Source organism: Prionailurus bengalensis, chromosome A1, assembly GCF_016509475.1.
Source record: "Prionailurus bengalensis isolate Pbe53 chromosome A1, Fcat_Pben_1.1_paternal_pri, whole genome shotgun sequence".
Lineage (NCBI taxonomy): Eukaryota > Metazoa > Chordata > Mammalia > Carnivora > Felidae > Prionailurus > Prionailurus bengalensis.
The window spans coordinates 144,651,806-144,877,004 of NC_057343.1; the positions used below are offsets into that span (position 1 = coordinate 144,651,806).

The window sequence follows — 225,199 nt, forward strand, 5'->3', positions numbered from 1 at the left end:
AATGACAATTATTTTCCTCATATCACCTGCCTCCTCAGCCATGTAGTAGACATGAATCAGCCCTTGAACTCAGGTTTGTGAGAAAACCCACTTTAATTCCCAAATTCCAAATTGTTTTCATTTTGAAAACTCATTCTCCCAGACTCCAGACAAGTACTACTTGAGTCTTGCTTGGGGTTTCCACTCTTCTCTCAGAATCACCCTAGGATGCCTTCTCAGTACCAAAGTGTTAGGGACTGGGGAGTGGCTGTCCACACAGATTCCTCCTAACACGACCATGGTCAGCACTCACCACCACCCCCATTCTCAGAGGCCATAAAACCACAAAAGGGCCCCCAAATCTGAATGAACCCCTGGAGCCATTTCTTTACTGGCCCTCACCTGGAGGGCTGCAGGAAGCCCCTCTTCTCCCTCTCTCTCTAGCATGGGACAATCTGTCCCTAATCTGAGAAGGAAAGCCTTATGTCCGCCCGCCCTCCTTGCTTTTGGCAAAGAAATTCTGTCTGTTCCCAGTCTTCCTTTACTTATGGCCCCTAAGTTCCCCTAAAGGCTTAGCTTGCAGGCCGGCTCTGACTCACACATGCCACATCCCCTCTGAGGTAATAAGCTCAGAGTCCACCCTCTGAATGGAGAATTGGGGAAGAGGGAAACATCAAAGGGAGATGGGCTCAGTGTCTTCTGGTGCTACCCCACCACATTCTGAATGAGCCCAAATGATGATGACCTAAGGTGTAATATAGGATCCTCTTTGGGTTTATGGAGCCTATCAAAAAAAAAAAAAAAGCCACCAGGAATACTGTTTGGAAAAGGCATACTTACGGAATGAAATTGCAGGTGCTCAAGAGGCAGAAGGGTGTGGTGGCAGAGGAAGAAGAGAAAGGGATTCCCCAAGGCTGGGGGAGCAGAGGCATGGTGGAGTCTGGAGTGGACTTGTCTGTTCCACTCCTAAATGGTTTGAGAAATGGAGAGAAGCCTCTGATGGGCGTACCTGGTCATGACTGTGGATGGACACTTAGCCTGCACCCTGGAGCAGAGTTGACGGCTCTAGATGGCCAAGCTTACAGCAGCAGGCAGGGTGATCTCGAGGAGCACCAATGCAGCCCTCCTAGAGGAAGCACCACCTCCTCCCCCCAATACGCCCAGAGAACCTGTAGAATGGGGCTGAGGAAGGAGCCCCAGTAAGGACTGACATTGCAGGCTGGCTAGGTGAGAGGGCAGGGGGACAGAGTGAGAGCAGGGAGCAGGGCTCTGCTCAGCTCTAACAGAGGGGAGCCGACCAAAGAAAAGTTGAAGAGCAGAGGCCACAAGGACCTATGCTCAGGGAAGAGAAGGGGGCCATACGGAGAGCCAGACAACCTCCAGACCCCACACTCCCAACTCCAGAAGGTGTTTCTGGCGACACTCTCCATCCAACCTCCAGTCACCAGAGGCAGAAACAGGCAGCCTTGGACCCACATGCAAAAATGGGGAGCCCGCCAAGCATATTCACTATTCTAAAACTCCTGCACATGTGTTCTTTCTATAAGAAGAAATGGAATAAACATTAAGAAAGTACCAAAGAAACCAATGAGCCATTAAAACTGATTCAGCAGCATGGGGCGCCTGGGTGGCTCAGCTGGCTAAGCGTCTGACTTCATTCAGCTTAGGTTATGATCTCACGGCTTGTGGGTTTGAGCCCTGCATCCATCTCTGTGCTGACAGTGTGGAGGAGTGTGCTTCAGATTCTGTGTCTCCCTCTCTCTGCCCCTCCCCTGCTTGTGCTCTCTCTCTCTCTCAAAAAAATAAACATTGTTTTAAATAAATAGATAAATAGATTCAGCAGAATATTACCTAAGAGAAGTATGGGTGATTAAATGACATAAAGGGAAAAAGATAAAATGAAAATCAGACAAACAACTTGACCTTACCTCCCAACTCACATCACCAAGGCTGGACCCCAATGCAGTTTCTTCAGCCACTATTTGCTGGACCTGGATTATTCAGTTCCTACTGTTTGGATTTGTTCCTAAAACGAAAAGATGCCTATGTTTAGACCAGGCCACGTCCTCCACCTAGAAATTCTACAAACAGCCCCTGAGAAGTGCTCCAGGTGGGTGGAGCACCCTCAAGGGGCAGCTCCTGAAGTCACAGCTTTGGTTCAAAGTACCCTGAAGAAAGGATTCACTTCAAACCCTTATCCAAGCTATGATCTAGCACACATGTCTCCCCTTCAATAAGGTTACCTTACTAAGTAATATCAGGTTTATACATTATAAAACACAATAAGTAATCACTGTGAGGCCCATACATCTCTGCAAAAAAGAGTTGTCCAACTATATGAGCATCTCTTGCCATATTTGGGGGGAGGGTTCTTCTAAACAGCTGTTCATTAATTGCTTATTTTATAGCACCCACTAGAAAAAAACAGTAGCAGATATCTCAAGTCTAAGAAAAACTTATGGAAGTAAGTTTTTCATTGAAAGTGTTCTCCATTAGGGGCACCTGGGTGGCTCAGTGGGCTAAGCGTGGGACTCTTGATTTCAGTGCAGGTCAGGATCTCATGGTTCCTGAGATGGAGCCCCCTCCGCCCTGGGCTCTGCGCTGACAGTAGGGAGCCTGCTTGGGATTCTCTCTCTCCCTCTCTCTTCCCCTTCACTGCTTGTGTACTCTCTCTCTCTCTCAAAACAAACATAAAAGAAAAAAGAAAACAAAAGAAAACAAAAGAAAAAGGTATTCTGTTATCTTCACAAGAAGCCCTTTTTTTGTTGTTTGATTTTTGTTTTGTTTTGTTTTCCCGTTGAATTCATTTGGGCAGAACTGGAGCCAGGGAGGCTCTGCATCTAAAAGAGGGTGTTCGGCCTCTTGGTCATGAAATGTGGGTTGTGCTGGTGACGCAGGACCCGGTGGGGCAGTGGGAACTTGATTTTTGGAGTCGTGGAACTGTCTGACTGCTGCTCGGCGGCACGTGCTGGCTGCAATCTCGTCCACCTTCATGATCTGGATCCAGCCGCCCGGGGAGCGGTGCGAGGTGCCCATGTCTCGGTCGCACTGGGTGACGGCGCCCTCGTCGTCAGGTCCCTATACGCCCCGTACATGTTGTGAGTGCCACTGCGGGAGTCATAGCGCAGCCAGATGCTGAAGTTCTTCACCCACAAGGGGAATTTCTCAAACACCTGTCCACAGTAGACAATTTCCCCTGAAGCCTTCTTCATCTTCAGACACAAAGTACCAGCAGCAGGACTTGACGACATGATTAGGTGCAAATACTAGCAGGAGATACAACAGCGGAGTGTGGCATTTCGGGGTGGGCAGGCAGCGCTCCACTACCTTGTACCCCGAAGTGTGCCATCATGGCGCACTGTCCGCTCTCAACCGCCACCCAAGAGAGGACCGCTCCCACCAGACTTCTGAGGACCAGGGGTTGAAAACGAACGTCTCAAAAGTCCCTTCGAGCTCTGTGGTTTCTGTGAGCTGCTGGAGGATGAGTAGTATGCAATATTCTTATCTGTACCCTACCCTCAGCCCCTGAATAAAGTATTTGTTGAACTGGAAAAGCCAGTTGCCTCCATTAAGCCAAGAGCAGGAAGCTTCAAACTCTTGTCTTTCTCCACTGAATCCACGAGGGGGCGGCAATCCTCCAAAAACATGCCTATTCTGAGCAGGCTGCCCTTTTCTAGTTAAAAAACAACACCTGAAGTTCATTAAAAATCAAACAACTACCATTTATTACTTATTTTACTCCTAGTAACAACATTGCTAATAGTTCAGTGCTTAAGAACTCATTACCAAAACATTAAATTAAACAAAAACCAACAACCACACATGAAACAAATGATATTTCAATTATTACAGATGAGGCTGTGAATGAACACAGAAGCCTCATTTTTTTTCCTCTCTTTTTCTGGAATTGCCTAGAGAAGACCTTCCTTGTGCCTCATCCTAAATTCACATGCCGGTCTTCTCTGTGAGCCAAGCAAAGAGCCATTCATCCATCCATTCATCATTCATTCACTCACACATCAAACCAACACCTACTGAGCAACTGCTGTGTGCTAGGCACTGTGCTAGGCACTGGGAGGAACGCAAAAAAGTACGTGAATCCAGTTGACATTAGTCCAGGTCTCTATTTGAGTGAGAGCCATTTTCACTCCAACACTGTTAATTGCAAAAGAATAATCTGTTTTAGGACTAGATGAAACTTTATTAAAGCAACTTGCTGGATTCCCTTGCTCTCTGACTCTATTTGTAAAGCATTTGTCTACTGAAAGAATCCCCATTTACTTAATCCTGAGAGTTTTTAGCAAAGTCAAAAAAAAAGACTTGTCCTAAATGTCTCACCAGAAAGAATGACTTTCCAGGGAACACAACATAGCTTACCAGGCAGGGACAGGTGGCTTGACAGAAGTTAATTCAGTCAAAAACTGATCTGCACAGTGTTTCACTGTTCTTCGGGCTTTTTGTTTGTTTTGTTAACTAATGCAAACTTTAAAAACTGAGGCAAATTTGGAGCTCTAGTCTAAGATGACAATGTACAAAGACCCTGAACTCACCTCCTCCACAGATATACCAAATCTACCCCCATTTGTAGATCAGTTCCTCCTGGAGAAGGACCGAGGGCTGTCTGAACAGCTTCTGCACAACAAATGATATAAACAACCCAGAGAGAATGGCAAGAGACGGAGACTGAGCGACAAGGGGAATCCCCATCCCCAACACTGCCAACTGCACTGGGGAGGGATGGTACCCACAGGCTGGGAGATACCTCTTCCCTGGAGCACCAAAAAAAAAAAAAAAAAAAAAAAAGCTCAAGTTTAAAAGGGCAACTAGAATATAAACAAACCAACCCTAAAATCTTGCCAGATGGTAGGAGAGTTGCGGGAACACTCTCGAGGTTAGAGGGACTAGTGAGCAGCACAGTTTACATTCCCCCTCCACCTTGACAGTGTGGACAGGAGCAGGGCCCAGTGCCATAGCTGGTCTGCTGCCTCAGTGAGCCCCAGGCCCCTAGCCCACACCAGTCACAGCCATACCACCAAGGCCACCCCACCATGGTGCACCAGGACATCCCTGGTCGATGCTCACTACAACTAATGGCAATTTCACCAAGGCGACACAGGGACAAAGCACCCTGCAACTCTCCAGACCCACATCACTTTGGCTCCAGACAACTTGCCAGGGAACCCCTCCAGTGCAGAGCAACTGGGGGTACACTGACCTTGGCTCTAAGCACTCTGGCACAAACCATCTATACAAAGGATCCCAGAATCCCCTGGCCTGTGCACACCTCAGCTCCAGCCATGCACAGGGTACCCTGGAATACCCTGGCTTGTAATTTCAGCTTCAGCTGTCCTGCCAAGGTACCTTCTGCAGAGAGGGTCCCAGGACCACTCTGGCCCACACCTACTTCAGTCCCAACCATCCCAACAGGGCAGCCTAGTATAGAGTGTCCTGGGACCCCCAGCCCATGACAGCCACATCTCCAGCCAACCAACCAAAGTCACCAGGAACACACAGTATTCACAGGGGATGGCCTGTGATAAATAAAACCATTCCATCAAGGTTAGGATAAGTAGATGTTTCACCTAATTCACAGAAACACAGTAAGTCAAGCAAAATGAGGAGACAGAGCAATATGTTCCAAACAGAAGAATAAAACAAAAATCTCAGAAGAACTTGAAGAATGTAATAACTGAAATGAAAAATACCCAAGAGGGAATTAACAGTAGATTAGAGGATGAAAAAAGAAAAATCCGTGATCTGGAAGGCAGGATAAGGGAAAGCACCCAAGCTGAAAATAAAAAAGATTTTTTTATTTTATTTTTATTTTATATTTTTTAAGCACAAGCAGGGAGCAGGGGAGAGGGCAAAGGGGAAGAGGATGAGAGAATCTCAAGCAGGCTCCATGTACAGTGCATTTGGTTGATCATGACCTGAGCCAATCCAAGATTTGGATGCTCAACCAAATGCCACCTCAGCACCCCCCAAAAAGATTTTTTTTTGAGAGAGAGATAGAGATAAAGAGAGTACAAGCAGGGGAGGGGCAAAAGGAGAGAGAGAATCCCAAACAGGTTCCATGGGGTCCCAACATGGGGCTTGATCCCATGGCTGTGAGATCATGACCTGAGCCGAAATCAAGAGTGAGACACAACTGACAGAGCTACCAGGCACCCCCCAAAAAAACAATGTCTAAAAATGAGGATAGGAGAGACTGAGAAAATGGCAGAGTAAAAGGACCCGTAAGCTCATTCTATCCCATGGATACAACTAAGTAACACTCACGTCAGCATATATAACTAGGAAATAACCCTAAGACAGGCAGAACAAAGTCCACAACTAAAGGCTGGGAAGAAGCCACACTGAGGAAGGTAGGAAGGGTGAAGACACAGTTTGGAAACAAAACAGACCATGGCCACCCATGGTGGGGAGGGAACTGGTAGCACAGAGAAGGGTGAAAAACAAAATTTCACATAAGGGAGCCCACACAGGCAAGACAAATCCCCATAACATTTGGCTTTGAAAGTGACAGGGGCCAAATTTAGTGAGTTTGTACAACCAGCACAACTTGAAACCTGGGATTTTTAAAAAAGTCAGAGGTCTCAGCTCTGAAAGAGCCCAGAGAGTGTTAGGAAGCCAAGTCACCACCCTTAAAGAGATAGCACAACAGCCCATGCAAAAACAGCCCAGAATCAGCAGTTGAAATACACTGGGGCAGGTGGGAGGGAGAATGATTTACTCATCTCAGAGTGTGACTCAGAGAGACAGAGATCACAGAAGCCCCCTCCAGGAACAAACCAACTGGCACATTCCATTTACCTCCTGCTCCCACCAGCATAAATAGCGGCCACCTACAGTAACAAGTGTACCTCTGACACTCATTACCTAACTTGCTTACACAAGCCATGCCCACCCACCCCCACATCAGTAGATCTGCCCTTTCCAGTCACACTAGCCTTAGTTCTGGTGCTGCAGGCCCCCTCCCCCAGAAGACTGGCACAAACCCTGCCAACACCACATCTCCTGACCAACAAGGTTTGCAGGATTTCAGTTTCAGTGCCAGCGGTAGCAGCAGGTCTCATTTCACAAGCAGATGAGCACACACCTTGTAAAAACACACCCCACCCCTTCTGAGGAACAAATATTGCCCACAACAGGCAAAGAGACATGGACTGAAGGGAAAAGAGGTCAGGATGCAACAGATGCAACACAGGATGCAACACAGAGAGTTAGACAAAATGTGGAGACAGAGAACTATGTCCCAAATGAAAGAACAGGACCAAACCAGACCAAGATACCTAAGGAAAACAGATGTAAATAATATGACTTAAAGAGAATTTAAAATAATGATCATAAAGATATTCACTAGACTTGAGAAAAGAGTGGAGGACATCAATGAGATCCTTAACAGATATTTTTTTTAAAAAGAACCCATCAGATGGTGTTGCTCATGCCTGAATTTTTTCTATATATAAATGATGTCTTTGTACTTTTTTTACTGCCTGACACATCTCTAGAATACACTTTTCAGATTCAAATCTTTGCCTCTTATGACAAAAATGTGTAAGTTCATTTTCTATAGAGATTAGAAAGATAGTTTATGTCAATATCTAGAATACCTGACGAGCATGTTTCTATCACTGATAATTTTTAAAAAGCTTCTTTTACTTTCACAACTCATTATTGATAGTCAGGTACATTTCTCCGAATGTTGTCTCTTTTGGGAAAACATCTATCAAGTTCCTTTCATACAAAGTTGTTTTATCACTGTGCTGTAGCCCTGAAACTAACATAACATTGTGTGTCAACTACACTTCAATAACAACATAATGAAATGAAATACAGAATATTTAAGATTCTGGGGAAAAAAAGAACCAATCAGAGATGAAGAATACCATAAATGAAATTAAAAATACACTTGATGGAATAAACAGCAGTCTAGATGAAGTAGAGGAATGAATTAATGAAGTGGAAGACACAGTAACAGAAAGTAATGAAGCTGACCAAATGAGAAGAAAAACTATACAAATTAAGAAAAGTCGTAGGGAACTCAGTCTCTACATCAAACATAATAATATTTGCATTATAGGGATCATAGAAGAAGAGGAGAGCAAAGGCTGCAGAAAATTTATTTGAAGAAATAATAGCTGAAAACTTCCCCAATCTGGAAACAGATATCCACATCCAGGAGGCAGAGGAATCCCCCTAGAGAATCAACTCAAGGAGGTCCACACCAAGACACATAGTACTGAAAATGGCAAAAAGAAGTGATAAAGAAAAAAACTTTAAAGCAGCAACAGAAAAGAAGATAGCATCATTAGATTCTCCCTGTATGTAACTATCAGCAGATTTTTCAGCAGAAGCTTTACAGGCCAGAAGAGGGTGGCATGATATATTCAAAGCCTGAAAGGGAAAAACCTGCAGCTAAGAATACTCTATCCAGCAAAGCTATCATTCAGAATACAAGGAGAGATAAATAGTTTCTGAAACAAAAAATAAAGGAGCTTGTGACCACTCAGCCTACCCTACAAAAAATATTAAAGGGTACTCTTTGAATGGAAAGGAAAGAACATAAGTGAGAGTATGAAAAGTAAAAAAAACATAAAAGCAGTAAAAGTAAGTATTTCTGTAAAAATAAGTCAAAGGATTCACTAAATAAATAAGAGGATGTAAAACACAATACCATATATCTAAAATGTGGGGGACAGGGGGAAGGGGTAGAGAATGGGTTCAAACTTAAGTGAATATCAACTTAATATAGATTGCTATTTACAGAAGATGTTATACACAAACCTAATGGTAACCACAAATCAAAAATCAGTAAAGAATAAACAGAAAGGAATTCAAGGAAAACCAATGAACCATGAAAGAGAGCAAAAGAAGAATCACATAACAACTACTAAAACAGCCACAAAATAGGTAACAAAATGGCAATAAATAGGGGTGCCTGGGTGGCTCAGTCGGTTGAGCATCCGACTTCAACTTGGGTCATGATCTCACAGTCTGTGAGTTCGAGCCCCGTGTCAGGCTCTGTGCTGACAGCTCAGAGCCTGGGGCCTGTTTCAGATTCTGTGTCTCCCTCTCTCTCTGACCCTCCCCCGTTCATGCTCTGTCTCTCTGTCTCAAAAATAAACGTTAAAAAATTAAACAAAAACAAAAACAAAACAAAACAAAAAAAACCAAAATGGCAATAAATATATATCTATCAATAATAACTTCAAATTGGACTCAAATAAATAAATGGGTCAATGCTCCAATCAAAAGACATAGGGTGTTTTAAAATAAAAATGGTGGGGTTGCCTGGGTGGCTCAGTGGGTAAAGTGGCTGACTTCAGCTCAGGTCATGATCTTGGGGTTCATGATTTCAAGCCCTATATCAGGTTCCGTGCTGACAACTCAGCACCTGGGCCTGCTTCAGATTCTGTCTCCCTCTCTCTCTGCCCCTCCCCCCTCATGCTGGTCTCTCTCCCTGTCTGTCTGTCTCTCTCTCAAAAAACAAACATTGGAAAAAAGAGACCCATCTATACGCTGCCTACAAGAGACTTACTTCATACCTAAACACACCTGCAGACTCAGAGTGAGGGAATAGAGAAACAGGTATCATGCAAATGAAAATGTAAAGAAAGCCACGGTAGCCATACTTAAAATGGACAAAATAGACTTTAAAACAAAGACAACAACAAGACACAAAGATGGACATTATTTAATAATAAAGGGGACAGTCCAACAAGAGGATATAACAATTGTAAAAACTTATACACCCAACATGAAAGCACCCAAATACATAACAAGTTAATAACAAACATAAAGAAAGTAATCAATAGTAATACAATAGCAGGGGACTTTAAGACCCCACTTATATCCAAGCACACATCATCCAAACAGAATATCAACAAGGAAATTGGCTTTGAATGACACACTGGACCAGATGGATTTAACAGATATATTCAGAACATCCCATCCTAAAACAGCACAATACAAATTTTTTCAAGTGCACATAGAACATTTTCCAGAACAGATCACATATTAGGCCACAAGTCTCAAGAAATTCAAAAAGATCAATATCATTCCATGCATCTTTTGTGACCACAACACTGAAACTAGAAATCAACGACAAGAAAAAGTCTGGAAAGAGCAAAAAAAAAAAAAAAAAAAAAAAAAAAAAAGATTATATAACATGCTACTAAACAATGAATGGGTCAACCAAGAAATCAAAGAAGAAATCGAAACATACATGGAAAGATGGGGCATCTGGGTGGCTCAGTTAAGCGTCTGACTCTTGGTTTTGACTCAGGTCTTGATCTCATGGTTTGTGGGTTTGAGGCCCACATCAAACTCTGTGCTGGCAGCATGGAGCCTGCTTCGAGTTTTCTCTCTCCCCCACTCTCTCTCTTCCCCTTCCCTGCTTTCTCTCTCAAAATAAATAAATAAACATTTAAAACATACATAGAAACAAATGAAAATGAAAACACAACAGTCCAAAATTTGGGGGGTACAGCAAAACTGGTTCTAGGAAGGAAGTTTAAAACAATACAGGCCTTCCTCAAGAGGCAAAAAAAATCAAAGCAACAACCTAACCTTACACCTAAAGGTGCTAGAAACAGAAGAACAAACAAAACCCAAACCTAACAGAAGAAAGGAAATATTAAGGATTAGAGCATGGATGGAGCTAGAGAGTCAAATGCTAAGTGAAATAAGTCAGAGACAAATACCATATGATTTCATACATATGTGGAACTTAAGAAACAAAACTAATGAGCAAAGGGAAAAAGAGAGAGAAAGAGAGAGAGGGGGAGAGAGAGGGAAGCCAAGAAACAGATCCTTTACTATAGACAACGAATTGATGGTTACCAGATGGGAGGTGGGTGGGGGGAGGGGGAAACTGGGACTAAGGGGTGTACCTGTCATGATGAGCACTGGGTGATGTATGGAATTAATGAATCACTATACTGTATACCTGAAACTAATGTAACATTGTATGTTAACTCTACTGGAATTAAAATTAACACTTAATCAACAAAACACAACAAAAATAAAATAAAATGAGGACAGAGTACAGGATCTCTTAGGTAAACTGACAAGCAAACTGACATTTGCATTATAGGGGTCCCAGAAGGAGAAGAGAGAGAGAAGAGGGCAGAAAACTTACTTGAGTAAATAATAGCTAAAAAATTCCCTAACCTGGGGAAGGAAACAGATATCCAGGTTCAGAAACACAGAGAGTTCCACATCATGAATCCCAGGAGGTTCACACCATGACACATAATAATTAAAATGTCAAAGATGAAAGAGAAAGAATTTTAAAAACAGCAAGAGAGAAGCAACTAGTCATATACAAAGGAAATTCCACAAGGCTATCAGCTTTTTTTTCAGCAGAAATTTTATAGGCTAGAATGGAGAGGCATGATATATTCAAAGTGTTGAAAGAAAAAAAAACCTATAACCAAGAATACCCAGCAAGAACATCACTCAGATTTGAAGGAAAGATAGTTTCCCAAACAAAATCAAAGAATTCATTACCACGAAGCCAGTCTTAAAATAAATGTTAAGGGGACTTCTGTAAGAAGAGAAGAAATGTCCATAATTAGAAACAAAATTATAAAAGGAAAAATTTTCAGGGCACCTGGCTGACTCAGTTGGTACAGCAGGTAACTATTGATATTGGAGTTTTAAGTTTGAGCCCCACGTTGGGTGTAAAGATTACCAAAAAATAAAATCTTAAGAAAACAAAAGGAAAAATTTCTTGAGTAAAATCAAACATAAAGGTTGCACAGCAATCACTTATAAAGTTAGTATGAAGGTTCAAAGACAGAAGTAGTAAAATCAATTACATCTAAAAAATTAATTAAGAGGACTTACAAAATAAAAGGATGTAAAATATGACAACACAGGGGCGCCTGGGTGGCGCAGTCGGTTAAGCGTCCGACTTCAGCCAGGTCACGATCTCGCGGTCCGGGAGTTCGAGCCCCGCGTCGGGCTCTGGGCTGATGGCTCAGAGCCTGGAGCCTGTTTCCGATTCTGTGTCTCCCTCTCTCTCTGCCCCTCCCCCGTTCATGCTCTGTCTCTCTCTGTCCCAAAAATAAATAAACGTTGAAAAAAAAATTTTTTTTTAAATAAAAATAAAATAAAATAAAATAAAATATGACAACACATACATAAAATGTGTTCGAACTTAAGTGACTCTCAAGTTAATATAGACTGCTATATATTTAGAATGTTATATATAAACCTCATGGTAACCACAAGCCAAAAACCTGTAAGAGATACACAAAAAATTAAGAGAAAGAAAGCCAAGCATAACAATAAAAAAAGTCATCAATCAGGGGCGCCTGGGTGGCTCAGTCGGTTGAGCATCCAACATCGGCTCAGGTCATGATCTTACAGTTTGTGGGTTCATGCCCCGCATCAGGCTCTGTGCTAACAGCTTGCTCAGAGCCTGCAACCTGCTTCAAATTCTGTGTCTCCTTCTCTCTCTCTCTCTGCCCCTCCCCAGCTCATGGTCTGTCTCTCAAAAATAAATAAATGTTAAAAAAAAGTCATCAATCATAAAGAGAGGAAGAGAAGAAGCAACAGAGAATACAGAAACAACCAGAAAACAATGAATAAAATGGCAATATGTACATATCTATTAATAATGACTTTAATTGCAAATGGTCTAAATGCTTCAATCAAAAAATATAGAGAGATGGAATAGACTAAAAAAAACCAAGTCCCATTTAGATATTGCCTACAAGAGACTGACTTCAGAACTAAAGACACATACAAATTGAAAGTGAAGTATGGAAAAGATACTCCATATAAAGGTGGGGGGAAAAAAGCCAGGGTAGCAATACCTCTATGGGACAAAATATACCTTAAAACAAAGACTGTAACAAGCAACAAAGAAGGGCATTGCACGATAATAAAAGGATAAATCCAACAAGAGGATGTAACAATTTTAATAACTATATGCTCGACATTGGACACCTAAATACATAAAGCAAATATCAACTGACATAAAGGGGAAAATTGACAGGAGTACAATACTAATAGCAGACTTAACCCCTACTTACATCAATAGATAGAACATTCAAGCAGAAAATCAATAAGGAATTTTTTTTCTCCCTCCCTCCCTCGGAAATGTTTTTGAATGACACATTAGACCAGATGGGTTTAAGAGATATATACAGAACATTCCATCTAAAAACAACAGAATACATAGGGTTTTGTTGTTGTTGTTGTTGTTGTTTAAAACTTTTTTAACATTTATTTATTTTTGGGACAGAGAGAGACAGAGCATGAACGGGGGAGGGGCAGAGAGAGAGGGAGACACAGAATCGGAAACAGGCTCCAGGCTCTGAGCCATCAGCCCAGAGCCCGACGCGGGGCTCGAACTCATGGACCGCGAGATCGTGACCTGGCTGAAGTCGGACGCTTAACCGACTGCGCCACCCAGGCGCCCCGTGTTGTTGTTTTTCAAGTGCACATGGAACAGTCCCTAAGATGGATCACATATTAGGTCCCAAAACAATCTCAACAAATTTAAGAAGGAAATCACATCAAACATCTTTTCCAACCACAACAGTATTAAAGTAGAAATCAATTACAAGAAAAAAAAAACTAGAAAAAAAAATGAACACATAAAGACTAAACACCATGCTACTAAACAACAAATGGGTCAATGAGGAAATCAAAAGGGAAATTAAAAACTACATGGAAACAAGTGAAAATAACACACAACAATTCAAAATTTTTGGGTCTCAGCAGAAGCAGTTCTAAGAGGGAGATTTATAGTGATACAAACCTACCTCAACAAACAAGGAAAATCTCAATCTAACTTTATACCTAAAGAAACTAGAAAAAGAAGAACAATGCCCAAAATTAGTAGAATGAAGGAAATAATAAAGATCAGAACAGAAACAAATAAAATAGAGACCAAAAAAAGAGAGAGAGAAAAGATTAATGAAATCAAGAGTTGGTTCTTTGAAAAGATAAATAAAATCAATATCCTTTAGCCAGACTCATTAAGAAAAAAAGAGAAAGGACCCAAATAAACAAAATCAGAAATTCAAGAGGAGGGGTGCCTAGCTGGCTCAGTCAGAAGATCATGGGGTTGTAAGTTAGAGCCCCATGTTGGGTGTAGAAATTACTTAAAAATAAAAATCTTAAAAAAAGAAAAGAAATGAAATGAAAGAGAAGTAACAAATGACACCACAAAAACACAAAGGATTAAGGGCACATGGGTGGATCAGTCAGTTAAGCATCCATCTTTGGCTCAGGTCATAATCCCACAGCTAGTGGGTTCGAGTCCCATGTTGGGTTCTGTGCTGACAGCTCAGAGCCTGGAGTCTGCTTCAGGTTCTTGTCTCTCTCTCTCTGCCTCTCCCCAACTCACACTCTGTCTCTCTCAAAAATAAATACTTTTTAAAAAGTACAAAGGATTATAAGGGACTACTATCAAAAATGATAACCAAAAATTGGACAACCTAGAAAAACTGGATAAATTCCTAGAAACATATAATCTGCCAAAACTGAATCAGGAAAAAATAAAAAAAAAAAATCTGAATAGAATGAATACTAGTAATAAAACTGAATCAGTTATCAAAAAACTCCTGATGAACTAAAGTCCAGGACCAGAGGGATTGACTGGTGAATTCTACCAAACATTTATTTATTTATTTTTAACGTTTATTTATTTTTGAGACAGAGAGAGACAGAGCATGAACGGGGGAGGGTCAGAGAGAGAGGTAGACACAGAATCTGAAACAGGCTCCAGGCTCTGAGCCGTCAGCACAGAGCCTGATGCGGGGCTTGAACTCACGGACTGCGAGATCATGACCTGAGCCGAAGTCGGACGCTTAACCGACTGAGCCACCCAGCTGCCCCTCTACCAAACATTTAAAGAAGAGTTATTACCTATTCTCCTCAAATTATTCCAAAAAATAGGACAAGAAAGCTTCCAAATACATTCTATGAGGCCAGCATTGCCCTGATGCCAAAACTAGACAAAGACACTACAGAAAAAGAAAACCACAGACCAATATTCCTGATGAACATGGATACAAAAATCCTCAGCAAAGTGTTAACAAACCACATTCAATAACACATTAAAAGGATCATTCACCATACTCAAAGGGGATTTATTCCAGAGATGCAAGAATGGTTCAATACCTGCAAATCAATTAACATGATACACAACATTAACAAAATTAAGGATAAAAAACATACATTCATCTCCATAGATGCAGAAAAAGCATTTGAGGAAATTTAATATCCATTCGTGATAAAAACTGGTAACAAAGTGGCTTTAGAGGAAACATACCCATCACTTCTCAGCCTTACAGTTAAGATCAAGTGTAGAGGAAACATACCTTAACATAACAAAGGCCCTATATGACAAACCCACAGCTAACATTTCAATGGTAAAAAATTGAGACCTTTTCATCTAAGATCAGGAACAAGATAAGGATTTCCACTTTTATTCAACATAGTACTAGAAGTCCTAGCCGCAGCAATCAGACAAGGGGAAAAAAAGGACATCCATATTAGTAAAAAAGAAATAAAACTGTCACTAATTGCAGATGATATGATACTATACATAGAAAACCCTTAGGATTTTGCAAAAAAAAAAAAAAACCTATCAGAAGTAATAATTCAGTAAAGATACAGGATACAAAATTGATATACAGAAATCTGTTGTGTTTCTCTACACTAATAACAAAGCAGTAGAAAGAAAAATTAAGAAAATTCCATTTACAACTGCACCCAAAGAATAAAATACCTAGGAATAAACTGAACGAAAGTATTAAAATACATAGTCTGAAGACTATGAAATGTTGATGAAAAGAATTAAAGATGACACAAATGAAAAAATATTCCACACTCATGGATTGGAAGAATTAATATTATTAAAATATTCATACCATCCAAGGCAATCTACAGATTCAGTGCAATTCTTATTAAAATATGAATAGCATGTGTCACAGAACTAGAGAAAATAATACTAAAATTGGTATGGAACCACAAAAGACCCCAAATAGCCAAAGTAATCTTGAGAAAGAAGAACAAAACTGGAGGTATCACCATCCAGATTTCAAGATATACTAAAATGCTGTGGTAATCAAAACAGTATTGTACTGGCACAAAAAGAGACACAAAGATCAACAGAATAGAGAGCCCAGAAATAAACCTACACTTATGTGGTCAATCAGTCTATGACAAAGGAGACAACAATATACAATGGGGAAAAGACAGTCTCTTCAATAAATGGTGCTGGGAAAACTGGACAGCTACATGCAAAAGAATGAAACTGGGCCACTGTCTTACACCATACACAAAAAGAAACTCAGAATGGATTAAGGACCTAAATATGAGACCTAAAACCATAAAACACCTATAAGAAAACATAGGCAGTAACTTCTTAGACATCAGTCTTAGCGATATTTTTCTAGATACGTCTCCTCTGGCAAGGGAAACAAAAAGCAAAATTAAACTGTTGAGTCTACACCAAAATAAAAAGCTTTGAACAGCAAAGGAAACCATCAACAAAACAAGAAGGGAACCTACTAAATGGGGGGAAATATTTTCAAATCTATCCAATAAGCAGTTAACATCCAAAATATATAAATTATTACAACACTAAAAAAATTCCAATTAAAAAGTGGACAGAGAAACTGAATGGACATCTTTCCAAAAAAGACATTCAGATGGCCAACAGATAACATGAAAAGATGTTCAACATCACTAATCATCAGGGAAATGCAAATCAAAAACACCATGAGATATCACCTTATACCTGTCAGGTATTAAAAAGGCAAGAAATGGGGCACCTGGGTGGTTCAGTCAGTTGAGCGTCCAGCTTCTGTTCAAGTCATGATTTCGCTGCTCATGGGTTCAAGCCACATCAGGCTCTGTGCTGACAGCCCGGAGCCTGGAGACAGCTTCAGATTCTGTATCTGCCTTCCTCTCTCTCTCTGCGCCCCACCCACCCCCCGCCCACACTCTCTTTCTCTCTCTCTCAAAAATAAATAAACATTAAAAAAATTTGGCGGGCGTGGGGGGACACCTGGGTGGCTCAGTTGGTTAATCGTCTGATTTCAGCTCAGGTCATGATCTCACAGTCCCTGAGTTCGAGCCCCACATCAGGCTCTGTGCTGACAGCTCAGAGCCTGGAGTCTGCTTCAGATTCTGTGTCTCCCTCTCTCTCTGTCCCCTTCCGGGCTCATGCTCTGTCTCTCTCTGTCTCAAAAATAAATAAAAACATTTAAAAAAATTTTTTTAAATAAAAAAATTTTTTTAATAAAAATTTTTTTTTTACAATACAAAAAATAACAAGTATTGGCAAGGATATGGAGAAAAATGAATGCTCCTTAAGTGTTGGTGACAATGTCAATTGGTATAGCCACTGTGGAAAACAGTACTGTGGTATCTCAAAAATTAGAAATATGGGGCACCTGGTTGGCTCTGTCAGTGGAATGTGACACTCGATCTCAAGGGTGGTAAGTTCAGGCCCTAGACTGGGTGTAGAGATTACTTAAAAACAAAACAAAAAGTGTTTAAAAAATTAGAAATATCATACAATTCAGTAATTCCACTACTGTGTATTTACCCAATAGGAAAAAAACCACTAATTTGAAAAGATATATGCACCCCTATGTTTACTGTAGCATTATTTACAATAGCCAAGGTATGAAAGCAACCCAAGTGTCCAGTGATAGGTGAATGGATGAAGAAGAGTGGCACACACACACACACACACACACTGGAATATTATTAAGCCATAAAAAAAAAAAAAGAGGGGCATCTGGGTGGCTCAGTTGGTTGAGCATCTGACTTCTGTTCAGGTCATGATTTCACGGTTTATGAATTTGAGTCCCACATCAGGCTCTCTGCTATCAGCCAGTCAGCACAGAGGCTGCTTGGGATCCTCTGTCACCCTCTGTGCCCCTCCCCCACTTACACTCTTGCAAAAATAAATGAATTTTTTTTAATGCCTAAAAAAGAGAGATCTTGCCGTTTCCAACAACATGGATGGACCTATAGGGTAGGGTATTAGGTGAAGTGAAACAAGTCAGACAAAGAAAGACAAATACCATATGATTTCACTTATATGTGAAATCTAAAAAAAAACAAAACTAAAGAAAGAAACAAAAGCAGAAACAGACCCATAAATACAGAGAACAAACTGGTGGTTGCCATAGGGGAGAAAGGTAGAGGGATGGGCAAAAGGGGCAAAGGGGAATGGGAGGTATGGCTTCCACTTATGGAACAAATGACTCAGGGTAATGAAAGGTACAATATAGGGAATATGGCCAGTGGTGCTATAATAGTGATGTGTGGGGACAGATGGCAACTACACTTGTTGTGACAGAGTCATTGAATCACTCTGCTGCACACCTGAAACTAATTACCATTGTGTATCAACTATACTTTAATTAAAAAAAATACTTGGGGGATGCCTGGGTGGCTCAGTCAGTTAAGCATCTGACTCTTGATCTTGTCTCAGATCATGATCTCGAAGTTCAAGAGTTCAAGCCCCTCATTGGGCTCTGTGTTGATAGTAAAGAGTCTGCTTGGGATTCTCTCTCTCTCTCTCTCTCTCTCTCTCTCTCTGCCCTTCCCCTGCTTGTACTCTCTCTCAAAATAATCAAAAATTTTTTAAGTTCAAAATAAAGAAGGAAAAAAATTATAAGAGTTCACATTAAAATCTGGATTTTCAGCTTCTCTTAAGAAATCAAAAGTTCTGACTGGTGTCCATAGTGTAGTGGGCAGAAACACACTTGTGTTTGCCCTTACTGTAGAATTTTAAAATGTATTGCAGAGTAACAGTAATAAAAATGAAAAGCTCTGGCCACACTATCTGCATTCCTGCACAAGAATCTTAGAGAGAGCTGCGTTCTCCACATTCCCTCTTCATTCAACCCTCTTCACTCATGGAGCTCTTGTCTAGCCCCTAGAAGTGACAGTCTGAAAGCCTCAACTTGTGATGCTGAAGGCACAGACAGAGGAGGGCTAGACTCCACCCCTCTGGTCGACACCTGTTAGGTGACCTGTTCCTACTTCCACAGCTACCGAATGGCAAGGCCTGGGCTCCAAGCCAGGAGTCCTAACTCCTCCTACCAGCAGGGCTCTACTAGAAACAGATGACACACTCAATTAGGTAATTTGGATTTTTAATAAAAGGGCCATTTATGAGGTTGGGGCAGGTTTCAGGAAACCAAAGTGGAGAGTACAGTATCCCTCCCCACGTTCCCCTCCACTGGCCAAACAAGAGGGGGGAGCTGCTCCCACCCCTTCTCACCAGCCTTGACAGAGCAAGTGGAAAGAATAATCATCATTCCTGGAGAGGACAGGAGTGCAGTGAGTGTCGGTGGACAACAGCTGTGGCCTTGGGTAGATGGGCACAGCAATCCCGCAAAACCGTAGGGAGAAGGAACCAAGGAAATAAGTGGCCCAACCCCATCTTCTCCCCCCTCTCCAGTTATTCAAACTCAGCACTCAGGTGTACAAGGGGGTCCATTAATGCGAAATGTTCATCCAGCCCCGTGAGACGGAAAGCAGGGTAGAAGCAGGCAGGGAGTGGGCCTCACTTTTGCCCCAGGACAGAGAAGACCCCAACAAACTCCTCCTCCACCTGAATTGATCTCGAAGTTCTGTGAAGTTCCACCACACTGCCCTGTGCCCCAGGCATCGGACCAAAACATCACATTGCCAACAGACAGGGAGGAGAAAAGATGGACACCAACAGGAATAGCTCAGTTTACCTTCCAGACACTTTGCACACAATCCCTCTAATCCTGCAGGGGAAGGAATTTCTTTCTGTAGGTGAAGAAATTGAGGCACGGGATGGTAAGGACTTGGCAAAAGACATCTACTTTATAAATGTTGGAGGCAAGGTTCAAACTCAGTGTCACTAGCTCCAAACCTGAAGTTATTATATAGTTACAGAAAATATTCATCAGTTGTGCCAGAAACAGGTAACATAGCAGGCCTGAGATTGTTATCCTTTTAAAAGCCTGTTTGCAAAGTTGGCCCTCAACTGGCGTCTGAGAACTTGAATTTTGGTCATGTCTGGTTTGCCAAAATCACATGGCTGTTAGCAACAGGGCAGGGACTAGATCCCAGGTTTGGGGACTTGTAGGCTCATGCTCCTCCACTAACTATGAAAGGCTTCAGGGTACTCAAACAGAAAGTGTTGACAGAGCATATGTGACAAAGTTCCAGGGATCTCGTGGGAGGCCATCCCCACTGCTGGTCTTGGTGAAGACGTAGCAGAAGGTAGGCACATCCTGAGACTTCCGGAGCCCCCACTTTCCTTCTCTACACCTTCCTCTCACCCTTCTGAGACTTCATGCTTTCATCTTCCCTCAGAATTCAAACCCGGGTTTACTGGGAGTATCTCTTACTCAGGGGCCATATACTGAGCAGAAGCTGGCTCTTTCAGCCCCACCTGTGCCTCCATGGCCAGCTGCCTTTACAAAGCACAAAGACCCAACAACTTTATACAGGGCCCCTGGTCAACCTCAGGCTTGAGAAGGAACTCACTGGGACCCATCTTGCTTCTCAATGCACACTGGGCCTTGCTTACATCAGTGTTGTACTCAAAAACACCATAACAGATGCTTTTGGTGGCCTGTCCATCTCTCTTACCACTTGTCACCCATTGATGTCCAACTGCCAATACCTGCAGTTCTTTATTTCAGAGCATTCTCTGGCACTCAGGCCTTCTCTGCACCCCGACTCCCTTGGCAGGCTACAAGTGCAGGGGAATTAAGTGATACTCACCTCCCCATCCCTGCCTTATTCTCGTCTCCCCTTCCTAGGGTTTCTTCACCTCCCAAATAAACAGGGTGTACCACAATCCTTCTCTCAGAGTCTGTTTCTGGATAAACCAACCAGAAGAAAATTTCGCTCAGCACAAGCCCACTCAAATTTTACTTAATCCAGAGTTTGGGAATCTGAGATGTGCATGGATACCCTATGCTCATTGGCACAAATACATCCACACAGAGAACTTCTCTCTGAACCAACCATTCCAAAGACATCCATATTACTCAGCCACTTGGCTGGACTTTATTACCCCTCCATGAATAGCCCATAAGTCCAATAAGTGGAATGAAAACTAGCACAGTGAAGGAACAGTGGTATTGGATCTCATTCATCTTTTAACCCCACCCACCACCCACCATGACACCCAGCCCTCAGGCCTGGTAAGTGCTCATTAAATATGTTAATCAGAGGAGCAGTTGGAACAGGCAGCCTCCGCTCCACAAGGCTCCACTCCTAATCCCCTACTATGTGATCTCCCAGGGCACCCAGGACGATTCCCCCACTCGTACTCTCTCTGCTCATAATGGTGCAGAATCTCACTTGGTCTTGAAGAGTGTGCCAGAAATATGCTCTTGAAACAGCCTGCTTGTTCACAAATACATTTCCATTTTAGCAAGAGCAGCTGTCACTCCTGCTGGAGGCCTGCTGGTCTCACCCTTGCCACCTGCCCGAAGGGAAAATTTAATTCATAGAAACTTAAGAGGGCCTAATTCAACCCCTCTTCTAATTCAGAGATCCTCTCAAAAGCCTCCCTGATGTTTGTCATCTATTTCATGAACACTTCAAACAACAGGGAACTCATTGCTACATGCCATAGCCAATCCTATGGTTAGAAGGTTCTAATTATTAAGTTTTTAGACAATTTCTATTTTCAAAAATTTTTTAATGTTTATTTTATTTTTGAGAGATTGAGAGAGAGAGAGAGAGAGAGAGCATGAGCAGGGGAGGGGCAGAGAGAGTGAGAAAGACACAGAATCTGAGCTGTCAGCACAGAGCCTGACACGGGGCTTGAACCCACAGACCATGAGATCATGACCTGAGCCGAAGTCAGATGCTTAATTGACTGATTCACCCAGGTGCCCCTAAATATTTATTATTTTTTTATTTATAATACATATTATATATGTATTATATGTATTACATATATTATGTATTATTATGTATTAAAATATATATGTATTATATATTAAACATTTATGTGCCAGGTACTATTTTTTTAAAGTTTACTTACTTATTTCAAGACAGAGAGAGAGAGAGAGAAAGCAGAGGAGGGGCAGAGAGAGAAGAAGGATCCCAAGCAGGTTCCAGGCTGTCAGTGCAGAGACCAACGTGGGCTTGAACCCACGAATGGTGAGATCGTGACCTGAGACAAAACCAAGAATCAGACACTTAACGGACTGAGCCACCTAGGAGCCCCTTTCTTTTTCTTTTTTTCTTTTTTCTGTGCCTGGTACTATTAAAAGTACTTTATGTGCAAACTCTTTATCACCATCATCCCATCTCACAGCACAGAGACAGTAGTAGCTTGCCCAAGATGGTAAAGCTGACAAGTGGCAGAATGAGATTCCAAACCAAGGAAGTCTCACTCCAGAGTCTTCCTGTATTACCTTTTTGTTACTTGGGGCAGAAAACTTTCATCATATAACTTAGCCTTTTAGGTCCAGATCCCTGTGAGGTTGTGATGAAAGTCAAGGACCCTCCCCTCTTGCTAATGTGCATATATACACAAAATTTTGCATATCATTTCAGGAAGTCAACCCACTGCATGCAGCCCATGACACCCAGGTTAAAAACTTCTGCAAAATCCCTATCAAAATTCCAATGACACTTTTTACATAAGTAAAAAAAGGAAAAAAAAACCACTCCTAAAATTAATGTAACACCACAAAAGACCCCGAATAGCCAAAGAAATCCTGAAAAAGAACAATATAGGAGGCATCACATTTCCTGATTTCAAGCTATAGTCATCAAAAGTGTGGTATTGGCAATAATAATAGAAAAATAGACCAATGGAACAAAACCTAGAGCTGAAAAATAAACCCAAGTATATACAGTCAACTAATATTTGACAAGGGAGCCAAGAATACTCAGTGGAGTAAAGGTGGTCTCTACAATAAATGGTGCCAGGATAACTGGAGAGTCACATGTAAAAGAACGAAACTGGATCCATACCTTAACGTCATTCACAAAAATTAACTCAAAATGGGTTAAAGCCTTGGGCACTTGGGTGGCTCAGTCTGTTAAGCATCCAACTCTTGATTTTGGTTCAGGTCATGATCTCACAGTGGGATCAAGCCCGGAGCCTGGCTCTGCGCTGACAGCATGAAGCCTCTTTGGGATATTCTCTCTCCTCTCTCTCTGCCCCTCCCCGTTCTCTCTCTCTCTCTCAAAATAAATACATAGACATAAAAAGCCTTAAATGTAAGATCTGTAGCCATGAAACTCCTAGAATAAAATATAGCAATAAATCTCTTTGACATGGGTCTTCATAATGATTTTTTGGATGGGACAACTAAAACACAAACAACAAAATAAAGAATAAAGAAGTGGGAATAGATTAAACTATAACTCCTGCAGAGCAAAAGAAACCATCAACCAAGTGAAAAGAATACCTTACAGGATGGTACAAAACACTTGCAAATAATAAAACTGATAAGGGGTTAATATTAAAAATATATATAAAGAACCCATACAATGCAACAGCAAAAGAAAAAAAAATTACAAATGGACAGAGCACCTGAATAGCTATTTCTCCAATGAAATGTCCAGATATGAAAGGACAACACATACATGAAAAGATGCTTTTAGCATCATTAGTCATGAAAGAAATGCAAATTAAAAACAGTAAGATCTTGCCTGATGCCTGTTAAAATGGCCATCACCAAAAAAGACAAGAGATAACAAGGGTTGGTGTGGAAGTGGAGAAAAAGGAACCTTTATGGGATTGTGAATTGCTACAGCCACTGTGGAAAACAGTATGGAAGCTCCTCAAAAATTATATTATTATATCCAGCAATTCTACTTCTAGGAATATATCCAAAAGAAATGAAAACACTAATTCAGAAAGCTGCACCCCCAAATTCATTGCAGCATTATTTACAATAGCCAAGACATGGAACCTAGTGTCCATCAGTGGATAAATGGATAAAGCAATTGTGGGGGCATCTGGGTGGCTTCTCTGGTTAAACATCCAACTCTTGATTTCAGCTCAGGTCGCGATCTCATGGTTCTGAGATCATGTTCCACGTCGGGCTTTGTGGTGATATTGCAGAGCCTGCTTAAGATTTTCTCTCTCCTTCTCTCTCTGTCCCTCCCCCACTTGCACACACTCTCTCTCTCTCTCTCAAAATAAATATTAAAACAGAACAAGTTGTGGTGTATGTGTGTGGTATATACACACACACACACACACATACACAGAATATTACTCAGCCATTAAAAAAAATAAGGAAATCCTAATATTTGCAACATGGATAGACCTTGAAAGCATTATGCAGAGTGAAATAAGTCAGAGAAAGACAATACTCTATGATTTCATTAACATGTGGAATCTAAAAAAAAAAAAAATCAAACTTATAGGAAAATCAAGCTCAGACTTGGGGTTACAAGAGGCAAAGGATCAGAGGAAGGGGGATTAGAGAAAGGTGGACAAGAAGTACACAATTCGGGGCACCTGGCTGGCTCAGTCAGTGGAGCGTGTACCTCTTGGTCTCAGGATTATGAGTTCAAGCCCCACATTGCGTGTAGACATAACTTAAAAATAGAATCTTAAACAAAAAGGTACAAACTTCCAGTTAAAAGACAAATAACTAAGATAACAAGTACTAGGGATATAACATAAACATGATGACTATAGCTAACAGCGGTGTGTGAAATCTAAGAAAGTTGTTAACAGAGCAAATCCCAAGCATTCTCATCACAAGAAGAAAATTTTCTTTTTATTGTATCTATATGAGATGATGGATGTGAGCTGAACCAACTGTGTAATCATTTCACAATATATGTGAAATGTGCTATACTGCTTAAATGTATTTGGTGATGTATGCCAATTACACACACACAACCACTGCCAATACATCAACACAAAATATTTTGCTTTCGCAACTGTTTGAAAGTTCTTTGAGGAGCTTTTCTATGTCCAGTGGGGTTCCTTGTGTTTTTCCAGGCTGTTTTTGCAGATTCATGTGAAAGACTATTCAACCTCATTAGCAACCAAAGAAAAGAAAAATCTAAATAATGAGATTTAAACAGTGCTAATTTGTACTTTTGAAATTAACAAGAAAGACTCAGAAATCCTATGCTTGAAAGGTTGTACTCATTTGTTGCTGTTGACATTGGACCTGTATCTACTACCTTTAGGAAGAAATTTGGCAACACACAGGAAAAAGCAATGGAAATGCCTACAAGATTCTGACCTGGTAACCCCACTCCCAGAATTTATTCCAAGACAGTGATTTAGATGAAAAAAAAAAAAAAACCATATGTGGAAAACTATGTCTGGCAAGGTACCTGTAAAAGGAAAAAAAAAAAACCTTAATACCCTACAAAACAATTGGGAATTATAGTAAATAAAGTCATTAATGTAGCAGAATACATCAAACAATGGAAAGTGTTAACATTCAGAGAAAAGAAGTGGAACAGAGAAGCAACATCATGACTGCTGTTAATTATGGGGAGATAGGGTGGGAATGCCCAGAGAACTTTTGATTTGCTTTTTAGTGTCTTCCTCTAAAAGGCAAGACACCAAGCAATCAGAATAAAAGCAGCTCAGGGGCACCTGGGTGGTTCAGTCCTCAGTCAGGTAAGCGTCTGACTCTTATTTTCAGCTCAGGTCATGATCTTGCCATTTCTTGGGTTCAAGCCCCATGTTGGGCTCTGCACTGACAGTGCAGAGCCTCTTGGGAATCTTTCTCCCTCTCCTTGTCTCTACCCCTCCCCTGCTCACATAGTCTCTGTGTCTCTCAAAAATAAATAAATAAAACTTTAAAAAAATTATATATATATATATAATATATTATATATATATTAAAATAAAATATTAAAATATATATATATTAAAAAAAGAATAAAAGCAACTCAGAGGGGAGAGAAAAAGAAAAAACACTATAGGGGTTTCTGGGTGGCTCAGTCTGTTAAGCTTCCGACTCTTGGTTTCAGCTCAGGTCACAATCTCACGGTTTGTGAGTTCAAGCCCCCCACTGGGCTCCAAGCTGACAGTGCAGCGCCTTCTTGGGATTTTCTCTCTGTTGCTCTCTCTGCCCCTCCCCACTCATTTTCTCTCTCTCAAAAAATAAATAAACTTAAAAAAAAAGAAAAAAAAACTAAATAATGGTCTCCATGAACTGAATGTTTGTGTCTCCCCCAAATTTACAAATGTTAAAATCTTTATCTCCAAAGGTGATGGTATCATGTGGTATGCCTTTGGAAGGTGTTTAGGTCGAGAGAATAGAGCCCTCATGAATGTGATTAGTGCCTTATTTAAAAAAAAAAAAAAAAAAGTCTCTAGAGAGAGCCCACCCTCTTGCACCGAACTGATAGAGGACACAGTGACAAGGTGCTGGCTATGAATCAGGTGGTTGCCTCACCTGAAGGCAACCATGCCAATCTATTTCTGTTCTTTATAAGTTTCCCAGTCAGTGGTATTTTACTATAACAGCCTGAAATAACTAAGGCAATATACATCCATGAAACAAGAACAGAATACTATATGTGGGAAAGAAAAGGAATAATCACGAAACAGAAAAGAGCTCTTGTGAGTTATAATTATGATAGCTAAAATAGTAAATTCAACAGAAACTCTGAAAGATAAAAGGAGGGGACTATCCAGTCACGAGAACAAAGTAAATAGGTAGAAACTGAAAGAGAAAAGATGACCAACGGAGAAGGTTCAGTATCTACATAATAGAGTCCGGAAAAAAAATCAGAGACAACTTCCAGGAAATTTTAAAAGTTTAATTTTAAAAGTTTAATTGGCTAAGCCAAAGACATTTGCACAACCCACAGCTGGATCGGGGCGGGGGGGGTGGGGGGGGAGGATCTGGCCCCATTGGGTTCTACAAGACAAGGCATTTTCTCAAAGTTGACCACAAACAAGAACACGGTCCGCAAAAGTAAAGTAATAGGTGTTGTTGGCAAGAGAGGGTAAGCGCTGGATGATGTGGGAAACAAAGGCAGAAGGAAATGGCAGATAAAATAAAATTTCCTTACAACCTGCAGCCCATTGACCAACACTTGAGGGTGGTTTCTCCAGAAACTCCCTACTGCCTTAATGCTGATGTTTTGCTAGAGGGAAAAACAACTTTAGCTTGACAATAGCTGGGCTCCCAGTATCCTGTGAGTCTTCTTTAGCACATGAAAATCTCATTGGAAACTTCCCCTGGACTTTGCCTCCCTCAGCTCCATAGTATATCACTTGTGTCTCTTCATGGTCCCGGGGCAGCTCTTCCTGCCCACGGGTCCCATCCCTGTGCTTTAATAAAATCACCTTCTTGCACCAAAGATGTCTTCAAGAATTATTTCTTGGCTGTTGGCTCTGGACCCCGCGAACCCCACTCTCCCCCCAAAAACCTCACCAATGGACACCCAGAAACTACAAATGCCACTAATCAGGAATGCATGCTGCCTCCTAGTAGGCAAACATTCTTCTCTAACTTCTGATGGAATACCTTTAACAGAATCTGAGAATCCTATTAAATGTGTAATCTCCCCCTCCAGACGTTTTGTGCATCATCACAGATAGGTAAGGTTGCTCCTCCATGTCCTACATGCCAGTTGCTTCACATGGGTTCTCTCGCGAAAGCCTTACAACAGAGCAACAGACCCATTTTGCAAATGAGGGAACTACTGCCCAGAAAGGTCAAGAAGCAAGCTCACCCTTGGGGTGTAGGACTGGCTCAGTCGGTGCAGCATGCAACTCTTGATCTCAGGGTCCTGGCCCCACACTGGGCAAGCAGCCTACTTAAAAAAAAAAAAAAAAATTAATTAAAAAGGAAAAAAAAGAGAAGCAAGTTCACCAGCTAATGATGAAAGCCAAGATTTGGACCAAGTTCATCTGACCATGAAGCTTGCCCTCTTATCCATCCCCAAGACTTTATATTCCTCTTACCAGTGCTCTCTCTCCGAGACCCAGTTGCCTCACTGCCCTTAAGATCCCCAAAAAGGATCGCAGGTGGGTCATTAAATGGTTATGATAACCTGAGCAGAGCAATGCACCAGGAGCACGGAGCTCAACACCTCAGCTTAGGGAGCCCCTGGCACCCAGGCCACCCAGAGAAGGTCCAACAGACTTCACCTTTCAGTTTTTTTAAACTGACATGTAACATTAATTTCAGGTGTACAACACAGTGATTTGATTTTTGTGTATGTTGCAAAATGATCACCATAGTAACTCTAGTTACCATCTGTCACCAATTACAAATTCTTTCTTATGATGAAAATTTTTAACACTCTCTTAGTAACTTTGAAATAAACAATACAGTATTGTTAACTACAGTCACCATGTTGTACATTATGTCCCCCCCAGGACTTATGTTATAACTGTAAGTGTGTACCTTTAGACCCTCTTACACATTTTGTCCGCCTTCCCACACCCAGGAACCACCAGCCTCACCTCTCCTCTCTCGTCTCACTCAGGGGCTGCCAAAGCAGAAGCTCGGGTGGTTTTGAGCGCGCCCCACGCAGGTGACACCTTCTCCCAGGCAGCAACAGACAAGGCCTCCAGTCCTTCACCAGCACAAGAGCAACTATGCCAAGAGCATCTGGCACTGGAAGGTTCAGTGGGCACAGGCTATGGGTTCGGTGGAGACGCACTTTGGAGCCCCTACCTCTATCTTTTTCTGCCTCTCTCTCCCTTGCTCGTTTCTTTAAAAAATGCTGACCTGGACAGAGAAGCTCTCAGCCTTTAGGAAACATTAATTCTTTTTTCTTATTCTATTTTTTATTTTATTTTTTTACTTCAGGAATACAACTTAGTGATTCATCACTGACATATAACACCCAGTGTTCCAATGGAATATTACGTGGCAATGAGAAAAAATGAAATATGGCCTTTTGTAGCAACGTGGATGGAACTGGAGAGTGTGATGCTAAGTGAAATAAGCCATACAGAGAAAGACAGATACCATATGGTTTCACTCTTATGTGGATCCTGAGAAACTTAACAGGAACCCATGGGGGAGGGGAAGAAAAAAAAAAAAAAGAGGTTAGAATGGGAGAGAGCCAAAGCATAAGAGACTGTTAAAAACTGAGAACAAACTGAGGGTTGATGGGGGGTGGGAGGGAGGAGAGGGTGGGTGATGGGTATTGAGGAGGGCACCTTTTAGGATGAGCACTGGGTGTTGTATGGAAACCAATTTGTCAATAAATTTCATAAAAAAAATAAATAAAAATAAATAAATAAATGAATATGTAACCTGAAAAAAAATAAAATAAAATAACACCCAGTGTTCATCCCAACAAGTGCCCTCCTTAATGCCCATCCCCCATTTAGCCCATCCCCCACCCAACACCCCTCCAGCAACCCTCAGTTTGTTCTCTGCATTTAAGAGTCTCTTAAGGTCTGTCTCCTTCTCTGTTTTTATTTTTCCTTCCCTTCCTCTGTGTTAATCTCTTGTGTTTCTTAAATGCCACATTTGAGTGAAATCATAGGGCATTTGTCTTTCTCTGACAATTTCACTTAGCATAATACACTCTAGTTCCATAGGAAAGATTCTAAGTCCATCGAATGTGAGATCTCTATAAAAGTTCTTGAAGGGGGTCCCAATCTCAGGCCACAAATTCAGGTGTGTGAAAAACAAACTTTTCCTATCCTTCAGTTTGTTTTGATCCCTGTCTCACAGACATGGCAGGGATGTAATCTCAAATTGGAATTTACCCCCTGAACCCCAGATCTTGTCACAGTTCTGGGGTTTGAGGGATGGGGTCTTCGGTGTCTGGAGGGTGTCACATACGGTCACTTACCTTGTGCCCTGCCAACTGCAGACGCACCATCCCAAACTCTTCTATTGCTGCTGTAACAAATCACCACAAATGTAGCGGCTTAAAACGACATAAATATATGATCTTAAGGCTTCCGTAGGTCCGAAGTCCAACACAGGTTTTACTCAGGTGTTGGCTGAGCAGGGCTTCTATTGGAGGCCATAGGGAAAAGTCATCTTCCAAGCCTGTTCAGGTTTTTGGCCCATGTCAGTTCTGTGATGTTTGTTTGTTTGTTTTTAAGTGTGTTTGTTTAAGTAAGTAATCTCTAGGCCCGATGTGGGGCTTGAACGCATGACCCCGAGATCAAGAGTCACATGCTCTTCTTCTGGGTGAGCCAGCCAAGCACCCCACAATTCAGTTCTTTGTATTTGAGGGACTGAAGTCTTCATTTTCCAGCTGGCTGTAGGCCAGGGTCACCCCCAGCTCCTAGAGGTCTCCTCCCTGGCCTTACTCATGGGTAGCTCATGGTACTCGTGGGCACCAACAAAGAAGAAGAAAATCCCTCTCATGCTTAAGCCTCTGACTTAGCCTCCTGCTGCAGCTCTCTGAGGGACTCTTCCGCTTTCCTCCTCTGCTTGATTCCATCAGGCCCACCTGGTTAATCCCTATCATCCCTATTTTAGGTCAGCTGATTAGTAACCTTAATTCCACCTGCAAAGTCCCTTCCCAGCTGTACTAAATTGGTGTTTGATCTGAATAACAAGGGTGGGAGAATGGGTCAGGGATCAGGGAGGGATCTCTGAAATTCCAACTACCATGGAGACCCCCTGTGTGAAGGCTTTCCAGAGGTGTGCCTGCAGCTGCCATGGGAGCTGCTGAGACATCGCTTGCCCCTTCAGCCCACGGTCACGGGAACATGAGCCAATCTTTCAAGGTCATGGCCCTTTTTTTTTTTTTTTAAATGTTTTTATTTATTTTTGAGAGAGAGAGAGAGAATGCAAGCAGGGGAGGGGCAGAGAGAGAGAGAGAGAGACACAGAATCAGAAGTGGGCTTCAGGCCCTGAGCTGTCATACAAAGCCCAACATGGGGTTCTGTGCTTGTGAACTGCAAGATCATGATCAGAGCCCAAGTCAGACACTTAACTGACTGCGCCACCCAGGCACCCCAAGGTGATGGTCCTCTTAATGCTGAGGCCTCACTGTTATTACTCTGGCTGTCATGGGAAGGCACTTACTCTGCTCTGAACCACACCAGGATGGGACCTCTAGAGGCCAAGATATCACCTCTGCCTGAACACACAACATAAGCTATTTCCTATCTGGGATCTCCCAAGGCTCTTTCTAGTTTGCAGGGTGGAGGACACCCCCTATTCTCCATCTAGGAACCACCATTTCTGTCCTGTCATTGTTTTTTCCTCTTCCTCCCTTCCACCACCCCAGAGGGATCTTTTCTCATATACAGAGGAAATCACCCTCTCTTCAAATACAACAAATACTACATCCCAAATACTTTGCTTAGATCCAGAGTCCTTTCTGTCCTGGAGTGGCTTTAGGTCTCAGAATCTGAGGCCTGGTCCTGTTCTCCTCTCTGTCACGTTCCTTACCTGAAGCAAAGGGCCTGGAAAATCAGCAGCTTTCAGGTCCAAGTTTGTGTGTGTTGGGGTGGGGGTTGGGAGAAGCAAAGCAAAGCAAACATGTTTTCCTGCCACTCTCCTGATGTGGTCTCTTCTTTAAAATGCCCTTGGCACTTGGTCCCTCCCAGGCTCCCGTCCTTGGTTACTAAGTTGGAGATGACATCTCCCTCTTTAAGCACTGGGCAAGGTGGGGCTGTGTGCAGCTTTGAGGCCTGCACCCTACTTGTGAGTCTATTTTGTTCCCTTTACAGTGCCCACTTCGGAGCTCACCTCTCTATGTGGCCTCTCCTTCCCTTCTTGGGGATTCTCACACTTGCTCTCCAATGTCCTTTCAAGGAGTTAAAGACACTCTCCACTACTAAGAGGGCTTGTTCTCAAGATCAAACTGAAAGGTCAAAGTGAGAGCAAGTCGCAAGAACCTGTCCTGTGGATGAATTTACTCTTGTGCCCCGGGCCCACCTGGAAGGATCACATTACGCTCAGCCCCCCACCCTAACCATGCAAGCAGGTCTAAGAGCATAAGAGGAACAGAGCGAGGGAGGAAAATCCTTCAGATCAACATAGTTTCACTGATCTTCTAGCCAGTACTGGGTAAAGGGCCAGCGGAATTTCTAAAAGGAACATAACCTTGATCCTTGTCCTCAGGCAGCTTATGATCATTGAAGAGAACCAAGAATCTCACATAAGTGAATGAGACCAGCCACCATCGGGAAGGAGCAAGTTCTCTCCAAGACAAGTCTGTGTAATGAAGAGTGAGCTATGCAAACTGCTGTAAAGGGCGGTGGGGGAGGCGGTGAGGCAGAAGTTACCACAGGCATTCTGTTAATTTGCTGGGGCTGCTGTAACAAAGTTGTGTAAACTGAGTGGCTTAAACCACAGATATTTATTATCTCACGGTTCCAGAGATTCGTCTTGGAAATCAAAGTTTGTTCTGAGAGCCCAGAGGGAAGGATCTGTCCAGGCCTCTCTCCTCAACTTCTTGATGGCCATCTTCTCCCTGTTTCTCTTCACATCGCTGTCCGTCTCTGCATATCTGTGTCCAAATGTCCTATTTTTACCAGGACACCAGTTATATTGGATCAGGGCCCAGTCTCATGACCTTGTTTTAACTTGATGACCTCTGTAAAAACCCTTTTTTCCAATAGGGTCACATTCTGATGTACTGGGGTTAGGACTCCAATATATCTTTTCTAGGGGACACAATTTAACTCCTAATGGGTGGCTTCTGGGAGGGGGACTTGAAAGACTTGAAATTTAGCCATTTGAAGGGGGAGGTCCCCAAGCACAGGTAGGTATTGGGTAGTCTTGCACTTTGTGATTACTGAATTAATTGTAGGATTTGGAACTCTAGGAACATCTTCAAGGCCAAAAGATACCATGTTGCAGAGGCCTTCTTTATGCCTGTGCATATGCCCCACATATGGGTAAAACAGAATCCGGTCTCTGAGGAGACTGTGCCCAGCCATAGGCATTGGCTAAAACCAAGTCCCCCAGTTTTCCCACCAAAGGGGAAATCTGCTGGGATCCCCATGAGGACCATAGTGGAGACTGATTCAGAGGACAGCAAGCAGCCAGAGTTGCCTAAGGGGGAGGGAGGACCACCACCACACACACAAACACCGGAAAAATCAAGCCGCTCCCCCTGCCCTCTTGAATGGTTTATGGGTCCAGGACCCGGACAGGGTAGAGGAAGGAGAGCCACTGGGCCTCTGCCTTACATTCGTGATCTACATTTTACTTCTGATGTTATTTCCAAATGTGTTTGTTATGAGCTGAGTTGTGTGCTCCTGAAAGGGCGGGCCTACGCCAGCCAACTCCATCTTGTTCTGTGTCCTCCACTTGAGTGAAACCTCAGACCAGCCTCCACCCCTTGAGTAACCTCCCGCTCACCCATTCAAACTTCCCAATCAAAACACGCCAGGCGACCTGGGTAACAGGACTCCGACCCTTCCCCAGCCAATCGGCCGAGGCCACGACCCTTCCCCAGCCAATCGGCTGAGGCCACAGCCATTACCTCACCAACTGCCCCTAGACCCCAATAACACCTTTGTGCTTTTGAAACTCGCTCTCTCTCCCTGCATCTCACTGCTGCATGGGTGCAGATAGGGGATTGAGTTCGAGCTAGCTAGAATAAAGGCTCTTTGCTTTTGTATCAGACTTGGCTCCCTGGTGGTCTTTGGGGATCATGAATTCTGGGCATAACACTCCCAAAATTCTAATGTTTAAGTTCCTAACCCCCATGACTTCAGAATGTAACTTGATTTAGAGATAGGGTTTATAGAAGTAATTAAGTTAAAATGAGGTCATTAGCGTGAGCCCTGATCCAACATGACTGGTGTCCTTATAAGAAGACAACTGGACACAGAACACAGAAAAAAACATGAGAACAGATGGAAATCTACAAGCCAAGACGAGAGATCTCATAAGAAGCCAACCCTGCAGACAGCTTGATTGTAGACTTCCAGCTTTAGAACTGTGAGACAATTTCTGCTGTTGAAGCCACCAAATCTGTGATACTTACAGTCCTAGCAAATCAATATTCCTATCAATATTCCTATTGTGTGTGTTATTACACATTTTTTAAAGTGTATTTATGTATTTTGAGAGAGATAGAGACAGCACAAGCAGGGGATGGGTAGAGAGAAAGGGAGAGAGAGAATCCCAAACAGGCTCCGTGCTGCCAACCACGGAGCCCAACATAGGGCTCGAACTCACAAACACATGAGATCACGGCCTGAGCCAAAACCAAAAGTCAGTTGTTCAACCAACTGAGCCATCCAGGTGCCCCTTTCCACATTAATTTTTAAATGAAAATATTAAAAGACTATAACATTTTAATCTGGGCATTTCTGCCTTTTCAATATATTGGAAACCACTACCACCCCTCAAAAATGAAAGCGGCTCAGGTCTCTCTGTACCTCCGAGCAGCCCGGATGCCGTGTCTCCTCTGTGAGAAGAGAATCCAGCAGCCTGCTGTCAACTCTCTGGAGATCCGAAATGATAGTGTGCCTAAACGCAGCCTTCATATCTGGCCCGACAGCCAGCTGGCACCCTTGAACTGAAGAGAGGGCTCTGAGCTTTCTCAGCAGGTTGGCAACATCCCAGCCCCCCTCCTCCCAACCCCCACACAACCATCTGGAAAATGAAAATAATACCTTCTGCTTCCTACCAAGCCCCAAGGACCCCGTGAGGGACAGGGAGAGATTATCCACTAAGCCCCCACATTCCTAGAGGAGGTTGCCCTGGAATAGGCTATTGTCCAGCCTCCTTTACCCTAAATAGCAGAAGATGTGCATCATTGCTCTCTCCAGCTGCCCTGGCCTCAGGAGCCCCTGCTGCCTCTAGCCCACAGGATTGAAGGCGAGGCTTCCCAGAGGCTCCAGCTCCTCAGCCGGGCCCCTCTCCTCCTGCTCCCTGCAGTCTTAGGCAAACTTAGTGCACCTGGGGATTTGTTAGACTGCAGACTCTAGCTTCTGCATTTCCCCCTGGTGATACAGATGTTACTGGTCAGGGTGGGAAAGTGCTAGACAATACAGCAGGAGGGAATTGGAGTCTCACACGCACTGTGGCAGAAACCTGGACTGCCAGTCAAGCGGCTTGATGGTTGTTTGGAGGAAAGTGTGCCGCTCTCCCCGGTGGCTCAGAGGGGGATGCAGATCCGCCTGAGCTTTTGCCCAGACACATTTGCACACACTTCAAGGTGGGCACACGGCCCCAGAGTTAGGGCGGCGTTTAGCTGGCTTTCGGTCCGGCGCCAGCAATTAATCTGTAAATTAGGGCCCTGGAATCCATAGGTGGGCACTGTTCAGTTTTGAACTGTTTCTCAGGGACAACGCAGCCCCTCTCCAGATGGACTTCTCTGCACCTTCCCTCCTTCCAGTGAGGGCTGGCCCAGGCCCCAGGGAGGATTCGTTCTGGTTAATTGCACTTTTCCTGGCAGGGTTTCCAGGCTTATGAATTTTGTCTCTTGCCAAAGGCAGAGTATCAGCTGGCAACCGAGAGTGCGGGCTGCAGCTAATCAGGTGCAATCCTTTTTTAATGGCATCTTTCTTCCCCCTGATTATCAAAATCATGCAACTCACTTTGGCAAATTTAGAAAACATTGAAAAGTATAAAGAAGGAAATAATCCTGCAATTCTAGAAGTCAAAAAATAATCCATGTTAACATTTTGAAAAATGTCCTTCCCATCTTGTATGTACTTAAGTGCCATCAGTATACAGTTCCACGCTGGGCTCCCCAGACTCCCTGAAAGCATGATTTTCAATAGCTACATAATACTTTCCCCAAATGAACTCTGAGCAACTTGAGGGCAGGACTTGTTCCCTTTAATATTCCTAGAATTTGACAAATAGTAGGTGTTCAACAAACTTCTGTTGAATAAATGAAAATTTCCTGGCTGTATTGCTTACTGCATGAAAGATTATACGGTTTTGCTCATTTCGATACCAGGTGAATCTCGGAAGGCTAGGTAAGGGTATTACAAACAAATAGAGAGGGGCGCCTGGGTGGCGCAGTCGGTTAAGCATCCGACTTCAGCCAGGTCACGATCTCGCGGTCCGTGAGTTCGAGCTCCGCGTCAGGCTCTGGGCTGATGGCTCGGAGCCTGGAGCCTGTTTCCGATTCTGTGTCTCCCTCTCTCTCTGCCCCTCCCCCGTTCATGCTCTGTCTCTCTCTGTCCCAAAAATAAATAAACGTTGAAAAAAAAATTAAAAAAAAAATACAAATAGAGGTCAAGTGCCGTTACCCTCTGCAAGCAAGGCCATCTAGAACTCTCCTATGGATCTACGATAAATGTTCAGTGGGGATTCTCACCTCTGCTAACAAATGAAAATTGTAGAAAGGAAGGATATCCTTGATTGGGGTGCTTAATAGATTGGTCACAAAGTCAATTCAACATTGAAATGGATAGAAGACATTAATTCCAACAAATGTGAAAGAAATCAACAATCTGGCCTCATCTGGGAAAGCCATGCTGAGGAAGGCTGGGGGTGGTAGATGAGTATGGGGCAGGGCTGAAAGCCTCATCTTGGCTGCTGCAATGCAAAATCAGGCCCCTTACCTCTGGCGCGGCTGGCATTCTGTCTTGTCTTTCCTCTCCTTGGAGAGGCAGGCTATATTCAATCTCCTTTACAAACCCTAAAACCAGGCTTTCCTGTCAAGAGTCAGGGCCAGACACTTTCCATTGCCTCTTGAACTGAGGATATTTTACCTGGGCCTCAAGTCCTGTAACATCGATAGTTTCTGGGAAAAAAAACAAATGAAAATCCAGCCTTGCTATGCCTCCTCTAACTGAAAAAAGGGTGGGACAGACCGAGTCGGTCCAGGTCACCACAAACCTTATAGGAAACTTCAGTCCATAGTCCCCATTTCCTTCTATGGGACTTGCGTGCGCTCTCTCCATGCCCTGTGGCTGAGGTGGGGAGAGACAGGGAGCGCTCACAGACCCTCTCCCCCACTGTGGGCAGAAGCTCAGTGGCAGAACTCAGAAACTGGTGGCTTACCTCCAAGAGGATGTCATACACCCCTCCAGTGGTCCGGAAGCAGCCAGAGCTCAGCTGGCATCCAGCCCCATGCATCTGACTCATTAGCACACCTCTGCGGAGCCAGACCTGCCTGGAGGGCTCAGACTCCTGGAGACCATTGTTCATTCCACATCCCTGCTCTGGCCATCTAAAGTTGTGGAGCCCTGAACTGCAATGACTAACCTAAGCACGCGCTAGAGAAATAACTCAGAAGGAAAGTGGTGCAGGGAATGGCTTAATCCAACACTTGGAGGTAAGACAGACCTGAGTTCCAGTTCTCGCTCTGCCACTTAACGCCATCCAACCACAGAGGGAATATGACCTCTCTGAGCCTCCTTTTCCTCATTTGTAAAACAGCCTCATACCGGTACCTACCTGGGAACTGGTGGGAGGTTTAACTGAGGTGTGCTGGTCTGGCACTGTGCCTGGTGCCTAGCACATATTAGGTGCTCAATATTGGAAATGACGAAGGTGATGATGATGATGACATAAGTTTGCCACAACCAAGAGGAAGGCGGCAGATGCTGACCAATAATTACATGGGCACACTGACTCCCCAGTTCCAGCAATCTCTTTCTCTGATTTTTTTTTTTTCCCAATCTGTCAGCACATGCCATTCCATCAGCCCTGAATGCAACCTGATGTTTTTGCTTAAAATAAATGGTTAGGGACACCTGGGTGGCCCAGTGGTTGAGCGTCTAACTTCGGCTCTGGTCATGACTTCATGGTCTGTGAGTTCGAGCACTGTATTGGGCTCTGTGCTGACAGCTCAGAGTCTAGAGCCTGATTTGTATTCTGTGCCTCCCTCTCTCTGCCCCTAGTCCACTCACACTTTCTCTCTCCGTCTCTCAAAAATAAATTACCCCCTCCCCCCACCAAAAAAACCCAAACAAACAGATTGTATTAGTTTCCTGTGGTTGCTGGAAAAAATTACCCCAAATTGGTGTCTTAAAACACAGAAATTATTCTCTTACAGTTCTGGAAACCAGAAGTCTGAAATCAAGATGTCGTACTCCCTCTGTGTCCCTCTGTGTCCATCCCTTGCCTCTACTAGCTTCTGATGACTATTGGCATTCCTTGGCTTGTAGCTGCTTCCCTCCAATCTCTGCCTAGTGGGCACAACACCTTCTTTTCTGTGTCTGTTTTCTGCTACGGTGTCTCCTATAAAGAAACTTGTCGCCCACCTTATTAATCCAGGATGCTCTTATCTCCAGTTCCCTAACTTCATCACATCTGCAAAGGTGACACTCATGGGTTCTGGGGATTAGGATGTGGACACATCTGAGGGAGGCCACCTTTTAGTCCACCACTCAGGGTAACTAAGAACACAGACTCTAGAATCATATTGACTTGGACTCCTACCAATTCCACCACCACTAACTAGTTACATCACTTTGATTAAATTACTTCACATCTTTGAGCCTCCATTTTTGGGAAAGGGCCAACAATGCCAATTCTTCAGGATTGCTTGTGAGAATTCAAGAAGCCAACAGGTAAAAAAAAGTCCTGAGCAAACGCTAGCTCACATTAATGGTAGGTTTACCCTACTAGGCTGCCAGCCCTCTGCTTCCTTCACGGGTCTGCACAGTGCATGTGGCCCACGCTCAGCGAAGACGGGCGGAAAACTTGCCTCAACAGTGACCTAGACAGCAAGCATCACTAAGTTCATGAGATCCCACAGGTGAACAGCAAACTTGGGTTCCAGTTCTCCAGAGATCTGAAAGAGGCTGCTAGAGGGCCCAGCTGCACGGGCTGTGAGCAGAGAATAGGGCAACCAGGGCAGGCACAGAACTGTGTTCATTTGGCCCCGTTGTTACCATTCTCTGGACTCCCTTCCTGGTGACCTCGTTCCTTGGAGTGGGGCAGGGGAAGCTACTCTGGAGAAGCCCCAGAATTTCACAAACCCCAATTCCCAGAGTGGGGCACTTTTCCAGACCTCCACTGGGAATTCACTTAATCATTTCTCCTATTCTGAAAGAGCCAGCTGCACTGGCATTTTACAAACATTACAACATATCTGAATAACCCAGGGAGCTTGCTGATGCATATTCCTGCCCATGCCCCCCAGACTGGCAGAATGAAGCTTTAGTGAAGTGGGGCTAGGAACTGACCATTTTATTATTTTTTTCAAATGTTTATTTATTTATTTTGAGGGAGAGATAGAGCACCCAGGTGAGAGAGGGAGGGAGGGACAAAGAGAAAGAATCCCAAGCAGTCTCTGTGCTCACAGAGCCTGACATGGGGCTTGAACTAAAAAACCCTGAGATGATGACCTGAGTAGAAATCAAGAGTCAGATGATTAACCAACGGAGCCACCCAAGTGCCCCAGGAACTAACCATTTTAAACAAGTACCCTGGGTAATTCTGATTCACTTGGAGAAAACCAGCCATGATAAGGAAATTATAACCCAACCAACCCATCCAGAGCCATGGGTTCAGTCTCCAAACCCTCTACCTGAGAGCCAATATGTCAAACTGGAAAGAGTAAGAATTTGGGAGTCAAATAGGATTGAGATCCAAACTGAGGTCTTCGGGGCACCTGGGTGGCTCAGTCGGGTAAGCATCCGACTTCAGCTCAGGTCATGATCTTATGGTTTGTGAGTTCAAGCCCCATGTCAGGCTCTGTGCTGACAGCTCAGAGCCTGGAGCCTACCTCAGACTCTATCTCCCTCTCTCTCTGCCCCTCCCCTGCTCATGCTCTGTCTCTGTCTTGCTCTCTCTCTCAAAAATAAATAAAGATTACAAACAGAGGTCCTCCACATGAAAGTTGTGGGACCCTGGGCAAATTACTTGACTTCTCTGGATCTCAGCTTCCAGTTCTGTAAAGTGGGAGTAATATATCACTCAGGGTTGCAGGGTTGATTAAATGACAATTATGTAGAATGCCAGCAGTAGGTTGAAGCAGAGACTGCCACCGTTCACCAATTCATTTCCTCCTCTTCACTGCTACACACCTGGGCCATATTTCCAAACTCCTGATAGTTAGGTATGACTCTGTGACTAGTGCTCACCAAGGAAATGAGTGTAAGTGTTGTGTGCTTGTGCTAGACCAAGGTTTCAGGAACAGATGTGCCTCCTCCATGTTCTCTTCCATTTTGAACCAATTGGATATAGGTGATTAGTCCTAGTGAAAAGGCAAGCTACAATTATGAAAGAACCCTGGGTCTCTGAATCACTAGATAGAGGAGAGCCACCACCAGCAAGAATACTTGCCTTGGAATTTTTTTTTTGCAAATGAGAACTAAGCCTGTATATTTTTGGAATCTATTTTTTACCACTAATATATAAGTGGTCAGGAAATGTTCATCTTCTTTCTGCACCTCCAAATAATCATTACACATTACCCAGAACTGGTGCAAATTTTATTCTACTCAAAATGTCTTTTTCTTTTAGATATTTAATTATTTACTTTGAGAGAGAGAGAGAGAGAGAGAGAGAGAGAATCCTAAACAGGTTCCAGACAGCAAAGAGCCCAACGCAGGCCTCGATCTCATGAACCATGAGATTATGACCTGAGCTGAAATCAAGAGTCGGATGCTTTAACAACTGAGCCACTGAGGCACCCCTCTACTCAAAATATCTTTATAGGATAAAACATGATCCCTCTGTGATAGACCGAACACTAAAAACGGCCTCTCTGAGATTCCTGTCCACTGGTTATTCAATCAACTGAACACAAATCTAGGTACTTTTGTAAAAGAATTCTTCACATGTAATTAAAGGTCCAAGACAACTGACCTCAAAGTAAGGAGATTATCCCAATGGGACTGATTCAATCACATAAGCCCTTTAATTTTTTTTTTTTAATGGTTATTATTTGAGAAAGAGATGGAAAGCAAGCAGGGGAGGGGCAGAGAGAGAGGGAGACAGAATCGGAAGCAGGCTCCAGGCTCTGAGGTGCCAGCACAGAGCCCTATGTGGGGCTGGGTCCCACAGACCGCGAGGTCATGACCTGAGCTGAAGTCGGCCACCTAGCTGGCTGAACCACCCAGGCGCCCCTGAACCCTTTAAAAGACAGAAGGGGAAGTCAGAGAGATTCAAGTGTGCTAAGAATCCACATGCCCTTGGTGCTTTGAAGATGGAGGGCTTTGTGAGAAGGAATGGGGGGTCAGCCCCTGGCTAGCAGCCAGCAAGGAAACAAGGACCTCAGACATACAGCCACAAGTAATTGGATTCTGCCAATAATTTGAAAGAAGATTCTTCCTAGAGCCTGCAGATAAGAGCTCTGTCTAGCCAACATCCTAATTTACAGCTTTGTGATACCCTGAGCGTAGAACTTAGCCAAGCCCACCCAGACTTCTGACCTTCAGAACTGTGAACTAATTAATTTGTGTTTTAACCCACCAAATTTGTGGTAATTTGTTATAACAACAATGGAAGAGTAATACGTTCCCTAAACCTTTTTTTCACTTATTTTGTAAAAAATATGGTGTGGGATGGGTGCCTGGGTGGCTCAGTCAGTTAAGCCTCCGACTTTGGCTCAGGTCATGATCTTGCAGTTAGTAGACACCCATGTCGGGTTTCCACTGTCAGTGCAAAGCCTGCTTTGGATCCCCTGTCTCCCTCTCTGCCCCTTCCCCATTCATGTGGCTCTCACTCTCTCTCTCTCTCTCTCAAAAATAAACATTTAAAAAAAACTAAAAAAAAAAAATATTGGTATGGGAGTGCCTGGGTGGCTCAGTCAGTTCAGTGTCTGACTCTTGGTTTCGGCTCAGGTCACAAGCTCATGGTGCATGAGTTCGAGCCCTGTGTCAGGCTCTGTGCTGACAGTGTAGAGCCTGCTTGGGATATTCTCTCTCTCTCTCTCTCTCTCTCTCTCTGCCATTCTCTCTTCTCACTCACTCTCTCTCAAGATCGCCAGGGTTGATTCGGCTGATCTGGCTGGCTAGGTGGGCGTCCCCTTCCTCCCTCACCTCTCCATGTGTGTCCCTCCAGAAGCTGTGTGCTTGGTCGAAGAGGATGACTTTCCCAGATAGAGGAGGACCGCTCTTCAGTCAAGGGTATATGAGTAGCTGCACTCCCCTGCTAGAACCTCCAAACAAGCTCTCAAAATAAATAAATAAACAAATATTTTTTTTAAATAAATAAATAAATGTGTGGAGAATACCATTTGCTCAGTTCCTAGTGCCCAGTTGTATATTCAGGAGCTCCTTGCTCCTTGCGGTGGGAGCACAGCAGGGGCTGAATGTTAGCTTCAGCTTTATAGCAGTGACAATCTACCCCCCACTTCACCAGCCCCCAGTCCAAAACTTAGAAGTGGCACTGCTGTCAAGAAAAAACATTGAGCAAAGTGATTTCAAAGGCCAATGTACTTCCCTTCAAGTAATGGGGCTGAGTCTCCTGCTCTGTAGCAAGCTCTGGATAGGCGTTGCTTGTTCCCACGTAGGAGGTCTTTATCTATTTATACCAGACTTCTTTTTCAAGTAGATTGAGGGCTCTGAGATAAAGTAACATATTAGTTGTTTTTAGTAATGTGAATTATTCACACTAATTCCAATAATAAAAAGGGAATTTTTATATAAGGAGGCTACAAGAGTGTTTTGTGGAACCTCGAGGTCAGGAAAGCATCTGAGCCACAGGAAGACACTAGAACCAGAGTCTGGAAAACCCACCACAGATCTCTCATTGTCTTGCATCTTGTCTTAAAAATCTTTCTTTTCCTTGTCTAATTGAAAACAGGCTTCATTCTCTGTACTCTGGTCCACATGCCAAAAAATGTGACTATGGGAATGGCCTGTGTTTAATGGAGATTGGCCACCTGTAGAGAGACAACTCTCCTTCCCCACTCCACACCCCATCTTGATTACAAATTCTAGGGGAAGGGACACAAACCAGACCACCTTGGGTCAAGAACCATTCTAGAATAATTCACTAAGTCCCCAACCCCCTAACGCAGGCAGTGAGTGGCTGTGGGCAGTCTTGTTTATGAATGTGGCAATCATCCCACCCCTATAACGCTTTGGAGGAAAGGCTGGGGCGAGGACAGTTCCCAGAGAAAATGTAGAGGGGCAGACAAGCCAAAGGGGTTTACCCCATTCCTGATAGCACAGTGAGATAGTAGTTATATGGTGCTAGACTCTGTGCTTCCCAGTATCTCGGTATCACTAACCAACGTGGTATAGTCAGATTTCCTTAGGCAGCCAATCACCCATTCATTCATTTAACAAATAGAAATTGCAAACCCAACATTATGCTAGGTACTTGGTAAAACTACAATCTCTGCCCTCTTGGAGAGGGCCATACCACCACATAAGTGGAAAATTACAATACTGTACAAAATATTATAGTCTAAAACCCAAATCAGATCAGGGGTGGGGCTGAGGAGAAGGCTGTCAAGAAATGCTTCCTAAAGAACAGGATACCTTAAGGGAATCTTGAAAATTAGCATGGTTGTTAGAAATAGGGGAAGGAAAATGTTCCAGGCAGCAGTAAGGTTCATTGCCAAGGAAGAGCATTTGGGGAAACCAAAAGTAGTACAGAAAGGTTGACATGAGGTATGTCAGGGTGAGAGTACTGGGAGGTAGACTAGAAAAGGGGACAGAGACTAGATCTGAAGGGACATGAAAAACATAAGCATATGATGAAGGCAATGGGCTTCCTATACAGGCATGATGTAGGTAACTTGAGTTACCTTCTTGAAAGGTCAGCGTGGCTTGTAATGGATTGGGAGTATCCGAAGATGGAAACATGCAGGTGGGCAGTTGTTGCAGTGACCTTGGGATGGCCAAGGTGAACTAAGATAGGGGCTTTGAAGACGGAGAAGAGCAAAGTGATTCAAGAGATGTCATTGCATGGGTCAAGAAAAGGCCATGCAGTGGGTGGGGTGGTGAGAGAAAGATACATAAATAAAGTTATTACTTGAAATAGTGGAAAAAAGATTAAAAGATGGATTCTATCAGCATTTATTGAGCAGACACACAAGGCTGAATCATGAACCTTCTGTAAATTTAGTCTAAAATTTGTGCAGTTCAGAGACTGAGTGAGGAGGAGTTTAAGGGTCATCTATCAATGTGGTCTTGGTTCTGTCTCCACGGGACAAAGAGGAAGAGAACACTTCAGCGTCATTGTTATGAAAATTCAGTTAAATACAATGCGAAGTCAAAATAGTGGGGGTGGGAGGAGAACTGAAAATTTGATTGAGTCTCAATCAAGTAGAACTGGGACAAAAATGACCAACTAAGCAGAGATCCAATTTGGATTATAAAAAGTTAGTTCATCAGTAAGATCAGTACTGACTATAAAATCAGAAGCAAATGAAGAGTCACTTAAGCACAAAACTTTTGCTGTGATGTTATGCAGTAAGATCCAAACTGTACTAAATATGAAACTTCCTGCCAAGGAGAAATATAATCTTCCCTGGTGGCAAAAGTCAGAATTTCATAACATTAGCCAGATAACCACAAAAGAATGTATCTTGTAATACAAGATGTCTGTAAGCCATCATGAGACTATGCTCTCCCCACTAATTAACTAACATTCATCATTTACTGACTGATATATTTAAAAAACACATTCCATTTCGTAGCCATGTTCTTATTATGCTGACAGGTTGAATAGAGATATACCTAAAATGTAAGCTTGCCAACAATCATTTTTTCCTTCAATGTTGTGACATTTATCTTTTTAGAAGAGTTGCACACATACCACCCGCTGTTATTAAAAACAATGTTATCCACTGCCTTTTTGCCCAAATAAAATTTATAAATTTTAATCTGGCTACCAAATAAATTTTTAATTAAAAACTTTAATTTAAGGGGCACCTGGGTGGCTCAGTTGGTTAAGTGTCCGACTTCAGCTCAAGTCATGATCTTGCAGTTCATGAGTTTGAGCCCCACGTCAGGCTCTGTGCTGACAGCTCAGAGTCTGGAGCCTGCTTCGGATTCTGTGTCTCCCTCTCTGTCTGCTACTCCCCTGTTCATTCTCTCCCTCTTTCTCTCTCTCTCTCTCTCTCTCTCTCTCAAAAATAACAAATAAACGTTAAGAATTTCTTTAAAAAACTTTAAAGTGTTTAATCTGGCCACAGTATCTGGCCATATTCATTGTAGAAATTCCAAATAAGAAAATTAAAATCATATAATTCTAACAGTCGGCAGCAATCAATTCTGTAAATTAGGACATATTGACAACATGTGTGACAGAAAAAAAGGAAAATGTAAGAAATTTTTTGAAATTTCCTGGTTCTTGGGGCACCTGGGTGGCTCAGTTGGTTGAGCATCCAACTCTTGATTTTGGCTCAGGTCATGGTCTCATGGTCATGGAATCAAGCTCTCCATTGGGCTCTGTGCTGAGTGTGGAGCCTGCTTGGGATTCTCTGTCTCTGTCTCTGTCTCTCTCCCCTTCCTCCCCACCCCAAACTCCCCATACTCTCTTTCTCTCTCTCTCAAAATAAATATTTAAAGAAATGTAAAATCTCCTTATTCTCCTATTAGAGATTATATGATTATTCTAAATATTTGCTCCCCCACCCTTGGGGGGATATATTACTTCCCTGTCTCATTACATCGGCCCTGGGTATGTGACTTGTGTGGCCCTCCACGTGGGAGGATTATATATCCCCTCCCTGCTGACCTCAAGAGTGGCCATAGTACTTGTTTTGAGCAATGTTAATGGTAACAGAAAATGCGTACCACCTCTGAACAGAAGATTTAGGAATCACCATGTGTTTCTGCCATCTTCTCTCTTTCTTCCAAAAGACCAGTGTAGGGGCAAAAAAACAATTTCCCTCTACCCTTCTAAGTTCTAGACTGGGGACCCTATAACAAGAGTTTAAAAACAGAACAAACAGAAGTTTATTGACATCTCATAGGAAAGAGAAAATAATTTTCACTTTACCCTTGAGTTCTTGGCTGAGATTCTTATATTAATGCTAGATTAGCAAGACAAAAACAAACATAAGTTTATTAATGTGTATATTTCATGTACACATGGGAGATATCCAGGAGAAAATGAGTAACTCCCTGACATGGCTTAGAATTCAGGCTTAACTACAATCTCAACAGGAAAAGGGGTGAGGCAGTGGGATGGGATGTAGGCCTCATAGGGAGAGTAAAGGATTTTTAGGAAAGATGAATGGGCCCTTAGGAGAAAGGATGGGAGGTATGATAGTTTGGGATGGTTCATCTGAGTGTGGTGTCAACTTCTAGTCTCTCCTGTGATGAAAGTCAATCCTCCCTGGTTGATGAAAATCCCAGGGAGGGATTTATAATAACTGAGTTCCTTTTGGAGGATCTATCTTTACACAGACAAGGAGATTTGAGAAAAAATTTCTCCCTGCATTTGCTGTTTTTAAAGTTCATACAGCTCAAAATAATCAATATGCCCAAGTGGCATGTTTGCTACCCATCATTCTATACCCCATGTAAACATGAGAGATACCCAGGATAAAATAAGTAACTCTCAGAAATGGCTTACAACTCAGGCTTAAATAACATCTTCAGCTAAGACAAAAGAGAGAAAAGTGGAGGGGAGGTCATTTACGGACAGGTAACCAGAAAGAGCACGGCAAACCAGAGTAAGGTTTAAAATTTAAGTCAGTGTAGGGGCGCCTGGGTGGCGCAGTCAGTTAAGCGTCCGACCTCAGCCAAGTCACGATCTCGCGGTCCGGGAGTTCGAGCCCCATGTCGGGCTCTGGGCTGATGATGGCTCAGAGCCTGGAGCCTGTTTCCGATTCTGTGTCTCCCTCTCTCTCTGCCCCTCCCCCGTTGATGCTCTGTCTCTCTCTGTCCCAAAAAATAAATCAACGTTGAAAACAAAAATTTTTTTTAAATAAAAAAAAAAAATTTAAGTCAGTGTCTCCTCCATTGTTGACTTCTGGGATTAACATTTCTCCTTCCTGGTACAGAGAGGTTGGGGGATAACTTTGTAATTTTATGCCCTGCTTTTAGGTAAATAGGGAGAGAGCAGAGCTTTTCTTCTATCTGTTTCTTCTCACTTACCTTCAGCTCACAATAATCCTTATGCCAAAGTGGCCTATTTTGGTGTGACACATTCTGTCACCCTTCATCAGAGAATGAAGCTATTCCCAAATAGAAGCTGTTATATCAACCTGGCTCCCAGAGTGAAGAGAACTAAGCAGATGGCCTGCAGTTGACAAGTAACATGAGTAAGAACAGAATTTTGGTCACTGTGAATCACTGAGACTTCTGGAGTTGCTCCTTACCACAGCATAACTAAGCCTATGCTGACTGATACACCCACTGTCAACAGGAGTTTTTTATGTCTGAAGAGAGCTTTCATACACTGCAATAAATAAGTTGAGTTTCAACTTACATTTTATATATTTAAGTAATGTATTTTAAAACTTAATTTCTAAGCCTTTAAACTCAGGTAATTTTATTTTCAAATTGATGAATTTTGTGTTAATACTTAATTGTCCAATTTCATTTGTTTTTTACTAATAAATTTATAAGCCTAATTAGATAATTAGGCTTATAAATTTGATAAAGTACACCCCAATATTTATCAGCTTTTTAAAATTTTTACAAAGTTCAAATTACAATCTAATAAATTTGATCTTGTCAAATTTCTTCAAATTCAAAAAAAAAGTAGATTCACATTCCTATAGACTAAATCTTTCTAAATATTTAAAACACACTAAATTGGGGCACCTGGGAGGCTCAGTTAGTTAAGCACTCAACTTCGGCTCAGGTCATGATCTTGCAGTTTGTGAGTTCGAGCCCCTCATTGGGATTTCTGCTGTCAACACAGAGCCTGTTTCGAATCCTCTGTCCACCCCACCCCCCACTCCCACCCCCCGCCTGCCTCTCCCCTGCTTGTTCTCCCTCTCTCTTTCAAAAATAAATAACCCTAAAAAAAACCACACACTAAATGTAAAAAGTTTAACCATATAAATTTAATACATTAAAACTTAAACGTTTAAACACTGACTTCAAACTTAATTTCCTATATCTTCTTATGAATTATTGATATAATTCTAAAATCAGTCTCTTTACTCACCTTCTCACCCTAAAAAGCAGAAAAACACACTACATATTATAATGATTACAAAACTTATTTCTAGGTAAAATTCATTACTAGACATAACTTAGCTTGTCATCAGAGTCTTTGAAAGTATTCTTATTTACTGACAATAATGGAATATTCCAGACCCTTAGATTTCCTGCCCTCAAATGTGCAATGTTCTCCTCACCAGGGAGCCCTGAGCCCTACCTTGGTCTTTTGCCTGGAACGTACAGAAGATGGATTTGCAAAGTAGCCCCTGAGGGCCACAAAGGAAAAGTCAGAAATTCACAGTAACCTTTTGCCTGACATCCCTGAGATGCTAAACCAAAATCTCCGGTGTTTAAGACCCTGAGGTCCAGTAGGTCACACAAATGCAATTTCTCACCAATATAACTGTTATACAAATAGAGAAACCAAGAGAAAGCTATACACGTAAAATGGACAAACTGATCTAAAGGGGTGATGGGGGTGGGAGGCAGAGAGAGTAAAGAGGGGAAAAGGGGTGGGGAGAGGGGAGATTTGGCCACCTCTGTGAAAACAAATGCATTTCGTAAGAATCTTAAGAAAATTTGCCCTTTTTCCTCATGTGTAAATGAGGGTTAGAACACTAAGGCCCATAGGATCTTTGTGAGAATTATGTCAGGCACAACATCAAGGACTCCGTAAACCTGCATTTACCATTATGGTTTTAAAGTGGAATTCCAGGGGCGCCTGGGTGGCTCAGTCGGTTGAGTGTCCGACTTCAGCTCAGGCCATGATCTCATGGTTTGTGAGTTCAACCACGTCAGGCTCTGTGCTGACAGCTCGGAGCCTGGAGCCTGCTTCAGATTCTGAGTCTTCCTCTCTCTCTGCCCCTAACCCACTCACATCCTATCCCTGTCTCTCTCAAAAATAAACATTTTTTAAAAATGAAAAAAATAAATAAAATGGAATTCCAGAACGGATTAGAGCTGGGGGGACCGGATGCCATAGGACATGCAGAAGCCCGTCTTCACTCCCTCCGCCTCCCCTTTCTCTTTCACAACTATTTCTCTGCATGTCTGCTTCAATCCTGTAGCTTTCCTGTAATTTGGCTTCTTCCCTAAGTCACTAACAACATCGTTTAGTTTCCCACCTCTTTGGTTCAAGACGGCAGCCACTCTAAAGCTCTAATTTCAGTCCTAAACCCAAATTTCCAGAGGGGTGCTGCCATGAAGACAAGAGATGAACATGTGGGTACATTTTCTGGATGTGCATGCTTGTGCGTGTGTTCTGATGAAGACCCTCTCTTCTCGACCAAACTGTAGTCAGGCTCCTCTGGGCCCTCTTCTTGACTAGGTCTGGGCCTTCCGTGTCCATCCTCTCGTTGCTGGGCCTGCACAGCCCCATCTTACAAGAATCCCCCACCCTTGATATCCGCTCATGTTCTTCATTCCGCACCTTCGATGTACAAATCCTTGGCCGGGCTTTAGTAAGAGTCTTGGTTTTGTCAGTTGAACAAGAATCCCCCTACACTTGATGTCTCCTCTCATAATCTCCATACACTTATCCTCTCCCTCTGCTCTTGGCTACACATCCCCACTTATCCTTGTTGTGTTCAGAGTTGAGCATATTAAAAGGTAAACTGAGACATATTTAAAAATTTAAGAGTTTGAGTAAAATTGGATTAAAATTGGGCAGCACCCAATCTAGCAGATAGAAATGAGCTCTATGGAGCAGCATGAAATGGAAGACAAAGACAGAAGGGAGTAGGAATGAGGTTATACCAGCAAAAAAATGGACTGGTTATTACAACCAGTAAACACAAACCAGTATTTGTGTTGTCAGCACAAAGCTGGATGTGGGGCTTGAACCCACAACTGTCAGATCATGACCAGTGCCAAAGTCTAATGCTCAACCTCAACCAACTGAACTACCCAGGTGTCCCTGTCGTCTTGTTTTTAACTGCCTGATCTCTGCTCTATTGCAAAACTCCAACTGCAATAGTCCCAAATAAAATTTTCCTTACAGTTGTAACAAGCATCAGAGTAATTTCCTTAACAGTTCACACACACACACACACACACACACACACACACACACAGGATGTGGATTGCCCTGCAATAGTTTTCTAAATTATTTTTCATTTACTAACACACCCGAACACATTCAATGAAATACTTTTTTTTTTTTAATTTTTTTTAACGTTTTATTTATTTTTGAGACAGGGAGAGACAGAGCATGAACAGGGGAGGGTCTGAGAGAGGGAGACACAGAATCTGAAACAGGCTCCAGGCTCTGAGCTGTCAGCACAGAGCCCGACGCGGGGCTTGAACTCACGGACCGCGAGATCGTGACCTGAGCCTAAGTCGGCCGCTTAACCGACTGAGCCACCCAGGCGCCCCTCAATGAAATACTTTCAACAGCATTGATTGATTAGTTACTTATCATTTCTAAGATGCCACAAGAAAAATGTGGCCTCAGGGTGAAGACAAAAGCCCTCTCTGCTAAGACCTCAGAAAGACTTAAGGGAGTGATTTCCAGATCCTCAAGGCTAGACAAAAGGGCGCCTGCAAGATTAAGGGTATTGTCACACAGCACTCTGACCTGCAGTCCGAAGTAGCGGACGTGTATCTGGAAAAGATTGGCAGAGATGGTTTCTATCTGACCTAGTGAATCCCTTTAAGATTCACAGAGAACACAATGTTTTTAAGAGAACTGAACAAAAGCACCACCAGCTTAAGTTACAAGACAAGAACCATTCAACCTAAAGCCACCAACTCCCAAATCATTATGGGCAGGACTCAGGATGAGCAAACTAGTTGGCTAGAAATCAGGCCTTATGGAAAAGAGAGGATGATCCAGAAGATGGTTCCTTGGCTGTGATTCTGTGAGTTGGAGACTGGGAGCTAAGAAAAGTTGTCTGTCTCTTCTGATCTTACGTACGATGTCAACAGGAACAAGATAACTATAATAGACAATCCCTTTCAAACCGTGGAGATGAGTATTTGGATATGTGAAATCTCAATAAGTTAATTTAGTTAATACCGTCAAGTGCATCTGATAAGCCACGTAAGATAAGGACATTGGAGTCAGCCACACAGAGGTTATCAATGACCCGAAAAAGCAGTTTCAGGGAAAAGGTGTGTGTAAAGCCTTGTTGCAAAGGGTTCAATTCGAGTGAAAGGAAGAAACAATGGCAACAGTAGAAGCAGAGATTTTGGATATTCCTGAATTCCCACATAAAAAGAGGAATTAGCGCAACCAAAAACACACGGACAACATTTGCAACACGAAGCAGTGAACCCCAAAGTGCAAATGGGCCAGAAGACCTGAACGGTATCAGCTTCTATGTGGGAAGAAGCAGATGTGGGGAGGAAATGAAGCAAATGACAAATTCACAGAGACAGTAGAATAGTGCTGTCCAGTGGCTGGTGGGAAATTGCTGTTTCATGGGTGTAGAGCTTCACTTTGCAGGATGAGAAGAGTTCTGGAGATTTGCTGCACAACAGTATAGATGTCCTCAACACTACTGACTGTATACTTTGGAATGGTTAAGATGGTCAATTTTATATTATGTGATATGCACAATTTTAAAACTCAGGAAACTAACCTCACATTTAAAAAAGGAGTAGAGGGGCATCTGGGTGGCTCAGTCGGTTGAGAGTCTGACTTCGGCTCAGGTCATGATCTCAAGGTTCATGAGTTTGAGCCCCATGTCAGGCTTTGTACTGACAGCTCAGGGCCTGGAGCCTGCTTTGGGTTCTGTGTCTCCCTCTCTCTCTGCTCCTCCCCTGCTCACACTCTCTCAAAAATAAATGAAGATTAAAAAAAATTTTTTTTTAAAAGACTAGAAGAACCAACTTTGGCTCAGGTCACAATCCCACACTTGGTGGGTTCGAACCCCACATTGGGCTCTCTGCTGTCAGCGCAGAGCCTGCTTCAGATCCTCTGTCTCTTTCTCTCCCTGCCCACCCCCACCCATACTCTCTCTCAAAAATAAACACTTAAAAAAAAAGGAAAAAATTTAAAAACTTACATAAGTGAAACACTATCCTAGATCAGAAGACTTACTCTAATTCTCATATTTAAGAAAGTATAGCACCAGCCCAAGAATGGGAAAAAGAAAGCAAGACCACAGAAGTTTTCAGGGGTGAAGGAAACAAAAAACTTGGGTTTTTGTGTTTATTTTCGTTCTCAAGAATTGGAACAGACTCTATGAAGCATGAGAGAAAGCTGATTAACACTTCAACACTTTGGAAAACACCACCTAGAAGACTTCAGTTACAAAACACACACACACACACACACACACACACATATACAAAACAACAACATAGTTCTCCATTTTAAGTTTTATTAAAGTACAGAGTTAACAAGTTTTGAGTTTTCTACCTAGGAAAAGACTGGTCAACTTCAGATGCTTCATAGAAAAATTAGCATTCAAAAAACAAATACAAACCCACAGTTGCCTTTGTGTCTAGAGGGTAGAAAATAACTTCTTAAAAAAAGTTACCAAAACTATAACCATATCCAAGACTATTATAAATTTCAAACAGTAAATTTAGCACACATTATACATTTCAAATTCTAATATAGCAAAACATAACCAATAATTTGGCTACAGCTAATTATTTCACAAAAGTTTAAAAAATTAACAAAGTTATGATTATAAAACTTTCGTAGAATTTTTTTTGCAAAGTAAAAAAAGAACTTAAATCTTTAATATAGGAAAGCAAAATAATCCTCTTAAATTTCTCATAAATAACTCTCAAGACATATATTACACATCTGTTGCAAGCTTTCTTTACCTGAGAGAACTTCCCAGGATCCTTCACCCAGAGGATTACCTTAAAGAATGCTTCATCATTTTACTCACATAAATATGATCAAACCCCTACAGAAGTAGATTTGGACATAGGCATTTTTAATGTATCCTTACCCAATTAACTTTTTCTGAAGGAATTTTGCCTAAAAACAAACAAACAAAAAACCCTCTTTGGTAAAAGCCAAATATTTCCTCCTTTCAAAACGAACGCCTCTGCGAATGATCTACTGGTGAAAAAAATTTTAAAAAGAGAAAGATCTTTAGAATGACCAGCATTAGTCTGAAAGATCTGTGTGAACAGCTCTCTAGTCCTGTAAGGTAGGTCCAACAGGTCCAACATACCTCTGTCTGAAATGCAACACTAGATTAAAGTGTCTGAGGCTTTACAAGCATCCTAAAGATGGTGGGACACATGGTGGCTGCCTTAAGAACAAAGCAGAGGGAGCTTGTTCTATCAGGAGAAGATCCTGATAGAACTGGATATAAGCAGAATTCTATGAGCAGACTGGCTACTGCATTGTCCTTAAGGAGGACCCAGCGTTCTCTCTGAACATGTAGGGCCTTAGCCCAAATCACCTTCATTTCCAAGAGGAGTAGAATACAAATGTATGCCAAAACGAAATGCTATTTAGAAAGGCAGTCAGAGGAGGAAAAAGCCAAGGCAGCTTAAACACAGGCTCTCGAATTCCCTTTGCAGGGTAACATGAAGCACCAGCACCAATGGTGGTAAACTTCTGGCTAAAATTAAATAAGTACATAATCTTAAATAGAGAGAGGGGGACAATATGGGGGTGGAAGTGGGATTAGCACTGCATGAAGGTCATCCAGAACAAAGGCTCCTCTGAGGAACTGGAAATAAACAATGAGGTGTGGGGGTGCAATGGGAGGCGGTTCCCCAAATCTCCAGTAACCCCACCCTCCAACAGCTCACATGCACACAGTCCATCTATTCACAAAAGAGCCCCAAGTATCTCTGATGAACAATTCTTTCAAGCCATTTCCAAGAAACCAAGAGGACAAAAGCAAAACCAACTAACCAGTATTAAAAAACTCAACCCAGTCTGGATGAAGTCGGGTTGCCAAAAGCCCGGGACAGAAACATCTCTGGCCTTCAGTGAGGTGACACATCTAGGTACACAGCAACATTCCCAGAAGACTCCCTTCCCCCACTTAGTGTTTTTACTCATGAAAACGAGAAGGGAAAAAATCTCCACATGGAAGGAATAGCACAGGGGAAACATACACATAGTTTTTTTAAAAAACTTCTTCCACTTTCATCGCTAAAGGAGTCTGACCAGCAGCTACAGGGAATGTACTTTTTTAAATCACGTACAAAAAGTTGTAGGAAGCAAAATTATATTAATAAAAGATCAGTGAATTTCTCAAATGAACACCATGACAGCAACTCAAAGCAATTGGCACAATTTTTCCAGTTTCTTAAATCACGGTAGCATAAAAATGTAGGTTCTTTAAACCCACAAACGTTGACTCATCACCTGAGTATTGTTTATTACAATTAATAATCATTAAAGTCAACTTATTTGTATGCCCTCAATCCTTAGAGTATATCCACATCGTGTGCACCATTCAGATAAACTTGCGTAAAAACCCAGCTGAGCATAAAAATCAGTGGCTGCAACCGTTCCTCTCGCGTCAGACTAAACTTCAAGAACTTTGGGCCACAAACCAAGTTTTAAGCAGCTGGCAACCATGGGATTGGCTGGGCCAGCTAAAGAAGGAAGCTCTGAGGGCTCGGCCATTGGCAGTGGATGTCCTTTTCCTTTGTGTTTCCCTGAGCTTCTTTCTGCAGGGGAAGTCGGCCAATGAAGGACAGCCAAGTAACAGCAGCCTTGTCAGAGGGACTGTGAGCTGCCGAGGACCAGTTCTAAAGTCACACAGCTGGCTGCTCAAGCCAGCTAGACCCTACCAGGAAGAAACCCACATTGAAACTGGCATCCCAGCTCTTGAGTTCCCAAAGCCAACCTCAGCTTACCCAGAGCCCTGTGGCACTACCGCACTGTGGCGGCTTCTCCCGGGGGGCTGTCACACATACCCACAGCCCGCTCCCTCAATCTGTCCCTGACCCACAGAGCTCCCAGTCCCACCGGCTTAATAGGGGCTGCACACAGTGGCTATCCATTTTGTGACTCCAGAGGACCTGTCAACTGCCAAGCTCCAAGAGATTCTGGCCTAAAAAAATCAAATGGATAAAGTTTATAAAACAAGGCCCTCACACACAAACGAGTGCCTTTATAAATGGAACCTTAAACATTATAAACAAGGCAAGAGTCTACAGGAATTCATCCACTGAATTTGTTTCCCCTCTGATTTTCCTGGGAGGAGGGCAAAGGAGTAGAAATGAAGAATTTGACTAATTCCCCACACCAGCACTTTGGCACACTGGGACCCAATTCTGCCCAACTCGTACAGTAGGGCACACAAAATACAGGCCGAGTCTCTCCATTTTCAGACCCTCTATGGCCAGGGAGCTCAAGAGGACTCTTTCCACCCTGTGTGAGACACTAACAGAAGCACCCCCACCGTGTCTCCACTGGGGTCTCTAATGGCCTTTCCATTGAGAAAACGCTTCTGTGACTGAGGACAGCAACACTGAACATGGAAATCTTCTTGGGCAGCTGCGTAAAGTCACATCTCCTAGGAGTGTTCCAAGTATGTATTTTTGGAACTCTCCATGGACATTGTTTATGGCTTAATTAAATACCCCTCCCCACGCCCCACCCCTCACCACTTCTTCTAGGTATATTTGGCCATTTCTACAACTTGTATAATAGGCTTTTATCTGGTCAGCCCAGTTTGAGGGGCTGCCTGGGATCCTTACCTCAGCAAATCTACTCTAAAAAACCACAGTGGATATTAATGCCATGGTCACATCACAGATCCTGGAAACAAAAGCCCTTTTGCTGTTAGGATTTCAAAGGCCTCAAGGTGGAAGAGAAACTGGTTGACTTTCATAAATGAAAGAGGGGTACAGCAGGCTTCAGTCAAGAAGCAACTTTTCAGGTAAGGTCCTAGAATATTATTACTATTAATAAGTACAAACATGTGAGAACTATAAGAACTATAGCCCTCCATTGTTCAAGCGAAGAAAACAACCCGAATACTGTTCTATAATCATGTGAAAAACACCACAAATGGGAGTCACAATTATTGCAGTAACTCAGATCAGGTAGTAAGAATACAGTGGGGACCACACGGTAGTGATGGCAAAATTGTGCTTTTTCACATTATTAAGCAAAGATACTCAGCCCAGAAAGAAGAGGGGACCTCTGGGAAGGGCAAGGGCAGAGAGTGAAGCTGTGATTCCCAGCATCACAGTTTCAAAGGGAAACGCTGGGGGGCCAGGAGGAAACAGCACAAGGGTGGAGTTGCAAGCAGGTGCTTCCTCTTGGACCCTATAAATACCAAGTAGCTGTGAGCAAGGGGCCTGCAGGCTGAGTTCTGTCTGCAGAGCCCGCTGGGGACGAGACTCTGAGCTGAGGTGTGTGAGAGGGGTCTGCATTCTATCAGGGGCTGAGGGCTCAAGATTTTGGCATGTTTTTCTATTCCAAGGATAAGAATGGCAGGCCACACAAAGGAAGTTGTATCCCTGTGATAAGATGTCGTGCCCCAAACCCTATTTTCGTAAAAACATACAGAGGCAAAATACTAGCCTATTCCAGTTTTTAGGGTTATGACACACACAAAATACATGATCACTCGGGATCAGCCTGGCTGAAAATCTCAGTTCTTTTGGGATAAACTGGTAATTTCTTTTTGATTTTCAGAATTAAAAAGCTAATCAGGTGATTTTTTTTTCTGAAGGCCTTTTCAGACCCACTTCAACCAGCCTGAAGATGCTAGCTTTTCACAAAGCACCAGTCACTACTCAGACCCTTGTTCAAAGGATGTCACTTCCAGCCTGCGGGCCTGGTCAGATGCCCCTCACACGGAGAACTGCCGAGAGGGGCAACAGAGGGGAGCAACCAGGGTCCCCAGGTATAACAGGACACACATCCAGCAGGAGGCCATCTTGACCCAGAAGATGGACCAGCTTCCGCTGAAGAAGGTTTCGATGTTGGCACTTTCATAGCTGTGGAAACAAGAGACCCAGCTGTGGTCAGAGCAGGAACAGAACGAGGTGGGGGGGGGGGGGGGGCGGTATCTTCCAGCAGGTGTCTCCCCGATTCCATCCCCTCCAGTCTTTCTGTTTTTTTGTTTTGTTTTCCTAACAGCTCAATTCAGATACAACTTACACCATTTCTCCACCTACTTTCTATCTCTATGTATCTGCCTACTCAGGACATTTCACAGAGTCATGTGGCCTCTTGGTTTTCACCAAGCACACTGTTTTCAAGGTTTAACCATGTATTCCTTTTTATGGCTGAGTAATATTCCATTGCACGCATATGGCACATTTTGTTCATCCATTCATCGGCCAATAGGCATTTGGGTGGTTTCTCCTTTTCCCTAGTATAAATGAGGCTGCTATAAACACGTAGGTCAAAGTTTTTGTGTGGACGTACTTTTTTTTTCCCTATTGGGTAGATATTTAGGATTAGAACTGTCAGATTGTGTCATAACTCTATGTTTAACATCTCGAAGAACTGCCAAACTGTTTTCCAAAGTGGCAGCACCATTTTACAATCCTACCAGGAGTATAAGAGCTTCCAATTTTTCCCACATTCTCAACATCTGTTCCTTTCTGCCTTATTGATTAAAGCTCTCTCCTTTAAGCTTTCTACACCAAACCTTTCTAGGGATTATCAAAGCATTAGAAGCATTAGGGACATATTAGAAGCTCCCTCCTCTCATCTCCCTCAAGATGTTCTGGAAAAATCTCCCCAGTGAAGCATTCTGCTATCTCCACCATCCCCAAACATCACCTGTTACTCCTCATTTCTCTTCCTCAGTTTTCTCCCTAATAGTTATTAGCACTACCTAGCACACTGTATTTGATTTGGATCATGGTCTGTGTCATCCATTCAATTATAAGCCCTGCCATTTGTAACAGCATATGGCACATGGGAGCCACTCACACAGTTGCTGAAAGAATGGATAAAAGAAAGCACAATGAGCCTAAATGTCTATCCCATGTTTATTCTGAGTTATAACAAATTATTATCCAACAAAAACTTTGGATCAGTGAAAAGTGATTAAAAAAGAATTAAAAAGAACTTCCATGCAGTGATAGGGAAAGTCAGACCCATCACATACTGTTAGCTTTAAAAACAAAATGAAACAAAAAAAATCTCAAGGGGAAACATGTATAATCATACTTATATTTAAAAAAATGACACAGGCTTGAGGCACCTGGGTGGCTCAGCCAGTTAAGCACTTGTCTCTCGATCTCAGCTTAGGTCATGATGTCACATTTATGAGATCGAGCCCCACGTCGGGCTCTGCGTGGACAGTGTGGAGCCTGCTGGAGATTCTCTCTTTCCCTCTCTCTCTGCCCCTTCCCCAGCTCGTGGGCTCTCTCCCTCTCAACACTTAAAAATTGTCAAACATTTAAAGACATAATAAATAAATAAATAAATAAATAAATAAATAAATAAATAAATAAAATTTCAAGGTGACACAGGCTTGTAAATGCATGGAAAAGGAGTGAAAGAGTATGCACCATGTTAGCAGTAGTCGTGGGGCATGGCGGGGGGTCAGGGAGAGGACACTGTCACTTCCCATGCTTCTATGTCAGTCTTTTTAAAAAAGATGTTTAAAACTTTCATAATAAAAGTGGAAAATTTAAAAAGACAAAATACAAAGTAGAAAAAACAGGTATTTTCTCTTCCTTAAAAGCAGATGACTGAGGCACCTGGGTGCCTTAGGCGGCCGACTTTGGCTCAGGTCATGATCTCATGGTTCATGACTTTGAGTCCCGCATCGGGTTCTGTGCTGACAGCTTGGAGCATGGAGCCTGTTTCGGACTCCCCCTGTGACTCCCCTCTCTCTCTGTCCCTTCCCTAGCTCATGTTCTGTCTCTGTCTCTCAAAAAATAAATAAATAAATGTTAAAAAAAAAAAAAATCAGATGACTGCTGAGGTGCCTGTCTGGCTCAGTCAGAAGAGCCGCGACTCTTGATCTTGGGGTTTTAAGTGCAAGCCTCACGTTGGGCGTAGAGATGACTTAAATAAATTAAAACTTAAAAAAAAAAAAAAAAGCAGATGACTGCTTAAGAATTCCAAGTTCTGGGGCACCTAGGTGGCTCAGTCAGTTAAGCATTGACTTCGGCTCAGGTCATGATCCCATGGTTCATGGGTTCAAGCCCTGCATCAGGCTCTGTGCTGACAGCTCGGAGCCTGGAGCCTGCTTCAGATTCTGTGTCTCCCTCTCCCTCTGCCCTTCCTCTGCTCATGCTTTGTCTCTCTCTTTCTCTCAAAAATAAATAAACACTTAAAAATTTTTAAAAACACAGAAATAGAATTCCAAGTTCTTCCTCCATTACTATTACTGTGTTCCTCAAGACTGCCCATATGCGGTTAACATTTCCTTCTCTTTCTTTTTTTTTTTAAGGTTTTATTTTTAAGTAATCCCCACACCCAACATGGGGCTTGCATTTACAACCCTGAGATCAAGAGTTACATGCTCCACTGACTGAGCCAGCCAAGTGCCCCAACCTTTTATTTTCTTAAAGCTGCAAGGAGCATCGTCAATTCCAAGGGTTAATTAAGAGCATAACCACAGACTGTTGAGACCCCAGCACTGTTTCTGTGTAGGTGAGCACAGCAGGACTTGGAGAAGAGTTAAGCCAACTGTAGGAGATCAGGTCTGTGACTCAGTGGGCCTCAGCACTTAAAGAATAAGACTTCACTTGGTTTTCTAAAGATCATCCCTTCTAAACGGTCTAAGACAAGGGGTCACACTCACTTGAACCAGCTGGTGACCGTCATCATCACATAGAGGGAAGCCAAAAAGAACACGAAGTGGAAATAGGAATAGCTATAGACGGTGCCTCTCTTCTCATCATAAATGACCCGTGGTCCCTCCTTCACGTTCTGCTGCTCTTCAGTGTCTGTGAACGACAGAGCGAGTGCAAGCTCATAGAGTGAACACATGCACGCCTGCCACTTCAGCAAAGCCACACTCACTAACTTCAATCCCAGGGGCTCTTGAGTAGGGAAGATGTCGAAAGCCATCTTTACCCACATCTATACCCTAAGCACAACCCCCACCCCAACTCTAGAACCGTCCTCCACAGGATGAGTTACCTAACATCACATTCACTTGAACAGAGCAGAAGAGAGCCCTTCCAAACGTGAACTTATGATAAGCTCAGATGACAATGAGGGAGCACACCAGGGGTTCTCAAGCCCCTGGGATGCTCCGATCCAAATGTTCATTCCTTTGAAAAATGTACTTCCTCCTTCTCTAAGTCTCTCTGTATAATTTAACTTATATGTGAACCAAAACATAAACTGATTCCTGCCTGCTAGAATACGAACACAAATAAAACCCAGTAACCAGGAAGAATATGGAAAGTATATCAACAGTAAACCAGCTTTGGAGTAAGAATCTCCTCTTACCATTCAAGTAATTTTGCTTGAATCCCAAATATCTACACCTACAGCCTAGTGCCACAGGTCCGCAGCACCACAAGGCTGAAAGGAAGGGGAAGTTCTCTACTCACCCTCTCCATCGGGGCCGAAGCAAAAACAACAGCGAGCCACCTGGAAGAACAAACCCAACAGAGTCAGGTGGCTTGCATCCCACTTTTCTACCTCCACATCAGTAAAGTACTAATGGCCATCTGTGTGACATGCCAAGCCTTCCCGTGGGAACTGTATCCCAGGCTCTGAACTGCGCACATTGTTTCCCTTCCAAAGGATTTGATTAAGCATCTGTTCTTCCCAAGTGCTCTTGTGCTGGTGATAGGAAACACAACACACATGGGTTGAGCCACGCACACCCCCTCAAAGGTGTTCACTTAGTGATTGCTCAGCTACTTAGAATGCTGTGAGCATCCTCTGGATGGCAGCTCCCAGGCTTTGGCTCAGCCACAGAGCATTACTCTGCCCTACAGCAAGCTTTTTTGCTACATTAAATGACTGCACATGGCAGGGGTGTAAAGGCGCAGCCATTGACCCTTGGGTACAGCTCTGATGGGTCCTATCTGCTCTGGAGCACCAAAACAGTCAACAGTGGCTTTGTTCAGCCTCCGGTGCCCTTCGACTTCACCCTCTGCCCAATTCTGCTTCCTTCCTCTTCCTTCCTTCCACATGTGTTGATCACTAACAGACACACTGCACATCAACTCTGCCTTGGCAGCTGCTTCTGGAAAACTCAACCTGAATCACAAGGGGAATGAGACAGATTCTCACTCTCCTGGAGCTCACTCCTGGTGATGATTTGCTCTCCTTGCTAGGATTATTATCCCGTTTGCAGGTAAGGAAACTGAGGTCAGGCAGGGTGAATAACTGGCCTGAAGTTACAAAACTAGTTTAGTCACAGAGCTGGGATATAAATGCAGGATGGGAAATCCAAGGCCCGCAATTCACAAAAGGCAACAGGTAGCATGTGAAATGTAGGAGACGGTGGAGCTGGCAGAATCAGAAATGGTTAAGGCTATGAGGTCTGGAAGCAGGAGGCCCACCTCCATTTCCTATGAAATCAGGCTGCTCAACTGTCTGCCTCTATGGAGACAGGGGAGCTGAGAACCGGGATGGATGGGATGCTTTCCTTTGAAGACTCTTTGGCACCTTTTAAACGTGGTACCATGTTCATGACCTACTCAAAACAAGAAACTAGTAAAAAAAAATTGGATTATGAAAAATTACTACATGATTGCAGAAGGACTCTGGTAAACGGGGTAAAAAAACATTACATGTACCAATACAAGGTGGGAAATGCTGGGTCCTTGGCACTTCCTGGCTGACCATGTTTTTACTAGAAAGAACAGAGAGCCAGGGATAAGGACATAGGTGCTTGAGCCTTTGTCTCTTTTATATACTTCAAGGCCAAGCCCCTGTTTCCCTACTACATCAGGGAAACTTCTAATAAAGGGATTGGCCTTGACAGAATCTTGGATCAAGTTACACAGTCTAATCATTCAGTGGGCTCAAGACATGGTGCCCTGGGGTCCTAGTTCTTCTGAAGCTTCATTTAGCATAAGAAACTACCAACTCTCTCCTTCAAAGGTGTATCCTGTGAAACGGGATAGAAGGAGAGCAAACCAACTTCCGTTTTGCATGTTCTTCGGTTCAGAAGGAAACACTGGGACACTTTCCTTAGAATGAGAAGGAAAACATCCTCTTAAAGCTAACTTAGAGACTTGCTGTTCTTTGAGCTTACGCTCTACACAATCGGGACATTGAAGCCACAGCGGCACAACCGCAGCAGGTGGTCACCCAGCCAGTGGTGAGAACAAACGCCTGCCTTCTAGAGACCATTCTTTTCTGTGTAATAAGCAGTAACCTATTCAGACTCAACACAGATTCCTCCTTTTTCAAGTGACAGAGAGAGCTGCTGAATGCTGCTGGCAGACTGACAACCCTTCATAATGCTCACTATCTCCAGGTCAGGTGCAGGAAAGACCCTCCCCAGAGACCCAGCTGCACAGAAGAGTGCCCGTATCTGGAGAGACACCAGGGCTCTTCCATCCGGGGAAAGCTATCAGGATACTGTCTGGGGCCCGTGTCAGGCAGGGCTGGCAGCAGGGCCAGGAGCCAGGAGCCAAGCTCTCGGGCAGCGGCATTCAGGAACACAGACTTTGGAGCCAGAGCGCACGGTTTACATGCCAGCCAATCAAAAGTTTAAATAACTTCTGCTTTTTCCCCTCTGTAAAACAGAGATCAAACCCTTACTGGGTTTTTATGAAGATTAAATGAAATCACAAATGTAGTGCTTAGAATAGTGCCTGGCATATAGCAAGTGCTGTAAGTCTCAGCCATCATTGGAACCTCCTGTTCCATTCCTGGGCTCAGGGTTGAGTCTTTTCCTGGCTGCCTCCATGCGATTAGAACTTTCCTGACCTTAGTGGATGTTCCAGAGGGCCCCAGCAAAAGACTTTTGCACAAATAAGGAAATAACAGGCATTCTGCTGACTGATAGGCATCTGTTCACCACCCTGATTCTCTGGACACCTACTGTTCACAATTCTTTACGCAGTGAAGGAATGGACACAGTTAAATAAGCTCATGCACCGACACTGCTCAGCAGTGTGGCATGGAGCAGATGCTGTTTCCTTCCCTTCTCCGTCTTTTTCTCCTTCTTCAAACAGCTATTACATATAACCTCATGGTCATGCTATATACGGAGGACAAAGACAGGTATGTAACAGAGGAATGCACTAGAAGTTAAAACAAAACAAAACAAAACAAAACTCACACACATTCCATTATGACAGAGGAAAAGAGCAGAGAGCAGACGGACCAAGCTACCCAGGCCTCTGGTGGAGATGGGCAGCAAGGCCCAGCAGAGGCTAATTTCGTTGGAGGAAAATCAAAGGTACATTTGAATCCCCATAGTATCTACAAGGCATTGTTTTTTCCGTACAAAAATATGGTATTCTTCTTCGAGGAGAAAAATGGGATCGTGGAATGCCAATCAATAAAGATGCAAAAACACGTAAAGAGCCTTCCTGGAAAATAGGTCTTCTGAGATAAAGCAGAACAAGGGGAGGAAATGAACTTACTTCCAGTTCAGGGGCTGCATATCGGCCTTGAAGAGCGTCAGAACTTGACCTTGTCGTGGACGTCAAGCTAAGAAACAAACACATGTTATATCACATCAAAGGAAGGGCAGAGCCGCCTCCCTGCACCCTCTTGTTGGGGCTGCTTAAGTCTATTTCATCTTTCAGTACCCCACTTTATTCCAAAATGGATGCATCATTTTTATAGTTCATGTCTTTTTACACGGATTGCATTAGATCATTTTAAGCAAAGAGAGGTCTGCAGATGAAGAAATAAATCTTTTGGTCCTATTATCTTGGTTTTCACTTCTCTCTCTCAAGCTGCCCAAAATAATTTTCTGATTTCCCTTTTATCTTTCCCCTCTCTTTGACTACTCTCACTTAGAAGGGATCGAAATCAACAAAAGAACCCAGAGACAGCAGTAAAAAAAGCAAGGGCGTGAAAAGCAAAGGTCACAGTTACTTACTGTGATAATCAACCTTTGGCAGAACAAGGTTTTCTGTTTGCAATTCAATAGAGTAGCTGTGAGTGTGATTTAAAAAAAAAAAAAAAAAAAAATTCTTCCTACCACTCTCCCTACACCCAGATAGGTAAAATGTTATAAAATCTGGCTTACAAGGGTAATATAGGTATATCTTCTGGGGCGAAGAAAAGGAAATACTTTAAGCAAACAGAAATGTATAAATACTTAAGTTTCCAGCTAACTCTATAAATTCCTTTAGCAAATATCTACTGAAGGCCTGCCATGTGTCAGGTCCTGTTCTAAGCCCTGGGGAATTTAGTGAAAAAGACAACAATCCCTAGCCCCTTGCACGAAACCACACACGCACGGACATATCCTATGTGCCAGCCTGGAGGCGGGTAGGGAGTGTGGCCACTGGAGAAGCAGGAATTAGCAGGTTCATTTCAACCAAATAAACCCCAAGAGGCAACACTGCTTTTCTCTGTTCATTCTCATCCTCTTTCTCAAGGAGAGAAGAGATCAATGAGATGCAAATAAACAATAAAAAGACTTCCTCATAAAAAAGTCTTCTGGGATCCAAGCGCACTCCTTTTGTGAGCCACTCAAGCCCAATAGCATCACTTTGGTTTCTGCTCTGAACAGATGGATGCTAACGGAGGACCACTCCATTCCCACTTTCTAACCTCAAGCTTAATCAGAGGAATTGTAGAGATACTTCCTGATGGTTGTGCACCCAAGAAACACACACACCTTGCTCCTGCATGTAAGAGCATGCTGTATTTTCTGCATGTAAATTATGATTTAATATATCATTTCTGTGGAGGAAAAGTTAGGTTTTGATTCTGGCACCTCTGTTACTTTACTTCCATCGTCAGAGAGCAATAAACTAAGCTTTTGTTCTTCTAAAAATACCTGCATTCAGTTCATCATTAATGACACAGAACTTCTCTAAGTAGATGCTACTATAAAATATTATTATAATTCAGTCATGGCCTTTACCCACAAAATACTCTTCTTGGAATTACCTTAGAAACGTTGTTTTTACAAACTCCTTAAAAGCTTAGGAAATTCTTATTGTCTGCATTCTATTACTCAGAGCCATCTGTTTGGTGAGCACAAGACGAGTTGCTAAACAGCAGCCCCTGGATTATGCATTAACCTCCTCCTTTCCAGGGCTAAGGTATGAGCAACTTTCACCCAGTGCTTCCTGTCGGGGGGTGGAAGGAGACTGACAACATTTGGTTGGGACAGTGTATCACCATACAGATAAGTCATAGCCTATACACTGTCTCTAGTCTTCACTCACAAAAAGCCAGCACTGTCTGGCAGTTATTGTGACAACCAAAAAAAAACACCTCCCCTCCAGCCACCCACCCCCTCCCACCGCCATGCCCAGGGCCTCTTCCATATCGGCAGAATGATTCAAAATTCAGGTGGCCCTCCGCACCTGCTTCAGCTGCTTTTGGAACTGGCCAAACTCCCCCAGATCAAAGAAAATCTCTACAGAACATGTCCAGACTTTCCTGTTGGAGACCATAGATTCTGCTCCCTGACAAACTTACAGGGCCCTTGAGGGATCCCATGACTATTCCCACCCTTAAAGGGAGGAAGTTCAATTATGTTCCCGGTACACAGTATAAGTGGTGATTCACAGCTCCCAAAGGAGACCACCATCCCATGTGAACTGGGCGGGGGTGGGGGTGGGGGGAGGGGGACGCCTTAACATGCCCCCGATGCAGAACCAGGAAAAAATTTTTTTAAGTTTCTTTATTTTTTACTAATCTCTACACCCAACCTTGGGCTGGAACTCTTAACCCTTAGATCAAGAGTCGCATACTCTTCTGACTGAGCCAGCCAGGTGCCCTGAGCCAGGAAGATTTCTGATAGGTGAGGAAGTGGCAGGATTCCCAAAATAAAGGCTGTACACCGCTCCTTTTTTTTTTTTTTTTAATAGATCCGCCTTTCTTAAATAAAAGTGGCAGACACAAAACACACCAAAAGAATAGACACCTTGATTTGCCAATTCTTCTCAGTTTAAGCCAATCTTCTCTTCAATTCTCTTACCAACCTTATTCTTATTCTACATAGTCTACTCCATTGCCACGAAAGTTTCATTTTGAACTACCAAGTTGTTTGACATTTAATAAAGATCCGTAGTTTTTCTAATTTTCTATTCAAATTTCTTAACATTTAAATAATAATTTTTTTTCTCATAGGCATAGTTGACACTGAAATAGCCAGGACCATTTTACAGCACAAATACCTCCCGATAACAAAATGAGACAAATCATACACCTTATCCTTGTACCTCAGAGAAGCATCTGACTCCAAGCAATTCCAGGGGCAAAAGTGATTATGAACATGCCTCTCCGAGTACTCTAGCAAAGGAGACTCAAGGAAAAGTTTCCTGAGATCGGGGGTAGAGAATCACAGAAATAGGCTCTATGCCCCTCAGTTTCCTTTTTATGTACAAGGGAATTGAAGCTGATTGCCCCCAGGATCCTGCCAGACTGCACAGTCTCAACTTGAAGCCAACAAAATAGTAATTTCAATCACCTAACGATGCCTAGGTAGCTCAGCTGGTTAAGTGTCCAACTCTTGATTGCTGCTCAAGTCATGATCTCACAGTTGGTGAGTTCAAGCCCCACACTGGGCTCTGTGCCGACAGTGTGGAACCTGTTTGGGACTGTTTGCCTTCCTCTCTCTGCCCCTCCCCTGCTCACACTCCCTCTCTCTCCAAAATAAATAAATAAAACATTTTTTAAAAATCTAGAGACCAAGAAGGGGATTAAGGAATAGTTAGTGGAGGGTGGGGCCCATTACAGCAAAGATCCAGGCCTAAGTGGGGGTAGGAGGGTGGATCTATAGAAAGAGCCATTGGGGAAACTCCTACATGGGGTCCAAGCTGTGACACTTCTTCACAGCAATGATGCCTGGGTACAGTAGAAGGGGCATCTGGAGGAAAATTGACTTCAGTTGGAAAGCTAGGGAGTAGGTTTAGGTTGAGCCCTCTTTCAAGCTAAAACAGCAAAGATAAAACATACTCATAGTGAGTCATGAGAGCTCCCTAAAGAAGCATGTATGTCTGTGTGTTGGTGGAGGGACAGTGGAGCTGGCTGGCTCCAGATAGGGAAAGAGATAGTGCAGTGAGCCTTCCAGGACCTTACAAAAAAGTTAACCCCAATCCCAAGCAATCATGTGACTTTCAGTGAAAATGTGTGATTTCTTCTTGCCATTTGCAACTACATGGGTGAAACTAGAGGGTATTATGCTAAGCACAATTAGTGAGGCAGAGAAAGACAAATATCATGTAACTTCACTCATATGAGGACTTTAAGAGACAAAACGGATGAACACAAGGGAAGGAAAGCAAAAATATTATAAAAACAGGGAGGTGGACAAAACATAAGAGACTCTTAATTATGGAGAACAAACAGAGGGTTACTGGAGGGGTTGTGGGAGGGGGGATGGGCTAAATGGGTAAGGGTCATCAAGGAATCTACTCCTGAAATCATTGTTGCACTATATTGTGCAACAATATTATATTATATTTTTTTTCTCATAGGCAATATTATATTATTGGATATAATTTTTTTTTAATTAAATAAAAGAAAAAACACTTATCACGATGAGCACTGAGTATAGAATTGTTCAACCACTCTATTGTACACCTGAAACTAATATAACATTGTATGTTAACTATACTGGAATTAAAATTTAAAAAGACATTTCAAAGCATAATAAAAAAAGAAAAGAAAATGTGTGACTTCTTCTCCTTGTAACATTCAAACTACACAGTCTTCAGTTTTCCTACAATGTCTATCAAGAATTCTAAATATTCCTTAAAGGGGGGGGGGGCGGATTCTAGATATTCCTGCAATCATCTTTTTTCCTTTTTTTTTTTTTTTTTGAGGGAGAGAGCACACGCGCAGCAAGAGACAAGAGAGAGGAAGAGAGAATCTACACCTTCAGCACAGAGCCCGTTGTGGGGCTCAATCCCATGAACCGTGAGATCATGACCTGAGCTGAAATCAAGAGTTGTATGCTTAATGGACTGAGCCACCCAGGTGCCCTTTCTGCAATCATGTTTAATTTTTTTTTTTTCAACGTTTATTTATTTTTGGGATAGAGAGAGACAGAGCATGGACGGGGGAGGGGCAGAGAGAGAGGGAGACACAGAATCGGAAAGAGGCTCCAGGCTCTGAGCCATCAGCCCAGAGCCTTACGCGGGGCTCGAACTCACGGACCGCGAGATCGTGACCTGGCTGAAGTCGGACGCTTAACCGACTGCGCCACCCAGGCGCCCCTCTGCAATCATGTTTAAATGACAGTTTCCACGCAAGCAATGGAGCCTCGTTTTGTAACATTTTCCAATCTCTCATTCCTCTGAGTCTGGGAAGAGACATAATATCTAGAAAGTCAAGATCCGAAAACGTAAACTGGGCTGCCTCCCCTTCCCAGCAGCATTCTCTGACTTGAGGCTCTACTGGGCCTGATCTCACTTCCCTGGGAGCCCAAGACACTTGGCTAGAGAGTTCTCAAAGCTGACTCCTCCTGGAGCTGCACGAATCCTCGCAGTGAACACTAATCACCAGCCTCCGGAGGGGTGCTTCACTGAGTCCTGGGAGAAGTAGCTGCCCATCACAGGGAGTGTGTTCGTGCCCTGCGTCCCACAAACACTCCTGGTCACTCTGCACTCTGCTCATGGAGATGCTGTTAACGCCCCCCCACCCCCACCCCAAATCAGGTCTCGTTACTAGCATTCAGAGTATTTGTTACCAGCATTCAGACAGATTTTAAGTAGCAGTGGTCAGCTTTGAAAATTGTTATCTTTTGGGAATATCAACCAAAAGGGGTGAGGTTTTATTTATCACCTCTCACGCAAGGGTGGCAGTGAAAATCTGACACGGTGAAAAGTCCATGCTGCAAAACAACACCATGTGGCAGTTCTATCAGCACACTAAGTAGAATTGTTGCCACCTTTCCACTGACAGATTTATAGCAAATCTAGGCCCTATTTCATCTAAGCAGCAGACACCTTTTTTCATGTGTGATGAGGCATTCAGCAACCCACACAAACACAGAGTTTTATTCTGTCAAATATCTTTCTAGGTTTTTTTAAATAATACAAAAACAAAAGAAATGCTACCTCCCTATAAAACAAAACCAACAACAAAAATAAGTTATCTCTAATACCACCGCTATTATAGGTTTGGTGATTTTTTTCTATAGAAGTAAACATAACCATATTTCATTTGTATTCATTGTAAATAAATGTTTATTTATTTTTGAAAGAAAGAAAGAGAGACAGACTGGAAGGGGGGGGGGCAAGGCGGGGGGGCAGGCTGGGGTGGGAGAGGGAAACACAGAATCCGAAGCAAGCTCCAGGCTCCGAACTATCAGCACAGAGCCCAACATGGGGCTCAAACCCGTGGACCGCGAGATCAGTACTTGTGCCTAAGCCAGATGCTTAACCTACTGAGCCACCCAGACACCCCAACTATATTTTATTTTTGAAATGGAACCGTCTATCATTACATTTTAGTAATCTACTTCCTCCCACATAATTTGCCAATATTTTTTTACATACTAATACAGAAAAAACTGAGTGATAAATGATGAAATTAGTCACGCTACTGCCATTTCCCCCAAAGCTCAATAATGACAGACTCAGGGAGGAAAAGCTTACTCAGAAAAAGGAGAGCTGAGAATTGGCAGTCAGCATTTGGCTGGCTTTATGGTTTTCCTGAAAACATTCACGAACTTGAGCCTGAATCCCATCCACTACTTTGGACGTAGTAGGTACTCAGTGAACAACTATGGAATTAATAAGAATGAAAGGTCGAAATGGTGACCGTGGTTCTTTCTGCTGCAAGAAGGAGAATCTGTCACTATGTCAGGGGCAGGATAAGAACCAGTATCACACAACTGTCCCTGGAACAACCACCTGCAACACAAGCAAGCATTTCATGGCTTGATGCGTGACTGAACAAGTACTCAAGACCCAGTTCCCACATCTTCAAAACGTCTGTCGGTCCCTTTCTAAAAGTAGGGAGTGTTAGAAGCTGTAAGAGAATGTGCCAACGTTCTCAGAAAGACATTTTATTTCTATTAGCCAAGGGAAGATCATAATGTACCTATGCCAAGTTGAAATTTTTATACACTGAAACGTAATAAACAAAGCGGAAAACCTAAACATGAAAAAGTCACTGTCAAAAGGAAGCTTAGTGATCAGGGAAATACCTAACAGAATCAGTAACTAAGCATTTCTACCCGTTACTTTTCTCCCTTGGGCAAACTCTTAAACATTCTAAATAAAGGTGGAACACACCCCACGACTAGCATGTGAACGACAGTCTGCTTTAACAGCACTGTGGGTTTTAGCATAAAAGAAAAGGGACGTTTCCTGTCTTTCTCGGGCCAAACACAAAATGACTGTGTAAGTACTGCTCTGTATTCTTTCCATCAGCAGCAGAACAAATGATACTTCCCTTGGATTAGAAAGCTGCCAAAACATTCTGGCACATACTATCTCTTCCCTGCTTTGTATTCCCTTGCCCTCCAATAATGCTTTAGCAACTAATATCCAACCGTCTCCTGAATGGCTACAATGTACTATGTCTCTAATTTATTTATGCATATAAATGCAAGTAAGGAAAGTGAAGTCCAAACACTGTGCTTCCATGCTGTAATACAAACTTTTAACTTCAAGCTATTTTTCCTCTTCCTCAGATGGGATTTGTTTTGCTATCTCATAGCTGCTACAACTTACTTAAATTTTTCTCTGCACTTTTAAGTCTGCAAGGATGGTCTCAAGTTATCTCCTAAGACTTACCATGAATATAAGATGCACACGAACAAGAGAGTGGTACCTAGTCCAGTAACCAAGTTTTCGTCTCTGTACAGGTCTTGGCCGAACTCTGGCACACAGATCGTAACGTTCTTCCCATGCTCATCTAGAACTTACGAGGAAAAGACAAAATAATCACAGTTCATCAGAAAAGCTTTTGGTAACTCACAGACGCATTCGTTTTGGGAAAATATGCGTATCTTTAGAAGAGTTAAGACTTATCATTGGAGACTTTTAGTCCACAGCCCAACTTGACTCAGACTAGACTAGATTGTTGCTATGTCAAAGCACTCCCTCCCACCTAAGCACCCTCTTAGCACAAGACCCTCAGATTCCAGCTCCAGCGCCAAAGGGTTCTTCTGTTCCATGATGTAATAAGAGTCTTGCTCTTCTCAGTACTATTCAAACAGTAGCAAAAAGTAACATTAGATCCATTTATCAGCTGACTCAGCAGGCTCTGAACAGAGGTAGGATGCAGACATTAGCGAGTTTCCACCGTTGTCTATCCTCTGTGGAACAGTGGTGAGGCTACTCAACAACCAGACATGACTAGCTGGTCAACAGCCACCTGAACAACAGCCTCTACCCAGATGTGAAGTCCCTTAATTGCCAGTAACGGGATGGTCATGACTCTAGTATCCTTTGCTTGCTTGTTACCCACTTTCCCAGGAAAGTTCTCCCATAGCGATTCATTTCTTTAAATTCTTTACACTTTTGTTAAAAAAATATATATATATGTCGTGTTTCTTTTTATTGATCAGGTATCTAAATTTATGGCGCTAAAAAAATCAGTTTATCTATAAACAGAATAGCTTATTTAAAGAAAAGGTCTTTCCTCAACAATACTGCGGTGTGCATTAATTCCATTTGTTACTATTATGCACAAAAACCTTGCTTACAAGGGGATGGTATAAACATATCATTTTGTTCACTGTATTTAATAGGCATAACTGGCTAATAGTTACTAAATCATAATGTAAAGAAATGTGAGAGGTGCCTGGGTGCCTCAGTCGATTAAGCATCCGACTTCTGCTTAGGTCACCATCTTGCAGTTCATGAGTTCGAGCCCCACATCAGGCTCTGTGCTGACAGCTCAGAGCCTGGAGCCTGCTTCAGATTCTGTGTCTCTCTCTCTCTCTCTCTCTCTCTCTCTCTCTCTCTCTCTCTCCCCCCTCCCCCATTCGTGTTCGTTCTCTCTCTCTCTCTCAAAGTAAATAAAAACATTAAAAAAAAAAAAGAAATGTGACAATATCCAGGTACATGCTTTCTGAATGTTTCAAATTACAATCTATGAGTGCTGCCGATACCTATGGGAGAGAAGAAAATTACCTGTGCAAAGATGGAGGAAAAAATAGTGTCTAATCTGGGAATATTCTGAGATTTTCAGGATTTCTTAAAAATTTTGAAAGCCTACATCATAATAAAGATTTCTATCATATTACCATCAGTGGTACTTTTTTACTTAACACAGAATCTCCTATCTATCTATCTATCTATCTATCTATCTATCTATCTATCTGTAAGTAAATTCTACGCTCAACATGGGACTTGAACTGATGGCCCTGAGATAGAGAATTGCAGGCTCTACTGACTGAGCCAGTCAGGCACCCCCAGAACTTCAATTTTAAATATCCAAGTTAGATCTGATTGCCAATAAGAAACATAAACATAAATTAACAGTCTAAAAATCATCTTACACACATGTACATTCTAGTTATTTGAAGTCAGACTAGAATTATTACTGGTACCCACATTTGAAACAGTAAAAATAACTGTGTATGCTGTGGTTTAAGGAATCTTTATTCTTAGGCCAACAAAAAAATAAAATTTCCCAGGCACCCCAATAAAATGTTTTTAATTGACCAAAATACTAACTTTTCTATTTAAGTAGTACCACCTGAAATTAAAAATAAGTTTTTTTCTGTTTTTAAGTGAGTGATACTTGTCATTTAAAAGAAAAATTCTGTAACCAAAAACCTCATTAAATTAAAACCAAAAACTAATAGTCATAAAAGAAAGTGTTGGGGCACCTGGGTGGCTCAGTTGAGTGAGCATCCAATTCTTGATTTCGGCTCAGGTCACGATCTCACAGTTCCTGGGAAAAGCCCCCTGGGCTTTGCGCTGAAAACACTAAACCAGCTTGGGATTCTCTCTCTCCCTCTCTCTCTGCCCCTCCCCTGCTGAAGTGTAATACACACATACATATATAAGAAAGTCTTAAAGAAACTAGATTTAGGGGCGCCTGGGTGGCTCAGTCAGTTGGGAGACCGACTTCAGCCCAGTTCAGGATCTCATGGTTCACGGATTCGAGCCCCGTGTCTGTGCTGACAGCTCAGAGCCTGGAGCCTCCTCTGGATTCTGCGTCTCCTTCTCTCTCTACCCCTCCCCTCTCTCTCAAAAATAAATAAACATTGGGGCGCCTGGGTGGCGCAGTCGGTTAAGCGTCCGACTTCAGCCAGGTCACGATCTCGCGGTCCGGGAGTTCGAGCCCCGCGTCAGGCTCTGGGCTGATGGCTCAGAGCCTGGAGCCTGTTTCCGATTCTGTGTTTCCCTCTCTCTCTGCCCCTCCCCCGTTCATGCTCTGTCTCTCTCTGTCCCAAAAATAAATAAACGTTGAGAAAAGAAAAAAATTTAAAAAAAAATAAAAAATAAAAAATAAATAAACATTAAAAAAAATTTTTTTTAAGTAGAGTCAAGATAGAGCTATTAAAAAAACTGAAGCCAGGATAGACTATAATTAATATAAGACCTACGACTGTATCATTTGGCACCAAAAGTAGCCATAAAGACAAGACTCACACAGTATGTGTATATAAAACTTTCAAAATTATCTTTGCATTTTTTCTACATTTAAAAAAGGAAAACAACTTCAATTTCCTAAAGACAGTATATTTACTTAACCTTATTTATACAAGACAAAATGTACCCCCCCACACATTTATATATAATTATGTGTATATATGTGTGTATACATTTATATCCACATTTATATACCACAAAAGTGAAACAGATGATGAAATAAAATGAGCTCAGAAATCAAAAGATGGAATGGTCTTTTGGTCTTTTACTGGCAAGTTTCAGGTGCTCATTATTATAACAATTTATAATATAATAGGGCTCTTATAGTTCTTCAGTAATCATTTCAACTACTCTGTAATAACAGCTAACCTTTATGGAGCACCTATTACCTGCCAGGAACACACACACACACACACACACACACACACACACACACATACACACACACACTCTCTCTCTCTCTCTCTCTCTCTTTGAATTCTTTAAAAACAATCCTATAAAATAAGAATCGTATTTAATTACCTTGTTAAAATAATAATTAAAATCCTTATTTTAAAGACAAGGTATCTAGGCAGAGAGAGGTAAATAACTTTCTACAAGTTACTGAAGGGGCAGAACCAGGCTATAAAGCCAGGCGGTCCGACTCCAAAGTTCACACATGTTTTGTTGTCTCTAAAAATAAACATTATTTAAGATGAGCGATTCGAAGTCACACAGCCAGCATATGATAGAGGCAAGTCAAATCCTGTCTCCTGCTTCCCATTCCCATGTTCTTCCCAGTCTCTCTGACAGAGAGATGACCACCACTTAAAGAAAATTAATTAATAACCAATTAAAAAAAAAAATAAGCAAAACACAAAAGTTCTTCGAAAACACAGATTAGGCCCAAAAGCAAACTCAACAGCCCATCTTTGTTTCCGTCTTTCCTACACAGCAGGAAGACTCAGAAGAAGGAATTTTCATTTTCACATCCCACGTTAAGGACTTTATTTAGAGAAAAATCTAGATCTCTCTATTTCGATTTATTGCATCTTTGACATTCTAAACAACAGCTCAGTAGAGACATATTCCTTCCTCCGCAATGAAAATATTAATACCACAAACACCTGCTCCCTAAGAGTCCAGCTGGCTTACCTACTTCTACAGGTTTGCTGGAGAGAGCTGAGAAAGTGAGATAGGTCACATAGCAGCTTATGAGCCCCGACTGCAGTAGCCCGGAATGTGGCTGTCCTAGAAAGTGAAAGTGATAGATTTCAACACAGCATTTTACATTTCAACAATAAATAAGCCAAAAAAAAAAAAAAAAAAAAGCTCCCGACCCCTAAATGATATTCTTCAAACTGAGACCCCCATCGTTAAAGGAAAGAAGAGGTATAACATGTTTTCCAAATAACATTAAAAAGGTTGATTAGGCCAAACCTAACTCCCACGTTCTGCCGAGTTCTCTACCTACCATCACGTTATTTTAATAATAACTACAACTGTACTTAAACGCTCTGCCTAGTCTTCCTGAGGTTCATTAACACTAGCTCTTAAATCTTAAGATCTCAGAAGAAAATTCACCATCATTATTTGTGAGACCACATAGCTTAGTGAGGTAAATGACAGAGATATCATAGTGGAAAAAAGCTCAATCTGTTAACAGACAAAAAAAACTTGTGGGAATAGCAGTTCAGGTCAGAGAGGAAGGCACTGGGGCTCGGCATTCATTGAGGAAGGGCTTTAATATGTTATAATATTTAAACTAATCTAAGTGTTTTTATCATTCAGAATAACCACGATATGATAAAAGGAATTTATCAAATTTTGGTGAAATTTTCTACCACCTGTCTACATGAAAAAATTTATTTCATCCAGTCTTCCCTCTGATTAAATGTGTTTTGAGTTGTAGTTATTAAGAGTTATAGACTCTTTTATAATGTTGCTCTTTGGCACGAGAGTAAGACTCACCTTAGCAACTAATGACATTAAACCAAATATTTCAAAATATTACAACTATTTTAAAAGGTAGGATTTAACCCAAACAGTATTTTAATCTGAACACTAATATGTTTTAGGGAATTCTTAACTGATCAGTTAAAGGGACTGGGAGATTAGTATTCTCAATTTCAATAATGTACTTGAAATTTTCAGTGCCAGAAAACCTTTAAATTATCCAATGCTAGTTCATTTTTTTTTTTCCTTAAAGTTTATTTATTTAAGTTATCTCTATACCCAATGTGGGATTTGAACTTACGACCTGGAGATCATTCTTCCAGTAGGGACTAAACCATCCAGGTACACCAATACTAGTTAACTTATTAAATCACCATTTTAGAAATGATTTGAAGAGCTATAAATTATTGGCCACATTGCCCTTTTCCTATCTAGAAACCTGAATGTCATTTGGTTTTCTACAAGGAAATTAGGCCATGGACACTTCTTTCTATAACCAAAGATGGCAGTCTGGCTTAAGACATCAGAAGTTGTTTATAAAAGACAACTCGAGTCTGTACTTTCTAAAGCACTTCCAAAATCCCATTATTTCTTCCCTTTGCCTTTGTGGATTGTTTGTTTGTTCGTTTTTAAGTAAGCTCTATGCTCAACATGGGGCTTGAACTCATCAACAGGAGATTAAGAGTTACATGCTCAACTGACTGACCCAGCCAGGCACCCCTCTTCCATTTGCCTTTGAAACAACCTTAGGTCACGTCAGGTTTACAGATTTCTGTTGGCTTTACTGAGAAAGGACTTGGATCTGAGGAAGGTTAGCTCGTGGGCCAGCTGCTGGCTCAGCCAGATCAAATTTCCTGCTTCTTGACTCCTAGACCACATGGTCCCTGATTTTTGGTCCACAGGCCTTGAGTGAAAGATGAGCCCAGAAAGCACTCCTTCCTCAGCCTTCTCATTCAAGTTTTACACAGAGATTATAGGGAAGAACTTAATATACAATCAGGGCATCTTCCATTTAAACGCTCCTTGTGGTACATTCATTAATAATGGTTAATAGCTGGGGCGCCTGGGTGGCTCAGTTGGTTGGGCGTCTGACTTCAACTCAGGTCATGATCTCACGGTTTGTGGGTTCAAGCCCCACATCGGGCTCTATGCTGACAGCTCAGAGCCTGGAGCCTGCTTTGGATCCTGTGCCTCCCTCTCTCTCTGCCCCTCCCCTGCTCACGCTCTCTGTCTCTCTCAAAAATAAACAAACATTAAAAATAATAATAATGGTAATAGCTATCTTATTTATTGCCTTTACTACATTGAGATCTTTCTTGACAAGAAGCATGCCAACTATCCCATTCAGCCCAAGTGAAGACTTCAATCCCACCCTTCCTACTGCTGACCCATCCATGATAAATTATGCAGTGGCCAGAATTTAAAAACAAAACAAAACAAACAAAAACACCGGGTTTGGTCAAAGACACACAAAAAATATACAAATGAGGAGGGATGGAAAAAACTTGTGCTTACGATTTTGGACACAAGGCGAGATGGCTACCACTGAAATAAGCAGACACAGGCCTCCGTTCAGCCCCAGGAGAATTTTGTTTTCCAGGCAGCCATCCTTCTGGGTGTAAAACACTGCCATCAAAATCAAGCCTCCGGTGGCGATGGAGTACATGACGAGTGTCACCAGGGCCAGAGCGGCATACCACAGCTTGTTGGTAGCTGTGCCGGCAGTCCTGTTTCTCCAGAAGTGGTAAGAGGGAGAGGAGAGAAAACAAGGTGATGAGGCCCCTGTTCTCTGACCACGCTTACCGTCTCGCAGGCGGTAACTAATGCTATCAGCCCCCAGGCCGCTATCACCCCAGTTGTCCGGAAGACTATCATTTTATCAACAGTTAGTCTCAATCAAAGCTAGAAGGTACAGGTAAACATCTCAAAACAATTTTGGTTCAGGCTTAGAATTTTTCCTAAACACTACAACATTCCGTTTTTACATATGTATTCATCAACTAAAATGTACTTGCACAGACTTGACTCTAACCTCTCCATTCTTTTTTTTTTTTTTTTTTTTTTTAAATTTACTGTGAGAGAGAGAGGAGGGAGAGAGTGCACACACACACATACACATGCGTGCAAGCGGGGAAGGGGCTGAGAGAGGGAGAGAATTCCAAGTGTGGAGCCTAATGCAGGGCTTAAACACACAAACCATGAGATCACAGCCTGAGCTGAAGTTGGAAACTTAACCAACTGAGCCACCCAGGCGCTCCGTAACCTCCCCATTCTGAAAAGGAATCGCCCTGGGATAGGTTTCGGCAGTATTAAAAAGCAGCTCTTGGGGTGCCTGGGTGGCTCAGTCGGTTGAGCGTCCGACTTTGGCTCAGGTCATGAACTCACGGTCCGTGAGTTCCAGCCCCGCGCCGGGCTCTGTGCTGATGGCTCAGAGCCTGGAGCCTGTTTCATATTCTGTGTCTCCCTCTCTCTCTGACCCTCCCCCGTTCATGCTCTGTCTCTCTCTGTCTCAAAAATAAATAAACGTTAAAAAAAAAAAAAAAAGTAGCTCTTAGTTAAGTTCTCTTTGTGGTTTCCCTCTCAACAGAGCCTGGAGGGGCTGCTGTAGCAGCTTCTGCTAATGTCCATCTTCTCTGTAGGGAGAGACAAACTTCACTCAAAGACTGGATGACCTCGGCCCTTTCATCCCTCTGCTGCAAAGGTGGGTCTGTAGTGGTACTGCTTCTCCGAAGCGATGCCACATAGGATTAAAAGAGAGTTGGGTTTTTTGTTTTTTTTTAAGTTTACTTATTTTGAGAGGGGGTTTATTTATTTTGGGAGGGGCAGAGAGAGGGAGAGGGAGAATCCCAGGCAGGTTCTGCACTGTCAGCATAGAGCCTGACGAGGGGCTCATATTCATGAGATCATGAGAGCATGACCTGAGCTGAAGTCGGACGCTCAACTGACTGAGCCACCCAGATGCTCCAAGGGAGAGTCTGAAAAGAATAAAATCAGCTAGGAAAGGAGTAAAAAACTGTAATGGGATTTACAATAAAAACGCTTAAAGAAGTGATTAATTTTCTCTCTAGTTTATGTAAATATTAATAAAGGGATAAGAGAAATGAGCGGTGGTTTAACAATCTATAGAAATCGTTGAGGACAATAACAAAACAAGAGTTCAAAACCGCTCAATCAAGACGATAGAACCATAGGGAGCACGGGTGAATCACTGTCATCTGCCTTATGATTTAACTGCCACACTGTAACCACATTCTCACAAACCTTCACAGAGAAAGCAACTTGCTTAATGTTTTCACAGAACTGGAAAGTATTCAGGCAACTCAGCTAAAATGTTTTAATGATGAAAAAGTTACTGCAGCCAGAGACAAATAGGGAGGGAAGACCAAAATCATAATGACCATCATATTCCTGAAACCTCGCCAGTGACCACAGAATTAGTCTAACATAAAAGGCACATGAAGGAAATAATAGAGTAAGACTTGAGAAGGGGTGGGGGGGAGTGGATGTAGAAGCCAAATGGTAATCGATGACAGGAACAGAATGCAATGTATAGAGAAAGGCAAACACTGCTGACCAGCGTGTGGGTAGGGTGCAACTGTTCCTTTACTGGTCTTTTGGGCTGTCGCTAGCATATGAAGAGTTTCTTATAGTCAATATAGGTCTACATTCCCAAAGTTAAATTCCCAACCCTAACCTCTCCCTTCAACTTTAGACTCATATTATCCAACTGTTCAGCGCAGGGGGTGGGGGAAGGGGTCTGGTCCGAACTGACTTCCCAAATGCGCATCTCTACCCCCTAATCCTGCTTTTCTTCATCTTCCCAAACTCAGAAGATGGCAGTTCCATTCCTTCCTTTTGGGAAGGGAAACTTTTTTTAAAAAAGAAAAGAACTCCTGACTACAGTCTTTTTTCCCTCCCCTCACCCAACCCCACCTCCTCATCACCACCAGCAAAGTCCATGAGTTCCAATTTTGGAATAGACTAGAATCTGACTACTGCTACCATTGTCTGAGCTACAGCCATCTCTCACCTGGATTATCTTCCACGGGCCTCCTTACTTGCCCCTCTGACACCCCAAACCTTTCCTGGAATTAAAATATACTTTGTATCACTTTCCTCTGGTTTCAAACCCCACTAATGCCCTTCCTACCTCACACAAATGCCCCAGAAACCCGACAGCATCTGGCCAAATGGCATCTCCTACCTCACCTCTGGTGCCCATCCCTCACCACAGGGGTGCAGCACATTGGGCCCCCATTTGCCCCCAAACAAGCCGGGCATGGGCCCGGCACAGTCCTGCCTCAGCCTCCACACTTCCTTCTGTTTGCAGTGGTCTCCCTCACACCTGATCATGAAGCCTTTCCCTGCCCTGCTCTCCTCAACCCCCACACCCTGCTTTCTTTTTCTCCGGTCTTTTCCCATTGAACCTGTTAACTTATTTACTTGATCATAAATTGGTTATCTGTCCCTGCCTCCTGCCCTCCCCAACAGGAGAAGGTAAGCTTCATAGAGCAGGACATCACTGTGTTCTCTGCTCTTCTCCTGCTATTGAGTGCCTGGCAAACAGGTGCCTACTGAATATTAGTGTAAGAAATGTCAACTGTTAAAAAATAACTTTGTGGGGGTGCCTGGGTGGCTCAGTTGGTTGAGCGTCCGACTTCAGCTCAGGTCATGGTCTCAAGGTTTGTGAGTCTGAGCCCTGTGTCTGACTCTGTGCTGACAGCTCAGAGCCTGGAGCCTGCTTCAGATTCTGTGTCTCCCTCCCTCTCTGCCCCACCCCCCTACTTGTACTCTGTCTCTCTGTCTCTCTCTGTCTCTCTCTCTCAGGAACAAACAAGCATTAAAAAAATAATAACTTTGTGCAGCAGTGTTTTTTTATTTTTATTTTTTAATGTTTATTTTTGAGACAGAGAGAGACAGAGCATGAACGGGGGAGGGGCAGAGAGAGAGGGAGACACAGAATCGGAAGCAGGCTCCAGGCTCTGAGCCATCAGCCCAGAGCCCGACGAGGGGCTCAAACTCATGGACCGTGAGATCGTGACCTGAGCTGAAGTCGGACGCTTAACCGACTGAGCCACCCAGGCGCCCCTGTGCAGCAGTGTTTTAGCAGAATGGCTGCTATTCCTGCTGCTCCAGATTCATGACATCCTCCTTGATGACCTTTCGTTTTGCAGATAACCCAAGTGCCATGACTTACTTATCTTTATACTCTCGGTGCCTACCACATTGTCTGGGACACAGTTAGTACTCCCCACAACTGTGAATAAATGCTAAATGAGAAGAAGTGCTTCAAAGGAGATTAGAAAAGGACCAGACAACGGGGCAGAGTGCACCAACCCAGCAGTATGCTGGCACCAGGCTGGGCTCGGGTTCTGGAGTAAATAACACCTAACCACAACACAAATGACAAATCTAGCACATTTAGAAAATGAGTCTTTGTTAGAAACACCTAAATGTACCTTCTACTTTTTGCTATTTCAATTTTGATATAGAAGTGTCACTTCAAATCACAATATCTGAGGTCGAAAGGAAAAAGAAAATTAAACATCTAACGTGACCATGTTATTTTGCAGGTGTGAAAACAGCGGTCAGAGAGGCCAAGTAATATGCCCAAAGGGAAACAGCGATCTAGAGGAGCAGAGGGACAGACACCTGCAGTCTCCTGGTTTCCGGACCCATGGCCTCCGTCCTACTGCCTTTGGGATCTTCTTCTCAAGATATTTCTTGAAAAGAGGAAACAGGGGCACTTGGGTGGTTCAGTTGGTTAAGTGGCCAACTCTCAATTTCAGCTCAGGTCATGATCTCCTAGTTTGTGAGATCAAGCTCCACATGGGGCTCTGCACTGACAGTCGGGAGGGAGCCTACTTGGGATTGTCTCTCTCCTCTCACTCTCCCTCTCTCTCTCTAAAATAAATAAGTAAACTTAAAAAAAGAGAGAGAGAGAGAGAGAGAAAACAGAGAGGAAAAGGGAAGAAAAAGCAGTTTGGTTGTTCCATGAAAAGTGATGTATTATATTTTCTAGACTATCCTTGTAAGCAATAGTGTCTGTTAAAAAACAAACCTAGTAAATTAGATTAATTTATCTGAAAATACATTATTAGTGAGCTGCCTAGCTTAATCCTAATTTTAGGCAGACAAATCAACTATGAATATGCTGACATTAAGGGATTTTGTTGGGATACTGGCCTCAATGTGTAGACAAGAGCAACATCATCGGTTGCAAAGCGCTTAAGTTGTTCTTACTGAGTGGTTTCTCGAAGGTTTTTACAGCAGCCAAACTCTTCCAAAATGCCTGTTAAAACTTAGCATGAATAATTAGTCCCAGAAAATGGCTTCAGAACTGAGCAAAACATTCAAGTCAGAGTAAAGAAGCTCAAATATTGTCAAGAGAACATACTGCTTACTGGGTAAATCAGGCAGCCAGTATCAAAAACGGTATTCTTCCACCATGAAGTTCCCTATTTTGACCTATATGTGTAAGAATTTTAGGAAACATTTAGAATGATTTTATATTAGACAAAATAAATTTCTGTAGTATCACTTATGTGACTCCTCTATGTGCTGTAAATATTTTAGAAACTGACTATTAAGTATTTGGGTATTTAGTATTCACTAAATTATAAAATGATAACACTAGCCTTTCACTCAGGCATCTCTTGATTTGATCTCTAAAGAAACAAAACCAAACCCAATGAAACACTAACTACCACCAAGCTGAGGAATATAATCAGAATGAAAAGTTATTTTGAGGGAATCTGGACCGTATATTTTGTTTTGTCCAAGAGAAAAAATAAATTTCATGTTCATACATTTTCTGATTTCTTTTTTCCAAAACAGTTTAAAATAACATGATACGCGGGGCGCCTGGGTGGCGCAGTCGGTTAAGCGTCCGACTTCAGCCAGGTCACGATCTCGCGGTCCGTGAGTTCGAGCCCCGCGTCGGGCTCTGGGCTGATGGCTCAGAGCCTGGAGCCTGTTTCCGATTCTGTGTCTCCCTCTCTCTCTCTGCCCCTCCCCCGTTCATGCTCTGTCTCTCTCTGTCCCAAAAATAAATAAAAAATGTTGAAAAAAAAATTTAAAAAAAAAAATAAATAAAATAACATGATATGAATAAAAATGACAGAACAACAAGAAGTCTTCCTAGGCACAATAGATAGTTATTCTCATTTGTTATTTTATAAGGAAGCTAAGCAAACAAGAGCAGCAAAGTGCCCTGCCTGGGGGCACAAAGGGAGTCAGCCTGGCCTTTAGCACTCAAGGGGCTGACACTTACCTAGTTGCCATTTCCTGAATTGTGTGGCTCAGCGAGAAATAAAACTAGCTATTAATAATTTGGCATTTCCTACTTATCCTAGGATGTGAATTCCATGCTCAAGGTGCTTAGAAAGAATCTACATTTTTAAATTCAGGATGGCTTCCTAAGGTAGCACAACAGATCTTCCTAATGAAGGGTCTTTATAATCTTAGGCAGATTGAGAAAGAACCAAAAAAAAATTTTTTTTAAGTGTATTTATTTACTTTGAGAGAGACAGAGACAGCACGAGTGGGGGAGAGGGAGGGAAAGAGGGAGACAATCCCAAGCAGGCTCCGCACTGTTGGTGCAGAGCCTGATGGGGCTCAAACTCATGAAAGATCATGACCTGAGCTGAAACCAAGAGTCAGACTGACTGACCCACCCAGGTGCCCCCAAAGTACTTTTTTCTAAATCTCCTGAGGATGGAGGCATAAGATAAAACCTGCCCAAGTTTTCAGCCACCTAGCATCACAACTGGGGAGCCAGGGCCAAGAGGTGCCAGCAATGGATGTGAGTGTGGCTAAGTCACAACAGCAGCTGACTCAGAGAGCCCAAATGAGAGAACAGAGGGAAAAGCCAAAAAGTGAAAAAGAAATAACATGGAAGAAGGAAAGGAAAAAAGGAGAGGAAAACCGGTAGAGGAGAGGAATGAAGGGAAAGTGCGCCAACCTGTTTCTCGCACGAGCAGGCTGCCCACCCCTGCCAACACAGCTCGGGGTAGACCCTCTATCAACACCGTACTGCAGGCAGTTTCCCCGAGCAACGACTGAGTTCACTTGCAAACCTTCCCAAAATGCACATACCAGTTCTTGTTCCATTTATGTGCAAACTCCACGAGCAGGATGAGCTGGATGCCTATAAAGATGAAGCCCCCGACGGCTCCCACATAGCGCCAGGCTGCAAAAGAAGACCATCCAAAAGGAGGTGAGGGGATCACTCCAAGTGCTGAGCTTAAAGGAGAATAATGACTACAGTTTATCTTTACTACATTCTTACTGTACCTGCAACACATTTAATTTCCACGCAAGCGTATAAGATGGGTGCTATTGTTACACGCACTTTACAGATGAGAAAAATTGAGAGTCTATGCAAATCGACAAAGTCCCACAACCACGGGGCTCAGTCAGTTAAGTGTCCGATTTCGGCTCAGGTCATGATCTCACAGTTTGTGGGTGTGAGCCCCGCATGGGGCTCTGTGCTGCCAGCTCAGAGCCTGGAGGCTGCTTCGGATTCTGTGTCTCCCTCTCTCTCTCTGCCCCTCCCTAGCTCACACTCTGTCTCTTTCTGTCTCTCAAAAGAGAAATAAAACGTTAAAAAAAAAAAAATGTCCCATGGCCAGTAAAGGACGTAGCTGGGATGTGAACACAAAGCAGTGTGTGTGGCTCTTGAGCATCTAAGCTGAGCCTACACACTGTAACTGACAGCTACCCTAAAAGACGCAGATATTCACAAAATCAACAACGACCCACGATTTGTAAGTAAAAACACATCTTAAGAAGAAAAAAGGCAGTGAGCCACCAGAGATTAGTCGGGAAATGAGGGTCAGACTGGGGGCCACGGACTCAGATCCACTCCTCACTCTGCTACAAGGAAGCTCTAACCTTCCGTGCCATGTCTCTAGGTTACAGGTTGTCTATGAAAATGGCTGAACTGCAGTTGGCTATAAAAAGAACTGTTGGGGGGCGCCTGGGTGGCGCAGTCGGTTAAGCGTCCGACTTCAGCCAGGTCACGATCTCGTGGTCCGGGAGTTCGAGCCCCGCGTCAGGCTCTGGGCTGATGGCTCAGAGCCTGGAGCCTGTTTCCGGTTCTGTGTCTCCCTCTCTCTCTGCCCCTCCCCCGTTCATGCTCTGTCTCTCCCTGTCCCAAAAATAAATAAAAAACGTTGGAAAAAAAAAAAAAAAAAAGAACTGTTGGCCCCATCCCATTCTAAATCTATCTTTCTAACACATAAAAGTACATCTGTGGGGAACAGAAAACTAGTTAACAGCATTTTAGGAAAAAATAAGACTCTGAGAGGACCTCCTTCAGGAGTGCATGTAGCTTGTTATGCCCCTAAAAACTAGCCAGACCCTAGTGACCATTTGAGGGGCCATAGGCTGTTCCTTAGGGACTGACACAGTGTGAGTGTTTTTACTACCTTAATTAGGAAAATGAATTCGTTTGGGTTAAACAATGTTTTGAATCTCCCTAGTTTTCATGTAGAAGGGCCCCTGTTTCAGCTATGATTAACGGTCCCAAATTAAATTAAGTTTGGGAAATTCTAGGAATAAGAAATGTAATCCAATATTATATACAGTTTCACATAGGTAAGTTTAGAAATAAGGCTGGATGATGCCTTTCTTATCTCATTATAGCTGCAGCTGATTTAAAACTCAGTAGCCTCGTGTTCTGCGTAGGCAGATTTCCGGGCAGTGCTCAGAAAGAACAAGGCGTCCCAGAACCCCTTCAGTGATGGTGTCATGCTGACATGCTAAACTGGTTTTCAGACAGACTTGCAGGGCCCCATTTTCCCTTCAAGCCAATCACCTTAAAATTATCAATTGAATTCTCCAGGCTGTAGAGTAACACCTGGCCAGAAAGGGAGGGAATAGGGGAAAGATCTAGATGGAGAAAGAGGAGTGAACAGGAAGGGATAGGGAGTGGGGAAGGTGGATACAGTGTGGGCAGGTAAGGCAGGAATTTTTTTTTTTATTAAACCACAAGAAAATCACTAATTCGAAATATCAAAGGCACCCTGGACTACACTTTTGAACAATTTTACAAAATGGGTAAGAACAAAATAAATAGGTACCCCAAATACCCCATTTGTACCATTCAGAAAGGTCTCCTGATCTGGAATGAAGAAAGCTCCTGAGCACATGGCCCCCAACAGCAGAAGTTTAAAGAACCAAAAGCTGGAAAGAAAAAAAAAAAAAAGAGGAAATGTATTTAAATGATATTCATGGAAGGACAAAAGACCTTTTATAAGGTAAGCATGTCAGGGGGCGCCTGGGTGGCTCAGTCGGTTAGGCGTCCGACTTCGGCTCAGGTCATGATCTCATAGTTCATGGGTTCGAGCCCCGCATAGGGCTCTGTGCTGACAGCTCAGGCCTGGAGCCTGCTTCGGATTCTGTGTCCCCCGCTCTCTGCCCCTCCCCCAGTCATGCTCTGTCTCTCTCTCTCAAAAAAAAAAAAAAGAGAGAGAGAGAAGGTAAGCATGTCAGTCCATGTTTCTACCATTGGTACTGTTCCTTCCAAATCGAGAGGAAGTAATTAAGTGACTGGAGACTGCCTTGTCCCATAATTAAGACCAATTCAGCATAGCCGCTGATTGCACAAAACACCACTTTGTTGCAGGGGGGTGGAAATGACCTAGGGGTAGGTCTTAGTACTAGAAATAAAAACGCCTATCTCTGCTGCATCTCTCACTGTGGTACTGGCATGACCAATAGGATTCTAATTCTTGGGCCACTGAGGGGTGACAAATCCCCCCTTCCCGAAAACGAGTGTCAACAATTTCAACTACAGGAAGAGCAGTCAGATGGTCGGATTAGAAGAGGTCAAGGAACACTATTCTGAATATCAGGAAAGGGGAAACTAGGGGCGCCTGGGTGGCTCAGTTGGTTAAGCGTCAGTTGGTGGCTCAGGTCGTGATCGGATTGATGCTTTGTGAATTAGAGCCCCGCACACTGACAGTGCCAAGCCTGCTTGGGATTCACTCCCTCTCTCTCTACCCCTCCCCTGCTCACACTCCCTCTCTCTCAAAATAAATAACTATTCAAAATAAAAAGGGAGAAACCAACCCCCCAAGACTGAAGACTCACCCGTTGTGAATATGCGCTCTACAACCTTTGCTGCTGTTGATTTTCAAGGTCAGAAGGCAGAAGATGAAGAAGAAACAGGCCATTCCAAAACAGACTCTATACACGGCAGAATACCCCACTAGTTTCTCACAGGTGTCACCAGCTTTAATGCCTTTACAAATATCTTCGTAAAAAGGAATCTGAGGAAAAAACAGAAAAAAGTCATCTGTTAAAACTGGGTAAAGAGAGGGGTGCCTGGCTGGCTCAGGCGGAAGAGATTTGACTCTTGATCTTGGGACTGTGGGTTTGAGCCCCATGTTGAATGCAGAGATTACTTTATAAACAAACTTCTAAAAAATAATAATAATAAAGTTGGGTAAAGAGGGGCTGTCATGAAGTGTTCCCTGAGCCTGCAAATCAAAGTCCAATGTGGAAATGTACTTTGGGCATAGAGAAACAAACAATTTTCTCTGAATCTTTTTTTTTTTATTTTTTAATGTTTTTATTTATTTTTGAGACAGAGACAGCATGAGCAGGGCAGGGGCAGACAGAGAGGGAGACACAGAATCCGAAGCAGGCTCCAGGCTCTGAGCTGTCAGTACAGAGCCCGACTCAGGACTCGAACCCACGGACTGTGAGATCATGGCCTGAGCTGAAGCTGGATGCTGAACCGACTGAGCCACCCAGGCACCCCTCTCTGAATCATTTTTAAAGACACAGTGCTCATAGCATACCACTTCACCTTTACTTATCCTAATGAATTTTGAAATCTAGCATCAGAATTTTTAAAAATTATACTTGTCATTTTTCTTGAAAAGCATAAACATACAGAATAAAAGTGAGAAACTTCCTTCACTCCTGACCCAAAATGTCACTCCTCTCCTTAAGAGTGTTAACAATTTGGTGGGTGTTTTTATTAGTTCAGGTGTGTGTGTCCTCATCCCCATACTTAGTCACAATACACACACACACACGTATGGTACCATGTATATAGTATATACAAAAAACAGCTTTATTAAATAAAAGATTATACGTATTCTGTGATGTTTCTTTCCAACTAACAGTAAGCCATGGAGATCTTTCCCTATTAATTATACATAAAATCCCAACCAACTTCTTAACCACTATTTAATATTTTATTTTATTTTATTTTATTTTTTATTTTTTTTTACTTTTTTATTTTTTTATTTTTTGGGACAGAGAGAGACAGAGCATGAACGGGGGAGGGGCAGAGAGAGAGGGAGACACAGAATCGGAAACAGGCTCCAGGCTCCGAGCCATCAGCCCAGAGCCCGACGCGGGGCTCGAACTCCCGGACCGCGAGATCGTGACCTGGCTGAAGTCGGACGCTTAACCGACTGCGCCACCCAGGCGCCCCACTATTTAATATTTTATAGTAAGAATTCTAGATCAAGATTGGTAAGCTTCCCACACTGAACTTGTTAGGGACAATTTTTTGTTTCCTGTTATATGTTTTCTTGCTATTACAAATACTGACTCAATAAACATTGCTATGCCTCCTCATTGCACACATGCCATTATTTATACAGGAAAGACTCCTGACCTAGAAAGGGAATCAAGTTTTAGTTTCAAGAGTTAGAGTCAAACCACACTTCAAAGACTGTAGCAGTTCATGTCTCATCAGTAATATCTGAGACTGCTCACATTTCCAACCTGAACCTGCAATTTAAAGATAAAGTAAAGGTTCATAACAAATGGCCCCAAGATATGCCACTTTGGTGTGAGAATTACATTGATCTGAAAACAATCAAGTTCCAGAAGACTCAAAAAACTTTGGCCTTCCTTGCTAATTGCCTAAAAAAAAATTAGATGGGGGCAGGAGAGAATTTAATAGAGGACTTGTTCCAGGAAGGGAGCTACCACCATAGACCAGTACAGCATAGTGCACCTGGGTGGCTCAGTCAGTTAAGCATCTGACTTCAGGTCATGATCTCACCCACCATTCGTTGAGTTTGAGCACTGCTTCAGGTGCGCCCTGCTTCTCTCTTTGAAAGAAAGAAAGAAAGAAAGAAAGAAAGAAAGAAAGAAAGAAAGAAAGAAAGAAAGAAAGAAAGAAAGAAAGAAAGAAAGAAAAGAAAGAGAGAGAGAGAGAGAGAGAGAGAGAGAGAGAGAGAGAAAGAAAGAAAGAAAGAAAGAAAGAAAGAAAGAAAGAAAGAAAGAAAGAAAACGAACAAACTACAGCATACTATGAACTAGGTAGTAGACAAGGAGGAATTCAGCAAGGTCTGTTTATGAAAATTCCTCTGTCCCTTGCTTCCATATGGCCCAGCAAATCTGTTTACCAAGCATTTACCCTTTATCTTCCAGTAAATTGCCTTCCTTCCCATCGGAGTCTCGAAGTCTCAAGCCCCTTCCCCCTTCTCCTAAGTTCAGGATGACATATATACCTCATTTTGTCTATCTTTGGAATCTCATGTTTATGAGATTATGTGGATTCTGTGAAAGTATGAAATTAAGTTTGATTTCCCCTATTAATCTGTCTTGTATCAATTTAATTTTTAGACCAGCCATGAAATTCTTGAAGGGTGAGGAAAAATTTTCCTCCCCCAAAATAAAAAACACTATCTTGTTTAAATGTCCTCATTATGAGTAGTATTCACATCTTTTGTTAAATTTATGGCTATCTGCATTTTTCTCTGTGAATTGGCTATTAATTGAGCTTTTTTTCTTCTTGATCTGTTGACACTGTTATTTATAAGTCTTAATCTTCCAGTAAATGTTGGCAATGGTTTCTTCTAGTCCAACTAGAAGGTTTCAATGTAAAACCTATATGCATTACCAGAATGATTAAAGTCTTTCATAATAGGGGTGGGCGCCTGGGTGGCTCAGTTGGTTGAGCGTCCAACTTCAGCTCAGGTCACGATCTCATGATTTGTGAGTTAGAGCCCCACATCAGGCTCTGTGCTGACAGCTCAGAGCCTAGAGCCTGCTTCGGATTCTATCTCCTTCTCTCTCTGCCCCTCCCCACTTGTGCTCTGTCTCTCTGCCTCTCAAAAATAAATAAAATAAAATTTTTTTTCATCTTCCATAATAAAAACAAGCAGTATATTTCTAACTAATGTTGGAAAATAAAGATTTAGTCAATGGTTATTAAAAAAAAAAAGAAAAGAAACTTTGCTTCTTATTAACATCAAAGTGGAACATTCTTCAGAACAAAACAATAAGCTGAAAATCACATTGTAACTGTTATTCACAAGACAAAAAAATATCGCAGAGGGGAAAAAAATGACACAAAGCTGGAAGTAAAATTGAAGCATGACAAGCTAGTTTTTTCTTCAGAAAATATTTTTTTTAAGCTTATTTATTTTGAGAGAGAGAGAGAGAGAGAGAGAGAGAGAGAGAGAGAGAGAGAGAGGAGTAGCAAAGCGAGAGATAGAGAGCAAGAATTCCAAACGTGGGGGCTTGAACTCACAAACTGCAAGATCATGACCTGAGCCAAAACCAAGAGCTGGACGCTCAACCAACTGAGCCACCCAGATGCCCCTCTCCAGAAATTATCTTAAAGGCTACTCAGATTTCCATCAGCAAAAGGAAAACTAAATTTAATTGGAGTTCATTTTCCTGAACGAAGATTCCCTCCACTCAGAAAATGTCTGCAGTCATTATAATACCTGAATCTGAAACATGCTTTTCCCAAACAGCATGTGTTTTCAAGTAAATGCCTCGGGCAAAAATGCATTGTTGCTGAGAACCAATTAGTATAGGTCCTTGTCTCTGAACAGACAGATACACAAGATTTCATAAAGAAATGTCAAATATTTTGTAGTCAGAAAGTTTCTACAACCGCAATTTTCTTTTTTTTTTTTTAGATCAGTTCAAGATGTAAAAGAATAGAGACATTACTGTATTTTTTAACAGGCTACAAAACAAAGTAGCATGTGTAGGATTACCAGATAAAATACAAAGTGTATAGTTAAATTTAAATTTTGCACAATGACAGATTTTTTTAGTCCCAGTACATCTGCAGGAGTGCTGATAGTACGGACTCCATCTTTGGCCCTCCTGCTAGTTTGTGTTCACTTGATGACCTCTCTTGGGGCTGGGTGTTCAGGGCGCCCTGGAGATTAATATACTTAGAAATGCCTGCCCGGCCCAGATGGAGGCTGGGGGAGGCTTGTTTGGGCCCCATGAATCAGTAAGATAGAACATGGTCTTCCCTCTTCCTGAGGCACAGGAAGATCTAATTAAAGGTTAGCTGTCAATTAGGTACATGTGAACCCTCTGACCTCATGACAGTGCTCTCACGCATGTCCCCTCCCTCTGTAAAATCCAAACCAAGGTCCAGACTTTGCAGAGAATAACTGCACTTGCCGGGGATCCTTCTCTGCCAGATCCACCCCCCACAACCCCTCACCCCCACACTCAGTAAGTTACCCTAGATAAAACTCTGTATAAATTGTATCGAGTTGCCTGCTTCGTTTTCCAGTCTCAAAGTTGCCTTCTCAGTTTGGGAGAAATAATTTACTCTTCCTCCTCTACCTTCTAACAATGCTCCATACAATATTTGAGACATACTTATGCTAAAAAAAAAAAAAAAAAGCATTCCTTGTCATAAAATAAAGCTCAAAAGAAGTCAGGCTCTCTCTGGAAAGGGCCAGGTGTACTCCATGCTAGAAAGATGAAAAGATGACTGGTTTCAGTAGGTGGGTAAGGTGGAAGGCCCTGGTTCAAAAGTCCAGGTAACAGATGAAGAAGGTAAGCCACTGGTAGGGAGACTAGAAATTCTGTAGGTAAAAGTCCTAACTGGTAGGACTATATGAATGACAAGAATGAAGTGAAGGAGGGGGCGGTGGGTACTGTTTAGGGTGGTGGGGGAATGGGGTTGGCATAGGACAAACAGGGGAACTAGAACACATCAGGCGTTTGTTTTAACATACAGGGTTGGAGGCACCCTGGGGCATCCCAGTGAAAATGTCTAGTCTGGAAATTGCTTTAGGACAGCGATTCGGACTAGGCCCAAGGGCACAGGAAGCACTCCCATGCAGGTAATAAGAGAAGTCAGCAAGTGCTTTCCGAAGGAGTCTCAATTTTTAGCTTGTGTTTTACCATAAGTGAGCAAACTCACAGGGTTAAAAATCGTCAAATAGTCAACATCCAAAAACCAAATGATCCAATTAAAAAATGGGCAGAAGACACGAACAGACATTTGTCCAAAGTTGACATCCAGATGGCCAACAGACACATAAAAAGACGCTCATCATGACTTACCATCAGGGAAATACAAATCAAAACCACAATAAGATATCACCTCACACCTGTCAGAATGGCTACAATCAACAACACAAGACACAAAAGGGGTTGGTGAGGATGTGGACAAAGGGGAACCTCACGCACTGTTGGTGGGAATGCAAACTGGTGCACTGCTTTGCAAAACAGTGTGGAGGTTCCTCAAAAAGTTAAAAATAAAACTACCCTATGGTCCAGCAAATGCACTACTGGGTATTTACCTAAAGAACAGAAGAACACCAATTCAAAGGGATACATGTACCCCTATGTTTATAGCAGCATTATTTACAACAGCCAAATTATGGAAGCAGCCCAAGTGTCCATCGAAAGATGAATGGAAAGGGGCGCCTGGGTGGCTCAGTCGGTTAAGCGGCCGACTTCGGCTCAGGTCATGATCTCACGGTCCGTGAGTTCGAGCCCCGCGTCGGGCTCTGTGCTGACAGCTCAGAGCCTGGAGCCCGTTTCAGATTCTGTGTCTCCCTCTCTCTCTGACCCTCCCCTGCTCATGCTCTATCTCTCTCTGTCTCAAAAATAAATAAACGTTAAAAAAAAAATTTTTTTTTAAAAGAAAGATGAATGGAAAAAGAAGATGTGGTGTTCATACACACATACAGTAGAATATTATTCATCCGTTAAAAAGAACGAAATCCTGCTATTTGCAATGACATGGATAGAGCTATACAGTACAATGCTAAGCAAAATAAGTCAGAGAAAGACAAATACCATATCATTTCACTCCTATGTGGAATTTCAGAAACAAAACAATGAGCAAAGGGGGGAAAAGGAGAGAGACAAACCAAGAAACAGACTCTTAATTATAGGGAACAAATTGATGGTTACCAGAGGGGAGGGGGGTGGGGGGATAGGTGATAGGGATTAAGGAGGGCACTTGTCTTAAAATGAGCACCGGGTGATGTATGGAATTGATTCATTATATTGTACACCTGAAACTAATATATTAACACTGCACCTTAACTAACCGGAATTAAGATAAAAGCTTAATTTAAAGAATGTTTTTTTTTTTTTTCAACGTTTATTTATTTTTGGGACAGAGAGAGACAGGGCATGAACAGGGGAGGGGCAGAGAGAGAGGGAGACACAGAATCGGAAACAGGCTCCAGGCTCTGAGCCATCAGCCCAGAGCCTGACGCGGGGCTCGAACTCACAGACCGCGAGATCGTGACCTGGCTGAAGTCGGACGCTTAACCGACTACGCCACCCAGGCGCCCCTTAAAGAATGTTTTTAATTTATTTATTTTGAGAGAGCGGGAGAGACTGAGCACGCACACAAGTGGGAAAGGGGCAGAGACAGAGACAGAGAATACCAAGCAGGCTCTGCACTGTCAGCACAGAGTCCAACGCAGTACTCGGTCTCACAAACTGTGAGATGATGACGTGAGCTGAGAACAAGAGTCCAATGCTTAACCAACTGAGCCACCCAGACACCCCGTTAGGCTGTTTTGCTTATACAGAACTTATTGCTCTACAATACTCATCCACCTCTCCCTCCTTCCCTTCTCTCTTCCACTCAGTCAGCAAAACTAATTTCTGACATTCCCCCCTCAACTATGACACAAGCATGTCAGTACCCCTTTCATCTACACCAGCCCATCTTTTAACTTCAGGCGCTTCTCTGCCTAACTCCCCACAAATCCACTTCTCTCCTCTCCTCCCCAAACCCATTTCAAGGAGAACACTAAAGCCAGGAGGCCTAAACTTCCACTCTAACCACCCCCCCGCCCCGCTTATTTACTCCCAGAGGCTCTCAGGCTCATCAAAAGGTGAGTATGTGTTTCATCCAAAATAAAAGTAGCCAAACTACCCACTGCTCCAAGTACTAAGACCTGCTTTATGCTCTGTGGGTGACTTAGTCAGTTAGTCCTCAGTAAGTGGTGAATATTTTTAGGCAAAGAACCTCTACACTGAACAAGCTGGCAGGATTCATGAAGGGGGAATTTGCTCTGGTTCAATATTTGCTCTTCCAAGTTCCATCCCAGTTTTAAAAAAAGAAAACACACATCATACACAGGCTCCACACTGTGGGGTGAAGGCAATGGGCTGGCTCAGGGTGTTGCCCCCTTAAGTCGGGCCCTGGGCATCCAAGGACACTACATCTATGTTGGTTCTGTAGGGACCTGTGGGCAAAGGGTTTCCTTTCAATCCTCAAGGCAGCCAAACTCAAAGCCATAAAATTATCAGAAAAAATAAACAAGGACTCAGTGGACTTCCAACCCCAGCTCCCCTACTAACTTGAGCAAATTACACACCCTCTCTGAGCTTCAATTTCCGTATCTGTACAATGAAATAAAATTGCCATCTACCTTATGAAGTTGTCCTGAGAATTAAATCAGTCAGTCCTTGTAAAGTGATTGCCACAGTTGCTAATCCATAATAGCTATTAACTAAACTTCCTGGGGTGCCTGGCTGGCTCAGTCTCAGAGCATGAGCCTCTTAATCTCAGGGTCAAGAGTTCAAGCCCCACAGTGGCCACGGAGCATACTTAAAAAATTAAATAAATAAACTGCCTTAAATTCTAAAGTACTATCTACTTTATAAAAAGAACTTTTGGAGGAGGGGTGCCTGGGTAGCTCAGTCAGTTGAGTGTCCAACTCTTGATTTTGACTCAGGTCATGATCTCACAGTTCCTGGGATCGAGCCCACGTCGGGCTCTGTGCCGACAGCTCGGAGCCTGACTGGGATTTTCTCTTTCTCTGCCCTTCCTCTGCTCGCGCCCTTTCTCACACACACAAAATAAATAAACATTAAAAAGGGGGAGGGTGCCTGGGTGCCTCAGTCAGTTAAGCATCCAACTCTCGATTTCAGCTCAGGTCATGATCTCACAGTTCATGAGATAGAGTCCCACATTGGGCTCTGCACTTACAGTGTGGAGCCTGCTTGGGATTCTCCCTCCCTCTCTCTCTGCCCCTCCCCTTACCACCCCCCCCCACAAGCTTTCTTGATCTTTCTCCCAAAATAATTAAATTAACATTTTAAAGAGAAAGAAAGAAAGAAAGAAAGAAAGAAAGAAAGAAAGGGCGGAGGGAGGAGGAAGGGAGGGAGGGAGGAAGGGAGGGAGGAAGAAAGATCTTTCCAGGGAGGGAATCAGCACATTACATGAACAACTGATGGGTTGCATTCTGACTTAAACACAGTGGGGAATAAGCATCTCAGAAATCAGGAGATGCTCTACTCACTTTACCAAAGGATTGGTGTTGCAAGATACATGCTAACTTCCAATAAGATGACTCCTTCCCTGGTATATTTATATAAGAACTGAGTTCCAAAAAACAACATTCATTTATCTGTTTTTCAGAGACCTAGCCACTGGTCAAAGAAAATATATCTGAACTCCCAAATCAGGGAAGATATTTTCAAAACATCAACACAAGTATGAAGCTCAAAGACATGGAAGCTAGAAGGAAATCCACACAATTTTTCCTACACAGGAGAGATGCCAGCTACGCCCCCCAAACAACTTCAATCTCAGAGGAGTAAGTATCAAGAACCCACAGAAGAGGGGCGCCTGGGTGGCGCAGTCGGTTAAGCGTCCGACTTCAGCCAGGTCACGATCTCGCAGTCCGTGAGTTCGAGCCCCGCGTCGGGCTCTGGGCTGATGGCTCGGAGCCTGGAGCCTGTTTCCGATTCTGTGTCTCCCTCTCTCTCTGCCCCTCCCCCGTTCATGCTCTGTCTCTCTCTGTCCCAAAAATAAATAAACGTTGAAAAAAAAATTAAAAAAAAAAAAAAAAAAAAGAACCCACAGAAGAGCTATGGAAAGGCCTACACACAGGTCTGGTTGGCCCAAGGCCCAGATGCTACAAACTTAGAAAAAAGTATGGACTTTGGGAGGGTTCTTAACAGAAGCAGAGAGGAGGAAGATGAGAGGTGTGTCCTCCTAATATGAAAGTGTTATTTGGGAGAGATGAGAAAATGGCATATTAGTAAAGCTAAAGATTCTTACATTATATAAAATTTCCAGGGCATTTCCATTTAAAATTTCCATATAAAAGCTGCAAGGAAAGCTTTGGGCAGGTTGGCATGAGTAATAGCATGAAAACCAGAAGAACTAGCTCTGCAAGTTCTGTTTAATATCTCTTGACAATGAATTTCATAACCAGAGCCTCTTTCTGTCTGCCTCTCCTCTTTCTGGTATTCCACTTATCTTCAAACTTTCTAAGGCAATTTGTTTTTCTCTGTGGAATAATGTCAGGTCCGTATCAGTGATGTCTATCTGTCACCCGCCAAGAGACAGGAGCTGTGAAATGGGGAACACCGAAGTCAGCTTCCATCCTCCTGTAGACCACCTCTGGGCTCATTCCTTGATAAGTGATTATCTCTGAGGCCATTTTCGTGACGGGGTATGGGTTTTTATTTTCATTTTTTTATTTTAGAAAGAGCGCACATGCATGAGAAAGGGAGAGTTGCAGAGTGAGGGAGAGAAAGAATCCCAAGCAGGCTCCACGATCAGCGCAGAGCCCAATGCAGGGCTCAATCCCACGAACGGAACCGTGAGATCATGACCTAAGTAAGCCCAAATCAAGAGTCCGGTGCTCAATGGACTGAGCCACCCAAGCGCCCCCTGGGGGTAGGGGTGGGACTATTTAAAATCAGTACCAACAACCAACACTCACTTCTCTCTGGGGTGGGTTTCTAAATATTTTTAAGATGCAAGTCTCCATTTGTCATTGTTAAAAACCACAGGAGGAACGAAACTTCCACAGTCTAGTTTTATCTGACCCTGCCACCTCTGAAATCAGGAACTCAATGCCTCCAACAGTAACTCTGCAGAATCACAGAGGCATGATACAGAGCTGGCATTAGCACTCACGGCTCCTCCACCTCAAGCATTTCATCAGGATCGGCACAGCCCCAAATATGATTAGACAGAAAACAACTCTGTTCAAACTGTCAACAAAAAGCTTTCAACAGAAACAAAACAACTCCCCGAGGACTGACTAATTATGATGGAATGAAAGGATCTTCCACGGGAGAACAGGGGTCAACTAATGCCGGTCTCTAGAAGAGAATTAGGTAACATCGAAGGTAGAATGTACAAACTACACCACACCAGTAACACAAGTAAGAGTTAATCCCAGTGAAAGCTTTTATAGCTCTGCATTCAGAAGGCAACAGCATCGGGGAATGGGGGCCATGGAATGGATAGGTCCCATTTGCTGATTTGATGTAAGCCTACAGATTAAGGCAGAGGAACTCAGGTACAGGAATCCTGGTTTCAAGCTTGAGAGCTGATCTGATGGCAGACCAGTGGTGGGGCAATAATTCACTTAAAAAACAGATTGCATTGGAGGTGTCTGTATCAATGGGAAGCATGAGCTGGTGACTAAGCAAGGTGCGGTGCTCCAGGAAGATAGCTGGACTAGAGATAAAGATTTGGTAGACCAGCAGAAGTGGTAAAAGAGGCAATCATAGGTAAACTCACAGGGAGAAGAATGTGGTGAAGGAGGGGAGGGGGGACAGGGGTGGACACAGCCCAAAATGCTGGGGAATGCAAATATTCAGGGGCTGGGAAGAAGGAAAAAACTCAAGGAAGAAACTGAAAAACTACAAACTGAAGAACAGAAGTGAAAGGAGAGGCATTCAAGAAGCAGAATGTGGACCGTCTGGGTGGCTCAGTCTCTTTGGCATCTGACTTCAGCTCAGGTCATGGTCTCACAGCTTGTGAGGTCATGAGTTTGAGCCCTGAGTCAGACTGCCTGCTGTCAGCACAGAGTCCATTCAGGTCCCTCTGTCCCCCCTCTCCCTCTGTCCCTCCCCAACTCACTCTCTCAAAAATGAAAACAAACATTTAAAAAAAAAAAAAAAAGGAAGCAGAGTGTGGTCAGCAGTGTCAAATAATGCCAATGTGAGGGGACTGAGAAGTAACATTGGGTCTGGCAGCCAAGAGTCATTTGGGACACTGAATCAAAATATTCTCTAGAGCCAGTGGGAGCAGAAGCCGAACTACAGATGGTTGAGGAGATAGCCCAGGTCTGGGTATGGGTCAGGAAGCGAACCCAGCAGGTCTTTTGCCCATACTTCTAAGAAATCAAGCAGCAAAGGCCAAGGATCATTCCTAAATTTTATTGATTTGTGATCACTCACGCAATACTTAATAATTACATTCTTGTTGCCAAGGAAAATGTAAATTACAATAAAGGTAGAAAAAATACAACCCTCTTGACCATTATCACCCCACCTCCAACTTGATTGCTCCCCAGAGGTAAGCACTGTTGCAGCTGCGTGCATACCCTTATGGACACTTTGCTGTGTTATTCTACACTCACTATGTCTTGGGGATGGTTGCATGTCCGTACCAACCCTAATTTAGTTTCTGTTACCCAACTGCCAGACATTTATTTAGGTTGTTTCTGATTTTTCACTCTTATAAAAATAATGCATGGGAATGTAAGATGGTGCAGCCACTCTGGAAAACAGTATGGAGGTTCCTCAAAAAACTAAAACTAGAGGTTCCTCAAAAAACTAAAAACTAAAAATAGAGCTCCCCTACAACCCAGCAATTGCACTACTAGGCATTTATCCACAGGATACAGGTGTGCTGTTTCAAAGGGGCACAGGCACCCCCATGTTTATAATAGCACTATCAATTATAGCCAAAGTATGGAAAGAGCCCAAATGCTCATCGATGGATGAATGGATAAAGAAGATGTGGTATATCTATACAATGGAGTATTACTCAGCCATCAAAAAGAATGAAATCTTGCCATTCGCAACTACACAGATGGAACTGAAGGATATTATGCTAAGTGAAATTAGTCAGTCTGTTGCATCCACACGACTCCTGAAACAGAATGCTACGGGCACCAGTGACAGTCACAACAAAGTTTATTACAATGAGAGGCAAGGCCGACCGATCGGGACCAACACTCTTGATAAGAGAGCGCCCTGAACAGCCGGGGTACAGAGTTTTTATAGCCGATCACATCGTTTTATCATCACCTGGGAACAGAACAAAGAAATAGTTTCCAGATGAGTTAGAAACAGTTGCCTAATGAGGTGTTTATTTTAGACTTTCTGCCTCTAAGTTGCAACCAGTGGATCTCCTTGACCCTGCTTCTGATGCTCTTTTCTTTGAACTTTTGTTTCCTTAATTGGTGAAGCCTAATTTGCAAGAGTATGAGGCTTAGTTTACAAGAGTAAAGCAAGGCTGTTATCTCTTAACCTTCAGTGTCAACACAAAGCTGTTATTTTTCAAGCTAAGCATTAGCCCTACACCACAATTTAACCCTTACAAGTCAGAGAAAGACAAATATCATATGACTTCATACATAAGAGGACTTTGAGATAAGGGAAGGGAAACAAAAATAATATAAAAACAGGCAGGGGGACAAAACAGAAGAGACTCTTAAATATGGAGAACAAACAGAGGGTTACTGGAGGGGTTGTGGGAGGGGGGATGGGCTAAATGGGTAAGGGGCACTAAGGAATCTACTCCTGAAATCATTGTTGCACTCTATGCTAATTCGGATGTAAACTTAAAAAAAAACAAAAAATCAAATTAAAAAAAAAAAACTTGAAAAAAATGCATGATGGATATTTTCCCCACTGTACATATCTCTCTACACGCGTGTAAAACATTAAGGAGGGCAGACACCAAGAAGGTAACTTTGGGTCATAAATTTAGTATGTTTTAAATTTTAACAGATATTGCCAAACTCTCCCCGGGGAGGGTTTTTGTGAACTGTAGGGTTAGAGTAAGAGGGTGAGTAGAAGAAAGGAAAGAAAATGTCAGGAGAGCCACATATATACTCCTGGGAGCCAGGAAATCCTCCACTGGCCCCCTGGGGGTCAGCATCTCAATCCTCTTTCCTGAGTGTCTTCACCCATTACACACTGCCCCGATAATCAAGGCAAGTGGGGTGGGAATGGGACCCTCTGAGATCAAGGAAAAAAATCTACACTTCACCCCAGAAACAACTTAAAACTCACTACAGAGGTTTGCACTTTGTTTTAGTGGTTACTGCCCCCCTACTCCTCCCACAGAACACAGAGTCTGGATGCAGGACTTTCTGCTGCCCTGGGAGGAAAAAGGTCAATAAAGAATCACTCGTGAACACAGAGATGCTGGGGGTTCTATAACAAGAAGACTAAACATCTCAACAGGAAAACTTTTCTATTCGGATAACTTATCAGACAAAAGACATGCTTATAGCCTAAGTGAGCCCCAAACAGGCTTTCTTTGTGAATATGTGGACTTGCAATACAGCGATGACATGTTATACACAAATTCAACTGTGTGTGACCGACTTCTATAACCAAGTTCTTTAAACCAGCGAAACTAGAGCTTGCATGTGAAATCTTTCTTCCATACTACACATTACATTGTACAATTCAATATACAATATACCACAGAGATCATCGTTCACTCACTCATTCACATCTACTATGTGCAGGTATTGTGCTAGGTTATAGGGATACAAGCAGTGAATAAAATGGGTTTAAAAAATCCATGCTGGGGTGCCTGGGCAGCTCAGTGAGTTAAGCATCCAACTCTTGGTTTCGGCTCAGGTCATGATCTCACAGCTTCATGGGCTCAAGCCCGGCATTGGGCTCTGCAACAACAGTGCAGAGTGCACTTGGGATTCTCTCTCTGTTCCTCTCACACTTGTGCTGTCTCTGTCCTCTCAAAATAAATAAACTTAATAATAATAATAATAATAAAATCCATGCTGACAAGAAGCTAACTTTCTAGTGAAATGTTGTACACACAGAACCACGTGTGCTCTCCTTTATGGGTATTTCAAGCATTTTTCATGGTTAATTTTCACTGCTCGTGCATGATTTTTGCCTTAAGTGGGACATGAGAATCTAAAATCCCCAAAAGATCGGACTCTACCGTACACAGAACCTCAAGTTTCTGAGAGATCCTAGTCCCCAGTCCTCGTACTGAGGACCAGGACATGGCAGACACTCAGGTTTCTGACCCAGCATCTTTCCCATTTTGCCATTTATTGGACCTGGAATGGGGTGTCCCCAGCAACAGGGGACCCACAATCTCATTTTATCCATCCCCACTTCTTGCTGACCACCAAAATGCTTGGTTTGGCTATATATAAAGAAAAAATGTAAGTTTTCTTTTCTTTTTAATCATTTACCATTTATTTCAAAAGGCCACATAGAATAAGGCAGACTGTTAAACATGTCACACTAAATTTTTTGGTACATTATTCTTGTCTCGTTGACACAACATGTGGTTGACCCATCTGAGTTATCTGCAACTTCAGGACTCTGGTGTCTTCAACACAAAGTTTAAGCCACTGAAGTTCTCCCCCCAGAGAGGAGAGAATTAACTGCATATGACAAGCATAGAGCCACAAACACAAGAATCAAACACTCACATCCTATGGGTCAAATTCAGCTAGCTTCTGTTTGTGCAAATAAAGTTTTATTGGAACACAGCCATGCTCCTTTGTTGGCACATTGTTTGGGTGCTTTTGCCCCACAATGGCAGGGTTTGAGCAGTTGCTACAGGCCACAAAGCCCTCAGAGCAGAGAATGTTTTCTAGCTGACTCTCCACAGGAAAAGTTAACAGCCTAGACTACCAGAAATAACAGCTGAGGAGTTGTGTAGCAAGGGTGAATAAAATTAACATCTCAAAGGCAAATGACAAGTGGTGATGACTTACTCTACAGATCAAAAGCCAAAGGACCAGCACAGAACAGAGAGGTCCATTTGGAGGATTTTCTGAGTGTCCAGGACTCCGCCCTGCCTTCTCACCTCCACTGAGATTCTTTCCCTCCTCCAGAGCACTGCTGTCCCAAAATGGAGCTTGTGCTTTAAATGAATTCAACTGTACATCTCCTATATGCCATTTTTAGAGCAGTACATTAAGTGTTTTAATTTATCTGCCGGGTGGTGGAGGAGATGGGGGAGGACATGCCTGGGAGTTCCAATGCTCCTCTCTGCAGGCCAGAAGCCCTCAATAACTCTAACAGAAAAAAGTCCTCACATCTGTTATGCAAACACGCCATGTGCAACCAAAAATAAAACCCACACTGATGAAAGCCGACATTTCGGAAGATAATTTTAGACTTATTTTAAAACTGTAGAAACAGTCTTACTGAAATGTAAAAACCACAGCCCCAAAATGCCTGACCCCCTAGTGATTAAGCTCAAGGCTGCTTTAGAGGTCAACACACTCCATTCCATTACAAACCTCCCACCTCACCTTAGCTTCGCTGTGTCCAAAGACGCAGAGAAAACATTCCTGAGTGCTAATGTGACCCCAAAGGTCAATAGAAATGATGGCTAAGCTGACAGCAGGGTCTCCAAGTCGCTAATGGAGTTCTCGTACTTGGAGCTTTCAAACACACCCACGTGCATACGGCCTCTCTCACATCAAGGGGTTCCTTCTGCATACACTCACCAAACTGGTCTCTTTCTCCCCGACCTGAGGTCTGGTTCTCTAAGGACAACAACCCTATTACTCATACTTACATCCCCTGCACTTTGCACAGTGCTTGGCATCTACATAGTAAAGAAGGAAAGACAGGAGGAAAGAAGGAATTATAGGACTTAAAAGACTTTTTCAAGCACGAACTCAGATTACAGTGTAACCAAGTAACACGATCACCCTGTTAAATTCTGAAGAGCATCAAGACTCAACTATTCACAATATTTATGTAGCGTTTTGAGGCTACCCACTCCTAGTTCCCTCTGTGTTGTGCCATTTGTCTGCTCCCTCGGGCCCATTTTTATAATGACAGAACTGTTCATTTCCAACTGTCTGCCCTCTTGTCTGCCCTATTTATCTGTGGAGCGCTCCAAGGTCCCGTCGGCAGACAGCTGCTGAAGAGATGCTTTTGAGGATGACAGAGAAAGGGGGCAGGAAAACTTGAGTTCTCACATCCTATCATTCTTCACTTCCCATAGCCAGATCCACCCTGAAACAGAGATCCTTTTAACACCTGATGCACCTCCCCCAAAGTTTCTAGGTAACAGACCCACAGGTCTAAGGACAATAACCATTGTTTCTTTTTCTCTGGCTCCGGGCAAGCTCATTATTACTGGACAAGGATCAAACCTCTCTGCCCTTGGTTCAGACTGAAAAAAAAAAAAAAAAAAAAAAAAGACTCTCAGCAGGGTATCCATTAGTTCAAATGACTGCTTGTAGTACAGAATTATTTCCCACCATCATTTTCCCCCTGGAATTCGGAATTCACTTGTGTGCAGAAGGGTGAGGCCTGAGGGAGGGGAGGGATGAGGGATGGGAGGGTTGCAGGGACTCTGTTTTCTCCCACATGTTGTTAGGTCTGGATGGAATTTACACCAAAGATAAAACTGTTTGGAAACATGTGTCCCCAAAGTCCCTCCCCCTTGGAAGGGAGGGGACCCAGAGCATTTAAGAGGTGGAACCTCACTACCAGCTCCCCACAGGAAAATTTTCATTAGGGCACAGTGAGAATTTTCCCATGGTGTCCTCACAAAGGACTTGGGGTTTGATGGCCCAAATCCACCTTTAACCTGAGAAACATACTCATTGATAAACTTGGCACATGCAAGGCACAACAGTACCATGAACTCAGCTGCTGTTCAGAAAGACAACTTCTGAGAAGCATTCTATCCCAGCTGAATTTAAAAACAAAAACAAAAACAAAACAAAAAGAACAAACTCCAGAATCAAAGAACTGGGTCAGGTCAGCAATTATTATTATTTTTCTGCTAATGTGACTCTTGTTCTAACACAAAAACATAAAATGCCAGCTAAGAATGGGGAGTTCTACTCTACAGAGCTCTAACGCTCCATAATAACACCTGCCAGGTCTCAGGTACACAGTTTTCTTAACATTCAGCCGGTAAACATCAAAATCAAAATAAGAGCCAGGTTTTCCAGCTTCGATGTGAATACCTGCCATTCTATGCTGGGACAAACCACTCAATGTTTTGGATCAAACTGGAATATTTTTCATTGCTGTTTGCTTACTTCTAAAATATAATCACAACTTGAAGGCAGTTTCTATTTTACATGCAAAGCCACTGGATAAATAAATACTAGATTTGTGACTGCTCCTATTTTCTACTTCAGACCAACAAGTCGTCCCTTGAGCCCAGCTTTTGGCCCTCACAACAGGAAGGAAGCAGGTGGGGGAGATAAGCTAAGAAAGCTGCTAAAGATGGTAGTTTCCAGAAGGAATCCTCCTCCTCCACTGGCTACAGAAAAAAGATTGGCAGTCAGGAGGAAGAAGTTTGCGAAGGCCTTCCCTGTTATACTTCTGTCACCATCTAAGCGACAACCAGACCCAGCGGTGCAAAAAAGGCACTGGCCAGGCAGCCAGGAGACCAGCACTCCTGGGTTCTAGTCTCAGCTCTACCTGGGGTCACAGCTTTGGACAAGCCACTTCCCGGGGCCCCACCCACTCACCTGGCAAAAGAGGGGTCTGGTTAGGATTAAGATGTTAAGATTCTCCCATTTTAAAACTTCTAACCTTTGGGGCACCTCGCTGGCTTTGTTGGTGGAGCATGTGACTCTGGATCTTGGGTTTGGGGGGTTGGAGCTTCACACTGGGTGTAGAGAGAGATTACTCAAAAATAAAAACCTTTAAAAGCAACAACAACAACAACAACAACTCCAAAATACCTTCTAACTTATCATTTAAATCATATTCTAAAAGAGATAATAATTTTCTCTGCATAACCCTTATCATATCATAACCATAGGATACTTGCTGTCTCTTCACAAAGTAGAACACATCATAAATGTAAGCTGGATCTTTGTTCCATTTATCTGTTCAACTAGAGCCTTTGCCTAGAAACTGTGTTTCAGTGTTTCTTTTTTTTCTTTCTTTCTTTCTTTCTTTTTAAATCGCCTGTGACTACCACAGGGAGGGCTTTCCCACCAACAATACCAACTCTAATGCCTTCACATTCCTCTTCATACTACAGGTTAAAAATAAAAGCAAAGTGCTCATCTACCAAATTTCAGAGCCTCAAACATATTGCATCAGAACTCTGTCAACACTAGGAACTACCGAAGTATTGTTAAATGTCAGTGGACTAAAGCATGTACTTGTAAAAAGCCTTCTGGATTCAAAGTTGTTTCTAAAGAAAGTAGTTTTCCTTAGAAAGCTCATCTGTACACTGGTGAGAACAGAATTTGGAAACGGGGTGTCATCTGGGAGAAATACAAATGGCAAGCAGTCATTCATGGGATTTAGCCACCTGGAGAAAGATGTCAAAAGGAAGTGAACGTGTGAAGCTGGGGACATTCAGGAACAATCCAAATCCAAATAACACAACTGGAATGTGACATCAAGGAGCATGGTAGAGGTGAATCAGAACTGACTGGAATGCACAGTGGAAACCCAATACTTTTACGACCTGTCTGTGGTTAAGTACGTGGTCAGCACTAGATCCAGAAAAAAGAAGGGGAAGGCAACTCCCAGGGTCCCCAACACAGCCCTGAGAAAAGCATGCCCTAACTAGCAGATAATCCATACAGGTACAACCAAAGCTAGAAATGAATGAGCTGCCCCAGGGAAAGGGGAAAGGCAGCAGATGAGAAGGGCAGAGGACCGTGTCTAGGCTTAGGCAAGGAGGAGTTGACCGCTTTGTTCTGGATGATGGATACTACAAGATTTGGATGTGGCCTTGGCACTAAACTGGCTACAAATAATTCTTTCTTTTTTTTAAGTTTATTTATTTTGAGAGAAAAACAGCACACATGTATGTTGTGCAGCTGAGCGGGGGCAGGACAGACAAAGGCGGAGAGAGAGAATCCCAAGCAGGCTCCATGCTGTCAGCCCAGAGCCCAATGCAAGGCTCACACTTATGAACCCTAAGATCATGACCTGAGCCAAGATCAAGAGTCAGACGCTTAATCGACTGAGCCGCACAGGCGCCCCTGGCTTAAAATAATTCTTTAACTATTTTGCTTTCATCTACTTCCACATAATTTTATATTAATGCTGGTAATATACCTGAATTTCCTGCTACCACATCTCCTTCTCCTTTCTCCTTCTAAGATAATAATGAACAGTGAAAATTACTGAAAAACACAGATCAAAAAAAATTATATAGCATACACTAGGGAATGTGTCGTGAGACAGAATTTTCTGAATAAATAGAGAAAAATTCTTTAAGCCTATCTTGTTACCTTTGTTCAAAGAGCCTAAATCCACAGTTAGCAGCCTTAACATCCACCTCCTTTCCTGTTACCTGGTGCATTTTGGACTTCACAATAAATGTAGAAATTGTAATTACAGTATGTACTTAAGATTTTAAAAGTGGTGGTGGGGTGCGGGGGGGTGGGTGTAGTGATGATTATTAGTTGGGAAAGAAAGGGCCTGGTTTAGATCCAACTCAGTGTCCCACCTCCACCACACATTAGTCCAGAAATGGAGTGGTCCATTGAGCTCAGTGGACCAAAGGGATCAAGAAAAATTCTAAATAGTTACTTGGATAAAAATGCCTGATTGCAGTAAGCAAGGCGTAGACTAGTTCCGGTAGAGAAGGGTTCCTTGGATCTCAGCCTGGGGCTACGGGTGTAGACGTGCACAGACTGCTGGAGCATACTCCACTCAGCAACTTCCCTATTGCTCACCAAAACAGAGGTGGGTGAAGAGAAGCCTGGTGTCCACTCTCATACTTACAGCTTTTTCTCAAGAGTTTAAGCTGTTTCAGGAGTGGCAAATCCAAATGCCTTTCTTCGGGGCAAGGGGTAGAGGTAAATGTGTGAGACACTGTAAGCAAACAACCTGTGTTGGGACCTATGATGAGCTACGGCATGCTCGCCCTCTCTGAAGGAGCCAAATATAAATTTTAAAATAACAACACCAACAACGATAATAACCACTGGCCAGACTCACTTGCAGTCTCTGGGAGTGGCACTGGCTGATGGCGAGGGCAGGGTTCTAACGTCAGACTGGCTAACTTTCACCAAGTTCAGGGAGAGAATGGAGTTTCGGAAATGCTTTTAAGACACTGAGGAAACTGCAGCCAAGAGTCCTGCTCACGATCCTATTAGACCTGGTCCACAGTTCTTTTAAAGCCCACTCTACCCTGTAGCATTATTACCCTGTGTTGAATAGACAAAAAGCTCTTTTCATCCAGGGCAAGAATAACCAATGACAGGAGGACTGCAGTTTTCTGCATTATTACTCCCTTAAAGGAAAATGGACCTAAACCCATGAGGAGAAAATACCGCAAAAAGTAAAACACGTTTCCAAAAGTAAGATTACAAACAAAGCAGAATGTCTTCTAAAACAAATGAAGGGGGGGGCGCCTGGCTGTCTCGGTTGGAAGAGGACACGATTCTTGAACTTGGGGTCATGAATTCGAGCCCCATGTTAAACATGGAGTTTACTTTAATTAATTATGTAATTAACAAAAAAACAAATGAAGGAACAAAAAAGGCTGCTATTAAAAACAAAAGATCTTAGTAGCCTTTCCTCTCGATACACAAACTAATTCTTCAAAATTTAAATTTAAAACAGACATACAGCACAAAAACCAGTCTTCCACAGTGTGGAAGATGTGTTTTGGTTCTGAAGAAAATAAAATGCAAAGGTCCAGCCATCTCAGGTACTGACCTACCACCCATCTCAAGGATTAGAGCAGTGTGGTGATCACATAGGATGGGAGTGAAGGAAAGGACCTAAGAAGTTTCTGGTCAGGTGCATTTAGGGCTCTTCCTACTTGGCCTGGCTCACTGAGCTCAGAAGGAAGAAGGCTTGAGGGCCATATCAATCACCTGTCCTTCCTTCTCCAATGTACATTTGGTTTCAGAGGCCCCTCCTCCACAGGAAACAAGAACCTCTCTTTCTTGTCCCTCTCAAAATGCCAGTGCAGAGGCGCCTGGGTGGCTTAGCAGACTGAGCATCTCTTGATTTCAGCTCATGTCATGATCCCAGGGTCATGGAATCTAGCCCCACATTGGTCCCCACACTGAGTGTAGAGCCTGCTTGAGATTCTCTCTCTCCCTCTGCCTCTGCCCCATCCCCTGCTTGCATGCGCTCTCTCTCTTTCTCTCTTTCAAATTAAGGGGAAAAAAAGAACTTTTAAAAATTTAAAAAAAAAAAAAAAAGAAAGAAAGAAAGAAAAAAAACAGCAGAGGCACCTGGGAGGCTGGCTCAGTTAGTTGAGCGTACAACTTCGGCTCAGGTGATGATCACAGAGCCTGCTTCAGATCCTCTGTCCCCCATTCACTGCCCCTCCTCTGCTCACACTTTCTCAAAAGTGAATAAACATTTATTGAAGGTGGGGGGAGGGGCACCTGGGTGGCTTAGTGGGTTAAGCGTCCGACTTCGGCTCAGGTCATGATCTCATGATTCATGGGTTTGAGCCCCACATCGGGCTCTATGCTGACAGCTCAGAGCCTTGAGCCTGCTTTGGATTCTGTGTCTCCCTCTCTCTCTTCCCCTCCCCTGCTTGTGCTCTGTCTGTCTCTGTCTCTCAAAAATAAATAAATGTAAAAAAAAAAAAAAAATGGGCGGGGGGGAGCCAGTGCAGATTACAGGTGGGGTCAAAACCTCAAAGTGTCATCATTTGCTTCCAGAGAAGTTCCATCTTGATTTAGTGGTGCAGGTCAGTAGACTTAAATCTCTCTCAAAATACCTACCCTCCCCATTTGGGAGTTGTTGTTTTGTGGGGGTTTTTTTTTGGTCACCCTACATTCTGAAATGGATTTTTAATCCCCTAGGCATCAAGTATCTCAAGACCATACCTGCTTGAATTACATGCCTAATGACATGAATGTCCTGCAGTAAAATGGCTCCTCCATTTAAGATGGGAACCATGCTCCAGGAGAAGACAGAAGTCTCGCCCCACTCCACCAGCACAGCAATTTCCTCTGAGCCCAAGTTCTCACGGGAAAGAGGAGTTTGCCTAGTGACACAAGGCAGCATGAAGTGCGGCCCCGCGGCTCCCTGCAGTTCCCTCTTGGTCAATTTTAAACACAGGCCACCTTTTGAAACCAAGGCAAACACTGAAAACAACTGAATAGGAGGGCTGCCCTCGTGTTCTTAACCCCAGCAGCCCCCGTCCCTTGCACATAAAGGTGAGAATGCCGGGTGGGAGGCAATTATACACTCCCATCTGGGCAGTTAAAGCACACACGCTTTCTCCTCTTCCAGTCACATCCTCAAACGTTACCACAGCCCAACAAAGTGGGGGAAGGACTGCAGCAGAAGCCCAGTGTGTGTCCCCACAAGGGGACCTTTCAACGCCCGCCCTCAAGCATCGCCTGAGGATGAGGTCAGCCTCTACTCTATAGGCTACAAACAAGCTGACTTTGTGACCAGCTGGCCTGCCCACTATGAAGCCCTAAAGATGGAAAAGGATTGGTTTCGCCCACAGGGACCTCATTCCTTATGCAGAAAGCCCAGCCAAACCATTTTTAAAGAAGTACATTCAGGAGACAGGCATAGAAACATTTACAAGAGCCAGTGTGAGGTGTCCGGGCAGCCCCTTCTCCCTCTCGCTCTCTCCCTTCCTCCGTCCCTCCCTCTGCAATGACCCCAAATCACACTGTACATACACAGGACTGCTGGGCTCACCTCCCTAAATATCCATCTGTTTTGACAAGGACATACTCTTACTCAAGAATTGATAATAGCTTCCAACTGGCCATCAGACCACGGTCAAATGCCTAACTTTGGCAATAAAATTCCCGCAAGGTCATTTTACCTCCCCATCTCTCATCTCTGTCCTTCTACACGTGCCTCGTCCTTGTTCTCTTCCCTCCTGTCAACCTACACAGCCAATCACTAAGAACGCATTCAGCCTGGGTTCAAATCCCAACTGTACCCCTTAGAGCGGGAGACCTCGGATAAGGTACTTAAAGGATGCAATGCCTCAGTTTCTTCATATGTAAGGCAGGAATAATGCTTAGCTGAGTGCAGCAGTGATGAACCGAGATAATTCAGGTAAAATGCTCAGAATAAAACCTGGTGCGTGGCATTACCCAGTAAATATTAGCAATTAAAGTACTCATTATTCTCACACAAGTCACTTCCATGAAGCCTCCCTTAGTGATACCACTCCCTTAGTGAAACGCTTTCTGTTTCTTAAATGTTCTACCAACACTGAGAAACCATACATGCTAGCTGGAGTTGTCAGGGACTATTTCATGGGGCAGGTTAGTTGGATGGCAATCAAATATTAAAATTAGTATTATGAAAGTTATATCCTAGGTGGAGCATCTGACTCTGGATTTCAGCTGAGGTCATGATCTCATGAGCATGGAGCTGCTTAAGATTTTCTCTCTCTCTCTCTCTCTCTCTCTCTCTCTCTCTCTCTCTCTCCCCCCTCCCCCTCTCACCCACTTGTACCCTCTCTCTCTAAAATAAAATTAAATTTAAAAAAAGAAAGTCATGTCCTAAAATGTATACCGGTGGCTCCCAAATGAACCCTACCTCCAGTAATGTTGCTCATGGGTTCACCACTACACATTTGTATACTTTCAGGTTTTGTTTCTTGGATCCAAAGCTAAATTCTACCAAGACTGAAAACTTCTTAAGGGCTGGAAATGCACCACAGACAACTGACACACACTGAGAATTCCTATCACAACCACAATGGATCCTCAAACCGATGCTTGCTGAATTGACAAAGAGAATATGACGTTACCTGAAAAACAAAGGTAATAAAAGGGAGATGAAATGCCCTTTCAGTTTTCCTCCTCTCAAACGTCCTGCCACAAACATACAAGATTAAACCATGGTATGCGGAAGACAATTGCTGGTAACTACCACCAAGGTGCAGTACAGCCTGATGTAGCCTAACGAGGTAGTCTTAGCTCTGGGTCTCCCCACCTCCAAATTTCCAAAGCGCTTCATGCATCCTCTCATATGGCACTGACTAATTTCCCCCTTGTTCTATGCCTCAGACGACTGATGGATGATAAGCTCCATTTCTCACAAGTTTGAATGCCCCAGATCTCCCACTGCAGTGCCTTACTGAGGAGACATCCAATGTTTAAAGCACGGAGCAGCTGGGTGGCTCAGGGGTTAAGCATCTGACTTTGGCTCAGGTCATGATCTCATGGTTCATGAGTTCGAGCCCCACATCAGGCTCTGTGCTGACATCTTGAGCCTGGAGCCTGCTATGGATTCTGTGTTTCCCTCTCTCCTGCCCCTCCCTTGCTCTCTCTCTCAAAAATAAACATTTAAAAAAAAATTTTTTTTTAACGTTTTATTTATTTTTGAGACAGGGAGACACAGAGCATGAACAGGGGAGGGTCAGAGAGAGGGAGACACAGAATCTGAAACAGGCTCCAGGCTCTGAGCTGTCAGCACAGAGCCCGACGCGGGGCTCGAACTCACGGACCGCGAGATCATGACCTGAGCCGAAGTCGGCCACTTAACCGACTGAGCCACCCAGGCGCCCCTCAAAAATAAACATTAAAAAAAAAATTAAAGTAATCGGGGGAGAAGTGCAGTGTCACAGGTTTTGACAGTAGTTTCCCCAAATTCCAGACCATACATTCGCAATTATAAAAGCAAGGCCCAATGGGAATGAATGCAAGCTGGTGCAGCCACTCTGGAACACAGTATGGAGGTTCCTCAAAAAACTAAAAATAGAACGACCCTATGACCCAGCAATTGCACTACTAGGCATTTATCCAAGGGATACAGGTGTGCTGTTTCGAAGGGACACATGCACCCCCATGTTTATAGCAGCACTATCCACAATAGCCTAAGTATGGAAAGAGCCCGAATGTCCATCGATGGATGAATGGATAAAGAAGACGTGGTGTGTATATATATACGATGGAGTATTACTTGGCAACCAAAAAGAATGAAATCTTGCCATTTACAACTAATGGAATTAGAGGGTGTTATGCTAAGTGAAATTAGTCAGAGAAAGACAAATATATGATTTCACTCATATGAGGACTTTAAGAGACAAAACAGATGAACATAAGGGAAGGGAAACAAAAATAATATAAAAACAGGGAGGGGGACAAAACAGAAGAGACTCATAAATATGGAGAACAAACAGAGGATTACTGGAGGGGTTGTGGGAGGAGGGATGGGCTAAATGGCCAAGGGTCATTAAGGAATCTACTCCTGAAATCATTGTTGCACTATATGCTAACTAATTTGGATGTAAATTTTAAAAAATAAAAAATTAAAATTAAAAAAAAAAGTAATGCACAACAGAAAACTTCAGAGAGCCTAATGGATAAGAATATGTCAAGTGTTTCTAAGGAAATGGTTGTTCTGAATCCCCTGATGTGGGACCCAAGGAATTTAACAAAAATCCCCTACCCCTGGACAAGCAGAGCAAGACTAGCTCCATTTTGTGCTACACCCACCATCTCATGTATGAGCCCCACATGACCTACTTATTGCTTAAGACACTCCCCCACCCTAGTCAAGCCACTGAGCACACCCTTACTGGAAACCGGCTCATATAGGAATGCGGAACCCCTAACCGCCAAAGAATGTAAACCCCACCTTTTGCCCGCAACACTTGCACACCAATTCTTAAACCCCGCCTTTTGCCCGCCAAACTTGCGCGCCAATTCCGACCAGAGTGATAGGCTAGTTCAAACTATAGGGTAAATTGTAATTCGATTGGCCACCTGCGTGTGGACCGACATGACTATGCAACTTTCTGTGTGTGTTACAATCTCATTGGCCACTGGCCCCTATAAAACTGCTACACCTCTTAACCTAGGGGTCCAAGTCCCTGCTCCGCTGTGTCGGGTATACTTGGGCCCAAGCTCGAGCTTGCAAATAAACCCTCGTGCGTTTCCATCGGTATCGGCTCCTTGGTGGTCTCTCGGATTCGAAATCAGGGGCATTACACTGAGAGTATCTTTAAGATAGCCTGTAGCTTCAGCATGAGGTTGGGGAAAAGAGACACTTGCTCGGGAGTTGTTCCTGGTGATGGCATCTCCACGTTGGTGGGGTTCCATCAGAGTGCTGGCCCTACCCTTCTCTCCCTCCTCATTCTGCTGGGCCCCGGGAAAATGGGGTTTGGATAGCTAGCCTTTGCTCTCCCCCTTTCCCTTAGACAAGGGCTGCCCCTGGCAAAGAGTGCCCCTGCCACTCTTCTCGGGAAACTGTATCTCTGCAGGGGAAATATCGCTCAGCCTAGGGGGACTGGGGCCTGGGTAGGCTCCCTCAGTGGAAAAGTCTAACTTGTTTGGGGGTTCAGTACTAGGAGGCCCACTTCTCTGCAGATCCAAGCCATACTCTCTCATATGAGCTTATGAGGGACAGAGGGTGATGTCTGGCATCCATCTACTGACACTTCGGTCTTTTTTGCCTATTGGTTCAGAGACTAAGAGGGGAAATGTTATTTACTGGGCTCCCTCAAAAACCCCAACACGTGCCCCTGTCATCTGGCTGATTAAAATGCCTTCTATGGGGAAAGTCCAGGAAAACGCCCTGCTTCATCAGCATCACAAACCAGGCCTACTTCTGCATACATTGCCCAAGAAATGTCTAAAAATCCACTCCTCACCCTTGGAGACACCCGAACCACAAATGACATGTCAGCAAAGTAAAAATCGCCCTACTGCCCACTCGTCATCATGTCATCATTTCCTAAGCTTTATCAGGCTTCCCAAGTAGGCCAAATAGAGTTTATTATAACAGCTGCTACTGGAGACACTGGAAGCCATCCTTACAACAAGGGAAAAGTACCAAGTCTACAAGAAAAGATTGTACATCTAGGAGGAACAGTTATAAACAAGGCATTGACCGAACACACAATACACCAAAGAACAGACTGTATCTGTTCTACTGCTAAAGTTCAAGACTTTGAATGGTTCCCCTGCTTGGCAGGAAAGCACTGAAGAGGCTTCAGGAAGGTCTGGAGATAATGAGTATACCCCTACCCACACCAGCGTGGCTGGGCCCCACCCTTTACAGGGAAAGTTTTCCCACACACTCTCACCAATCATCATCAAAAGAGAAGAGTTCAAAAGAGGCCACGGCGCCTGAGTGGCTCAGTCGGTCAAGCATCCGACTCTTGATTTCGGTTCAGGTCATGATCTCACAGCTTGTGGGTTTGAGCCTGGCATCGGACTCTGTGCTGACACCACGGAGCCTGCTTGGGATTCTCTCTCTCTCCCTCTCTCTCTGCCCCTCCCCTGCTTATGCTCTAAATCTCTCTGTCAAAATAAATAAATCCAAAGCATTAAAAAAAGAAAGAAAAGAAAAAGAAAAAGAAGAAGAGAAGAGAAGAGAAGAGAAGAGAAGAGAAGAGAAAAGAAAAGAAAAGAAAAGAAAAGGAAAGAAAAGGAGGGAGGGAGGGAGGATGAGGCAGACTTACATGCTCCTTCATTTCATTAGCTACGGTTTTTGACATCATGATGCAGCAGAGAAGGACGACCAGAATGAAGTACAACGCATACATGAAGCGGGTGCTCCGGGACTGTCGGATCTTGGGGCAGCAGTCACAGCAGAGGGAGCAGCCAGCGGACCCACAGCAGCAGGCCAACTAGGAAAAGAACACAAAACATCCTCTTAGAGCCACTGATTTACGGACCCATTAACCCCAGACCGCTGCAGGTCGACCTCCCAGGCTATCAGTCTTCTGAGCCATCTTGCCTACAGAACGTGCAGGAACAGTTTAGTGTGCAAATGAAGCTTTCACCAGAATTGGTCTGATATTGTCTTTAATAAAGAGAAGGGACTGTGGCTTGGGAGAGGCCCAATCATTAAAAAAGAAAAGTCACAGTTCACCTGAAGCACTATAATCATTACTCTGAGGGGAAACAAAGATTTCAGGGATCAGCTAAGGAGTAAGAGAAGAAGTCTAAAACCTAAAAATTCAATCTCTTGGTGATGATTTGGAAGGCACTTCAGGACCCTGCAATGGTTTGAAAACAACCATCACACTGTAAACATCACTGCCAATGAGAAGAGATCATAGGTATCAGACAAGAGGCTATAATCACATCTTACTTCATTTACTGCAGGAAACTGCCTTTGTAACACCACTCCAATAGGTCTTAGGGCTTAACCAGCATTAAGCTTAGGCACTCCCTTGGTCTGAGTGAGCCAAACTCACTTACCTTCCTTGAGATCTGCAGACCACTGGCCTGGAGGAGAGAAGGACCAGTCTTGCCCAGAAGAGAAGTCCTGACGACATGTGAAAATAGCTGCTGCTGGCGCCCACAAGCCTGTTGAAGGTTATGTCGGCATATGCAAACTAAATGCCTGGGCACCACCTTCTCCTCCAGGTAGCCCACCCCCAACCCCAGTGTCCCACACTTTCCTCTTTAAAACCCTCCGGCTTCTCCTGGATGAGAAGATGATCTTTGGGACCTTAGTCCGCCATCTTCCGAGGCTGCTGGCTTCCTCAGTAATGCCAACCTCTCCTTTCCCACCATCACCTGTCTCTCAAGTATTGATTTTTGAGAGGCGAGCAGCCAAACCAGAGTTCAGAACGGGTTCTCTGTCCAGTAACACCACTGTTTGAGCACTTTGTGTAGTATTTCATCATTTCACATGCTTATAATGGGTTCTCTCCATCTTACATTGTTTTCCAAACCATCTTCCTTGCAAGACTCTTCTGGAATCCTAAGGCTAGGCTGCTTTGTAAGATAAGCTACTCTACTCTGGGCGGGGCTAACAGATCACACGGGTGAGATCTAACACTACTGCTTGTATGGGGTCCTGATAGGCCACCTTCCTTCACAATTCACTCACATTCCCTATCCCTATGTCACAGACCTCTGTCAACCCATCTGTTCAAATTTCCCCCTCTCCTCCCACTGTCAGGGCTGGCTTTTCTCTGGGCCTTGCCTTCCTCCTCCTCGCCTCCCAAATTCTTTCCCAATTGTCTCCTTCGTTGCCTGCTAACTTTTTTTAGTTCTATGGTCTTAAATAACTAGTCTTACTGACTGCACTTCAAATTCAAATGCAGTAAGATATTTATTCTATTTGGGAAAGGAAATACTTTTATTTTCTTTTAATTTTTTAATGTTTGTTCCATTTTTGAGAGAGAGACAGAGCACGAGTAGGGGAGGAGCAGAAAGAGGGAGACACAGAATCCAAAGCAGGCTCCAGGCTCTGAGCTGTAGCACAGAACCTGACATGAGGCTCGAACCCACAGATCAGGAGATCATGACCTGAGCTGAAGTCAGACGCTTAACCAACTGAGCCACCCAGGTGCCCCAAAAGAAATATTTTTAAAGCAGTTAATCCTTCCCATGATAGAACATTCCCATAGTACAATCAACATTTAAACTATCTCCACAGAAGGGGGAAAATAAATGGATTTTATGTGTATATATAAATATATATACATATATATTCTATTTATATCATGTTTATTATATATATTTATATAAATTATTTTATATATTATTTGTTATTATTCAAAGGCAAATAGTAACAAAAGAAATGTGATCATGCAAAGTGTGAAATGAAAATCACACTGCTTACTTAGAGTAATCCTATCCTATCATTAAAGTCATGTGTCATTGTATGGATTTGACTTTTCAAACTTTTCTCATTTCACTCTCACTCTATATAGTGCTATGATGTTTTTTAAAACATACATATACATGTGTGAGTGTATCTGTGTGTATATATACAGGTAGGTGTGTGTACATGTACATGTGAGTGTATCTGTGTACATATATACACACACCTAACATTTCAACTGGAGCCCTCCCACTAGAGCAAGTGAGCAGCACTTGCTTGGGGCCTGTGCATTCAGGGTATAGCTCACAGGGCACTGTGAGAACTCATTCACCACGTCCCCTTCATTCCTCTTGGGAAGGCAAAGAAGGATACTTCTGCCGCAAGAACCATTCCAAAGAGGGTCACATGTTTTACTTCCACTGCTTTAGTTTAGGAGCATGTAAATCCCTAAGCAATGTGGAAAACCTTCATTCAGAAAGACTTACTCCTTGAGAGTTCTGGATAGCCCAGTTGGCTTTGGTTTGTCTAAACTAAGTCCCAACTGGAAAAAGAAAGAAATCTTGACCTGACACCGTCATTCAGTTGGTTTTCCCAACTCAGAAATATGGGAGCCCTAGCAGAATAGAGGAAACATATCAGAGACTTCTGTTAACTACAATAATTCTCATACTGTCCCTCAATAAATGGTGGAGAGAGAGGGGGCAGCAGTAAGGAAGTTTCCCAAATACTGAAGCTGTTGAAGCTGTGAAAAGCAGAACCCAGGTGTTCCTGAGCATGCTGCAGGGTTTATAACATCAAAGAAATAGAAGAAAAACATTAAAGCATAAAACTGGGTTTTATTATGTTTATTTATTTTTGAGAGAGAGACAGAACGTGAGCAGGGAAGGGGCAGACAGAGAGGGAGACACAGAATCGGAAGCGGGCTCCAGGTTCTGAGTTGTCAGCACAGAGCCCGATGCGGGGCTCGAACTCATGAACTGTGAGATCATGACCTGAGCCGAAGTTGGACGCTTAACCGACTGAGCCCCCCCTTTTTTTTTTTTTAATTCAGGTAAAAAGCGTTCTCTATCCTTTAACTAAATTTGGATTTCCACATCTTTCGGTAATATACAATACTTCACATACAATGTCACAGCCTGCTTTCCTTCCTTCTCTTTTGAGGTTTTAGGCTTACCTATGAATCACCGGGGGTTAGCAGAGAGATAGTCAACTGATTCCACTTGGACAAGCAATATTTATTTAAGTTTTAGAGCCCCCAACCAACATTTTGCCGCTCATTCTCCAGGCTCCAAGTGCAAAAACAGCTTCCCATCAAACTTGTACACATCTCTCACTACTACTAGAAGGCAGAGGTAGTGGTAAATTTCAATTCCTGCCAGCATGAGGCCACGTGCTGTCCTTTAGTGGTAGCTGTGCAAGGGAATGGTAAAACTTGAAAACTAGGAGGTCAAGAACACGCAGCTCCCTCTGCTCAATAAAGGAGGAGCTCCCCAAAGAACAAATACACTTGGCAGGTAGTCCCTAACACACAAAATGATCATGCTGTCGGAAACTCAACCATGCTACAATTGCGTTAGTAAATTGGGTGGGGGCTTACAGTGGATTTCTTCCATACAAAAGAACATAGGGCAATTTACTAAAGCTTATTTAGTTTATCATATTAGCTAACAAAAGCTAACACTTATTGATCTCTTACTCGCTGCAAGGCACAAATAGTATTATTAGCTGTTTTGTCACCCCAAAGTTACAGAGCCGAGACAGGGGCTCAGAGGGGTTAAGCAACCTAAGGTCAGAAGGCTGATGAGTGGGGGAGCCTGAATTTGAATCTGGTTGTCTCTCCTTGCTGCTGGCACAGAGAGGGTGAGCAGGACAGACAACGCTGGCCTGAAACTTTGGTTCCCTACAAGAGGGAAGCTGGCTGAGTGGGAAGGAGGCAGCAAGACAGGAAGCGCTTTTTCTTGCCTGCCCTTGGGTGTGCAGTAAGCATTCAACAAATATCTGAAGAAGGCATCTCCTTCTCTGTGCCCCTTTTGCTCTCGCAGGCAATCTCTGGCCTCAGTGGACCTGAATGATCCCGCTTAAATACAGCCCTGCCCCAAGCAGCTCAACACCCCCAATCACCAAGCTCCCTGAACCACCGCGTCCTACCCCACGTTAAAAGCCCTATTCCCAACCCTATGGAAATAACTAAGCCATTCATTCACTCAACTAATATTTATTATACTACAAACCTACTATGCACAGCATTAGTTCCTGGGAATGAGGCAATTAAAACAAGAGACCTTTTTCTTCCCTCGCTAAGCAAGAATACAAAGATATGTGTTAAGAACGACCATCTACGTGCCATTTTGGAGAGATAAAGGAAACCTGGATGTTCAATGAAAGAGTACTAACCACTGAAATTATGGTACATTCACATCACTGAATTCAATGCACTCACCACCATGATTACATAGTGGATACAGAAAAATTTATTGCCATGGAAAGATATACACAATGTATTAACTGAAAGTAAATAACACACAACAATATAGAGTATGAAAGCATTTGAGGTAACAATATACCCAGACCTAGAGCAGTAACAATAACAAAAAAAGGAATCTGAAAGGATATACCAATATGGCAACAGTCATTAATAGACCTGTAGGATTAGGAGTTAACTATGTTTTTCTGTATTTTCTAAGCTCTTTGCAACAAGCACATAGCTTCTAATTAGAAAAACATGACAACACGTTTCTATTTTGGAAGAAAACAAAACAAAGTTTCTGTTCTCACAGGTGGTAAACATTCAAATACTTATTAATTTAATCAGCCAATAAGTAAAAGAAAACTACTAATTTAGCTATATGAGAGAGAAAAGCCAGAGTGAACCATCTCTGTAACTGGGGGATAAAACCAGAAAATTCCTACTGTACTGTATCTTTAAAATTGGTTAAGATGGTAAATTTTCTATTTTTTACCACAATAGAAAAGTGATAATTCCTTAACCCTTGTAATATTTGTTAGTATTTAATACATATAAGGAAACCTCTACTTGGTGGAATTTGAAGCAAATAAAAATGAAACGACAAAAATTAAACAACTACCTAAAAGTTCAAGGAGTTGAACAAGAAGCTATACATTTGCCTAACCCAAAAATCTGCTCTTGTATTTCCTTCATCTAAAATTCTTAAGTTCTTCGGGGTGCCTGGGTGGTTTGGTTGGTTGGGCATAGGACTTCAGCTAAGACCATGATCTCACAGTTCGTGAGTTTGGGCCCCATGTGGGGCTCTGTGCTAACAGCTCAGAGCCTGAAGCTTGCTTTGAGTTCTGTGTCTCCCTCTCTCTCTGGCCCTCCCCTGCTCACTCTCTCTCTCTCAAAAATAAATAAACATTTAAAAAATTAATAACAATAATCAAAAATAAATAAAATTGTTAAATTTTTCTCTTTTGAGTTCAAGAATCCCTTAAAACTCCGAGGGTTTTACAATTCTGGCCATGACCGTGGGAACCAGATTCTGGGGGTTTGCCAGAAAGGAGTTTCTGACAGGTAGTTTCTCACGCAGGTTTCGACATACCAGAATATACTGGTTTCTACCCTTAACATCATTTCAGTGAAAAGCACTGTCAAGGGTCAGTGTCCTTCCTTAAATGGCACTGGGTACCCAGGGACTGAGTCTGAAACAGGCACGCTATGAACACACACGATGCCAGCGCTGGCTTCTGGGGATCAGTGGTACCTGGACAAAAATGTTCTCCCTGAGAGTCTCTTTTCTCACAAGGTTAGGGTTACGTTCAGCACCCAAAAAACAAAGTGGGAGGGGCCTGGTGGCTCAGTCAGTTGAGCTCCAACTTTGGCTCAGGTCATAATCTCGTGATCCGTGGGTTCGAACCCCACACCGGGCTCTGTGCTGACCACTTAGAGCCTGGACCCTGCTTCAGATTCTGTATGTCTCTCTCTCTCCACCCCTCCGCCACTCACACTCTGTCTCTCTCACTCTCTCAAAAATAAACAAACATTAAAAAAATTAAAAAAAAAAAAAGTTGATCAAGTTCTCGGTCCTCAGATAGCAGCTGGATTCTTTGACTCATTCCATCATGCCACCCTCCACTTATATCTCTTCTAAAAAACACCACATTTGATATAGTTCTGTAGGTCAGAGGACAGAATCTATTATGTTTAAGGTTAAAAGGTGAACTAACTCCACTTCCTGGCAGTTCAACAGAAAACAAACATTCCCGGGAGGCAGGTCAAACTCGGCACTAGGGCATTTTGGGGCCCTGTAAGTCTTTGTTGGGGTGCTGTCCTGTGCACGGTAGGATGTTAAGCAGCCTCCTGGGCCTCTACCCACTAGATGCCAGGAGCACCCTCCCTGTCTCCTTCACAAGTGGTGACAATCAGAAATGTCTCGAACAATTGCCTCCCCCCTTCTGCTGCAAACCACAGCTTTCAGGGTTAAAATCAAGAGCTATGAGGTCAGGCCATCTGGGTTCACACCCAAGCTTGAATACTGCCTGCTTATGTGGCCGTGCACCAATTCTTTACCACCCCCTAAGTATTAATGACCTCATTTGTAAAATGGGAATAAAAACATCTACTTCAAAGGACTGTTAGTAGGGTTAAATGAGACAATTCAGATAAAGTTAACACAGAGCCTGGCACAAGGTGATAGGGAAAAAAAAAAAAAAAGAGCCAGGTATACACATCATCAGTCCATCTGTCATGTCCCTCCTCCCTAGATCCCCATTCTCCTTGGTCCTTGAGGTTCTAAAGAAAGAGGTAAGGATGAGAGGGGGGTGGGACCAAATGATTAATACCTCTTTTATAGCAATGTTTTCATTTCCTGCTCTAACATGGCTGATAAATCCATCTGTTGGAAGGAAACTACTTTTGGGAATAAAGCTCCTGAGATCCAAACCCAGGAGAGCCTCCTAGCAACCTGGGAAAAAGCTGGACCACTTACATAGAAGCACTTCCCACCCACCAAAAGCTACAGCCGTCTTTGTACTTTGCTTCCAGTAAGGAACAAACAAGGCAGGCAGAACATTCATTTGCACCCACTGAAGCCACAAATACCGGCAGCAGAACAGACCTAAGAAGGAGGAGTTAAGCAAGTTCTGGAGGGAGAAGAAAAAAAAGTGTAAAAAAATGAAACCTTGAAATTCAAAATGGTAAGTGTAGGATGGGAAGAGAGGTGTTCATTTTTTAAAACTTTTTCAATCTTCTCATCAAAATAAGAGAGGAAAAATCCTGCTTGTTCTACTTATCAACAAGCAATGATTGAAACACAAACCCCAAAATTCGCCTAATTCTGTCATGGGGGTTATGTTGCAACGGGAAAAATCTGCCAAACCCCTTCCAAGAGGTGCCTCCTGCCAGCCTGATCCCCAAACCCCACCGAGTCACGGAGCACTTCCCAGGCTGGGGATGGAGGCCACAGAGCCAACCTGATGCAAGGATGTTCTGGGATGGAGAACAGAAACGAGCCTGTCTCAGCGGATCAGACAGCTGGGGCGGGGGTGACCTCAGAGCTCAGGTGGGTTGGCAGGGCACTCCTCTCCCCAACAAATGGAAGCCTTTGTGCAACTCCAATGTATAAAACGTACGGATGCACTATAATACTACAAATGTGTTTACGTGTTCATACACCAAATTTACCTAATGCTTACTGGCGACCAGGCACTACCAGGGGCGGGTGGTACAGTTCCTCATGAAGCTTGCATTCTAGTCGATTTAGGTCAAATTCAGCATTCCCCAGATTCTACCCAGCACTTAGGGTGAAAGCCTCTGGTCCAGTCCAGTCCTCTCATGTTGCTGATGTGAAATCTGAGGCCCAGAAATGTTAGGTGATTTGGCTCAAGGACAAATTCAGTGACGAGCATCAGTGGACCAGGAAACACACGCCACTTGAGACAACTGAGTACATCTGGAGGAGGGACAAGCCTTTGGATCCCACACCTCTGTATCTATAGTGCCAAAGACTAACGAATATTCAAAACAACTAAATGAAGTCCCCATAAATTGGTTTAAAAAAATTTTTTTAATGTTTTTATTTATTTTTGAGACAGAGAGAGACAGAGTATGAGCAGGGGAGGGACAGAGAGAGAGGGAGACACAGAATCTGAAGCAGGCTCCAGGCTCTGAGCTGTCAGCACAGAGCCCGATGCAGGGCTCGAACTCACAGACTGTGAGATCATGACCTGAGCTAAAATCAGATGCTCGCTCAACCGACTGAGCCACCCAGGTGCCCCTCCACAAATTGGTTTAAATGACACTGTTGACCACAGTAAGAAGGCAGTAAGGGTCTAAGCATCTAGTACAGTTTGAAAAGTTTCCATCACAAAACAGTTAAAATGAAAGGCTGGCACACGATGAGTTAACCCTGGGGTGGCCACAAAACTGAATGCTGTTGAACAGCCACAGGCTGTGGCTGGTAAGTGCCCAGTACCCTGTTACACCTCCCTTCCCCTCCCCTCCCTCCATTCTGAGAAGACAGAGAGCAGGAAGTCCCTCCCCCACCCCCAATCTCACACACAACCTAAGTGCAGGGTCAAGTGCTGGCCAGTCCTCTTCCAGGCCATAGAAAGGAGCCACTACTCAAGAGACACCTCTGACCCTCTGCACGCTGGCAAGATGCCTCTCTGTGAAGGTTAGTCTAGCTGTGCAAGGAAAAACCTGTATGCACCATCTACCTCGGGTTTTCCAGCAGTCAGGATTTCATTCGATCCTATTTTTTAAGATTCACAAAAAAGCCCAATGGAAGGTGACATCTAGAACCTCTTTGCAAGTAAATGAATACATAAATTGGAAACAAAAATGTCAGGCGTGGGGCCTCTGGTTTGGAAAGCCCGTGGGCGGACCCGGAAGGCTCCAGCACTTGGGGGCAGGAGCGAGGAGGGGGACAGAGGAAAGGCCCACGCGGCCTGGACTCTTCATTTCTCATGGGTAAACTCACGTCCCTCCCACTGGCCACCCTCCACCCTCTAATTGCCTCTATCTTTCAGGATGAAAGCCTCCTGGTTTAACAGCTTTTTCTTGGAGCTGAAGTAACAGCTGTACTGCTTTCCTACAGCTGAGAAAAAACTTTCTCGCCATTAATTCCACCCTTCCTCAGTCCTTCAAAACTTCAGGAAGCCTAATCAACTCTCCTCTCCTTTCATCTTCAAAATCTATCTCTGTCTCCCACTTCTAGCTTAGAGAGGAAGGAATGAATGGGTGTATGCCTTTCCCCCCCAAGCAAATATCTGCAGTTAATTGCCTTTTTCATTTGAAGTGCTGTGCAGATGCCCAGCGAATTTCATCACCACCCCCTCTTGTGAGCCTGGTCCTCATGACAAAGCCAGCTGGCACAAAGTCCGAGGCAGCATTTATGATGATGCTTTTCTTCAAGTATAGCTGCCTCGATGGTACCAACCAGCAGAGAAGCGTCATGCACGTGCAACTCCTCCCCTGCAACCAACCCCCAATTTGAGACGCGTGCTGTTGCTGTTCCTAAAATTTGCAGAAGGAACCAGGGCCAAATGAAGGAACCTATGAGTCACATTTTTTCTATCAAAATACCAACAGAAATGTAAATATTCTCATAAAGGGGACCCTACCCAGCTTTTGCCTTCTTATTTTCTACTCATCCGAGCACTGGTTATGTGACCAAGTGCAAGGTGGAGCAGAGGAGCCTAAGAGAGAGGATTCCCCTGGGGCATTCTTTTTAATGCAGGAAGTTACTTACTCATATTGGGAGTGGTGTTCCCTCTGCTTTTTAAAACTATAAAGACAGAGCTCTTCCATCAGCTCTAGACTGAAGTTACCCAGCATCAAATGGAACAAAATGGCCCACAAGACTAGGCTGACACACACACCAAACGAATGGTTATCCGGCTACAAGGTAAACAGGCCCCAGGGGTGGGCAGTTCAGAAAATGGACCTTAATTACTGTTATTTATTCAATCAAACCTAGCATTTCTCATCTAGGCAAAGTGGGTGATGGACCAAATAGAGGGCTCTTTTGAAGATTCTGGATCTGTCTCGCCCTTCCTTCCTTCACCAGAGAAATCCAAGGTCTTGTTGTTCAGGGAGCCCCAGGGGGTGGGACAGGTTGGGGCGGGGCTGCCAGTGAAGTGGGTACCCCCACCCTCCACGGAGACCAAGGAATCAGCACTGTGCCTGAGTTCCCAGGTGGGAAGCTGAGGGGTGAGGGAGGATGGCAATAAAGTAGGAAATAACTGAGAAACCTTTCTGGACCCAGACTTGCTGGTGATGGTGGGAGTGTAAGGGTTAAATTGTAGTGTAGGGCTAACCTGTAGCCTTGAAAAGTAACAGCTTTGGTTGACACTGTAGGCTAAGAGATAACAGCCTTGTTTTAAAAGGGGCGCCAGAGGCAGGGTCAAGGAGGTCAACTGGTTGTGGCTTAAGGGCAGAACTGTTTCCACCCCCATCTGGGAACTATTTCTTTTTTCTGTTCCCAGGTGATGATAAGACGATGTGGTCGACTATAAAAACTGTACCCCAGCTGTTCAAGGCTGCACTCTGATCAAGATCAAGAGTGTCAGTCCTGATCCGTCGGCCTTGCCTCTCGTTGCAATAAACTTTGCTGTGACAGTCACTGGTGCCCGTAGCATTCTGTTTCAGGAGTCGTGTGGATGCAACAGGAGGAGGCCTGGGGAAACTTCACCTACTCTCAATTAATTAGGTATACAGGCAGAGGGCAAGCAGAAAGAACACATCACAACCATTCATGGAATGGAATACCAGGAATCAGAAGGTGATATTTAGCTTGCTTTTTCATGAACAAACATGTTGGGATTTTATAGGCCATATATAATAATCATGTTCTGCTGTAAAAACTTATCTAGTTTTTCAGAATACTCCGTAAGGGACACCAGACTTTACAGAGGATCCCCACTCAGAGAACAAGTCTGAGAGTCAATGCTCTGATCAAATTAAAACTCATTTCACAGACTAAATTCCAGGTTACCCTTAGGCATCCAGGAGACCTTGAAATGAAGCAATCCAAAGCAGGAAAAACAAAACAAAACAAAAAGTAGTTGTCAGATATACATGGAGAAACCCGGAAGATTTAAACCTTTGATGATACAACTGCCCATTCAACAACTAGAAAGGAAGAAGGCGTGATGCAGAAATTCTAGCCAATGTCCAGTCTTCCCAAAGAAGGCAAGGCAGAAACTGGGGAAATACTGAGAAAACTTAGAACAAAATGGGTAACAGAAACCATGCTAACATAAGCAACTGACAAGTTTGTTACGAACACAATTTAGTGAGTTGAGTACCTATTCTGTGCATCATATACTTTACTCAACTCTTTACATGTTATAGAATTTAATGTTCACCATAACACTATGGTGTTATCCAGCTCTATTATGCATGAGAAAGTTGATCAAATAACAAAGACACACCCAGTAAATGAAAGAACTGGGGTTTCTGCTTCAGTTGGGTGCCTTCTAAGTCAATTTCTTCCCACTGCATTATAATGTTTAATTATCAGTGTAATACCTTTGCAAGGGGCTGGGAGGGTGGGGAAAGATGGGGGGGCTCGGTTAACAGGAACTGCCCCTTGGTATTCTACACGATGCATTTCTGGAAATTAAAGGCACAGCATGAGCAAGCCAGCAGGCATAGCATCTCAGCTCCCACCTTCCCTCTCAGCTGGTTACCTTTGCGTAGTACTACGCAACCTTATATGGCGGCCCTAGGGCTAATGCTTCCCCAAGCGGCTGCCTGACCAGCTTAATCCTACTGGCTGGATTAAGTTCCTTTTATAAACTGTCTTAACTTCATAAAACTAATCACACTGGAATTAGGTCTCTTGGGAATGATTTAGTTAAAATCTGTCCCCCTCACTAGACTCTATATTTCATCAAAGCAAAGACTGTCCATCTCATTCTAGGCAATGTCTGCAGTGCCTCGCCTGAGGCCTGCAACAAAGCAGGTGCTCTGTAAATATCTGTTGAATATTTCAGCTCATTGTCTACCAGGAGAGACAGAACTCTTATTGAAGTAACTGGTATGAGATGGACCGACAGAGAGCTAAATGAATGGTGCAGCTCCCCAAGAGGGAGATGCTACTTTGAACTGAGGTCATCAAGGATGCTCGCGAGACAGGTCGTGTTTTATTTTGCCTGCTTATTTGTTTTTTTATTAGCGCCAAATGTCTGGCATAGACCAAAGACAAATATAAAAATATTTCTACCACCTAAGAGAAGGCATTTGCTTCTTAATTTTTTTTTGTTTCATTTCATTTTATTTTTTTCAAGTAAGCTCTATGCCCAACATGGTCGGCTTGAACTCGTGGCCCCAAGATCAAGAGTCACAAGCTCTACCTACCGAGCCAGGCAGGTGCTCCTCTCTTTTCATTTTAAAGATTATAACGGCAGGTAGGCCTATTATGGAATCAGAACTGTGTGAATTCTATGTTCCAGGGGCCTGTACCCTGACTTCATTCACTCGCAAGGGCTGAACTCTTTGCTGAGCCCTGTACTTACTTCCCGCATAAGGCTAAACGCTCCATTCTTACACTCCCATCAAAGGGTTACACTTGGGGATGCCTGGGTGACTCAGTTGGTTGAGCGTCCCGACTCTTGGTTTTGGCTCAGGTCATGATCTCACCATTCATGAGTTCAAGCCCTGTGTTGGGCTCTGAGCTGACAGTGCAAGCCTGCTTGGGATATTCTCTCTCTCTCTCTCTCTGCCTTCTCCCTCCCTCTCGCTCAAAAAGAAACATTTAAATATATACATATGTATGTATACATATAAATTTTTTTTCAAGGGTAACACTTGGATCATGCCTTCACAAACTTCCTCTTGTTCTATCCTGTTAACCACCCTACATGATGGGCAGGCAGAGTAGCATTATTCCCATTATAGACTTGAATGTAAAGCCTAGGTAAGTTACATCCTTTTCGGAATTCATTCTTATTCTAACATAGCACAGTGCAAGGATAAGGGTAATGAGCAGCAAAACCTTGATGGCACCAAGGAGAGAGTGGAGATCGCTAACACTAGAAAAGGCAGTTGAGATAACTTCAATACTGCCTTGAGAGCATAGGGTTATTTCCTGTGCAGGTATAATATGCAGTTGCATATGTAAGCATGTTTGTGCACGGAGCACGTGAATTCAAGAAGGGCAAACAAACTTTGCAGCAAGTTCCACAATTTAAGCAGAGAATTCCATAACTTAAGGCAGAGAATTATATGCTGCACTGCTACTAAACACTGATAATTAAAGATGAGACTGTCTCAGGCAACCGGATCCTTCTACCCTGTACTCATTATAAATAATACTTACCTACCATTTCTTAAACACTTCCTCTGTATCAAGACACTGCAGTAAGGTGCTTCTGTGACATTCCTCCATTTAATCTTCAAAAGAGCCCTATGTTGTAAGTGTCACAATCCTCATCTTACACATGAGGAAACCTGACTTTCTGATTTCAACGACCAGGAGGATTCCAAAAACAGTTCTGCTACATCATCACATCTCCAGGAGACCTGGAGTGCAGGGTTTTGAAGCCTCCTGCACCTGACCCCACAGAAGTACATAAAATCAAGAGACGGTAAAGCAGATGGATACATGCACGTAAGGCCTGAGGCAGAGCCCGCTGGACCCGCATCTTCCTGATCTGCGCCCACCACTCCAATGGCTTGCTGTAAGAACACAGACACAGCCTCTGGCATCCCCGTGTTTCTGGAAGGCATTCTTCACTCTTCTTATAAATTCTGGCATAATACTAATACTTTAAATAATAAAAAACTGTGTTATGTATTTTCCAGGTGCCAGGCAGGGTCCTAAGTTCTTGGCATAGATTCATATTTTTTTTTTCCTAAAGATGTTTTTATTTTTAAGTGATCTCTACACCCAATGTGGGGCTCGAACTTACAACCCTGAGACCCAGAATCATATTCTCCACCAACTGAGCCAGCCAGGTGCCCCAGCATAGACTCAATTCATCCTCACAACCTCACAAGATAGATACTCATTTAACCATTTTTTCATTGGCATTTTTGCCATTTTTCACAAATGAGAAAGTATCACTTAATTTTTTGGCATGAAAACTTATATAAGCTATAGGGACTCTAAAAAGGTATTGGAAAGACAAAATAGTACAGTAGCCATGTGGTAAAAATAAAACCACAGGCCCAAAATGGTGTCACTTAGATTAAGACCCCAGGTCAGTAAACCAAGACTTAATACCTAACCCAACTGCAGTGTTAACTTCACGGAAATGTAACCTTTAACCAATCAACATAGAATTTCCTGACCAGCACCAGGAAGTTTACTGACAGATCCCTTCCACTCCCCTTAGGAAGGGGACTTTGCCTAAATCAATGGATTCTCTGCTAGTAATTTCCTTTTTTCCACTCCTTGTCTACCTTTAAAAACCTTTCCTTTTCTCTAGCCATTTGAGCTCCCCTCTATTTGCTTGATCAGATGTTGCCCTTCATGAATGGATGAATAAAGCCAAATCTTTAAAATGGACTTGGTTGAATTTCTGTTATTTAACAAAAGACACAGAAAAAGAAGGTAGATTCCATTTTGTCACACATGAGAAAGCTGAGGCAGATAGAAGTGAAGGAAATTTCCTACGGTCCTGAGGTATGAACTCAGTCAGCAATGCCCTAAAACTTACCCAGACTTCTCCGGTGCCATCTCTAGAATGGAGCAGCCATCAAGATCTGCAGACATACATGCTCGTGATAATATTATGTTCTACAGAGAGAGGTGATGTTCAAAAGTTTCTAGCAATTATTTGGGGCCCCAGTTAAAAATGCCGACACTGGGGCACCTGGAGTGATTCTGATCGGTGTCTGACCCTTGACTTTGTGATCTCACGGTTCTTGAGTTTGAGCCCAGCATCAGCCTCTGGGCAGTCAGCACAGAGCCCACTTTGGATTCTCTGTCCCCCTCTCTCTACCCCTCTTCTGCTCGTGCACTCTCTCTCTCAAAAATAAACAAACATTTAAAAAAAAAACAAACTTTTTTTTTAATGCAGACACTAAGCATAAAAAAGAGTGAAACCAAGCTTGGCACTTGTAGTGAGTCTAGAATCCAACCCATAATCCAAGTCTCCTGTACCATTAGCCGCCTTCTTTCAACTAGTAAGTACAGAATTTTACAGGTGCTTCCGTTTTCATTCATTATGATTCTGTACAAAACTTCCATTTCTAAAATGTCCCATGATTCACTTTTCCCATTGCTAATACTAGAATACCTTCCACTCCTTCTAAGATACATAGGAAATTAACTATTACAACTTGATTCAAAAGCAAAAGACAGAAAACAAAAATTATATGTAGGCTTAAAGCAAATTTAGTGATAAGTTCAGAAAATTCCCTTTCCCTCAAAATACCACCTTCCAAGATCATGGATCGTATAAAAATTACCATACATATATATATTTTTTTATTTACACATATCACCTGAAGACTTTACATACATAGAAACAAATTTTTGCCAATTTAACATCTTGGAATCATCTCTTTTCAGACTGCATGAAATAAAACAGTTTTGTGACCAACCTTGAAGTTAGCAAATAACTGAAAAATGATTAATAGGGGCGCCTAGGTGGCTCAGTCAGCTAAGCATCCAACTTCGGCTCAGGTTATGATCTCATGGTTCATGGGACTGAGCCCCATGTCCAGCTCTGTGCTGACCGCTCAGAGCCTGGAGCCTGCTTTGGATTCTGTGTCTCCCTCTTCTCTCTGCCCTTCCCCAGTTCACACCCTGTCTCTGTCTCTTTCTGTCTCTCAAAAATAAAGTTAAAAAAAAGACTGAAAAATGATCAAAAGAAACAAATAAGAATTTGAACTCCCCTGCATTAAACATTTGTAGTTTAAGTCAACACTATAAAAGAGTAAAAGCGAACAAGAGAAACTTGCTCCCTAACGTAAGGCAGAATCTCTTAGCCAGCGAGGCAATACGAAACACAGTTCCCCCATGATCAAAGTTATGATGATGAACATCTGTAAGGATTACAGGAGATCAGCCCTCTAAAGTGCTTACTTATCAGCCCATGTGCCTGGCACATAAATCAGTGTTCTACAGCAGCTTATATTAAATGCTCGTTCCAGGGGTGCCTGGGTGGTTCAATCGGTTAAGCGACTGACTCTTGATTTTGGCTCAGGTCATGAGTTCATGGTTTGTGGGTTCAAGCCCCAAGCTGGGCTCCACACGAACAGCGCAGATTCTCTCTCTCCATCTCTCTTTGCCCTTGTCCCGCTTGCAAGCTCGCACACGCTCTCTCTCAAAATAAATAAACTTAAAACAAATAATAAACGCTCATTCCATTCACTATAAGGTTATTTAACTACTCTGTGCCTTGGTCGCCTCATGTACAAAATAGAAATAATAGTATTTCCCACATCATGGGATTATTGGGATAGAAAAGGTATTCAAAGCACTTACAACAATGTTAGTGACCGGTATTATTCTTAGTGTTCTTAAAAAGGAAGAAGCTTGGAGATTTACAGGACTAGGATGTGAACCTAGCTACTCCAAAGCAGCTATCATCTCATTTCCTCTCACTCAACATGAAGCTGACGCTTAGGAAGACTTCCCTGGTTGCCAGCTTGCTTCCCAACACTCAAGGAAACTCCCAGTGGTTCCCTTCCTCCCAGCAGCTCAACCTGCTCCAGGAACATGCAGCTCAAGCACTCTTAGCCCCATCACCCAAAGGTCACATCTGACCAAAAAGCGAATCCCCTCAGTGTTCCTGTTTGTCAACATTTTCCAGAGAGGGCTTGGGGGATGGTGGGAGCACAGGGAGCGGTAGGTTAGAACTATCTAAAAAATTACAACAAAGGCAACCACACCCATTTGTGCAGCACTCAGTTCCAAGTGCTCTGATGGCTCTGTTATATGTGGACAATCTCTCCCAACTCAGGAGGCAGTTACTTTTATTATTATCTCCACTGTAGCAATGACATACTTGGGCTTGAGAAAATAAGTCACCCAAGGTCACAGCTCATTAGGGGTGAGGACAAGGGCCAGACCCAGACGTGACTTCAAAGCCAGCCCTCTTCAACTAAAAAAGAAAGTCAGCATTCTTAACCACCTAACCAGGTGAATATAGAAAATATAAAAGGGGGGGCACCTGGCTGGCGCAGTCAGTAGAGCATGCAACTCTTGATCTGAGTCATGAGCCTGAAACCCATGTCTGGGGGTCGAGATTACTTAAAAAAAAAAAAAAAAAAAAAAAAGCTAAAAAGGAAAAAGGTAATAGCGCTTTAAAAAATTATTATTTTGGAAAACTGAATGAAAATTCATTTTCCAATTAACTTATTTTTTTTAATGTTTTATTTGTTTTAGAGAGAGAGAGACAGAGCACGAGTGGGGGAGGGGCAGAGAGAGAAGGAGACACAGAGTCCGAAGCAGGCTCCAGGCTCTGAGCTGTCAGCACAGAGCCCGACTCGGGGCTCAAACTCAGGAACGGTGAGATCAGGACCTGAGCTGAAGTTGGACGCTCAACCGACTGAACCACCCAGGCACCCCAACTTATTTTTTGATAAGTGAAAATATCAAATAAAGAACCAGCTACTGCTCCATATGGCAAGGAAGTGCACTTTAATCCTGACAACTCCATTACCCAGGAGCAGTTTAACTGTGATATATGAATGGCCCCAGTTTCTAATGCTGCAGTATTTATATTCTGTGATTTGCACAAAGAAAATCATTTCTCACGCCTCTAACAACAGCCTTGTGTTACTTATAATTAAACCACTGTAATATTTAACCTCATGATCACACAGAGATGAGTCAACCATCTAAGAGTGACTAGTCACCAGTCACCAAACTGCAATTTCCAGCCCACTGATTGACGGTCCCACTGTGTCTAAATCCCAGATGAATAATTCCTCCAATGTATAGTCAATTTTTAGAAATTAATTGAATTGAGAGGCCAGAAATAAATCCTAACATTTATGGTCCAATGAATTTTTCACAAGTGGGCCAAGATAATTCAATGGAGAAAAAAAGAGTATCAAAAAATGATGTTGGAACTGGGCTGCAAATGTAAAAGAATGAAGTTGGACCCCTTTCTTATGCCATACGCTAAAATTAACTCAAAATGTACCCAAGACCTAAATGTATTAGTGAAAACTATGAACCTGTTAGAACAAAACACAGCACTAAATCTTCATGACCTTGAGTTAGGTAAAAATTTCTTAGGTACAAAACCAAAAGCACAAGCAATGAGAGAAAAAATAGATAAACTGAACTACATTGATTAAAATATTTTATACTACAAATGATATCATCAAGAAAGTGAAAAGAAACTCCCAGAGTAACAGAAAATATCTTAAATTACCTACCTTATAAGGAGTTGGTATCTAGAATATACAAAGAACTTATAAAATTCAGTAATAAAATGGGCACCTGGGTGGCTCAGTCGGTTAAGCGTCCAACTTTGGCTCAGGTATTGTGGGTTTAAGCCCTATGTTGGGCTTTGTGCTGACAACTCAGAACCTGAAGCCTGCTTTGGATTCTGCATTTGTCTCTCCTCTATCTATCCTCCCCTGCACTCTGTCTCTTTCTCAAAAAGAAATGAACACTTAAAAAAAATTTTTTTTTAATTCAGTAATTTTAAAAAAAAGCCCAGTTTAGAAATGGGCAAAGGATCTGAACAGACATTTCTCCAAAGATATACAAATGGTTAGTAAGCACCTGAAAAGATGTTCTATATCATCGCTCATCAGGAAAATGCAAACCAAAATCAAAATGAGATGCCACTTCATACCCACTAGGGTGACTCTAGTTTAAAAAAAAACTTTTTTTAGGGGCACCTGGGTGGCTCAGTTGGTTAAGCGTCCGACTTTGGCTCAGGTCATGATCTCACAGTCCGTGAGTTCAAGACCCGCGTCGGGCTCTGTGCTGACAGCTCAGAGCCTGGAGCCTGCTTCAGATTCTGTGTCTCCCTCTCTCTCTGACCCTCTCCCATTCATGCTCTGTCTCTCTCTGTCTCAAAAATAAATAAACATTAAAAAAAATTGTTTTGTTTTAAAAAAAACTTTTTTTAATTTAAAAAAAAAGGACAATAATGACAGTTGGTGAGAATGTGAGGGGACATACAGGGACACCTGGCTGGCTTAGTCAGTTGAGCATCTGACTTTTGATTTTGGCTCAGGTCATGATCCCAGGGTGGTGTGATCAAGCTCAGTACAAAGCCTGTTTAAGATTCTCTCTCTCTCCCTCTCCCTCTGCACCTCTCCCCAACTCACACACATGCTCTCTCTCTCTCAAAATTAATAAACATTATGGGGTGCGTGGGTGGTTCAGTCAGTTAAGTGTCTGACTCTGACTCTTGATTTCCACTCAGGTCATGATCTCAGAGTTCATGGGTTCAAGTCCCGCATCGGGCTCTGGGTGTTCTCTCTCTCTCTCTTTCTCTCTCTCTCTCTGCCGCTTCCCTGCTCTCTCTCTCTCAAAATAAATAAACTTAAAAAATAAATAATAAATAAATGTTAAAAAAACAATTAAGTATTATTTTTTAAAAGAAACAGGGAAGTGGGGGGGGACCTCAAATCATGACTTTTTTCAATTTTTTTTAATGTTTATTTTATTTTTGAGAGAGAGAGAGAAAGAGAGGCAAAGCATGAGCAGGGGAGAGGCAGAGAGAGGAAGACACAGAATTCAAAGCAGGCTCCAGGCTCTGAGCTGTCAGCACAGGGGCCAACGAGAGGCTTGAACTCACAGACCCCAAGATCATGACCCGGGCTGAAGTCGGATGCTTAACCGACTGAGCCACCCAGATAGTATCCCCATGATTTTTTTTTAAGTTGGATATTTCACAACGGAAAAGTAAAAGCTTAGGCATTTCTCCAACTCCACTTTAAGAATAAAAATGAAACTATGAGATTTTTTTTGAACACCTGTTAATTTAAACAGGAATATAGTGTCCCCAAGGACAAATTCCTAGTGCTTGGAAAAGCTGAAATTGTTTCATGTGCTTAACTTATTGGTCAGCTATAAAATGCTTTGTAAAGTTTACATAAAGTATTTCATGGACCTTTCAACATTTAGTTTTCTTAAGAGACTGTACAATGGCAATGGATGATATTGGAGCTCCCATTTCTCCAACAATTTTCTTGTCATATCAAAGCAGCCCTTTCAATGCATCCTAATAATCCACAGCCAGCTGGAGACACTTACAAAAACTGATTTGACAGTTTAACTATAATCTTCTTTTTTTCTAGCTCTATTCACTTTAGTATACTTTAGTTATGAAAAATCTATATTTACATATGCAACTTATGGATAATGCAGATACACTACATATCTGTACCAACTGTGCAGCCAAATTAATCATCTCAGTTTCCTGTCTTAATGTAAAAATGAGTTAAATCTATTATGTCTAAACCCATTTCATATATATAACATATATACTACCACCACCATCTCCTTGAGGGGTAGAGGTAGTATCAAGAATGAAAACAGTGCCAGAAAACCCAATTATACAACATGTTGAAATTCACACATTTGTTTCAGTTTGCTACAATCTAAGACTGAAAATTTTGAAAGTAACCAACACATGCTCACAATAAATTCAAACAGCACATCAAGATATCAAATGAAAAACAAATGCTCCCTACATTATCCCCTACCGCCCAACCTCCTGTTCTTACTCCAAAGAAATAACCACGGTTGACAGTTTCTATATATATCTTGTATATATAACAGTACATAGTCCTCCATATGTAACAGTTTCTACACATGACAATAGGTCTTTAAAACGCTCAGAAATTTTTATGCATATACAAATGCTGACATACTTACATACATATGTGCCTATTCCTTTTGAACCCCTGTACATTGGGTTCATTATACACACACTTTTCTTTAATCCCTATTAAACACCACATCTTAGACATCTGTCCCTGTCTGCATACACAAATTTACCTCATTTTTTTAGTGGCGACCTAATATTCCATTGATGCAAGACTAATAAATTTTTTTAAATCAGTTTTCATGATTAATGATGAATTAAGATGTTCCACGTTTACTTCCAATACAAAAAAACAGTAGAATTACTAGATCCACGAACACAGACCAATTTAATGATGATTCAAAATGATTATGCTAATTTAAATATTCCTTCAGAAATGAATGAGCCATGAACCCACAAAGGTTGGTTTCTCTATCACCTTGTCAACTCTGGGTATTATACTTCTTTTTTTTAATGTTTATTTATTTATTAGAGAGGGAGAATCCCAAGTAGGCTCTGCACTGTGCGGGGCTTAATCCCAGGAGCAGTGAGATCCTGACCTGAGCCAAAATCAAGAGTCAGATGCTTAACCAACTGGGCCACCCATGTACCCCAAGGGTATTATACTTTTTAACTACCAATCTGATTAGTGAAAAAATATCTCCATTTTTAATAGAATTTTTTAATTATGAGTAAGACTGTTGGGGCACCTGGGTGGCTCAGTCGGTTAAGCATCCAACTTCAATTCAGGTCATGATCTCACAGTTCGTGGGTTCAAGCCCCGTGTCGGGCTCTGTGGTAACAGCTCAGAGCCTGGAGCCTGCTTCAAATTCAGTGTCTTCCTCTCTCTCTGCCCCTTTCCCGCTCATGCTCTGTCTCTCAAAAATAAATAAACATTAAAAAACTTTTTTCTTTTAGTTATGAGTAAGACTGAGCACCTTCTCACATATTTACCAGCTATTCCCTTTTTTTTTTTCCCTAAGGTATCTATCCCTACCCTTTGTCCATTTTTCCACTGTGTGTCTTTTCCACTGATTTATAAAAACTCTTTTGGCACACTAAGGAAAACAGACCTTTTTCCTATAAATCACTTTGTTCAACTTTATTTATCTTTTACTCAGGACAAGTTCCTAAACTTTTGTATAGTCAAATTCATCAATTTGTTTTATGTATCTTCCATCACAACTAGAAAAACCTTAGGCATTCCAAGATCATTATTTTAGAAGTTCACTAATCTTTTCTCTTAAGACTTTTTTGGATCCCTTTAACCTACTTTAATATGGTTAAATATTAGAGCTATACATTATCTATTCTGATGTACAGGGCACGAATCAAACCTCAAAAGAGGCTTATTCACAACTTAGAATTTGGGTACTGTTATCCCAACAAAGAGTGCCAGCCCACCCCTAACAGGGAACATTTATGAACCCACATTCTGAGTCTGTTCCAAGTGCAAAATCCTATGAAGATATCAGTGACTACATTTCACAGGTAAGTAAACTAAAGGACCAATGAAAGGCACACCAATGGTAAGGGGCAGAGACTACATCTAAACTCAAGCTGCCGCCCATCACAGCTACTCAACTATACTGCCTCTGGACTATCAACAACAACAAAAGCCTTTTTAAAATGCACACCAGAAAGGGGCACCTGGGTGGCCTCAGTCCATTGAGCTTCTGACTTTGGCTCAGGTCATGATCTCACAGTCTGTGAGTTCGAGCCCCATGTTGGGCTCTGTGCTGACAGCCTACTTCAGATTCTGTCTCCCAGTCTCTCTGACCCTCCCCCATTCATGCTGTCTCTCTCTGTCTCAAAAATAAATAAACATTAAAAAAAATTTTTTTTAATGCACACCAGAAATAGGTCTAAATGAATTCTCTCTCCCACGATAAAGCATGCTTTTTCCTTCTCCTATCAAACATAAGCTCATTTAACTGGCATATCTAAAGCACTAAATCTTAATATAATACTTCTGAGTAACATTTAAAGCAAACCACATCCGGGTGCCTGGGTGGCTCAGTCGGTTAAGCGCCCTGCTCTTGATTGCAGCTCAAGTCATGATCTCACGGTTCATGGGTTCCAGCCTGCTTAGGATTCTCTCTCTTTGCCCCTCTCCCTCCCACTGTCCCCCCCTCCCCCCAAATAAATAAATAAACTTTATTTTTTTATGTTTATTTATTTTTGAGACAGAGAGAGACAGAGCATGAATGGGGGAGGGTCAGAGACACAGGGAGACACAGAATCTGAAGCAGGCTCCAGGCTCTGAGCTGTCAGCACAGAACCCAACGCGGGGCTTGAACTCACGGACCATGAGATCATGACGTGAGCCGAAGTCGGATGCTTAACCGACTGAGCCACCCAGGCGCCCCATAAACTTTAAAAAATAAAACAATTAAGTAAACCACATCCAGGGGTGCCCAGCTGGCTCAGTGGGTAGAACATGCGACTCGATCTCAGGGTCATGAGTTCGAGCCCCACATTGGGCGTAGAGATTACTCAAAAATAAAATCTTTAAAAAGTTTTTTTAAATAAAAAAAAAAATAATAATAAAGTAAACCACATCCAAAGTACAACCTGCCATCATTGTGTCAAATTTTTACTGTATTTCCTTTATGTCAAGGTGGTGCTGTGGGAGAGAATAATCTACTTTGCTTGTGTCCTTTTTCATCTCTATAGCTGTACCACACTGGGGAGGATTCAGTCTGTTTTGCAAGAACTCTAACCTGTATGAAAAAAAAAAAAAAAAAAAATCAAGCCCAGAGCATTCAGTAGTTCTTATCTAGGCAGCACCAGGCCATCCTCCTGGGGCTTTGTGGGTCACAGGTCATAAAGGTGGGGACAGTGTTTTCACAAAGGCTGGTGAGTGCTACTGACATCTGAGGGTTATTAAGAATGCTATATATCAGCTCTTCATAAGAGTCCCTCACAAGAAAGAACTGACGTACCCAACATACCAATAGCACTGCCCTGGGACACACTAGCTCACATCCGTCCTTCCAAATGCTATAGCTCATTTAACCAGTCTACAGCTTTCTCTTTATTTCTTCTAATGACAGCCTTATAGAATAGATAATACGTGATCAGGAGCTCCAGACTTTATTAACAGTACTAATAGTTACTATTCTCAAAGTCTTACAAACATCGGGAAGAGGTAATGGATGGATAATGCTACTTGGAAGAGAGGAGGGGCATCTCCCAAGTAACCTGGGAACACCCTCAGACTCTCCATAATGAGAGGCAAGTGGAATGAGCATTAATTAGCCTTCTTCTCCAGCACTCCAAGCCCTGCTTTCTTTCTGCCACACCACAGCAGGTAAAAGAAATCAGAGACTCAGCTCTGCTGGACCTCTTGCTCCTAAGAAAATGTAATCCCATGACAACCCTCATTGCTCTCTTCCCCCCATCATAAGGAAATAATTTACTACTTCATGCTTTTCAAAGCCTGCAACCAGAAGCTACTGCTGAGCATGATAATTTGCATAGAGCGGTTCATTGGTTAACCAGCTCTTTCTAAATGGCCTAATATCCCGTATTCAGCAACCTGCAACTTTCACAAACTACATCACTGGGTCAGAAAGCACATTCTTAAAAACTGCTTTCTGTTAAATCCCATGACTCACAGACAGAGTAGAATTTTCTAGGGAAAAAAATTTTTAAAACATTTACTTATTTTTGAGAGAGAGAGCAAGCATGAGCAGGGGAGGGTCAGAGAGAGAGGGAGACATAATTCCAAGCAGGATCCAGGCTCTTAGCTGTCAGCACAGAGCCCGACATGGGACTCGAACCCACAAACCACAACGAGATCATGACCTGAGCCGAAGTTGGATGTCCAACTGAATGAGCCACCCAGGTGCCTCGCTGGGAAAAAATTTTAAACAATTACGTGGGAGTTTAAGAGAAGAGAGGGGATGGGACACCTGGGTATTTTGTTTGTGAAAACCGTAACCCACGACCAGGAGTGACAGCTATTGCTCCCATCAGAAAATCAGCAGTGAGACTTTAGGTGGCTTGCCACCAACCAAAGATTTCCCAAGATGGTTCTAATTTCAAACTGCCTGACCATTATCCTTAAAAACTATTTAAGTCTACTAAAAGTTCCAAATATTTTGGCTTCCAACTGAAATTTCTCATACCCAGAGGCCCAATTCCCCTTTGTCAGCATGTCCCAATTTTCAGTATATGGTTTGGATGGACGCTGTGGATTCCCATAAGCAACAGCATCAACACAACTGTGGTCCTCTTTTTTTTTTTTTTATCAATTTTTTTAAAGTTTATTTATTATTGAGAGATAGAGAGACACAGAATGTGAGCAGGGAAGGGGACAGAGAGAGGGGGAGACACAGAATCCAAAGCAGGCTCCAGGCTCTGAGCTGTCAGCACAGAGCCCGACGTGGGGCTCGAACTCACAGACTGTGAGATCATGACCCAAGCCGAAGTCGGTCACCTAACCAACTGGGCCACCCAGGTGCCCCCAACTGTGGTCCTTTTATGGCCTGTGCCCACCTTCAACACTGCCTGCCTCTTCTTACTACTATGCAAAATGACTGCCTCCCCCTCCAAGATCCCAGCCACTGGGTCATTTCAGCCTTGGGAGGCCCACAGGAAGAATTAAACCAGAGCTCCCTAAAATGAAGGAGAGCTGCTTCCAAAGATAGGAAGTTCCGGTCTCTGGAGTTATTTGCTTATTATAGTACAAGAAATCTGAGCACAATTGGGGAGGAGGAGCAGAAGACCCTTCCAGGCACTTCCAGCACCAACTTTCTGGGAGTTAGTCCAAAGGGAGGCAGGGGGGCCAACTCCTCCCTCATACGGCTAACAGGAGCATGAATTGGTCGCTCAGCCTTAGTGAGGAACGTCTCCAAGGCCCGGGGCTTCTGAGCTATATTTGTTCCAAGAGGATTGATTCTAAAGGACTTTAGAGCATGTCACCCCAGAATACAATACTTTGCTATATTGATTATTTTGAGTTAAAGGCACCTGAGAAACAGCAGGTACAAGAAGGGCACTCTGGCCTTCCTTTTTCTCCTTGAAAGCAGGGGATAATTCCCGTAAGGTGTCCTCCCTTTACCAGGAAGAAGGAAGACATTCTTATGAAGGACCCATGAAGGACCAGAAGTTGAGATGGAGCAAATCCTAAACAAACATTCCTTGTGAAAATAATTCTTGGAGCACCTGGGTGGCTCAGTTGGTTAAGCATCCAGCTCTTGATTTCGGCTCAGGTCATGATCTCACAGTTTGTGGGTTCCGAGCCCCACTGCACCAGTGCAGGGCCTGCTTGGGATTCTCTCTCTTTCAAAATAAATATACAAACTTTAAAATAATTCTTTTCTTTCTAGTAGATCTGCCCACACAGTTAAGTCACTTTTCCACACCTGCCTCTCTTTGTTCAACCTAATATAAAAGCAAGCAGGTTATGCCATTTTTTTAGGTCTTTATTTCATTCGGAGGGCTCCCAAATCACATAAAACTTATATTAAATAAACGTGTACGGCTTTCTCCTGTTAATCTGTCTGTGTCAGCCAGACATACTAGGAAAGTCAAAGAAAACTTCTTCCTCCCCTGCCATGTTAGAGAACAATTTGAACACAGCAGGATGAGTAATTATGTCTGTGGGAGACACTCACTGAAGGCAGAAAACTGCACTCAGCTGAATGGAGCTACACAGGAATACTTGAAATGCATGCCTCAGTTCAAACAGCACTTAGGAACTTCCAAAGCACGTGTGGTGTTACACACATCCAATTTCAGATAACCCCCCTTCCACAACTTCACAGTAACTCATAAGCTACAACTCTTTCAACACCCACTTCCACAATCAAATTTCCATCTTTTTGAGATCAAGTACCAAACTTTTCATAGTACTTATGTATTTCTTCTTAACCACTTAACATTTGTAAAACCGTAATACCATTTTAAATAGTTTGCCTTTTGTTTTGTTTTGTTTTGTTTTTAGAAAGAGAAAGAGTACAAGGTGGGGTGAGATGAGGATAGAGAGCAGAGAGAGAGAGAGGAAGAGAGAATCCCAAGCAGGCTCCACACTCAGTGCAGAGCTCCACAAAGGACTTGATCCCATAACTCTGAAATCATGACCTGAGCCCAAATCAAGAGTCAAAGAGGGTCAATGGACTAAGCCACCCAGGCGTCCCCATTTTCCCTTAAGGCCTGTGGTTTTTATTACGCAATTTTGCATAGTGTGACTTTTTAGGAATGCATGTTCACATTGTGTGACAACAGGAATGTTTCCAGAGCTCTAACCTAAAGAGGCAGGGCATAGAGAAAGAGTACATAAGACTTATTTATAATAATTGTATGTGTGTGTGTGTGTGTGGTGTTGTTTTTGTTTTTGTTTTTGTTTGTAAGAAATACAGTAGGGGTGCCTGGCAGGCTCAGTTGGTGGAACATGCGACTCTTGATCTCAGGTTGTAAGTTTATGCCCCGTCTTGGGGGCAGAGATTACTTTTAAAGTCTTAAAAAACAAAAAAAAAAAAACTAAAAATAAAAAGAAATACACTGTCTAATAAAAGGAAAATATGAAATAAATGTTGATATGATAGATTAAATGCGCTACACCAATTACAATGTTTACTTTTAAGAATTTTCAGTTAACTGTTGGTCTTCGGCTAAGGTCATGGTCTAGTGGTTTGTGGGGTCGAGCCCCACATCGGGCTCTCTGCTGTCAGCGCAGAGCTGGCTTGTGATCCTCTGTCTGTCTGTCTGTCTCTCTCTGTCTCTCAAAAATATATGTAAACAGAATTCTTATGTAAAAATGCTCACAATGTCATGTGATAACAAGTTAGGATATAAAATAGTACACACCATGGCACATGGGTGGCTCCATCGGTTGAGCATCTGACATCTGATTTCAGCTCAAGAAGTGATCCCAGGGTCATGAGATCAAGCCCCACATCAAGCTCTGAGCTGGGCCTGGAGGCTGCTTGAGATTTTCTCTCTCTCCTTCCCTTTGCCCCCACTCATGCACAATACATACATACATACATACATACATAGAGTGCATACAGTATGTTCTAATTAATTGCATTTTTTTTTAAGTTTACTTATTTATTTATTTATTTATTTAAAGAGAGAGCACATGCTGGGGAGGGGCAGAGAGAGAGAGGGAGAGAGGGAGAGAGAGAATCCCAAACAGACTCCACACTGTCAGCACGGAGCCTGACACAGCTCAATCTCATGAACTGTGAGTTCATGACCTGAGCCAAGATCAAGAGTTGGACACTTAACTGACAGAGCCACCCAAGCACCCCTAATTTACTGTACTTTAATACTAGAATGAAATAAAACAAAATACTAACAGGGTTTGTTCTCTCTGGGATTACAAATGATATTTACTTTCTTCTTTATACTTTTCTGCTATTTCCCAGATTTCCTCTGATAACTATGTATTATTTTTTATAAGGCAGAAATACAGTTCTAAAATATCATGAATGTTACTTAATTCATCATTTGCTATAAAGATTTGGTCAGTATCTAGTACTGACGCACCTATAATGGATTCCATTACTAATGGTGAATTTCTGACTTATATCCCTTCTTCAAGATGCTACAATACCATAATGCTTACAACATTTTAAGAAATAAAAAGGCAATAGAGGAGGACTACTTAAAAACATTCAGTGAATGCTCCCCTCCTCAAAAAAAAGATAAAAAATTAAGAACCTAAGGGAAAATGAAAATGGCCAATAATACATAGTCTCAGGTTCAAACATGAATAATTACATTAAATGTAAATGATCTAAACATCCAGTGAAAAAGCAAAGATTGTCAGACTGGATCAAAAAGCAAGTCCTAACTACATGTTGCTTATAAGAGACACACTTTTGAATATAGTAAAACCTTGGATTGCGAGTAACTTGTTCTGTGAGTGTTCTGCAAGACTACCAAACATTTCTAATAAATTTTAACTTGAGAAACAAGCCATGTCTTGCAATACGATTAGTATGTGACGTCAAATATCACATGATCACAACTGAGCCAATGGTTCTTGAAATGAGCTTTGATATACAAGTGCTTTGGATTATAAGCATGCTTCCAGAATGAATTATGCTCACAAACCAAGGTTTTACGGTATAAGACACAAATTGGTTGATGGGGCTCCTGGCTGGCTCGATCAGTAGAGCATGCAACTCTTGATCTCTGAGTCAAGTGCTACATTGGACATAGAGCTTACTTTAAAAAAAAAGGCTAAAATGGGGTGAAAGTTAAAAGGATGGCATAACCATCAGACAAACATTTGAAGATAAAGAATATTACCAGAGATAAAATGGATCATTTTATAAGAGGATCAATTCATTAAGGAAACAACAATCATAAATGTGTGTACACTTAATAGAACTTCAAAATACATTAAATAAAAAATGACAGAATGGGACAGACAAAAAACACAATCATGTTTGGAAAACACCCTTCTCCCAGTAACTGAGAGAATTAGATGATTTCCACCACCACCACCAAAAAATCAGTAATGGAGAAGATTTGAGCAATACCAGCAATCAACTTGAACCCTGTACCCAATAACTGTAGAGTATATGTTCTTTTTAAGGGCACATGGAACATTCAGATAAAACAATAGCTTTAAAAGGAATTAATATGTACAGAATATGTTCTTTGATTACCACAAAAGTAAATTAGAGGGGTGCCTGGGTGATTCAAGTCGGTTGAGCAACTACTTCACCTCAATTCATGATCTCACAGTTCGTGAGATCAAGCCCTGCAGCGGGCTCTGCACTCACAACAGAGCCTGCTTGGGATTCTTTCTCTCCACACCTACCCCTCTTCTAAATAACTAAATAAACAAACTTTAAAAAGATAAAAAAATCTTCTAAAAATTAAAAAAACTAAAAATTAAAAAAATTAGAAGGGGCATTTTTAAAAGACATCTAGGGGGCGCCTGGGTGGCTCAGTCAGTTAAGCACCTGACTCTTAATTTTGGCTCAGGTCATGATCTCATGGTTTGTGAGTTTGGGCCCCACATTGGGCTCTGCGCTGACAGTGTGGAGCCTGCTTCGGATTCCGTTTCCCTCTCTCTCTAACCTCCCGTGACTTGCTCTCAACATCTCTCTCAAGATAAATAACAATAAACTTAAAAAAATAAATAAATAAAATAAAAAGACATCTAAGCTTCAGATGGGGAATTAAAAGGGATGCCTTTTAATGTCTTCCAAGGGAGACTGGGTGGTTCAGTTGAGCATCCAACTCTTGAGTTCAGCTCGGGGCATGATCTCAGTTTGTGGGTTTGAGCCCTGCGTTGGGCTCCACACTGAACAGGATTTTCCTAAGAATAAAATCCAAAAAGGGGCGCCTGGGTGGTTCAGTCGGTTGAGCAGCCAACTTTGGCTCAGGTCATGACCTCCTGGTTCATGGGTTCGAGCCCTGTGTCAGGTTCTGTGCTGACAGCTCAGAGCCTGGAGCCTGCTTTGGATTCTGTGTCTCCCTCTCTCTCTGCCCCTCCCCTGCTTGTGCTCTGTCTCTAAGATAAATAAAACATCAAAAAAAAATTTTTAAAGAATAAAATCCAAATGGATCAAAGAAATTTAAACAGAAAAATAAGGGGAAGGAAGTTAGAGGGGGAGAGAAAAATCGGGGGGGATGGAGGCTACCTCCAGACTAAATTTTGACAGGTTACAGAACTTAAGAGTACATGAACTTCAGCATCCTGCAATCTGGAGACAGGAAGTATCCAAACCTGTTCACTACTCATACCAAGGGCCAGCCCCAACTCTACTCAGGTTGTAACCTGCTCCTCTTTCACAATGGCAATCTGTTCACATCCCTCTCTAAAATCAACCACAGGCCCATGACAGAGTCACTGACACCAAGGCAAGTAACCAAACTAGGGCTTAATACCTAACCTAATTGCAGTTTCAACCCCTCTGTAAAATGTAGTCTTCCCTCCCCCCCACCCCCTTCAAGAAATATAGTCTTAGCCAGTTAGTCAGGAATTTTGCAGTCAGCACCAATGAGGTCATCTGCTGCATGGCCCTCTCTATCCCCCACCCAAAGGATATGAGGAAATCTACAAGTTAAGACCTCATGTTATTCCTAAGGGAAAGTGACAGTGCCTGAAACAATTCTTTCTTTTCTTTTGCTAGTAACTTCCTTGCTCCACTCTCCTTTCCATAAAAATCTTCCATTTTATAAAACTTGAAGTTCCTTTCTATTTGCTAGATGGGATGTTGCCTGATTCGTGAATTGTTAGGGTTTTTTTTTTTTCAAATTATTTTATTTTTAAGTAATCTCTACGCCCAATGTGGGGCTCGAACCCACAACCCGGAGATCAAGGGTTGCATGCTCCACTGACGGAGCCAGCCAGGCGTTCCCAATTCATGAAGTGTTTAGTAAGGCCAATTACATCTTCATATTTACTCAGGTGATATACGTTTTTTAACACCCCAAACCACATTCCACTGAAACGCCACATCCCCCACTAGTTACTCGTCTCCCCTCCATTGCCAAAGGTCTTAAAAGATCATAACCTCCCCTCCCTGGCTTCAATTCCTTAGTTCCCCAGTACTCTCCAACCCCCAGTGCCATAGCTTCTGCTCTCTGGAAACCAAAGATGCCAAAAACCCCAGGAATCCTGGTCTCCCCCTTACTAACTTCTAGAGTATAGGGTGCTGTCTGACAAAACCCAAGCCTCTCCCACCCCAAACCCCCAGATTCTTTCCTCTTCAGGCAGGTTGTAACCTCCATCACTTTATTTTCTTTCTATGTTTGCTACAGGAATGTCTGCCTTTTAACTTTTGGGTTTCTTTTTTTTTTTTTTTTTTTAAGATTTTCTTTTTTTTAAGTAATCTCTACACCCAACATGGAGCTAGAACTCACACCCTGGAGATCAAGAGTCGCTTGATGCACTGACCGAGCCAGCCAGGTGCCTCAGAATGCCTGCCTGCCTTTTAAATGGAGAGGTCTCCACTGCTGGTCTTTCCCTTCTCATTCTACATTAGGTTTTTCCAAGGTTGTAAGATTCCTTTGAGAAGCTGAGAGATACTAAGAACTCTCTTCTAGGAAAAGTATTCAGAAAAACTGTGTAACTGCAGGAAACCACTAGAACACATTCTTGAGGACCCCAGTTCCCCAACATGTCCCCATGGGTTGGTTCATTTACTCCTAGGGAAGCGTCTCCCCCAGTGGACCCTTTCACAGGCAAAAAAAGGTCCAAAACTGAGATACACAAACCCCAAATAAGTCTTTGAAGATGTTCTGCCCCAGGAGAGATCTTATACTAAGAAAAGCCAGCATCAATTCACTAGTTGTGAACATGAAAGTTGTGAGCATGAAAGTAGGCTTAGTAGCCTTGGACTAATATTATGCTAGGTACCCAATGAATATTTATCAACTGACATATTGCTTTAAGAGTTGTAAGTTTTTTGTTTTTTTTTTTACAGTAAAAAAGTTGACAGTGTCCCTAGGAATGTTAAAAAAAAAAAACCACAGGCCCAAAATGGTGTCACTTAGGTTAACCTAAATGCAGTTTCAATCCTTGAAAATGTAACTGTTAACCAGTCAACATGGAATTTCCTGGTCAGCACTAGAAGTTTACTGATAGAACCCTCCCCCTTCTGCTCCCCTTAGGAAGGCAACCTTGCCTAAAACAATGGATTCTATACCAATAATTTCCTTTTTCCCTCTCCCTCCAACCTTTGAAAAAGGCTTCCTTTTCTGTAGACTTCTGGAGCTCCCCTCTACTTACTAGATGGAATGCTGCCCAATTCGTGAATCGATTAGTAAAGCCAATTAGGTCTTTAAAATTTAGTTGGTTGAATCTTTTGTTATTTAACAGGAATAATGCTACCAAAGCCGAAGAAAATTCGTGCTGATAAAGAATCCTATTACAGAGAACATTTTCATTACTATGGTTACAAAATACTGCCATTGTTTCTGAGAACACCACTGGAGGAGTTCAATGAGCATGGAGTGAACCCCAAAAGACTGAATTCTTTCCTAGTTTTGGTGAACTACACACACCAAGGATCCCAGCGTTAGGAGACACAGTCCTCTGTAAAATCACGGAGATACAAGGCAAGAACAAAAAACTGGAAAATAAATCCTATGAAGACCTTGTGGGCTTTATTTCAAAGTGTAGCTGACCAGTTTATAAAAATGATAAACAAACCGAAGTCTGATTTTCCAGCTCTCCTAGTTATCTTTGCATAAATAAGATTTAAAGGGTTGTGTGTACGTGTTTTTCTCACTTTTGTTTCAACTGGACAGTGTTCATGAGGGGGAAAAAATGTTGTTTAATCACTGTCTACTGCAACCGTACTCCAAACCCGCAAGTGGTTTCAAAATCTATTCTGTGATAAAAACCTCCTCTAACTTTTTCCATAACAGCTGCTTTCCTTAAACAATCAGCTCAACTTTAATCTTACAAGGCAAACTACAGCAGAAAAGCCAAAGTAAAATCCTGTTTCCTTTAAAATTCAAACAGATGTTTTATGTAACCAAACCAACCCACTATTTGAATTTCCTTACACACACACTACACTGATTCCCACATTATGTTCTAAAATCTTGCAAAGGCTCACTTTAGACTACTTGGAAAACCTGATCATTTAAGACAATCACAGTAGTTTAGATTAGTAACTGGATTAATATTGCTCTGAAGATCCAATCTCAACCCAAATTCAACTGACAACCTCAAAATGTAAGGAAATTTCACTAGACACAAAGAACACAGGATCTTTAGAGTGTTAAAAAGAAAGACCCCCGGGGCGCCTGGGTGGCGCAGTCGGTTAAGCGTCCGACTTCAGCCAGGTCATGATCTCGCGGTCCGTGAGTTCGAGCCCCACGTCAGGCTCTGGGCTGATGGCTCAGAGCCTGGAGCCTGTTTCCAATTCTGTGTCTCCCTCTCTCTCTGCCCCTCCCCCGTTCATGCTCTGTCTCTCTCTATCCCAAAAATAAATAAACGTTGAAAAAAAAATTTAAAAAAAAAAAAAAAAAAAGAAAGACCCCCAAGTCAGTAAACCAAGACCTCGTATCTAATCTAAGTGCAGTTTCAACCCTCCAACTATGTAATCTTAACCACTTAGCATGAGAATTTCCTGGTCAGCACTAGGAAATTTACTGATACATCCATTCCCCTCCCCTTAAGAGGGCGACCTTGCCGAACACAATGGATTCTTTGCTAACAGTTTCCTTTTTTCCACCCCTCTCTTCTTTAAAAAAAACCTTCCTTTCTTGTATTTCTGTGATGCTCCCCTCTACTTGCTAGATGGGATAAGCTTGATTCGTGAAACAATTAATAAAGCCAATTAGATCTTTAGAATTTACTCAACTGAATTTTTTAAATGATTTTTCTTATTTATTTTTTGAGAGAGGGAGGAGGGACATGGGTGGAGGGGACAGAGGATCCGAATCAGGATCCACACTATCAGCACAGAGCCCGATGTGGGAGTCCAACCAACTCTCGAACCGTTGAGATCATGACCCAAGCCTAAGTTGGACGCTTAACCAACTGAGCCGCCCAGGTGCCCCAAATTTTTTTAATTTAACGACAGTTATAATTACAGGTACTGAAAACAACTCAAAAGGTAAAATGTAATTGTATCCAATGGCTAGCTCTGCAGACATCCCATCTTATATAAGGACTTCCTTTTTAATGTCAAACTATCTATCATGGATGAACTGGCCACAATCTACTCTGAATTGTAAGCAGACGATGCCATCCTTCTTGTTCTACCCTTGCAGTTCACATTAAAACACCCGGGACATGGAAAAGTAAGATTCCAAGGATCACAGCTGACTCACTCCCAGGTCTTGAATAGCTGTGGCAAATCTACAGGTGACATTTATACAGAAAACCAGGCAGAAGCAAACAATGGAGAAGAGATTATCTCATTACAGTCAGAGGCTGCCTTCCACTCCCTACAGGTCGGCCCTCTTCAAGCCTCCCAGCCAAGGCATCCCACTCAGACTCCCAGCCAAGCATCCCACACAGCCAAAAGCTATTTGTCAGCTTGCCCAGGTCAGCTATAAAGCAGCCCAAGAAAACAAATCTGAGTGATCAACCCTCAAGCTAACTCTCCAACCAACATGGCCACCTTCACTCTCTACTGCTTAAAGTAAGTGACAGACTGGTGTTCATAACAACCTGAACTTGGCTAACTACACATTTCTGAACGTTCTTTCTCTCTCAGCTCACCAGTGAGCTATATTAGTCAAGAGTTCAACATCAGCCAGTCCCCTTGTCCCACCCTTTGTCAGTGTGGGAGAGCAACTATGTGGGCACTTTACTGCATTCTGCCTGTGTTTTTCAAAAATGAACAGAAAAATAAAAGTGCTGATACTAGTGATACGACAAGACTCAATGTAACTGAAACAGAGATGGGCACCTTCGTACAGCAGGAAAAAAATGACTCAGACACCATCTAGGTAGATAGTATCTGTATAAATCTATACATATAAAGAAGATCAAATTTTAAAAAATTGTTAAAAATGACTGAAATAAATCTTCAATGATGATACTGAAAAAGGGTAATTCAGATTTCCTTCATTATTTTTGGTATTTTAGGAATAGAAAAGCACACAAACCTATTAACACATATGCTTATGAATTCACTTCCACTCATCCAACTTTATTTAACACCTCTGGAGAATTCATCATGTTTGAAGGCAAAAGACTACCTACACCTGACTGTTAGCTCAGAAAACATGAATGGCTGCAAAGCAGTACTCAGTGCCTGTTAAAAACTTCCCTGACCAGAGGGCATCTCGCTAGCTCAGTCTGCAGAGCATGCGGTTTTTGATATCAGGGTTGCGAGTTTGAGACCCACGTTGGGAGTAGAGATTACTCTAAAAAAATAAACAAGGGATGCCTGGGTGGCTCAGTTGGGTAAGCATCTGACTTGATTTCAGCTCAGTTCATGATCTCACAGTTCATGAGCCCTGTGTAGGGCTCTGCACCAACAACAAGGAGCCTGCTTTGGGATTCTCTCTATCCGCCCCTTCCCAGCTCAGGCATGCTCTCTCTCAAAATAAATAAGTATTTTTCAAAAATAAACAAATAAATAAACAAACAGAAACAAAACTTCCTCAATCACCCAATATTTCACAAAAAGAGTAGGACCAAATACAGCACAGCACCTACAGTATAACCTTAATTTTGCTAAGTAAAATCACATATACTAAATAAGGGTGACTGGACTATAAAATATCAGAATATGGTTCTCTGGGTGGTAAGTGTGATGTTTTTCCCTTTGAGTCTCACAAATACCCCCAATTCATTCAAAAGCACATCAGTCATGAACAGAATGTGTGCCTGGATGTCTTCCAAAGGGAAGAAGCATCATGTGATGTAATGAGGACCTAATATTTCCAGTCACTATTAACAAAGAGCTATAGGGAGAGTTTTCCATCCAAAAGCACTCAACAGGGGGATCACCTAGTTCATGATAGGTACTCCGTCTAGGGGAGAGAGGAAACTCATACATGCAGTAACCAGGAAACAAGTCCTGTGCATCAGATGACCGAGTACTAGGTGGTGTGGACAAATCTAAGTGCACATTCAGAGAGAACTCTCAAAGCTCAGGGAAGATCATTCCTAAGGAAATGCTTCTTGAGCTTATTTACTTTTTGTGGAAGTCTTCATGGACTCTGTGTGTGTGTGTGTGTGTGTGCGCGCGCGCGCACGCGCGTGCGTGCGTGTCTGTGTGTGTTTTCAGCTACAATCTGGAGGTGATCAGATGCCCTGATGAGGAAGACCCATTCCAGTTCACACTTCCTCAGAGGCCACAGTCTTAAGAGTCTCCTATGTGGGCTTTGGTTACCTCTAACTCTGAGGAACCCAGGTTTTGTTAACCACTGTTAATAGTGAGAAACGGTGGAAATTACAAGAAATCTCAACACAAAGCCACTCTTCACAAACCCTTGCATTAAGGAACTTGACCAAACTCTAACATGGCCTCTGGCAGCCTAAGGCTGCATCCCTGGGATGACCCAGCTGTCTTTTGCCTTTCAGTTCTAGTCTGGAAAAGCTCTGAGCTGTAGGGAATATTTATACATCTCAATGGGACAGGAAGAATGCACAACTGTAAGCCCTCTTTCATAAATGCTCTAAGAAAAGGAGGTTGGGGCCTGTTTCAGGTGCTGGCTAGAACAGCAAAATCTGGTCTGGAAGAAGCTAGACCTTATCTACCCATGACTGGCAGCTAGCAATATCTATCAAAACAGCCCAATAGCTGTGTATTCAACTGCCTTTGGTCCTTTATAGGCAACCATAATAAGCAACAGTTACTCATTATTTATATAGAGCAAGAATAATGAGGAATGGCAGTCTTGCAGTTAAGAGCCCCAACTTGAGTCAGGTGGGCCAGTGTTCAAGGCCTGGCTCCACTACCAGGTAACATCAGTCAAGTTAATTATTTCTCTGTACTTCAGCTCCCTCCCCTGCAAAAGAAGGCCAATTAGAACATTAATTGCCCCTGAAGGTTGCTGTGAAAAATGTATGACATAATGTAGGTAAAAACAGGTAGCACATTGTAGACATGAAATTAAAACTTCAGCTATTGCTTTTACTATCATTAATGTTTATACTTGCCTGGCGTAAACCCTGCCAAGCTTTATTCTCAAATTGCCTTGAAAGCATTGTCTGGACTTTTTTTCTTTTTTAAAATTTTGTAAAAATTTAAAAAAATTTGTTAATGTTTTATTTTTATCTTTGAGAGCATCGCGCGTGTGAGGGAAGGGGAGACATAGTATGTGAAGCAGGCTCTGCACTGACAGCAGAGAGCCCGATGTGGGGCTCAGACTCACGAACCGTGAGATCATGACCTGAGCCAAAGTCGGATGCTTAACTGACTGAGGCATCCACACACCCCTGGATTTTTCACTTACACATCTCATTTCACCTGACGGTGTATAGTGTCATTTTCTGTAGCAAGTTTCCCCCACACTTCCACCCTTAACTAGCCCTTAAGTTCCAGGACAGCAAGGAATTTCTTTGTTCATCATCCAGTCCTCAGGGACCTACCACCACAGTGCTGAGTGACCAAAAGTGTTGAGTGACCACTCTCTCTTGTAATCTCTCCTTACATTAGCATCCATTAGCAACAGCATGAGCAAAATCTAAGTGTATAGCAGAGTTAGGGCAAAAATAAGATGAACTAGAGGTGAGGTGCAGGTGGGTACGGGCCACTAACAAACTAAGAGTTTTGGGATTCCTTACTGTGTGCTAAATCATGTACTTTGAGACTTTATGTCTAGATCACATATAATCCTCATAACCCCAGGAAGTATTATCACACTCATTCTACAGTTGAGGAAAACTGAGGTTAATAGAGGGTAGGTAACACGTGCACATTCACACCAGCCCTTGTTGTCCAGATTTCCCAATTCAAACCCAGACGTGAGTCCATAGCCCAGGCTCTTTTCTGAGTTACACATCATCCCGTCCTCAGTTAAAGCCCACAAAATTTTATCTCCAGCCTCACACTTCTCCCAACTTAAACATCCAACTGGTGACTTACCCTTTCCATTTAATTTACAATAGGTTTCTCAGGGCACCTGGGTGGCTCATTCATATAAGTGTCCAACCTCAGCTGGCGTCATGATCTCATGGTTCACGAGATCGAGCCCCACATCAGGCTCTGTGCTGATAGTACAAACACTGCTTCGGATTCTGGCTGTCTGTCTGTCTCTCTCTGCCCTTCCCCTGCACATGTGTACATGCTTGCCCTCTCTGTCTCTCAAAATAAATAAATAATAAATAAACAAACAAATATCTGTAATAGGCATCTCAAATGTAACAAAGCCAAAAGAAAACTATGGCTCTTCCTTCCCTAATGTCCTCCTCCTCCCTTTAAGCCTCCTATCTCACCTCATAAATGGCACCATCATCAATCCAGTTGCTGGAGCCAAATACAGAATCGTTCTTATTCCCACACCCTACTTCTAATCCACACAAAAGTGCAGCTCTACCTCTAAAATTTGCCCAGAAGCCAGCAACACCCCACTGTAAGCACAACAGCCTACATTAAGGTACCGCACTCTCTCCTCCTCGGGCTATAGCAACAGCAGATTGCCAAGATTTAAGCTCCATCAGGAGGCATTTTTGTTCACTGCTGCAGCCTGCTTGCACACAGAACAGGCAGTTAAAAAATACTCACTGAAGGAACAGCTCTGACTGCTCTCCCTACCTCCACTCCAGTCCCTAATATGGCTGAGTCTTCACAGCTCCCGAAGGGATCAAAGTGTAAATCAAACCACAGTTCCCACTGAAACAAGAACAAAGCCCAAACTCCAAAGGCAGCTGACAGTCCCTGGCCGCATCGGGACCTGCCTGCCTCTCTACCTCACAGGCCTCACCGATGATACTCCAGCCCTCCTGGACTCCCTTCGGTCCCACCCAAAGGCACTCTGCCACCAGGTCTTGTTCCAGTACTAGCACTTACTGTTTCATTGTTTACATGGTTTACGAAATACCCCCACCCACAAATAAATGGACCCCTGAGGGCAGAGATGATTTTGTCTGGCTCACTGCCCTATCTCTAGCTCCTGGAACAAAACAGATGAAATATGATTATTTCTTCCTCCCTGGTATGGGAGGCCAAGGAGACCTGTGACTGGCTTCTGAAATTCAGGGCTAGGGGCAGTCTTACCCAACTAAGCCCTTAACCTGGACACTAAATCCAGGTGGTGTCATAATTGAATTGAATTGTTGTATGTCCAATTGGTGTCCAGGGAGTTGGGAAACTGGTTGGTATGAGGGGGGAAAAACCCCACACATTTGGTATCAGAAATGCTGTGAGTAAAAAGTTTGTAGGTGCTCAGATTAAACAAAAGCTTGGTAGAATAAAAGATAAACTAAGTAACACAGTTAATTAATTTAAATAAATAGGTAGGTAGACTTAATTACGATATGCCGAGTCCTTTTAATGTACACCTAACAGACTCATTCGTAGGAAATCATAGTGTCATCACCCCCTCACTGTGTTGAGACCCACCACAGTGTTGCCTCAAGCAGTCCAGAGAAAGCAGAAGTTAACTTTCCTGTGATGAATGGCCAGGATTTGGTTCTTTCCAAAGTCCTGAGAGGGGGATTTTAGAAACGAGTCCTTCAATCCTGCCAAAATATCAACCATACCAATAATTCTTTTACAAGACCCACTTCAGTACTGGTAATCATTTTCAAAGCCCTAAATTAGCTGTTTGGAGTCACAGAAGGCCTCAAGGACCTTTCAAAGGAATAGGGGAGGACAGATGCTCCTAAATATCTACAATTACTAAATAATGGAAAGTGTGGCATCAAATTGGAAAGCAACTGGAAACAATGAAAGATGTGCAAAGTTTTGAGATTGGGAACATTCAGAAAATAGCTTTTCCAGTCCACATTGGTCTCAGAAGCCCTGGTAAGGGGGTAAGCATCCTCTCTCTCCTTGCCGGACTCAAGGCAAGGCATTACACCTCGAGTTAAAAATAGTTTCCTCATCTCCAAGAAGAACAACGCGAATGCATGTCAGGTACAGTATTAGACCTCTCAGCGTCACACGGCCACTCGAAAGAGGGCGTATTATCTGCCAGAATAATAGGCCAGTAACGAAAACTCACAGTTTAACCCCTGCATCACTTACCGGCAGGCTTTGACTGCCGTGAGGTTGCCTGGATTCGGAAGCAAGAATATCCCCGTACCTGAATGCCCCCCGGAGTTACATTCATTTGAAATCAAACAAACAAAAACACCCCATTAAAATTATGTGCAGAAATGCTGTACAGAATAGGGAGGATAGGCAAGAGGGAGTTCGACATCCGGAAGGCTTTGCTTACTGCGTCTTTTCTTACTCGGCAGGAAGGCGTGAAATTAGCATTAAAGAGTTAAAACTTACTAATTCTGCCCAGATGCGCTACTAACCAGTAGGAGTCGCCTATCCAAAGTAGACAAATATATTTTAAGATATTATATGAGGGTAACTGGCAAGTTCAGTTGAAAGAAGGGACGGGAAGGCTCGAGCTCTGCCCAGGCAGCAGGTAGCGTGCAGCGAGGGTTGCGTCGGGAAACTCAGGAAGCAGGGCTGGGTTAGTCTTCCCTGCGCGCGGCCCTGAGAACCATACTTTGGAAACAAGGTTTCGAGACGTTCTGGAAGGCACAGAGCCAATGCTCTAGGCTTGCAAGATGCCAAGGGCAAACTGCCTGCACCATATGACCCGAGTTTTGTTCACCGCATGAGAAAGAAGACGTTGCCTAAACGTACGTCTTTTTCTGGACTCATCAGGTAAGCCGAACCTGGTGGGCTACGGGGCTCAACCCCACACACCCTTGCCTTGAGGGGTCGGCGACACTCTCCAGGAGCAGTCGGGATCCTTCGCCCGAGCCCCGCCTGCCCCGCCCTAAGCGAAGTCCCTAAGACCGGACGGGAAGACCTCAGGGTCTCCTCTTGGGCTTCCCCGAGTGCCTTCCAGCTCGCGCGCGGCACAGGGCTTCCCCGACGGCTGAGCGCCGCCGCGCTCGGGCCCGAGGCACTCACTCACTTAGACTGCGCAGTGTCAGCCCCGGGCGACCCACCACCCGCCTCACTTTCAGCCGAAGATCTGGATCTGGGACTTGCACCCAGGGAAGCCGTAGGTGCCTGGGCTCCCCACCCCGTAGCCCGACCCACCTCCCCCCACCCCCCACCCAGCCGCACGCTTCCCCAGCTCACCTGGCCCGCACAGCACTGCGCTGACATCCTGGCGGCTGACGACCACGGGCTTGCTCGCCCGCTCCCCGCGTCCCTCCGGCCCTCCTGGCTCCCTCCAGCCGCGATCACCCCTTTCTGGACCAGCTCACGCCTCCACGCCGATCTGCCCCAGCCAAGCGCCAGGCACCGCCGCCAGGGTGAAAACAACCGCCGCCAAACCCCGCCCCGCCGCTGCAGACCCCGCCCGCCCCCTCGAGCCACGACAGCCTTTGCTCCGCCCCGTGCCCGCCCCCTCCCAGGCGGTCCGCCGCGGAGCAGGCTCGCCCGGGGCTCGCACTTCCGCTGGCGTCAGGCGGCGGGGCGGCTGCCATCACTTCCCGGTGCAGTGAGAGATCCGAAGTCCGCCCACCGTCGGGCGGGCCCGGCGCTCCCGTGCTCCCGCGCCGGCCGGACTGCGCTCGGTCCTGAGGAGAGCGCAGCGCCCCTTTGACCGCCAGCTCCAGTCAAGGAGCTGGTTGCTAGCTCCAGTAAAGCTTAAATCCTTAACTGAACGATTGCTGAGTGACCTGTACCGAACCGAACCGAACCAACGCAGTAGGGACCACCGAGTGCGGGTTGACTGTCTGCCTCGCGCCAACGAAGACACGCCCTGGATTCCTGTTTCTGAAATCCCTTACCTCCCTCCTTTGTCAAGAAAACTGAACTACTTTAGGGAAAAGCCCCTCTGCCCAAGTTTCCTTGAATCTATGGGCACCTGGCTGTTCTGCCAGGCACTCTGGGGGATTGAGTGAGAGCCCTTTCCTCCCTTCCCTGGATATTGATCTATTTTCCAGGCTCCATCCCCGCCCAGGGACTTGGTTTGCATCCCTGCCTCCTTTCACCCGACCTGCTTTAAAAAGGGGTCCCAAATAATCGCTTTTTACATGCAGAAGACAGAGCACTCCTAGTTTTTCTCCGTACCGAAATCTGCTCTCCTCGCAGCCACTTCAAGAAGAGGAGTTTGTTAGTATGAACTTTGCCCCGTGCCCTTTTACTTTAAAATAAACATTACTGTACCCATTTTACAAATGAGGAAACTAAAGCCCAGACACGTTAAACAACTTGCCCAAAGTTTCACAGCAAAGCTGAAGAAGCAAAATTGGGACTGGAATCCACTTGTCTGACCCCCTAGCACTTGATGCAAAGCCTGCCCTTAAATGGACTCCCTTTCAAGACAGAGCCTTTGGCCAAGGAGTGTCTTCTCTCGAAGAATAGAAGCTGGAGAATAGAAAGTCGAATGGGAACTGAGTTTTTAATGAGCTGCACAGGATCTCCTAGAATCTCAAATACCTGAGTTTAGAGGAAGAAAAATAATGGAGCAGGCCCTACTCAGAGCCATGGAAAGTAACAAGTGGCTCTAACTAAAATTTGGAAATAATAATAAAGCAGAAAAAAAAATTAAAACAGCATAAATAGAAGCAGACTAGTGCAGCAACCTGCTCCATGGTGGCCTGTAACTCATCCCAAACAGAGGTCACTTTGGCCCCATTTCTCACCTGGGGAGATTAGTTGCACATCTAGAGTTTTTGTCCATCTGGGAAGAGCCAAACAGCTTCTGGGAAAGGGGAGGTGTGACATCTATGTATGTTTGAGCTGTCTGGGATCCAAGCCTCCTATCCAGTTAGGGTAGCTGAGGCTCAAGAAGGCAGAGGATCCTCACCAGGGACCGCTGGGATAGATAGAGGCGGAGCTGGTAGCAGGATGAGGCCTCCTGACCCTGAATCCTGTGCCCTTTCTGCCAAATCAATTCCAATGTGGGAGGGTTCTGTGACTGTTATCATTGCCAGCCTGCTGGGGAGTTAATGAAAGAATAACTCAGGGATTTGTCAATCCTGCCACAAGGTACAGAAAAGCATAGTGGAAGCCCAACCTTCCAGAGTCAGGAAGTTGCAAATTTTAACTCTACCCAGAACTGGCTGGACCACCTGTGAGTCTCAGTTTTATCATCTGCAAAACAAGGCTAATAATGCCCCCTCCAAGGGGCGCCTAGGTGGCTCAATTTGTTGAGTGTCTGTCTCTTGATTTTTGCTCAGGTATCCCAGGGTCATGGGATGGAGCCCTGAACCCCGTGGCAGGTTCTGAGTTGAGCATGGAGCCTGCTTAAGATTCTCTCTCTCCTCTCTCTCTGCCTTTCCCCAACTCACGCTCACCCTAGAGATCACTCTGCTCTCTCACTCTCTGGCTCTCATGAAGGAAGGAAGGGAGGGAGGGAGGGAGGGAGGAAGGAAGGGAGGAAGGAATGACATACACTCTCCAAGGATTAGATAAACTCACCCCTATAGACCATGCCAAACAGGGCCTGGCCTTCTTAAGCAGACTGAATAGCAGCCCTGACTGATATTAATAAAGAAGTTTAAAGGATATTGAGAAATAATCTGTGCAAGCTGATTCTCCCATCCCTGCTGGAAGATTTCAAAGGCATGTGGCCTTGTGTAAAGGTTTACCACCTTCCTTGCTCTGAGGGCTGTACTGTTACTATTTAAGGGCTGGTTGGTAGCATCCTTTGCATCTGTGGTTAGTTAACAAGAAGAGAAGTAATGTCAGCAGACATAACATAAAACAGTGGCACCTTAATTTTATTTTAAGTACTCTGAAGACTTTTTTCAAGGAAGACAGTTGTACATGGTGTTCTTCACATGTAGATACTTTTACAGTCCATCTCTTTTGATTTGGGTTTTTCAGGAATACGCAGTAATAGACCTCCTTTAATAAGACTAGCTCTTGGCACACCATGTGAAATATTTCCCCCACAAAAATTTTCTTAAATTAACTGAATTAGCTCCTTTTATGCAATATAATTATATATGTATATATGAAATATTATAAATAACCAGCTTATAATTTGCTTTTTTCTCCTCCCTAATTTGAAGTGCTTTTTTTGGTTTTTCCTTTTTAGGAAGTAGAAGTCAATGTTGAGTTTGAAACACCACTTACTAAGGGTGCCTGGGTGGCTCAGTCAGTTAAGTGTCTTGACTTTGGCTCTGGTCATGATATCAAAGTTCTGAGGCTCTGTGCTGACAGCTCAGAGCCTGGAGCCTGCTTCAGATTCTGTGTCTCCCTCTCTCTCCCTCCCCCTCCCCTGCTCTCTCTCTCTCTCTGTTTCGCAAAAATAAATAGACATTAAAAAAAAAAAAACTCACTGAACTAAAAACAACAGTGGTATATACTCATATTATTAAAGAAAAAAGCTAGTCATAAACACCCACGAACCTTCATTATAATTTAGTGTCCAGTTCAATAATGGCTTAAAAGCAAATAAAATTAATTACTCTAACTCCCTAAAATTTTCTCACCTTTAAAAAAAAAACCAACCTAGTGATGCATTTGGTTAGTTTTTATTTTATTTTTTTATTTATTTATTGTGAGAGAGACAGAGAGAGAAAAAGAACATGAGCAGGGGAGGGGCAAAGAGAGATGGAGAAAGAATCCCAAGCAGACCCCCAAGCTGTCAGCAAGGAGCCCAATGTAGGGTTCAAACCCAAGAACTGTGAGATCATGACCTGAGCCAAAACCAAGAGTGGGACACTCTGAGCCACCCAGGAACCCTTCTGTTAGTTTTTAAATAAAAAAGAAGAAAATTCTCTAATCTTCATTATAAACTCTCTAGGGACCTCAATCTACCAGCGGAAATTGTATTAATTTCAATTACAATAAACAACAAAGTCTTCATTTAGAAACAAAGAGCTATAGATTTGGGACCCCAAGCAAAAAATAATCAGAGCTCTGTATTGCCCTTACCCCACTCTTTCTGGTAATTGCATTCTCCTTTATTTCTGCTAAATTCACATATGCACAATGGTTTTTTTTTTTTTTAATGTCAAAAACAGGACAAAACATAAAATAAAAAATAGCATCTCCCTTCTCCACACCCTACTTTTCAATCCCCTCTCCAGAGCCAAACACTTTCAATTATTTTAGCAGTTTTCCCTTATTACCTCTATATTTTCAAATAATATTCTTATGCTGTTATTTCCCGATCTGTTGACTGTATTTATTGTACATTATCTTTTGTTTCATGTAGTCTGAAATCTTAACCCACTGAACATTCCATCTGACATCTTGCCGACCTAATCATATCACAGTGTTCATAAAATTAAAGTCAACGTTTATGTAATAATAAATGGTAAAGATATTCTTTGCATAACCACAAAATTGTATAATGATAACATTTTTTCTCGTCAATTTTTTTTTCAATCCCATCCACCTTACCTGAGACAGTATATTCTCATGGTTGAGAGTAGAGACACTAGGGTCTTCTGGGTGGCTCAGTCGGTTAAGCGTCCAACTTCCGCTCAGGTCATGATCTCACAGTTTGTGGATTCAAGCCCAAGTCGGGCTCTGTGCTGACAGCCTGGAGCCTGCTTCGGATTCTGTGTCTCCTCTCTCTGTTCCTCCCCTGCTCACACTCTCTCTCTCTCTCTCTCAAAAATAAATAAGATTTTAAAAAAAAATTTTTTTTTTTTTTAAAGAGTAGAGACTCTGGAGGGGCACCCGGCTGCATCAGTTATAGAACATGTGACTTGTTCTTGGGGTTGTAAGTTCAAGCCCCACGTTGGGTGTAGAAATTACTTAAAAATAAAATCTAAACAAAAAAATATTAAAATCTATACACATTAAACCACTTACAACAGCACCTTGCATGGATTAAGTATTCAGTGTCATGTTTTACTTGCATGAATTTGTATGTACCTAATCTTGATTTTTCTCTATTTGTCCATCTGAACTATCATAATTCTTTTTCCCAGATATCAACCATATCAGATAACCTATTGATTCCATTTTCCACAAGAGTTTTCTCTTTCTCCCACAGCTTTCCAGAGGACCCCAATCTGGATCCCTCCAGGCTGCTGCTGCACCACTGTCCTTCTGGCACCCCCCCCTCCTTGCCACTCTCTTCTGTTGGATATCTGCCTTTCTGGAGTGTTCTTTCTTAGTTAACTCTCATTTTGGTGAGCACAGCAGCTTTGGGACACCAAACTCCTGCTTTTAACTGTATATGGACCTTCCTTGAGTTTCCCAACTTAAAAATCACTCACCTTCCTTTTTAACACTAATTCGGGGCGCCTGGGTGGCTCAGTCGGTTGGGCGTCCAACTTCGGCTCAGGTCATGATCCCGGTGCGTGAGTTCGAGCCCCGCGTCAGGCTCTGTGCTGACAGCTCAGAGCCTGGAGCCTGCTTCAGATTCTGTGTCTCCCTCTCTCTCTCACCCTCCCCCGTTCATGTTCTGTCTCTCTCTGTCTCAAAAATAAAAATAAACATAAAAAAAATTAACACTAATTCTTATGTGTTAAATCACATCCTACCTTAGTGTCCGTTACCTCCTGTCTCCTCATTTGCTCTTTTCCAAGCGTTGTTTTTTTTTTTTAAGTTTATTTATTTATTTTGAGAGCGAAAGAGCACACACTCATGCAAGTGGGAGCGGGGGAGAGAGAATCCCAAGCAGGCTCCTCACTGTCTGCATAAAGTCTGAAGTGAGGCTCAATCTCTGAAATCAACAGTTGGACACTTAACCGGCTAAGTCACCCAGATGCCCCTCTTCCAAGCATTTTCAGCCCTTCCTTTCTATTGAATCATTCTCAAGCTATACACATGGTCAAATTTCTCCCAAATTAAACAACAAATGAAAACCTTTTTTTTCAATGGTTTGTTTTGTTTTCATTTTTGTTTTTGTTTTTCCTTAAGAGAGCAAGAGCTGGGCAGGGGCAGAGGGAGAAGGGGACAGAGGATCTGAAACGGGCACTGCACAGACAGCAGACAGCCCAATGGGGGGGCTGAAATTCACAAACCATGAGATCATGACCTGAGCCACCCAGGCGCCCCAAATGAAAACCTTTTTTGATGCAGCTGCTACCCTTTCCTCTTTTTGCCTTAAGACTTCTAGGAAACAAAGATTGGTGCTTCATCTTTCTGAACCCTCTCGGCCCTGGCTTCCGGCCCTCCAGGTCACCCACGCTGCTCCTTCTGAGGTCCCTGGTGCCCACTGTTCCTGCTCTTCAGCCTCCTGCTTGTTTTGGGCAGGAAAAATAATACCTGCTTAAGATAGTTTTCTTTTTATCTCTTTACCCTGTTAAACAAAAACAAACAAAATAACACAGGCCCCAAAAGGTATCATTTACACCAAGTTCCCAAACTGGGACTTAATACATAATCATATTGCGGTTTCAACCTCTCCAAGAAATACGGTCTTAACCAGTCAGTCAGGAATTTTTCAATAGGTACTAAAGAGTCAGCCACCTGGGTCCCCTTCACCTGCCAAAGAAAGATGCAGTAATCTGCAAGGTAAGGAACCTTACTTTTCTCTCACAAAAAGCACCCTCATCTGAAACAATCCTTTTCTTTTGCTAATAACTCTCTTGCCCCACCCTCCTTCTAGAAAAACCTTCCATTTTGTACATTCAGTGCACCTCTCTGTTGAATTTCATTAAACAATCCAAAGGCAGAAAGAAAGTCGAATGTAAGTCCATTAATTCCTATTGAGAGGAGGGTTTTCTCTTTAGTTTAGTTTTTTATGTTAATTCAAATATGGTCAACGTAAGTGTTCTGCTAAAGTGTTCAATGCAGTGATTCAACCCTCATAGAACACCCAGTGCCCTTCACAGGTGCACTCCTTAATCCCCATCACCTACTCACACATGCCCCACACACTTCCCTCTGGGAGGATTTTTTTTTATACTTTTATTTTTTACAAATTAAAGTAATGAATGTAAATAAGGTAGCAATTTCTAAGGGTAGATGCTTTAGAGAACTGGAGAAATCTTTTGTAATGGTCAGTTATTTTGTCAGTATGGAAAGCTAAGGATTCTTCAGCACTTAGATCATTAAAGTGTTTTGCCTCAGTATTTTAAAGATTCTCCTTTTATCCTATCTTATTATTAATTTGCTTGACAAGTCCTTTGAGCATAGATAAGGCAAAGGAAAATATTTCTTGTAATACCCCAGGGCCCAAATTCCAAATTAATGAAGAGGGGAGAGTGTTTTTCAATGGGTTTTTCAGCATTGCTCAACCATTCTGGGAACAAATCATTTTTTTCTAAATCCTCAGGTTAATAGCCTAGACTTAATATCAGTGGAAAGGAAACATATATATGTATAATGTGAATATATATTCCTCCACCCATCTCTGAGTTGTATCGTGAGAAGGGGCCAAGGACAGACTGCCCCAAGATGGACTGTTTGACATGAAGATTATTTTGAGTTAAAAGCAATTAAAACCCAGGAGATTCAGGAAAAGCGCTTTACCTCCCACTCAACTGCCTAAATTTACATTGGAAAGGAGAGCCTCCGCCAGGGAGAGAGCTATTAACAGAGATCTCTTTATCTGAGGAACTGTCTCCATAACAGGGCAACCTTTGTTTCCCAAACATCTCCTCTCACCTTCTGGTTAGAAATCGCACCCCCCCCTTCCTATCTTCAGACCCTTCCCCCTCTCCTTAGCTCTGGAAGTCAAATAAGCCTCAAGTTGCACGTTAAGGGAATGTCACGTCTGTGGATTCCCCATAGGAAACTACATAGTACGTAGGAAACTAAATTTGATTTTCTTCTGTTAATCTGTCTCACCTCATTTTGCTTTTTAGTCCAGCTCGAAGGAACTTGAAGGGCAGAAGAAATTTTTTTAAGTCTCCATTTTCCTCTCTTAAAAACAAATATTGTGTAAATCAGTCAAATCAACATTACAGTCACTATTCAACTTTATTATGAACTTTAAAAACCATTTCTGAAAACAGCTCATTTCTGTTCTTCTGCATACCGAGGAAAATTATTCTGACTTTGGTTTTTAAACTCAACCCAAAAAACTTTCCATATTCTGATTTCAAGTAAACACTTTCAGAAAGGCTTGAGGTTGAGGGGGGAGGGGAAGACAAAAGAGAAATCAGGCAACCTTTTCAGTTTTCCACGTTAATCCGTTGTAATTAATTTCCTGAGGGAAAGAACAAGAGGTCAGCCCACTTCTTCAAATAAGAACACTTGGGCAGCTCCTGGCTGGCTCATTCAATCGAGCCTGGGACTCTTGATCTTGGGGTTGTAAATTCGAGCCCCAAGTTGGGTGTAGAGATTACTTAAAAATTAAATTAAAAAAAACACTTTATGCAGTATTATCTTTTTAATGTGTATCTAAAGACACTACTGCTGATTTCTTTTTTTTCTGTTGGTTTCGTTTACATCCCCTTTATATGATACTTCCTTTGAAGGTAGCCTCTTAGGAGGTAACTGGTTTTAAAAGACCCACAGAGAGTTAAATGCCTGTGAAACCACCTCGTTTCTTGAAAATCAATAAAAGGTTTCATTGAAGGTTTCAGTTGAAAGATGTTTACATTGTTCTGTGAAGGATGCAAAAGTGGAAGGTGATTCCTGAAGTTTCACAGAAAGACAATCTAGTTTATTTATTTGTAATTGTATTTCGGTTACAGGAACATGTTTTTGATTCGACAATAGAATTTTAAATGGCTAAGAAAAGATGGTAAGAAAATATTCAAAACGACTTCATTTTTGTTTCCCTCTTTAAAGCAAAAGAGGAAAACACCCAATGAAGAAAATCAGTGACTCTGAAACTCATGACAAGTTTAGGAACGATTGCTTTAAGGTTTTTTTTAAGAATGCATTTTTAAAAGTACACTTTTATTGAACTGACATCAATCATTTTTTATTTTTTTGTGTTTTTTCCCATGCCATTTGTACAAATTGGAGGCAAGATTAAACATTCTTATTTTTTTTGTTTTATTTTTTAAAAGGAGTGGCTTCTATTCCATAACCCGACTGCATTTTCTGAAGAAGCAAATTGAGTCTTAGGAATATTCATTTCTCACCCACCAGTCAAAGTATGATATCTGAAATGGGGATGTTTGATTTGAGCTGCGGTAAACTGAGGTAGGAAACAGACAACAATTTTTTTTTCTGAGAAATGGGATCAATTAATAGAAAACTCAGAGTTAAAGCAATGTTATAGACATGAGGGTGGAGGAAGAGTGACAAGGCAAGTAGCAGGGAAGCAAAAGATTGGCCATTTAGTGGAGAAAATGTTTAACTGAAATCTCTCCCCAGGAAAACCTTAGATACCAATTTATGAAAGGCTCATGCTGTTGTCAACCTCCAGATTTACCATCTAGTTCTTAAAAGGCTAATGGTGATGACTTTGTACCCTCATCAAGGAGATAACTTTGGGAGGTTTCTCTTTTAGAAATATAGGTTTTCCTGGTGCCCTTACTTTTTAATTCCTTTTAAACACAGAGGCTTTGGAAAAGTAGGAGACAGAGTAAAATGTCTTAGCTTCTACCTTAAAAGTAAGTGAGGCTTAGTGCTTAGATGGAAGAAATACCAACAGGTGTAAAGGCTTCTTAGTTTTGGGGGCCCCTGGGTGGCTCAGTCGGTTAAGTGTTCATCTTCATTTCAGTCAGGTCATGATCTCAGGGTTCGTGGGATCCTGCCCCTCATTCTGCTAATAGAAGAGATTCTTGGGATTCTTGTTTGAGATTCTACTTCTCTCTCTCTCTCTCCCCCTCCCGTGCTCTCTCTTTCTTTCAAAATAAATAAACATTAAAAAAAAAAAAAAAAAGCCTTCTTTGCTTTTATGTTTTAAGAATGCCAAACGATGCCTCAACTATATGCCCACTGCAGCCAGATGCAGGCAGAGAACAGTTTGGGCCCTCATCTTCTGTACAAAGTCGGCCTGCGACTTCCCTCCCTCAAGCCTTGCTCCATGGGAATCCCGAGAGGAAACAATACCTTAATCTAATTGGAGTTCTCTAACTCTGGGAATCTTTCACATAGGGAGGGCTTGGAGTCAAACAGTTCTTTGAACATTTATTAGTTCAGATAAGATGAAAATTTTAGGATATGAACCCCTGTGGCTTCTATTTAACCACAGTCAATATTGAGGACCCTGGATTTTAGGGAAAAGACTGAGTCAAAAACTATCACCTTTTGTAGAACAGGAGGCTGGAAGAAAGGAACCAACCACTTTGTGTCCCACTGATTTCCAAATTTATATGTATATTGCCTTATTTCAGCTGAATCCCAAAGCAGGACAAGGGTTCATAAGAGTACTTCAAAATGGAGACAGCTCACACAGTGAAGGTTGCCTTATATTTTTGTTCTGAGGAAAAACTTAAAAAAAAAAAAATTTTTTTTTTAATGTTTATTTATTTTTGAGAGAGCAGGAGGGGCAGAGAGAGAGAGGCGGACAGAAGATCCCAAATGGGCTCTGTGCTGACACCACATTGTCCGATATGGGGATCAAGTTCACAAACCTCAACATCATGACCTGAGCCAAAGTCAGACACTTAACTGAGCAACCCAGGTACCCCCTGATGAAATAATTTTAAAACAAGGGGAGGAGATTAGGGGTTCAAAATGGCAGACTGAGTGACTACATTTATCTCCTCTCTTTCTCAATATCTACATTTTTTCTCTGAGTTTAGCTTTTTGGTTTTTTTTTTTTTAAGTTTATTAATTTATTTTGTTTTTTTTTTTTTTTAATTTTTTTTTTCAACATTTATTTATTTTTGGGACAGAGACAGAGCATGAACGGGGGAGGGGCAGAGAGAGAGGGAGACGCAGAAATGGAAACAGGCTCCAGGCTCTGAGCCATCAGCCCAGAGCCCGACAGGGGGCTCGAACTCACGGACCGCGAGATCATGACCTGGCTGAAGTCGGACGCTTAAGCGACTGCGCCACCCAGGCGCCCCTTATTAATTTATTTTGAAAGAGAATGAGAGAGAATGAGCAGGGGAGGGGCACAGGAGAGGGTGAGAGAATCCCAAGCAGGCTCCACACTCAACACAGAGCCTGACTCAGGTCTGGATCTCAAGATCTGGAGATCACCTGAGCCAATATGAATAGTTGGATGCTTAACCAACTGAGCTACTCAGGTGCCCTTCTATGACTTTAGTTTTACTTGATTTCATATATAAGTGAGATCATACAATATTTGTCTTTCTCTGTCTGACTTATTTCACTTAGCATAATGACTTCAAGGTCCAGTGGCATTGTTACAAATTGTAGGATCTCCTTCTTTTTATGGCTGAATAATATTTCATTTTTTATGTATACCATGTCTTCTTTATTCTCCCATCAATAGACACTTAGTTTGTTTCCATGTCTTGGCTATTGTAAATAATGGTGCAATGAATATGGGGGTGCAAATATCTCTTCTAGGTAGTGGTTTTTCCATTCTGAGGAACTTCCATATTGTTTTCCATTTTGACTGCACCAATTTATATTTCTACCAAAAGTGCACAAGGGCACTCTTTTCTCTGCATCCTTGCCAACACTTGTTATCTCTTGTCTTTTTCACAATAGACATACTAACTCATTATGGTTTTGGTTTGCATTTCCCTCATGATTAGTGATGCTGAATACCTTTTCATGTACCTTTTATCCATTTGAGGATCTTCTCTGGAAAAATGTCTACTCAGGTCCTTCACCCAAGTGTCGTTCCACTTGTTTATTTTTGCTTGTGTTGCTTATGGTTTTGGTGTCATATCTAAAAATCAACAACAAGGGGCGCCTGGGTGGCGCGGTCGGTTAAGCGGCCGACTTCAGCCAGGTCACGATCTCGTGGTCCGGGAGTTCGAGCCCCGCGTCAGGCTCTGGGCTGATGGCTCGGAGCCTGAAGCCTGTTTCCCATTCTGTGTCTCCCTCTCTTTCTGCCCCTCCCCCGTTCATGCTCTGTCTGCCTCTGTCCCAAAAATAAATAAACGTTAAAAAATTTAAAAAAAATAAAATAAAATAAAAAATAAAAATCAACAACAAAACCAATGCCAAGGAGAATTTTTCCCTGTTTTCTTCTAGAAGTTTTACAGCTTTTGGTATTATTATGTTTAAGCCTATAATCTGATTTAATATTTGTGGGGGATATAAGGGAGAGATCTTATTTTATATTTCTGAATGTGATTATCCAGTTTCCCCAGCACCATTGATTGAAGAGTCTATCCATTCCCCATCAAGAATCCTTGGCTCCCTTGTCAAATATTAGTCAATCGCATATGTGAGGGTTTATTTCAAGGCTCTTGAGTCTGTTCCATTGGTCTACATTTTTTTTTTATGCCAATACCATACTATTTTGAATACTATAGACTTGCAATATAGTTTGAAAAGAAATGCAGTCTCTTCAGTCTTATTTTTCTTTCTCAGGATTGCTTTGACTATTTGAGGTCTTTCAAAATTCCATATGAAATTTAGGATTATTTTTTCTATTACTGTGAAAAATACCATTAGAAATTTGATAGAGTTTGCACTGAGTCTATAGATGGCTTTGGGTAATATGGACATTTTAACAGTATTAATGATTCCAGTCCTTGAACATGGATTATCTTTTCATTTATTTGTGTCTTCAACTTTCTTCATCAAAGCTTTATAACTTTCAGTGTACAAATCTTTTTACCTCCTTCATTAAATTTACTCCTAAGTATTTTGTTGTTTCTGATGCTATTATAAATGGGGTTGTTTTCTTTATTTCTTTTTCAGATATTTTGTTGTTAGTGAATTTTCTTTCCTCACTCATCTTCAATACCAAGTCATGAATCAAGTTTCTATATATGCCTGGATCTGTTTCCTGGGCTCTTTGTTACATTCCATTTATCTAATTATCTATCCCTGCACTATATTTACTCTTTTAAATTTTATAGCATAAATCTGAATGAGTCTTGATATCTGAAAAATTAAGTCCTACCACCATAAGTTAAGGAGTATCTTGACTATCTGTGCCCTTTTGCTCTTCCATGTAAATTTGAGAATCGTTTTGTAAAGTTTCACAAACTGCCTGTTGGAATTTTTACTGGAATTTCATTGAATCTATAGATGATTATGAAGAATTGACATCTTTACATGAGTGACTTTTCTATCTAAGGACACCATACATATTTCTCTATTTATTTGAGTCTCTTTTATTAACTTTCATTAAAATTATATCATTTTTTGCTCAACATCACTCATCATCAGGGAAATGCAAATCAAAACCACAATGAGCTACCACCTCACACCTGTCAGAATAGATAAAAGGAACAACTCAGGCAACAACAGATGTTGGCGAGGATGTGGAGAAAGAGGAACCCTTTTGCACTGCTGGTAGGAATGCAGTATGAAGGTTCTTCAACAAATTAAAAATAGAACTACCTTATGACCCAGGAATTGCACTGCTAGGTATTTATCCACAGGATACAGATGTGCTGTTTCAAAGGGGCACATGCACCCCAGTGTTTAGAGCAACACTATCAACAATAGCCAAAGTATGGAAAAAGCCCAATTGTCCATCGACAGACGAATGGATAAAGATGTGGTATCTACATACAATGCAGTATTACTCGGCAATCAAAAAAAAAAAAAAAAAGATGAAATCTTGCCATTTGCAATAACATGAATGGAACGAGAGTGTATTATCCTAAGTGAAACTAGTCAATCAGAGAAAGACAAACATATGACTTCACTCATATGTGAAATTTAAGGTACAAAACAGATGAACATAAGGGAAAGGAAGCAAAAATAACATAAAAACAGGGAGGGGGCCAAACATAAGAGACTCTTTAAAAAAATTTTTTTTAATGTTTATTTATTTTTGAGAGAGACAGAGACAGAGAGCAAGCGGGAGAGGGGCAGAAAGAGAGAGAGAGAGAGAGAGAGAGAGAGAATCCAAAGCAGGCTCCAGGCTCTGAGCTGTTAGCACAGAGCCTGACGCAGGTCTTAACTCAAGAACTGCAAGGTCATGACCTGAGCCAAAGTGGGATGCTTAAGTGACTGAGCCACCCAGGTGGCTGGAGGGGTTAAGAGTGGAGGGAAGGGCTAAACAGACAAAGGGCATTGAGGAAGACATTTGTTGAGATGAGCACTGGCTGATATACGTAGGGGATTAATCACTGGATTCTATCCCTGAAATCATTATTGCCCTATATGCTAACCTACTTGAATATAAATTTTAAAAACTAAATGAAATTTCAAAAAATTAATTAATTAAAAAACTAAAAGATATCATTTTTACATAGGTTTTACACAGTTTTTTAAAACATATTCTTAAAAATTATATCATTTTTACATAGGTTTTGCAGTTTTTTAAAAAATATTCTTGCACAGTTTTTGTTAAACATATTTTACATTTTTGTTAAACATTAATATAAACATATTAAACATGTATTTGTTAGTGTTATTGCAAGCAATGTATTTTTATGTTTTTTATACATATATATTTTAAAGTTTATTTACTTATTTTGAGAGAGAGAGAGAACACACAAGCAGGGGGCGGGCAGACACAGGGAGAGAGAGAATCCCAAGCAGGCTCTGCACTTTCAGGGCAGAGTCTGATGTGGGACTCAAACTCATGAACCACGAAAACATGACCTGAGTGGAAATGAAGAGTAGGATGCTCAACTGAGCCACCTAGACACCCCTATATTTTTACTTTTAATTATGAGATACAAAATAGCTACAACGAATAAATGAACATATATGTATACTGTAAAGAATAGGACACCTGGGTGGCTCAGTCAGTTAAACATCCGACTCTTGATTGAGGATGAGGTTGTGATCTCACCATCGATCAAACCCACCTTGGCTCTTCACTGACAGCATGGAGCCTACTTGGGATTCTTTCTTTCCCTCTGCCCCTCCTCTGCTTTCTCTCTCTCTCTCTCAAAATAAATAAACATTTTAAAAAATTATTTTAAAAAGGAATAATTAAAAGCCATCATTCATGTAAATTCCATCTGGATGAATAAATACAACCCTGCTTGTAGTATAAAAGCCTCCGTTGTGTCCCCTCCCTATCACATCCTTCTTTCTCCACCCTGAAGATAATTATATTCTGTCTTTGTATAGTTTTACTACCAATGTACATACATCCAACTAGTTTAGTTTTGCCTATTTTTGAAGCTTGTGCAAACGGTATCATATTGTTCTTGTTATAGACTTATCTTAGTCATTGCCATTTTATAAGATTCATTCATTTTTTTTTAATGTTTATTTATTTTTGGGAAAGAAAGAGCACAAGTAGGGGAGGGGCAGAGACAGAGGGAGACACAGAATCTGAAGTAGGCTCCAGGTTCTGAGCTGTCAGCACAGAGCCTGATGCAGGGCTCAAACTCATGAACTGTGAGATCATGACCCGAGCTGAAGTTTGATGCTCAACCAACTGAGCAACCCAGGAGCCCCAGATTCATCCACTTTATTGCAGCTGGCTGTTTTCATTCCTTTTCATCAATGTGTATTACATTATTTGAATATACTACAATTTGCTTATCTATATTCCACTTATCTTGTAACTGAACTAATGTAAGTTCACTCTTTGGTGAGTTAGAGATAGAGAGATTACAGGCAGAGTTGTCACACAAAGAAAACTTAATTTGCAGCAAACAAAGAGACCATAGGGAACAATTTCCAAAGCCATGACTCCTCAGATGGGGTAAGTGGGTTTCTTTCATTTAGGGTTGGAGTGAATCTTCAGAAAGGGGACTTTTAACAACTCAAAGATAAAAAGAGAGCCTGACTTAAAAATGGCTGAAGGATTTGGTAATGGGACAGATGGTAGCTATATTTGTGAGCATAGTATATTATGTAAACTTGTCAATCACTAAGTTGTACTTTTGAAACTAACGGAACATTGTGTGTCAACTATCCTCAAATAAAAAATAAATATATACATATAAAAACAAAAAACGAAAAAAAAAAGGAAGGGGAGTTTTATCATCACATATAAAGGCAAGCGTAGGGTTGTGCAGGCTTACTTGGATAACATGCCTATCCATGTATCCTATGTTATATTAATGAAATTTGTGCTGCTCCTGGGGCAGAGATTTTAACATTATAATGAGGTAGCGGTAATTATTGAACATTCCAAGGTTCCATCTGTGCAGGTGTGTGTCACTGGTTCAGCTCAAACTGGTTCAGGCCAGCAGGAGCTTTTCCTGTTGTCTGCTTCTAAAAGATAAGGTTAACATTCCTGTGAAGAAAAGGGGGCTGGAAGCGGAGGGTGGGGTGGGGGGGGTCAGTGGAAGTTTTCCTGGCAATAGTTTTGACCTCATTAACCCTGGGGCATGGTTTCAGTATTTCAGTATGTATCTTGCTTCTAGCTTTTGGTTATTTAAAACAATGTTGCGATAAAAATGCATGCTCATAAGATATGTATATATTTTCTGGCACACGTGTACAAATATTTTTCTAGGTCAACAGTTTTAAAATGTGGTCTGAGGGCCCCTGGGAGTCCTCTTGGGAGATCATCCCTTTTCCAAACACACATCTGTGTGAGTCCAAATTTCCTTCATATCCTTCAACCAAAAGAGTATATCACAACATATTGGAAGCAGGAGTTATGAAGATCTAGCTGTCTTCTATTTTTTTTTTAATGTTGATTTATTTATTTTGAGAGAGAGAGAGCACCCATGGGAGGGGTAGAGAGAGAAGGAGAGAATCCCAAACAAGCTCGGGACCATAAGCACAGAGCCCAACACGGGGCTTGATCTCACAAACCGTGAGATGATGACCTGAGCTGGAATCAAGAGTCAGACATTTAACCAATTGAGCCACCCAGGTGCCCCAATAAAAATATGTCTTTTTAAACAATAGCCAAGATATGGCAGTAACCTGTCTATTGACAGATGAATGGATAAGGAAGATGTGGTATATAAGTATGGTAGAATATTACACAACCCTAGAAATGGATGAGATTATGCCATTACAACACAGATGGACCTAGAAGATATTGCACTAAGTGCAACAAGTCAGACTGAGAAAGACAAATACCATATAATTTCATTCATATGTTAATTTTAAGAAAACAAATGAAAAAACAAACAAAAAAACCAGAATTAGACATCATAAGTACAGAGAACAAACTAATGGTTGCCAGAGGAGAGAGGGGTGGGGATATGGGCAAAATGGGTGAAGGCAAGTGGGAGATACAGGATTCAAATCATGGAATGAAGAAGTCACAGGAACAAAAGTTACAGCATAAAGAAAATAGTCAATGGTACTATAATAGCACTGTATTATAGCATTGTAGCTGTGACTAACAGCTACACTTATGGTGAGCATAGCATAACACATGAAGAAGTTGAGTCACTATGTGTATTCCTGAAGCTAATGTAACACTGTGTATCAACTATACTCAAGTAAAAAAAAAAATTAATGCATCATTTTTGGTAATACTCAATAGGTTTGTTGTTATTTATTTATTTATTTATTTATGTTAGAGAGAGACAGCACATGAGTGGGGGAGAGGGGCAGAGGGAGAGAGAGCATCTTAATCAGGTTCCATGCTCAGTGCAGAGCCTGACACAGGCAGGGCTCAATCCCATGACCTTAGGATCATGACCTGAGTCATAATCAAGAGTGGGATGCTCAACTGACTGAGCCAACCAGGAGCCCCAGGTTTATTGTTTTAAAAATTGGATTACCTGGATATTTAAATTTTTTCTTTTTCTTTTTTTTTCAATTTTGTTACTTTTAAGTAAACTGTGCACCCACATGAGGCTTGAACTCATGACCTCCAGATTAAGTCACATGCTCCATCGACTGAGCCAGCCAGGCACCCCTAATTTTTTTCTGTTTTAATTACTGATACTATTTTGGGGACGAAGAATTCCTCTCCCCTCAAAGGTCCTTCTAGCTGGACTAAGAATCAAGTTGACATGAGACAGATTAACAGGAGAAAATATGGGGGAATCCACATAGACACGGAAATTCCAAAGACAGGCAAAATGAGGCATAAATGTCATTCTGACCGAAAGAAAAGGGTGTATGGGTCTGGGACTTCAGAAGAAAGGAATGCACTTCACAGGACAGTAAGAAGAGCAAAAATTTGGTATTAGATGTTTGCTCTGCCATACAGATGGGCCACTCAGAAAAAATTTATCTGTTAATAATCCTTATTCTGGGAAAGACCCCCCAGTTTAGATTCTTCTGTGTGGTTAAGGGAGGACAAAATTTTCTCTTGAGCCCACAAGGTTTCAAGTGCCTTCAGCTCAAAATAATGCATGTGCTAAAGTGGCACATTCCGTGGTGGTGGTGGTGGTTGGGGTGGAACCCCTCACTGAAAATAGATTTAACCCACAAAAACAAATGCTATGTGGTGCCCTCGATTATTTGTAAGAGTGCAAAAGGGTCCTGAGACCAAAAAGTTTGAGAATTGATGCTTTTGCGCATGATCTTCAAACTGTGTGCACTGTCCAGGGAGAAAAAGGTACAGATAGATTTAAAGGAGTCTATTTCCTATGTTCTAGCTTCCTATAGTTCTCCTTCCTGCCTTCCCATTCACAATACTATACCTCACTGGTTCTAAGATACTCTTTCTGCCCCCTCCACAACTTAATACTATTTCTGGAATTGTTGCATGTTACCATCTGTATGGCACTCTTGCCATAGTGGTCTTTGCCTGGTACCTTCTGTTCAAAACAAGAAAGCGTCAGCATCAAAACTTAAAAAGATGTCAGCAACTTACAGGAAAACCCTCCTGAGAACAGAATGAAGCAGGTTTTTAGGAAATGATGCTTCACCAATGTTCATGATGCCCCTGAGACAATGTATAGAAAAACAAACAAACAAAAGACATTGACTCTGAGTGAAACAGTGATTCATATGAGCCACCCTGACATGAAGACGGTTTAAAAAATACTTAACCTATTTATTTTAGAAGGCTAAAAAAAAAAAAACCCGTGCCAATAAGTTTTTTAAACCTCCTTTAATAATTAAACATTTCAGTTTTGTATTACTCATAATTGTAATTTATAAGACGTAGAGCCTTAGGTTCAGAGGAAATTAAATAAAATGAAAATTTCAAGTTATACACATTTTTGTTGCAAAGAATTATGACAAGTGATATAAAAAACTTTCAAGAATAAATATGTATTTCATTCGGCTAAAACTCTGGGTGTGGGGGGAAATGTATTGAAAACATCAGTTCAAGGAAAAGAAGGAGTGATACAAATTTCCCATTGTTAAAAAGGAGCTTGTTTGTGTATTTTTTTAAATGGAGGTTGATGCGTATCAAAATCACTACAGTATTTAAATACCATTGGAGACATTTTTAAAAAATGATGTAACAGATTTATGTCAACATGCCAACATGCAGGAATTATAATCTATGTACCTAAATGAAATTTGCTGAGAAAGCTTGTCAAAGTAGAAATGTGTAAGGTAGTACATACTTTTAAAAAACTTAAAAAAAATTTTTTTTTAACATTTTAATTTATTTTTGAGAGACGGAGAGAGACACAGCACGAGTAGGGGAGGAACAGAGAGAGAGACACACACACAGAATCTGAAGCAGGCTCCAGGCTCCGAACTGTCAACACAGAGCCCCACGCGGGGCTTGGACTCATCAACCGTGAGATCATGACTTGAGCCAAAGTCCGACTCCTAACTGACTGAGCCACCCAGGTGCCCCCATACTTTTAAAAAACTTTTATGATGAGTATACTAGCAAAAAGTTTTGAAGATTGCTAATCCAGAACATGGACAAACATGGGAATGTTCATAGGATTCAACCCAGTGATAGGAAAGAAGGGCATACATCTGAAACTGTGGAATTCAGCAGGTTTGGAAGGGCTCCAAGAACATTTTTTAATTTTTACTGGGACTAGAATAGAGTCCATAAATCAGCAGTTACATCCCAGATAAAGTAACTCTTTAAACCACTCCAACTCAGACCAGCCCTGTGCCCTTGAGCCCAGGGTGATTGCAAATCTGGAAGGCAGAAAGGCCCGCTTGCTCAAGGGCAAGGCCCTGAGTCACAGATAATAGCAAGTAATATGAGACTGCTTTTAGGATAAATGAGAAGAGGAATTGAGGAATGCTGAAGGCTGGATTGAGGTTGAATTGAGGCCTATTTGAAATAAGAGCTCTGACTAGCATACCCAGGAAAAGAGATAATTCAAGAAATATTTAAATTGTATCAGGCTTCTCTCATAAACACATACACAAACACACAATTTTTTTCTCCTTTCTGATTTATTTATTTATTTATTCTGAGAGAGACAGAGAGAGAGAGAGAGCACGCATGCACATGCATGCACGACCCTGGGATCATGACCTGAGCCAAAGTCAAGAGTCGGACATACGCTCAACTGACTAAGCCACCCAGGCATCCCATCTGGATTACTTTGGAATGAAGACAAAAGTAATTCACTTCATGTCCTTCCACTACTTCCGTCATTAATTATGGCTTCCTTTTCAAGGCACTTAATCTTGGCTGAAGCTTAGAAGATCCTAGCGCTGGGATCTTCTTCTTTTAAGAGTAATAATCCCTCTTGGCGTTCCTGGCTGACTCAGTCAGTGGGGCATTCAGCTCTTGATCTCAGGGTTGTGAGTTCGAGTCCCATATTGGATGCAGGATTACTTAAAAATAATATCCTTTTTTTTTTTTTCAACATTTATTTATTTTTGGGACAGAGAGAGACAGAGCATGAACGGGCGAGGGGCAGAGAGAGAGGGAGACACAGAATCGGAAACAGGCTCCAGGCTCTGAGCCATCAGCCCAGAGCCTGATGCGGGGCTCGAACTCACGGGCCGCGAGATCGTGACCTGGCTGAAGTCGGACGCTTAACCGACTGCGCCACCCAGGCGCCCCAATATCCTTTTTTTAAATGTTTATTAATTATTTGAGTGTGTGTGTGTGTGTGTGTGTGTGAGCAGGGGAGAGGCAGAGAGAGAGGGAGACAGAATCCAAAGCAGGCTCTAGGCTCCAAGCTGTCAGCATAGAGCCCAATGTGGGGATAGAACCCACCAACCATGAGATCATGACCTGAGCTTAAGTCAGATGCCCAACTGACTGAGTCACCCAGGTCCCCCTTAAAAAATATCTTTAAAAAAAAGAAAGAATAAGGGGAGCCTGGGTGGCTCAGTCAGTTAGGCGTCCGACTTCAGCTCAGGTCATGATGTCACAGCTCGTGGGTTTGAGCCCTGCATCAGGCTCTTTGCTGACAGCTCAGAGCCTGGAGCCTGCTTCAGATTCTGTGTGTCCCTCTCTCTGCCCCTCCCCTGCTCATGCTCTGTCTCCCTCTATCTCTCTCAAAATAAATAAACATTAAAAAATTATTAAACAACAACAAAAAAAGAAAGAATAAGAAGCCCTCTTGTTCATGTGAACCTTCTGTTTCTGCCATACCTGTTTCATTTCTTGCACCAGGACAGCAGAGACTGCCAGTTGTCTATCCCAATACCTTTCATCCTAAGAACTCTAAGTCAGACAAAATCAACACAAGAAAAGAACTTTAACATTCTATCTCCTTTATGCACATACATGGAGAATTCCATAATTAAATACAAGCATCACTTCCACTTAAATTCCATTGGCCAGAACATATAGTCACATGACCACATCTAGATGCAGAGATCACTGGGAAATACAATCTTTACTCCAAGAAGTCTTGTGCCCAAATAAAAAATCATCTCCTTTCCTTCCAGACAGCAACAAGATCAAGGTAAGCAAGTTCCTCACTGTGCCCATCTGTGATGTGCATTTACTTCTGGTTTACCCTTATATAAAGAGCTTACCATTTCGCAGACCTGGCTTTATAGAGAAGTCTTCTGTTGGACTCTGAGAGGGTTTTGTCACTTATCCTCCCATATTATACCCAACAGCCAAAGCTGAAGTTCAAATTTACCTGGATTTGGAGATGCCCTGAGAGAAAAATCTGGTTTCCTGCTTCCTTTGAGTGTTCACTTTCCTTTCTGTCTCTTTTCTCTTTTTTAAGATTTTATTTTTGGGGGCCCTGGGTGGCTCAGTCGGCTAAGTATCCAACTCTTAATTTTGGCTCAGGTCATAATCTCACAGTTCATGAGATCCAGCCCTGTGTCGGGCCCTGCAGTGATGGTGCCGAGCCTGCTTGGGATTCTCTCTTTCCCTCTCTCTCTGTCCCTCTCCTACTCTCTCTTTCTCAATAAATAAATAAAGATTTAAAAAAATTAAATAGAGGCACCCGAGTGGCTCAGTCAGTTAAGCATCTGACTTTGGCTCAAGTCATGATCTAGTGGTCCATGAGTTCAAGCCTTGTGTCAGGCTCTGTGCTGATAGCACAGAGCCTGGAGCCTGCTTCGGATTCTGTGTCTTCCTCTCTCTCTGCCCCTCCCCCACTCACACTCTGTCTTTCTCTCTCAAAAATAAACATTAACAAAGTTTAAAAAAAATTTTTTTTTAATTTATTTATTATTGAGAGACAGAGAGAGACAGAGCATGAGCAGGGGAGGGGCCGAGAGACGGGGAGACACAGAATGTGAAGCAGGCTCCAGGCTCTGAGATGTCAGCACAGAGCCTGATGTGGGGCTCGAACTCACAAACTGTGAGATCATGACCTGAGCTGAAGTCGGATGCTCAACTGACTGAGCCACCCAGGTGCCGCTAAAAAAATTTTTTAATGATAAAAAAAGATTTTATTTTTAAGTAATCTCTACACCCAACTTGGGGCTCAAATTTACAACCCTGAGATTAAGAGTTTCATGCTCCATCAAATGAGTCATCCAGGCACCCCTTTCCTTTCTCTTTTGAATTAATTTTAGTTTTACCAGTTCAGCAATACAGTTACATAATTTTTTAAATGTTTACTCCAACATGCATAATTGTTTTACTGGGAAGTTTGTCCAGGGTGTCTGGACAGCATCCTAATCAAGTGGAAGTTATTTTTAGAAGTTTATTAAATATAACTTCAAAGGACAGCTAATCTTCATTCTATACAAATTACTTCAAAAAATAGGAAAAAAGGAAAGTTACACAACTCATTTTCAAAACTTGGGTAACCCTGATACCCAAACCAGGCAAGGTCAGCACAGAAAAAAAGAAAATTAAAAATCACTATCACTCGTAAACAATGATGGAATTGCCTGTGGAATTTTCAGTCAAATGAGCCAATAAATTCTCTTTTGTGCTTAAAACATTGTTTATAGGGGTGCCTGGCTGGCATAGTTGGTGGAGCGTGCAACTCTTGAACTCACAATGTGGGTTCAAGCCCCATGCTGGCTGTAGAGATTACTTAAAAATAAAATATTTAAAATATAAAAAAATAAAAATAAATAAAACATTGTTTATAAACATAGATGGAAAAGTCCTGAATAAAATACAAGCAAATCCAATTCAATGGTGTATTAAAAAAAAACCATGACTTCAAAATAATTCAAGGATGGTTTAATATTAGAAAATCTATCTATATAATTTACCAGATTAACAACTTTAAGGAGAAAACCACATGATCCTTCCCTTGATGCAGAAAACACATTTGATGAAAGTCAACGCTCATGACAAATTAGAAATAGAAGAAAACTTCCTTAACCAACAAAAGCACTCTACCTGGGGCTCATTTGTAATGTGTTAAAATCTGCATAATCAGGGGTGCCTGGGTGGCTCAGTTGGCTAAGCCTCCAACTCTTGATTTCAGCTCAGGCCACAATCTCATGGTTACTGAGTTTGAGCCCCACATCTCGCTCTGCACTGATGATGTGAAGCCTGCTTGGGATTCTCTCTACCTCTCTCTCTCTGTCCCTTCCCTGCTTGAGTATGTACAAACTCTCTCTCTCTTTTTTTTTTTAAATCAGCATAATTAGACACCCTAGAATTGGCTCTGACTTTGGCATGAAAGAAGCACCAGGAAAGTGTCAGCCTGCCTGTCCAGATCTAGGTACCATGGCATGATTCATTCCTCCCAAGTGAACAATTTCTCCCAAGTCGTTGCATCCCAGAAAAGCAGTGAAACTATTTTCAGGTTTCTCCCTGTTCCTTCAGTCTGGACACTAACCCCTGATCACTGAATGGCCCCAGAATGCCAAATGTGGAGGCAGCCCTTATGATCATCTAGCTCAGTCTACTTATCCTACAGTGACCTCTCTGAAGCTCAGGGTAGAATGCCCAAAGTAAAATGCCAGAGATCAGCTTGCTCAGCTATTGGCATGCGAAGAGGTGGGACCAGGCCTGACACCTCATCCCATTCTCTTCACACTTCCCTCTCATGAGCAAAAATAAACTCTTCTCAATTTCTTATGTACCTTATCCATCATCTCTTTTAAATATTTTGGGCTTCTAGGGGCACCTGGTTGGCTTAGTCATAGAGCGTGTGACTCTCGATCTCAGGTTCTTGAGTTCAAGCCCCATGTTGGGCTTGGAGCCTGCTTAAAATAAAAGTATATCTACTTTGGGATTCTCTGGATACTCATGGTGTTGGGGGTTTACCTTTTATCTTGAACAGTAATATGGGACAGGCTGGAGGAAGGGGAAGGCCAATGGGATTGGGATTAAACTAAAAAGTTTCCCAGGAGGAAGGCAATTTCTATTTTTTGGGTCATTCTAGGAAGGGGAGTTCACACTGCAGGGGGCAGGAGGTATAGGCCACTATGTTTGATTGTACACGTTGTAAATGGTGTATCTTTAGGAAACACCAGTGACATCATATTTACCATAGATTTGAGCACGTGTTATAACCAACTTGGGTCGGAGGGCAGGAAAGCATCATGGAAGGAGACGACTGCATCTTTTTAAATTTTTTAAATTTATTTTTAAGTAAGCTCTAGACCCAACATGGGCTTGAACTCACACCCCAGGATCAAGAGTCATATGCTCTAATGGCTGAGCCAGCCATGCACCCCAGGAGTGCTTGTTTCTAATTCCCACACAGGTACTACTGAGTAACCTGTACTGCTGAGGAGAGGGTCTGACTGTAGCAGGGCTAGAATAAGATCTGGGGAAGAACTAGCCATGCCTGATTCTGGAATAAAGATCTGGGTGCCAGTCCCAGATGCAATACTACAGGAAGTTCTGGGACACCAACAGATCCTGAGTTCTAGCTCTTTCTTCTCCTGGACTTTTCTTCTCACCTGGCTCTGGTAGGAATTAACTTCAACAAGTATATCCCCTGCCTGGTCCCACCTAGGCTCCTTTTTCTGGAGCCTGCTAGCTTCAGCCTTCTGTTCTCTCTGACACATCGCTGTCCCACACCATAGTCTCCATAGCCTGAATTTTTTTTTTCTTTTCAAAATTTTTTTAATGTTTATTTATTTCTGAGACAAAGAGACACAGATCATGAGTGGGGGAGGGGCAGAAAGAGAGGGAGACAGAATCAGAAGCAGGCTCCAGGCTCTGAGCTGTCAGCACAGAGCCCAACACGGGGCTCAAACTCACAAACCGTGAGATCATGACCTGAGCCAAAGTTGGTCACTCAAGCAACTGAGCCACCCAGGTGCCCCTCAATTTTTTAAAAGTAAACTCTACCTCCAGCATGGGGCTTGAACTCATGACCCTGAGATCAAGAGTTGCATACTCAACCAACTGAGCCAGCCAGGAGTGCTTCTCTACCCTGTTTTTCTTTCTCGTCTTTCTTTCTTTCTTTCTTTCTTTCTTTTGTTTTAATTTTTTTTTAACGTTTATTTATTTTTGAGACAGAGAGTGAGAGCGTGAACAGGGGAGGGTCAGAGAAAGAGAGAGACACAGAATCTGAAACAGGCTCCAGGCTCCGAGCTGTCAGCACAGAGCCCGACGCAGGGCTTGAACTCATGGACCGCAAGATCGTGACCTGAGCTGAAGTCGGACACTTAACTGAATGAGCCACCCAGGCGCCCCTCTTTTTCTTTCTTTCTTTCTTTCTTTCTTTCTTTCTTTCTCTCTCTCTCTCTTCCTTTCTTTCTCTCTCTCTTTCTTTCTTTCTTTCTTTCTTTCTTTCTTTCTTTCTTTTTCTTTTCCATAGCCTGGTTTTTGTTTTAATTTTATGTTAATGTTTATTTATTTTTGAGAGAGACAGTGTGAGTGGGGAAGGACAGAAAGAGAGGGAGACACGCAGATTCTGCAACAGGCTCCAGGCTCCAGGCTCTGAGCTGTCAGCACAGAACCTGATGCGGGGCTCAAACTCACAAACCGTGAGATCATGACCTAAGTTGAAGTCGGATGCTTAACCAACTGAGCCACTCAGGCACCCCCATACCCTGGTTTTTAATAAGTGTCTTGGGAATCTAGAACTGCCTTACTAGGAAGTAATTACTTGGCATTTTCTTTAGGAGGAATGTTTCTGTACATAATGAGAAAAAGATATGAAGTGACTAGCAGCACACTGTGCAGAAATTTAAAAACCTCTTGGGGGAAAAAAGAAATTCTCAAATAATTGTCAGATTATCAATGGATCATCAGAGCTACAAAGAAGGTTTTTAAGGAACCCAAGATACAAATAAGAATCACTTTGAAGAAGTGGGTTTAAAGATGCAATCAAAGTGGGGCGCCTGGGTGGCTCAGTCTGTTGAGTGTCTGACTTCAGCTCAGGTCATGGTCTCACAGTCTGTGAGTTTGAGCCCCACATCGAGTTCTGTGTGTACAGCTCAGAGCCTGGAGCCTGCATCAGATTCTGTGTCTCCCTCTCTCTCTGCCCCTCCCCTGTTCATGCTCTGTCTCTCTCTGTCTCAAAAATAAATAAAAACATTTTTAAAAATTTAAAAACAAGATGCAATCAAAGGGATTGATGGAACAAATCAGATGTCAGTGGTAAATCCACTTGTTATTTTAGGCCTCCCCAAACAGGAATGTAAATAGCCAGGATAAAATATAACAATGCCAAATCTTAGTGAAAATATTACTGGTTTTTACAAGGGCTTTTGCAAACTTTCGGAGATACAAAGAACCTTTAATGAAGTTAGTCTAAGTAAAGGGACAAAACCTGAATTCTGAGGGTTAAAAAGAATACACTGGACTTCAGAGACTTAGACACTTGCAACTGGAAACAGAAAACTGAAATGAGCTCCGTGATCTCATGAAACATTGTCAGAAACTTCCAAAAGACATAGCAAGTGCCCTTGCTCACAAAGAAAATGAATTTCAAGTTTTGAGTAATGGCATTGCGCAGCTGAAATAGCTGGCAGGTAACCAGACTGAGAAGTTAAAAAACAGATGATAGATGGCTCACAAAAGGAACTTTTGTTAACGTTGGTTGAAAAAGATAAAGGCCATTTCCAGTCCAAACTGAGCACTGAATTGCTAGCTCGGCAAAGGCTGGAAAACAGAGAAGTTGGAACACAAATCTTATTCACTGCTTTAAGCCAAAACTCTGCTGGAAAATGAATACAAAACTTTGCATCAGAAAGCTGATATACTTAATAAACTCTTGAGCAGAAAGGCAGCATTCTTCCAAAGAAGGTTTTTCAAGAGGATTAAGAATGGGAAGAGACAAAACAGAAATATCAGCTAGAAAGTAAGTAAAATTCTACAAGCAGAAAATTCAAGAGATGGAGAGTAAAGCACAGAAAACAAAGATCTTATGAAACCCAGATTTCTCTTCATGATAACAACGGTCATGACAGTTGATTGATTGCCTGCACTGCAGAATGAGCTCTAGGGAGAAGATACAAGCACCTAGTCCAAAACACATATTAATATGTGTGTATCAAAAGATTATAATTTTTCAACAGCCAGGGAATGTCCAACCAACAACAGGAAAACCATAATAATAGAAACCTTCAAAGAGAGATTTAGTGTTCCTAGATAGGTCTTTTGGTCCATCCTTGAAACTAGTGAAAGCCTCTATTGTGACTGATACCATATCCACCTGGAATCTCTTACTCCTGTCTCAATGGAATAGGTATGTTAAGGTGAATCTGGGTCTGTCAGTGGTCCTATATCTGGTCCTTGGAGGTCATTTTGAGTATCTCAAATAAGATCTGTTTCTTATCTGCATCTCTGTATAGTGTCAACAAAATATCTTATCATGGAAACTCACCAAGATCTCACATTTACTCATATATTCCACAAACAATTGTGTTTTTCATGAGTCAGGGATTTACGAGTGTCAGAGATAGACAAGGAACAAGACAAAATTCTTGCCTTTGTAGACCTTACCTTCTAACAAAGAAAACAGGTAAGTAATAAAGTGATAATATAATGCCAGGCAGGGATAAGGGCTGCAAAAGACAACGACACAGTGTAAAGGGGTAATCCTGGGAGCACCACTTTACATATGGTGATCAGAGAAGGCTGCACTAAGGAGATAAAATTTGGGCAGAGAGACATGAGTAGAGAAAGAGAGTGAAGGTCCTAGAAAGATCCTCCCAGGCAGAGGGAATAGCCAGTGCAAAGGCCTTGAGCCAGAATCATGTTTGATATATTGGAGAAACAGCAGATGTTTCAGGCAGAGAATGGTATGTTTGAAGGGTGAGAGCTGAGAGGTGAGAACTGAGAATGAACATACTGCGTTCTCATATGTATGAGGGAATAAAATTTCTTTTTTAAAAAAATTTTTTAAAGTTTATTTATTTTTTAGAGAGAGAGAGAGAGAGAGAGAGAGAGAGCACAAGCAGGCGAGGGGCAGAGGCAGAAGGAGACAGAGAATCTGAAGCAGGCTCCGGGCTCTGACCATCAGCACAGAGCCGGACCCAGAGCTCAAACCCACAAACCATGAGATCATGACCTGAGCCGAAGTTGGATGCCCAACCAATGGAGCCATCCAGACGCCCCGAGGGAATGAAATTTCTAATGGCTCCAAGATCAGGAGAAGCTATTGGAAGGCTAAACCCCTGGTTGATGCTATTGTGTGTTCTAAGTCATGTTAAAGAATTGGAACTTTAGTCTTACATTATTATCATATGTTGAGTCCTCACTACATGTCAGACAACGTAATAAAATCTTTACTAGGATTTTCTCACTTCATCCTCCTGAATATCCTATGAGCTAAGAACCAATGTTATTTCAATTTTATAGATGAGAAAATTGAGTCACAAAGTGAATAAGTAATTTGACCAAGGACCCAAAGCTAATAAATAGTAAAGATCCCATGTCAACTTGAGTCTCAAGGCTGAACTCTTATCCTCCACTATTCTGCATATTTTAATGATCTCTATGACTGAGTATAATGGAGGATATAGAGGGGGAAAAAATCCCATTAGAGGCAGAGGTTAAAGGGAGAGATGATAGTAATGGGGCCTTGGTAAATCAGAGTTGAATTGAGAAGAAAGAGTTGGAAGATTGAGAGAGATTTAGTAAGTGGAATGGTTGGGATTTGGTATTTTATTGAATCCAAAGAGGGAGGGAGGAGTCAAAGATTATTTCCAGATTTCTGCTTCATGAAGCTCTATGGGTACAGTTTAAGAAGAAACCAAACAGGAAGAGCAGCTTGGGGCTTGAGGAGAAGATGGTGAGTGCTCATGGATTAAGAATGGCAGAATAAGGACTTCTGAAAATCCACTCCTTTATGTAAGCAAAAATATTTCTTGAAAAAAATTGCCAAAATCTGGAAACTAACCAGAATTAGTTTTTTTTTAAGTTTTTATTTTAATTCCAGTTAGTTAACATACAGTGTTATATTAGTTTCAGGTGTATGATATAGTGATTCAATAATTCCATATATTATCTAGTGCTCATTATGACAAGTGCACTCCTCAGTCCCCATCATCTATTTAATTCATCCCTCCACCTTCCTCACCATCAGTTTCTCTATAATTAAGAGTCTGCTTCTTTGTCTCTCTTTCTCTCTTTCTTTTTCACCCTTTGCTCATTTGTTTCTTAAATTCCACATGTGAGTAAAATCATATGGTATTTATCTTTCTCTGACTCATTTTGCTTATCATTATAATCGCTAGCTCCGCCTATATTGTTGCAAATGGCAGGATTTGATTTTTATGTATATATACACCATACCTTCTTTATCCATTCATTAATCAGTGGACACTTCGGCTGCTTCCATATCTTGGCTATTGTAAATAATGCTGCTATAAACTTAGGGGTGCAGGTATCCCTTTGAGTTAGTGTTTTTTTATTCTTTCGGTAAATGCTGAAAAGTGCAATTACTGGATTGTAGGATAGCTTTATTTTTAACTTTTTGAGGAAACTCCATACTATTTTCCAGAGTGGCTGCACCATTCTGCATTCCCACCAATAGTGCATGAGATCTCCCCTTTCTCCACATCCTCACTAACCCCTGTTGTTTCTCGTGTTGTTGATTTTAGCCATTCTAACAGGTATGCAGTGATATCTCATTATGGTTTTGATTTACATTTCCCTGATGTTAAGTGATGATGAACATCTGTTCTTGTGTCTGTTGGCTATCTGTATGTCTTCTTTGGATAAATGTCTGCTCATGTCTTCTATCCATTTTTATTATTTATTTATTTATTTTAACGTTTTTATTTTATTTTTGACAGAGACACAGAGTGAGAGTGGGGGAGGGGCAGAGAGAGAGGAGACCTAATCTGAAGCAGGCTCCAGGCTCTGAGGTGTCAGCACAGACCCCGATGCGGGGCTCAAACCCTCAAGCCATGAGATCATGACCTGAGCTGAAGTCGGACGCTTAACCGACTGAGCCACATAGGTGCCCCTCTTCTGTCCATTTTTAAATTGGATTATTTGTTTTTTGGGTGTTGAGTGTGATAAGTTCTTTATAGATTTTATCTAATATGTCAGTTGCAAATATCTTCTCCCATTCTGTACGTTGTCTTTTAACTTTTGTTAATTGTTTCCTTCACTGCACAAGATTATTATTTTGATGTAGTCCCTATAGTTTCTTTTTGCTTTTGTTTTCCTTGCCTTGGGAGACATATCTAGAAAGAAGTTGCTATGGCTTATGGCAAAAAAGTTATTGCCTGTGTTCTTTTCTAGGATTTTTTTTTTTAATTTTTTTTTTCAACGTTTATTTATTTTTGGGACAGAGAGAGACAGAGCATGAACAGGGGAGGGGCAGAGAGAGAGGGAGACACAGAATCGGAAACAGGCTCCAGGCTCGGAGCCATCAGCCCAGAGCCCGACGCGGGGCTCGAACTCCCGGACCGCGAGATCGTGACCTGGCTGAAGTCGGACGCTTAACCGACTGGGCCACCCAGGCGCCCCCTTTTTTTTTTTTTTAAATTTTTTTTTTCAACGTTTATTTATTTTTGGGACAGAGAGAGACAGAGCATGAACTAGGATTTTTTTTTTTTTTTTGATTTGAGGAATATTACTTTTAATGGAATATTATTTTTTAATGGAATACAATTTTTTACCCAAAAGTTGGTTTCAAACAATATAATTGTGACATTGTGTTCTTAATTATGCCCTGATTTTAGAATTCTTGTATTCCAAAATTGCTGTATATATCTTTTTTAATTTAATTTTTTTTATTTTTTTATTTTATTTTTGTTTTTTTTTTTAAGAATTTTTTTAACGTTTTTATTTATTTTTGAGACAGAGAGACACAGAGCACGAATGGGGGAGGGGCAGAGAGAGAGGGAGACACAGAATCGGAAGCAGGCTCCAGGCTCTGAGCCATCAGCCCAGAGTCCTACGCGGGGCTCGAACTCACGGAGTGTGAGATCGTGACCTGAGCTGAAGTCGGACGCTTAACTGACTGAGCCACCCAGGCGCCCCTTTAATTTAATTTTTTTTTAATTTACATCCAAATTAGTTAGCATATAGTGCAACAATGATTTCAGGAGTAGATTCCTTAGTGCCCCTTACCCATTTAGCCCATCCCCCCTCCTACAACCCCTCCCATAACCCTCTGTTTGTTCTCCACATTTAAGAGTCTCTTCTGTTTTGTCCCCCTCCCTGTTTTTATATTATTTTTGTTTCCTTTCCCTTATGTTCATCTGTTTTGTCTCTTAAAGTCCTCATATGAGTGAACTCATATGATATTTATCTTTCTCTGACTGACTAATTTCACTTAGCATAATACCCTTCAGTTCCATCCATGTTGTTCCAAATGACAAGATTTCATTCTTTTTGATTGCTGAGTAATACTCCATTGTATATATGCACCACAACTTCTTTATCCATTCATCCATCGATGGACATTGGGCTCTTTCCATACTTTGGCTATTGTTGATAGTGCTGCTCTAAACATTGGGGTGCATATGTCCCTTTGAAACAGCACACCTGTATCCCTTAGATAGATACCTAGTAGTGCAATTGCTGGGTCATAGGGTAGTTCTATTTTTAATTTTTTGAGGAACCTCCATACTGTTTTCCAGAGTCGCTGCACCAGCTTGCATTCCCATCTTCTAGGATTTTTATGGTTATAGGTATCACATTTAAGTTTTAAACTATTTGGAATTTATTTTTGTGTATTGTGTAAGAATGGGGTCCAGGGGTGCCTTACTGGCTCAGTTGGTGGAACAGGGATTCTCGATCTTAGGGTTGTGAATTTGAGCCCCATGTTGGGCATAGAGATTATTAAAAAAAAAAAAAAAAAGGAAGTGGTCCAGTTTCTTTCTTTTGCATGTTGCTGTCCAGTTTTCCTGATACTTTTGTTAAGGAAACATTCTTTTCCCCATTGGATATTCTTTCCTTCTTTGTCAAATATTAATTAACCATACAGCTGTTGGTTTATTTTCTGGGTTTCCAAGAAAAACAATTGAATCTTAGTAAGAAAAATGAGATTTGTGGTGTTTTAAGTTGCCCTACTCCCATCCTCATCTCCCTAGCTCTGGAGTAGCCTTACAGCTTGAGTAGCTATGAAAGCCAGCAACCTAGCAGGCACCATAGTAGGCAGAATAGGTTTGGAGTTCCCAAAACAGACCCAGCCCCAATAGAATTGTCACTATTTAATTTATCTAGAAGTTCCTTGAAAAGCTCCATTCTTAATACCTGTCTCTGCTTAACCTAAGAGCTCACACTGCAAGAACAGCTCTACTCCCAAGGCATTTATCATAAAACTATTAGCAGCAATTGTTTAATATTGTGACTGCCTGAGGTGGCTATACCAGCTGAATCTAATGAGAAGCTGACCAAAAAACTTAAATGGAGGTGGTTCAGTTGGATAAGCATCCAACTCTTGGTCTCAGGTCAGTCTTGATCTTAGGGTCACGAGCTCAGGCCCTGTGTTGGGCTCCATGCTGTGTAAGAAGCCTACTTAAACAAAAGAAAAAGAAATTTTAATGGAAAAACTGGATAATGAGATATTTAAAGGGGGCTTTGAAAAGATAAGGCATATTCCTGGGAATCTAGAAAGCTATGCACAAAGAAAGGGCTGAGTAAGAACAAGAATGAGACAGAAAATCAGAAAAGTTGGGGCCATGGAAAAACAAAAGGGAAAATAAAGTCACAATTCATTGAATGCTTATTCAGTGCTGGCTAGATGCTGTGCTCAGTGCTTACAATATCCTGTCTCATGGACACATATAATCACATTTCCCATGTAGCAGTTGAGGAAACTCGGGCTTTATGAGATTAGGTAAATAGCCAAGGTTGCAGGGCTAGTAAGTGGCTAAACCAGGCTTTGAACTCAGGCTCTCTGATTTCAAAGTCTGATTTCAAAGTCTGGGTCTGGATGTCTGGAATGGGTAAGAGTGTAAAATGTTGCTGAGGGGACAAGTCAGTAAAGATGTAAACTTGTCTTTCAGATTTCTCAGCAAGGAGGTCTTCAAGGAACTTCTTGAAGTTCTGGGGCAAGAAGGCAGATCGATTCTAGTGGTTTGAAGAGTGAGCAAAAGTAAGGAAATGGACATGGCATTTAGCTGTTTGCTTGGAAAGAGAAGAGAGGTAGGGCCTTAGGTGGAAGATTGATGAGGATGTAATGTTCTTTTTTTATTTTTTAGAGATTCCAGCATATGGAAGTAGTACTATGTAGTCAGTAAAAATCCTGATCTTTCAGAAGGTGAAAGTCTTGGCATCCTGGGCCCAGAGGAGATAAGGAAGAAAAGAGAGTGGGGATGCTAGGCCTGATAGGCAAGAGAACTGAAACCCGACACCTAGTGACAAGCTATTTGGATTCTTCTTAACCTTATTCTCCAATCAATTTTATTGCTTGCCCTTTTTACTTTAGAGATGGAAGCTTGTCTTCAGAAATTAAGAAACAAGGCAGAATTGATAACTTAAAAACATCCTAGTGAAGGAAGATTAATTATTTACATCATTCAAGTGCTCTGCAATTCTTTTAATGTAGTTACATAATCATTAGTCTTATTAATTACCTTAAAAGCATGCCAATGTTAGGTTTATAGGATGTCATCATGACAATCTGTCTTCAGAGCATCCTAGCGATCCTCAGACACTATGCAGGACTTGGAAACTGCTTGGTCTTACTGAGCAAACGGTGAATTCTAACTGGAAACCAGGATGAAGAAATCTAGAGACCTAATGTACAGTTTGATAACTATACTTAATAATACTGTATTGAACCTTGAAACCATGTTAGGAGAATGAATTTCAGGTATACTAATCAGGCACACAAAATGCCATGTGAGAAGATATGTATTAGCCAACTTGATTAGTAATAATTTCATTTTATATATATATATATATAATCATTATGTTGTACACCTTAAATTTATACAATTTTTATTTAAAAATATATAAATAAATGAAAAATAAACAAATCTATTTTTTAAGAAAAAAGAAAAAAGAAAAAATCAGGGAAGGGACTCTTCTGGTTCTCAAATTTGTCTGTCCAGGGAAATCTACTGGGGAGCTTTAAAAAGTACTGATGTCTTGGGGCGCCTGGGTGGCTCAGTCGGTTAAGCGTCCGACTTCAGCTCAGGTCACGATCTCGCGGTCCGTGAGTTCGAGCCCTGCGTCGGGCTCTGGGCTGATGGCTCAGAGCCTGGAGCCTGCTTCCGATTCTGTGTCTCCCTCTCTCTCTGCCCCTCCCCCGTTCATGCTCTGTCTCTCTCTGTCTCAAAAATAAATAAACGTTAAAAAAAAATTTAAAAAAAAAAAGTACTGATGTCTGGGTTCTAATCTACAGACCGTATTCAAATTTAATTGTCCCAAATTTAATTGTTTCCTGATTTCTTGAAGATTAGTTAGCCATACATTTGCAGGTGTCTTTCTGGGTTTTTATTTTGTTCCATTGGCTATGTATCTGTATTAGTGCCAGTACCATACTGTCTTGATGATTACAACTTTATAATATAGCTTGAAGTCCAGAATTGTGATGCCTCCAGCTTTGGTTTTCTTTTTTTAAGATTGCTTTGACTATTCAGGGTCTTTTTTGGTTCTATACAAGTTTTAGAATTGTTTGTTCTACCTCTGTGAAGAATGCTGGTGTTATTTTGATAGGGAGTGTATTGAATGTGTAGATTGCTTTGGGTAGTATCAACCCAATAATTTATTTATTTATTTATTTATTTATTTATCTATCTATTTATTTATTTATGTTTATTTTACTTTTTTTAAAATTTATTTATTTTGTGGAGAGCAGAGCCAGAGTGAGTGGGGGAGGGGCAGAGAGAGAGGGAGAAAGAGAATCTCGAGCAGGCTCTGCACCAGCAGCACGAAACTGAGATCGTGACCTGAGCAGAAACCAAGAGTGGGATGCCTAACTGACTAAGCCACCCAAGCACTTAGAGAGAGAGAGAGAGAGAGCACAGGAGGGGCAGAAAGAGAGGTAGAGAGAGAGAATCCCAAGCAGGCTCTGCACTGCCAGCTCAGAGCCCAATGTGGGGCTCAAATTCATGAACCATGAGATCATGATCTGAGTTGAAATCAAGGGTCAGATGTTTAACTAACTGAGACACTCAGGTGCCCAGATCACACATTGCATTTAGTTGTCATACTGTTTTAATGCCCTTTGAACAGGTCCTTGGTCTTTTTTTTTTTTTTTTTTTTTTTTTTTTAGAGAGAGCATGTGAGTGGGAGAGAGGGGCAGAGGGAGGGAGAGAGAGAGAGAGAGAGAGAGAAAGAGAGAGAGAGAGAGAGAAAGAGAATCTTAAATAGGATCCTTGATCAGCACAGAGTCTGGGATCATGATCCGAGCCAAAATCAAGAGTTGTATGCTTAACCAATGGAGCTACCCAAGTGCCCCTCTCTTTGCTTTTATCTTCTTAAATTTTTGAAGAGTAAACCCAGTGATTTTATAAAATGTCCCACAATTTTTGTTTTACTGATGTTTTCTCATGTTTAGATTCAGATGATGGATTTGGGGGCACAAATACTACAGAAGTGATGCTGTGTCTTTCTCAGTCCATCCTGGAGGCATAGAAATTTTATTTGTCCCCTTACTGGTGATGCTAACTTTAATTACTTGGTTAGGGTGGTGCCTGCTTGGTTTCTCCCCTGTAAAGTTACTCTTCTTCCTTTTATTAATAACTATTTTTGGAAAGATGCTTTGACATGATGTGAATATTGAGTTCCTATCAAATTTTTACCCATTAGTTTTAATCATACATTGACGATCTTTGGTTGAAACAGACTATGTTTGAAACAGACTACTATGGTGGCTACTAAATGGTGGTTTTCTAAGCTCAGCACTACCTTTGCATTTACAGTTGGCATTCTGTCATAAGGAAGAGTTTTCTCTTGGAATACCAGGGTGGTGGTGGTTCAGTCAGTTAAATGTCCGACTTCAGCTCAGGTCATGATCTTGTGGTGTGTGAGTTTGAGCCCCGAGTCAGGCTGTGTGCTGACAGCTCAGAGCCTGGAGCCTGCTTCAGATTCTGTGTCACCCTCTCTCTCTGCCTCACGCGTGCTTGTGCTCTGTCTCTCTCTGTCTTTCAAAATGAATAAACATTAACAAAACAGAATCACATCCAGGATACTACATTACATTTAGTTATCATGTTTCCTTAGTCTACTCTGGTCTATGACAGCTTCTCAGACTTCTCTTGCTCTTTATGACTGTGATAGTTTTGAAAAACACAAGTCAGCTATTTTGTGAATGTGTCTCAATTTGTTTTTGTCTAATCTTTTCCTCATGGTTAGACTAGGGATAATGGGGATGGGAGAGGAAGACTATAGAGATGAAGGTCCATTCTCATCACATCAAGGATGTATGATATTGCCATGATGATTCAACACTGATTTAACAGCCCAGATAGTGTTTGCCAGGTTTCTCCAATGTAAAGTTATCTTTATTCCCCTTTCCCATACTCCACTCTTGGGAGGCAAGTCATTAAGCATTGTCACAATCTGCATTTCATCCCTCCTGTCATTTAAAATCCTGGTTGATTTTTAACACTTTTTCATACATTACAGTTCACTCTTTCTGCTGTAGTTTCTATAGGTTTTGACAAATGCATGGAGTTATAAATTTCTTCCCATGCAGGTCCTAGTTAACCCCTTCTTCTTCTAATCCCTGGAATCCACTGATCTGTTTTCCATTCCTACAGTTTTGCCTTTTCCATAATCTCTTATGAACAGAATCATTCAATATATAGTCTCTCCAGACTTTGTGCTTTTTCTTTTTTCTGAACAATATTCCATCATGTATACCACAGTTTGTTTATTCATTCATCTACTGAAGGACATTTTAGTTGCCTCCAATTTGGGGTGATTATGAATGAAGATGCTATAAATATTCATATGCGGGTTTTTCTATAAACATAAATTTTCAAATCAGTTGGGTAAACACCTAGGAGCATGATGTTCTGTCATTTTGGTAAGTTTACACTAACACTATATAACACCCAGTTTTTTATAGTGTTATCTTCCAACGTGTCTGTATTGCCTTCCAAACTGTCTTCCAAAGTGCCTATATGATTTTCGCATTCTCACCAGGATTGAAAGATAGTACCCTTTTTCAAAAGCCTTGACAGTGTTCAGTACCGTCAAGCTGTACGTGTGTGTGTGTGTGTGTGTGTGTGTGTGTTTTAATATTCTAATGGTAAGTCATGGTATCTCATTGTTTTGCAATTTGTCTTCCCTAGTGGTAAATGATATTGAGCATCTTTTTATATCCATGTCTAATTTGCTGTTCACATTATCTTCTTCGCTAAAGTGTTCTGTTCAGATATTTGTTCAGTTTTTAAGTCTTCTTATTGCTGAGTTAAATATATATATACGTATATATATGTATATATGCATATATATGTATAAATATATATATACGTATATATATGTATATATGTGTATATATATATACATATATATGTATACGTGTATATATACATATACATATATATATACGTATATATATATAAAATATTTTTCTGGATATACGTCTCATTGCATACATGATTTACAAATATTTTCTCCCAGTCTGTGGTTTGTCATTTCATTCATCTCACAGTGTCTTTCACTGAATGAGAAGGTTTAATTTTCAGAAATTCCAATTCATCAAACTTTTATTTCATGCATTATGCTTTTGGTATTGTATCTAAAAAGCCATTGCCAGATCCAGGATCATACATATTCTCTGTTTTCTCTTAGAAATTTTAGTTTTGTATTTAAAAAAAATTTTTTTTAGTTTTTTTTAATGTTTATTATTTATTTGAGAGAGTGAGAGAGACAGAGTGAGAGCAGGGGAGGAACAGAAAGAGAGAGACAAACACACAGAATCTGAAGCAGACTCCAGGCTCCAAGCTGTCAGCACAGAGCCCAATGCAGGAATCGAACGAGGTCTGGAGCTTAACCAACTGAGCCACCAGGCACCCCTAGTTTTGTATTTTACATTTAAGTAAAATGTAAAAAAATACATTAAATTACATTTAAATATGATCCATTTAGAGTTAAATACTTTTAAAGTTTTCATTAATTATTTTATTATTATTATTAATTTCTTTAGAGAGAGAGAGACAGAGTGAGCAGTAGAAGGGGGGAGAAAGAGAGAACCTTAAGCAGGCTCCATACCTAGCATGGGCATAGCTCAATGCAGGGCTCAATCTCAGGACCCAGGGATCATGACCCTGAGATCATGACCTAAGCTGAAATCAAGAGTCAGACACTTAACCAACTGAGCCACCAGGCACCCCAAAGTTTTAATTTAAATTCCAGTTAGTTAACATACAAGTAATATTAGTTTCAGGTGTACAATATAGTGACTCAACACTTCTATTCAATACCTGGTGCTCATCATAGCAAGTGTGCCCCTTAATCCCCAAAGAGTTCAATCTTTTTTATAAGGTGTCCGGTATGTGTCAAAGTTTATTGTTATTTTGCATACAGATATCCAATCTGCCCAGCACTATTTGTTGAATTGCCTTTGTGTCTTTTTATGTATGTATGTATGTATGTATTTATTTATTTATTTTTAAGTTTATTTTGAGACAGAGAGAGAGAGAGAGGGTGTGTGCACAAAGCAGGAGACGGGTAGAGAGAGAGGGAGAAAGAGAATCCCGAACAGGCTCCACACTGTCAGTGCGGAGCCCAATGTAGGGCTCGAACTCATGAACTCTGAGATCATGACCTGAGCTGAAATCAAAAGGGGGAAGCACAACTGACTGAGCCACCCACACTCCCTGCCTTTGTATCTTTGATAGAAATTAGTTGGCTGTATTCGTGTGGGTCTACATCAGTGCTCTCTATTGTGTTCTATTGATCTATGTGTACCCTTTCACTAATACCACATTGCCTTGATACTACATCTGTAGAGTAAGTCTTAAAATCAGGGCATGTAAGACTTCCCACTTTGTTTTTCTTTTTTATGATTGTTTTGGCTATTCTGGATCCCTTGAATTTCCAAATGAATTTTAGGATCAGCTTGTCAATTTCTGCCAAACAGGCAGCTGATATACTGGTAGAGATTGTATGGACTCTGTAGATCAGTTTGGGAGGTATTGCTGTCTTAACAATATCAAGTCTTCAAATCCATGATAGTGAGGTGTTTTTCCATTTATTTAGGTCTTCTTTAATTTCTTTCAACAATACTTTGTAGTTTTCAGAATGTAAGTTTTGTAATTTTTTTTTTGGTCTTTATTTGTACATACAGCTGAACCTTGTTCTTTGCAGTAATGTTCTATAAAGTTGCTGCCAAGATTGAATTAGCAAATACAGAAGTATTGCTTCTGAGGGAAATAAAGGTTAGATTCTTCTGAGTCTCCGATCACATCTTTGCCTGCTGAAATGCCATTTGTCTTACATAGGTTTGTTTGCCAACATCTTGTAAAACAAGCCAGTCTCATCAGCTTTGGAAACCTGCTTTTCCACATAACCCCTATCTCATATAACACTTAAATATTTAAAAATTCTTCACAGCTTTCTGATGTGCAGAACCTGCATCCCTTCAAGTTTAACTTTAATCCCAGCTCTCATCATAACTATCTGTACCCTTGGGCAAGTCACCTCCACTCTCAAACTGTGGGAAAAAGAAAAAAAAAAGATTGTGGACGACACTATCTTTGCAATATCACTAACTCTGGAGTTAAATATTAAAAAAAAAAAAAAAAGTGGCAACTTCTGTAATGTTGAAAGCCAAGAGCACCACCTGGTGGTCTAAGAGAACACGCAGAGGATCACAGCTAACAGGTCTGTCCAGTTACATCTGTATTTTGCTTGTTTGAACAAAAATTTAATTTTCAGATAATTTTTCCCCTAACTGGGTACATACAAGTACACTACTACATATTAAAGCAACCATACAAGTCCTTATATTTAAAATCAGACTCTGCACAGAATCCCTTGTGAATATAAAGAAGACTCTTAAATAGTCATCAATAATCAACTATGGCTTTGGTTTAAAAACAAAAAACTATTAAACCAAAGTTGGAATCATTACAATCCCAGACTTCAAGCTGTATTATTACAAAGCTGTAATCATCAAGACAGTATGGTACTGGCACAAAAATAGGCACTCAGATCAATGGAACAGAATAGAGAACCCAGAAATGGATCCACCAACTTATGAGCAAGTAATCTTTGACAAAGCAGGAAAGAATATCGAATGGAATAAAGACAAATGGTCCTGGGAAAACTAGACAGCGACATGCAGAAAAATGAACCTGGACCACTTTCTTACACCATACACAAAAATAAACTCAAAATGGATGAAAGACCTAAACGTAAGACAGGAAGGCATCAAAATCCTCAATGAGAAAGCAGGCAAAGACCTCTTTACCTCAGCCACAGCAACTTCTTACTCAACACTCTCCAGAAGCACGGGAAACAAAAGCAAAAATGAACTATTGGGACCTCATCAAAATAAAAAGCTTCTGCACAGCAAAGGAAACAATCAGCAAAACCAAAAGGCAGCTGACGGAATAAGAGAATGTATTTGCAAATGACATATCAGATAAAGGGTTAGTATCCAAAATCTATAAAGAACTTATTAAACAACATCCCCAAAATACTAGTCCTCTTATTTTGTGTAATTGTTCTAATTGTTCAGTAGTTTTGTTGTTGTTGTCTTTTATTATTTACATCCAAGTTAGCATATAGTGCAACAATGATTTCAGGAGTAGATTCTTTGATGCCCCTTACCCATTTAGCCCACAACCCCTCCAGCAACCTTCTGTTTGTTCTCTACATTTAAGAGTTTCTTGACACCCCCAAAACAAATAATCCTCTGAAGAAATGGGCAAAAGACATAAATAGACACTTTTCCAAAGTGGCCAACCGACACATGAAAAAATGCTCAACATCACTCAACATCAGGGAAATACAAATCAAAACCACACTGAGATACCACCTCACACCTGTCAGAATGGCTAACATTAACAACTCAGGCAACAACAGTTGTTGGCAGGGTTGCAGAGAAAGAGGAACCCTTTTGCACTGTTGGTGGGAATGCAAGCTGGTGCAGCCACTCTGGAAAACAGTATGGAGGTCCCTCAAAAAATTAAAAATAGAACTACCCTACGACCCAGCAATTGCACTACTAGGTATCTATCCAAGAGGTACAGGTGTGCTGTTTTGAAGGGGCACGTGCACCCCAATGTTTAGAGCAGCACTACCAATAATAGCCAAAGTACGGAAAGAGCCCAAATGTCCATCGATGGATGAATGGATAAAGAAGATGTGGTATGTGGTATATATATATATATATATATATATATATATATACACACACACACACATATACATATATACATATACATATATATATATATATATATATATATAATGGAGTATTACTCGGCAATCAGAAAGAATGAAATCTTGCCATGTGCAATTACGTGGATGGAACTAGGGGGTGTTATGCTAAGTGAAATTAGTCAGTCAGAGGAAGACAAATATATGAGTTCACTCATATGAGAACTTTAAGAGACAAAACAAATGAACCTAAGGGAAGGGAAGCAAAAATAATATAAAAACAGGGAGGGGGACAAAACATAAGAAACTCTTAAATGTAGAGAACAAACAGAAGGTTGCTGGAGGGGTTGTGGGAGGGGGAATGGGCTAAATGGGTAAGGGGCATCAAAGAATCTACTCCTGAAATCATTGTTGCACTATATGTTAACTAACTTGGATGTAAATAATAAAACAACAACAACAAAACTACTGAACAATTAGAACAATTACCCAAAATAAAAATATACTTCCATATACCAAAAAAATCATCAAATTAAAATTATTCTTGCATATTTGAGCAAGAAAATAAATTATAGTATTCAGTTATAACCCCCCAAAATAAATATCTGTAAGTCCGTACTTCTATAAACATATTTGTTTTTTGTGTTTTTTTTTAAATGATTGTTTTCCATGTAGAGGATTTTAAGTTTATTTATTCTTTTTTTTTTTTAAAAAAATTGTTTTAACCTTTATTTTTGAGAGAAAGAGACAAAGCTCAAGCGGGGAAGGATCAGAGAGAAGCCAACTCCAGGCTCTGAGCTGACCATGAGATCATGACCTGAGCCTAAGTTGGATGCTTAACCTTGGATGCTTAACCGACTGAGCCACACAGGTGCACCTATTCATTTTTAGAGAGAGAACAAGAAGGGGAGGGGAAGAGAGAGTGGGAGAGAGAGAGAATTCCAAGCAGGATCCGAGCAGTCAGTGCAGAGCTCCACATGGGACTGAAACGCAGAAATGGTGAGACTATGACCCCACCTGAAACCAAGAGCTGGTTGCTCAACTGACTGAGCCACCTAGGTGCCCCTAAAAATACATATATGAATGAATTAATGAATGAATGAGTGAATGAATGAATGAAAAGTAAATACAGGAAAGAGACAGCTCTTCTTTACAGTCAACAAATATAAAAGGAATGACAGAAATAGAAAATCACCTGTAGATCAATCACCACAGTAATAATTGTTGCATGAAAAAACAAACTCTGTGCTCTAAAATTATACCAATAGGTAAAAGTTTGAAAACAAACATAATACTTTCAGCATGTCAAAATATCTCTCCCAAGATGTTTGTTAATGACAATGGGAAAGAGTAACTTTATAATAAATCCAGCAGATATCACTTAATGAAGTGACTAGGGTTAACATCACCAGCAGCAAGACATATTGACATCATGTGTACTTTGATATGATTTATGTTTTGTTAAGGCACACTGGTTTTAAATATATATATTTTTTAATGTTTATTTATTTTTGAAAGAGAGAGAAAGAGAGATTGAGACAAAGCACAAGCAGGGGAGGGACAGAGAGAGAGGGAGACACAGAATCCAAAGCAGGCTCCAGGCTCTGAGCCATCAGCACAGAGCCTGACACAAGGCTCAAAACCCAAGAACCACAAGATCCTGACCTGAGCCGAAGGACGCTTAACCAACTGAGACACCCAGGCACTCCAAGGCAAACTGGTTTTAAAGAGAGAGAAAATTTTATACAAGTTTTCTTCTAATATTTTAGAAATAGCTCCTGCTCTTCTTTTTAAATTTTTTAAAAATTTTAATTCCAGTAGAGTTAACATGGTGTTCCATTAGTTTCGGGTGTACAATATAGTGATTCAACAATTTCGTACATTACTCAGTGCTCATCGGGATAAGGGTACTCTTAATCCCTTTCACCTATTTCACCAATTCCCCTACCCACATCCCCTCCAGTAACCATTAGTTTGTTCTGTATAGTTAGGAATCTGTTTCTTGGTTTGTCTTTTTTTCCCCTTTGTTTGTTTTGTTTCTTAAATTCCACGTATGAGTGAAATCATATGGTATTTATCTTTCTCTGACTTATTTTGGCATTTGTTTTTTAAAAGTCTTTAGGTTATAGGGAACTTAGTGGACAGCAATTGTAAGACAGTCTAAATCTGTTTAATTTTCATAGTCACCCACTGAGAAAATGGGTCAATAAAAAAAAAAAGAAACCACTCTAGATATCTTTCACCATCTCCAGTGAATTCAAATTTCAGTAAAATTAACAGAAATGTTATTTGAAATTCATTACACTTGTAAGAAGGAACGAAATATTTACATCCTCTTTTGATGAAAAAAGAATGATCTTTAGTATCTTGAGCAAGCCACCTTCAAACTAGTTTCCATAAAAATTAAAGGCAAAAGTAATATCAGGTTTATGTCCAAAAGCATCAAAAAGCCACAAAAACAAAAATAAAGAATATATATTTTTCAATTATCCATAAAACATAAATGAACATTGATAATTAGGCCAAAGAAAAAATATCAATTTCGAAAGGTAGAAATATTTTATTTTCTGATTACAATGCAATAAAGCTAGAAATTAATGACCAAATCAAAAAAAAATTCCTTTATTTTGAAGATTTAAAAATTGTCTTAAAAATTTTTTTTTAATGTTTATTAAATTTTGAGAGACAGAGCATGAGTGGGAAGAGAGAGAGGAAAACACAGAATCCAAAGCAGGCTCCAGGCTTTGAGCTGTTAGCAGACAGCCTGACACAGGGCTCAAACCCACAAACCACGAGATCATGACCTGAGCCAGAGTCAGATGCTTAATTGACTAAGCCACCCAGGCACCCTGATTTAAAGACTATCCTAAATGATGGTTTGAGTCAAAGGGGAAATACCAACAGAAGTTGGATCTTAAGAGGGAGAATGAAGGCATAAGGGCAATTGCTAGCCTCTGGAATATCATTTTGTTTCCAGTTTATTTACTTTGAAAGAGAGAGCAGGAGCAGCAGAGGCAGAGAGAGAGGGAGAGAGAGAGAGAATCCCAAGCAGGTTCTGCACTGTCAGCACAGAGCCTGATGCAGGGCTCAAACTCACGAACCATGAGATTATGACCTGAGCCGAAACCAGGAATTGGACACAACCTACTGAGCCACCCAGGTGCCCCCTGTATGATATCATTGTATGAATTAGAAAAGGTGCTCCTTCTGGGTGTTGTATGGAAACCAATTTGACAATAAATTTCATATATTGAAAAAGAAAAAAAAAGAAAAGTTGCTTCTTCTTCAGGTAGAAAAGAAAGACCAACACTGCTGCATCTGTGGATGGTCATGAGGCAGTGTCTCAGAGCCCAACTGACTAGAGATGTGCATGAGGCTCGGGGAAATTAAAGTCAGAGTGAGTTGGTAGCTATGAAAGAAAAAAACATAAATTTCTTTCCTCTAATAAAATAAAACCCACCTACAAGAGCATGAATTTTCCCTTAAGACTGGATGCAAACTTCTAGTTAGTGAAGTGCTTGCTAGAAAGATTTTGAAGGCGAAGAGAAAGTCTCACATAAGGAATGTTTCTTTTGAATTTAATATTCTCAAGGTTCTGATTCCTAGGAACAAAAAGACAAGAATGCACCAAGTTTAATCCATTTCAGTTACTTTTCTATAGCCCACTACAGGATCTAGTTGTTTCAGATGCTTTAGATAAATTATGCTATTTTTAGCAAGTTCTTGTGAAAAGTAATGATCAAAGTTTTATATCACCTGTAAATGAATCAGGAACAAGTGTATAAGTCTGTCTTAAAGGATGCCTATTTTTGAAGTTAAGAAAAGTCCCAGTTTGTAATTATGTTAAGGAACCATTCAGATATTCTCTTTTTACTGCAGTGGATGGTTTTTTGTTTTGTTTTGTTTTGTTTTGTTTTGTTTTGTTTTTGAGAGCGAGGGAGCATGCCAGTGAGCAAAGGGCAGAGGAAGAGAGAGACAGGGGAGGTGGGGGGACGGGGAGCAGGGCTCATTTGATGCAGGGCTTGTGTTTACCTGAAGCAGGGCTCAAGCTCACCTGAAGGGGGGGCTCAAGCTCACTCATCGTGAGACCAGAACTCACAAAAACATGAGATCATGGCCTGAGCCGATGTCAGATGCTTAACAACTGAGCCACCCGGGTACCCCTGGAATATTTTTGAATGCAGCAATTCCATTTCTCGATTTCTCTAAACTCATGAAGACATGCGGCACTTTTTGGGTTCTATTTTGTACGGACAGCTTTGTTTTATGGTAGTATCTCTCCTAGGAGCAATAAGGTTCCAAGGTGCTATGAAAGTCCATGGAGAAGTTTTCACACCATGCACTTAGGTGGTAAAACAACAACAACAACAACAAAAAACAAACAAACAAAAAACCATGCTGTGGTTGAGTTTGGGTTATAGGTAGTAGAGATGAGGTTGGGAGGTCATAGAATACAGTTAGAATGAGTTGAATAAAAACCTAGAAAAGTAGGGAATTTTGGAAAGGACTGGCATAAAGGTCTTTCTGGGATGAGGAGTAGGTGTAACTCAAGATAGATTTTGATTCATGAGTCATTGGGTATGGGGGTTAAGAAGTTTCTATTGTGACAAAAAGAAACAGAAGCTGGAGATAGGCCACAATAGTGCAGTGACAGAATAAAGACCTGGTTGCTAGGGTCAGGGAATGAACACTAGAAGCCTGGAGAAGGGGAGATGGACCCTAGCTCCTGGTCCCCTTACTCACCCTCCCTCTCCCCTAGGTCATCTGAGATGTCACCTTCCACTTAAACATCATCTCCCTGGTTTGAGACCTTAGCTCTGGTCTCTGGACTTCTGGTTGGTTTTGTATTCCCTACCCATTTGCACAGAGGACCACCACCTTCCCTTCCTGGAATTTCTAAGGTTTTCTGCTGCCACGTGCTGTAATCACCAGCCCTACTAACTCAGCTGAGATGGAAGTGTCTGCCCTCTCCAAAACTCTTAAACCTACTCCTGATCTCAATCAAGAGTCCTTGGATCCTCGGATTATCATTGCCTTATTCGAAATTGGATCCCTTCCCCCTGTCTCCTGGGGTTCTCTCCCTTCCCTAAATAGTAGTGGTCATCAAGTAACTGAACAACAGACTGCACAAAAGTTTGAAAATCTCTTAAAAGAAATTAAAGACATCATTAAAAGTGTCACAAGTTGTGGAGAGAAGATCACAGAAACAAAAGATTCTTTTGAGGAAACCAGTATTTCTGAGGATGTGTCAGAACTTAAAGAAAAAATCAGAGAACTTGACAAGATAAATAAAGTGTTATTGAAAAACTTGCTTGGTAGTTCAGACCTAGAGAAAGAACAGAATGTAAAGAAACAGGAGATGATATTGGAAAACCAGAATTCCAAGGACATGGTACAAACTTTTGGAAAGGATTTGGTAAGTCATTCAGAAGAAAACAGACCCCTTAATGAAACTCAATTAAGCAAGGAAAAAGCAAATTACAGACACCATCATATTCAAGAAGAAAACATCAAACTTAGGAGCAACATGGAACAGTTACTACAGGAAGCTGAACACTGGAATGTGCAACATACTGAGCTTAGTGAACTAATAAGATCATATCAGAAATCTCAGAAAGACATACAAGAAACTCTTGAAAATAATGGAGTGCATTTCCAAACTCAACCAAATAACGAGGTGTCAGCTAAGCATGAACTGGAGGAACAAGTGAAGAAACTGGAACATGACACATACTCATTGCATTTGATTGCAGCTTTGCTGGAAAATGAATGTCAAATCTTACAGCAGAGAATAGAGCTTCTCAAGGAACTCCATCATCAGAAAGAGGGAACTTGGCGAGAAAGTCCAATTCAGATAAATTGTGAACAAGACAAGAAAAAACAGAAACTATCAGAAACAGAGTATAAGGAAAAAATGCAAGGAAGAGATGGTACATCTCAGAAAAAACACAAAGTCTACAAAAGCCTGGATGCTTGTAGTAAGAAAGCACTTAATAACCTCTTCAATACCCATATTGCAAGAAGAGATCTTGTGGGAAAAAAGAGGCCATCCAGCAGCCTAACTTAGAAAATACAAAATTAGAAGAAAAGACAGTTCTTCAAAAACTGTAATACATCAACTCCAGGCATAACCAATCAGCACACCTAGGATAGATCTGTTGGTTCAACCAAGAGCAAGCTGTAGAACAAGAGGATTAACACGTTATTCATTACCTTAGTACTTACATGAGTTTGGTCTTTCGTGACCTTTATTGTCAACAACAAGTTCATAACCTGTCATACAATTTGCTTGTTTTGTTGTAGTTATTAGAGATTCTATGACCCGTTAACCAAGAAGGAGAAGTTATCAATCTAATCTAAATAAAAACAAGAATGAGCAATGAGAAGTTTTTATTTTCTTTAATCATTTACTGGGTAAGGGGAGTTTTCTTGGGAGGAAGTATATAACACTTTAATTGCGAACCTTTAAAGCTCACTTTTTAAAGGCATGTTTCCTTTTCTTATTATCTATTGAAGTGTGGGAAGCAGTGAAGTAAAGAAGCAAAAAAAAAAAAAAAAATGCTGATAAACCACCCCAGAACAGTTTTTCTCTTCTCGTAAATCTCCACATTCCCTAGCATTTTTTTTTCTAATATTCCTCCCTTGATCCTCCACCGGTGAACAGTGGGCTTACCAAGCAGCAGAGGCCTTAAGTGAAGGATACTTCAGTTGGTTTAGAAGAATAGATAACATATCTGGATTTTGTTCTGTGCTGGCAAAATGCTTTCCACTCCTCCAGGTGGGGGCAGTAGAGTTACCCAGGGGAAAAAGCTGTATCTTCTATTAAGGGAGCTGGACTTCTGATTCCAGGAAAAATAGAGCACATGCATTTCTTCCTCTTCTATTAAGTATGCCAAAAACCCTGGACATTATGTATAAAATGAACATATGAAGATTCTGAAATGGAAAGATTGAGATGGACTATCCAGAGACCCTGAGACTTAAGGAACAGCATGGTATTGAATTTCCCGGGTTTTCTTTCTATCTCGTATATCCTGGAAAGAATGTTGGAGGAGCCACAACCCAGAAATGCCAATGTACTTACACACAAAAAAATGTTCCCTTTGCCTGCTCTCCCTTGGCAAAGGATGAGGAGAGAGACAGTCTTGGACAGGAAAAGGAGAGGAAGGGGACTCTAGCCAAATTGCATGGAAAATGCCATGTCTCCACCCTCACCCCACCAGTAAATACTGGGTGGCAAGCCTAGACTTTCACCTTTGCCTGGTGGTAATGAGGCACTCCTCCCCTCTTCTTCTGGGATGGTACAGAAGAAGCAGAGTGGGGACTCTGAAGTCCTACCTCCACTTCATGGTAACAACGTGGTCCTCCCCAACCCCCTCCTCCAGTGGATTAGAATGTCATGGAGGCCTTATGCTGCTTTTTTACGCAATTTCCCTGCTGGCACAGCATCAGAAGAGGCCTGCTAAAACAGAAGGTTTAATAAGATCCAGGGTGTCATAATAAAATGCTAGAATGTCCTGAATACATAGAAAAATCATTAATTATACCAAGAACCAGTAAAATCTCAATTTGAATGAAAAAAGACAACAGATGCCAACATTGGGATGACACAGATGTTGGAATTATCAGATAAGGATCTTAAAGCAGTCATTATAAAAATGTATCACTGAGCAATTATGAACACATTTGAAACAAATGAAAAAATAGAAAGTCTCAACAAATAGAAAATATAAAGAAGAAACAAATGGAAATAGTTGTAAAATAAACTCACTGGATGGGCTTAATAGTAGCAGTTGATGTCAGGGGAAAAATTCCATGAAACTGAGGATAAAACAGTAGGAATTACCCATTGTGAACAATGGAGAAAACAGGCTGAAAAGAAAAGAGTTTCAAGAACCTGTGGAACAGTAACAAAAGATCTGACATTGGTGTCATCAGAGACACCTCCCAAAAGGGGCAGAATGTGACATGAAAAAGTATTCAATGAATATACGGCTAAAAATCCTCCAAACTTAGTAAAAGGCATCAACCCACAGATTCAAGAAACTGAGTGAACTCCAAATAGTATAAACTCAAAGAAGTTTGAGGCACTCAAATTTCTGAAACCTAAAGACAAAGTAAAAATCTTTTTTTTTTTTTTGTAATTTTTAAATGTTTATTTTTGAGAGAAAGAGAGAGAGCTGAGTAGGGAAGGGGGCAGAGAGAGAAGGAGACAGGGAATCTGCTGACAGTGCAGAGCCCACTCGGGGCTCGAACTCATGAATCCATGTGATCATAACCTGAGCTGAAGTTGGCCACTCAACCAACTGAGCCACCCAAGTATCCCAAGACAAAGTAAAAATCTTAAATGCAATTAGAAAAGATTCATTAAACTTAGGGGACAGTGATCCAAATGACAGTGAATTTCTCATCAGAAACCATGGGAGGCCAGAAGGAAATGAACATATTTCAAGAACTGAAAGAAATGTGACCCAAGAATTATTTACCCCGTGAAAATATCCTTCAGAAATGAAGATGGAATCAATACATTCTCAGAGGGTAACTGAAAGAATTTGTCACAAGGTCACATCTGTCTGAAAACAATTAGAAAATGTGATTTTTAACTGGGCAACCATGTTGCCCAGGCAGAAGGAAGAATTAATTTTGGAACCATGTGAAGTATTGAGAAAATATTTTTGTATTTCTACACAGGGCTTTCTGGGAAAGTTTTGTGGAACCTTGAGATCTTGGACTAAAAGCCAGCTCTAGAAGATAATTCAGAAGACATGGATAATTAGAACTAAAAAGATGTAAGTTCGGGAAATGTGTGTTTTCTTTTCAGGTTGGGATGAAGCGTGGGACTCCAGAGATATCTCTTGAGTTATAAAGCTGGAGACACTGGGCTTCTCTGGCCCCTGGAGAGATTTATTTACATTATGAGAGGGTTAGAGAGAGTACAAGGATTCTTTACATCTTGTCTTCAAGGAGCAAAGTGTTTTTCCCCTTTTTTCTAGAAGGGTAGGAAGACAGTTGCCTTCTTTCCTACATAAATGCCTAGATTCATTTTCTCTCTTACAGTACAGACCCTATTGCCTGTAGGGTGACATCTGGTTTTCATTGTGTCTCTCCAGGGATAAGAATTAAAGCAGGGAACCAGCACAATTATTATTATCTAAGTAATAATAATCTGTCTCTCATCCAAAAATGTCATGTGTATATTCAGGATTTTATAAAAACGAATGTGAAAAGTCCACAAAGACAATCACAATCTCCACCATAAATTCTATTATGAATGAAGCATAAGGAATACGAATTTTTCATATGTTGGAAGTACCGAATATACAATTTGAAATATTGCTTCCTACTCACAAATTTACAATCAAACCAGTAGTTACTAAAACAATCATATTTCCTTACATTTGACTTTCCTTCAAATGGAAACTACCATCTATACTATTCTATTTTGCAACCATGTTGATTAATAAAATATGCAGTTCATTTTCATACTTTACCAGATATATGGTTCATATTGCCAAGAAAGAAATTATTGCCGAAATAAATTATAGCTTTTTAATTAAGCTTCTAATACAGCAAGTAATTTCTGCTATTTCAGACCTTCTAGATTTGGCATTAACTTTAACATTTTATATGTGTAAATGCAATTATTTTCCTACCACAATGTTGTATTTATTTTTTTGGTCCAAATCCAAAACATGCAAGTGAGAATTTCTAAAAGCAAGGCATTTTTATAGGCGTTTCACGTGGGTTCCAGTGGTAATGATCTATTCTATTCTTTCAATCAATGTCAGATTTATTTGGAGACATCTCATGACATTTTATATGTGGAAAGAACTTTAGGGCATCACTTGTTGGCAGGGAAAAGCCAACGTGTGAAATCAGTTAAAATCTTGGACAAGAATCGGTACTGATCTAGTCCAGAGTTGTTTCACACTGTATTTTCTCATACCTGAGAATCAAATGGCAATAAATATCAAGCTACAGAACTTTAAAATTTTCTTTCTTTTTCTTTTTCTTTTTTTTTTTTTTTTTTTTTTTTTTTGGAGTCAGAAAGCATGAGTGAGGGAGGAGGGGCAGAGGGAGAGAGAAAATCTTAAGCAGGCTCCATGCTCAGTGCAGAGCCAGATGTTGGGCTCCATCCCACTACCCTGGGATCATGACCTGAGCTGAAATCAAGAGTTCGACAGTCAACCAACTGAGCCACCTTGGCCCCTGTAAAAGTGTTTCTATTGCCCTAAATTCTCTCTGAAATTTGGTATTGTCAGACTTTTTTTGTCTTTTTAAAAAAATCTTAAAAATTTTTTTTAATGTTTATTCATTTTTGAGAGAGACAGAGAGAGAGAGAGACAGACAGACAGACATAGCATGACCAGGGGAGGGGCAGAGAGAAAGGGAGACACAAATACCAAGCAGGATCCAGGCTCTGAGCTGTCAGCACAGAACCTGATACGGGGCTTGAACTCTCAAACTTTGAGATCATGATCTGAGCCCGAGTCAGATGCTTAACTGACTGAGCCATCTAGGTGCCTCCAGAATCTTTTTTATTGCTCCTGGCTGGCTCAGTCCATAGAACAGGCAACTCTTCTTGATCTTGAGGTTCAAGCCCCATGTTGCATGTAGAGCCTAGTTAAAAAAAAAGTCATTTTACTTTTTATTAATATTGTTAGGGGGTCACACTTTTTGGGAGGGGTCAGACTTTAAAAAAAATATTTATTTATTTTTGGGAGAATGCAAGTGGGGGAGGGGCAGAGAGATGGGGACAGAGGATTGAAGTGGGCCCTGTGCTAACAGCCTGACAGCAGTGAGCCTGATGTGGGGCTTGAACTCAAAAACCTTGAGATCATGCCCTGAGCCAAAGTTGGATGCTCAACCGACTGAATCACCCAGATGCCCAAGGTGGGGGTCAGACTTTTTAATTTGGTGGTTGTGTAATAGTACCTCATGGTAGCTTTAAATTGTATTTCTTTGATTATGGAGTTTAGTCAAATTTTTATATTTTGGGGCCATTTTAAGTTTATTTGGAGAGAGAAAGAGCATGTGTATGCACACACACACGCACAAATGCGGGAGTGGCAGAGAGAGAGAAGGAGAGAGAGAATCCCAAGCAGGCTTCTTACTGTCACACAGAACCTGACTTGAGAGAATCCCAAGCAGGCTTCTTACTGTCACACAGAACACAGCCTTGACCTCACGAACTATGAGACCCTGGCCTGAGCTGAAATCCAGAGCTGCATCCTTAACCGACTGGGCCAGCAGGTGCCTCCCAATTATTAATTATAGGAGTTCTTTATATATTTTGAACACCAGTCCTGTGATAGTTATGAGTTGCTAACATTGTCTCCCATTCTATGGTTTGTCTTTTTTTTTTTTTGTTTGTTCTTTATAGTATCCTTTAGTATACAGAAGTTTAGTTTCAGTGTAGGCTAATTTATTAAACTTTTCCCTTATAATTATAGTTTGTTTAAGAAACCTTTACCCAGATCATGAATAAAAGTCTTCAAAAGTCCTTTTCATTTTTTTGTCTTTCATACTTATTTTTTTAATCTTTCTGGAATGGATCCAGAGAGATTTATCAAGATATTTATGTTGGTTTTCCAAGGGTTCTGCAATTATGGATGTTTTCATGTCCTTTTATTTTTTTTTTTACTATTTTTTTAAAAGTTTATTTATTATTGAGAGACAGAGAGACACAGAGCAGGAGAGGGGCCAAGAGATGGAGAGACACAGAATCTGAAGCAGGCTCCAGGCTCTGAGCTACCAGCACAAAGCCCAATGCAGGGCTCAAACTCACAAACCACGAGATCATGACTTGAGCCAAAGTCAGACGCTTAACCGACTGAGCCACCCAGGCGCCCCTTCATGTCCTTTTAGCATGTCTGTGCTTTCTGAGCACTTTTTAACCTTTCTTTTCTTTTTTTATTTCTTTTTTTTTTTAAGTGCCCTAGAGTGGCTTCTACTTAATCCATCCCAGCTCACTTTTTTTTTTTAAATGTTTATTTATTTATTTTTGAGAGAGAGAGAGAGAGAGAGAGCGACAGAGCACAAGCAGAGGAGGGGCAGAGGGAAACACAGAATCTGAAGCAGGCTCCGGGCTCTGAGCTGTCAGCACAGAGCCTGACGTGGGGCTAAAATTCCACCAACCATGAAATCATGACCTGAGCTGAGTCGGACCCTTAACCGACTGAGCCACTCAGGTGCCCCTTAACCTTTCTAATAAGAAAAAATATGAGAAACTTTATATTAAAAAAATAAGGATGGTATAATGGGAGAAGAATTACACAAAGAAGGAGGTGATTCTGTGTCCTAACTTGTCTGAATCCTAATTATTTCTTGTGCAAGATGAAGATAGTAACTTTCTTTTGGACCAATGACTAATGGTCAATGATGCCCTGTCTCTCTCTCAGTTAAGGTCTTATTGTTCTCTGGGGTATAAAAACAGATATGATAAAAGAATTAGAAACTAATTAGAAGCAAGCATGGCCAAAAAGGAAAGAAACAATAGGCACACAAGATGTCCAGAATTTGAGGTCATCGACAATTTTTTTTATTGTATTTTAAGTCCAGTTAGTTAACATACAGTGTTATATTAGTTTCAGACATACAATATAGTGATTCAAAGAGGTCATTGATATTTTCCAAGGTAAAAGAAAGATATTACACAAAGGAGAAAGTAACCAGATCAAAGTGAAGTATTTTCATATTTTTCCACAAACCTGATTGAGGTAGAAAATTATTATTGTTATTATTATTATCAATTATTATAAGTAGGCTCCACGCCCAACATTGAGCTTGAACCCACCACCCTGAGATCAAGCATGCTCTATATGCTGAACCAGATAGGCGCCCCTACAAAATTATTTTTAAAATATTTCTTACCATAAATAAAGGCCTCAGGCAAAGATTCATCATCAGAGTGTCACAGTCAGTTGAGACTTTGGTTTTATTTTATTTTTTCTAACAATTACATCGTTTTCCAGAGGAAACTGCCAACTACTAATCCATATTTAATTAAATCTTCTCTCACAGGGAGGTATACATCATTTTAGTTGGCACTGGTGTGTTGTAAAGCTTCATTTTATGAGGAACTTAATGCTGTGGTTTGTGTTCTGTTTTGATTGTAAGATTTTTTTTTTCTTTTTTAAGTAAGCTCTACACTCAACATGGGGCTTGAACTCACAGCCTCAAGATCAAGAGCCACATGCTCTACCAACTGAGCCAGCCAGGTGCCATTTAAACATTATTATTTTAGGGGTGCCTGGGTGTCTCAGTCAGTTAAGCATCCGACTCTTGGTTTCGGCTTGGGTCATGATCTCACAGTTTGTGAGTTCGAGACCCACATTGGGCTGATCGTGTGGAGCCTGCTTGGAATTCTCTCCTTCCCTCTTTCTCTGACCCCCCCACCCCTGCTTGTTCTTTCTGTCTCTCTCTCAAAAATAAACTTAAAAAAAAAAGATGATTTTTTTTTTTTAGTTTTAAGAGAAAAGTATTGTTTAGTTGTCCTTAGACTTTTCCAGGGAAATATTTCCTTCATTTGTATCTTTACTCTTTATCTTTATTTATTTATTTATTTATTTATTTATTTTTTCAACGTTTATTTATTTTTGGGACAGAGAGAGACAGAGCATGAACGGGGGAGGGGCAGAGAGAGAGGGAGACACAGAATCGGAAACAGGCTCCAGGCTCTGAGCCATCAGCCCAGAGCCTGATGCGGGGCTCGAACTCCCGGACCGCGAGATCGTGACCTGGCTGAAGTCGGACGCTTAACCGACTGCGCCACCCAGGCGCCCCTATTAATTTATTTTTTTAATGTTTATTTTTGAGAGAGAGAGAGAGAAAGAGAGAGAGAGAAAAAGAGAGACTGTGTGAGCAGGGGGAGGGGAAGAGAGAGAGGGAGACACAGAATCTGAAGCAGGCTTCAGGCTCTGCTCTGTCAGCACAGAGCTCGACAGAGGGCTTGAACTCATGAACTGGGAGATCATGACCTGAGCTAAAGTCGGGCTTAACTGACTGAGCCACCCAGGCACCCCTAAGTCAGTATTTTTATTATTATTATTTATTATTATTATTTTTTAATTTACATCTAAGTTAGTTAGCGTATAGTGCAACAAAGACTTCAGGGGTAGATTCCTTATCCATTTAGCCCATCCCCTTCCCACAATCCCTCCAGTAACCTTCTGTTCTCCATATTTAAGAGTCTCTTATGTTTTGTCCCCTGGCCTGTTTTTATATTATTTTGCTTCCTTTCCCTTGTGTTCATCTGTTCTGTGTCTTAAAGTCCTCATATGAGTGAAATTGTATGGTATTTGTCTTTCTCTGACTGCTAAGTCAGTTTTTTTACAGGGATAATCCTCCAAGGAAGAAAAGAGAATGGCACCTTTCAGTAGTCACTGTATTCCCAATGTGTTGATATCACTTACAGTCATATTTATAGACTTTACAGTAGTATTTTCTGAACATCAGCTTTATTGACGAAAATTATCTTATTTTTTTAATTAAAAAATTTTTTTTTATTTTAGAGAAAGAGAGAGAGAGAGAGAGAGAGGGAGAGTAAGCAGGGGCGAGGGGCAGAGGAAGTTTGAGAGAGAATCAGGGCTCAATCCCACAACCTGAGCTGAAATCTAGAGTGAGATGCTCAATTGACTGAACCACCCAGGTGCCCCAAAACTTATTTTTAAAAAGTGTATATTAGCACCTATTATTAGCACCTCTGACAGGCATATACTCAAATGTGCCCATAATCTTCTTTAATTTTCTGTTTACCTAGTACAATTGTTATTTATTAAAAGCAACGAATAGACAATATAATTTTCTTAGCTGACCTTCAGTGATTAGTTTTATTTTGGGCCTTGAAGTCTTCTGAGTTCATGTATTTATTACCAACATAGAAGTTTTACCTTATTATAAGGCTTTTTAAAATATGCCTTTATTTTGTTAAGCTGGGTTTGGCTCTTCCTTAGAGGTTTCCACTGAGAAGCTGTGTCTTGGAAGATAGAAACTTAGTGGAAAAACATTCAGTTTTCCTCCATCGACAAAGAGCTTAGCTGTAGATTTTTGTATTCTTTGTCAAGTAAGGAAATTTCCCTCTATTCCCAGGTTTCTGAGACTTCTTATCAGTAATAAGTGTTAAATTTTGTCAAATGCTTTATGTATCAATTGATATCATGTGATCTTTTAAAAATTAGCCTAGAGGCGCCTGGGTGGCGCAGTCGGTTAAGCGTCCGACTTCAGCCAGGTCACGATCTCACGGTCTGTGAGTTCGAGCCCCGCGTCAGGCTCTGGGCTGATGGCTCGGAGCCTGGAGCCTGTTTCCGATTCTGTGTCTCCCTCTCTCTCTGCCCCTCCCCCGTTCATGCTCTGTCTCTCTCTGTCCCAAAAATAAATAAACGTTGAAAAAAAAAATTTAAAAAAAAAAAATAAAAATTAGCCTAATTGCTCTTTCTCTCTCTTAAAAAAGGAGGGGAGGTGACTGCGTGCCTCGGTTGAACATCCAACTCTTGGTTTCTGCTCAGGTCATCATCCCAGTGTCATGGGATTGAGCCATGTGTAGGGCTTCATGCTGAGCGTGGTGGCTGCTTAAGATTCTCTCTCCCTCTGCCCCTCTTTCCCACTCTGCCCTCTCTCTCTAAAATAAATAAACAAAATAAGTCCACTAATATGGAAGACTATGTATTAATTTTTTAATGTTAAACATATATTGCATCCCTGAAATAAACTCACTTGGTCATGGTATTATTATTATTATTTTTATATTGCTGAATTATATTTGCTAATATTTAAAAAAAATTTTTTTAAATGTTTATTTGTTTTTGAGAGAGAGACAGAGCAGGAGCAGGGGAGGGGCAAAGAGAAAGGGAAATGCAGAATCCAAAGCAGGCTCCAGGCTCTGAGCCATCAGCACACAGCCGGATGAGGGGCTTGAACCCACAAGCAGTGAGATCATGACCTGAGCCTAACTCAGACGTTTAACCAGTTGACTGAACCACCCATGTGCACCTATGTTTGCTAACATTTTGATAAGAATTTTTGTGTCTATATTCACAAAAGATATTGGTCTATAGTTTTCCTTTTTGCACTTTTTTTTTTTTTTAAGTAAGCTCTTTGCCCGTGTGGGGCTTGAACTCATGACCCTTAGATCAAGAGTCCCGTGCTCCACGGAATGACCCAGCCAGATGCTCCTTTTCTGCACTGTCTTTGTTTCATTTCAGTATTACTGAAATATCTTTGTTTAATTACTGGCTTTGTAAAATGATTTGTGAAGTGTTCCTTTCTCTTTTAATTTTTGAGAAGATTATGTATAATTGATGTTAATTCTACTTTAAACATTTGGTAGAATTCTTCAGTGAAGTTATTTGGGCCCGGAATTTTTCAGAAGCAGATTTTCAACTATGAATCAATTTCCTTAATAGTTATAAAGGTATTCAAATGATCTATTTCATATTGGGTGAGTTGTGGTAGTTCATATTTTTTTTGAAGAAGTGATCCATTTCATCTAAATTGTCAAATTTATATGTGTGGAGTTGTCAAAGAACCAGTTTTTTGTTTCATTGATTGTTTTTCTCTTCAATTTTATTGGCTTCAGCTTTCCATTATTTCCTTCCTTGTGCTGGCTTCGGCTTTATTCTTGCTCTTATTTTTCTAGTTTTTGAGATGGGAGTTTATTGATTTGAGTCTTTTGAAAATTCCTCGTAGTACCAAAATCATAACTGAAATGTATGATTGTCATACAGCAGTTGGTAAACTTTTCTCTTTGTTAAGTTTTCAAGGATATTATTTTTCAAAATGATTTTCTAATATTTGAGGGATTTTAGGAAAAATTAAATTATAATTGTATTATATTCCATATTCCACTTGAGATTATTATCCTGTCATCTAATTTCATCAGCATGGTTCAATACAAATATCTGTATGGAAGGATCTTGTGAGTACAAGAATATAACAAAAATAAGCCTTATATGAAAGGTACAAGTCTTGTACTGCACTGAGGATAAAGCTGGGGAAACTTTTTAAGGTTTCATAATCTGGAAAACCACACAAAATAGGTATTTTGGGAAAAGTAGAGATAGAGTCAAAATTCACATGATAAAAAAGAAGGGAATGAGAATTGTAAATTAGAGGATTTTAAACAAAACCCATTTGTATATGGTACTTTGCTAGATAATTTAAGGCCTACTTTTTATTTTATAGGTAATACTTCTATATCTATGCAAAATTCAAGAAGATTCAAGAAGAATGTATGGCATAATACTCTTCCTACTCCACCATTACGCTAAACCCTGAAGTTAGAACGATGAATAAACCATAGTCCCTAATTTCATAATCTCATAACCCTACAAGTTCTATCCTCAGCCCTCAGGTTTACCCTTCCAGACAAAAATCTCAGGGACCTTGTCAATTAGCTCTTGTATCTTCATCCTCTTTTTTTTTTTTTTTTTGCTGTTAGTTCCTATCCTTCCATCTGTAAGCAAATTCCATAGCCTCTAATCTTAAAGCAAAACAGAATTACAGCTCCTCTGTCCCATCTCCTGTTTTTGCTGGAGTCTAGAGAAAGCAATTAATATTCAGAATTTGAATTCCTCAGCTTTTTAATTTCTTTATAAGCTAATATATACAAAGGCTTTAAAAAATGATTGCATAAATTTGAATGCTTACTCTGTGCCTAGTGCTATTCTTAGCCCTTTACATGTATTATCTCAGTTTATCCTGGCAACAATCTGTAAGGCAGACATTATTGTCTCCATTTTATAGATAAAGAAACCAATGTAGAAATGAGTTTATGAGGAAAATTAATAGTTCTTCCTCACACCCCGTTTTGTTTTGTTTTTTTTTTTTAATTGACTTCCCCATGTGAAAAAGGAAGATTTAACTTCATTATATTCCCCTTGAAGAAACTTACATTGCTAGGGCACTTGGGTGGCTCAGCCTGTTGAGAGTCCAACTTAAGTTCAGGTCATGATCTTATTGTTCATAAGTTCAGGCCCTGCATCAGGCGCCCTGATGTCAGCAAGGAGCCTGCTTGGGATCCTGTGTTTCTCTCTCTGCCCCTTCTCATTTCTCTTTCTACCCCTCCTCCCATTCCCTGCCCTCCGCCTCTCTCTGCCCTTCCTTCTTCTCTCTGCTCCTCCCCATCTCTCTGCTCTTCCTGCACAGGCATGCACACCCCCCCCCCCCACACACACATACTCTCTCAAAAATAAATAAAATGTAAGAAAAAAAGAAGTTATATTGCTGTTCTCAGTTCTTTTTCTGATCAACCCCTATAGCTGTAAGCATCATACATCTCTCTTTTGTTCCATTAGTTGTAAACAATAGTTCTTTGTGAGATGAGAACATCAGTTCACCCCACCTTACATGGAATCCTCATCTACTATTTTCCAGTGTCATCTCTCTTCCTTACACTGGAATTCTTGTGGGTATGACCTTCTTATACTTGAATCCATTGGCATTTTGCAATCATTTTCTTATTTCATCTCTATGTGGTGGTTTGACACTTTTGACCCTTCTCCTTAAGCACTGGCTGTTCTTAATTCTCAGCTCTTCTTAGGTGATCTCATTGGTACATGTCTGCAGTAACCCACACACCCTCAATGTACTTCCCCCCCTAAAAACTGACTAAAGAATAGACAGATAGGACTGACAAATAGGGATGGATATGAAATCCCATATCTCATGGGCTGTCTATTCAGTGTGACTTGGTGAGAGAGTTAATGTGTGCAGCTGGAAGAGTGAGTAGAAGGAAAAAGGAGGAGTTGAAGATAAGACCTAAGGCTCCAACTTCAGCACTTGTTCCATTCACTGTGACAGGAAATGAAACAGGTGACATGGTTTAGAAAGAAATACAGTAAGTCAACTTTTGGATATGGAATTTTTATTTCTTTATTGCTTCCCTCAATGCATAAACTACTGAAGACATATATTTGAAAACAAAATAATTTCATAAATGTGGAATAAATGGCTGGCTCAGCAGGTAGAGCATGTGGCTCTTCATCTCAGGGTTGTGAGTTCAAGCCCCATGTTGGGCATGGGACCTACTTAAAAAAAAATTTCCTAAAGAAAAAGAAACCTATTGCTTCTTCTGTGTGTCCACCCTTATAAGAGAAATATGTAGGCATATTAGTCAACAAATGTTTATTAAGTGTCTATTTTATACCAGGCCTTAGGTAAGGTATATGTTAAAACAACAGAGAAAGGTATCTTTTGGGAGACAATTCCATATGGACTTTTGTAGTCTTATGGCAACTTTTTGTGAATCACCTTTTCAAGGATATTTGTGACAAACAGACTTAGAAGACTAAGGGCAGAGAGCAGATGTATTTGCTGTCTAGGATAATAAAGAATAGGGTAGATATGCTATCAGCAACTCTTAAAGATTGGGATTTCCTAAATTCAGAGCTCCTCAACAGGGACACAAACCCACTACATGCACAGCATCTATTGGGGCCCTTCTCTTTGTCACTCCCATGGGATCTTGGGGGACAAGAAAACAGATGCAAACCTGGAGCTCATGTTGCCTATGCTATGAGTATTAAGCCCTTTTTTTCCTGACCTAGGAGTCTCATATCTTCTGTCAGCACCTGTAAAATTGGCATGTTAACTAGTTATCTTAGAAGTAGGGTAAAACCTCAGAACATTTATAGTTCTTGATAATGGCCAGCAGACAGTTGGATACATGATCTTGAGTTCCGCAGGAGAGTTTGGGCTAAAGATTGCTTTGGGTGTCATCGGCACATAAGTGGTCATTAAACCATGGTAACGGATGCGATCATCTAGGCTCATGTTATCTGGAAAGGAGGACTTCATTCAGAGCTTTGAGGAACTCCAACATTCGAAAATCTTCTAAAAGAGCGGGAGTCCAAGGGAGACTTGAGGAAGGCTTCAGGTCAGTGTGGTGTCACAGAACCAAAGGGAGAGAGTGCTTCAAGGAGTAGGGAATGGACAAATGTGTCCATGCTGACACCATACAAGCTGACAACTGAACATGTCCTTTGACCTTAGCAATTTGGAAGTCACTGTGACTTAGCAAGAGCAGTAAGGGCAATCTAGTGGAGTAATTGGGTAGAATCCTAACTGGAGAGGGTTGTGGTGAAGAAATGGTGGCAATGAGGGAGAGCCAGCTGCTCTCTTCTACAGAAGAGGAAGAAAGAGAAGTAGGGGTAAAAGGAAAAGCCTTTGCTTTCAGCCCTATGGGCAGAGATTATGCAAACAACACTGTCAATGCTCTTCAGGGATGACTGAAAATATTTTCTCTGCTTTCAGAAACTTGTTGGTGTAAAGAAAGTCCTTTGGTTTGTGGATGAATAGCTGCACAGACTGTTGAGCCCATGTGTACCAAATCAAAAGAGTTACTCCTATGCCAAGAGATCTTCTGATGCTTTTAGTGTCAAAGGTGGAAACAATAAGAAAAACTCAGAAACAGGCTTAAAGGAGATATAGGCCATCAAGAAAACCATAAAAACAAATAAAAAGCTAATGATGAAAGTCCCATTTTGGGGAAAAAATGTATGATAAAATTTATTGTCATCCAAATAACTAAAGCCCAGGGGGCCAGTTTAGGAGCTTAGGAGCTCAGGCACTCTTAACCTTAATATAGGACACCTATAAAGAGATGATCATAAAGGAGAAAATGTTGTGGAGGAAATGAAGTCCCAAATGAGCCAAATCCCTTTGTGAACTGAGCACCCCCACTGCAATCACCCTATAAAGAGATTTTACGGAGAAGTAGCGACAGAAAGTTTCCCTTTTTTCCATTTAGTATATACTTTTCTTTAACTTGTTTATTATATATTTTTGTTCAATTTATATTGTAAGGATCTGAAAAGCCATATGTTTCTGTTCATATTTTTTCATTCAATGAAGGTATGGTAAAATCAATATTAAGATAAATTATACAATATGGAGGAAAAAATGCATCTTGTATCCTTTACAATCTATCCTTGAAAGAATAAATTAAAGTTTTACTGACTACCACATCCCAGGAACGAAAAATACTACTAGAGTTTATTGGAAGTGTTCTCTCTTTTTAAAGTTTATGTATTTTTGACAGAGAGAGAGAGAGAGAGAGAGAATGGGGGGAGGGACAGAGAGAGAGGGAGAGAGAATCCCAAGCAGAATTCTCTGCCCTGACAGTTTAGAGCCCAACATGGGGCTTGATCCCATGAACCACAATATCATGACCTGAGCCCAAATCACGAGTCAGATGCTTAACGGACTGAGCCACCCAGGCACCCCAGTAATGCTCTTAAAGAGGGTAGTCTTCCTAGTTGATTCCAATCTTCTTTATCGAGAGGTTAAAAACCATACTTAATGGGTACTTAATAGTAGTACAAAAGGTCACAGACCCTCATTTCCCTAGATTAAATTTAATCTGCTTTGCATTGATGGAGGGGAGCCAACCTCAGTTATTTGAGGGCTCCTTCTTTCCCTCCATGGAATTTCACAAGAACTCTGGGTTCCTACGTCTCAGAAAACAGAGGTTGGGGCTGACACTTTGCCTCTGGCAGTTGCATCTTTGCCATCGCTTTGAAGACTTCACACTGCTCCTGCAGATCCTGGCTCCGGTTGCTGTCTTTTGGTCACAGAGGTTCCAAGGCAGCTTCAGGCATGAGTTTTGTCTGATTCCTCCCGTACTGACTTCAGAACATGCCCGTGTTCTCTGGTTCTTTGCCATCAGATGGACTCTGTAGTATTTTGTTGCCTTCCAGGCCTGAAAGAAGCTTAAAAACTCTCTCAAAGTTTTGAGAAACATGATGGATCTTTGCAATTGTGAAGGTGAACAAACAATATGCTAACTCCTGTTGATTTTATTTTTATTTATTTATTTATTTATTTATTTATTTATTTTTTAGTGAGCTCTACACCCATTGTGGGGCTTGAACTGACAACCTCAAGATTAAGAGTTGCACGCTCCACTGACTGAGCCAGAGAGGCAGGCCTGCCATCCACTGGATTTTTTAAGATAACTCATCCAGGGACACCTCGCTGGCTCAGTTGTTAAGCATCTGACTCTTGATTTCAGCTCAGGTCATGATCTCATGGTTTCTGCATTGGGCTCTGTGCTGACAGCACAGAGTCTGCTTCTCATTCTCTCTCTCTTTCTCTCTGCCCCTCTCCAACTCGCCCCCTCAAAATACATAAATAAATAAACATTTGGAAAAAAAAATAATCTGTCCAGGATAATTTGTGTAACTCAAAAATTAGTCATTTGTTTCACTCTTTTCTCTCACAAAATATGTTTTGAAGATAAAAATAACTGAGCAGTGCCTGGGAAAATCATGCAACTCTTGATATCGGGGTTGTGAATTAGAACCCCACATTGGGTGTAGAGATTACAAAAAAAAGAAGAAGAGAAAAAATATGATTTTCACTTGTCTTCCTGGTTCTAGTTAAGTGATGACTGGCAAGAGAATTAGTTCACCAACATTTGGCTGTTCTTTCTGTAGATTTGTTCTAAGGCTGGTAGAAACTGTGTCCTTTTGAGCCCTAGTGTGAGTTTCTTGGGACTCAGCTTTCAAGCATTCAGTTTAGATACTCCATAAAATAGTACGTATTTGCTTAATAGTGTTTGTATTTATATATGTATTAAGTACAGTATATATGGGTGCCTGTGTGGCTCAATCGGTTGAGTGTCTGACTTCAGCTCAGGTCATGATCTCACAGTTTGGTTCATAGGTTTGAGTCCCGCGTCAGGCTTGGTGCTGCCTGCTTTGGATCTTATATCCCCCCCCTCTCTCTGTGCCCTTCCCCCTCTCCAAATAAAACATTAAAAAAGTATAGTATATTTATTAAATATGTGTATTTATATGTACAAATATATTTGAAGATACATCTGTATTTCATCCAACCTTGAGAAAAAAATTTACATTTTTGAAAAAGTTTTTGTATTGAGCACTTTGTGTTAGTGAATGGAAAAAAATTAAAACCTGACAAATTTATAAATAGACTCAATTCAGATTTGAATTTTATTGACTTCATCATTTATTTATGGTAATTACAACTTTGAATTAGGATTATGGCAATGGGTACGCTTTTTAATTATTATATGCATCAGGCATTTGGGCAAAAACTTGTGAAAATGCATAGATATTTTAAAGATGCAAAATTAGGTGAGACATCTAATACCCTGGAGAACTGAATTAGAATTCAGAGTGACCCTGAAAAATTGTACAAGTGGGTGGAAATTTATGTAAAATATACTTACCTGAAAAACTGTAATCGGAATAATTTAATTTACTCAAGAAGGAAAAACATCCTTTAGAGAAAGATAATGAGGAAAAATGTTAGTTCATCATGCCACTTGAAATACCTTATGGGTGCCTCACAGAACTTGCATACTGATGTAGAAGTAGTAGGTACTGAAAATCTCCTAGAAATATAGCTATCCCTCATTCCAGATTCTATGAACAAAAGCACAGCAATATCTCCATGGTTCAAGGCAGTTATGGTTAATAATACAGTATATTTTTTCAGTCTTTTTATGATTTTTATGATTACATAGTGTAATCATACTATATATTCAACTTTTGGTTACTTGTGTATGATTTGTATAATTTATGGATTATCTACAGAAAAAAAATTTAACACAGTTTAGCTTTTCTTTTCTTTCTTTTTTTTTTTAGTGTGCATACATAGCTTTTCTTTTATAACAAGCCATGATCTTAGCCTGTAGCATTAATTAGTATTTGCCAAGAAATAGAAATAGTTTTAATATAAGGAAAGTAACTAGGCTACCAGAAATTAAAATGTACTTAGCAATAAAAACGTGAAACTACTCTTAAAATTATTCATTATTTCACTACTTCATGAGTACTTGCTATCTAAAAGGCACTGTGGTTGAGTCAGTGAGAATCAAAAAAATAAACAGTAGGTATTTTTGCCTTGGAGGAGTGATGGATTCAGTGAATTACCATGTTGTGGCAATTGTTTGGAATTAATGATTACTTTTCTCACCAACACACATAGGTTGAGAAATGACTTTAGGTTCTTTAGAAGAGATTTAGAAGAGTCTTCTTTGGAAGAAATTAAAATTTCTATTATTTCACGTGGTGATTGAAATGAAATTTGTACATCAGATATAGTACTAAATCAAATATTAATGAAAAAGAATTCCTTGGTGTGATTTGAGAAGTAACGTTAAAAATAATCATTCCAGGAAGGATCTCATATATTTCTAACTGAACATGTGAAGCACTTGAGGAATTCCTGCTAGCTCTAAAGTATTTGCTTCTCAAAACTATTGCTTCCCAAAACTATTCTTTGCTTCAATCATCAACAGCTTCATTATTTTGAATGATAATCAAGTCTTATTGATGTAAAACTTTAAGAAGCTTGAATTACATAGTGGTATGTTTTTTCCAAATTTCCAAAGATTTTACCATGAATGCCCTATTATTTGTGAACACACTGATTCTCATTCATATGTAAATTGCATGGAGAAAATACCAGAAACATGTAACATTGAGTTATTTGTAGTTTTCCTCTCATTTATTCTTTTTTTTTTTTAAAGATTTTATTTTATGTAATTTCCACACCCAGTGTTGGGCTCAAACTCATTACCCCGAGATCAAGAGTCATATGGTCTACCCATCAAGCCAGTCAGGCACCCCTTAGTATAATAAACCTTTTTTTTTTTTAAAGTAAGCTCTATACCCAGTGTGGGACTTGAACTCACCACCTCAAGATCAACAGTTCTATGCTCTACTGACTGAGCCAGTAAGGCACCCCTATAATAAACATTTTTAAACAACGAATTCAATGACCTAAAAAATAAAATATAATCTGTAATTCTGTTTTTTAAAGTTTATTTATTTATTTGGTGGTGGGGGGAGAGAGAAAGAGAGACAGAGAGAGAAAGAGAGAGAGAAAATCTTAACCAGGTTCCACACTGGGCGTGGGTCTCCATCTCACAATTCTGGGATCATGACCTAAGCCAAAATCAAGAGTCAGATGCTCAAATGACAGAGCCACCCAGACACCCCTGAAATTCTTAATAATTTTGTGCAAAAGGCTCCACATTTTCATTTTGCACTGGGCTCTGCAAATTAGAGTCAGTCCTGTCAATTTGTATTAGCTTTATATACAACAAGGGATCAACCTTTGGCTATGTGTTAACAATTTGTTTTAAGGAAAACTAAACAAATTTCTCTTCAGCTTTTATTTTCTGTGAATAAAAATTCATGCTTCTTGTAAATTTTAAATATTATAGAATACATAGTATAGAAAGCAAATGTAACTTATGCTCCTATCTCTGGAGATAACCACTGTTACGTTTTGTGTATATTATATATATTTCTCTAGGTTTTAAATTACTTATAGCAATAAAGGTGACAACTCTTCAGTTGGTTGTGAGCAGTTTCAGTGCAAGATAACCATTAGCCATCAAAGAATCGTCTGCCTGAAAATCAGTCATCTATCTTCCACCACCTACAAAGAAAAACTTCCTCAAATCCCTCTTCCATCAAAATAGGAATCTTCCTCCTTTAATGATTAAAATACACTTTCATTTCCTAGATATTATGTGCAAATTGCATTTATTTACTTTCAAACACTTTTTATTATTACTTATATCATCTATTGGTATATTTTCCTGTTTGTGAAAACTGTTGGGTGTCTTGAGATGGGATAGACCATATCATCATTTTTCTCCATTAGAATGAATAGAAATATCTTTTCATTTAATGGCAGAATCTTCAGAAATTAAATGGAGTCATTAATTGAAGACTAATTGTTTCGTTTGTATATTTTATAAAAATGAACAGTCCATTTTGTATCTTGCCCTTATCACGGACAATATATCTTAGATTTCTTCCTATAGTAGTATACGTAACTCTGAGAAAAGATTTGAAAGCAGAGTTTTGTATGTAATCTTGTTTAAGGCAAATAAGCTTTAAATATTATTTCTTATAAAATCTTCTTTTTAGTGTTAATTAATGTCCCGTTGTGCATGCCTTTCTTCTGAGCAATTTTCAATATGATCCTTGGCATCTGGGCTTACTGCATATATCTAATGACTTATGACTGAAAGGATATGCACAGGTCGGTAGTGTATGACTTGTTTCTAAGCCACTGTAGAATTCTCCTCAAAGAACATGATAATTTTATATTTATGGATGGAAAGTTATAGTGTGCTGACTCTGATGACTGTGTATTTGATATTTTATTTCAAATCATAAGGCTAGGTGCCCAAATCATTCTCAAGGTCCCTATCTGTAGTTAAGCAAAAGAAGCTATAATTCATATTTAAAGCTACATACTTCCTCTTTTAGTGTTCTGGCTCCACAGTTCATTTCTATTCTTAGGATACATTCAACAGGCGGGTCTTAGTGTGCTAAAACCACATGGTAAAGCTGTTTTGTTTCATGGCCCAGGAATTCTGGTTCATTTCCCTGCCTCCTCTGCCTGCTAGTCTTAAGAACAATCTCTACCTCTGACTCACTTAATAACTCATCATGACCACAAATATGTAAAGAATAATCTTAAACTTAAAATATTTCATGTCACTGGAGAAATCATTTGCCTAGTCAAGACTTAATTTTTTTTAATGTTTATTTTGGGAGAGAGAGCAAGAGAGAGATCAAGAGTGGGGGGTGGGGGGCAGAGAGAGAAGCAGAGAGAGAATACCACTCACTCTTACATGCACTCTTTCTTTTATTTATTTATTTATTTATTTATTTATTTATTTATTTATTTTGAGAGAGAGTGCCTGCCTAAGTTAGGGAGGGGCAGAGAGAGACAGAGAAAGAGAATCCCAAGCAGGCTCTGAACTGTTCAGTGTGGAGCCTGACTCAGGCCTTGAACCACAAGATCTGAGCTGAGCCAAAGCTGGACACTTAACCAACTGTGCCATGCAGGCACCCCTAGCATCCCACGTTTAAAAAAAAAATTGTTTTTTTCATTTTTAAAACATTAAAAAAAATTTTTTTAACTTATTTTAGAGGGAAAGAGAGCACAAGTGGGAGAGAGAGCTCAAGTGGGAGATTAGAGAGAATCCCAAGCAGGCTCTACATTGAACACGTAGGCCCAATTCCATGACCCTGTGATTGTGACGCAAGCAGAAACCAAGAGCCAGTCGCTCAACCCACCGAGCCACCCATCTGTCCCTCCACATTTTTTATTTGTAGATCTATGAAATATATATAATATATACCTGTAGACATTTGTCTTCCATGATGTAACTATAAGATTTATTAAATTCTTATTTTTGTCTATCTTATCAACTCATATTTTCTCAGTGAAAAATCTCTACCAATATAATAGGCTTCCCTTTTTTGTTATACTAAACACATTTCTATAAGTCATCTAGGAGAAGCACTTTCCATACACTTAAGCCATGAAACTGTTTGCTTTTTTCCAAACAAAATTTTATGATGACCTGTTTTACAGTGTGAATTTAATTTATAATGTCAAATTATAGCATATATTTTTAGCAAATCAATCCGCAAGAACAAGGAGACTGTTCTATTTTATTTTGTTTTATCTTATCTTAATTTTTTATTTTAGAGAGAGAGAGTGTGTGTGAGTGGGGGAGAGGGGCAGAGGGAGAGAGAGAGAGAGAGAGAGAGAGAGAGAGAGAGAGAATCTTAACCAGGCTCCATGCTCAGCATGGAGCCCAACATGGGGCTCATTCCCACGATCCTGGGATCATGACCTGAGCCAAAACCAAGAGTCAGATGCGCAAATGACTGAGTTACCCAGGAGCCTGTAAAATAATATTATTTTTAAAAATTGGTTTTATATGCGCTGTCACAATGAAGTAAATACATCTGTTAGATGTTAGGGACACTTACAAATAGAGACAGTGCTAGAATTTTGTAGTAATGTAGAAATGATGGAAGACTAAAATGCATCATTTTGTTTTGTATAAACTGTAAAGTTAAACAGCAGAAGAAGTGGTGTTTGAGAAAAATATGGACGAAAGCAGCGTTTTTCTAGGGCTAATTATTCTCCACTGAGGCAAGTCACTTTTAAGTACTCTTTCTAATTCTCAGTAAATTATGAGGTTTTCCAGTCTGGCTGGTAGGAATAGGCACCACTCCTGGCCCTGTGTCAGCCCTGGCTTCTGTTGTGCTGAATCCTAACTACCTGCCAGCTGCAGATAGTATCATCAAATACCTACCCTTATCAATCCTCAGTGGAATCTTTGAGGGGGCCCATGTGCTAATTTCTGGGGTTCCTTTTCTGTGCAACCCTGTACTCTCTGGTACTCTGACCTACACACTCTGGCTGCCTGTCTCTGTAATTTGGGGAGTCCACCAGGCTCTTCCTGGGTGCTTCCTGTCTACACTGTGGCCTAGAAATTCTCAAGTCAGAAAGCTTCAAAAACCTAGGGTTCACTTTGTTATTTGCCATCTCTCAGGGATCACTGGCTTTCATCACCTGATGTCCAATGTCTTG

General features: G+C 41.6%; 2 protein-coding genes and 1 pseudogene across 2 annotated transcripts; 1 reads left to right on the forward strand and 2 right to left on the reverse strand.

Moving 5' to 3' along the window:
- Positions 1-2,767: 2,767 nt before the first annotated feature.
- On the reverse strand, positions 2,768-49,184 carry LOC122479783 (annotated as a pseudogene).
- Positions 49,185-52,119: 2,935 nt separating this feature from the next.
- Positions 52,120-155,603, reverse strand: SERINC5 (serine incorporator 5). The gene is made up of 12 exons (XM_043592961.1): positions 155,278-155,603; positions 113,838-114,005; positions 86,372-86,550; positions 85,380-85,462; positions 83,372-83,465; positions 76,790-77,001; positions 74,474-74,569; positions 70,526-70,652; positions 63,230-63,296; positions 60,227-60,266; positions 59,467-59,611; positions 52,120-56,692 (listed from the first exon to the last, which is right to left on the reverse strand). The coding sequence occupies exons 1-12, from the start codon at positions 155,302-155,304 to the stop codon at positions 56,545-56,547; spliced, it is 1,386 nt and encodes a 461-aa protein (XP_043448896.1). The 5' UTR covers positions 155,305-155,603; the 3' UTR covers positions 52,120-56,544.
- A 45,630-nt stretch (positions 155,604-201,233) lies between these two features.
- On the forward strand, positions 201,234-203,199 carry SPZ1 (spermatogenic leucine zipper 1). Its single transcript, XM_043565406.1, has one exon. The coding sequence runs from the start codon at positions 201,768-201,770 to the stop codon at positions 202,881-202,883; it is 1,116 nt and encodes a 371-aa protein (XP_043421341.1). The 5' UTR covers positions 201,234-201,767; the 3' UTR covers positions 202,884-203,199.
- The last annotated feature ends 22,000 nt before the right edge of the window (positions 203,200-225,199 follow it).

Bases quoted from the DNA above. Each gene is read 5' to 3' on its own strand.
- SERINC5 (XM_043592961.1), bottom strand. From the start codon at position 155,304: ATGTCAGCGCAGTGCTGTGCGGGCCAG. The intron at 85,463-86,371 runs GTGAGTCTTCAG...TTTTCTTTCCAG, and splicing joins AGAGCGCATATTCACAACGG to CTTTTGGTTCTTTAAACTTC. The intron at 59,612-60,226 runs GTGAGTAGAGAA...TGTCGTTCACAG, and splicing joins CTTCGGCCCCGATGGAGAGG to ACACTGAAGAGCAGCAGAAC.
- SPZ1 (XM_043565406.1), top strand. From the start codon at position 201,768: ATGGAAGTGTCTGCCCTCTCCAAAACTCTTAAACCTACTCCTGATCTC.